This window comes from Pleurodeles waltl, chromosome 2_1, assembly GCF_031143425.1.
Source record: "Pleurodeles waltl isolate 20211129_DDA chromosome 2_1, aPleWal1.hap1.20221129, whole genome shotgun sequence".
Lineage (NCBI taxonomy): Eukaryota > Metazoa > Chordata > Amphibia > Caudata > Salamandridae > Pleurodeles > Pleurodeles waltl.
Window position 1 is genome coordinate 726,423,721 of NC_090438.1, and position 288,358 is coordinate 726,712,078.

At 43.9% G+C, this 288,358-nt stretch overlaps 1 protein-coding gene across 4 annotated transcripts; it reads right to left on the minus strand.

The window, feature by feature from the left end:
- Positions 1 to 34,017: 34,017 nt before the first annotated feature.
- On the minus strand, positions 34,018 to 232,675 carry DSP (desmoplakin). 4 transcript variants are annotated; one of them, XM_069217283.1, is made up of 24 exons: positions 231,998 to 232,675; positions 180,251 to 180,347; positions 175,382 to 175,530; positions 174,222 to 174,390; positions 158,049 to 158,177; positions 148,335 to 148,385; positions 147,180 to 147,341; positions 146,037 to 146,141; positions 145,045 to 145,140; positions 143,603 to 143,728; positions 127,919 to 128,071; positions 124,912 to 125,066; positions 122,921 to 123,047; positions 121,805 to 122,036; positions 119,370 to 119,602; positions 115,749 to 115,915; positions 101,418 to 101,556; positions 96,136 to 96,329; positions 90,605 to 90,767; positions 90,067 to 90,150; positions 88,846 to 88,953; positions 71,733 to 71,831; positions 55,115 to 55,453; positions 34,018 to 37,822 (listed from the first exon to the last, which is right to left on the minus strand). In XM_069217283.1, the coding sequence occupies exons 1-24, from the start codon at positions 232,240 to 232,242 to the stop codon at positions 34,625 to 34,627; spliced, it is 6,720 nt and encodes a 2,239-aa protein (XP_069073384.1). In that variant the 5' UTR covers positions 232,243 to 232,675; the 3' UTR covers positions 34,018 to 34,624. The 4 variants fall into 4 exon arrangements, with proteins under 4 accessions (XP_069073384.1, XP_069073376.1, XP_069073367.1 ...); XM_069217275.1 differs by having other exon boundaries at positions 54,956 to 55,453; XM_069217266.1 differs by having other exon boundaries at positions 54,488 to 55,453.
- Between the last annotated feature and the right edge of the window lie 55,683 nt (positions 232,676 to 288,358).

Below are 288,358 nucleotides of genomic sequence, written 5' to 3' on the forward strand. Positions count from 1 at the left end.
GCCTCAGGGATAAGGGCTCCATAGCGAGGCCAAAGAGCAGAGGGGACAGCGGACAGACTTGCCCCATTCCTCTGCTCACTCAGAAACAGGGGAAGATACACTGGCCAATATTCACCCGCACTGTGCGTTCAATGTATATGCGTAAAATTAACGCATCTAGTCATCCCTTGATGCCAAAAGTAGTCATGGTCAAAAACGGGCAATTTCAATCCACTATATCAAATGCTTCATGCAAGTCCAGCACCAAGCATGCAGCAAATGGCCACTGGACCAGAGGAAGCTTCATTACCCTGTGCAGAAGGTGTATATTTAAAGTGGTGGTGGACCTACCTGTGTGCACCAGACGTGGCATGTGTTCACACAGCCTGCCCGCTATAACCTTGTTCAGGATTTTATAATCAGACCTCAACATAGAATGCGGGTATTAAGAGGCAAGCTCCATGGGGTCTTTCACAGGCTTGGAAAAGGATACTAAGATTTGCGGAGGTTGGGCAGAAGTCAACCGTCCGTTTGGAACTCTTGTTAAGGTTTGAGGAGTTTCAGGGCTAAAAGGTGCTTGTAGGCTTTGTAGAATTAGATTTGGAATCCATACCCAGTGTTTTATGAGTTGCTGTGCCCCGCATGACACCGTCTCTTTCTCTCATGAAAGGGGTGCGTTAAGATCTTCCCTATCTAGTGGACAACGGACTACTAAGTTGACAGACGCAAGAAAGTGATATATTGCAACCTGACTGTCCATAATAGAGGGTCATATGCGGTCTGATAATGCATAGTAAATGCCTTGTGAATCTGACTGATTTGTGACAATTGCTGGTGAATCCCTGATTATCGTGATCTGTATGGGCAGGTTCATGCTGCACAGGAGCCAGGACAATAAACATCTGCATACTGCTTCGCTTGGTACGCACGGATGTCGAGGTGTTGTAGTTGCTCACTCATTTGAGCATGTCTATGCAGTGCCTTAATCATTGCACCCAGCATTGTACAGTCAGCTTGGGCCGTAGTTTGCAGTGCACCCAGGGATGTCTAAATGCAGGACATGTCACTGTGTGGGCCTGCCTTCACCCCTACAACCACATGGATGCAGTGACCTCTGAGGATAACTTTCATCGCTTCCCAGTCAATTACCTTGGACACAGATGTTCCCCAGTTGTCGAGTAGGCTATGGGAGAGTGTCTCTGCTGTTGTGTCACAGAATACCTGATCTCCAAGCATGGTGGGCTGTAAATGCCTAGTGCGAACCTGTGACTATGACACACCCCACTAAAACTGTACCTGGAGGGGATTAAGGTTGGAATAGGTCTTCCCCCAGATATTCTGCCTTTGATGCCAATAGCCTAGTAGCTGTGACACAGAGTATCCAATCGAATCGGATACGCAAAGCATTTGGGGGGGGGAGCGGGAGAATTATAGGAACATTCCCTAGAGTCTGAGTTCAGCAATCTCCATCAGTCCAACAAAGTCCAGTGTTGAAGCCTACACCGGGGAGTATGGGAGTTGTAGGTGGGATCAATCACGCTGCGGGTCAACTACACACCTAAAGTCAATGATACAGGGGATGTGGGCCCATTTAGTGAATATGGAGAACAGACGTGAGAAGTAGGCCTGCTATGTTGAATGGAGGGCCCTAAATGCTTCCTAACAAGACCATCCTCCCATCTAGTTGCCCCTCGACCAGCATGGGCCCGCCCTTCAGGTCAATTTTGATTATTGTGAGCCTGAAGAGAACACCTGGTCTAAGCAAGATTATGGCTCTGCAAGCAAAGCCAGACTATGTGGTACAAAACATTTCCTTCTACAGCATTTTTTTAAAACAGGAACCCTCCCTGACCATTATATGAGTCTCTTAGAGAAGTGCAATTTGAACACCCCATCACCTAAGATACTGCTGAACCGCATGTCTGTTACGTGTGGAGCCCATACCATGGACATTCTACCTGATTATGCTAAGTTTAGACATGTCAGTATCCTAAGTGGGGAGGGTGTGGGCTCTGTAGCGGATCATAAGCCACATCATCACAGTTATACAAAACTGTAAAAAAAAAATCCCTACCGTGGACAACCCTCAAACATTATGATCACCTAAACAGTAAAAAAAAAAAAAAAAGGCCCCTGGATGAAAAGGTCCTGCATGTTACCAGCATGCATCATGTTTGGCCGGGTGCTAGGCAAGGGGGGTAGCCAGGCTGTCTTCAGTTTCCACAGTGTGTAAGCAGTCTGCAGTTCTACTCTCTCTACGTCAGTTGGGATGACCTGTTACTACAATCTGATGAATACAGATTACTTCACCTGAGGTTCTTGTTGTGATATAAGCTCCTCTGCTGTTTCCCTTGTCAGCTCCTGCAGGGTTGCTGAGACCATGCTTTGACATCGGCTATGCCATCGTCTGAACAGTAAACAAGGGGTGAATGCAGTCTGCCCACAATTTAACCTCCAACCTCAAGTCTGGGCCTGTCCCTCCTTTGCCTGTTCTGGGGTAGATGCCCCTTTGAATCCAGCACCACCATGTTTGCGTGCCCAGTGCTTCTGGCGATGCGATGTTTGTGCCTCATGTTGTCGGCATGGCAGTGAAGGGAAAGCGGATGTCTCAACCCAGTCCCAGGCATCCATGGGCTTGGTAAAGCAGTAACTTTTAATTCAAACCATGGCCTTCAGTTTAACTTGAAAAAGGAGGGAATAGTGGAGGTCAGCCTGCCTCAATCTGCACGTCACCCCCAAAAAGGGAGCCCTGCGGCACTGCACTAATATAATCCGGGAAGAGGAATACTGGTATTTTCGTAACGGAATGGCTTTGCTGTTCTAGCTGAGAGCCTGTGCACACCACTTGACCAGCAGCAATGTCAGCCCCTGCTGCACTCTACACTCAGTAATATATGTTGTAAGACCCGAATTACCCCACGTAGCAGAGGGGGACAGGCAGTCCCAGTGCTGCACTGGCAAATACTCAAGTGTGGTCACTATAGGCCCAGGGGAAAAAATGGGTGGTAGCCCACACCCACTTTCAGTCTGCACTCCTTCGTGAAGCCCGCAGTGGGGTTGTTGGTCGAAGTTCAGGCCCACTGGGTCGCCCGGATTCTCAGTAACTGGTATCAACCAAAGTCTGTTCACTGATGTGTTGTGCAACCTCCTATGCTACGGCAGTTCTATGTAAGATGCTATCTAAGGTCGCCTATGCCCTGAACTCCCCCGTTATCAGGCCTTGCTGTGGCCAAGAGTTTTGTGGTGGCGGGTGGGTCGCAAAAGGGAAGCGGCCTGCTTGGTCAGTTAGCATGACACCAGCACACTCTGATCCCGAAACATTCCAATTCCTGCTTGGGGGTCAACAGCGGATTTGTCAATAATCCCCCACAACTAGTCTGCTTTACCAGCAGAAAAAAGATGTGGAGGGGTATATGGTGGAGAGGTAAGCCAGTGTATAATACCATTGAAAAATGATCATATAAGCTATTTTACAGTGGGATAAGCTTTCTTAAGTTTTAGGTATGTCTCACCAAAGGGGTTCCAATTGCTTAGACAAAATGCCATCTGCAGTGGTAGTCTGCCTGAAAGTTTGAAATGTGTGGGTTTGAAGAGGTTTAGAGTGTTGAATGGTCCGGTATGTATTGGAGATTAGTCTTTTAGACCCGTCATATGCACTCACTAATTTTTCAAGTCAGTATAGGATATGGTAGCCCCAGAATAATTGGAGGGATGCAATGCCCAATGATGCAGCTGGCAGTACTGAGGCCTTGTTTTTTCAGGGAGAGAGTAATAAGCCTTACACTGTTCAAATGACTTAATGGAGGCTCCCGCAAAGAGGTCTGTTAATTTCCTACACTCCTCTGCCTCCAAGCTAGTAAATAATGGAGGCAGTAGCACAAGAGTGAAATCCGGGTTGCGTGCAATTGGAGTGTTGGAGGAGGGGAAGGTAGTAAGCCCTCACCTGATTCCCAACCTGTCTCATATGTCAAGTACCGTCCTAATGGGGGGTAGATATGTAGGTGCTGAACAATGAAACGTGCTTGGGTAGCCAGGCTAGAACCCAGAGGGGCCAGCAGTGCACTGACAGATCCATGTGGAACCAGTGTTGCGGCCAACTGGCCTGCGTCCAAGGTGGCAGTGTGGGAGTTAGGTTAATACCCCAATATCTTATTGTGTTAAGAGCCCATTGGATCTACTAGGGCTTGCATATCAGGGAGGTCCTTCTTGGGTATAGTTAAATTGAGCAGTATTCCATGTAGGGGCGTGTGCATGGATCCAGCCACCCTCCATATACGCAAGACTCCATGTACTCATAATTTACTCAATGATGGGTTGGCCACTAATTAAACCGGGCCCTTAGTTGAGTGAAACAAGTCCAGTGCAGAGTTTCTTAGCAACATAAAAAACTCCAGTTGTCTGCACATAGGATTCATTCTGCAATCTCATTTTGCACTTATCAGATACCATCTGTGACAGATGATTAGCCCTATAATAAAAACACATTTTAGGAGACGCAGGCCTTCAGCCTCTGTGTGAGCCTACAGTTTAGTCCTCCGGGTCCTAGGTTTAGTCGACCCCCAGTACGAATTGTTTTATCATTCTTTCAACACTCGTCAATAAAGATTTAGCAATTGTAAGCCACAGCATACCATGGACATAACTAAACCTTGATGAAAAGGTAATTTTTATAATCCTTCCATGACTTATTCTTTCGGGGGGGAGGGGGGCGGTCTTGATTTCTCTTTGCCATGTTCTAGCAACATGGCATCAAAAACTCTGCCTAGACCTTTTCTGCCAGAGCATCCATGTAATGTTAGGTAATAGGACGTTTGAGTATTGCAGATTTAGAATTTCAGAGGGCTCACACAATAAGGCTCTGTAATGTACCCTGGCACCGAAGAACAAAATAGCCATCTGACATGACATCATCATGTCGGAAATATTTTACAGATTGCCCAAAAAAGTGAGGCCTATTAATATAGGATGGACATAATAAGTATATCTCCACAGACTTTCAAATTGGTTAGCTTCGACTGTAACCTGGCAATATCTGTACACCAATCAGGCGGTTGACCATAGACATGATATATTTCATCTATACTTTTATTAGTGTTATCTACATGTTGATGAACAAAAATCAGTTCTAATATGAAATATTTTACATTGGGTGCCATGTCTAGTAGAGTGGTGTTAAAGGTTGAGATCTTCATATATAATTAACTTCCTTAAGAATCGTGGCAAGTGTGTCTGTTTCTGCCCTTGAAAACAGCGGACCACCTTCAGCCATATTTCCAACACCTGTATTGACATATGAAGGTTTACGGTTAGCCTCTAATCTGACATGTATATTTTGATCCACAACAAGTTAAACTCTGATTTAACTTAAAAAGAGAACAAATAAAAACATTTAAAATGATATGACGCAAACACATGTTCACCAATAAATGAAAATTAACACACAGTCTCAGCATCAGTTGCTGCGAATACAGTTATCAATGATATTGGAGGATTACCCATAGTCCAACCGTCATGATCTCTGGAGGTGGGGGCGTGAGGGGTGGTTAAAAACCCATTGCACTCGAAGATGTATCTAAAAATATGAAAGGAAAATATGTTTGGAGACCGCCCGCCTCAGACCAGAATTCCAGCCCCTTGGACTCTAATGGTCCTTCTCACTCGCCGTATGAAAGACTGGAAGATCTGCCCTCATTATACCTCCAGGGAACACAAAGATTACGGGACGCCAAAGGTGTTGCAAAACAAGCATTGGCAAAATCAATAGATCTCACATATGCAGGGGTGGGTCCTCCGTTAGGTCGGAGTAGCATGGCCCCCGCCAGCAGCAGCAGCTGCCAAACCTCTACAATACAGCAATAATGAACTATGTTTATTATTGTTGTATTGCAGAAGGGGTGGGGCCACGGGCCCTGACGAGCACAGAGGGGGAATACTCAGTACTCCCCCTCAGTACGCATGTATGTTTAGCCGGCCGTCTCAGGTTGGCCAAACATACATGCGCACTAAGCTCTGTCCAATCCAGCAATGCAGTGCTGGGTTGGAGAGAACAGGCAGACTCTCGCAGTCTGCCTAGGAGCACCCTGGCTTGGCGCTCCCCCAAATCTGAACACTTGTGTCATGATGGTAACGTTTAGATTGTCCGCAGGGCAGGCTTGGGAGCCTGTGCCTGTTGCCAAGGAAAGAGGTGATGCTTGGTGGTGGTGATGGCGGCAGCGCATTCAGGTAAGTTTTTTTTCTTCAATTATTAATTTTTCTTCACCCCCGCACCAGCCGCCCCTGCCACGCACTGCTCCTGCACATATGTAAACTATATTGATTTAGAAGGAGTGGAGTGGCATTGTGTTGCATGGCACTGTGTGGAGTGGAGTGTAGAGGAGTGAAATTTTATTAAGTGGAGTTATGTTATGTTGCAAGAAGTAGAGTGCACTGACTGAAGTGGAGTGCCTTGGCTTGGGGGAAGTGTCATTTTGTGGCCAGAAGTGTAGTGTATTGTCATTTAGTGGACTGGCATGGTTTGAAGTAGCATTGTGCAACATGTAAAAGAGTAGCATTGTGTGGATTAGAGTAGTGTGGTACATTGTGGGATGGAGTGGCACTGTGTGGCTTGGAGTGTACTGGAGTGGCATTAAGTGGTGTGGAGTTGCACTTAGAGGAGTGGAGTACGGTGCCATTGTGTAGAACAGGGGGCCTTTAAACTGGGAGGTGAGTTCCCCTGGGGGGCCTCAAATGATCCCAGGGAGGTGAGGCACCCAGTGGCATGGAGTGTAGTCATATTATGTGGTGTGAGGTGTGAAGTGGTGAGGCACTGAGTATAGTGAAGTGGCACTGTGTGGCTGGCAGTTGCATTGAGTGGAGTGGAGCCATACTGGAACCCACAGATATACATGGACTTATGAGAAAAAGAGGAATAGCAATATTCCAGCCATAGACACAGAGGAGTACACCAAGTACAAAAGAGGACTACATGTTGGAATTTGAATAAGACACTATTAAGTCAATGCAGTAGCAGCAGGACAACAATAAAAGGGCAAAATAACATGCAAAGAGCGCAAAAGAAACACACAGACCCACCAGCCAAGACATAACCGACAACAAGCATCGAGTGACAGTGCCTAGGGGCCGAGCTGAGCAATGAAAAGGGCAACTGCAGACCAAAAACGGTGGTAGGAGATGGTGGGGCAGAGAAGGAGCCCTGCTAAACAACAAATAACAAGGCATCAACTGGACTAGCAAGAACAGCTAAGGTCACACAACCAAGGGCAAAAAGAGGCCTACCTCTCTATGTGAAGAAAGTTACATAAACACAAACCAGGCTTGGCTACCTTTGAGTCTCCAACAAGGTAAGTGCAAGAAATGGATCCCTGCAAGAGTGAGCTACACACTAATGAAATATACTATCATGAGGTGTGAATAAACTGTCATACAGCATGAGCATTGATACATTAAGACAACAGCTCAGCTATATAAGTAAAGATAGATGCAAATGAAGCACCTTGCAGCTGATGCACGTCTCAAAGGAGTAAGTCTGTGTTGATTGCGGTAGATAGGATTGAGGTATATCAGGGTAGACTGCAGTAGAGTGGCTGAGATACACTGGAATGGGGTAAATTGGGGAATAGTGGATTGGGGTATACTGGAGTAGATTGGAGTGGAGTAGTTTGAGTGGGTTAGATTATAGTGGAATAGTGTAGGTTGGAGTGGAGAAGAATGGGGTATAGTGGAGTAGATTGAGGTGAAGTAGATTGTAGTGGAGTATACTGCACTAGACTTATGCCGTAGATTGGGGTGGAGTGGGTTAGATTGCAGAGGTGTGTGGTAAATTTTTAGTGGGATTGATTGGAGTGAAGTGGGGTAGATTGGGGTTAAATACAGAGCGGTAAAGGGGATTAGAGTGGAGTGGGCTAAATTGTAGTGGAGTACAGTGGGGTGGATTGGACTGAAATAGAGTGGGGGTAGGTTAACGTGGAGTGTGATACACTGGAGCAGAGTAGACTGGGTAATTTAGAGTGTGGTAGACTGAAATGGAAGGTTTGAGTGGAGTGGCATAGATTGTAGTGCAGTGGAGTGGGGTAGATTGGGTTGTATTGAATTGGAGTGGAGTGGGGTAGAATGGACTGTAGCGGTGTGGAGTGGAGTGGCGAGCCGTGTCATAGAAAGTCTTACAGTGGAGTGTCTTGGAGTGGAGTAGCACGGTATGAAGTGAGGCTTGCATGGAGTAGAAGGGCATAGAGTGGAGCAGAGTGCTGCAGAGTGAAGTGATGTAGAGTGTTGTAGGGAGGAGTAGTGTAAAGTGGAGTGGTGTGGTGTTGCCCTACGTAGGAAGCTTATGCCCAGATGTTTATCCTGTGGTCACTGTGCCACTGAATTCAAGCTAGCCTGGCCCATAGGTGGTGATACCCTAAAAACGGTCCCAGAATGCTTGTTTATGGTCCAGGGAGGATCTGGCCTGGCATTTCAGGCTGGACTGTTCCTTGAGCAGTAGGGTAAAAACTGCTTTGCATATGGCAGGTTCCAAACTGGGGTGATATGGTGGCATGGTGGGCAAAAGAAATGTTGTAATGGGATGCTGCCCGAGCAATTTCCATGGGCCGGGATTAATTCAAGCATTCCATCCATCACCTTGTCGTTTTTGCGTCCGGTCCAACAGCAAGCAATGAATAGGCTACAAACCCCAAAAGGTAAGCTGTATATATTGCAGAGGCAGTAAATGCACTGTGGGCAGTGCAGAACTAAAAATGGAGAGGAGGTGACCCCTAAGACATCAGACGTACGTACACTTCTAAATCCCATACATTCTTTCAGGCACCTGTGTAATTCAGCTTCCCAGAGTCCCAATAAAAACATAAAAAGAAAATGTAACAGGATATGTGTAGTCTAACACACTAGCTTTGGTCCAGGGGTCCCCCTGGGACCCCACCAGGGCTTAAAGATATTTTGTTTTTAAATTTCTGCAAAATCTGCGGCTGGATCTGTAGATTTTGCAGAGGTTTAAAAAAATGGTCTCCCAAGCTTCACAGTTATTTTGCCCCAGGGTTGGCCAGGTCCTCAGGGCATTATGGCTTAAAAATAGGATGGGTGCACACATGATACCCCTTACTAGTTCTTTTAGAAGCCCCAGAGACCACCACCTCCCCAGGGCTAAGCTTAGTAACTATGCAAGGGCTGCGCCTAGCCCCACACCCTGGAGACCACCACTTCCCCAGGGTTACAAGTAAAATAATATGATAGAGGTTAAATATAACTTGTGCAATCGCCGTGCGCTGATAATTAACCCAGATATTACAGCACTCATTACATCTGTTATAACAAAATTGATGTGTGGCCATAACATTTGTAGGAAAATGTTCGATGACATAACTGCATGGCGGGGCGGAGGTTCTAGTTACTGTAGCACGGCTGGGTGCGTCGCGCTGACTGTGGACTGTACGGCTTAATGGGGGAACAAAACCTCGCTGCAGCAAGCTGTACAGTTAACTAGTGCGCCAATACCGCGCAGGCCGGGCACCTCTTTATTTTATAACCTCCGCCCCGGACAACGTATGGTGTCACGGAGCAGGCAACAATGTAGGGGAGAGCCCGGGTGATTGTCTACTTCCCCCCCATGTTTTAGTGAACTACTACAAAAACATTCACCCTCGAACAAGGCAAATGAATAACAATAACAACCAGGGATACAAAAGAAAAGAGAGAGAAAGGAAAAGAAGATAACAGCAGGAGTTATTGGCTGTACACGCACACCAGTCACTTTTCTTTTAAAAACATGAAGTCTCTTAAGACTTTGGCTGGGTTCAGGGTTGGGCAGCAGGTGGTACCTTTCACTTCTCCCGCTCTGCTTCAGCCCTCGTGCGGGTCCCCGATATGGGGAACAGGACCCTTCGAGATCTCTGCTGGGACCTCCGTCACTTCCTGGTCATCATTCATCTGGAGAACTTGGCTGTGAAACGTAGCCTCCTTCAAGCTCTTCGCCACTCTCCTCTAGCGGGTCAGCTCCTGAATCGCCATCCCGAGGCTCCACCCTCCAGAACCACGACACATTCCAGGTCACCTGACGCCCCACTTTTGTGGCAGCAGCGATGGTCCCAGCGATCTTCTCGACTATCTAGATGTCAGGTTCAAAAGGGGTACGGAACTTCCAACCTGGGTGGCGATCCTTCAGAATGACGGATTCCCCCACTTTTAGGTCAGAATGTTTGGCCCTTCTCCTCTTGCTGGCCTTGGTTTGTTTTCACTTCTCCTGCGTCTTGAGTATATCCAGTTCAGTAGGTTGCCACTGCTCATCAGCGTATCTGCAGTCCTGTGGTGGCGAACGAAACATCAACGCTGCCGGGGCACACCCCGTCGTGCTATGGGGTGTCTGCCGGTATGCCCTCAGGAACGCATGCAGGCATATCTTGGCGTTCTCTTGTTGACTTACTCCAATTCGTAAAGCGGGGTTCAAGGTCCACATGAAGTGCTCAACATCCCCGTTTGCCTAGGGATATTGAGGGGTAATTCACCAGTGTGATATGGCGAACGAAACCTGAAACTCCTGGCCGTGAAATGGAGGACCATTGTCCATTGTTATGTCCTCCAGCAGACCCAGGAGAGCGAAAACCTTCTCCAAGACAGGATGGACATGCTCAAATGCCGTGGACGTCACCAGTTCCACCATCGGGAACCGGGCGCACAAGTCAGCCATGACAGCCGTCAGCCAGCCATCAGGAAAACTACCAAAATCCAGGCTTACCCGGGGCCATGGTCGAGTGCTGGGCGGTTTGGTCATCACTGGAGCAAGGACGGTGTGGCAGGCGGTCTCACGAGCGTATCAAGCAGAGGCAAAAGACTGGGGTTCTTTATGTGTGATATTTTATTCTCTCTTTATTCACAGGTTATTCTCTTAATCATTGTTTGAAGGGGTTTGGGTAAGTCTTGGGGTTTCTGCTTTCCTCTCTTCCTTTCTTTTCTCTCCTGGGTTTCCTCGTTCCCTGGGCTCTTCCGGTCTGTGAGAGGATGTGGTCGTCTCCCTCGAATCCCGGCAGAAATGAAAATTAACAGAAAAGGAACAGGTAAGTATTTCGGAGGTACTGGGTGGGGTCTTGTGCTTGTGAGGGGAGAAGGCAGCAAGCGGGAAAGTTCGTGAGGGAATGATCAGTGGTGGGGTTTAGGGTTCCTGGGGTCCACAACGTGCCTGGTTCCCTTCGTGCCCCTTCCCTTGTCTCTTACTCACCCTCCCCGCCCTTCCTCCCACTTCCCTGGTGCCTTTCCCCGTGCCCGAGACTCCCCGTGACCCTTCCTGTCCCTAGGAGGGACCGTACCTTGTCAAGCCACGACCCTCCGGGGTCGTGGCGGTTTTCTCGTTTCTCCGACGTCGCTTGCTTCCCCGGTTCTCGCGTCTCAGCGCCTCTCCTGTGGACCTCCTCCTGGTTCCTCGCCGGGGCTGCCAAAGGTTCGGTCCTCTTCTCTCCTTCCTGGTTTCTCGTCGTGCTCCTCTCTTCTCTTCTCTGGTTGTCTCTTGCGGATCCGCCCCCTTCTTCAATCCCCTTGACCGGAAGTCGTCGATGCTGTAACGACGTGGCGTCTCCCCGTTGCCAGGGGAACGCCACTCCGTTTCTGTGGAGTCAGCCGAAAGATGGCGGATACGAGGTGAGTTAGACGCGGTCTCCGGGACCCGTCTACAATCCCCTACCCTTGATCGGGGCTGTTCCAGGTCCGAAGAAGGAGGAAACCGGGAGAGGTAGTCGGCAGGGCCTTGTAGGGAACCAGGGATATGGCGAACCTGGAACGTAAAGGGTTGCAGTTCTAGGAACCATCTCAAGATTCTGGAGTTGGAGTCTTTGTGAGAGGCAAGCCAGGTGAGAGGGGCATGGTCAGTGAACAGAACGAAGGACCTACCCAAAAGATAATACTGTAAGGATTCCACAGCCCACTTAATGGCGAGACATTATTTTTCGATCGTAGGGTAATGGGTCTCTCGTGGAAACAGTTTCCTACTTAGAAAAACTACCGGGTGGTCAAAACCCTCGTCGTCGGGCTGTGTGAGTACGGCTCCGAGACCTACGTCCGATGCATCAGTATACAAGTGAAAAGTGTTGAAGAAATCGGGGCACTTTAGAATTGGGTCTGAGATAAGGGACTGTTTCAATCGTTCAAAGCTACTCTGTTGGGAGTCGGTAAATGGAGCCAATTTTGTGGGGTTCCGTTTGGTCAGGAGGTCAGTCAGAGGGGCAGCAATGGTGGAATAATTGGGGATAAATCGGCGGTAGTATCCTACTAAGCCTAGGAACGACCGTAGGTCTTTCTTTGTTTTAGGTTTAGCTGTTTGTAATATGGCTTCAACTTTGTTTTGTTGTGGTTGTAGAGTGCCACTTCCTATGATATAACCCAGATAGGAGATTTCAGTGTTTCCTATTAAACACTTCTTAGGGTTGGCAGTTAAACCGGCTTCCGTTAAGGCGGAGAAGACCGTATCTAGATGTTTTAAGTGATCTTGCCAGGTTTCGCTAAAAATGACTATGTCATCTAGGTAGGCGGCTGTAAAAGCCTGGAAGGGTTTTAAGATTCGATCCATCAGACACTGGAAAGTCGCGGAAGCGCCGTGAAGACCAAAAGGTAAAACCGTAAATTGGTAAAGGCCGGAAGAGGTTGAAAAGGCTGTCTTTTCCTTGGCACCGGGGTGGAGGGGTATTTGCCAATATCCCTTGGTTAAGTCCAGGGTGGATAAATAACGAGCTGTTCCTAATTTCTCTAAGATGTCATCCACTCTGGGGATAGGGTATGTGTCAAAAAGGGAAACCTCATTAAGCTTGCGAAAATCAATGCAAAATCTTATTGATCCGTCTGGTTTAGGAACCAACACTACGGGGGAATTCCAGGGACTATTGGAGGGTTCAATAACCCCTAAGTCTAACATAGCCTCGACTTCGGCTTCAATGATAGGTCTTCGTGCCTCAGGGATGCGATAAGGACGAAGACGTACTACGTGTCCTATAGGAGTGTTAATGTGATGATAGGTTAATGAAGTTCTTCCTGGAGTTTTGGAGAAAAAATGGGGATGTTGCTCGATTAGGGTGTCTAATTGTTTTTTTTTTGTATCAGTCAGCTTTTGATTAATACTGGGTTTTTCTTCTGGATGTGTTATCCTTATAGGACATATTTCTAGTTCTCGTTCTTTGGTATAAGAGACCAAACATCCGATACCCGTCTGGTCTTTAGTTTCTTCTGCAGACTTCCATTGTTTTAACAAGTTTATGTGGTAAATTTGGGTTTTCCTTGGGTTGGTACTCATCTCTAATAGATAGGTAACAGGGGAGACTGATCTAATGATCCTATAGGGTCCCTGACATTTAGCAGTCAGCTTATGGTCAGATGTAGGTCGCATAATGAGGACCTGTTCATTAGGGAGAAAGGAACGTATTTTGCTTCCCTTGTCATAGTGTGATTTTTGTTGATTCTGAGCTGTGACTAAATGACTATGAACGTCTTCCCAGAGGGTTTGTAACTGACTTCTAAGTTGATGGATATAGTCCATCAGGGGTTTCCCTTCTTCCTGTTCTTCCTCCCATGTCTCGGCAGCCATATCCAGGAGACTGCGAGGCTGCCTCCCGAAAACCAATTCAAAGGGACTATGTCCCGTAGAGGACTGTTCGTGGGTTCTTATCGCATATAGGACCAAGGGAAGCTTCTGATCCCAGTTGCGACTGGATTCATCCACGGTTTTCCTTAACAGTGTCTTTATTGTACGGTTATATCGTTCCACCAGCCCATCTGTCTGTGGGTGATAGACCGGGGTGCGTAGCTGGGTGATCCCCAATAACTGACATACCTGTTTCATGAGTTTTGACATAAAGGGTGTACCTTGATCCGTCAAGATTTCCTGGGTAAAACCTATTCGGGAAAAGATTGTTATCATGGCTTGGGCTATTGTTTTAGTGGTCATGCTGGAGAGGGGTATGGCTTCTGGGTATCTAGTCGCATAGTCAACTATGACTAAGATGTAGGTGCGTCCTTTAGAAGAGGGAAGGAGGGGTCCTACCAGGTCCATGCCCACCCGTTTAAAAGGGATATCAATGATGGGTAAAGGGTATAATGGTGCTTTCCTGGGCATTCCTGGTTCAGTTAATTGGCATCTAGGGCATTGGGAACAGTACCTGCGTATCTGAGCATATACTCCTGGCCAGTAGAATTTTCGCATCAGATATTCTTCCGTTTTTTCCCGACCATAATGGCCTCCCCCGGGTTGATTATGGGCTAAAAACAGTACATGAGCTCGAAATGGTTCTGGAACTACTAATTGTTGCTTGGTTTCCCCGTTTACCGTTCTAGTTATTCGGTATAGGAGGTGTTTCTTGATAAGAAAATAAGGACCCACCTCATTAGTGATCTCTGTTTTTGCTGAGCTCCAGGCATGGGAAAGGGTGGGATCTTCTCTCTGGCTGTTTGGGAAGGAGATGGGCCTGCTACTAATCTCTGCTACTAGTTGAGGAATATCCTTTGTCTTTCGGGTTTCCTGATACTGTCTTTTCTCCTGTCTTTTCTCGTTTCGTGTAAGTTTCTTTCGGTGCGGTGCTATTTCTATGGGGACGTTGGAAAAAGGGGCTTCGGTCCACCACTCGGGAGTCTCAGCGGATCCACGGATTTGATCTAATAGGTCATAGAATCGGTTATAATCAGTCCCGATAATACAGTCCTTGATTAGTCGATCCATAACCCCTATCGAAACCATGACCTGAAAGGGACCCCATTCTATCTGAACCGTGGTGAGGGGATAAGTTCCTTTGTCTCCATGTATACAACATATGGATACCCAGCGATTAGTGACTGAGGTATCCCCAGAGATTAGATCCTTCCGGATTACAGATTGGCTGCATCCTGAATCAATTAGTGCCGAAATGACCCGTCCATTTATGGTGATCATCCCTTTTCCTGTACATAGAACTCTACGTCGTGTGACCCCAATTTCCATGGGTTCCGGTCCTTTGGATTTCCGGGGACATATTCTGGCAATATGTCCCCATTCTCCACAGTGGAAACATTGTAGGGACTGCATAGGGTGATGTTCTACGGGTTTAGGGAACCGCGTTTCTTCGGGGAAATACCTGGGAACTGGTTTTGGTGAAGGGACAGGTTTTTTTGGAAAGGTCTCGGGGCCACGGGTTTAAGTTCTGTGGAGCGATGGAAAGCACAAGCCAAATCAATAGCAATCTCAGTGTCCACCTTTGGATGTTGCGGATCCAATTCTTAGTACTCAGGGGCAGGGAATCCAAATACTGTTCTAAAGTAATTGTTTTGATGACATCCTCCCGGGTTGTTCCTATGGGTCCCAACCATTTTATAGCCAAGTCTTTCACCCTAAAGTAGAAGGAGCGAGGATCCTCATTCGTACTCCATTTTATTTTTCTAAATCGTAAACGATAATATTCCGTATCATGCCCGACTCGCCCCAGGATACTTTTTTTTATCTCTTTATAGGGGGTAGAACCATCAGGGTTTGCGGATTGGTAGGCAGCCTGCAGGAGTCCCGTAAGCAAGGGGGCCACATACTGACCCCAGCGTTCCTCTGGCCATTGAGCAGATGAGGCTACCCTCTCAAAATTCGTAAAAAATGAGTCTGGGTCCTCCCCTTCTTGGTACTTCTGGAGGACCGAACTGGGAACGTTTGGATGTACATTACTGGTCGCGATCGTATCGGTTAACTTTTGTAATGCAGTCTTGTGTACTAGTTGGTTATTGGCTAGGATTGTAGCCTGACTTTTTAAAGCTGATTGTAAGGCCTCCCGGTCTTCCTTGGCCTCTCTTTGGTGTGCTTCCCACACCAACTGTAAATGCCTCTGTCCTTCTGCGAGTTGTTTTATCATATCCTCAAGGGATGGAGCTTCACTCATGATTGAACGCTCGTAAGACCACCTAAGGACTAGATCCCACTTCTGACACCACTGTGGCAGGCGGTCTCACGAGCGTATCAAGCAGAGGCAAAAGACTGGGGTTCTTTATGTGTGATATTTTATTCTCTCTTTATTCACAGGTTATTCTCTTAATCATTGTTTGAAGGGGTTTGGGTAAGTCTTGGGGTTTCTGCTTTCCTCTCTTCCTTTCTTTTCTCTCCTGGGTTTCCTCGTTCCCTGGGCTCTTCCGGTCTGTGAGAGGATGTGGTCGTCTCCCTCGAATCCCGGCAGAAATGAAAATTAACAGAAAAGGAACAGGTAAGTATTTCGGAGGTACTGGGTGGGGTCTTGTGCTCGTGAGGGGAGAAGGCAGCAAGCGGGAAAGTTCGTGAGGGAATGATCAGTGGTGGGGTTTAGGGTTCCTGGGGTCCACAATGTGCCTGGTTCCCTTCGTGCCCCTTCCCTTGTCTCTTACTCACCCTCCCCGCCCTTCCTCCCACTTCCCTGGTGCCTTTCCCCGTGCCCGAGACTCCCCGTGACCCTTCCTGTCCCTAGGAGGGACCGTACCTTGTCAAGCCACGACCCTCCGGGGTCGTGGCGGCTTTCTCGTTTCTCCGACGTCGCTTGCTTCCCCGGTTCTCGCGTCTCAGCGCCTCTCCTGTGGACCTCCTCCTGGTTCCTCGCCGGGGCTGCCAAAGGTTCTGTCCTCTTCTCTCCTTCCTGGTTTCTCGTCGTGCTCCTCTCTTCTCTTCTCTGGTTGTCCGTCGCGCGCCTCTCTTGCGGATCCGCCCCCTTCTTCAATCCCCTTGACCGGAAGTCGTCGATGCTGTAACGACGTGGCGTCTCCCCGTTGCCAGGGGAACGCCGCGCCGTTTCCGTGGAGTCAGCCGAAAGATGGCGGATACCAGGTGAGTTAGACGCGGTCTCCGGGACCCGTCTACAGACAGTATCTCGAGCGGTGATCGCACAGGGATCACCTGTTGGTATCAGGTCATCTACCATGGCGTTCATCCTGGGGAACCACACCTTCTCACGCAAACAGGCCTTAGTCTTCGCTGTCCCCTGATGACCCTGGTAAGCTAATTCTACAACTCTAAGGTGTAGACTGCGGGGTATTACTAAGCGCTGGCCCTGGAGAGGAAGACCTTCTGGACTCACAGAGAGCTCCAGCCCTCACATTCCAAATCCACTGCATCGTCTTGTGCTCCTCAGAGTCAAAATCGTGCTTCTTGTCAAGGAAACATTTCCATGACCGATTGGCTCAGCCGATGACTGCATCTCGGATTGAGGCGTCAGTGATCTCAGTCACCATCAGTGCTGTGGGACATGCTAGGTTCACAATCATGTTTACAAAACTCTCTGTCCGTCCATCCTCCTCCTCTTCTTCTACCTGCGAGCGTGGCCGCAATGGATGGCGTGATAAGTAATCTGCAGGATTGTTGACTACAGGCCAGTAGACAATGTAAAACCGGTAGGGCTGGAGGAGCACCGCCCACCTTTCAATTCTTGGCGGGGCAATTCGGGCCGTGCCCGCAAAGAGGGATACCAGTGGTTTGTGGTTGGTAACCATCATAAATTTGTGCCCTCAAAAATACAAGTTGAAATGCTGACAGGCCCGTCGTATGGCCAGCGCTTCCAGCTCAATTTGTGCATACCGGGCATCCGTTGCCGAGAGGGCCATATTGGCATAGGCCACTGGCGTCCACTGCTGGTGGCTCTGTCCTGCAGCAATACGGCTCCAAGCCCAATGGGGCTGTAGTCCACCATGACTTCCGTTTTCTTGTGCAGGTGGAAGTATGCCATGACCACAGAGCCCAACAGTGAACTTTTGACTGCTTGGAACGCCTTGTCCACTTCTATGCCCGACTCCCACAGGGAGTTGGCCTTCGTGAGCTGTCGAAGAGGTTCGGCAAGTGTGGCCAGATTGGGGATGAACCTCCCATAGTACGTTGCCATACCGAGGAAGCTCCTGACTTCAGTGGCGTTGCGAGGTAAGGCTGCTCCTTGGATGGCATCTACTTTCTTGGGTCAACCTTCAGAACTTCCCTTGAAAAGATGTAGCCAAAAAAGTCAATGGAGTTGTGGTACAAGGCGCATTTTTTCCAGTGCAACGTTAGTCCTGCTTCTGCTAACCTCTGGAGAGTGGCTCTCAGCTGTTTTTGATGTTCCTCTAACGTGTTGGAGAAAATTAAGATGTTGATTAATGACGCCGGTCAAACCGGACAGTGTCTCCCGTATGGCATTGTGGAAGATCTGCACGGCCGAAGAGCCCCCAAAGCTAAGGCACTTGTAACGTCGCAGCACCACCTGGGTTGAGAATGTGGTGACGTTACGGCTTTCTGGGGTTAGCTCCCGCTGATGGTATCCCGAGTATAGGTCCAACTTAGAGAACCACTGGGCCCTGTTAAGATCCACAACAATATCGTCCATGGTGGGTGTGATGTGGCGTTCTCAATTTATGGCAATGTTGGGAAGGCGCATGTCCACACACAGGCGAATGGTGTCAGGCTGCTTAGGCTTTGGGGCGATGACGAGTGGCGACACCCAGGGCGTCGGGCCGGTCACCTTCTCTATGACCCCCACTCCTCAATTGTCTGTAGTTCACTCTCCACCTGGGGTCGTAAGTGGAAAGTCACCCGCCGGTGCCTTAGGGCAATGGGTCGTACTGCAGGATCAACATGTAACTGGAACTACTTTCCTTTCAGTTTTCCTAGCCCCTGAAACAACTCCGGGAAATGGGCCAGCACCACCTCAGCCAGGGAGTCGTGGACTTGCCGGGCGAAAAACACTAGCTCCAGGTCTTCCACTGTGTGGCATCGGAGAAGGGTTCCTTTCTTGCCTTCCAACACATGGCATTTGGCATGTGTCGAACGGCGCTCACTACCAACAGTAACCTCTATCGCCCCTTGCCGGGGTAACGGGTCCACACCCCTATAGGCATATATCTTGGTCCAGCATGGTGTGAGCTCTGGTGGGGGAGATATCTTGCTGTATTGTTCCACATCCATAATGTTTACCGACGCCCCAGTGTCTATGAGCACTGTCGTGCCATTTACCGTTATGGTACACATGGGTGGTGGCCTCCACCTCTGGTCCAACCTGTCAGCAAACGAAACAACAAATATCTCCTTATCTTCATCATCCTTGTAGGGTTTGTTGCCTGGGTATGCGTCCACCGCCACCATCCCAGTGACATCGTCTGGCGTAACTTGCTTTATTGCCGCCTTCCGGGCCAACGTGGTCACGGATCTGGGCCACCTCCCTCGGAAAACTTTGGCAAAATCGTTGGGCTTATCACATTTGGAGAAGTTCTTTCCCTTAGCAGGGCATATTCCTAGTATCCTGTGCTCTAGGCCACAGCTACCGTACCTCTTTTCCTCCAGTCTCAGTGGTCGAGCCACATGCGGCTGATTGTAGCATCCTTGGACGGCGTCAACCCGTTCTTCCTTTACTGGGCCCAATTTGGCCTGGCCTGTTTCCGGAGCAGATCGCGCTAGGGCAGCATCCATGTCCTCTGCGACTATTGGACAGATTGTGTGACCTTGCAAGGATAAGTATTTCATCCAGCGGTATGCCTGTATAACATCACGTTTGGGGAGGCACCGACAGACGTACAAGCTCAAACATACAGGCAGCAGCGGTATTCCTGAGCACCCTCTGACATCAGGGGGAGCGAAGACAGACGGGGATGCGCAGACAGACGGGGATGCGCAGACAGCTAGAACACCGGAAGAGAAATGCTTTTGCATTTCTCTTCCGACTGGGAGGTGGGGCGGGAGGGACAAGAAAGGAAAGGAAAGACCTTACCTTTCTTGTCTCTCACAGCATTTCTGCTGTTCGATCACAATGCAATTTGGCAGCCGAAATGACCACTAGACACCAGGGATTTTTTTTTTAGGTACTGTCAATAAGGGGAGCAGCCCCTTGGGCAAGGATCGCTCCCTAGGGGTCCATATTATTTTTAGGCCATATCTGCCGCCCCTGGTGGCAGATCGATCTAATATAATTAGGCTGATCTGCCCCCGGGGGGCAGAAAGCCCCTAGACACCAGGGATAAAAAAAAAAAAAAAAATTATGTGTGGGGAGCAACCCCTTAGGCAAGGGTCACTCCCCGGGGAGCCACATTTTTTTTTGCCAATTCTGCCCCACCTGGGGGCAGAAACCACTAGACACCAGGGAATTTTATTTTTTTATCATGCTGACACATAAGGGGAGTGGCCCCTTGGGCAAGGGTCGCTCCCTAGGGGCCCATAATATTTTTAGGCCATTTCTGCCCGGTCCCACCAACCCCATGGGGGCAGATCGGCCTAATATAAGCCCCTAGACACCAGGGATATATATATATTTTTATTTTTTATTTATTTTTTATATGTGGGGAGTGACTCCTTAGGCAAGGGTCACCCCCTGGGGGGCCAAATTATTTTTAGGCCATTACAGCCCACAGGGAGGCAGAAACCACTAGACACCAGGGAATTTTTATTGTTTTTATAGTTACTCAGAAGGGGAGTGGCCCCTTGGGCAAGAGCCGCTCCCAAGGAGGGGCAAAACATTGGTAGGCCATTTCTGCACCCACGGTGGCAGATCGGCCTAATATAATTAGGACGATCTGCCCCCAGGGTGGGCAGAAAACCCCTAGACACCAGGGATAACTTATTTTTTTGTTTATTTTTTATTTTTTATATGTGGGGAGCCACCCCTTAGGCAAGGGTCACTCCCGGTGGGGCCTAATTACTTTTAGGCCATTCCTGCCCCCCCCCCCCCAATTATTTTGGGTCTTGGTTTTACGTTTGGGCCATGAGAGCTTGGTAACTCTCAAAAGTGTGCCACTTGGAATGTTGAGGGCTGCGCTTTTTGGACTTTGGGACGCTGCCATTTAGAAACATCCACAACACCTAAACACATCTGAAAACTAAACATCTAGTTGATTCCAGGATAGTGTGCTTCACATACACCCCATACCATTTTCTTTCCCACAATGCCTTGCAAACCTCCAACTTTGCTGGGAATCACACATTTCTACCACATTTTTGTGATGGAACCTTCCGGAATCTGCAGGAATACACAAACCTCCTACCTTTCAACATTGTCTCATCTATACAGATAAAAATTATGCTGCATTTGTCAGACTATTTTTTTTTTATTTCAAACTGCCTTTTTTGGACCCGCTTTGGGTCCCCCTCGATTTCCACATGTTTTTGGCTCTTCCCTATCACAGGCACTTGGCCCACCTACACAAGTGAGGTATCATTTTTATAGAGACTGAGGGGAACATTGGGTGGTAGGAAACTTGTCCCGGTGGGGTGATCCCAAACAGAAATGGTGGAAAATATAGATTTTTTAGCTAAATGTGAGGTTTGCTGAGGATTCCGGATAAGAAAACAATGGAGGATCCACGCAAGTCAAACCTCCCTGCACTCCCTCTAGTGTCTATTTTTCAGAAATGTCTGGGTTTGGTAGGTTTTCCTAGATGGCTGCTGAATCCAGGAACAAAAACGCAGGTGCCCCCCTCCCCACCAAAACAGGTAGTTTTGCATTTGATAATTTTGATGTGTCCAGATAGTGTTTTGGGGCATTTTCTGTCGCGAGACCTAGGAGTACCCACACAAGTGAGGTACCATTTTTATTGGGAGACTTGGGGGAAATGCACAGGTTTGGTAGGTTTCCCTAGGTGCCGGCTGAGCTTGAAGCCAAAAACCACAGCTAGGCACTTTGCTAAAAACAGCTCTGTTTGCTTTAGGAAAATGGGAAGTGTCCAAGTTGTGTTTTGGGGCATTTCCTGTTGCGGGCGCTAGGCCTACCCCCACAAGTGAGGTACCATTTTTATCAGGACACTTGGGGGAACGCTGGGTGGAAGGAAATTTGTGTCTCCTCTCAGATTACAGAACTTTCTGTCACTGAAATGAGAGGAAAATGGTTTTTTTTGGACAAATTGTGAGGTTTGCAAAGGATTCTGGGTAAAGGAACTTGGTGAGTGCCCTACAAGCCAACCCATTCTGTAATCCCATAGGTGTCTAGTTTTCAGAAATGTCCTGGTTTGCTAGGTTTTCTTAGGTGCTGATTGAGCTAGGGGCCCAAATCCACAAGTAGGCCCTTTGCAAAAAACACGTCAAATTTCAATGTAAAAATGTGATGTGTCCATGTTACGTTTCCTGTCGCAGGCACTTGGCCTACCCACGCAAGTGAGGTACCATTTTTATCAAGAGACTTGTGGGAAAACAGAATAGAAGAACAAGTGTTATTGGCCTTTGTCTTATTCAACATTTTTTCTTTCCAAATGTAAGACAGTGTGTAAAAAAAGACATCTATTTGAGAAATGACCTGTAATTCACATGCTAGTATGGGCACCCAGGAATTCAGAGATGTGCAAATAACCACTGCTTCTCTGCACCTTGTCATGGCCCATTTTGGAAATACAAAGGTCTTCTTGAATCCTATCTTTCAATCTTTATATTTCAGCAAATGAATTGATGTACGCCCGGTATAGAATGAAAACCCATTGCAAGGTGCAGCTCATTTATTGGCTCTGGGTACCTAGGGTTCTTGGTGAACCTACAAGCCCTATATATCCCCGCAACCAGAAGAGTCCAGCTGACGTAACGGTATACTGCTTTCAAAAATCTAACTTTGCAGAAAAAAGTTACAGAGTAAAACGTGGAGAAAAAACTGTTGGTTTTTTTGGACGTCAATTTTATTATTTTTTATTTATGTTGTTATTTCTGTAGGAAAACACTGTAGGATCTACACAAATGACCCCTTGGTGAATTATAAATTTTGTCTACATTAAAATGGGGTATGTCCCAGTAAAATGCCAAAATTGGGTTGAAAAACTGCGTTTTTTTATTCAAGTCTGCCCGTTCCTGAAAGCTGGGAAGATGGTGATTTTAGCACCACAAAACCTTTGTTGATGCCATTTTCAAGGAAAAAACACGAGCCCTCTTCTTCATCCCTTTTTTCCCTTATTTGAAAAAACGAAATTTTTGCTGCATTTTTGCAATTTTCTTTGTCTCCTTCAGGGGAACCCACAAAGTCTAGTACCTGTAGAATCCCTGGGATGTGGGGAAAAAAGGACTCCAATTTGGCTTGCGTAGCTTATGTGGACAAAAAGTTATGAGGGCCTAAAAGCGAAGAGCCCCAAATAGACCAAAAAATCCCTGGCACCTGAGAAGGAAAAGTCCTGGCTGCGAAGGGGTTAAACACCTCGTTTGAATCTGTGTTGCTGTGAGCGCTCGCGCATGCGCAACATCGCGTTGGGGGAGCGGAGACGGACACACGAGCTGAAACATTCTGGAAGGAGCTGAATGAAAAAGCACCCTCTGACGTAGGGGGTGCAGATTCGGACGGGGGAGCGTCAAGAGGCAGTACACCGGGTTCTAATAATTCAAAAACAGGTCACCACAGTATGATTAACATGGAGGTCCAGAAACAGGTCTCTAGTCGGATGACTCCTAGATTTTGGCTGCGTTTGTTGGGGTGGGTACTGTCCCCAGGCCATCTGACCACAATTGTAATATGGAACCAGGCATGCCGGAACAACGCGTGCCTTAACAACGCGGTCGGAACCACAACAGCTTCATTTCCATGCATGCCTTTACCACGCATTTTGTGGTAAAAGCATGTCTAGTAAAGGCATGTGTTGAAACAGCATGCATGGTTCTGTCATTCAAACCCCCCACCTGCCCGGAGGCCCAAAACTACCTCCACCCCTAATACCTAACCCCCACCACCCACCCTGAGCTCTATAAAAAAAAAAACGACCCCAATCCCCCCACACCACCCCTAAAAAATAAAGTACCACCACCCACCTGCCCTGAATCCTAAAAACAAACTACCCCAACCCCCCAATCCTGCCCTGTAAAACTAAACTACCCTGGCACCCCACCTGCCCTGAGCCCTACAAGAAATCAAACCTATCCCGTTCCTCCACCCCCCTAAAAACTAACCTACCCCAATATCCTCTACCCGTCCTGAGCCCTAAAAGCTTTCCCCCATAAGTAAACTACCCTGATAAGCCCTAAAAACAAACTATCCCGACCCCCCTAACCCCCAAAGACTAAATTACCCTGAACCCCCCAACTGTCTGGAGCCTTAAAAAATAAAACTACCCTGACCCCCCACCCCTACCCCTAAAAACTAAAGTACCCCGACTCCCCCACCCACCCTAAGCCCTAAATCTACCCCCACCGCTAAAACTACCCAACTCTGTCCGAAACCCACTTGCCTCACTGCGTCCTCTACCGATCCTTCCTCCTCTTCTCTCCTCCCTCCCTTAAACCTTCCCCTCCCCTTTAAAAGTAAACTACCCCACCCCCACCATAAGCCATAAATTAAAAAAAAAAAAAAAAAACACTTCCACCCCTAAAAAAATAAAAATTGCCCAACCCCCCACCCTGAGCCCTAAAAATAATATCCAAACCTTCCACCTCTTAAAGAAAAAATAGCCCACCTGACCCCCCACCCACTCCATCGCTTAATCAACACTCCCAACCCCTAGCCCAGCCCCACTTACCTCACTGCGTCCTCTCCATCCTCTACCGAACAACGCATGGCTTTTTCTGTGCCTTAACCACGCATATGCATAGTTTAGCACATGCTTGGTTAAGGCACAGAAAAAGCCATGTGTTGTTCTGGCAAGCGTAGTTACATTTGCATGGAAAACGTCTGCATTGTTAAGGACATGTTGCTAAGGAGGTTTCCCTCTGGCCACCAGTTCCGCTGTCCATACAGATTATTTACTCCCAAACATCAACACCTCTGTCTTCTCCCCGTTAAACTTTAGGATATTTTTGCCCATCCACGTGGCAATCGCCTTCATGCAGTTGTTGAAGTTGGCCACTGTGGCATCCATGTCTTTTGAAATAGACATGATGAGCTATGTGTTGTTGCTATACGACACCTGTAGCCCAAAAAGGTGAATCAGTTTGGCCGGGGGGAGGGATATATACGTTAAAGAGTATAGGGCTTACAGGAGATTCCTGAGGAACCCCACATGACAAGGAGAAAGATTTGAATTCATTTCCGATCACCATCTGGGATCTGTCTGTAAGGAATGAAGTAAGTAGTTTCAGAGCCGTATCTCCTATCTTCTACACTCAAAGCCTGTAAGCTTTCATTGAGTAGGGTAGGGGAAATGGTGTCAAAGGCAATGGACAGATCCAAAAGGATCAGAGCCACGGTCTGCTCTGTGTCAACTAGACTCCTGACGCTGTCTGTTGTGGATACCAAGGCAGTTTCCGTTCCATGGTGGCATCTGAAACTGAACTGTAAGGTGTCTAACACTCCCTGTTGTTCCACATGTGCCATCAAATGGTGATTAAGATGTTTGTTCACAATGGAGGCAGGGAGATGGGGTGATAGTTCTTCAGGTCCTTAGGGTCAAGCTTGGGTTTTTTGAGAAGAGGCTTGATTTCTGCCTCTTTCCATAAACATGGATAACACCCAGAACTAATTGCTCTATTGCTAATGGCGGTTAGAGGTTGAACTATTGTGATGGCTGCCAATTGGCGGATCGTAGAGGGACAAGGTTCCAATGGTAATTTCCCAATTTTAAGTTCAGCAACTGTATCTCCATTTAATTGAGAGTCAGAGGCCTGAACCAAGAAAAAGCTGCTATGTGTGTCTCCTCCACCTCAGTGGTAGCTAAAAGGCTCTGCTGTGGTGAGGCAGTAATACAGGAGTCTGCATGCTAATCTTGATTGGAAGTTGCAAATCGTTATATATGTTAGAAACCTTGGGGCAGAAGAATTCTGCAAACTTTTTGCAGAAATCTATTGAGCCCTCAATTTCTAAGGGAACACAGGGAGGTGCGAGCTGATCACTAACTTAAAAAAGTTCTTTAGATGAGTTTGCAGACTCTATTTTATTAGTACAAAGGTGAGATTTTTATTCTCAAATGGTTCTTTTGTACTCTCCAATGGCATTCTAATATAAGATTTTCTCCTGCTCCTCATACTGTTTCCTCCAGCAGTGTTCCTGCTGTCGACAGGCCTTCCTCAGTAGTCTTAACCTTTCAGGAAACCATGGCGCTGTAGGCATCTTCCTGAGAGTTCTAATTCCCTTAATGGGTGCAACAAGGTCCGAACTCAACCAAGCTGCAAATTCAGCAGTTCCCATGTCTGCATCCTCATACTTGGTGCAATGACGCTTGCCTCTGAGGGCACTCGAGAAGGCTTCTGCTGATACTTTTTTAACTAAGTATAGTTCAATCAAATTTGCAAATTCAGTTGCGAACACAGTCCTGGGGCCCAAAGGTCTGTATAAAAAATGCCCGCAAATAAATAGTGGGTGAAAATTTTATGGAGAAGTGCAAAGCCTCACAGAGTCTAGTGCACTTGAACGGCTCTATGTGGCAGTGATATTTAAGTTTATATACAATGTCTAAACCACCTCAAGGTCTACCTACCCTATCCAGTCTAAGGATAATATATGCTGCGGGAATTACATCAACCAAGTTGGGACCCGACAACACATTTGCTCATGTAACAAAAAACACAGTCAGGGTCTTGTGTAAGCATTAGTTCTGCCAACTCAGTATTATACTTTCTGAAAGACCTGCCATTAATTAGGAAAACATTCAGGTTCCCTTTGCTTATAGTAGCTCCCTAATTAACCACCTTTCCTGTTAAGAAGTTGTCTGCACTGGTAGATGTCCCCTCCTAGGAAGGAGGATGAAGGACCCTGAAACCACAGGAAATGCAGGTGAAGTTTGTATTCTGATATGATCCAAGTCAAACGACTTACATGGATGTAACCTCCCCTATGGTAGAGGCTCCAGAGATGTTCTTTGGAGTAAATCAAGTGAGGAGACTTTTCTGATGTTAAAGAACCAGAGGTCCTGGTGCAGGGCAACATCCAGGCATTGATGAGCACAGACGGGCTCGCAGATACATGTCAACTACAAAAAGGTAGGAGCATTAACTTCTTATTAAAAATGGATATAGGAAAAGTTATTATAATGGTAACAACAGCCCATCTTAATGTTTTTCAGAGATCCATGCTAGATTTAACACAATTTTTCAGACCTCTGTGCAATTGACATAGCTCCTTACTCTGTGTACCTGGTGCACCTAACCCACTTCTAAGATGTTAATGACAGCCGGGAACTAGACTGAAAGCAAAGGGAATGGGAATGCATGCTGATATTGGAGAGCCAATGGACTAGGCGTAGGGAGTCACCAAAACACAGGTTTTTCTTACTCGTTTGCCTACAGCTCTCATATGCAGGGATCAATGTAGGACTTTACACTCGGTTTTAAGGATATGCCACCAAGCATCCATGGAACTATGCTAATAGTAAGAGTGTGTAGTAAGGGTTCCCAGAAAAGTGTAAGGCTTCAGAGGTCTGTAGATAAAATCTTCGCCATGATGACTCATACACACATGTATGTATGTGTTTTTTGTATTGTGTGAACCTAGCCAAAGGCAGCAGAGCGGTGTACAGGGTCAAAGGCAAGTATAGAGTCTACAATTAATAGAAGAGTTTGCTGTGAACAGAAGTGTATTGTTACTGTATATAGGTTCTGGGAACAGACATTTACTATTGCTGTATGCATTCTAGGTTAAGACAGTCTTGGATTTCTGAACATCAACAAATGTAAAACACTATACAGCTGATACTGCCCAGCTTGATATCGAATTGCAGCAGATGTACCTTGCTACAATAGGCCACGGTTACTTCATTAGACGAGAAAACCTAGTCATCCGGTGTGTTCTTTCAGGAACCAGGGAGGAACAGGTATTTTAAAACCGAAACCTGGAAGCATTTATCGTTCCTATTAACCGTGAATGAAATCACAGTCATTTCCAATAAGTGTTCTGATCTTGTTCCCTAGTATCCCACAGCAAAAGATCAACTACTTTTGCTTTCCTGGAAGTCTGGTAGAATTATTTCTTGTCACACACAACCTCATTTACTTGATTCTGAAAGATGCATGCAGGCGACAATTGGTTTCTGAAAACTAGAGCTTTTGCATGTGAAAGTTGTAGGCATTCATGTATTTGCTTTCTTTCCTGTGGCAAGAAATCCCAGCTTTGTAGGGCACTGTACATCCAAACCGGTGATATCCATGCCGGATTTTCAGGCTATCTACCTAAAAAATATTTATATACAATAAATCCAAGAGAAACTGATTACCATACCATGACTAATATGATAGCCTGAAAATCTGACACTGATCTGTTCCTCGTGGCCATATTCTGGTCACATCCACTGTAGATGATCCAGGATACTGTTCTTTGAAATTTTAAAGAAATTACAAGTTGTAAGGTTGGGATAATATAAGTCTCAGTAACTTCATCTAATATCTGGAAAACTTAATTTATCAATGGAAGATGGAGTGCAGAATAATTTCCCTGACCAACTGACCAAAAAACATTCTATAAGAATTTCAGACTCATTTGCATCCAAGGAAATTTACCATTGTGCTTGACAGAAACAAGCCTACAATGTTTAATATACATTTGGGCAAGGATGCTGGTCTCTCATTCAAGTTAGGAGAGCACAGTCTTCTTAATATGCCTCTCCCTTTGTTTCTTGCAGGTGGTTTTTGTTTAAAGAAAGATACTGTGGTCCAGGGTTTACAAAAAAAATCCATGGTGCAACAGAGGTACACACACTCACTCAAATGGGCAAGACATGATATTCGCCTGGTTACCAGACGCAGGATAGTGTGGCCATATTGTACAAGGGAATTACCCTTTTCTCTTAAAGTGACGGCAGGGTTGCTTTCAGTGTGCAGTACAAGAGACATAGGGGGTCATTACGACCCTGGCGGAACAAGTCCGCCAGGGCCGTGGGACGCGGTGGCACCGCCGACAGGCCGGCGGTGCCCCGCGGGGCATTCTGACCGCGGCGGCTCAGCCGCGGTCAGAGAAGGGAAACCGGCGGTCTCCCGCCGGTTTCCCGCTGCCCCAAAGGAATCCTCCAAGCCGGCGCAGCATGCTGCGCCGGCATGGGGATTCCGACTCCCCCTCCCGCCATCCAGTTCCTGGCGGTTCTCCCGCCGGGAACCGGATGGCGGGAGGGGGAGTCGCGGGGCCCCTGTGGGCCCCTGCCGTGCCCATGCCTATGGCATGGGCACGGCAGGGGCCCCCGTAAGAGGGCCCCTAAAAGTATTTCAGTGTCTGCAAAGCAGACACTGAAATACGCGACGGGTGCAACTGCACCCGTCGCACCTTCCCACTCCGCCGGCTCTATTACGAGCCGGCGTCATCGTGGGAAGGGAGTTTTCCCCTGGGCTGGCGGGCGGTCTTGTGAAGACCGCCCGCCAGCCCAGGGGAAAACTCGGAATACCCTCCGCGGTCTTACGACCGCGGAGCGGAATTTCGGAGGGGGGAAGCCTGGCGGGCGGCCTCCGCCGCCCGCCAGGATCGGAATGAGGGCCATATTGAGCAATTACTGTCCTTGTCCATCAAGAGCCCACATGGTATTGTGGGCCTCACGATTGAACTTCAGAGTTCATTGAAATCACAGTTTTAGGGTTGATGAAAGATTTGAAGTTTTTTCTAATGAAATACAAGTGCTCTGATTAATAGTGTGGAGGGTCCACTCTGGGTGTGTCAAACATTCCATGTTACACTTGTTGAATGAAACAACTGTTCTGAAGTCTTGTTCCATACTTGAAAACGGACTACTTTGTGTAATAGCTCAATTTACATATTTTACTTTTGAGTTTATAAAACTTCACAATTACATTAAAATGGCTTGGTGAGTAACAACTAGTATGTAATAATGAGAAGTATATATAAAAACATAGTTACGTTTATCAAATGTCCTTCTCAAACTCAGAAAACAAAATCTATGATTCAGTGTTTCAATGCAGAATATGTATTTCTAGCGTTACAACATAGTTTATTTCTGCACAAAGTAACTGTGGAAAAGAAAGAGTTCTTCAATACTCTCCAAGTGTGTGCAATAGGTCTAATGTTCATCCCTTTAAGGCATTTCTTTAAATAAAAGCACCATTTCAATAGCATTGCTTAACAAGAACTAGCGTGCCCACCGTCTGCTGAGGAAGGCAATCCTTTCTAAATGATTAACCAAGTCCTCAGTAGAGACAGAAGACCAAATTCACACATTATAAACCACTGTCTTGATGAGGATATATTCATCAAATAACCAGGCCTCAGAACCAGTCCTTCTCAATGGAACCCAATCATTTCATATCCCTGCTAACTGTTTTAAGAGGGGAACCACCTTCAGCTGTTTTAACTTCAGCTATCCTTATTAGGGAAGCTATTCATATGAGTTTTCGAGACAGAAATAACTTTTGTCTGCTTCTACTCGCATTGATTGGAAAGGTGAAGATCCTCTATATTTTATGTAGGAGAGTGAAAAAGAAATCACGATCAATATTATTGGAAAAGAGGCCTCTCAAGAATCCCACAAGCTACCCTACTCATTGCATTTGTCTCTATATATAATCTCAGGGTTAGCTTAGGCCTTGTAAAATACTTGAAAGGGTACTAAATATGCACTTCTTAGAAACAGTATTCTCAGCATTAGTAAGGAGAAAACATAAAGGTGATGGGAAAACATGAAAAATGCAGACTTGGTAAAGCAGTCTTGCATTTGGTATTGATGCATCTGCCAATGGAAAGATTCACCCACAAGGTATATGAACACTGGGTCAATGCTTCTCTGTGAAACCATAAGGGTGTCTGCAGTGCCCTTGGATAAGATGCACCTATTACATGAAGATCAGGATGCTGTACAGTATTTAATATCATTTATTTTAGACTCTGGAACCTTTAAGACTTTTAGGAGTTTTAACAAAGTACTTTTTCATTCAAAAATGGAGCCACAACTAAGAGTGCATGAAAGGGAGTCGCTACCTAGGAGACCCCTGAGAACCATCATGTTCTTTCTACATATAAATTTCCTTCATACCAGGCAGCTGATCCCCTTTCTCTCAATTTGCCCTGACTCTGTTTCTGATCTTCGTTGTCCTTCTTCCACCTGCATGTCTTACCCTCCCTTCCCTTGCCACACTTGTGTCAGATCCCTAATACCAACTATTCCCTCCATGTCAGATTTTTTTTCTTGTGGATTCAAACTATTTGGGTAGCTACTCCTGACGAATCCCCTATTTGTCTGATACTCATTGCCACTGCGCTCCATACCATTTGTGCCACTGCCACACCCCTATCATGAGATCCACGACTCTTCTGACTACTAATTCAGTATTTACTGCCAATCAATGTTTTTGATAATCAAAACCTCCACATACTCCTTGTAAATGCATATTTGTTCCCTTGGATCCTCACACTACGATTCTTCATCTGATTCAGTGAGGTAAAGAAAAGAAAGAAACCAGAAGACCTGAAAGAAAGCGGATGGATGCTGCGAGCATAGTCTGCCCCTCCATTGGTATCTCACCAAAAATACATATGGTGGATTCTCGCCATCATTTTCACATTCTCACTCAAATGGAATCCAAAGGTCTGAAGAACTAGCTTGTACAGTGGATTCAGTTCCTGAAAATCGGTCTGTGAAGAGTGAGTGAATGGGAGAAAAGTAAAGAGCACAGAATTTACACAGGGCAGGACACCATTTATTGTCTCATTTAGCGTCCACACTCATGAAAAACAAGTCTCAGAAATAAACTAGCACATATAACACAAACAAAAGTAGTAGTGCAGGCAAAACACCTCCACAGACCCTGAGGAAATAGCAGTCACTCTGCTAAGGAATCAAGAAATTAGGAGCATGATCGGACATTCTAGTTTTTTGAGACAGCACAAAAATAGAACTAGACATGAGTCATAAGGGGGGCAAATGAAGACAGAGGTGCTTATGTGCTGTTGCCCCTGCTACATACTATTTTCAAGAACACTGTCAGTGGTGCTGGTGACCTTTAAAAGTGGTGGGACATAATCTTTGGCTCAAATTCAAAAGACCTTTCACTTAAAGGGTTCTCTCACACTTGCATCCACCACGGTTACTGTCTCACTCTGACTCACTCAGTCTGACTAATTCATGCACTCACTCATTTTACTCTGTCCCACTCTGCCTCACTCAGTCCCACTCATTCTCCCTCATTTTGAATTAGTCTTACTGTGACTCAGTCTCACACACAGTAACACTTAGTTACACTCACTGTCAGTCTCCCTGTCTCACTCACATTTATTCTAACACATACTGGTCCCTACTGTCACTCATTCCTTCACTGACTTGCTCTCACTTTAACTCACAGTGCTGGGATTTTACAAGCTCTGAACAGTATCTCTGATGGCTGACGCAGGCACCTTCATGCACCTGTGTCAGCAATCAAACAATGTCACTAGCTGCCTCAGTTTGTTTCTGGACCCAAAGAGGGTCTGCATTTTATTTTGGACCACAAAACAAGGAGGGTGTGGTGTAGCTGTGGAGTCCATAAAGGAAAGAAGACACTGGTCTAGGGACACCTATCTATCAAACCAATCCATCCACTCAATCATCTATCCTTTCACTTATCCATCCCCCTGTCATCCACCCATTCAGTCATCCATACACCCTTTCTCTCCATTTATCTATCATTTCATTCCATCCATCATCCTCCCTTTGGCTCCTCCATCTATCCACCCTTTTACCCAGCCATCCATCCTTTGTCCCATCCATCCATCCATACCCTTCCACTCAGTCATCCATCCTTTCACTCACTCATCCATTTATTCATCCATCAATTCACCCTTTCACTTATTCTTTCATCCTTTCATCCAGACATCGATCTACCCAGACTTTCACTCATCCATCCACTGTTTTACTCATCCATCTTTACATACATCCATTTACTCACCCATCCTTTTGCTCATTCATCCATACTTTTACTCCATCCATCCATCTGCTCATCCATCTGTTTACCCTTCCACTCATTCTACCATTCATCCTTTCTCTCACCCATCAACCCATGCTTTCCATCTGTCCACCCTCCCTTTCACTCATACCCCCTCCCTGCCTTTCACTTTTCCATTCCAACGTCCTTCCTTTCACTCATTCATCCATGCATCTATTCATTTACCATTTTATGCATCCATCCATCCTTTCACTCACAACCTTCCAAGTTAATTATGAGCCTTTGTCTGCAGAGCTGCAGACAGAAGAGGCCCATCAAGAACCCCACCCCACTTTAGCTGCTAAACGACGATGACCCTGATGCAGGCAGATGCTTAACTGCACACTTACCTCTCAGTCCACTAGTGCAATTGTTGTCCGCAGATGGTTACATCCCTCTCTCTTGGGCCTCTACAGTCGAGACAGGGAGCACTCTGTCATGCTTAGCTCCATAATGTATTTTTTCAAAGTGAAAACAAATGCAGTGCAAAACATGTGTTACTGCAAGGAGAGCAGCACCTGCTTCTCTGTGTAATGAATAAATTGTTGCCACCACTCCCTCCTTGTCCTCATTGGCCTGCCCCACCGCCAGCCATTGAAGTGAATGGAGCTTTGCTAACTCCTCCAACGGCCACTGTTTTTGCGCCCAATAAGCAACCGGATCAATTGCATTGTAAATCAGCCCTCCCTCTACGATGATGTCACTGCTGTAGCTAGTGCCTGCAGGTCGAGGAAAACCTCACCCGGCTGGCACTTGCGCAGTAAGACATCTGCAGAGTTCACTAGAGCTCACCCAGGAGCTTCTGCACACTGGCTCCGAACAGTGATTTATTTTCAGCTGCTCTGTGTTTATTTCCCTGTTCTTGCCTCTCCACAACAGAGGGTGGCAGGGAAACCCCCCTTTTCACCCATGAACACCAGTCGCCCCTGCATGGTGGTCTAATAACACTAACCTACATTTTGCTAAGTGTTGAGCATAAAAACACCAATCATATGCAGTAAAGATTTGCTTAGGTAAAGCATCATCAATTGCTCAATTTCCCTGTTCTACACAAAGTTATATTGTTGTTTCTAAACCCCCAAACAGACTGCATATGTTATAGTGTAGCTATTGTGTCTGAATCACAAAGATACTGTTATGTTTGCTCATAGTTTGTTGTTGTCATGGGCTTAGAACCACTCTGTGTCATAGTCTATGGAACTTTGGTGTGATCTTAAGTGAGTGAGTTCTTAGGGTGGCAGTTGAGAGAAGAAGGGAGCTTGCTTGAGGTTGGTGGTTCTTGTACTTCTGGTCTCAATGGATAAATCTTTATTTGAGCCCATATCCAGTGTCTGTCTACTTTGTGAGGAGTACAACTTAACAGATACACGTTTCTACCAGTTTAAAGATTTATTGCTTATTTGCAGAAACCATTTAACATACAGTGCAAAAAATTGAAGAAGCAAAATTACATTGCGATAGATTGCCCCAGAAATGCTAATGTTAAAAACATTCTGACCTGCAGAGGTCTGTTTGTACATGAGACATGAGACAAGATTCTACAAGGTGTGGTAAAGTACATGGGATAAGATTATACTTGGAAACTAAAACTGCCCCGTGAAACCATGCTTAAGAAAGCAAGATAATAGATCTATTCCATGTTACACTATTACTGTTTTCAAGTTCAAATGTGTACTTTTAAGTAAAAGATACATACTTTACTAAAAGATGCTGTAAAAAACATTGTAAAGAACATTAAAAATGCACAAGTCAGGAAATTCTCATTTTTCAGTACCCTGATACATTTGCAATGCAGCCAGGCAAAAAGCATTTTCATGTTGTTCTTGATGGACAATAAAACAGACGATCTTAAAAGCCTTTTACATTGTACAGTTTATGGCTTATGTTTTTTAAAAATGTCTGTACAGTGAGAGTATACTGATTCACCCAGAATCTTTGTTATAAGAAACACCTGAATGATTTTGAATATCCCACTATCTAGAGCCCAACTGAACTGCTGTTGACACTTTGATAAGAATAACTGTAGGTATTGGATGTGGATGATGATGATGTTGCATCAAAACTACCTCTCCGTGATCCACTACGGGAGCCTGGACGGGAGCCTGACCGGGAGCCTGGAGCAGAAGACACATTGTATGGACTACTGATGCCTTTAGATGACATTGAGCATGCTTCAATCATTCGTAATCCAGTCTTATCTTCTACCATTGATCGGTCTATAGCTTCTTTGTAGGAGATCTTTAATTTGGTTTTCGGGCAAGTCAAGACTTTGGGATAGTTGTTGACATCTCGTAATTTCTGTGCAGCTCGCCCATCTATCATCCCTTTTCTAATAGCTTCCTCTGTAGTTATTCGCCCCTGCACTTCTGGATCGATCAGGCCTCCAGTGATGTATTGGAATTCTAGAAAGCGTTGGCCAGCTTCATATGGCAGCCAGTTGACCTTCATGGCTTCTGCTGCTGACAATTTATTCTTTCCTCTCACACCTTCAAACCCAACATAGGCTTTTTGAGCCTGTTTCAGCCTGGTTGCCATCTCTTGATCAATCATGCCCTGCAAAACAGCATCCTGAAGCGAAAGCTTCTGCCCAGTGGAAATATTTATTATACCTCCTGTGCAAGCTTGGGCTTCCAGTAAGCGTTGCGCTGTAATTGTGTCAACAATGCCACGCTGGATGCCTTCTGAAATAGAAATCTTTTCAACATTTTCAGTATCAAATAGGGCTGCAATTGGACTCAAATCATCTAGAAGATCTGAGAAAGAACCACTTTTGGTAATTGAGCTACTTCTAAATCCTGGTGAAGATGGCGTTTTACTCACTGAATCAAGCCTGGTGGCACTTAACACATCATCACAGCCATTCTTCTGGCAAATTAAATCTGCAAACTGAGTGAGACTCAAAGATCCAGAGCGATACTTGTCAAATTCTGTTTTATCAATCACACCTCTTTCTATTGATTCTTGGATGTCATACTGGTTGCCCGTTTTCCTGTCCACCAAAACGACTCGTGTGCTGCCATCGGATCCTGTTATAGTTATTTCTTCCCATTCACACTCCTGTTCTGAGAGCTCAACAAATGTTTCATAATCAATAAGACGTTTGTTATATGCTTCCTGCACAGTCATTTCCCTGTTTGTGTCTGGATCAACTATGACAACTCTCCGTTTTCTCAGTGTATTCTTTTGGGATGTTTGCACAGCTTTTTTTTTCTCTCTCAGGGGCAGCAGGCAGAGGTTAGTTTTGCTGTCCACGATGCACCGGTCTTTCAGTTGCAAATAAGTTAAATTTTCTTCTGTGTTAGGATCGAAGAATCCTTTGGTGTCATCATTTGGATCAGAAAGAATATCATTCATCTCTTTATTGAAATAGCCACGCTTGTACGCAGAATCTACTGGTAAACGATGGCTGGCTTTGGGATCAATTATTCCACCAGTTGCAATCTGAGCCTCTAATAAACGAATCCCGTGGCCTTTTTCAATGAGTTCTTTGTTCATTGCCTGGAACAAAGAGATGATATTTCCTGACCCTGGATCTTTGTACCCAGTAACCGCCCGCTCAGCAGAAAGAAGTTTCTCCTTAAACTCTATTCCAATTAATCCCCTTTTATATGCTTCTTCAACTGGCAATCTTAGATTATTGACTGGATCAACTATGAAACCAGTGGCTGCTTGGGCTTCAAGAAGTTCAAGAGTAGTACCTGGCCGTAGCAAGCCTTTCTTCATTGCTGCATAGATGGCAATTATTTCTTTTGTAGCCTCATTGTATACACCTGCAATACAGCTAGATCCCTGAAGATAATCTTTAATGCTTTCACTGACTTCTTCTAAAGTAATTTGACCTTGTTCAAGCTGGTCAACTATCGTTGACCGCAGAACACCGGATTCTACCAACTCATTTGCAGTAACTAGCTGCCTTATACCTTGAAAGGACATGCTTCTCTTTACAACTGGCAACAGGAGCAAGCCTGTGTGTGGTTCTATTCTGCATTTATTTCGTAGCTGTGCATAACTGACTTCTTTTTTTGTGAGCGGATCAATGTAGCCTTTTGAGTAATCACTAGGTTCACTCAAACTGTTATACAGGTCTCGATCAATCAGCCCTCTGGACAAGGCAACCTCTTTAGGTAAGTAAACACTATTTACTGGGTCTACAATGCCTCCACAGGCTAACTGAGCTTCAAGCAGGCGCATCCCTGCTTGTCTATCAATTAGGTTTTTCTTTATTGCTTCTCCAAGGGCTACAGTTTTCCCAGAGTATGGGTCCTTAAAACCAGTGACAGCCTTTTCTGCTGCATAAATGAACTCTCTGTCTGGAAAATCAACTAGGTCTCTGGCAATAGCATTGTCCACTGTCAACCTTTCATTTTTGACTGGATCAATAATGCCACCTGTGGCAGCTTGGGCTTCCAAAAGCTTAACAACTGCTTCAGGATTAATTAGCTTCTTCCGCTTAGCCTCTACAAATGCATATTTCTCCTTTGGTGTTGGAGATGCACCAGCTATTGCCCCAGCCCCTTTAAGAAATGGTTCAATGTCAACAGCAACTTCTGCTACAGACTTTTGCCCCTTAAGCAACTTGTCATATGTTGCTCTGTCTATGATCTGACATTCAAGAAGCTGCCGAGCTGTAACCTTTTTCCGCAAACCATCAAAAACAAATTTTGAAGGATCTACTGATAGTTCTTCTTCAGTTTGCGTGTGTATGCTGGAGCCAACAGATCGTTTCTTAAGATTTTCCAACTCCCTCTGCAGAGCCAAACGCTGGGCTTCAAGCTCAGACTGGCTAGCTCTGTTGGTCTCTTCTAGCTTGCGCCGGCATCTCTCCTCAATGGACCTAATCTCTGCCTGCAGTCTTTCAATTTCACTTTTCAGAGTCATTTTTTCCCTCTCTGCCTTTTCTTTTTCCGATTCAATTCTTCGAATATCCTCCTCTTTACGGCTGTACTGGCTCTTCCACTGGTTTAAGTCATTGCGGATTTGCTGTTTCTCATCTTCCAACCTTTGCTTAAGTCGACTCTCGGATTCTAGTGTTGCTTTAGCCCGGCTTAACTCCTCTTCTAATCTTTGAAGTCGTGCTTTATCTTGGTCCAAAAGTTTGATTTTCATCAACAGGCTCTCTCTTTCTTGTGTAATTTCTGTAATTTGGCTTTTGGACTCCTTAATCTTACTGGTTGCCTAGATGGGAAAACAATGAGAGAATATTATTTTGTCATTGCAATCTTTCTGATTATTTACATACTTTTAAAACTGTCATGCGTCCAATACATATACTTTGTTTTAGACCACTTTGCTGTAATGTAGGCATTTTGCTGATTTTCAGTTTACTGGCCTACTTGCTTTCCAAAAGTATTGACTTCTAGCTAAGTTTTGAAACAAATGAATACCAAGCAGAGGAAACATACCTGGGAAAGAAAGAAATGAATACATTTTTAGTTTGGAAGAAAGATTAGATTAGAAGTTACTTTGGTTAATAATGGGGTCTCAGACCTAGTAGAGTTTATAATAAGTGTCAGAATTTTAATTCAGTTAGCATATGTTACACATGATTCAAAGTACACATAGCAAATCAAGAACGAAACATACAGGAGGAAATTAAAAGAAACTCCTGATTAGGAGGAAGGAAGAAACAATTTAAAAGCACTGGATCACAAAAGAAGTATCCAAAAAGCTAAGAATTCATTAAATAGTGATTTTCAAAAGCAGCTTATGAGCAAAGTAGAAAAAAGACAATACTTGGTTTTGGAGTTACATAAATAGGTTTATAGGAAAATAGTAACATTGTGACTTGTCACATTTTGACACTATGTCTGAAATATAAATATATGCTCTAGTAGACACTGCAATATCATATTTATACATGCTTGTATGTTACATAGTGGTACCACCCAAGTTTTCTGGATGCAGTAGTTAAAAAACGTCAGACTACAGATTGCCAGTGTTGGTTTTTTTAAGGATAGAATTGAATATGAACCCCATTGATAAATGCCATGTAGAGCCCCTACCATCATGAATGGACTAGGTTATTTAAATTAAAATACAGTGGGTCCCTCAAAGGCATACTTTTGAAAAACTGCTTCTTCTTTTGTTTACAAAGCACCTGCGAGGTATTACTGTAAACTTGATGTGTTTTTTTTGTCAATCTTTGTAATGGAATTAGTTATTTCTATACTGATGAAGGAAATTACATTGAATTTAGATTTGCAAGACAGCAGACTGCTGGTGTTATTGTTGTGGTGCACCCATTATTACTTCAGCTCAGTAACTTCTACTTAGCATTACTTTAACCATTGCATCTGACTTTGAGGAAACTAAGTAGATAATTTAAAATAAAAAAAAACAAATTAAATAGATCAAGATTGATAATAAAATATGTATTAAAAAGAGTGTAACTATTTAAGTAGTTTGCAAGAGATCGTTTTAGAGTAAGTAAATGATTACCATAAAAATACCTTATTACATTACTCTAGTTCAGTGTTTCCCAAACTGTGTTTGGTGACCCACTGGTGGGTCAATTTTTGGTGGGTCCCAAAAGTTCAAGCAATAAATAAAGATGCTTTTGAATTCTGTACTTATCTTGTCACATTAGCTGTGATTCAAAAACAGGGGTCAAAAAGAAGACTGTGTTCTGACAAATTTCTGCTTTCTTTTTAAGATGGGGATGGGTGTTTACATAGTACTCTTACTTAGCAGTCAGAGAAAAAAGTAAAGTGTGTTATGTGACAATCTTGCTGGCGTACAGGTATTTGAAAGAAAAGCTGAAGGATGTCATATTTTATAATGCAACAAAATGTAAATAACTGCAGATGAACTGTACACATTTGGCAGTTAAGAAAGCAAAAATGAAGCCAATTTTTTATAATTCTGAACTGTGATGGAAACATATTTTAATGGGATTAAAGCAAATCAAGACACTTGGTAGTGCACAAGTGATAAATATTCACTGAAACACAATTAATTTCCACACGTTATCTTGTGTATGCTAAATAGTTTTATCAGAAATACTGTATGACTGTGCAGATGTAGTGCCAATTTCAATGGGAAGTGTCCTGTCTGTTGATGGTAGGGCGCAACAACACAATGCTTTTGTTACATTCAGAATTGAACATCTCATGTTCACACAAGCTGGGTGGTTTGCAAAAGTTTGTCATTCTTAAAAGTGGGTTGTGGTTCTAAAATTTTGAGAAGCACTGATCTAGTTAAACATTTTAACTTAAAATTAACATTAACTTAACATCATTGGATCCACATTTTGTATTTAATTTCATATAATGTAAATAACAGTAATAAATGTAAATACATAGTATTTAGTGGGATTACGATTGGGGCTAAGATTAGGTTCAGGGGTAAGTACACACTTAGGTTAAGTTTTTAGATTAGCATACAAGTCATGAAGTCAAGTATAGTGTATCTTGATGTATGAACTTATGGATAACACTCTGATATGAGAGTAGATCAAAATAATGGGCTTTTTAATGTTAGACATGGGGTTGATGTCATGGTGGGTAAAAGAGATGGCAAAGACATAATAGGCTAATGGTATAAGAAGTAATGGTAGTTGAAATAATGACACATATTTAAAAAAACATGTATTTCAAAGTCATACAGGGATAGCTTTACTGGGCCTCTTCAGGGATAATTTACTGCATTCTCTTTTTGTAGATCATGAAGTGTTCTCAGGCTTTGTCAAGGATCTTAAAGGAACCAGTTATTTTCCTAAGATAAGTAGATGGCATTGATTAAGGATTGTTCAGGAAATACAAGATTGAAAGCACTTGCAAATTTTGTGGAGTGGAAGGAGTATAGGGCCAGGTATACAAATGTCAGTGTTTGCGATTACTAAATAGCAAATTTATGCAATTCGCTATTTGGTAATTGCACACACTAAAGTAGGTTCAACACTTTTTCCAAATCCCAGGGGGTCTCAAATAGAAATACTTCTGAATATTAATGAGGTATGTCTCGGTTTGCAATCAATTGAGAATGGCAAAAATCACAGGGATGGTGGCCTGCTGGGGTCAGCAGCCCACCATGTCTGAGTGCTTTTCAAAAAAGCAATCTTTTTTTTTTTTTTTTTTTAAATGCAGCCCGTTTACCTTAAAGGAAAACAGAATGTGTTTCAAAAAGAAACATGCAAAGTTTTATTTTAATTTTTTAAGAGTAGGCATTGGACAGTGGGACCACTGCCTGCTCTTAAAAGGTAAATGTTACTTACCCAGTAAGCATCTGTTTGTGGCATGTAGTGCTGTAGCTTCACATGCTCTGCATACTTTTGCCATGTAGTGTTGGGTCCGGAAAGTTGCAAGTTGTTTTTCTTCGAAAAGTCTTTTGAGTCACAAGGTATAGAGACTCCTCCTCTTGTTGGTACATCACATGGGCATCAACTCCATTGTTAGATTGTTTTCCCGCAGGCAGTTGTAAATGGAGTGTAGTGTTAAGGTAATAGAAATGAAATGTCCATGCATGTGAATATCTGTCAAAGACAGTAAAGGCCAGAGGTGTCCAGGGAGGCGAGCGTGTGCATGTGAATCTACAGTACTACATGTCACAAACAGATGCTTACTAGGTAAGTAACATCTTCCATTTTATAACATGTTTGGCTGTAGATACACATGCTCTGCATAGACTGTAAAGCAGTGACTCTCCAAAGAGGTGGCTAACCTGTGGGCATTAGAGTGTTTTGGACAGGGGGCGCGCAGCAAGGCATAGCACGTCCCCCAGGACAGGTGTGGGCCGGATCGGACCAGTTCTGGGCGGTGGCCCAATGGTGGGTGCCGCGCAAATTTGAAAATCGTGCTCACCCCACGGGGTGAGCTGATTGGTTGAAGGGGGTGTGGTGGGGGATCCTGGGGCCAACGGCAGGGGCTGCCAGAACGGTTTAAAAGGGGACTCAAGTCCCTCGAGGGTCATGTTGTTTACTTGACTCCAGAGGACTGGAGGAATTCTTTTTGCCTCGCCTTCGCCCAGAGGATTGTTCCTGCGACGCCCTTGTGCTGCCTTGACCTCTGCTGCCCTCGGCCTTGTCTTTACCTCTCTCTGGCCTGGGGCAACGGCAGCTGGCTGGGAAATACCAGCTGGGTGATTTAAAGGTCTGCCTTGACTTTTGCGACCGGCCCTTGCTGCTTTGCCGTGGTAGCCCTGGGACCAGGAGAGGCATCACAGACAGGGTAAGGAGTGGTGGGGGTCGTGGTGGTATTCTGGGGTGGGCAGGGGTTTGTTCTCTGCTGGTGTTTTGTGTTGAGAGGTGGTGTTTTCCTGGGGGGCGGCAGGGGCAAGAAGCAATTGAAATAATTTTGTCGTACATGCAGTTTTTACATTGTGCAATTTTTCTTATTATACTTTTAGGCCAGTACATGGCAGTATTGGTAATTCCAGAACTTGTTATTGTATTTTTGGCGAACCCCCTTTTTGATATTGCCTGCCTGAAAGTATTTATAGTTGTAATATTAATTATTATATTATTGTTGTGTCTGTTTGTGAACCTTTTTTGGACTTTGCCTATTTGGAAGTATTTATAGCTATTACTCTCCTTTTACAGTATTATTGTTTTGATTGTGTGTTGTGTCAGCTGTGTCTGTTAGGGCAATTTATTAGTCATGCCACCAAAACAGGTAAAACATAAACTTGATGTGGAGGCTGTTATGGGGTGCCTAGGTGCTATGGACCAGGTGCTAGCTCTCATGTAACCAGCTCTAATGTCACTGGCACAAAAGGAGGCTGATGGCAATCAGCTGGGTGGTGAGACTCCAGTAGTAGAGGTGGACTCTGCAGCAGATCAGGGTGGGCGCCCAAGGCGGGCTGGGGTCCCTCCAAATTCAGCATTCCCCCGGTTCCTAAGAGGGCTAAGAAGATTGCACCCAAACTGGCGGTAGGTGGGAAAGTCAGCCCCAAAGAGGATACTTGGTGAGGGGGCACGGGACCCAAACAAGGGACAAGCAGACACACAACCAGAGGTTGCCATCATGGGAGCGGTATCAGGCACAACCTTGGAGGGAGTCAATTCTGTCAGCAAGCGGGAACCTGGAGGGGACCTGGTTAGCGGCTTAGCAAAAGTGCTGCCCTGGCTGGCGAAGTTAGGCAATGCCCCGCACATTGATTTGGCAAGTGAGGGATCAGCATTGGCCACGTTAAATGGTTTAGCAATGGGTATTAGTGCAAATCTGCAAAGGGCTACCTACCACAGGAACTCACGAGCCCCCTAGGGCCACAGCCACCACGAGCCCACCCCATCTACGATATCCTCCATCGCCCCGCCGGCGGTTGGGGGCACCACTGCAAGTACATCACCACCAGAGAAAAAAGGTGAGGGTGCTACCCAACCAGGTGGGACATATGATCAGGTGCTTTATCCTAGGGATCAGCTGGGACCTCACATATCTAGTGAGATAAGGGCAAAAATTCGAAAGGGTGCATTTATGAATATTTTAGAGCGAACAATAGTGAAGCCGGATGATGAGGAAAGTAAGGACATTAAAGACTGCTCCCACAAATGGAAGAAACCTAAGGTGGATGAGACCATTATAAATTGGATAAAAGGGTTTACCATTTATAAGTTCATTTTGCTAGAGAAATTCCCTGAACTAGGTCTTCAAACTGATTATTTGAATACAATAGTGGGCGCGCATGAGTTTGGAGGAACCAGTTGGGAGGATTATGACAAAGCGTTCAGGTTGAAAAACGCATCAATTCCTGCTATGTGCTGGGATCAGACTGATGTTAATGCATGGTTGCGCTGAATAATGCTGAAGAAACCGGAAGACAATGTCCAGTCTCTTTTTTGGGGGCCCACAGCCAGCAAGGATCGCAAAGGGGTGTGTTGGGCTTTCAACAAGAAAGCATGTTCGAGGCGCAGGGTTCCTGCAAATTCAAGCAAAATTGTTCCTTTTGCGGGACGGCAGGGCATCCTGAGTTTAAATGTTTCAAGAAGTCCAAAGAAAAGGGTGGGCAGAAATGAGGATAATGTTTTCTTGGTTCCAGGGGACCCTTCACCTGTCTCTCTCTTGGCCATGAACCCTTGGCTTAATTTGTATTCTCAGCACGACGTTTCAAAAATGTTGTATGAAGGTTTCCGCAATGGTTTTAGGATCCCAGCTGCAGGGGTGCAAGGCCCAACATTTTGTAAAAACCTGCAGTCTTTAGACATGGCACAAGAGGTAGCTGAACACAAGATATTGAAGGAATTGGGTTTGAATAGGATTGCTGGGCCATTTGACAGACCCCCACTTGATGATTTTGTTTGCTCCCCCCCTGGGGTTGGTTCCCAAAAAGGACCCCGTGAATTTTGGTTGATACACAATCTTTCAGCTCCACGCGGAGCCTCTGTGAATGACGCAATCAATCCAGTGCTCTGCTCAGTCAAGTATGCATCTCTTGATGGCACCCTGACTTTATTGAGGGAACTGGGTCAAGGGTCTCTCATGGCAAAAGCAGATATAGAATCAACCTTCAGACTTTTGCCTGTTCACCCTGATGATTATCATCTGTTGGGCTTCCAATTCAGAGGGAAGTTTTATTATGACAACTGCATGCCCATGGGTTGTTTAGTCTCCTGCGCATATTTTGAGCAATTTAGCACATTTTTGAAATGGGTCTTTCCACAAGTTTCAGGGTCACCTAATGTCATTCATTATCTAGATTACTTCTTGTTCCTAGGACCGAGTGGATCAGATAGGTGTGCTAAGTCTTTGACTGCATTCAAGTCCCTGATGGATGAATTTGGCATCCCTTTAGCTCAGGAAAATATGACAGGTCCAGCCACATCCTTGGTATTTCTGGGAATTGAAATCGAATTGGTGAAGGGGGAGTGCAGATTGCCCCAGGATAAAGTCATGGCTTTCCGAGCATCCTTAGAAGCCTACTTGGTGGTCAAAAAAGTCACCCTTCGTCAGTCACAGGTGTTAGTGGGTCAACTTAATTTTGCCCTGCAGATCATTCCAATGGGGCACCCTTTCTCACGCTCTATTGCTCAGTCTATGTCTGGCTTGAGGGAGAAGCATCATAGGACTCTGTTGTCTGCTGAAGTAAGACATGACTTAAGGATTTGGTTGGCTTTTATCCAGGATTTCAATGAGGCATTGGTGTGGCCGGCCCCTCAGCGGTCCAATCAGGAACTCGGTTTGTTTACTGACTCGGCGGGTAGTAGTAGTGGTTTCGGGGACATTTTGGGTACCAATTGGTGCTCACAGGCCTGGCCTTAGGCTTGGCAGACAACCAGGTTGGTTAAGAACATCACCTTCCTTTAGTTATTTCCTATAGTGGTGGCACCACACATATGGGTAGACCAACTTCGCAATCAATCGGTGTTTTTTTGGTTTGACAACATGGCGGTGGTCCAAAGTATACATTTTCAACATGCTAAGTGCAGAAGGGTGTTAAGACTGTTGAAAGAGCTGGTGTTGATCTATTTGAAGAATAACATTCTTTTTCAGGCGAAACATGTACCAGGTTTTTTAAATAATGCAGTTGATGCATTGTCTCGTTTCAAGTTACAGGATTTGCGGCAGTTCCACCCAGGGGCCGAGTTGGAGCCCACATATTTCCCGGGACAGCTGTGGAATCTTGGAACTCACCCTTGGTGGATCTAGTGGCAGCCAGCCTCGCACCAAAAACAAGAAGGGCATATGAGAATGCATTTCATAGTTACATAAATCACACACCTGGTAATTTCTATACCAAGGTCCAAGACAGACCAGTCTGGGGGGGGGCGAACAGTTGGTACTGGGGAGGGCTGGTGACTTCAGTGGTTGCCCAGTGCGTGCAGTTCAAAGGTACTTGCAGATTCGCCCCCAGGTTTCTTCTACCTCTTTATTGGTTCACGCATCTGGTGTCCCACTAACTAGGTATCAGTTTTCCCAAGTATTCCGAAAATTCTTACTGGCGATTGGCATGCATGGCAAATTTTGTTCCCATTCATTTAGGATAGGGGCCGCAACATCAGCAGTGGGGGCAGGGCTCAATACCAAGACGGTCAAAGGAATTGGGAGGTGGAAGTCTGATTGATATAGGCGCTTCGTACACCTCCATATGATCTAGGAACAATTTTTTGGCACACGCCAATGATCAGATGTGTAACGTTTTTTATTCCCGTTCTCAGGACCTCTCAATTTACCATTGGGCACATGGCTCCCGCCAGTGTTTGGATTATTGGACATTCCTTTGTGTGTCGGGCACAGCCGTTCTTCAACCTGTACCGCAGTCGGGTGCAGGACGCAGGTCTCCAGTTTCTTTGGATAGCAAGAGGGGGCCTGCACCTTGATGGTCTTCGCCAGGTCATTGAGGTGGTTCTGCAATGGCGGCTTCCGCCGCCGGCGCTCATCATCCTTCACATGGGAGGCAATGATCTGCCAACAATCAGGAGGAGAACGGTTTTTGAGGACTTGATGGTGGAGATCTCCTGGTTAGCAAAACGGTGTCCAAGGGCTATCATAGCGTGGTCCTACATCATTCCTAGGCGGATTTGGAGGTCAGGGCGCTCAACAAAGGCCCTTAATGAATCATCCAGGCGGCTGAAATGGCTTCTGAACACATCAATGCTAAGGACTGTTGCGCACGGGTGCCTTCGAGGAGAGGCAATGTTTCACGAAGATGGAATACACCTGTCGGATGGTGGACATATTGTGTTTGTTGAGAACCTGGTAGCATTTTCAATACAGTGTCTCTCTCAGAACTGTGCATTTTGTCTTTGGGGGGAGGCCTGGTTGGTCGGGAAACCAACCAGGCCTCTGGGAGAGAAGGAGTCATGTTTGGGCACAAAGCAGGTGGATAACCTTGACATCAAGAATACTAGTGCAGGCAAACTCAAGACGGTATCAGAAGCCTTTTGGCTCAAACCAGGGGGGCGGTGCTGTGGGTGCAGGAAAGGGGCTCGGGACGACCGCTACCGCAAATGTCCATAGTTCCCCCCACGGTACTCCATTACATGGCCCTGGAATTTTTTATTTGGGGAGATGCATACTGCGCCAGGGGACCAAGGTATGGCCCAGTTGCCCAGGACCATCCCCATCGGGTGCCAGGGGGGATTCCTTGTTTAGGGTTGGCTCTGGAATAGTTGGATTGGGGGAAAGTTTCCATGCTGGCCCGCGCCCCCTCTATCTTGAGTGGGCAGGTGAGTCTCGCCTTGTGAAGCTTAATTGGTTTGGGGGGAACACGGCCCCCAGTCTACAGTCGATGCCACAGGTGCCTGGTGGGTGGACAACAATGACTCCTTTTAAAGAACCTAAACTATGACTTGAGATGCATATTGTAAATAAATATTGAAAATTAAGGATGAAAGAAAATACAGTAAATGTGATGATGTTATTTATGTCGTGTTTAAGTGGTTGTGAATAAATAGGGCCTGAGAATTGTTATATTCTCTATCGCAGGAAGGTTTCAAGCTGCTTTGTTTACTATAAAAATTAAGTATGCTCCTCCAGGTGAGAGGATCATAGATGGGAACCAGTGTGAACTATTTGGCTATTTGGTTGGAGGTATCAATACGTTCCCCCACTTGTGGAAAGGGGTATATAGCACTACCAGACCTACCTTAGCTTGCTGGTGTGCTAAAACACCCACACAATAATGTTCAGTAAAAGTGTGTGGTGTAGCCCATGTAGCTGCCTTACATATGTCAGTTATGGGAATGTTACCTAAAAAGGCCATAGATGTACCTATTATTGTGAGTTGAATGAGCTCTAGGAGTAATAGGTAGCAGGCCTTTGGCTTCTGCATAATAAGTTTGGATACATTTGACAATCCATCTTGCTATACTGGTTTTACTAATGGGGTTGCCTTTATGTAGGGGAGAGAAGGCAACACAAAGTTGTTTTGTTTTTCTAAATGCTTTAGTTCTATCACTGTAGAACATAAGCGCTCTTTCCACATCTAATATGTGGAGGGCTCTTTCAGCAACAGAATCAGGTTGCCGCAAAGAGACTGGCAATTCAATAGTTTGATTGAGATGAAATTGTGATACCACTTTTGGTAAAAAACAATTGGATGGGTACGAAGAACTACTGTATCCGTATGTATTTGGAAAAAAGGTTCTTGCAAGGTTAATGCTTAGACCTCACCTACACCTCCAAGGGAAGTGATTGCAACTAAAAGAGCCACTTTCCAAGATAGAAATTGTAAAGGACATGAGTGTAGTGGTTCAAAAGGTGGACCCATGACCCTCGTGAGGACCACATTAAGGTTCCAAGAAGGTATTTGAGGTTATCTTGGCAGAATCACTTTTTTAAGCCCTTCCATAAGAGCTTTAATGACTGGGATTTTAAAAAGAGAAGAATGTTGTCTGTTTTGAAGATAAGCAGGTATGGCTGCCAAATGTAACTTTATGGAAGTGTATGCTATGTTTGCTTTTTGCAAATGAATAAGATATAAAATGATATTTTGTACTGACACTGTGAAGGGGTCCCAGTTTTTGGACATGCAGTAGTAGACAGAGCATTTTCACTTTGCTGCACAGGATGCTCTAGTAGTAGGTTTACATGCCTCCTTAAGAATATCCATACATTCTTGAGGTAGGTTTAGATGTCCAAACTCTAGGACTCCAGGAGCCAAGTTGCAAGATTAAACTCCTTGGTATTTGGGATCCTGATTTGACCATGGTTCTGAGTGAGAAGGTCCGGGTCAGGGGGAAGCTTTTCATGAGGAACCACTGATGGTTCCCACAGAGTGGTGAACCATGACTGCCTTCCCCATGTGGGAGCCACTAGTATGAACGTGAGAGATGTTTGCCCGAGTTTCTGAACCAGATACAGAAGGAGAGGGAGAGATGAAAAAGCATGGGCAAATATCTCTGACCAGTTCATCCATAGAGCATTGACCTTGGACTGAGGGTGTGGGAACCTAGAGGTGAAGTGTGGGCATTTTGCATTTTCTTTTGTTGCAAATAGATCTATGCTTGGAAACCCGCACCTTTGGAAGTAGGGAAGTAGGACTCGAGGGTGGAGTTGCCACTCGTGTACTTGTTGCTGCATCCTACTGAAGAGGTCAGCAAAATTGTTGTGTGTTCCTGGGAAGTGTTCTGGTAATAGGTACATTTTGTGGCGAATGGCCCTGTGCCAAATTGTCTGTCAGAGCGTAGAGCGTCCTCTCTCATTTTTGCACATAATACATAGTTGTCATGTTGTCTATTCGTATGAGTCCTAATTTGTTGATGAGAAGAATTACGAATGCTTTCAGTAGTAGTTGAACAGCTAGCAACTTTTGATAGTTGATGTGTAGAGATCGATGTGTGTGATCCCAAAGACACTGGGTTGTGAGATCCTAAAGGTGAGCACCACACCCTGTCTGAGAGGCATCCGTTGTCAGAATGATCTGTGGAACAGGGTCTAGGAAAGGCCACCCCTTTGGAAGATTGGCTTTGTTCCACCACTGCAGAGAGCGATAGGTGTGACTGTCTACCAACACTAAAGCCTCTAGACCCTGTGACTTAGACCATTGTCGTGAAAGACATTCCTGCAACAGATGCATGTGAAGACTGAAATGTGGCACAATGGCAATACAAGAGGCCATCATGATTAGAAGCCTAATTACACATTTACTGTGACTTCATTATTTTTCTTCATTTTTTCAAGTGCCTGATCAACCTGCGGGCTGAAAAGGTGCTCTTTGTCAAAGGGTACATTTAAAATTGTTTGCTGTACCTCCTGTTCAAACCCAGAAATGCCTAGCCACACATGCCAGCGTAAGAGGACACTAGGGTTTATGCCTCTTTCAGCTGTGTCCACAAAGTCCATGGCACAGCAAACAGAATTGTTAGAAATTAGCTATCCTTTACAAAATCTCTTGTGCTCTTTTTCTGTGTTTCTCTCTGAGGTATTGGAGAAACTCCTCCATTTTGTCCCAGTGGGCAGGATTGTATCTAGCAAGCAGCCAATTTGTATTGGTGATATGCCAATGGTTGGCTGCTTGAGCAGCAACAAGCCTTCTAGAGGCGTCAATGAGCTGGTGCTCCTTGTCAGGAGGCGGAGTATTATGACCTGCTTGAGAATTGTCTCTTTTTCTTCTGTTAGAGACCACCAGAGAATCTGCGGGTATCTAAGTTTTAATACAAACTGGATAAGAGGAGGAAGCCTTATACTTTTTTTTCCCCATACATGGAGTGATTATGGTGCCCTAACTGGATTACGAAAAATATCTTTTGCATATCTCATCATGTCTTTACGCATGTAAAAATATTGAGTGGCTCTGAAAGATGTTGTGAGGGTTTCAAAAAGAAAATCATTCTCAATTAGTACTATATGTAGGGGCACCTGATTGTACGTGGCTGCCCTCCCAGTAAGTTCCAGAAAGTAAGTAGTATTGTCTGGTGGGGATGGTCTAGCTCAGAGGTCTTCAAACTGGGGGGCGGGCCCCCCTAGGGGGGCCTTAAGTGATCCCAGGGGGGGCGCCAGACTCCAACTAAAAGAAGCATTACACAGATAACATTGTCTTTTTTTCAAGCAGAAATATGTTATTGCACTTTTAAAAAGGTGACAGTACTTAACTGCAATGTTTAAATATGTCTGGACATATTTAAACACTGCCATCTTTATAAAATAATTGTGAAAAATTCTGAGGTGGGGCCCAATGATTTTTATTTTTCAACTGGGGGGGCGCAGCATTAAAAAGTTTGGAGACCACTGGTCTAGCTGGACAGACATCAAGGTCAGTGTCTACATATGGATCAATTTGAGGCAAGGGTGTGTGTCTGCGGGAAAAGATGCATTAACATCCCTTGTATCTTGAGTGTCATGAAATGAGTGAAGTGAGCCCTGTGGTGTAATGTCAAGAGGGTCTCCTTGAGAGGGAGGAGGTGAAGGAGTGGTTGGTGGTGGAGATGAAGGCAAAGGTGGGTGACTATTATCAGAGTCTCTATCCACTCTCTTCTGCTTGGTAGGAGGACTTGGTGTATCAAGAGCCTCTTCAATAGTAAGCTGTTTAGAGGGTGTATGGTGACAACAGCTTTGACCAAGATTCTCTCCGTATGGGGCTAAATATGAATCTGATATTGTCTGGCATGGTGTGGTGCTTCATTTTGTGGAGGATAGGCTCTAGGGAAGTCGTCAGCACCAAGGTTGTAGTAATTTTTAGTCTTTTTGGTGCCGAGGCACCCTTGACTTTGGATGATGAAGCTGTCAATCTGTGGCAGGCAGTAATTTCTTCAGTGCTGAAGCAGCCGCTGCCGAGTAGGATGCAGAAGCTTTTGGTGCCAAGGCTGATTGTGTTCGGCTTGGCATTGAAGAAGGCTTAGTCTTAAATTTTGGAGCCGAGCTCGAAGCAGGGTGTCCAAATTCGTTTTTTGGTGCCTGCAATGGCCTGAAGGCAGTAGCAGGCCAGGACCCTTTACGTCTGTGGTGGAGGATTTTTTTAGTCTGAGCAGGGGGACTTTTACTCACAGTTGGTTGAGCCAGAGGAAGTTGTTGCATTTCAAAGACTGTGTCAACTTCAGAGTCTGAATCTTCAGGGGATGGGAGGAGAGGGCCTTTTCCTCAGCAGCTGAGGCCTCTTGAAACTCCTGCTCCTTTTCCGGTCCGGGCATGGTGTCTTGGAATCTGAAAATATCTGGAGTGTCATTGATTTCTGGCCCCTGCATTTCTCGACGAAGGGTTCTCTGATCTCACAGGGTCTTCTTTGATCAGAAAGACTGGCAGGCCTCGCAGTCCTCCTCTCTATGCTCCGGCGACAAGCAGAGGTTGCAGACCTGGTGCTGGTCGGTCCGCAGAAACTTTGCGTGGCACTTAAGACAGAAAGGGAAAGGAGTCTGTTCCTTCAGGATTTCATTCTTGTGAAGTTGGAATCGAGAAAATACAGACCGAAGGGTGCGGTTTAAAGGGCCTCTATTGAAGCATGTCAATCTAATGGATAGTTTCTTTGGTCCCGGAAGGCAGAAGATGGGAAATACACATTTGCAAGACAATACCAACGGTATAGGAGGTTTCCCGAATGGAAGAGGCCTTAAAGACTGTCTTGAACCAGAGCTCAGTGAAACACAGCCGGACCAGACGGTGAAAGAAAACAATCTAACAATGGAGTCGATTCCCATGTGCATTACCAGCAAGAGAAGAAGTCACTATACCTCGTGACTCAAAAGATGTTTTGAAGAAAAACAACTTGCAACTTTCCGAACCCAACACTAGATGGCAGAAGTATGCAAAGCATGTGTATCGACAGCCACACATGACATCTCAAAGGGAAACGGGTCCACATTCATACATACCATAGTGATTCGGTATTAGAAAGGCACTTGCTAAACACACCCCTTCCTGATACCGAATCACAATTCCTATTTGTGATTCGGTAATAGATTACCAGATAACAAATAGGGCTTTGGACAAACCAAAAAGCATTTGTCTGATTGCAAACAGCCCAATTCTGCAAAGCATCTGACCCATATTTGCTCTCAGTTGCATAACACATGTAGAAATTATATTTCTAAATGTATTAAATTAATGTTGATTGTCCTTTTTATCTGGGGTGTTTAACATAGGTAAAAGAGGTTCAGATACATGACTGATTTTCATGATATCGTAACTAAATTGGTCACAATGAATCTCAATTGAATTAATTGACAAAGTTAGGAGTTATGATATGGTCATACAGGAACTATGTTGGAATACCCCTGCTTGAGTTCATCCCACGAATCTTAACATTTAATGTTTTATATTTCTCCATGTTCATATGTTTTTAAAACAAAACAAATGAATATACTTCCCCATTCACAAAGCATGTGCTCCTGTCTCTGCCTTGTGAGAGGGAGCTATGGTGCACTATTAAAGCCTTTCTTCCCAACATAGGTAGTGGCAAAAATATCCTATTTGCACTGTCTTTTCAGCATATATTTTCATACCAAGTATATCGAAATAATTAAAATAAGGTTATGGTTAACTAAAACTATAATATTTCAAAATAAGATTCTGTTGGTTACATGTATAATTACTGATATGGCATAAGCATGCATATTAAAAATAAACATGTGCATATGTATATAAATATATAAAATATTGGTTGACCATATAGCTATGCATACACTGAAACCATTATTAGCAAGTATCCCTGCAGCTTTGTGACTTCAACATGTAGAAAAGCATTTATTGCAAAAAAAATAGTCTGTCGTATATTTAAGCAAGCCAGTACAGTTTATAATTAAAGTGCATGCTATCCCATTGGTGTACACGTTAGTAAACTTTCCTGACCACTGAACCCTCCTCCCTATATCAAACTTACTTCAACTCTTGATGGTAATCTATTATTTGGTATTTAAAACTGGATACCAGATAGATTTTCTGCGACCTAGTGTATACACAACCTATTGCGATTCTCAGGTTTTCAATATTTGTTTTGTTAAGAAAAACCCTAAAGATTTCACAATCAAAAACAGAATCACATATGCAGACATTTGTAAGAAGAAAATAGAACAAGCAACATAGTTGTGGCAGAATAAATACAATTCAGATACACTTAACTAAATCAGCGTGGAAAGCCAGTCATATGATTTACTCGGTCACTTGACAGACACAAAAGTCAGGAGGAAACATTTTTGAATACCTCTAGTGCCTGCTTTTGGAACTTTTCAATTTCCTGTCTCAAATTTCCCCTCTCTTTCTGTAACTCATTAATCAGCCCCTGTAGCTCTAGGCTTCGCGAGTTGCTTGTTTGCAGTTGATTTCTTAGCTCTGTAATGGTGGCATTTTTTTCACCATCAACTTCGTCTTTGCTCTTTCTTATGTCATCATTTTCCAGCTTCACATTTCGGAGCTCCTCCTCTAATCTCAAGTGTTCCTTCGTGAGGTTCTGTGTGAGAGACTGTAGCCTCTCTATTTCTATTTTACACTCATTCAGGCTCTTATTGCGCTCTTCAATAGCCTTTTGCAGATGCTCATTTCTAAGGTGGGCCTGCTTTAGGCTCTCCTGTTCCTGAAGCAGCTGACGTCGCAAGGCATCGACTTCTGCTTTGAGCCTATTCAATTCATCAATTACATGTTGTTTCTCTCTAAGTTGGCCATCTAAAGAATCTCTGTGCTGTCTAAGGTCATCTTCACTCCTTTTTTTTAAAATGGACATTTGCTCCATCTGCTGGGTGAGATGAGTGATATTATTCATTTGTTCTTTGTAGGATCTAGTCAGGCTTTGTATCTCTTCCTCCAGCATCCTCCGCTTTGCAGACTCCTCCAGCAGATTCTTTTTGTGCATGCCATTTTCCTCCTCCAACTTGTGCTTCTGGAGCTGCAGCTCTCTAAGGCTGCTCTGGAGCTTAGCAATATCTTGGTCTCTCCCATGTTTTTCCTGAGATGTCCTTTCATGCTCGTTTTGCAGTTGGAGGATCTGTTTCTCATGGTTAATTTTCAACGTGCTGATTGCCTCAAGAGTGCTAATATTTTCCTTCTGCAGATCAAAGTGGCTTCTCTGCAGTCGTGCATGCTCATCCTCCAGTAATTTCCTCTCCTTACTTTCAACTTCTACCAACTTTTTTAGTCGATCAATTTCCATATTCCTGTCCTGAATGGTCTTTGCAGCATCGTCAAGTGACTTCTTATACCTCAACTCTTCTTCTGAACGGAGTTGGTGAATCTGCTGTAGTTCAGTCTCTAGTTGTTGTTTTTTTTGGGAAATCTCAGAACCTGATGTTTTATGATGGCGAATATGTTCTTCACTTGTTCTCAGACGCTCTGTGGTCTCTGTCAGTGTGCTGTTAAGTCTGCTAATTTCCTCTTTCATTGCCTTCTTCTCTCTAATTAAATTGTCAATTTCTGCTCTGAAACTAGATGCATCATTCTGGTTTTGCCTAGAAACCTCTTGGATTGTTGTCTTTGTAACGCTGATTTCGGTCTCATACTTGTTCTTTAGGCTTATAATTTGCTCATCATAAGTTTTCCTTACCTTAGCCAGGTCATTTTCACATTGTCTGTAGCGTGTAGCCTCTTCCTGTAGCTGAATCTTTATTTTCTCAATTTCCTTGTTTCTATCTCGAATGGTCTTGGCAGCATCATCCAAAGATTGTTTGTAATTTGCAGTATCTTCTGAGCGAAGCTGGACAATCTTTTGGTACTCCAGCTCCAACTGCTGTTTTCTTTGACTGATATCTGTGCTGGAAGCCCTTTGTTGCAAGGCAGCTTCTTCTGCTCTTCGCTTCTGCTCATTTGTTTGAGCAATGGACTCATTCAACCTCTTTATTTCCTCAGTTAGGCTCCTATTTCGACTTGCAAGGTTATCAAGCTGTAACTTGAGTTCACTGCATTCATCATTCTTTTCTATGGATATCGTCTGAATTGTTGTTTTTGTGATATTGATTTCACTTTCATACTTGCTCTTCAGATTGATTAGTTGCTCCTCATATTCCCTTCTTACCTTAGCCAACTCATTTTCATAATCACGTTTACGTGCTCCTTCATCCTGTAGAAGAACCCTCAACTTCTCTATTTCATACTCCTTTTCTTTGACTGTCTTCTGAGACTCTATTTTTTGCCAGTTGATGCTTTCCAATTCATTTTGCCTTTTTTGCTGTACCTGCTCAAATTCATTCTTCTGCTGATCAATTCTGTCTTCTGCAGCCTTCCTTCGCCTCTTCTCCTCTTCAATTTCAAACGTCAGTCTTGCAATCTTTTCGCTGAACTCCTTTATTTGGCTGTAACATTTGTCCAGATTTGTCTTAGACATACTACCATCCATTTCGGCCTTTCTTTTCATTTCCTCTAGAAGAAGAAGTTTTGATTTGTACTCTGAGCATTCCTGCTGGACCTTCAGCAGATTTTGATCAAGGTATTTGTTCTTGGTGCTATTGTCAGAGTTTGCATCTCTGGCAAGTCTTAGTTCCTCTTCTAGCATTTCAATTCTTGTATTTTTCATCTGCAAAATAAGAAAAAAAGAAAAATCCTGATTAGCGGTTCAAAAATGTATCTTCAAAACAAACACAAACATATGAAGGTGAGACAACCTTGTTACAGTAACTGGAGGTCAAATTGAAAGCTATACCACTGTAACATAAACCTATAATATTTCAGCATCTAATTAAACTGTTTACTAATATTAATATGCCAGATTAGAGACTTTGCTTTAAAGATTGTGTTGAACTAATAGGTTACATAGGTCCATAGGTTTAACAACTGTAGAACATATCTGTAACCTGCAGGAGACAGCAATGAATTCTGACCTGGTGCCTGCCTTTTTATGTCCTTTAGAAGTTAATTAATTAAGGCCTGATGAATGTCAATAAAATAACTTATTATTTATGGGGCAGGCACTTAGGGTTTGTGGTGTGCACAATATGATATGGTCAAGAATATTACAGTAGTAATTTCTCATTTAATATTTTATATAGCAGCAACTAGCCTATTTGAGACATTGGTGCTATTTTTAGACCTCGTCAGAAAATTTGGATCAGCTGCATGGTATTTCTGCATTACAGTGTGTTCTATAAACATCTTAACAGAAGTAACAGGTCTGTTAGTGCTAGTAAAAAACATGATTGACAGTCTGCTAGACTACGTTCATCTAAAATATGTTTTACACACCACATTTAAACACATTGTGGAAAAAACCTGACTATTTGTGTCAACTACTAACTTGATAATGTTCTACATTATTTTTTTTAAATACATGGGTGCTACTAAAACATAGTTGTTGTAGGAAAATGCCTCTTTCTGACATGGTTAACCCCTACTTTTTGCCGGGTATCTGATGTGATTTTGAATGAAAGTGCACTGGGTTTCTACTAACCAGGTCCCCAGTGGCAGATCTCTTTCCCTAAACTGTACCATTGTTTCCCCAATTGTCAAATCCTTTAGCACCCTCTGTAAGTCCCTAGTAAATGGTACCCCTGGTACCTCGGGCCTGAGGTGCTAAAGAGGGTCCCTAAGGGCTGCAGCGCAAATTGTGTCACCCCAAGGGACTCCTCACCAAGCCCGTTAACAGGCCTACATTGCAGGCTGCATGTCTTGATGCAGACAAAAATGAAAACATGACATGTCACACATCCTCGTGTGCCATGTCCCCTAATAATAATGCAATACATGCAAGTCACACCTACACCAGGCCTAACAACCCTAAGACAGGGTGCATTATATTACGCATGAGGGCATATCTGTAAGGATAGATATGCCCCTGCTATGTCTTTGTCAATTCTTAGACATAGTAAGAGGCCAGGAAAGCTATTTTAAATGCATTTGCTGGACACTGGTCAGTACGAGTTCCCCAGCTACATGATGGCTTCACTGAAGATAGAAATATTTGTTATCAAACATCTCATATTGATAAGCCCACACTGGTTTCTGTGATGGTTTTATCAATACATTCATCCACAGCACACCTTAGAGATGCCCCCTGAAAACCTACCACATCCTGGTGTGATTGCTGACTGGTTTCCGCCAGCCTGCCATCCTACCACCCAAGACACAGTTCTGGCCCCCTAGGGTAAGCACCTTCTGCTCTCAGAAGCCCCACAACAAAAGCCAGACCAGGAAGAAGGTGTAACACCACCTTCCACAGGATGACCTGCTGATTAGCCTTCCTAAGGTGACAAGCCTCAAAAGTCTGCTGCCTTTGAAATTTGAATCTGGCTCCCTCACAAGAAAGGAAGCTGATCCCCTTGTCCAGAGCCTCATGGCCCCTGGACAGGTGGGAAAATTAGCTAGTCAGGTTGGCGTGCCCCCCTCAGGATAGTACCACCCCTAAAGAGGGCTAAATCAAGGTGAACACGATTTTTCAGGGGTAGCCATCTTTGAGATGGCATACCTAGGAATTATGGGCAGAGTTATGCCCACTTCCCTCAGAAAGTGGTCATATAGGCAGTGTAGTGACCCAAGGAGTAAGTAATCCATTAGCTATTATTATACTACACAACTCTAACGCCCCTAAATTCAGTATTTATGGAAGCCCCTGGCACCGGAGAAGCAGATCCTGATGACCTAAGAAGACCAAGGACCCTGAAGAGCCACGAAAGAAGACGAGGAGAAAAGAAGCAGCTGACCTGCTACCAACCCCGCCAACCTATCTGCATCCCTCGTCGAAAATCTGCACCAAAGTGGATTGGTCCTGCAGCTGTGTCTCTAGAAATCTGTGAGGACTGCCTGCCTCCAAAAAAGACTCTAGACCTTCCATGAACAGCAGAACTGTTCTCCAGCAAACTCCAAAGATGGGACTTTGAAGCCTCTGGACGCCTGAAGTCACCACTGCATCAGCTGTCTCTGACCCAACTTGAAGTGGACCACTGGTACCAACAAGGTTCCCCAGCCCTCCAGAGTTTGAGTCCATCAAGGTTTCACCCGTCCTGGACTCCTCTTCGACGCCTGCAGCCTCTGCATGCAGCTCCCCTCAATGGCGACTGCTCCGGTAAGGAAAACCCGACACCTAAAGAAACCTCAGCACCCGTCGCCCCTGAGTCGTGGAGAAGAGAACGAAAGGTGCCGACGTGTGCCTGAACGTCGTCAAGCCCGAGCCTAGCTGTTGGTTCAGCCCAACTGGCCTCTTGGCCTCTTTTTGCAGTAAATTAACCTCCATTAAAACGCATTGGGCACCTGACTCTGGTTTGCACCCTGCACCCGGCTGGTGTACTGCTGGTGCTGCCTTGGACCTTGCCCACTATTCCCCTTAACTCCTGGAGATTGGTCTTGTAAGATGTTGTACTTTACCTGTTTGCTGAACTTGTTTTTCCTCCCATAGGATAACATCGCAGGACTCAGAAATTGCACTGTGTCCACTTATTAGAATAAAAAGAATTCCTATTGAAAACATAATTCCCTGAATGATTTTGCTCGGATTCCTAAACATATATAAAGATACTTGCTATTTTTATAAATTGGCGTGGATCTCCTTTTTGAGTCGTGTGTGTCATTTATTGACTATTGTGAGTATTTGTCGGTCCTGCACTCCTCTGTGTTAAGCCTAAGGCTGCTCGATCCTACAACCTCGAAACAGAGCACTTTGGGATTGACATACCACATAAAGAGCCAGCTTCCTACAGTTGTGCAAACCCAACAGTTTGTAGATATTCACAAATACCTTTCCAACTTATTCTTACCCTTGAATGGTTCGAAACTCACTCCTGTCATGGAAAGGAGTAAGTTCCTTGAAATGGCCAATATGTTAAGGGAATGTCTTCAAAAAAGGTATTCCCAGTGAAGAAAATAAGACAAAAGGAAAGTGACTTGGCTAAAATGAGATGCCATTTTCACTATGCAGAATTGTTCATTATATACAAAATTGCACATGTACAAATGCCTTTCCATAATAACACATGAGAATTGATTACATGTTTTGAAAAGCAGCATGCAAACCTGTAACTGTTGTAGTTTTCTAGACATATTCTTGGAAACTGTGGAATTCCGAATATCATAAATCTATGTCAATGCAGGGGAGATCACCAGGTGTACATTTATTACAAATCAGCCTTCATCACAAATCGCAAAGTAACAATAATCCCTGACTTAGTTCAAAACACTCTACTTAATCCAACCTAGCAGCCTGGGTAAAGGGCTAACCCAGTTTACCATGCAGATACTACTGCTAATGGTATACACAAATGTTAAATCAAAATGTATAAATATCACTATTAAAGTATCTGAGAAGGTGCGTACTCTTTCCTAAAAACGTGAAATCAGGTGGCAATCTTAAATTGGGTGGGAGTGATATTTCATGAACGTTTCCAGAAAAGGAATGCTTTTTGAACCTTGCTATTTTTAGACCAAAGGAGCCTTATTTCAAAGAGACTAGGTATTATCTAGCATGCTTTTGTCCAGCTAATGTTACTTTTTGTGACGAATGGTTATAGTTCATACAAGATGTTCAAAAACATAGAAACCACAGGAAGAAGGCATACTTTGGTTTCAACCTTATCTATCTGAAATGAGACATGCTGCAACTTATGGCTGGTCGTTTCTGAACTGAAGAAGAGAAGTTGCCTTTAAATTCAATGCAAGAAATCGAACACTGAAGGAGTTTTATAACAATGTTTTTAGAAAGAACTATATAGCAAATGTATGCAGAGTAAGTTGAATTTTATTAGGATTTTACCATATTGGCTTAAATAAACTACTTTTTCGTTGTAATGATTTATTATCACAGCAACAATGAACTGAACTACAGATAAAGACCGTTGGAACCCTTCCATGAATTTCACCAAGGAATCAAAAAAAGAAAAAAAGCCAGCGCTGTCTCCTGCACTTACTTTTCATTTGCCCCCGGGTGAGCCAGGATGGTCCCAGGGGCATTTAAAAAACGTAGAAGGAGGGCGCAGGGGTCCCTTTCCAAGAGCTTGTCAAAACTCCTGGGGACCACCAACTCTACGGGGCTGCAGTAGTATGACAAGCGGGAGAGGGCTGTGCAGACCTCCCAGCGCCACGGGGCCCACCAACTTCCCAGGGCAATAAAAAATGAATGAGGGGGGCCCCCAGAACCCTTCCCAGTCACCAGGGACCGCCTCCTCCCAGGGGCTACAATGATTAAATGTGCTGGGGAGTCCGTACGGATCCCCCTGGGCCTACGGGACCACCACCTCCCTGGGGCAAAATTTACTGAATTAAATGGGGGAGGGGCACCTCCCAGAGTCTACACAATGTAATAAGGAGGGGGTCCATCACAGACTCTCAGCCCTGAGGACTACTACCTACCCGGGGCCAAATTGAAACAAAGGAGGGGGTCTGCACAGCCCCCCTTCCTGGAGCCATACATGACCCTGGGGACCGCCACCCCCTAGGGCCAGGTCCTGCTACCTCCTCAGGTGCCCACCCTGGGGAGGTAGCTGTCTGCTTTTACTTGGCAGGAGCTGACAGCTCCAGCCAAGCAAAAGCAAACACAACTCTGCTTTTAGCAAGCTGGAGCTGTCAAACAGTAGGGCAGACATTCTGCACAAAATGGTGGCCTCCTCATGGATAAATTTACTGGGCATGATTCAATATGGCATGATAGTCATTTGACAGAAATCAAACCTCAACGCGAAGCACTTACAGATATAAACAAAGCAGGTGCCCAGGTTCCAGGTCCACTTCTGTAAGGTAGTAATCATCCTAATTTCTTGCGCATATTCAAGGCAAAGCAAGTGTTTTTTCTCTGCATTTTCACCTTGAAAGGGTTTCTGTAATCCTTGATGAAGGTGTTTGAGCCTTGCTTTTTTCGAGCACAATATCTCATGAACGGACTGTGATGAGTTGGTACTTTCTTCTCAACTGTTGCTGAGATCCAATTCTCGCTGTGCACGACCTAACATGGGGTTGGGAGGTTAAAAGGGTGTGGCTGCAGAGTTTTGCCATAGGCCAGGCCCTGCAGCCAACCGCACACAGTCAAAGGTCGTTCGTGACACAGATTTGGGTGGGGTGGTTAACCCCACCCATTGGTGCGAATTGTTGGATTAACATATAGTAATTAAAATTACTTTACAATAAAAATCAAAGGTTACAGGGACGTTATAGTTAGACTCACATTTTAAAAATACAAAAAAACATAGAAATTCAGCTGTTTCTGTTATTTCAAGTAACTATAACTCGTGCCCTAAGGTAACTAGCTATAACTTGCGCCCTCGCCATGCACTGTCAATAACCTCAGATATTACAGCACTCATGACATCTTTTGGAACATCATTGATAATATCACTGTATCATTTGTTGTAAAATTATTCATTAAAAAACTGTGCATGGTGGGGGTGCAAGTTATAGTTACCTTAGAGCACAAGTTATAGTTACATGAAATGACTCTAACAGCTGAATTTCAATGGTTTTGTATGTTTAAAATGTGAGCATAACTACAACGTTCCTGTAACCTTTGTTTTCCTCTGTGAATGTATATGGGAAATGTTACTTACCCAGTAGACATCTGTTCATGGCATGTAATGCTGTAGATTCACATGCTTTGCATAAGTATGCCATCTAGTGTTGGACTCTGAGTGTTACAAGTTGTTTTTGTTTGAAGAAGGCTTTAAAGTCACAGGATCGAGTGACTCCTCTCGGTGATACTGCACATGGGCATCGAGTCCTTTGTTAGATTGTTTTCCAGCAGGAGGGTAAAGTAAAGAGTGTGTAAGTGTTTAGCAGATATATAGTAAAGAAAATGAGATGTTCATGCAATGTATATACATATTTACAATATATAGTACTACAATGGCCACAGGTTTCCAGGGAGGAGGAAGGGTGCATGTGAATCTACAGCACTACATGCCACGAAGAGATGTCTATTGGGTAGGTAACATTTTCCGTTCAATGGCATGTATAGCTGTAGATACACATGCTTTGCATAGATTGAAAAGCAGTCCCCACCCTAAAATAAGCAGTGGCTAGCCTCTAGGAGTTGGAACAGTTTGAAATAGTGTTCTAAGCACTGTCTGTCCAACATTTGCTTGTTGGTGAGATAATATCCACAAAGTAGTGTTTAGCGAATATGTATGGTGTAGACCATGTGGCAGCTTTACATATGTTTGCCATTGGTACATTTCCTAGGAATGCCATTGAAGCTCCCTTCTTTCTAGTGGAGTGTGCTTTTGGGGTTACTGGTAACTGTCTTTTAGCTTTAAGATAGCAAATTTGAATGCACTTTACTATCCATCTGGCTAATCCGTTTTTTGAAATAGGATTACCTTTGTGAGGATCTGAGAATGCCACAAAGAGTTGTTTGGAATTTCTGAAATGTTTTGTTCTATCTATATAGTACATGAGGGCTCTTTTAACATCAAGTGTGTGAAGAGATCTCTCAGCCACCGAATCTGGCTGTGGAACGAAGACTGGCAATTCCACTGACTGATTGATATGAAAAGGTAAAGCTACCTTTGGTAGGAATTTTAGACTTGTTCTAAGAACTAATTTGTCTTTATGGATTTGAAAGAAAGGTTCTTCTAAAGTGAACACTTGAATTTCGCCAACTCTTCTCAAAGAAGTAATCACTACTAAAAAAGTGACTTTCCATGACAGAAACTGTAGAGTACGGGAATGCATGGGTTCAAATGGTGGCCCATAAGTCTTGTGAGTACAATATTAAGATTCCATACAGGGGCTGGAGGAACCCTAGTGGAATAATCCTTTTAAGACCTTCCATAAAAGCTTTTATAACAGGAATCATGAACAGGGAAGTATGTTGTCTATTTTGAAGGTAAGCAGCTATAGCTGTTAAATGAATCCTTATAGAGGAATAGGCCAAATTAGATTTTTGTAAGTGTTACAAATAACAAACAATATCCTGTACTGAAGTTTTAAGTGGATCAATATTTTTGGGTTGACAATGGTAAATAAAACGCTTCCATTTGGCTGAATAACATTGTCTACTTGTGGGTTTGCGTGTTTCCTTTAGAATATCCATACATTCAGATGGAAGTTGTAAATAGCCAAACACTATGACTTCAGGAGCCAAATTACCAGGGTTGAGTATGCTGGGATTTGGATGTCTTATTTGGCCTCTTCTTTGAGTTAACAAATCTAGTCTGTTTGGTAGTTTTTGATGTGGTACCACAGACAGGTCCAATAGTGTTGTGTACCAATGCTGATGTGCCCATGTGGGAGCTATGAGAATTACGGTGAGTGAGGTTTGTTTCATCTTTTTTATCAGAAATGAAATTAGTGCAAGAGGTGGAAAAGCATAAGCAAATATCCCTGACCAGTAGATCTACTGAGCATTACCATTGGATTGAGGGTGTGGGTACCTGGATGCAAAGCTTTGGCCTTTTGCATTTTCTTTTGTGGCGAAAAGGTCTATGTCTGGGGTTTCCCAGATTTGGAAGTATTGTTGAATCACTTGTGGGTGAATTTCCAATTCATGAACTTGTTGCTGCGTCTTGCTTAAAAGGTCCACTAGTTGATTGTTTATCCCTGGAAGATACTCTGCCAGTAATTGAATCTGGTTAAGAATTGCTTATTTCCAAATTGTCTGTGCTAAGAGGGACAACTGAAATGAGTGTGTCCTCCCCCTGTTTTTGCAGAAAATACATTGTGGTCATATTGTCTGTCCTTATTAACACTATCTTGTGTGTGATTTGTGTCTGAAAAGCTTTGAGTTCTAGGAACACTGCTAATAATTCCAAGTAGTTTATATGATAAGTCTTTCAAATTGAGTCCCATTCCCCTTTTATAGTGAGGATGTTGAGATGGGCTCCCCAAACTATCATTGATGCATCTGTTGTAATTGTGGTCTGAGGCACAGGGTTCTGAAAGGGCCACCCCTTTGATAGGTTGGTGTAAATCCACCATTGCTGAGAGCGGTGAGTCTGGCAGTCCAACAACACTAGATCCTGAATTTGACCATGTGTCTGAGATCATTGTTGAGAAAGACACTGCCGTAGTGGTCGCATGTGTAATCTTGCATTGGGTACTTTTGCTATGCATGAAGCCATCATTCTTAATAGTTTCATCATCAACTTTACTGTACAAGTGTGGTTGTATTGTAGTTGAGATATAAGATTGTGAAATGCTTGAATCCTCACTGGGTTTGGGTATGCTAATCCTGATTGAGTGTTCAGAACTGCTCCCAGATACGGTTGTAACAGTGATGGCTGCAGATGAGATTTGTGGTAATTGATCGTGAATCCTAGATTGTGTAGGATGTTTATTATATATTGAGTATGTTGTTAACAAATTTGAATTGTACTGGCTTTTATAAGCTAGTCGTCCAGATATGAGAAGACATGTATGTGTTGTCTTCTGAGGAATGCTGCAACCACCACTAAGCATTTGGTGAATACTCTTAGTGCTGTTGTTACCCCGAATGGTAGCACCTTGTATTGGTAGTGATTTCCTGCTATAACACATCTTAGATACTTACGATGTGCTGGATGCATGAGAATTCGGAAATAGGCATCCTTGAGGTCAAATGCTGTCATGTAATCATGTTTTGGTAGCAGGTGAATGATGTCTTGTGGAGTGGCCATATGAAAGTGTTCTGAAAGGATGTATAGATTCAGGGATCCGAGATCAAAACTTGGTCCTAAGAGTACCATTTTTCTTTGATATAAGGAAGTATACTGAATATACTCCGGATCCTTGTTGGGATAGAGGCACTATCTCTATGGCTCCTTTGAGTAGTAATAATTGTATCTCCTGTTTTAATAAAGTGAGATGTTCCTGAGTAAGTCTGTGTGAACAAGGGGAAATGCTTTTTGGAATAGAGATGAGTTCTAGGCAATAGCCATGCTGGATAATTGATAGAACCCACTGATCTGTGGTGATGTTGTACCATTGTGGGTAGAAATCTGCCAGTCTTCCTCCCACAGGAGATGTATGCTCTGTGGGGATTTGTAAGAAGTCACTGTTTTGTTGAGGTAGAGGAACCTCTGGGAGAGGCTAATTTACCTCTTCCTCTATAACTAGATCCTTTATAAGAGCCTCTGAATTAACTTCTGTTATAGAAGTGGGGCCCTTGTTTTGTTGTGGGGTGGATGATTCTGTGGTTGAGGGTTTGAAACCACCCCTAAATTGTGGCCTAAGAAAAGTGCCTCTAGTGGGTGTGGTGTGTAATGCACCCATAGTTTTAGCTGTTTCGGAAGACCTTTTTAGGCTTATCTGTTGTGGTATCAACTTCTGCCCCAAATAAATGTTTAGCAAAGGTCATATTTAATACGGCTTGCGGTATATCTGGCTTAAATCCTGAAGCTCTTAACCATGCATGTCTCCTAATAATTATCCTGGTGTAGACTCCCCTTGCAGCTTTATCAGCTGCATCAGTAGCACATTTCATTGCATTATTAGAAATAGCCTGTCCTTCTGCTGCTATTTGTTGTCCCCCTTTTTGATGTTCCGGTGGAAGATATTGTAACAAGTCTTCCATCTGGCCCCAATGAGCCCTATCATACCTTGCTAGGAGTGCTTGTGAATTTGCAATCCTCAAGTAGTTGGCAGCTTGAGTAGCAACTCTTTTACCTACTGCATCAAATTTGTGACTTTCTTGTCTGAAGGAGGAACATCTCCTGCAGACTGGCTACTGGTTTCTTTCTTGCTGCACTTACCACTATAGAATCAGGTGGTAATCATGCCCTAATAAAAACTGGATTGTAGGGTACAGGTTTGTACTTTTTTGTTTAAATCAACCCTGGGTGTAATGATTCTTGCTTTTACAGGCTCTTTAAAAATGTTTTCAGCATGTCTAAGCATGCCTGGAAGCATAGGGAGACACTGGTACTCCTTGTGAGTAGATGTTTAAGTATTAAACAAAAATTAATCCTTAATAGGATCTGTATACAACTGTACGTTATGATACGCAGCTGCCCTGGCTATAACCTGATTATAAGCAGCGGTATCTCCAGTGGGAGATGGCCTTGCTGGGTATAAATCTGGGTCATTAGGGAGAATGGGATCTGTGTCATATATATCCCATGGGTCTACCTCTCCTTGTGGATCAGTTAAATCATCCCTATGTGGTGATGTAGATAAGGCCTGTGGAGAGAACTGTGTTGAATGTTTAGGTGAAGGTGGTGGTGGTGGGGTCGAAGGAAGGGAGGGAGAATGTTGTGTTGAAGGCTAAGGTTGTTGCGTCGTCTTTTGTTTCTCCTTCTTTTTAAGGACTTCGAAAGGTGGAGACCCAGTGTCTAAAGTCTCTTGAAAAGTCAGTTTTCTTTTAATTGTTGGAGGAGGAGAGGCTATGATCCTTCCTGTTTCTTTCTTTATAGGAATTTTGCACTGTTTAGCGCCCATAACTTCTAAAATAGGTTGTATCTCCGATGATTCCTTAGTAGCTGAAGAGTGTTTACTACTGACAGCTTTTGATTCCAAAGGCTTGTACATGGAATGCTTAGCTCAGACCGAAAATGTCGGCTCCGAAAGTGCTGTTAATTTGTTTTGCTTCGAGGTGGAAAAATCTGATTTTTGGCTCGGTACCGAAACAGATGTGGCAGGCTGTTTGGAATATGCCAAAGGCACTTTGGTCTTTTGTTTTGGTGCTGAACCCGAGGGTTGGTCATCCGAAGCTAGTTTTCAGGGCCAACCGTGGCCCGCAGGCAGTGACGGACCGAAGACCGATGCAGGAGTCTTTTTAATAGTGTTTGTTTGGTGTGACTGGGCTGGTGTACTCACGTACTGTGCCGGTGGGATGGATTGGCTGTTGACATTGGAATCTCGATCTGAATCCGAATCTGCAATGGAGACTGTTACAAGCTATCCTACTTCTTCTTGCGAGTGTTCATCTCAGAAGATGTCTTGCTGTGTGTTCTGATGACTTGGACGCCATCTCCATTCGACGCGCCCTCCGGTCTCGAAAAGTCTTTTTGGATTGAAACGTTGTACAAGCGTCGCAATTTTCTTCTTTGTGTTCCAGAGACAGGCATAGATTGCACACCAAGTGCTGATCGGTGTAGGGGAATGTGGCATGACATCAAGACAGAATCGAAACAGAGTCCGTTCCATCAGCCTAACATTGTTCGACTACAACATGTCAAAGTAGGCCCTGAGAGGGCACGGTTGCCTCTAAGGGCTTGTAATAGACCCTGATAACTGCCATCGGATCGACTATAAGAGTGGAAAACGAGATCTAAACTATACCGACGTTTATAGAATGTTAGAGGAAAGTTCAGAAGATACCGAACTGAGATGTACCGGAGCGAGCAGGAACACGTCCGAACCTGAGGCAGAAAGAAAACAATCTAGCAAAGGACTTTATGCCTATGCGCAGCATCACTGAGTGAAGGAGTCACTTGATCCAGAGACTCAGAAGCCGTCTTCAAAGAAAAACAACTTGTAACACTCCAAGCCCAACACTAGATGGCGGACTTATTCAAAGAATGTGTATCTACAGCTACACAAGCTATCGAACATATATATATATATATCACTTACTAATACATATTTAACATTATATATAGGTATATATATACATATAGAGAGAGTTAAAATGATACATTACTAAGTACTTAATTTATGTTGAAATTTATATAAAACAAATGTGCAATACATTTTATTTAAAAACTTAGGGCCTGATTACAACTTTGGAGGAAGGTGTTAATCCGTCCCAAATGTGACGGATATACCACCAGCCGTATTACGAGTCCATTATATCCTATGGAACTCGTAATACGGCTGGTGGTATATCCGTCACATTTGGGACGGATTAACACCTCCTCCAAAGTTGTAATCAGGCCCTTAAATTATAATTATTTAAAAAACAAATAAATTAATGTAACAACTTAAAATGGATTGCATATTAAAAATAAAATGGTTAGTGAGGGCGAAATTTGTTTAAATTGTTTAAAATGATTTTTAATTTAAAGTAATATATTGAAAGTACTTAATGCACATTAAATTTAATGTTTTCATGTCACTAAACATTTTATTGTATTAGTGGTAGTTAACTAATAAATATTCTGCACTAATTTATAGTTAACATTGAATTATGTTTTACATATTTTTAAAGAAAGATAAACTTTAATAATTTTCCCTGTACTTTCCCATAACAAGATCTCCACACGGTGGTTGAGCTCTCTACCTCTGTGTGCAAAATTGCTAGGATTAACTTGACATTTTGGAATCCGGCTGTAGGAGGCTTCAGCCCTTGCAGGTACAAATCTACACTTGAAAATGGAGAACAGCAAAAAAGTATAGTTACTCTTAGCTGTGGTAGTAAATAAATACAGAAAACATATACGTGTATTTACAGTTGTGAATAGCCCTGCTCAAGAAAGCAATTTGTAAGGGAAAATTCCAATCCTGATTCGTAGAATCAGGGTTGGTGAGTTTTACCTTCACAAAGTTCATTTGAGAATGCAAAAATTCTACTAGAGAGGTGAAATGTCTGAAATGGCATTGTTTGTGACTATATGTGGGTGAGTGCATCTGAAAAAGCTGAGAAACACAACCTCACAGATTTGTAGGTATTCATGTATCTCTGGCAAGTAAATTCCCATCCTGGAAATGTGCACAAAATTGTTTTTCCAGATTGGAATGGGGATGGTATGACACAATTTTGAATTGGGGTCTAGGAGACTGGAATTCTCTGGTGGGGAAATAATTTCCTTGCTAGTGAAAAAAGTACACAGATATTAGAATTTGCGACTTGTGGTAATTCCTAATGTATACATGTTACACACTGCTGTAAATCAAATAAATCTACAAATATCATAGATTTCCTTGAAAACTCTTCAAATCTTTTGCAAATAAAAAAAAAGTTCCAAAGTTGCCCCGAATGAATAAATTATGTTATCATACATGCCAACAGACCTGATTCAGGCAGGAGATTCCCAAAATGTTAAGCCATAAAGCTTTATTTTAACTGTCTCCAGCCTGAAATGTCCTCCGCTTCAATAGAAGTAAATGATGAAAATCCCTTCCCCGATTTTGTTTATCAAAATTTCAAAATCTCACGTTATCCTGTTCTACAATTTTGGCATGTGTGTGCTATGCAGGTAAATTTCCAACATTTGCACGGATCCGTTAATGACTTCAAGTTACTTCAACCAACCCATACTAACATTGCGCCCAATCACCTATATGGATTTTCCTGTTTCTATGGAGGTGAAGCTCCCCTCTTTTTAAATCACGACACGGGTGGCATATTTAAATACTTTTCATTTTAAGCATTATGTTTCAATTTTTTTTTATCTGCCCAGAACAAACACTGACACCCATCAAAGCTTGTGCATTTATTTTTCCAAAAGCTTACACTATACAAAGTAATCCCAAAACTAACGTATAAACCTGGGGTGTATAGGACACAAGATGGGCATCTAAAAAAAGAGCATATATATAGCCCTGTTTTCTACTATGTTCAACACTAGGAATAGCTTTTACATGAACCATTATTCAATGTCTGTTAAACTGTAAAAAAAAAAAGAAAAAAAAAAGATAATAATACTAAAGAATGTGCCACAATTTTTCTTTGCTTGCCACATAATTTAGTCAAACCTGTCGCATAATTTGTTCATCTACTGACACATAATCAAAGTGGAACATAGTTGGGGCCACTCATTCAAAAAGGAGCTGTTGTAGACAGAAAACGTAGCAGGCTAGATGATGATGGAAAGAATAGGTCTTTTGGTAACAAATGAATTTACTATTTTATTTAATTTATCATGGTTTTTAAAGATAGCAAAGAAATTTACTTATTTTTTAACAAAAGACACTGGGATTTAAGAACTGAGTTATTTGCATTAGGTTTAAATGGAAGGCCATCTCGCCTTTCATACTATTTCCCCATTTTTCTATCATATTCATGTTCCTTATCAGGAGATAAAAAAATCCTTTCTGAGAGATGCGTACATTATCACAAAGTAGGTTAGTAGTGATGGTGACGATTCTAAATCATCAAACTGCCAAAAAGAGTGCACCCATGCTTTTCCTGGTCCTTATGAATATGCTTGCAATGCCATCTAGGAGGGTAGCACAAAAAGGACAACTAATAACAGTTTACGTGGCAGTTACGTCCTAGCTCAAACACAAAAAACTTCTGTACCAAAGAGCCAAGGAGCTGCAGGATCTTACCATTAGCACAAACACACAACAAACATACATATAGTCTCAAAAAAGGAGTATTTCTATACAGAGTAACAGGTGTCCAGGCTGAGTAAAACTTCACATTAAAAAGAAAGTTGAAACATTATTTAGACTAGCCATTTGGAATAAGTTCCACTCTTTGGGTGGGAAAATATCCAAAGGTAAACTACTGAAATTATCCATGCGCTCTTAACACCCTGGTATGTTTGAAAATCGAATTTAATGCTGCAAGTACAGAAGGCACCGAATACCTGGAAGGGTTGGGTAACAAGGCACTGTTCCAAGATCTGGAGATGTGTTTAGCTTTGTCCTGGGTAGGCAGGGGAGTAGTTTGAAAATTAAATTATCCATCCATCCACCTTTCCTTTCACCCATCCAGCTTTTCACTCTTCTCAATCTATGCATTCTTCTGTCCTTCACTGCTCACTTCACTCTTCCATCCAACCTTCGGTCCTTTCATCTACCCATATTCTTCCCTCTTCATTTCCTACTTTTCTTTCACATTTCACTCCTTCCTTTCAACCTTGTTTCTGTTCTTATTTACTCGCTTTTCTCTCATCTGTTTCTTTTCTTAATTTTCACTGTCATGCTCTTCTTTTCAATGTGTGCCACTCTGTGTGTTTTCCCCTATGTTATTCTCTTTGTCTGACTTCTTCCCTGTGCATACCAGCCCAAGGCCCACAACTCTCTTTTATGGTATTCCCACACACTGTTATGACAGGAGACGTTAGAGGCCCACAAACACCTAATTAATACTTAAGCGGGCCCATTTACCACAACATCTGGCCCATTGGCAAGCACTCCCTTAATTGTCATCGCTGTGGATAGATCATGGGCGGAATATTTGTGCCAGCTGTTGAAATAAAGCTTTGGATAGCATTTTTTCCAGCAAAGAAATGGCATTTTGACCTAAGGCCAGAAGGAAAGAAGCAGAGATAAATATGTAAGTTGCATTTTCTGTTTTAAGAGCCAAAAATTACTCCTGGGTGTTTGTATGCCTTCCTGAAATGAGACACAGATTTCTTTGTAGTGTACTTTGCTTATTCAGAGAAGGATGGTTCTGGAGGATTATTGTTGTTTTTCATGGTGTATTAGCTGCTCTTCTAAACTGTGGAGCAGTCTTTTGGTTAATTGAAGGTCCGCACCCAAGTTTAACCAGCTTAAATACCATTTTCCTTTTTCAGTATAAAATTTTTAGAGGCCTTAGGTCACTGGAGGCTTGTAAGTGGTAACTAACTTATTTTTAGGGTAGACAGTATTTTGAAAATCTGCACATGGGAGAAATACAACTGAGAGGAGTTTAAAGTGTCAGTATGGTTAAGGCGCAATCCTTGAACGGTATCACATGTGGCCTTTATATTGAGTTTTGGGTCTGTATTATACAGATCAGGATGAGAAAATGGTTGATAGAATATTTTGATTGTAATAAAGAACTGGAACATTTTATAATCAAGAAGTCAAGGGTGTAATGGCCTTCTTTGCAAAGTGCAGACAGATGTCTGACACAGGAGTGTGGTGCACGTGGGGGTGGCTTGCCAAAATAGGTTAGAAACACTAGTGATATTATGCTGATGTGGGGAGAATGTGAAAAGGTTGAATATACCTACCAATATGAGAAACATAGATCATAATGAGAGGAGTGCTTAGAAGACAAAAAACAAAACAATACATTCTCCTTTGAAAGGGGAAGCAGAAGAAAAACAATAAGACTCCAAGTATCCAGGCTGATTTAAGGGGTACCTTACCTTTATGTCTTCCATGTTCTTTGACATTTCATTCAGGAATTTATAATAATCCCCACCTCTGGTGAGAAGTTCTATGTAACGACTCTGAATGTCTGCAGCCTGAAGGAAATAAAATGCAAAGGAGTCAAACTATCAGTCTTAAAAATATAAATGCAACATTCTTCAATGTGAAACAAGAGCATGTTTAAGCGAAGCGAGCTAGATAAATAAAAGGCAATATATCTATCAATAACAGATCATTTACTTGAGGAGCATGGATAATTTACCTATTTAGGCTTATTAAAGGACAGAGTTAGGCATGTAATGCATGCACAGAGCCAGTAACTGAGCAACACACTCAAAAAAGAAATCTGACACCAACTTATAAAAATAACGCATTTTATATGAATTTAGTCACCATGATCATCAAAATCAGGGAAGTAATTTTCGAGAATTGAATTTTTATACGTTTCAATGTTGACAGTGCAATTTCTGGAGTGGTAATGTTATCCTACGGGGAAAACATATGCTGCATTCAGGCACTTAACAATGACTTGCAGAGCTGTTCTTCTGGAGTTAAGTTAAGCATGTGGCAAGGTCCTAAGCTGTACCAACAGGTCACTGCGGGAGGCATTGAGGAGTGTGGGTGCAGAGGATATTTTCAGCGTTGGGTGCCCCTATGTTATCCTATGGGAAAGAAACAGACACTGCATACAAGTGCTGGACAATGACTTACAGGACTGTCCTTCTGGACTTGAGGTGAGTATGGGGCAAGGTCCAAGGCCACAGCAACAGGTCACCACAGGAGTTGTGGGTGCAGAGGTGTGTTACGGCGTTGGGTGTCCCATTCACTTCAATGGAGATCGGTCTGGTCAGAAAATGTCTGCAAGCTGGGACTAGGATGCCAGTCCAGGGGAACCCATTGGGAGGCTTGACGCTTGAGACCTTCAGGCATGTAGGGAGACCACTGGCCCTCTTCTCCTCAGGCCTGGGGCTTGGGTGCAGTGGTGTCTTTTGGTATCGGGTTCTGCTCGTGGTTGGAGGAGGCCTGCAGAAAGAGGATGCAGGCTGGGTCGGGAAGTCCACTGTGCGGGCTAAGACTCTAGAGGTTCTGGGGACCATACTGGCACTGTTGTCCCACTTCAACTCAGGCAAGGGGGCACAGGTGTAGTAGTGCAGTCTGGTGTCAGGTTTTGGCAGTCTGGAGTCCCTGTGAATCTTCGGTGCCGGCAGGGTGCACTAAGTGCTGACCAACCCCGCCAGGCCACCCCCGGTATTTGCGTTTGCTTATAAATTTTACTGGTTGATCCCTATGAGGCGTCGATACACAAATAGTATTGGGCTCATTAACTGTGTAATATTTTGCCGTCGGCTTACGGAGGAGGTTTGCAACCCTCTGGTTTTGTGAGTGCAACAAGTTTGTTTTAAAAAAGGTACGGCATACTAGCAGTCACGGGAGGTGTTGGGAGTTCAATCCTTTCTCTCTTTCTCACATTAAACACAGAACGAGGTCCCCCACCACACCCCAGTTACCTTTCTATGTAGGTTGTAATCCTTCCTGCATGAATACAGCGTGGACTGTGATACCGCCACACAATCACTTTGGTGCTCTTTCTCATGGACTTATACATATATATTAAGATGACATGTATGATACACATGCTTTTTTTGTCCTGCTCTAAATAGTATTCTTTACTTGAGATGGCTCTGGAACACCTCCCGCTTTTTGTCTTTTGTGCACAAGGTGGTGAAATGGGGGTCCGCATTAGGATAACATATATGCTTGACTGTAAGTATTTTTGTTTAATTGTTTTTAAAGGAATAAACATGCCTTATATTCTCCCGGAGGCCAGCAGCAACCATAGCTTAAATGCGTTGACATCATCTTTTGTATAAGGAGTCCGCAATGAAAAATAAAGAGTTCACAATAAGAGATAATTAAGACCATCATCCAGAATCCGCATTGGGTATGAGAGAATTTGGTTGTTTGGCAAAGTCTTTTCATATATGGACTACCTTATAGATGGACCAAATAGATGGAACTGGATATATTTGGACATCGCTCTTCTAGTAAGATGACTGTATTATAAGGATTTGCGTGGAAAAGGGTTAATTTTTAATGTCAACTGCACAAGGGAGTGGTAGTTTGTTGCTTAATATTGTAAGGCCATAATAAACGTTTTGTATTCGTTTTTTTCTCACAGTGCCTGTGTTTAACCTTGTGAATGTGAAAAACAGAAAGAGAGGTGAATAATAAGAATTGGTCCGATAATAATTAGGGTATTATTGTAGAGTAAATTATTTTGCATTTATCCCTCTGTAGTCAGTTTTTTGTTTTTCATGCAGGGTGCAGGGAAGCAGCTCCGCTACTCCACGAGAGATCCTGGTTACTTCTCAAAGTGCTGGCAGTCCTCCTAGTCCTCTGGAGGCAGAACAGCTGCAGGACAAGTTGTCAGTTGCTGTTCCTCAGTTCTTGGTTTTCATGGCTCTTCGGGTCCTTCTTCTTCTTTAGTCCAGTGAATCTGAAGTGCTGGTCTCAGTGGGTCCCCTAAATGAAAAATGTTACTTACCAAATAGGCATCTGTTTGCGGCATGTATGCTGTAGATTCATATACTCTGCATACTTCTGTTATACAGTGTTGGGGCCAGAAGGTTAAAATTAGTTTTTCTGGAAAAGTCCTTCGAGTCACAAGGTATAGTGAGTCCTTCTCTTGTTGATAATGCGCATGGGCATAGACTTCACAGTTAGATTGTTTTACCACAGGTGGGTGAGAATGGTGTGTAATATAAGTGAAAAGAAAGAGATAACCATTCAAATGAATGTATGAGTATTGTGAAAGAAAATTGCAATGCCCACAGGTGTCTGGGGAGGTGGTTTGGGCACATGTGAACCTACAGCACTACATGTCACAAACAGATGTTTACTGGGTATGTAACATTTTTCATTTGATGGCATTTGTGGCTGTAGATACATAGACTGTAAAGCAGTGCCTTCCGCAAGTGGTGACTAACCTGTGGGTGTTGCATTGGTCTAGAACAGTGCACATAGCACTGCCTACATTGGGTTGATGACGTTGTAAGGAAATGCCTCCTTGGCATGGTTACCCCCTGACTTTTTGCCTTTGCTGATGCTATGTTTTGATTTGAAAGTGTGCTGAGCCCTGCTAACCAGGCCCCAGCACCAGTGTTCTTTCCCTAACCTGTACTTTTGTTTTCACAATTGGCACACCCTGGCATCCAGGTAAGTCCCTTGTAACTGGTACCCCTGGTACCAAGGGCCCTGATGCCAGGGAAGGTCTCTAAGGGCTGCAGCATATATTATGCCACCCTGGGGACCCCTCACTCAGCACAGACACGCTGCTTGCCAGCTTGTGTGTGCTAGTGAGGACAAAACGAGTAAGTCGACATGGTACTCCCCTCAGGGTGCCATGCCAACCTCACACTGCCTATGCAGTATAGATAAGTCACCCCTCTAGCACGCCTTACAGTCCTAAGGCAGGGTGCACTATACCATAGGTGAGGGCACCAGTGCATGAGCACTGTGCCCCTACAGTGTCTAAGCAAAACCTTAGACATTGTAAGTGCAGGGTAGCCATAAGAGTATATGGTCTGGGAGTCTGTCAAACACGAGCTCCACAGCACCATAATGGCTACACTGAAAACTGGGAAGTTTGGTACACAAACTTCTCAGCACAATAAATGCACACTGATGCCAGTGTACATTTTATTGTGAAATATACTCCAGAGGGCACCTTAGAGGTGCCCCCTAAAACCTTAACCAACTACCCGTGAAGGCTGGCTGGTTTTAGCAGCCTGCCACACTCGAGACATGTTGCTGACCACATGGGGAGAGTGCCTTTGTCACTCTGTGGCCAGTAACAAAGCCTGCACTGGGTGGAGATGCTATCACCTCCCCCAGGCAGGAGCTGTAACACCTGGCGGTGAGCCTCAAAGGCTCACCCCCTTTGTTCCAGCACCACAGGGCACTCCAGCTAGTGGAGTTGCCCGCCCCCTCCGGCCACGGCCCCACTTTTGGCGGCAAGGCCAGAGGAATTAATGAGAAAAACAAGGAGGAGTCACTGGCCAGTCAGGACAGCCCCTAAGGTGTCCTGAGCTGAAGTGACTAACTTTTAGAAATCCTCCATCTTGCAGATGGAGGATTCCCCCAATAGGGATAGGAATGTGACCCCCTCCCCTTGGGAGGAGGCACAAAGAGGGTGTACCAACCCTCAGGGCTAGTAGCCACTGGCTACTAACCCCCCAGACCTAAACACGCCCTTAAATTTAGTATTTAAGGGCTTCCCTGAACCTAAGAATTTAGATTCCTGCAACTTACAGAAGAAGAGGACTGCTGAGCTGAAAAACCCTGCAGAGAAGAAGACACCAACTGCTTTGGCCCCAGCCCTACCGGCCTGTCTCCCTCCTTCAGAAGAAAACTGCTCCAGCGACGCTTTCCCCGGGACCAGCGACCTCTGAATCCTCAGAGGACTGCCCTGCTTCCAAAAGACCAAGAAACTCCCGAGAACAGCGGCCCTGTTCAACAAAGACTGCAACTTTGTATCCAGAGGAGCAGATTTAAAGACCCCTGCAATCCCCGCAAGAAGCATGAGACTTGCAACACTGCACCCGGCAACCCCGACTCGACTGGTGAAGAAACAACACCTCAGGGAGGACCCTCCGGTGACTCCGAGACTGTGAGTAACCAAAGTTGTCCCCCCTGATCCCCCACAGCGACGCCTGCAGAGGGAATCCCGGGGCTCCCCCTGACCGCGACTGCCTGACTCTGAAATCCCGACGCCTGGAAAAGACCCTGCACCCGCAGCCCCCAGGACCGGAAGGATCGGAACTCCAGTGCAGGAGTGACCCCCAGGAGGCCCTCTCCCTTGCCCAGGTGGTGGCTAACCCGAGGAGCCCCCCCCCCTTGCCTGCCTGCACCACTGAAGAGACCCCTTGGTCTCCCATTAAAATCTACTGGAAACCCGACGCTTGTTTGCACACTGCACCCGGCCGCCCCCGCGCTGCTGAGGGTGTACTTTTTGTGTGGACTTGTGTCCCCCCCGGTGCCCTACAAAACCCCCCTGGTCTGCCCTCCGAAGACGCGGGTACTTACCTGCTGGCAGACTGGAACCGGGGCACCCCTTCTCCATTGAAGCCTATGCGTTTTGGGCACCACTTTGAACTCTGCACCTGACCGGCCCTGAGCTGCTGGTGTGGTAACTTTGGGGTTGCTCTGAACCCCCAACGGTGGGCTACCTTGGACCCCAATTTGAACCCCGTAGGTGGTTTACTTACCTGCAAGAACTAACCTTACTTTACCTCCCCCAGGAACTGTGAAAATTGCAGTGTCCACTTTTAAAACAGCTAAATGTGTTTTATGTAAAAAGTATATATGCTATTGTGATTATTCAAAGTTCCTAGAGTACTTACCTGCAATACCTTTCAAATGAGATATTACATGTAGAATGTGAACCTATGGTTCTTAAAATAAACTAAGAAAATATATTTTTCTCTAACAAAACCTATTGGCCTGGAATTGTTTCTGAGTGTGTGTTCCTCATTTATTGCCTGTGTGTAAGTACAACAAATGCTTAACACTACTCCTTTGATAAGCCTACTGCTCGACCACACTACCACAAAATAGAGCATTAGTATTATCTCTTTTTGCCACTATCTTACCTCTAAGAGGAACCCTTGGACTCTGTGCATACTATTCCTTACTTTGAAATAGTGCATACAGAGCCAACTTCCTACAGACGTACTAACACATCCACACAGTAATGCTTAGTGAAGGTGTGTGGTGTAGACCATGTAGCTGCCTTACATATGTCAGCCATGGGAATGTTACCTAAAAAGGCCAGGTTGCTCCTTTTGTTTTCTCGTCTGGATACATTTAACGATCCACCTAGCTATACCAGCTTTTGTTATAGGATAGACTTTGTGTAGAGGTGAAAAGGCAACACAAACTGCTTGGTTTTTTAAAATGTTTTAGTTCTATCAATGTAGAACATAAGTGCTCTCTTTACATCTAATGTGCGGAGCTCTTTCAGCAACAGAGTCTGGTTGCGGAAAGAAGTCTGGCAATTTAATGGTTTGATTTGGTTGGAAATGCAATACCACTTTTGGTAAGAATTCTGAATTGCTATGAAGAACTACTTAATGCTTGTGTATTTGGAAAAAGGGGTCTTGCAGAGTTAAGGCCTGGTGCTCGCTAACACCCCTAAGTAAAGTGATAGCAACTAAGCATGCCACTTTCCATGACAGAAATTGAAAAGGACATGAATGTAGAGGTTCAAATGGTGGTCCCATGAGCCTAGTGAATACAATGTTAAGATTCCAAGAAAGCATTGGAGGTGCCCTTGCCGGAATTATTCTCTTAAGTCCTTCCATAAAAGCTTTAAGGAATGGAATCTTGAAAAGGCAAGAACGCTGTCCATATTGAAGGTAAGCAGCAATATCTGCAAGATGTAATCTTATGGAAGTGTACGCTAAGTTTGCTTTTTGCAACTGAAGAAGATACAAAAGGAAAACCTGCACTGATATTTTGAAAGGCTCAGACAAGGGACCTCATTACAACCTTGGAGGGCTGTAACCGCCGTGCCCATTCTGACATCCCCGCTGGGTCGGCGGACGGAAACAGAGTTTCCGCCCGCCGGCCCAGCGGGGATGTCGGCCGCAACATGGGAGCCGTTTCCCAATGGAGCCGGCAGTGTTGCGGCCGTGCGATGGGTGCAGCTGCACCCGTCGCGCTTTTCACTGTCTGCTGTGCAGACAGTGAAAAGCAGTGTGGGGCTGTGCCTGGGGGCCCCTGCACTGCCCATGCCAAGTGCATGGGCAGTGCAGGGGCCTCCAGGGGCTCTGCGACTCCCCTTCCTGCCTGCCTTTCCATGGCGGTTCACAGCATTGCCCTTGGACTGAGGGTGCTGGAACCTGGATTTTTTGTGTGGGTATTTTGTGTTTTCTTTTGTTGCGAATAGGTCCATGTCTGGGTATACCCACTTTTGAAAGTAGGGAAGCAGGACTTGTAGGTGGAGTTCCCACTTGTGGAATTGTTGCTGCATCCTGCTGAGGAGATTGACAAAGTTGTTGTGTGTCCCTGGGAGATTATCCACTAGCCCAATTTCAGATTGTTTGTGCTAGGCGACACAGCTGTAGAGTGTGTGCCCCCACCTGTCTCACGTTAGGACAACTTTGTTGATAGGGTGAGCTGTGAAATGCTACTTGAACAGCCACAAGCTTGAGATACTTGATGTGCACAGTGTGCTGTTTGGGATACCAGAGACCTTGGACTGTGAGATCCTGAAGGTGAGCACCCCACCCTGCTTGTCTGTGATGCATCTGTTGTTAGAATGCTTTGTGAAACAAGGTCTAGAAAGGCGGCATCTTTAACAATTTGGTTTTGCTCCATCACTGCAGAGAGCGTTGGGTGCGGCTGTTTACCAACACTATATCCTCCAGACGACTCTCTGACTGAGACCATTGATGTGCTAGGCATTCTTGCAAATGGCGCAGATGAAGAAGTGAATGAGGCATTATGGCAATGCAAGAAGCCATCACACCTACAAGCCTCATAACACATTTGGCTGTGACTTTGTGATTGGGTCGCAAAGACAAAAGTTGTGCTTGAAAGATTTGTATCCTTGCTTCGTTGAGATATGCTAATCACAGTTATGTGCTCAGAATGGCCTGCGATAGGGCTGGATCTGTAGAAGATCCAGGTGAGATATTTGGAAATTAATAGTGAAGCCTAGTTGATGAAGCAAGTCTATGGTGACTTGAGCGTGGTGTATACATAGATTGAGAGGGCTGGCTTTGATAAGTCAGTCATCCACATATAGGAAGACGTGAATATTTTACCAGCATAAGTGAGCCGCAACCAGTGCTAGATACTTTGTGAACAATCATGGGGCAGTTGTTACTCTGAAAGGGAGCAGTTTATACTGGTAGTGTTTGCCTGTTACAACATATCTGAGGTATCTGTGATGCGCTGGCGGGTATGGGGGTGTGAAATTAGGCATCATTTACATGTAGAGCTGAGAGGAAATCACCTTGTTGAAGAAGAGGGATCATGTCCTGAAGTCTGACCATGTGAAAATGCCCTGACAGGATGTAGTGATTTAAAGGCCTGAGATCTAGGATAGGCCTTTAACGGCCTGTCCTTTTTGGGGATTAGAAATTACAAGGAGTAAACCGCTGTTCCCTGATGTTGTAGAGGAACCGGTTCTGTAGCTCTTTTGCTTAGTAAATCCTGCACTTCCTGTTTGAGCAGAATATGCTCTGGTGAAAGTCTGTGAGTGGGAGGGGGTATATTTGGAGGTGTGGAAATGAGCTACAGACAGTAACTGTGCTGGATAACATCCATCACCCATTGATCTGTTGTTATACTTTGTCATGTCTGGAAAAATTGATGAAGATGTCCCACAATAGGTGTTAAGTAGTCAGGGGAAGGAGAAGAGAGTCACTTTTTGGAGGCAGTAGAGGTGCCTTTAGGGGAGGGTGTTTTGTCTTTGCCTCTGTTATTGTTTCCCTGGCAGGAGCCTTTGGAAAATCCATTATGGGATGATGAATGGGGCTGTCCCTTTTGTTAAGGGGACGAAGTGTCTGTGACTGTTGTTCTGGAGGCTGATTTATGTATAAGCCTACAAAAAGCACTTCAAAGCCCACTGGTCTGCAGAGCACTGTAGGACGCTGGCCTGGTGTGTGGTGGATAGTTATGTACTTACACCAGGTATCCCCTCTTAGTGAAGTGTAGGCAGTGACTAGAAGCCAGGCTCTAGAGGTAGCTGTGGATGAAGAGCCAAGGCTTATCTAGAAGACATGCAAAGCTCACGCAATTCCACTGTAGTCACACAGCACTTACACACATGAAAGAAAACACTCAGTTGTACAAAAATAAAGGTAATTTATTTTTGGAACAAATCACCACAAAACACTAAACAGATAACCCACCCTTGGGAGGCAAGTAATGCACTAAATATATTCACTAGTAATCAGAACCAGGCATAGAAAAGGTTAGAAAACTGTGCAAATAGCAATAACCAATAGTGACCATAGGGGGAGCACAAACCATAAACTAACCTAGGTAAGTAAGATATGTAGAGGAGAGCTGGGAGTACTAGAAAACCACAGCGGTAAGTAACACAGTACCCCCCAGGGACCAGGAATGCAGGAGTAAAACACTGGATTTTCTCCAAACCACCCAAAAGGAGGAAAAGAAGAAAAAGAAAACACCCAGAAAAGACTCAAGAAAACCCGCGGTGGATCCCTGAAGAAAGAAGACCTGGAGAGAGAGGGGACAAAGTCCAAGAGTCACAGTGGAGTCCAGAAGGATAGGAGCTACCACCGACCCAGCTGTGGATGAAGAACAGGTCAGCACTGCAGCCCTGGAGTCGGAGAAGAGTTCCTGATAGATGCAGATAAAGTCCCATGCTGGAAGGAAGATTGCAGATAGGTGTCGGTGTAGTAATTCCACCAACAAGCCTTGGCAAAGGCAAACTTGCGGTTAGTGGAAAAGAGGTGCTGCCACAGACCAGCAAGGCCCAGGAGGACTCAACCCAGGAGAAGGAGTCACAGGGGACCCTCAGCGTTGCAGAGTCCGAAGCAGTACCCACAGGAGTCCCACAGGACGGGGACACAGAAGTCACAGAAGAAGCCCACGCAGCACTACAAAAGAGGATCCCACGCTGCAAGAGAACCATGAAGGAGGCTGTGCTTCGCAGGAGTGCTGGGGGCTGGAGCTACACGTCGCCTGAAGATCCCTTGGAGGAGATGCAAACAATCCTTTGCAGCTACAAGGGACGTGGTGCACGGGGGTACTGTCCTGTGTGGGAAGGCAAGGGCTTACCGCCACCAAAGTTGGACAGCTGGCAGAAAGGACCGAGAGGACTACTCCAGACCACCACCAGTGATGCAGGATCCAGCAGTCCAAGGTGAGACAAGATCCATGCAGCCGGTTGTCGATTGTTGTAGGTGCCTGCAGTTGCAAGGAAGGGACTCCTTCACTCCAAGGGAGATTCCTTCTTCTTCTTTTGCAGGCTGAGGAGTTGCAGTCTTTTTGAGGATGCACAGCCAGGGAAATGTTGCAAAGCTGGTGGAAGATGTGAAAACAAAGTTGCAGAAGAGTCTTCTTCGTTGTGGCAGCGTTTGTCAGTTCCTGGAGGGTCCAGTTGCGGTTCCAGTGGCCAGAAGTCAAAGCAGAGGTTGAAGAGGAGTCCTGCTGAAATCTTGCAAGCCAAATCGGAGGACCCACCCATGAATGAGAGACCCTAAATAGCCCTGAAAGGGGGATTGGTCACCTAACCAGATAACCACCTATCAGGCCTGGCTACTCAGATGCTCCCAGAGTTCCCCGCCAACCTTGGAAGCAAGATGGCAGAACCAAGGGACCCTCCGGGAGGAGCTCTGGGCACCACCCCTGGGGTGTTGATGGACAGGAGAGTGGTCACTCCCCTTTCCATAGTCCAGTTTAGTGGCAGAGTAGGAACTGGGGGTCCCTGAACCAGTGTGGACTGGTCTATGCATAGAGGGCACCAAATGTGCCCTTCAAGCAAACCAATGGCTTGGGGTTGCTACCCCTCTCAAGCCAGTCACAACTATTTCCAAAGGGAGAGGGTGTTACCTCCCTCTCCCAAAGACAATCCTTTGTTCTGTCTGACTGGTCTTGATCAGATCAAGCAAAAGGAGGGCAGAAACCTGTCTGAGGGGTGGCAACCGCTAGGCTGCCCAGAAAACCCTATAAGACTGGTGGTAGCAATGCTGGGGGTCCTCGAAGGAGCCACCAGAGTGCATGGAATCATACTTCCAAAACAAAAGTATTGGGGTATGATTCCAAAATGTTTGATATCAAGCATGCCCAGGTTCGGAGTTACCATTATGTAGCTGGACATAGGTAGTGACATAAGTCCAGTACATGCATAAAATGGTGTCCCCTCACTCACAAAGTCCAGGAAAATGGATCTGGAGTTTGTGGGGGCACCTGTGCTAGTGCAGGGGTGCTCTCACACACAGGTACCTACAACCTGCCCTCTGGGCTGAGAGGTCCTAACATAGGGGTGACTTATAGTGACCTGGTGTAGTAACCTGTAGTGAAAACGGGTGCATGCACCCATTTCACGCAGGCTGCAATGGCATGCTTGCAGAACCCTTTGCACTGGTTCCCTATGGGTGGCAGAATAACTGCTGCAGCCCATAGGGATCACCTGGAACCCCAATGCCCTGGGTATCTAGGTACCATCTACTAGGGACTTACATGGGGGGACCAGTATGCCAAATGTGGGAAGAAAAAGGTACAATTTAGAGGAGAGAGTAAATCTACTGGGGTCCTGGTTAGCAGGAACCAAGTAGACTCAGTCAAACATACTGACAACAGGCAGAAAATGGGGGTAATCATGCCAAGAAAGAGGGTAGTTTCTTACAGGCACCATTGGACTTAGCCGCCTAATTGTCTTTCTTCATCTTTTTGAGTGCCTCATCGACCTGTAGGCCAAAGCTGTGCTCCTTGTCAAATGGTATAATGAGTACAAGATGCTGTACCTCAGGTTTAAAGCCAGACATGCGTAGTCATACAAGCCCATGCAACAGGGCGCTGATGTTGATGCCCCTTGAAGCTGTGTTGTTTTTGCCAGACGTGGATCCCGGTGCTTGCTATGCCACCAGATACAAGCTAGTCTGGGTGATGAAGGGTGATACCCTGAAAGTGGTCCCAGGATGCGTGTTTCTCGTTCAGGGAGGACCTGGCCTGGCACTTCGGGCTGGACTGTTCCCAAGGGGAACGGGGTCAAGACTGATTTTCATGTGGCTGGATCCAAACTGGAATGGCGTGGAAAACACGAAAACTGACGGATTAAACCCATATCTGTGACTGGGGGTGAATGTTTGATTTGCTCAGCATTCCGTCCATCATCTGTTGTTTTTGCACCTTGCGGCCGCATCAGCAGAGTCCTAGGCACAGCAAATAGAATTGTTAGAGAAAAGCTGGCCATCGGTGACAATTTCTTGGCCCCTCTTTCGCTGCTCTTCTGGGAGATATTGGAGGAATTCCTCCATTTCATCCAAGTGGGCACTGTCATAGCTAGCAAGCAAGCCCTGAGTGTTATCAATACACCAATGGTTGGCGGCTTGGGCAGAAACCCGTTTCCAGAAGCATCAATTAGTTTGCTCTCTTTATCAGGAGGCGGAGCATCACTAGCTGCTTACAAATTATTAACCCTTTTCCTTGCATTAGACACCACCAGGAAACCCCTGTTAATATGACCTCTAATAAAGATGGGTTCTGAGGGAGAGGCTTTGTATTTTTCACCACATGCGGTGTGATGATACGCACCATGGCAGAATCCTTAGAAATGTCTTCTGCATGTCTCATAATTCCCTTTAGCAATGGAAGGTATTTTGTGCCCCTATGGGGTGTAGTGATGGTTTCAAAGAGGAAATCATTCTCAATAGGCTCTTTGTCTAGGGGCACCCGATGATAAGTAGCCAACATCACAGTGAGCTTCTCAAAGAAGGTAGTGTCAGGGGCAAAGAAGGTCTAGATGGCAGATGTCTGTGTCAGTGTAAGGGTCCACATCATATTGTCATCAAGACTCTGTGCCTGATGGGAAAGTCAGAGTATCATCCCCTGCTCCCTGATCTCTGAGGTGTAATGTCAAGAGGGTCACCTTGAGAATGAGGGGGTGAAGGGGAGGGGGCAGAGGGGATGGGCAAGAAGAACGCAAAGGAGGGTGTATGGAACCAGAGCCTCTATCCATCCTGTTGTGTTTATCAGGGTGTGTAGGAATATTGATAACCTCTTCAAAGGTAAGCGTCTCTCGGAAATGTCAAAACAACAGTTTTAACCAGAACACATCCAGCCTGTGGTTGGAAATGAAGCTGTGTCTGCTTAAAAAAAAAACTTTAAACTTTAAAAAACCTAAACTTCGCACTTGTATAGTGCACTACTCACCCGTTAGGGTCTCAAGGTGCTGTACGCATACCGCTGTGGAACCCCTCCTGGCTTTTCCCTGTGAGGCGCCCACTCCTGGGCAACACCCAGGGTGAAGCCAGGCATCCAAGTGCTGTCAGGGCCATTGTGGAGATTAAGCAAGCTATTGCCCAGAGTTACAGAGTGGGACCCATTAATTAGATTAGGCACCGAGGCGAGAATTATCTGGTCCAAGGGAATTGAGCCCAAGACCTGCTGAGGCAGGAATTGAACCCTGGTCCCGGGCCAGATCTCTGCATCAGGGTCTGCTTAGTATCCAGTTGCTGCTTTATGTTGTGGAGGATAGGCTCTAGAAGAACTCAGCTCTGAAGGCAAGGCCACTTTCAGTTTGTTAATGCCGAAATGCTGCTTTTGTTTTGATCATGAGACTGTTGGTGCTGAGGCAGGTAGTGCTCTTTTTGGCACCGACCTGGGCGGTGCAGAGTGGGTGGTCAAAGCTGGAGGCACCAAAGCTAGAGGCGTAGGGCTCAGCACTGAGATGTTGTACTTTGGCTTACTTTTCGGAGCTGATCTCAGAGACAGAACTTCCAAATGAGTCTTTCAGTGCCGGCCATGGTCTGACAGCAGTGGCGGCCCAGTAGCCTTTGCTTCGGTGACTGTAGTTGTCGTCTTGGGCTGAACAGAGGAGGCAGTACTCATGGTTGGTTGGCATGGAGTAAGATCCTGCATTTCAAGAACTGTGACCATGGCCAAGGCCTCCTGCAGCTCCTGGCCTGGCTCCGACTCAAAATTCTGTCCAAAGATGTCTGGGGTCTGCTTGATGTCATCTCACAATTACAGGCCCTTCAATCCCTCAGGGTCTTTTTCAATCGAAAAGACTTACAAGCCTCACAGTCCTCCTCTCCAGGGTCTGGGGACAAACAGAGGTGGCAGACTTGATGCTGGTCGGTCTGCGGGAACTGTGCGTGACACTTAGGGCAGAAATGGGAAGCAACAGAAGGAATATGTTCCATTAGAAGTTCAATCTCTTTGAGGTGGATATGAGAAAATGGCATCTCAAAGGACCTCTTTCGGAACGCGTTGATCCGAAGGGTAGTTTCTTCTTGTCCCAGAACAAAGGATAGAATTTATGCATCCGAAAAGACAATACCAACAGTAAGGGACGTATCCCAAAGGATAGAGTCCGAAAAAGGGCCTTGAACCAGAGCTTGGTGAAAACACGACTGGACCCAAGGGCGGAATAAAATAATTTAATAATGGAGTCAATGCCCACGTGCATTACCAGCAAGAGGAGGAGTTAATATACCTCATTACTCGAAAGACATTTTGAAGAAAAACACATTGCAAACTGCTAGAACCAACATGAGATGGCAGAAGTATGCAGAACATGTGTATCTACAGCCACACAAGTCATCAAACACTCAATTTAGGGGTGCCAACCGGAGTGATGGGTAGCAGCCAATGGGCTACTTACCCCTTGGGTTGCTACACCCCCTACATGACCACTTTCTATGGGGAGTAGGCATCACCCTGTCCTGGAATTCCTAATTCCACCACACAGAAGATGGTGGAATTCCTAATTTCGTGTTCACTTCAGGCTGGTCACCCTAGAAGTGTGCCAGCTTTGCAGTGCTAAACTCCTCCTTCATAGCTAATTTTCCTGCCAGTCCTGGTGCCAGATGGGCCTCAGAGCAGGGGGTTGCCTCTCCAAGGTCTGGGGGAAGCTGGGGGTTGCATACCAAAGGCGGCAGGGACTTTGAAGTTCCTGGCATTGGTATGCAGGTTTACTAGCCATCCTGCTAGTGGAGGTGATAACCCCTCCTGCCAGAGCAAGCATTGTTTCTGACCTCAGAGGGCAAAGGCTCTCACCTCCAGGGGGTCAGAAACTCGTCTACGGTGGCAGGCTGGTTGAAACCAATTAGCTAGCATACCTAAGGACTAGTAGGTTTCAGGGGGCACCACTGAGGTGCCAATCTGGGTGCATGTCATAATAAATCCAATACTGGCATCTGTATGCATTTATGAAGACGAGGTGTTTGATACCAAACACCACTATTTTCCATGCAGCCATTATGTAGCTGGGCCACTTGTGCTGACCAGTGTCCAGCACATACTTTAAGATGGCTGCCCGGTCACTTGCAATGTCTAGTACTAGAACTAGACATCACAGGAGCATTTCTGTTCATGCAGATGCTCTCACATGTGTTATAGTGCACCCTGCCTTAGGGCTCTTAGGCCTGCTCTAGGGGTGACTCACATATAATGCATGCAGTGACTTTGGCATGGCACACAATGAGTGTGCAGTGTCATGTTTTCACTCAGGGTCTGCAACCTGACACTCAGTCTGCGATGGCAGGCTGTGTGCAATTTTGTGTGTGGGTCCCTTAGAGTGGCATAAGTTATGCTGCAGCCTTTAGGGACACTCTTTAGCACCCATGCCCTAAGGACTTACGGGGGTGCTAAAGTGCCGAGCCAATTGTGAAACAATCCGACATACTTTGTTTTAAGGAAAGAGCACTGGCACTGAGGCCTGATTAGCAGACCTCAGTGCACAGTCAGAGTCGAAAAGCGGCATCTAGAAGTTCTAAAAGGAGGCAAAAAGTGTGTGTGGGGGGGGGGAGGTCTGCAAACCCAACGTTCTTCACAAAGGAAATCAAAAGGGGACTAGAGTCATCACAACTGCTACCATTTCTTTCTCTGCCTGTGACCTCCCTTTAAAGGCTGTACACTGGTAGATCTGATGCCATGGGTTACTTGGTAGAAGGAGTCTGCCTTCTAATCCTGCTTGAATATTGTTGACCACTATGGTGAAAGAAGAGTCAATTGCACCCAGGCCTAGGGATATCATAGACCAGTTACTAACAAAAAATTTGGAGGCATGAATATTCCTAGAATGATGAAAAGAAGAATCTGATCATTCAAACCGTAGCAGACTTGACCAAGATGCTATCACTTCAATTAGTTGGCCTTTGCCAACTAATTGCAAGGGCTGCCAAAGAAACTAAACTCCTTCCATCAGTGCCTACAAAGCTGTACAGACTTTCCCATGAGAAAACACTGTTAATATTTAGTTATACTCAACCTACAACAATTCTCTTTTACTAAACAAAGCAGAATTATAGGTTGTGCCGTTCTGTCAGCTGAACAAGAAAGTCTTCATTTGTATGGTATATGATCACAAATGGCTGTTTAAACTGGACAATCACCAAACTAGATTTTTACTTACTATTGCACTTGAAAGTACTTTGGCCCTCATTCCGACCCGCACCGCCAACAGGCTGGCGGTGCTTCATTCGTCATTCCGACCGCAGCGGTACAGCCGCGGTCGCCCAGCCGGGTCCGGCGGTTTCCCGCCGGATTTCCCCCGGCTGGGAGAATCCTCCAGGGCAGCGCTGCAAGCAGCGCTGCCTTGGGGATTCTGACCCCCTTCCCGCCAGCCTGTTTCTGGCAGTTTTCACTGCCAGGAAGAGGCTGGCGGGAACGGGTGTCCTGGGGCCCCGGGGGGGGCCCTGCACTGCCCATGCCACTGGCATGGGCACTGCACGGGTCCCCTAACAGGGCCCCAGCCTGCTTTTCACTGTCTGCCTAGCAGACAGTGAAAAGCGCGACGGGTGCAACTGCACCCGTCGCACACCTGCAACACCGCTGGCTCCATTCGGAGCCGGCTTCAATGTTGCAGGCCCCCTTCCTGCTGGGCCAGCGGGCGCTAACATTGTTAGCGCCCGCTGGCCCAGCGGGAAGGTCGGAATGCCGCCAGCGGTCTTTTGACCGCAAAGCGGTCAAATGCCGGTTCCCGCCAGGCGGGTCGCGACCGCCGCCCGCCGGGGTCAGAATGACCCCCTTTATGTTTTGATTCCATTTGTGACATCAGTCACCAAGTATCTATTCAGGCTGATCCCACATACCACTTCTAGCTGCACTCAGTACACTGCATGATATTTTAGCTACAGAAGAGAACTGTCTTCATTCCCAATATAACTACAGTGGAAAAAGCCAGCCTCACAATCATAACTTAGTTGTTTTCCATGATTTTTGCAAAATCATCATGATTGCGATAAAGTCAGAATTGAGGACATTTCTCAGACTCCTTCCAACTGTATCGTCATTATGAAACAATAAGGTCACACCTGTTCCTCACATTATTGACACCACAAGCTAGGCTATCACAATAAAACTTCACAAATTGCATCAAGATCAACATACAGAGAACCATCGTACCTCTTGAAGTACAACTCCTGATGGCGAATTGACCATGGTCCTCTTTATTGGTATGTTTAGCAAAGTTTCAAGGCCCGAACTATAGGATGCTAGCTGGAGTTCATAATCCTGAAAATCAAAAAAACACAATGATTTGTTAATAAATATGCAGGTGAAATGAAAAGGAGGGCAAACAATGGTGATAAGTGTGTTGTTCAAGCAGGAAGTGCACATATTGATCTGGGTGAGTAATCATATTGTCACAGAAATATCAATATCCTCCTAGCAGCAATGCCTGGGGAAGAAGCTACATCACCCATCCATAAAGACAAAAATGTCAACTTCAGCGAGTATAAGGGTGCGGTACAAAGTGGTACAGGGGAGGCAAGCCAGGAGAGAGACACCTGGGTAGTCACATTTCTGTTTCTCTTTCCATTGCTACCCTTGGACACTGCATAAAGCTGGGATCAGCCAAATATTTGAAAACACTGCATTGAAAGTAGGGATCATAATAGAAAAACACAAAAGTATTACACAGAGGACTGCCTCTCTCAGACTGCACACCTATCAACAACCCTTTTTGAACCAATCTCATCTTGGGACTAAAAGTATAAAAATTACAGATATACAGAAAACCGCTACAAGTAAAATTATCAACACATGAAATCTAAATCCTCATGCCATTTACTAACTAGTTTTGAAGGGAAACATAAGTTCCACAGTGAATAGAGCACAATCACAAGTCATGATCTACACCCAAAAGTTAAACAACTTCTGGGTTATATCTTTATGTCAGCGTAACACACACTAGTGCATGAATGGGAATCATATACAGTGAGAACCACTCATACAAATCCTGTTAAGCGAATGTGTGTAACTCATACATTTCCTCAAAATACACCTTCTTTGGTTATGGCCCTTGTGAATGTATGTCAAAAACATGTTCAATATACTTTCACATGTTATAATTTTACAAAACCCCTGAAGATCACTAAAAACCTTGCATAATGGAAGGTTGAGCTGATATATATAGGAAAAGAGCTATTCTACATTAATTTAAAAACTGGTAGCATCCCGGAAAAAGCAATGACATTTTCCAGGTAAGCTACCAATTAAACTTTAACATTATTGCAATGTACTGTCCTTGCCATGCACATCATAAACTGCAGTCATTAATTACATCATTAAGACATTCCCAATGCATTTACTCACTGAAAACTTTAGAAAACAATCTCTATGTACCTTGATCGATGATGCACACTGCTCTGCAGTCCTCTGAACCTCTTCCACTTTGTCTCGTTTACCATTTATTTCTGCATTCAAGTTCTAGTCAGAAAAAGGAGATACTCATGATCATGTCTAGATTATGTGTAAATCATTTTACATTTTGCTTTTCAAATCAACAGATTTGTTTTTCTGTAATCAATGTATCAAAATCCGATCTATTAAAGGGCTAGGTGGGTGCTGAGGTACAGGTTGCACACAGATCTTAGCAGTATATTCTCAAATCTCTCCTCTATGCTCTCTTAGCATTAGTGACAAGGCAGGCCTCGCTTTGTCCTGTTGTTCTCTAGATTTTCTATACCAAATATTAAAAATGATCGACTACATTGCCCAGAGCTCTATGGCACTACTAGACATTCATTTTGGCTCAATCCCTGCACAAGAACTGAAGATCAATTTGTGACTCAAAGCCATTCAGAAAAATGCAAACAGAAATTCAGTATCATTAGAAGACTCGCCAACTACCCTTTCAAAGTTTTTGCGCCACAGTGCATACCTTCTGCTCATTTAAGTATCTGGAAACTGTATTAGAATCAATCAACTTTGTAGATTCTATGATATCTTGTCGATGCTTTGTGTCACTAATCCATTTACTGAGTCCTTGCCAGAGTTGTCTGTAATTTCTTAGCTGCTTGCCTTGCTTTTCCAACTCCCAAGATCTACAAAAAGAAATTGCCACATTATGTTAATATCCCTGCAAGGGTAACATAGAATGTACCAAAATACTGATGTGCTCCTGCTGATATAAATAAAAGAAAATTCAACTGGTGCAAACAATGAAGCAGTGCGGCAACGCATCATAATCCTTTGATGGGCAAGATATTGTGTCAACTCTTCTGGCACACGGCACTCATGCAGTGTATGCAAAGACAATCCAAAGAATTGTACAATCATTGGGCCACTTTTTCAAAACGTTTCACTAACTTTAAAACATGTTGCACATTACCTGTGACAGTGAAAAACGAAATAACATCATTTGGCCCATCACACGAAGTGATAACACTGAAATCAATGTTTTCAATTATTTGAGCTGAAATGCTCTCACAAAAGGGGCAGAGGACACTCACATATTTGGTGTATATATAAAGTAAATGTGCCAACTTCAGAATGGCAGGAAAAACTCAAATGTTAATTTGGGAGTCATCAGCTTTTGCCACAAAAGCACAGCCAAAGGCACAGCCAAAGGCACAGCCAAAGGCCAAACAGAGCCTGTAGCCATAAATTTAAAAAAACATGGTCCCGTAACTCATTAACCAGAGATACACAAAGGCAAACAGCTTCAAAAAGACATCCATTAACCACCGGAAAAGTAAACCAAGGTGAGGTTCAATCAATCAAGTATTTTTAGAGTGCACTACTCACCCATAGGGTCTGAAGGTGCTGAGGGGTAAGTCCTCAGGATTCAGTCGAAGAGCCAGGTCTTGAGGTCCTTTCCGAATTGAGGTAGCAATGGCAACTGTCTGAGGTGAAGAGGTAAGGTGTTCCAACCTTTTGCTGCCACGTAGATGAAAGATTTTCCTTGAGCCGAGGACGTCTTTATGCAAGGTACATTAGCGAGTGACTTCTGGGATGAGCGGAAAGGTCTGGAGGGGGAGTACAAGGTGATGCAGTGGTTGAGGTAGCTGGGTCTGATGTGGAGAGCTCTGTAGGCATGTATGAGGAGTTTGAAGTTGATCCTCTTCTCGATGGTGAGGCAGTGGAGGTCTTTCAGGTGTTCTGTGATGCGTTCTTGGCTGGGGATGCTCAGGATGAGTCTGAGGGCGGCATTCTGAATTTGTTGCAGCTCGTTCAGGTTCTTCTTGGAGGTTCTAGCATAGAGGGCGTTGCCATAGTCATCTACATGTGATTAGGGTGCCTGTCACTGTTTTGCGGCAGTCGGTTGGTATCCATCTGAAAATCTTCCGTAGGAGTCAGAGGGTGTAGAAGCAGGTGGATGCGATGGAGTTGACCTGTCTGGTCATGGTGAGTGCTGAGTCGAGGATTATGCCAAGGTTTTGTGTGTGGTCTGTGGGGGTAAGGGGCCTGCCAAGTGTTGAGGGCCACCAGGAGTCGTACCAGGCTGAGGAGGAAGGTCCCAGGATAGGATCTCGGTCTTGTCAGAGTTCAGCTTAAGGCAGCTCTTCTTCATCCAGGTGGTGACTGCTTCCATCCCATCTCTGAAATTCTTCTTGGCTGTTGAGGGGGTTTTTGATCAGAGAGATGATCAGCTGGGTGTCATCAGCTGAGGAGATGATGTTCATACCATAGTTCCTGGGAATAGGGGCGAGCGGGATCATATAGATTGAACAGTGTGGGGCCCAACAAGGATCCTTGGGGTACTCCACAGCTGAAATCTGTAGGTTCTGAAAGGCATGGCGGGAGCCTGACTTTCTGTGTTCTGGCTGTCAGGAAGGAGTGTATCCATCGAAGGGCCTTGCCACGTATGCCTGCTGTGTGGACTCTGGCACATAGGTTGAGGTGGGACACAGTATTGAAGGCGGCTGAAAGATCTACTAGGATGAGGGCTGCTGTTTGGCCATGGTAGAGTAGGAAGGGGACGTCATCTGTGGCAGAAAGCTGGATGGTTTTGTGCTATGGTTAGTTCTGAAACCTGATCAGGAGATGTCCAGGGTGTGTTTGTCCTCAATGTGTTGGCGGAGTAGAATGTTGATTGCTTTCTCAGTGACCTTCGCTGGGAAGGGCAGTAGCGAGATGGGGTAGTAGTTCTTGAGATCCATTTAGTTCGGCTGTGGGTTTCTTCAGAAGTGGGCTGATATCGGCATGCTTCCAGACCTTGGGGAAGGTTGCAGACTCTAGGGAGCAGTTGATGTTTTTGCAAAGTTTGGGTGCGATCGAGGCGCTGGCCTTGTTGAAGATGTAGTTGGGGCAGGGGTCGGTAGGGGCTCTGGAGTGGATGCTGCTCATGATGGAGTGAGTCTTGTCCGTTATGAGGGGGGTCCAGGCGTGCTGGAGTCATGGGGATTTGGTGGACCCTGGTAGGGGGTTGTTGGTGGGTTCAGAGAGTCTTGGGGTCCGAAGCTGTTGTAGATGTCTTTGATTTTCCAATAGAAGAAGATGTCTAGCCTGATTTGGAGGAATGTTAGGGGTCTCGGCTTGTAGTTTGGCAAATTATTTGATGACGCTGAAGAGTTCGTTAGTGTTGTGTGTGGTGGTCTTGATGCGGTCCGGCAGGGCAGTTTTCCTGGTGGATCTGATGAGGCCATGGTGGGATCTTGTGGCGGATTTGAAGGTTGCAAGGTCTTACAGGGATCTGCTGTTCCTCCACTTCTTCTACAGCCTCCTGCAGGTGTGCTTTGATCCCTGAAGTCTGAGGGTGAACTAGCCGTTTTTTTTAGAAGAGTGTTTCCTGTGGTCATTCGGAGAGGAGCTAGGGTTTTGGCGTAGTCGGTGATATATTTGTGGAGGTTGCGTGCTAAGGTGTTGGCATCTATTGTGTCAGGGCAGCAAGTTGCTGACGAGTTGCACCTCGGTGGTATAGTTCCATTTCCTGTGGGGAGGGAGGGCGTTGGATAAGTGTGTGCAGTAGGTGTGGATATGGAGAAGTGGCTGCAGTGCTGGTTGGTCCAGTGTAGTGGAGTTGAGTCATCGATGACGACGCTGCTGCTGGAAGAGAAAACGGGGTTGAGAGTTTGTCCGGCGTGGTGCTTTGGTGAGGTGACCAGTTGGAGCCTGATTGTGTCCAGGTTCTCGAGTAGCGATGAAGTGTTGTGATGGCTGAGATCATTGAAGTGGAAGTTGACGTCTCCAAGGAATATGTAGTTGCTGGAGGAGAGTGCATGGGGGGGTATCATGTTGATGATGGGGTTGCTGCACTCTGGGTGTGGTCCAAGTGTCTGTAGATGAGGGTGCCGTGGATGGTGGTCTTCGGGGAAGTGTTCACTTGGAAGTGGATGTGCTCCATGAGGGGGAGAATTCCTATGTGTTGATTGGTAGTCGGAGGATGGTCTTGTGGGCGATGTCTATGCCTCCTGGTCTGGAGGGGCATTCCTTGCAGAGCAGCTTGAAGTCACTAGGGATGGCGATGTACAGTCCGGATGTTGTGTTAGTCCAAGTCTTGTAAGGAAAGCAATGTCCAGGCGGGTGGCATCCTAAATCTCCACGGATGCTTGTGCAGGGAGCGGACATTGAGGAGGATGCACTTGAAGTTGTCCAGAGGCGGTTCCAGGGCTGGGAGGTCTGGCGTTTGTCTTGCAGAGAAGGTGAGGTGGCAGTGGCAGCAAGAGAAAGGTTTGTGGGTGTCCTTGGGGGAAGCATGATGGCAGGTGCTCCAATGTCCAGGGTTTAGTGCATGGAGGATCCCGGCAGTGTATCGGTGGATGGTGAGAGATCCAGCGTCTGTGGTGCTGGGCGCGGTCAGGCACAGACGGGCTAGCCATCAGTGTGGCGACCCTTAAGAAGGGGAAGCAAGGGGGAGGGATTAGTCAGCTGGGAGGGAGGGCTAGGCGGGTCGGCTGGGGCTATGGTGGCAGCAGTAGCTGGGAGCAGGGATGCACGGGAAAGCACACAGACAGCAAAAAGCAGAAAGGCAGAAAAAGAGTGAAAAGAGAGAAAAAGGCAAAAATACAGAAAAAGGATGAAAACAGAAAACGGCAGGCAGACCTGACAGACACAGATGCCCATTAGGCCACCTAGGATGAGGGGCAGGCAGGTGCCTGCGGGTGGAGGCGGGCCTAGAACACAGAGCCTGTAGGCTCTGTCAGGAGACAGCAGCAGCAGTAGTAGCCATGCAGGAGGGAGCGACGGACGCTGGTCAGACAAGGTCATTGAAGTCGCTCATCACTGCGTAGCGGCCACCCTTAAGAAAGGGAGGGAGGGATTGGTCAGCTAGGAGGCAGGAGGGCAGGAAGCTCTACGAGGGTGGGGGTGCAGGGCCAGGGCTGCGGGGACAGCAGCAGTAGGGAGCGAGGAAACACTGGAAAGCACGCAGACAGAAAAAAATGCAGAAATGCATAAATAGAGTGAAAAGAGGGAAAAAGGCAAAAATACAGAAAAGGATGAAGAGAGAAAATGGCAGACAGACTTGACACAGACGGCCACTAGGGATGAGGTGCAGGCAGGCCTCGAACAGATAGCTATTAGGTTGTATCAGGAGACAGTGGCAGCAGCAGCAGCAGTCCCCATGCAGGAGGGAGAGACGAACACTGGCCAGAAAAGTTCAATGAAGTTCGCAATCACTGCGCAGCAGCCACCCTTAAGAAGGGAGGGAGGGAGTGGTCAGCTGGGAGGCGGGAGGGTGGGAAGCGCTACAAGGGTGGGGCTGTGGGGGTAGAAGCAGCAGCAGGGAGCAAGGGCAGACAGCAAATAGCAGAAAGGCAGAAAAAGAGAGAAAAAGGCAAAAATACAGAAAAGAATGAAATTAGAAAATGGCATACAGATCAGACACAAATGGCCACCAGGAATGAGGAGCAGGAGGGTGGCTCAGGTGGAGGCGGGCCCTGAACACAGAGCAGGCAGACTCTATCAGGCCATTGTGTGGAATGACCAAGTAACAAAAATACCATGCTCAACAGAAGGCGAGTGATATGGTTTGTTTTTCATGCTTGAATCCTGTTACAATAAGACTGAAGGTCCAACAAGAATGAACTTTGTCAGAACAAAACTTTTAATTGGAAGTGTAATGAGCTATAATGTGAGATACGCAAAGTCATAAAGATTCAAAGATAAAGGATGGAAATAATCGAATTACAGAAGATAAACTAACAGTATGTTATCTATATGATTTTTTGCAATTCAAGAAGTATGTTTGTTTGGAAGACCGTGGTAAAGAACAAAGGCATACTTGAATCTACAGATCAGAAGTGCTTTAAGTAACATGGTGATGAAAATGCAAAGTGAACCTATCAAAATGGGAGCTCATTCATATGTACACTTTGATTGCCAAAACATTCTTAAGAAGTTAATTAAGATAAATAAAAACTACAGTTTAGTAAACGGTCTCGCCTAATAGCATATTTTCCCATCCACTCTACAGCCTGCTAGAATGAACATTTTTGCTAAAATTAATGTACCATTGTTTTTTCCACTTACCTGTCATCTATTTCTTTCTCTATCCTTTGCCAGCGATCATTTAGCTGGGTTACTTTGTCACTAAATTTGGAAATGTCCACATCGCAATTCGAAAACGACTGTGCAATCTTGTTGTTAATTTGCATTGTATTCTGAAGCTCAGATTCCATGTTTCTCAGCAATGCTTTCTTTTGTTCCAATTCAATTTTCATTTTCTTGCAAAGAAAAATAACAACTATAGTCATCCCCTATGAAGACAACTACTCTACATGGTATAGCAAATGCACAAAACATAATTTCTAGCATAAAACATGACACAATTTAGTGAGCAATGTACAATAGACCATTATTCAAGAGATACATATGAAAATGTGTGAGGAACCTTGTAATCTGAGTGGTAATGCTGCTTTTCCTCCGAAATCTATCACATTTTACGTTCAAAATGTAGTAAAACACACTTTAAAATATGCAGTTTAGTACACTAAAAGAGCTGGCTCGCATGCTGAGTGACTCATTGCTTGGACTGTAAGACAGTGCAACCTTTTTCGAATGAAGCTGTTGGAAATGCCCCTCTCTACAGAGTCACCCCCAAATCCTTTGTCTTCCTCCTCCTACGTTTGCTGGATTTTTAATCATACTCATCTTAGGACTCTGCACACTTTACCACTGCTAGCCATTGCCAAAGTGCTTGTGCTCCCTCCCTAAAACAAGGTTTAATTGGTTTATACCCAATTGGCATATTTAATTTACTTGTAAGTCCCTTGTAGAGTGGCGTGCCATCTACCCAGGGCCTGTAAATTAAATAGTACCAGTGGGCCTGCAGCACATATTGTGCCACCCACTTAAGTCGCACCTTAAAACATGCCCCAGGCCTGCCATTTCAGTCTGATTGCAGTGTCCCACTGTCATTACGACTTTGCATTTAAAATCCCTTGCCATGCCTTAAACTCCCCTTTTAGTACATATTTGTCATCCCAAAGATAGACCAGACCCTACGTAGATCATAGGGCAGAGTGCTGTGTAATTAAGAGGTAGGACATGTACTTTTAAGTTTTACATGCCCTATTAGTGAAATACTCCCAAATTAGTTTTTCACTACTGTGAGACCTACCCCTCTCGTAGGATAACATTGGGGATTCCTTATTATAATTAATAAGCTGTAATTCCTAAATGGGATAAGGTATATATATCATGTTTGGTACATATGGAATGGTAATGATAACCCCTATTTAACGGTAAAGTCAGATTTATCATTACCATTTTGAAAATGATACTTTTAGAAAGTTGGCATTTTCCTGCTCTTAGCCTTTAGTGCCTGCAGCCTGTCTTAGCTCACATGACTGGGTGTAACTGACAGGACTTTGTGAATTCAATCCAGACAGTCACACAATGGTTGGAGTGACTGAGCCTGAATGGCCCCTTAACTGGCTTGATGGGGCAGAGCTAAGCACAGCCCCACTTGCGCCTGAATAGGCTGTGTCCTGTTTCCTCACAACAGGCTTAACAACCCTGTATTGTCAGTGTAGCCAGCTTGGAGTCAGGACAGGGGAGGCAGGAAACTCCCAGAACCTCAAAGAACCTTTCCAGAAATCTCTCCCACCTTCTAGGAGAAGGGAACCAGGGGATAAAAGTAGGACTCCCAGACCGACTCTTCAGTTCACTATTGGACCTGTGGAAGGACTCTCAGAGAGCTGCATGCTGCTGTGCACTCTGCCAGAATGCTGCTGTACCAGCAAGGACTGCTTTGCTTCCTGGAGCCTACCTTGAACCCTCAGAGGCCAGCCCTGCATCTTCACCTGCAGCCAGGACTTCCAGAAGTGACTAAGGGTTAGTGTCTAATCTCCTGTTCAGAGCCACAGGGACATAACAGGGTCCCACCATCTTGAATCTGCAGCTGGACCCAGCCTGAGTAAGCCCTGAACCCCCAAGAGGTCCCCTTATACTCCTGGAACCTTGGTTGTGGTGCTAAAGGTGACCTGATGTCCGTGGTTAGCGCTTTCATCTTTTAGATGCTATTTTGAACCTTAAACTTTAAATATTTATAACTCCAGTTCTGCTGGCTAGATTTTAGTTGTATTGGTGTCAAATGATCCATTAAAATCTACGCTATTGTTATGAATTGGTTTGGGACTTCTCTGGTGTTATGTTTTCACTTTATTACTGTTTGTGTGCTGCATAATGCTTCACACATTTCCTCTAAGTTAAGCCTGGCTGCTTTTTGTGCTTAGCTACCCAGGATTCAGCACAGGTTAATTTAGTGACTTTTTGGGGTTTACCCTGCGAGGGATTGTGGCTGTTGCTTGAACAGGGCACACACCCAGTGAACCAACAACCCAATTTCTCACAGAAGCTTAAAGCACTGATGATGGACTTGCAATGTCTGCACCAGCACTTTATTTTATTTTTACAGTTTTTTGCCTTAACATCTAGCTGAATCTGGTATTTGAAATGGTAAACAAAGCAAAGTAACTATGGGCCAGATGTAGCAAAGCGGCAATTTGCGACTTGCAAATTGCGAGTCCCTGCGACTCGCAATTTGCAAGTCGCAAATTGCTATGCAGTACGGTGTCTCAGACACAGACTGCGACTCGCTATGGGGTCACAATGACCCACCTCATGAATATTCATGAGGTGGGTCGCAAATTGCGGCCCCATAGCGAGTATAGGCACTCGCTAACATGGAGGCCTGCTGACGTCAACAGACCTCCATGTTCGTGACCTGCTTTTAAATAAAGCAGTTTTTTTTTTTTTTTTAAGTGTAGCCCGTTTTCCTTACAGGAAAACGAGCTGCACTTAAAAAAAAAAACGAAACCTTTTGTTTCGGTATTTTTTCAGGGCAGGGAGTGGTCCCTTGGACCACTCCCTGCCCTGAAAAAATATTTTTGGGTCCAGTCACAAACTGGAAGGGGTCCCATGGGGACCCCTTCCAATTTGCGAGTGGGTTACCATCCACTTGAAGTGGATGGTAACTGCGATGCCATTTGCGACCGCGTAGGCGGTCGCAAATTGTATTGCATCCCACTGCGACTCGCAAATAGGAAGGGAACACCCCTTCCTATTTGCGAGTCGGAAATGCATATTGCGAGTCGGTACCGACTCGCAATATGCATTTCTGCATTGGCAAACGCGTTTAGCGAGTCGCAAACGGCAAATTTTGCCGTTTGCGACTCGCTAAACGTTTGCTACATCTGGCCCCATATCCCTTGTCTCAGAGAAAATCACGTTAACACAATTTTTGTCACTGTTAATGTTAATGTTTTCCCGCTTACTCCCTTGCTCCACACTTCCTATTTTTTCTCTGCAGTCCTTCATCCCACCTCCTTTGTTCTTTTCGCCATCACATCTGCTCTCCTTAACCCCAATCTCTTCGTTTTTTCTGCTTCCTCCTATTTTACTTAATGGGGAATAACATGAACATGTTTGTCCTTAGCACACCAAAAGCCATGTCACAGTAAATATCATACTCGTTTCCCCTTTTTAAATTCAAACAGGTTTGACCATCCGAAATCTAACAAAGAATAAGGACTCTATTGCAGTCAGTAATAACTGGGTGTGCTAAATTCCCTACAACTTGAAATTCCTACTGCTGCGCAGAGTAGTTTTGCAGAGGTTAAAAAAAAAAACACTATGTTATATTTAGAATTAGGGTCTTAGTCTTGGGGAAAGCGCCTTCCATTTAGAAAGAATAGATGAGGAAAGCTGGCACGTAAGGGAAAGGATATGTTGGAATTCACAAATGTTTTTCATACATTTTTTTACCGAGAAACATGTTGAAATGTATGTTTTCAGAGTTGGGTGTGTCATCGAAGACTACACTGAAAATTATTTTCCATTTGGGGGTGGAGTAGTTGTTAAAAAACAGAAAGCAGAAAGCAAAAGCTACCACAACTCAAACATTAAGCATAACCAACTGATGATCCACCTGCACAAAGACAGCCAGGCACACATTAAGGTTAGTCGGAACTCTCCGGAAAATTCAACTAAAGTCATAGATTTCCAGGATTGAGACTGGACCCAGTGAAGAATGGCAAGCGGTTGTATATTCCAACATGAACAAAACTGCTCTAGTTGTGATTTCTGATTGCTGAATCATCCCCAAAATGTAAATGGCATGAGTCCAACTATGGTGCTAAGTCAGTTTCACATACAAACTGGAGTTTGCATCTCAAATGTGATTCCAAGTTGGGTGGTATTTGCTACGGACATATCTGTAACTTTCCTGCATGCAAATTCCGTACATCACACTAGCTGTCCACAAGTTTCTGTGTGGGGGGGGGGGTTAAAATCTTGCAAGAGGCTTGGTACGACTAATAGCACCAAATTCCTACATGCAGAAACTGGAATATGTTCCAGAATGGGCAAATATAAAGGCTAGGGTGTCAAGAATAGGAGGTTAGAAACTAGCCCTTGGAGCCACTTCTGGAAGTCCTGGCTGCAGGTGAAGATGCAGGGCTGGCCTCTGAGGGGTTCAAGGTAGGCTCCTGGAAGCAAAGCAGTCCTTGCATAGCTCTTTGCTTTTATTCACAGTTAAGACTTTAGTCTTAGATACAGTTGAGCAGAGCCAACTGTAGACCATTCAACCCTGAACGTCTGCTAAATGAGGCAATGTATTTCCCTGATCCTCTGCAGCAGTTTTGTCATCATTTAATTAATTCTATGTATCAGCTGCTTAGATATTCAAGTTAGGGCCACGCGTTCTATCCATATGCCAGCTAGCAGCATTAGGTAAAAACTGAAATGAAGACTGTTACAGTCAACACCGCTGGCTAACCCTAAATACTTGTCTACCTCAAGGCCCTATCAGTAATCCGATCACTTGGGCTATTCTTGGTTCAACAATGTCATGAACCGTATTGCTGATTATCATCCACCCATTATTATAAGTTTGCTCCTGCAACCATTATGAATAGCAGATATTTCCAAAAATGTATTACAGTAGCTACTGTGTGCATTTTTGTGCATTTTAGAAATGTTCATTATTGGTGGTACTCTAACCGTGCTTCATCCTCTAGATGTTCATTCAGTTGTTTGACTATTGTTCTATGTCAACTGGATGCAAAACGGCACCTGGTCTATTTTTACTTGCTGACATTTCAGGTATAAACGCAGTGATTTATAATGCTGGATATTCATGTAGCTACTGTCAAGGCACAATTGTAATTGGCATGGGAGGAAAGGGACATGCTAGTCAGATCCAAGGTTATAATAACCTAAAAACGTGGATTTGTTGAATTACTTTTTAGCACCTTGCTTTTGTTACAATTTTCTAAAATTCATTGAGAAGTAGAAAACATTTCTCTCACCTTTAGAGTATGTCGGTAGGCCTCTACCTTGTCAGGGTCTAATGAAATGGTTTCCTCTTCAGTGAGTCTAGCTTCGTAGACTTTGATTAAGTCTTCTGCTTGGAGAATACTTTGGAGTAGGAGCCGGAGTGACTTCAGCCTAAAAGAAAATGAAGTGACAAAATGGGTCAAAAACCAAAAGGAAAAAACACACATTCTTAATTTCTTTTCAAACTTTTCAAGCTGAAAATACACACAACATACTAGCATTTGACAAATCTGTTTGTTAGACCATAAAAGATGCATAAGCTGACACTTTTAGGTATATAACTCATTGAATTTGTCCGTAAACTTTCTTCCCAAACATTAGACTAACATTAAAAGTTAGAATGGGAGTGGGGATGCGATGAGCCAGCCATGTAAGAAAGTAGCAGTTCTCTAGATTCTCTCCACCAGCAGCGGTGGTACTTGGGGCCTTTTCGCTGCAGAGAGGAACAACGAGCTGTTGACACTCAGCTGAGAGGGCAGACGTTCAGAGCAGATCACACCACCACCCTCCAGTATGTCAGTGGTATTGGTGCAGATGAACAACCAACAGATTCAGTTGAGTTCCTACTTCCCATGGTAGGCCAGATGGACCATATGCCGGCACTAGAGTCTGCACATTTACATGGATTGGTCAGTCTGTCCTAAGGTCAGGAGCTTCAGCTTAGACTGCGACCTAAGTCCCTTTTTCCTGGTTATTGGATTCCATATCAGGGCAGAGTCTCACAGTTAGGGAGCACCCATTGACGGTACATACAATGAAGAGCCTGAGGGGTAGATGACACTCAATAAGGGTTAAGAGCTACAGGACTGACAGTAAATCTGACTGGATGCTGAGAGAGCAAACAAAATGAACCTCGGACTGGAAGTAGGTGGATTCACTGTAATTTGTTTCACTGAAGACCTGTTGAGAACAATCAATGTCCACCTATGTGGTTGTTACCTACTATTTTCTCCTGCTTGGTCCTGGCATTTAAATTGTTACAAGGGTGCAAAAGAGCCTCATTATCCTGCATACAGTACGTGCTGCTTGTAGTCAAACAATATGGTCTGACCCTCCACGTAGCACAAACAAAATAGTGGAAGTAACCAATGAACATGTACAACATACTCAAAGTGCAGGCTGCTTCGTCCTCTTTGGCTTTCCAAGAACTGTTTCTAGGCCTTTACAGGCAGGCATCAACAGCATTAAGAACACTCACAATAGATTACTTTATCCATCGTCTGGTAGTATGACTACAGTTGCAGTTGCTTTAGCAGAACATATGGCAGTTGCATAGTGGCTCTCTGGGTAAGTATATGCAGAGCGCTTACATTTGTGATGCTCAAGGGTCCTTGGGAAGTTCACTGTACAATACTGCCTTGCTATCTCAACAACAACACTGTGGGAGTAATTGCTCTCCTCACAAACTGCATGGTGTGTTTGTATGCTTGGAGTTACCCCCTGCACCCAACTAAGACCAAGTAAGGGAAACCCCTGTTTATGACTTCTGCCTACTGAAAACTACTGAATCTAAGCCTTTTAGTCACAATTCGGTCTATGGATTGCAACTGGATGTACGGGGGAGGCAGGAACATTGTGAGTCACTCTCTGCACCATTATCATGATCTGACAATTGAAAGTTCATGATCGCACCCTTACATATGTCCTCTGAAAATACTCCTGGCTGCTGCCTGCTTCTGGCATACCCACATTCGGAAGGCTGAGTCGATTCTCACAAGTGTCTTGCTGAGGGCCATATATCTTCCTCGAGGTCACCACAGCAACTACTTTTCTCTGGGACTCTATTTGGTGAGAATCTCAATCCCATCCCACTATGGGGAACCAGGCTCTTTACTGATCCTGAAGATGCAGGGTGGATGTACTGATTTTTAATACCCTGCTTCACAAAATTCTTAAGACATGAACTAAATCCAGAAGGACGCTTGTTTTTGTAAAGCTGAGAACTGCTCCACAGAAACTGGCTTGGGGATTGTAATTGCCTCCAATACCAGTAGAGCCCAATTTGTCATAGGTGCAGGTTGCCCACAGAATGTGGTTAAACACACACCATTATGGTGGAGATTTTAATTAGGTTCTGTACCCAATCACTGGTACAACAGGTACATCAGGCAAATGTAATGCCTAAGATAAGGTAGTCTTGCGCAATGTCTTGGAGGATGACAACCTGGTTGATTTCTGGCACTGGTCAGTCCATTAGATAACGATTACACATTCCTTTTATAGGTTCATTGTACATCATCTAGTACAAATTTCCTATTACATAATATACTTCTTCACCAGCCACTGCTGCTACTAACTGGGACCAAACAGATTATACTCCAATTCAACTTGACATCCACATAGGTCACATTTTACCACCTACACAACACTGGAGGATACCAGCATTGACATGTAGACTATTGGATGAAAAATACCTCAACTCACATGTTCCTCCTCTACAGGGAGCCGATTGGTTACTTCAGTATAAACTATGGACAGCCACAAGAGTGACTTGGTGAGGTCTGATAATGAGCGACTCTTCCATAACCAAGAAAAGACACTTCATTGAAAGCTTTCGGTTTGAAAATACCATTGAAGCTATGGTAGCGGAACACAAACCTGATCAAAAAACCCTTTTTCTCCTGCCACCTAGAAGCTGAGAAATTTGTCTTTAAATATCACTATACTAGGGCTACAGAGAAGACCTTAGTGAACCTTATTTGGGGATGGGAAGAAATAGCAGGCAGGATGTTGACCTTTCATTTTAAACACATGGAATCCCAAGTGGCCATACCGGTGATCCAAGGTGAAACGGGAAATCTCCTTACATACCCTGAGTATATAGCAGAGACCTATGCTTTCTTCTATGAGGAGGTATATACATCTGTAAGGAAATGCCTCCTTGGCATGGTTACCCCCTGACTTTTTGCCTTTGCTGATGCTAAGTTTTGATTTGAATGTGTGCTGAGGCCTGCTAACCAGGCCCCAGCACCAGTGTTCTTTCCCTAACCTGTACTTTTGTTTCCACAATTGGCACGCCCTGGCATCCAGGTAAGTCCCTTGTAACTGGTACCCCTGGTACCAAGGGCCCTGATGCCAGGGAAGGTCTCTAAGGGCTGCAGCATGTCTTATGCCACCCTGGGGACCCCTCACTCAGCACAGACACACTGCTTGCCAGCTTGTGTGTGCTAGTGAGGACAAAACGAGTAAGTCGACATGTCACTCCCCTCAGGGTGCCATGCCAAGCTCACACCTCCTATGCAGTATAGATAAGTCACCCCTCTAGCAGGCCTTACAGCCCTAAGGCAAGGTGCACTATACCATAGGTGAGGGCACCAGTGCATGAGCACTGTGCCCCTACAGTGTCTAAGCAAAACCTTAGACATTGTAAGTGCAGGGTAGCCATAAGAGTATATGGTCTGGGAGTCTGTCATACACGAACTCCACAGCACCATAATGGCTACACTGAAAACTGGGAAGTTTGGTATCAAACTTCTCAGCACAATAAATGCACACTGATGCCAGTGTACATTTTATTGTAACATACACCCCAGAGGGCACCTTAGAGGTGCCCCCTGAAACCTTAACCGACTATCCATGTAGGCTGACTAGTTCTAGCAGCCTGCCACACACCAGACATGTTGCTGGCCACATGGGGAGCGTGTTTTTGTCACTCTGTGGCTAGTAACAAAGCCTGTACTGGGTGGAGGTGCTTCACACCTCCCCCTGCAGGAACTGTAACACCTGGCGGTGAGCCTCAAAGGCTCACCCCCTTTGTTACAGCACCACAGGGCACTCCAGCTAGTGGAGTTGCCCGCCCCCTCCGGCCACGGCCCCACTTTTGGCGGCAAGGCCAGAGGAGATAATGAGAAAAACAAGGAGGAGTCACTGGCCAGTCAGGACAGCCCCTAAGGTGTCCTGAGCTGAGGTGACTCTGACTTTTAGAAATCCTCCATCTTGCAGATGGAGGATTCCCCCAATAGGGATAGGAATGTGCCCCCCTCCCCTTGGGAGGAGGCACAAAGAGGGTGTACCCACCCTCAGGGCTAGTAGCCATTGGCTACTAACCCCCCAGACCTAAAGACGCCCTTAAATTTAGTATTTAAGGGCTCCCCAGAACCTAGGAACTCAGATTCCTGCAACCTAAGAAGAAGAGGACTGCTAAGCTGAAAAACCCTGCAGAGAAGACAGAGACACCAACTGCTTTGGCCCCAGCTCTACCGGCCTGTCTCCCCACTTCTAAAGACACTGCTCCAGCGACGCTTTCCCCAGGGACCAGCGACCTCTGAATCCTCAGAGGACTGCCCTGCTCTAGAAGGACCAAGAACTCCCGAGGACAGCGGCCCTGTTCACCAAAGACTGCAACTTTGAAACAAAGCAGCAACTTTGAAACAACTTGCGTTTCCCGCCGGAAGCGTGAGACTTGCTACTCTGCACCCGACGACCCCGGCTCGACTTGTGGAGAACAATCACTTCAGGGAGGACTCCCCGGCGACTGCAAGACCGTGAGTAGCCAGAGTTGCCCCCCCTGATCCCCACAGCGACACCTGCAGAGGGAATCCCGAGGCTCCCCCTGGCCGCGACTGCCTGTTCCCCAGATCCCGACGCCTGGTAAAGACTCTGCACCCGCAGCCCCCAGGACCTGAAGGATCCGAACTTCAGTGCAGGAGTGACCCCCAGGAGGCCCTCTCCCTTGCCCAGGTGGTGGCTACCCCGAGGAGCCCCCCCCCTTGCCTGCCTGCATCGCTGAAGAGACCCCTTGGTCTCCCATTGATTTCAATTACAAACCCGATGCCTGTTTGCACACTGCCCCAGGCCGCCCCCGTGCCGCTGAGGGTGTACTTTCTGTGTGGATTTGTGTCCCCCCAGGGCCCTACCAAACCCCCCTGGTCTGCCCTCCGAAGACGCGGGTACTTACCTGCTGGCAGACTGGAACCGGGGTACCCCCTTCACCATTGAAGCCTATGTGTTTTGGGCACCACTTTGACCTCTGCACCGGACCGGCCCTGAGCTGCTGGTGTGGTAACTTTGGGGTTGCTCTGAACCCCCAACAGTGGGCTACCTTGGACCCAAACTTGAACCCCGTAGGTGGTTTACTTACCTGCAAAAACTAACAAACTCTTACTCCCCCAGGAACTGTTTAAAATTGCACTGTCTAGTTTTAAAATAGCTATATGTGATTTATGTGAAAAGTGTATATGCTATTTTGCTAATTCAAAGTTCCTAAAGTACCTACCTGCAATAGGTAAATTTCATTTAAAGTATTACATGTAAATCTTGAACCTGTGGTTCTTAAAATAAACTAAGAAAATATATTTTTCTATACAAAAACCCACTGGCCTGGAATTGTCTTTGAGTGTGTGTTCCTCATTTATTGCTTGTGTATGTACAACAAATGCTTAACACTACTCCTTTGATAAGCCTACTGCTCGACCACACTACCACAAAATAGAGCATTAGAATTATCTCTTTTTGCCACTATCTTACCTCTAAGGGGAACCTTTGGACTCTGTGCATACTATTCCTTACTTTGAAATAGTGCATACAGAGCCAACTTCCAACAACATAATTCCATGTGATTGGTCCCTTGAAGAGTTCTTGAAGGCTATCCACTTTCCATCTCTCAATGAGGAGGACTGTGTCCTACACAAGTGTGAAATTACCACAGAGGAGATGGGTGACATCACTACAAGTCTGCTGAAGTGTAAATCTTAATTTAATTTTATACAACCTGCTACACCCAGGAATTCCAGATGCTATTCAAAGGGCCTGATTCACAAAGGTATCTTACACTTTTGAGCGTAGGTTTACTACATTTGGTATTCACAAACTGTGTGGGTACTGGTTTCAATAGTGGAACAATTTTGGCCAGGAATTCACCTCTAAGTTTAAGTAGTTGTATCAGACGCTAACATCACAAATGAACTATGAAGGCTTCTTCTCATGGACCATTCACATAAATTAAGGTACGAGGCAGGTGTGCCCATAGACACCCCTCCTTTTCCTCCTGGCCTTGGAGCCGTAGGCCATTGCTATCAAAGTCTTGCTGCAGATCTGACCTGTTCTCAAATAGGCCCTACTATAACTAATGTATATGCAGATGACATTCTTATGGCCTTTATGGAATCACGTACCTCCCTACCAGCGCTAATGTCCCTACAGAATTTCTTCCCCAGTTCTCCACATGTAAGATGAACTGAGTAAAATGCAAAATGATTCTTATGCTTCCCTTCACTATTGAGGTTAATTTAGTAGGCATAAATCTGAAGTAGGTGCCTAAGGGAACGTTTATCTTGAGGATCCTTCTCGATAGAGGACTAGCCCATGTGGTTGAAGATAATTTGAAAGCTTTGGGACAAATTTTAAATGGATTCTAGAAAGTGGTCCCAACTCCAGCTGTACTTGTAGGGTACAGTGAAGTTGGTAATGGCACAGTGTTACAATTATGTTCTTTGATGTTGCTGATACGGTTTCATAGATCACTCTGATGTATGGATTCTGATAGCAAGGTATTTATGGGGGGTAGTACAAGACAAAGGCTTAAGCCCAAGAAACGACGTGCACAGAATCCATTGACCTGTGTCTGAAACACATGGGTTTGTATTAACTTTCCTATCACTTATCCCAATTCACATACTAGTCACCAGCTATCCTTAATGCCCTGCCCAGGAGAAACATAAAGAAATCTACTATGTCCTGCGACCACACGATCAATGCTTTGTACAAATATAGGACTACATCACCAAAATCTGACAATCCAGTAATCAAGGTCATGCATGGAAAGCAGCACGTGGACTTCTAAATCTAAGTCTATGGCTCCATGCCTTTAAGCACAATGCAAGACTGACTGCAGGCAAATCTCCTTTACACTGCAATATATGGAAGATGACTGGACTTGAACAACTAGATTAATTGATAGCTACAGAGGCTCAGAAGCCTTTCTGTGATCTCTAATCTGAATTTGGGCTTGGACCTACCAAAAAAGGAAAATGTTACTTACCCAGTAGACATCTGTTCGTGGCATGTAGTGCTGTAGATTCACATGATTTGCATAAGTCGGCCATTTTTCTTCAGAGAAAAGATGAGTCACGAGATTAAGTGACTCCTCTCGGGGATACTGCACATGGGCATCGAGTCCTTTGTTAGATTGTTTTCCCGCAGGGTAGAGAGTAGTATAAAAAGAGATCTTTATGCAATGTACTTACATATATACAATATTTATATACCAATGCAACTACAATGGCCACAGGCGTCCAAGGAGGAGGGATAGTGCATGTGAATCTACAGCACTACATGCCACAAACAGATGTCTACTGGGTAAGTAACATTTTTAAGGTTTGTTTGAAAAACTACTCTGTCTTTGTGTAACTGAAAAAAATGGGTGTTCTACAGTTAGAGCCAGGAGTTCACTTACAGGTCTTAGGGAAGTAATAGCTACTAAAAAGGCTACCTACCACGAAAGAAACTGTAACTGGTATGCATGCATAGGTTCAAAAGGTGGATTCATGAGCCTAGTAAGTAAAACATTAAGGTTCCAGGATGGTGCTGGGGGAATACGGGGTGGAATGACTCTGTTGAGGCCTTCCATGAAGCTTTTAATAACCGAAATTTTAAATAATGAGACATGTTGTCTGTTTTGGTGGTAAGCATTCATAGCTGCTACATGAAGACGAATGGAAGTGTATGCTACGTTTAAGTCTTGCAAATGCAGTAAATAACAAACACTGTCTTGGACTGAAGCTTTGAGTGGGTCAATGTGTTTAGGTCGACAGTACCATACAAAACGTTTCTATTTTGCAGCATAACACTGTCTAGTTGTATGTTTGCGTGCCTCTTTAAGAATGTCCATGCATTCTGGTAGGAGACTTACGTAACCAAACTCTATGACTTCAGGAGCCATATTGCAAGGTTGTGCGTCTTTGGATCTGGATGTCTTATCTGACCTTGACTTTGAGTAAGAAAGTCCAGCCTGTTGGGGAGTTTCTCGTGAGGCACTATGCCCAGATCCAGAAGTGTTGTGAAACAAGGCTGACATGCCAATGTGGAAGCTACAAGGATCATTATGGGTCAAGTTTGTCTCAGTTTGTAATCTAGAAACAGAATGCGCGGGAGAGGTGGAAAGCAAATATTACTGACCGATTCATCGACAGAGCATTTGCCTTGGACTGAGGGTGTGGGTATCTGGATGCAAAGTTTTGGCATTTTGAATTTTCTGCCGTGGCGAAGAGATCTATTTATGGTGTTCCCCACCTTTGAAAGTACTGGTGAAGGACTTGTGGGCTTGTTGCTGCATCCTGCTGAGGTGGTCTGCAAACTGGTTTTCCATGCCTGCGAAGTGAATGTGATGGCCCATTTTCAGATTGTCTGAGCAAGAGGAGCAGTTGAGAAGAACGTGGCCCCCCGTTTCTGCAGGTAATACATGGTTGTCATGGACTAGAACCATTTTGTGGGAGAGTGGTGGTAGAAAGGCTTTGACCGTTAGGAAGACTGCCTGAAATTCAAGGTAGTTGATGTGAGAAGCTAGTTGAATGGGATTCCATAAAACCTGTATTGTGAGGTTGCTGAGGTGAGCTCTCCAGCCTGTCTGTGAAGAGTCTAGTGAGAGTAATTTGAGGCACAAGGTCCTGAAAGGGACACCTCTTGGAAAGGTTGGTGGGATTCCATCATTGCAGAGAGTGGTGAGTCTGACGGTCCAACAACACTAGATCTTGGAGATGACCTTGTGACTGAGACCACTGGCGAGACAGACACTGCTGTAAGGGGCGCATGTGTAGTTGTGCATGTGGAATGATGGCAATGCAGGATGTCATCATCCCTAGTAGCTGCATCACTAATCTCACTATGTAAGTTTGGTTTTCCTGTAGCTGGGAAAAGAAAGTTTGAAACGCTTGAATTCGAGCTTGGCTTGGATATGCCACCTCTGAGTGAGCACTGAGATTTCCCCCATATAGGGCTGTATCTTTAATGGTTGGAGATGAGATTTGAGAAAGTTGATCGTGAATCCCAGGGTGTGAAGGAGGTCTACTGTGATCTCAGTATGACACTGACATTGTTGGATGGTACCGGCTTTGATGAGCCAGTCATCAAAGAAGGGGAAAACATGGATGTGTTGTTGTCGGAGGTATGCTGCGACTACTGCTAGACATTTTGTGAAGACCCTGGGGGCGTTTATGACCCCAAATGGTAAGACTTTGAATTGATAATGGTTTCCCGCAATGACAAATCTGAGGTATTTGTGGTGTGCTCGATGAATGGGAATATGAAAGTATGCGTCCTTCAGATCTAAAGCTGTCATGAAGTCACCTTGTTGTAAGAGTGGAATGACATCTTGAAGAGTGAACGAGTGGAAATGCTCTGACAGAATGTATAGGTTGAGATGCCTGAGATCTAGAATAGGTCTTAGAGACGCATCTTTCTTTGGTGTGAGGAAGTATAGGGAGTATACTCCTAACCCTTGCTCTGAGAGGGGAATTGGCTCTATAGCCCCTTTGAGAAGAAGGGACTGTACCTCTTCTTTTAAAAGAGTAAGATGGTCCTGTGAGAGTTTGTGAGGGCAAGGGGGTATGTTTGATGGAGTGGAAGTGAGCTCCATACAGTAACCATGTTGGATAATTGAGAGAACCCACAGATCTGTGGTGATACTGGACCATTGTGGGTGGAAATGGACTAGTCTTAACCCTACTGGAAAAGTGTGAAATGGTGGAAGAAGTAACTGCCATTTGGTGGTGGTAGCTCCTCTAGAGGTGGATGCCTTTCCTCTACCTTTATTGTTTGCACCTCTGTAGGAACCTCTGAAGGAACATCTATTATAGAAACTGGTACTTTGTTTGCTTTGAGAGGTGGAATATTCAGTAGAGGATGGTTTGAAGCCTCCCTGTTTCTGGCATAGTTACCACCACTTATTGCCTGTTGTCAGTGTTTTTTTACTGTGTTCACTGGGATCCTGCTAACCAGGACCCCAGTGACTATGCTCTCTCCATTTAAACGTGGTTGCTTGGACCACACACACCCCACATTTGGGATACTGGTGCCCCCTTGTAAGTCCCTAGTATTTGGTACCCAGGGCACTGGGGTACCAGGGGTCCTCCATGGGCTGCAGTGTGTATTATGCCACCCATGGGGAGCCCATGCAAAGTGTATCTGCAGGCCTGCCACTGCATCATGTGTGAAACGGTCCATGCACCCTTTTCACTACAGGTCACTGCACCAGGTCACTGTAAGTCACCCCTATGGTAGGCCCACCTAGGCCAGAGGGTAGGGTGCACGTACCTGTGTGTGACGGCACCCCTGCATAAGCAGAGGTGCTCCCACAAACTCCAGCTCCCTTTTCATGGACTTCTTGAATGTGGGGATGCCATTTTACACGTGTACCGGACATAGGTAACTACCACAGAACCTAGGCTTGTTTGGTATCAAACATGTCAGAATCATACCCTAATGCCGTTGCCAGTATTGGAAGTATGATTCCATGCACTCTGGAGGCTCCTTAGAAGACCCCCAGCATTGCTCTCCTACCAGCCTTCTGGCGATTTCTGGGGAGTTCAAGAGCTGCCACCCCTCAGACAAGTTTCTGCCCTCTTGCTGCTTGATCAGCTCAAGCCCAGGAAGGCAGAACAAAGGATATCCTTTGGGCGGGAGGGTAACACCCTCTTCCTTTGGAAGTAGGTGTTGCATGGCTTGGAAGGGGTAGCCTCCCCAAGCCACTGGTATGCTTTGAAGGGAACATTTGGTGCCCTCCTTGCATAAACCAATCTGCACTGGTTCAGGGACCTCCAGTCCCTGCTCTGGCACGAAACAAGACAATGGAGTGACCACTCCCCTGTCCATCACCACCCCAGGGGTGGTGCCCAGAACTCCCCCAGAGGGTCCCTTGATTCTGCCATCTTGAATCAAAGGTGGGCAAAGGCCTCTGGGAGAATCTGAGTGGCCAGGTCACGCAGGTGACGTCAGAGCCCCCTCCTGATTGGTGGTCACCTGGTTAGGTGACCAATCCCCCTTTCAGGGCTATTTAGCGTCTCCCTCGTGGGTGGGTCCTCAAATTCGGCTGGCAAGATTCCAGCACTCCTCTGCAACCTCTACTTCGACTTCTAGCCACTGGAACTGCAACTGGACCCTCCAGGAACCGACAATCTGCATCCACGACAAAGACTCTGCTTACAACATTGTTTCCACAGCTCCTTCTAGCTTCTGCAACATATCGCAGGCTGTTCATCCTCTGAGGGGAATAAGAAGTCTTCAGTCTGCCCAAGTAGGAAGAAGGAATTACCCTTGGAGTGAAGGAGTCACTCCCCTGCATCCTGAAGCACCAACCACAACGACAATCGACTGTGTGGATATACTCTCATCCTGAGCTGCGTGGCTCCTGCATCATGGGTGATAGTCTGGAGTAGTACTCTTGGTCTTCCCTGCCAGCTGTCCAACTTCAGTGGAGGTAAGCCCTTGCCTTCCCACGCAGGACAGTACCCCGTGCACCACGTCTTTTGCAGCTACCAAGGCTTGTTGGCATCTCCTCCAAGGGATCTTCAGGCTCCGTGTAGCCCCAGCCCCAAGCACTCTTCACTGTGACGCACAGCCCTCTGCATGCTTCTTCGGCGGCGTGGGCCCCTTCTCCAGTTGTGCTGCATGGGCTCCCCTGCAACTCCTCGTTCCTCTTCCAGTGGGTCTCCTCTGGGGACTGCCTTTTCTTCTGTGGTCTCTTTGCTTGCTGAGGGTCCCCCCAGGACTCCCTCTCATGGGTTGAGTCCTCCTGGACCTTGCTGGTCCCCAGCAGCTCCACTTTTGCTTCGTTGCGACTTCTGCCTTTGCCAAGGCTTGTTGGTGGCTTTTCCATGCCATTGACCGACTGCAATCTTCCATCCGGTATGGGACATCGATGGATCTTACAGGAACTTTTTTCCAGCTCCAGGGCTGCATTTTTGACGGTCTTTGTCCTACCATCAAATAACTACTTCAACCACAGACGGGTGGGGTAGTGGCTCCTGCCACCACCGGACACTCCTGCGAACCAGGTATTAGTGCTGTGGGGTTATTGGAGGGGTCAGCGTCTCAAAACGTGCTGGGGAGATTGGGCTGGCCTCCTACAGCCTCAGTGACCTCTTCCTGGTACCTTGCTCCCTTGGTGGTCCCGACAGTCAGCAACATGGTGGACCGGACAGCTGCTTGCGGAGCCTGCAGATGCAGAGGACTAACTCCTCTAGCCCAAGGGAGATCTTTTTTTCCAGTTGTTGAGGCACTGGGCAGTCCTCCAGGGATTTTAGGGAGGTTATCCAGCTCCTGGTGTAGTTGGTCCAGCAATTGTCAAGGTTCAAACAGCCTGGTGGGGTTTTCTGCCAATATTTGGTGCAGGTCTTCACTTCTTCCTTCTCTTCGGTCCATCTCCTTTCTTTGTCAGTTCCCAGTAGTTAAAGTCTTGATTTGATCTGTTTTCCTGATGTCAGGGGGTCCCCTAAATACTCAATTTAGGGGCATTAAGGAGAGTGAAGAGTAGTAGCTAATGGTCTTCTTAGTCTTGGGGTCACTACACCTCCTAGATGACCACTTCCTGTGGGGAGCGTCACATCACCGTGTCCCAGAATTCCTAAATCCATCACACCCAAGATGGTGGAATTCTGCTTTTCGTGTTCACTTTAGGCTGCCCCCCTCTAGAGGTGTGTCCATCCTGCAAGTGCAATACGCCTCTTGACTATCTAATTTCCTGTCTGTCCTGATGCCAAATGGGCATGAGGGCAGAGTAGTGGTTCTTCTCTGTCTTGGGGAAGCTGGGAAACACATATCAAAGGTGGCAGGGGCTTTGAAATCCCTGGCCTTTGCATGCAGATTTACTAGCCATCCTGCTGGGGGAGGTGGTAACACCTCCAGCCTGAGCAGGCATTGTATCTGACCTCGGAGAGCAGAGGCTGTCACCTTCAGGAGGTCACAAACCTGTTTGTGGTGGCAGGCTGGTCGATACCAGTCAGCCAACACACTAGAAGACTAGTATGTTTCACTGAGCACCTCTAATGTGCCCTTTGGGGGCACGTCATATTAAATCCAATACTGGCATCAGTATGGATTTGTTAAGATGAGGTGTTTGATAGCAAATACTATTATTTTCCGTGCGGCCATCATATAGCTGGGTCACTCGTGATGACCAGTGCCCAGTACATATTTTAAGACGGCTTCCTGGATGACTTGTAATATCTAGCAATAGAACTAGGCATCACAGGGGCGTGCCCTCACATGTATTATAATGTACTCTGCCTTAGGGCTCTTAAGGCCTGCTGTAGGTGTGACTTGTGTATCATACATGCAGTGACTTTGGCATGGCATACAATGAGTGTGCCATGTCGTGTTTTCACTCAGGGCTTGCACCCTTACATGCAGTATGCAATGGCAGGCTGTGTGCAATTTGTGTGGGTGTCCCTTAGGGTGGCATAGGATATGCTGCAGCCCCAAGGGAGCCTCTTCTGTATCCATTCACTAGGTATTGGCGGTACCATTTAGTAGGGATGTCCTGTGCCAACTGTGCTATAATTAGACATCACTTGTTTTAAAGGAACGAGTACTGTCACTGAGGTCTGATTGGTAGGACTCAATGCATTCAGAGTCGAAAACCAGCATCTAGTAGTTATGAAGGAGGAAAAAGTGGGGGACATCTGCAAAGAAGTCCAGTTTCCTACAGGCCCAAAACTAGGCCTCTTATATACAGCACACGTCTTGCTTTGTTCTGCGTCATCTTCTCCCAATTTGCAGAACTGACTCATTCAAACCACTGGAAATTTCCCAAAAGATGGTCTTTCCTGCAAAAACTCAGAATTCATTTTAGACACTTTTCTTATCCTTAAACCTCACATCACCAAACTTCACTCTATAAACTGCACCTCCTACAGGCTTCAAAACCACTCTTCCCTGCTAGTGAAATAATAGCAGTGGTGAAATACGGTCCTAGCACACACTCCATGGGGATTCCCTGCTAGCCGGTCTCAGGAAATATCGCCTGGATTCCCTCAAATTCATTCACTATTACGTAGATAGGTAGGTTCTTGGGGGCAAAAAAGAGAATATACTTCAAATCTCAGCACACTGTTGCACGCTTAACAATGTTGTTAGCAGCAGACTAACTTAACAGGAGAAAAATATTTAAAAACGAGATATCTGCAGATTGATGACGTTTAGGGAGAATTCAGAGAGAGTGGGGTGGTATAGTTTATCCATAAACAGTCTGAGAATGAATGCATAACAAAATTTGTGAACTAAGCAATAATTGTATTATAAATTCTAATGTGACAAGATGCTGGAACATAATAATTAGCACAAGTATATTAGATGAGATTACTTTCAAATACCTCTCCAAGTAGATTGAAGAGAAATCATTGACATTATCCATTTTCTGAAACAGTAAACTCAGCTCGGACTGTATATAGGATGACTTGTCTGAGCCCTTAAGGGTGACCATCAGTTCTTTAATCTTGCTGAGTTCTGCATACAATGCCTGGGCCTCACTTCTCTTGCCCTGTAAACAGTACAGATCAAAAACGTCAGTGAACACAGCATTTGTTTGTCAGTGTATTATCAAAAGCAAAAAAATCATGTGGTGAAACCTTTAAAGCTCTCTAGATACAAATGTACCTTCAAACTGAAACATGTGAGTTACTTGTGGTAGATTGACTGGTTAATAGACTCACATCACATCCATGATACAGTGATTATGGTGCTACAATTACAATTAATGCTTCAATAATTAAAACTGACGGTGTCGACCACTAACATGTCTGTATTGAGACTCTCATCTGACATTGAAGGTCATCAGCAGTGTCCACACTTGGATGCTATCTTCATGCAGATGTACAGCAATATTTTACAATATCATATCTGTGCACTGCTGAGATATTACATTTAATAAACAGTATACTTATTTTGTATTGCTAATGTACCTAAAAGGCACAAATGTGCTTACATTTAACAATAAAAACGAGAGATACTGCAGGGCTTCTCAAAAAGAAAGGCTTATAATAACATTTTCAACTGCTGGTTGGAGGGGAAAAGGAGAAAAACAAAGGCATGGAATACAAGCAAGATATGTTCAGATGAATTTGGTATTTGAAATAGTTTTCTGAAGTCAAGAAGGTCTGGTGTCTGAAGTGGGCAGGTGAGAGTTTTGGAACTGGTTTCATCATTAATAAAAGACCACTTGCTATTTCCAGGCTAAGTGTATCTTCGCTATGAACACCCCATTTGTCCTCTGGCGACGGTGAGCAGAGATGCCAGGTGAGGAGTAATGCCAACATCTACAGCCTTATAAATTTGAAAGAAAAATTGAAATTTTATTCTGCCCGGCATTAGAAGCCAACATGGTATCTTCATCATGGTGTTGCTGACCTTTCTCTTCACAGATATTAGTTGAGCTATTGCATGAAAAAAAGTCCTGATTAATGAGAGGGATTGATGCCTGAGGGATCCCAGCTAAAATAGTTTTGCCGAAGTCCTGATGAAAAATGATCAGCGAATGAGCAGATGTTTCCAGCTGTGTGGGTGCCAACAGATGCCTAATTTTTTCAAACAGTATTCAAAGACGTTTCCACACTTGGCCATCTTGCTGATGCCACTGGCGAAGTGAGGGGTGGGTGGAAACCATCAAATCTGAGTTCATTCTGAAGAGTGCTGTCAAGTTTGCTTTTGGGTGATGAGTACAAATTATTTTTTTCTTATGATTTAACAAGAGGGGGTTATCGGACATTGGCTTCTCCATATTTAAGATAACCGCTACAGCATCATAGGGAGGGTGTAAGCTTCATATAGATCCATAACAATTATGAAGCTGAGTACCATTATGACAAATGATTAATTTGTGTAAATCTGCTATAAATTCAGAAGTTGTGTATTGACAACTAAGTAGTGTTTACGCCTTACAGTGGCGGAGTTAGGACTTGGAGCATTCCTAAATATTCATAGGTACTGACTGACCAGGTTTTGGTCTTGCCGATATAACGAATCAATGTGTCTACGTCTTCTTAAAGTGTGATTGTAACTCCAGGTTGTTGCAATATACATTTTTGTGTAGTGAATATCATCCGAGTAAAGCAGAGTAGCTGTCTTCCCTCCAGTGGACTTCTTGATCTCTCTGGTAACATCTTTACAGAGAGCTTATAATATTTCAATGCACTGTGCTTTTCATCTAGGAATCCCATCTTTGGTAACTGCAGTACCCCTATAGTCCCCCACAACTCAATATCTACTATGAGCCAATACTTTTCAAATGAATGTTTTTATTTACAATTAAGAAAACTAGGATAGTTAAAATAATGAGCAAAAACAATCAAACCAGAAAGGTCTCTGGATGGCTAGGATTAAGATACAGGGTAAAACATATTGATAGTGCTTTATGCAGTTGCTGGTCACTGTACTCAATTTAACACTGTGCATATGTATGACACTATCTTATTAGACAATGATCAGGAAGCTGTCGTCAGGAACAATTCTGTCTCAGATGTTGTAATATGGTTATCTTTGCTGTCACTGAGCGGTATAACAAAGAAGCCAGACTGCATGTTACAAATACATCAAATATATTCATCTCTGCCCTTTGTCACAGAGTCTAACAGCCCAAGGAACAAGAACGCCAATCTCAATGGATTCAACTCCAGATAGTAAAGCTCTGTCAAAATGTATTCAGGTGCAAATATTTTTAAGCACGTCAAATTCACCAACTAAAGGTGAACTGGAGCATCTTTCCAAAGCAGAATGATGGCTCAAAAATAATAACATGACCAGTGCAGGGTCAAAATGTCATTTTAACAGGGCCCCCTGGCTCCAAAGGTCAGTGACTGAGGGACACTAAACACTGTTCATATTGGAAACAGCTTCTGTTCCAACAGGTCTACACAGCCTCAAACAGAGGATTACTCATTATGTAAATTGGCTATGACCCACAGTAAGCCACAAAAAACAGATATCTTTCAAATACTTCAAAGTATTTGGGTGACACGGACGCCCAAGTGATCCAAAATACCCTTGTATGTGTCAAGAGTCCAGGAATGGTCTAAGGGGACAGAATTCTAGGGGTAGGATTATAATGTGTCTTCAAACACAATATCTCTGGAACAGCAATGGAGATTTTAATGGTTCCGTAATGAGGATAACTTGCATCAGTCAATGAGATGTTAGCGTAAGGTATAATGTGAAAGAAAAAAATCTTTGTATACCTCCGAGTGAAAATGTGTGATACAGGACCCAAAAATATCAATGAAATTTTGACGTGAATCAAATTGATCAGTCTCATCAAACGCACGGTTTTGAACGTCTTCTGTCTCCCACAAGCCCTGAATCCTATTTCAGGGCACATATCTCTACTTAAGGTCTGGCCAGGTGTGTGCAATGCACATTTATGTTTCTGCAAAGTCCACTCCTCCATGTCGTGGGTCAGCTTATCTCCAGAGAGCAGTACAGATTCATTTTTGGAGCAAGGCAAGTACCCAAGGCCAAAGAAGCTGGGGTGCCAAATTCAACAAGCCATACCTCTGCCGACAGAAGAGGGAAGAATCTTTTAAATATTTTTTGCCAGACTTTCAAAAGGGGGAAGAGCAGGAAGCAAATGATTGAAGGAACATTGATTCCCCTGGGAAAAGGGAAGTGGAGGGGGTACCTGAAAATACCAGGAACTCTTTGACACAGCACAATGGAGGGTCACCACAGCTGGCTCACAAAATGTTGACTTGGCCCCACTCAAGTCAGACAGCCTGAGTATTGTTTAGCGATTTCCATAAAGATCTAGCAGTGAATCTGCCGTGCCACTTATGCCAGTCTGGGTCATTTTTTTTTTTTTATAGTCCGTTTTAGATCCAATACTATGTCAGTTTTACCCCTTACAACTTTGTCCCCAATTTAAAACAAAATGCATATTACTGAACTGTTAAGCTATTCTAGAAATAAAGTTCAGACAATTTTGGAAATTGATCTATGGGTCATACCTCCAAGTCTGATATACGGATAGCAAAGTCTTTAAATGCTTCTTGATCCAGATTAAATGCATTCTTTTGAAACAAACTCATCTCATAGCTTCCCAACCGCTGACGAATCCTCTGGAGCTGAATCAACAGCTGTGTCTCCTGCTTCTCTCGCTCTCTATCAATCTGTTGACCTCTGTCAGTTTCCACATATCCATTTGATGACGAGCTAACCTTAGTGACCACGTCCTTAGTAACTACAATGCAAATCAAAATAAGAAGACATATTACCAAAGAAAGTGTCTGTGTGAGGAAACAAAACAACAGTAGCTGAACATCTAATGTTTGTGACTAGAAGTACAGGATATGCATGCTCAAGCTCCAAAGATATTGTCGGGAAGTAAGTGAAATCAGAATTGAATAAATAATACCATGGCTATGTTAAGAAAATCTTTCATAACTGGTTATCAAATGGAGGCACTTTAAAACCTAAAAGTCACATGAAAACCTAACTGAGGTATTCAACCTACTGTCTATGAAGAAACACTGGCAACAGTTATGCACAAATTACACATAGGAGGTACCATTTAGCTTCCGCTGGCAGATCTAAGACAAGAGGTTCCCCTCTTCCTTAAGCCAAAATATAACATCCATCCATCATATCATCTGCAGATGGAAGTAGCATACATTTTCTCAAGGTACATACTCAACATACGCTATTTTTTACCATAATTTGTAACTGAAATTCCTCTTCTCCCAGAATGATCACTTTTCAGTATTATCACCAGAAAAGCCACCTTTCCAATAGCAGTCAGTAATGAATTGATGATGGGAGACTATCCCTATGATTAGATTCTATTAAAGGTGTGTGTATATGTTTGCAGGAGTCAGGACTAGTAGCTACGACAGGCCGTACATTTGCCAGCAAGCTGGAGTTCCAGCACACTTTGGTACCTCTCTCATTCCCTGTCTGAAAACTCAAAGCCATGCTCACCCCCGCATTTGGCAAGTAGTACAAGCTAAAAGGTCTACCATAGAAATCCCATAATCTACTTTGGAAAATAACATTACTAGTTTACAGCAGATGCACATGTGCAGCTCCCCAGCAGCAGCTGTGAACATAGGACAAACAAAAGGAGTGCAAGGCACAATTCAGTCTTCTGGATTGAAAGGGGCGCTGCAATATTACCAGTGGATTTGGAAGACGTGGTAAGCTAGTGTGTTACAGGCGCACAATGGAACTGTCAACACAGTGGAAATTGAGGCTGAGCAGCACAGGGAGGGTGAAGCACCAGTTTTAACCTCCCCAGTCTCTTGCCAGGAACAGGGATGAGTGTTAAGGCCACTGACTCAAACTGCCATCTAAAAAGGCTCATGTTGTCACTTGCATCCCAGAGATGCTTTCCCAGCACTGACGTCAGAGGGAAGAAAATATGTCTACCTAATGTCTAGATCATGCTTCAAAACCCAAACAGTTTTTATTATGAGGTGTTCACAGGTAAAAACTGGAGGTCTGTTGTTGTGGATAGTTTTATGGCTGGATAAAGACCACTGGTAGGCGAAGACAGCAGAAAACTACAGCTGCTTAGTGATAACTTATACGTATTAACGAGGATAGACTGCTCCTTGAGGAGCTTTGTCCACATCTTAAAGACACAACATCAAAATACATTTAACACACTTCATAACTACATCAAAACCATTGCATTGTTTTATCATACATGTGGGGAATTAACTAAGAAAAATATGATTACAGTTTTGAGCCACATACATGCCTTTAAACCCAGGATTATTTATGTAATATTATTATTAAGTATGCTTACGCTTAAACCATTACAAGATGCCCATCATGTTGCGTATACATGTAGCATGTCGACCATTTTGAAAGTACATAAAATAAAATTCTAAGAAGGCTGCTGTTGGCTTTGCCATGGCAAGAGCAATTCTACATGTATTTGCATACCAAATAGTGCCCAACAATGGATGGCTTGATAAGGGAAGGAATAGAGAAGTATTAGAGCATGGGAATGAAAGAGACACCAAGCTCCAGCAGTGTATGGTGTTGAAGGAAGGAGGAAAGAGAAATATGGAGGAAGAATGGGGGGAAAAGGGTAGGAACAGAGGATGACTACGTAGGGAGGAGTGGGGGAGAGACGTGGGAAAGAAAGTAAAAGAGAGGGGAAAAGTGATGGGGAAGGAGCAGGAAGTGCATTCCCAGTGAGTGGCACATATAAAATATTCGTGGACACCGGTAGAAGAAGGATACACATTATATAGATCAAAAAGCAGGATGGTACACAAACAGGGAGAGAAATCATTAACTTGGGAGCAAGAAACCGAAATGTACAAGAATATTTCCAGTCTTGGGGGGGGGGGGGGGGGGGGGGGGGGGGGAGTCAGACCCAAAACCCATGCTAGGTGGACATGTTTCTGTGTACTGCCAGAAGGAAGAAACAAACCTTGTTGCGGCTGTGGTTGCTGAACCTGGATTACTTTACCACCTTGATAGTTTGGGAGCTGAATCACCAAGGTCTGATAATGCTTCTGAGCTTCTGAAAATTGAGACTGCATCTTTCGCTTGTCTTCATCACCAAACATCTCTGACCCTTGACTGTTTCGAAGGAATTCTTGGTAATGAATTTCCAGGTCTGTTACAACTTTTTGGTAATCTTCATAACGCATTGTTTTGAGCTAAAAACAAATTTAATAAGTATGTGAAACAACAGTATTTTTTAAAATGAATTTTTTTTTCACGGATTGATAAGTACATAAGATTCAAAAATTAGGTGCTTCATAAAAGAAATGCAACCGTGATCTGAACATTTGAAACTGAACTGCATGAGCATTTATCACAAGTTGTCAGCGACCATGATTAAATCGACCAAGGAGAACACAAACATAATTTTGCTTTCTATGTCTTAAAAAGTCTTTAGATGCTTTGGTACGCAGACCGGCATTGAGGTGAGAAAGGTCTACACACTCCCTCATTCATGCTTGTAGATACAACTTACCATTTAACTTATTTTACTACCCTGTGCTCAACACAAACTTTCTGATTTGGTCACATGAATGACTGAAAAAACAAGAACACCTGTTTGAAAAAAATATTTTAATGCTGAAGTAATTATTCTCTTTAAAGAGGAATAGGACACCTGGGTAGTAGTATATGCCACCTCAGAGAAAAAGACGCCACCACGTAAAACACTTTGAAACTGCTTACCCAGCTATGTCTTATAAAAAGTAGAACAAGGGACACTTCCAGAATATATGTAGCAACAATTTGCACTGCTTCTGAAGGGCTCGATATAGACATCCCACTAGTCTCAATGCTCAAAAACATATCAATACTTAAGTAGTGTGCTGAATAAAAATCCAGGTTATTCAGAGGTCATGAGTTAAGCTGTCCCGCAAACAAAAACACTTTCAGCTTAGTTCTCCTTAATTACAGCACTGAATAAAGGGATACAATCACATTTTAGCTTTACTTAGCATGGAGTAAAGTATTTGTATTTGCCTGAGCTAATTGAAGAAGACCTAAAAAAACATGCAAGGTTAATAACTACACAAATACACACCTTAGCGAGAGTCATTGCTCTAATTTTCTCAATGTCCATCATACAATATTTCCAAGACACTAAGCTCTTCATGTTGATGTACAACTGGTTCCAGAAGGACAAAAATAATTCATAATACTGCTCAATCCTGGATAGGAGATCAAAATACATTTCAAGATTACAACAGAAAAAATATGTTTTGTGGTACTGATAATTATTTCAGTTTCGAACAACATAACATCACCAATAACATTACTAATATGGCAAATGGTCAACATTCTTCAAATATGCTGGAGCATTAAAATCATATCCCTAAACTTTTCCAAAGTAAACTGTATCTTTCAAGGAGTAAAGAACATGGTGTGTTTGCATCAGGCAGCAATTATGTGGCTTATGACAGCACTTTCAGGAATGGGATGGCAGTTTCTGAGGAAATGATGGTACTTTAGTGGCATATAAAGACAATTATAGTAAAACATCAGCAATTATGGGCATATAATAGGAGTTCTTAAGCATATGTTAATGGTGTTTTGTAGATGTAATTCGGTAACTGCATCTGGTGAAATTACAGCCTTTCATCTTTCTCTGTCACATGTGATGCAACATGAGCAATATTATTAAATAAATCACTATCGATTGTAAGTGTAAAGTCATGATCAGTGGATTAGCAGGAATTGTAGCTGAATATTCTATATATAACTGCCACATTCCAGTGTATTTAGATTGTAACCGTAACATTCCTCCAACAAAGAATTTTTGTTGAGGAATTTCTTTGTTCTTTTGTAATCGTAGCTTGGATTTGTATGGTATCCTAGTAGAGGGCACGGACATACATTTTTGCAGCAAACAAATACCCCAACTCAATCTCTCTATCTCTATGTGGAAAGGCCGTGACACTCCACACAACTATTCTCAGCTAGTATTTTAAATACATATTGGAGAGTTAGCAATAGCAACTCTTCAGGCTATTTTTGGCAGCATACAACACTGGCCCTTTTTTGTAAAAAAAATAAAATAAAATAGGAAGAAGAAACACGTATCACATTTCTTTTAAAATAAGTTAGACCCAGTCTGATATTTTGTCCTAATTTAAGAAACAGCACTAAATTATTTGCACCAATTTGGGCACAAAATGAAAGTTTAATCTTCATTAGGTCTTTTGCCTGAACATGAATTAAACCCTTTTTCAGGAAGTAACTCAAAATTATTATTTTTTACTCCGTTCGCTCATTAATAGATATTTCAGCAGCTGCATTGGCAAACGTTTGTTAAATTTCAAATGACAAACTCTGAATTTACGTGGTTGAAGGTTGCTAGAAACTTTCAAAAATGGTAATTAGGTAGACCCATAAATATGAAAACAAACAATGCACTATGTCTGTAGAAAGTGATGTTCTGGATCTGTCACTGCTGTATGTGAGCTGGAAACTGGCATTGAGGTGGCTTTTGGCAATGAGGTTGCACAGAGCCAAAATGAGTTTGATGCTCCTTTCAAAAGACTGGAGGAGCTTATTAAGAGTTTTGCAAATGTCCTTTCCACACTACTGAGTGTATATACTTAAGGCATACACTTTAAATAAGCTTGACGGGAGATCCATCATTTTTTGGTGTAATTCCTGCATTCGGTAAACTCTTAATAATTCCCTCTTGTCTACAGAACCAAAATGGATTGACAGATCCAATCGAGATGTGGGTCCTATGGGTCAACACACAGAATCTGCTTCAAGTGACAAAGTGTACTCAGCTACCACGCAAGATGGCACAAATGTTAATGACGAGTACAAACACGGAACACAGATCACATAAGTGAATGGATGAGGTACAGGAACCAGAACTGTGTGGAGGACAATTATACCTGGGGGCCATTGGTAAATAAGTAAGCACCAGCAATATGAAGATTATACAATTGTCAGGAATGTGTGTTCACTCGCCATATTAGTGTGTCTGGAATGATACCTTGGCTATATTGTCATTAGAACATTAGAAAAGCTACTACTGACATTGAAACTTACTTCGAAGAAAGATCTACAGCAATTGGATTTGGTGGAGGTACAATGAGGCTAACAGAGGGAACCAGCATATCAAGTCCTCCTGGGCCAGCCACGTGCCATTTGCTCCGCTCCGAGTTGTTCTTTAAAATGCATTCATCTCCTTTACGTATAGTTTTCTACAAAAGAAAAAAACTGAGGTTTGTACAGTTGAAACAGACTTTTTTAAAATCTTAATGCACAGGTGTACATTGACATTGAGCGGCACCTACCCTGATGAAAGCTAATGATAATCACAAGCAAAATAAGGGAAACAATCTTATTATTTATTTTAGCTACCAGTATTTTTTATACTGCCTTTTGAAGATGAAAAACTAAATATCCTAGCAGAAGTATAATGTCAAAGTGGCTTTATGCAGATATCATTGATTCTAGTGGCAAACTAGGAGGTGAAGCTTACCCTGTCTCAGCATGCGCGATCTGCTTCCTTTCGGGATGAGAAACCACGCACATGGGTGTGATATTGCTCGTCTAGGTTCTAATAGCGCTCAATCTCAAAAGAAATAAAAATCCACCTAAATCTCAGGTTTTGTATACAGTGCCAAGCACAAGGTTTGGAAGGTCTCTATTAATGTCGGAAAGGGTGGGGTACCACAGTCTCACACAGTGGAATGGAACTATCAGCTAAGGAAGAGTATAGCTGTCTTGAACAGGGTACAACCAACTCTCTTTCTTCAGGTCTGTCTCACAGAGTGAGAGTGAGATAATGTCTCACAGTAGGATAGCATTCTTTTACAGACTAATTAACCTGCTGGTCATATGGTGGGCAACATCTCACGTGCTCTTTTGGGATAATTAGTATCTTCTGAAAGTTTTGGTTTTAGAAATTAAACAAATGTATATGACTGCAAAAGGATTATGATGGCTTTAAAAGGTAAGTAGCTCACACGTTTATAAAGGAGCACTAGCAAAACCAAGAGGGTGGGCTTTTTATTTGGGGAAGTGTTTGATGGAGGCTTTGTGTATGTTGCCTCCAGCTGTACGGGAAAGAAAATCCCATAATGAATCACCATCTTGGGATACAATACCATGGAAGCTGGGAGTAGGATCCTTTGCTCAATAGAACGTATTTGCAAAGGTAAGCTGCACAAGATTCTGAAGATCAAGTTTGCACTGTACATGGTTAACACTAAAGGCATACATAGTCAAATATTTAATAGTAATTAAATTTGACAAAGGACCAGTATTTTCATTGCATCTTTAAGAAAGTTGATATGCTAATTATAGCCGTTGATATGGCTCTCAATTCCAAGCTTCACATCTTCACAACTACAGCCTAAAAGGACTTCTTGGTGCCCTATCACAAAACCCCAGGGGAAACTTAAAAGAAAATGCAACCATCCACAAAAAGCAATGGTGCTGATTGACAGCTCATGAAAGCAATAGCACACACGAAAAACAGACAATAACTAACACAAGAGGACAGAAGGCCCAACCTTTTTCTCTTTGTTACTTCTTATAGTACTTTTTGAGGAACTGAGGACATGGGATATTCATGAGAGCTAAGGTACAACAATTAAGTGCTTGAGAAATACAGAAACACGTACTATTCCTGCCTTTAGCTTACTCTTTTATAAACCTAAAGCAACTACTAAAATCACATTTTCCGGCAGCATGAAATGTCTAAACAGAGAAATTGTATCAATTTCCCAAATGTATTAAAGTAGACATTGGAGAGCTGAATTATGATTTAATAAAACTGAAAACTGATAAATTACACAAACAAGATTATAAAATGTGTCCATACCTAAATTACCAAACAACTCACCACAAACTGCGGGTGTTTTTTGCTGGTCTACTAAATATTTCAAATGAGTACAAATAAAAGCAGCATTTTTTTTACGCACGGGTCTATAGCACAGGCTGTCTTAGCGACTTGGCAAAGCTCAAATAAGACAAACAATCCCTTCTCCATGAGCTCTTCAGGAATGAGCTAGCTGATGGAAGACGACTAAATTAAAGTGTGCTAAACAATCATCAGTTGCGCTTGGATTCTACTGCAAACACTTTTAGCAACAAAGAACTTCAGAACATAGATTTTTGAACAAAGGAGAGTCAGGATAAAGTTATTCTGCTTGATTCGAGACCAAATACCTTACCTCCACCCCCGTGACCTATATTTCTAGCATTTACTTACATCAGACAATTAATGCTGCTACTCAACTATCAAGTAAAGTTGGTCAATACGGAAGTCAAAATCCGGCCTCAAGCATCCGATTAGCTGCTAATTTGCTTCCCCGACTCCGAGTCTTAAAAACTACATTAATTACATTTTACAGCTGCCAACAATCTTTTCTCAGAGATGTGAATTCAATATTATGTTGTAAAGGGCAACATACACATCATAAATCTACCATTGTATTACCTAGATGAGTGAGAAACTATAATAGGAAAGAAGAAAAGCAAGGACTCTGACAAAAGAGAACCAAGCATCCAACTGAATAGGTTGGCTGGTCAATGCACCTGCTATATTAAACTAATTGGCTTCATATGCACACACTAGGAATCTCATAATCATCATTAAGTTATTTATATCTGACTGCCATACTGGGACAGAGAAACACTGACAAGAACACCATAACTAAAACACAAGAGCCACTAATCATCTGCATTTTGGTCAAAGTTATAAGATCCAGTCTCTGCTCAAAAGTTCAAACTCTATTTAGAAGCCCCAAAAAGGGGAGGAAGCATTCTGCACTTTATGACATCCTGCAGCAAGAGGCATAATAAATAGCAATGTTCTACAAAGTCTTATTGAGAACAACCCAAGAATTCCACGTAGCCAAGTATGGTCATCTACTGAAATCTTGGGAAAACATAATCTCATATTTAATTGTGTAAAGTGGGGAAATAGTTTTAAATAGTACTTTTGACAACAGCTGTATCTAAAATCTAACAGTACAAAAAAAACATTTTTGCTCAATCATCATACTTATCAAATGATTCTGTGTGGTGTAAGCTGGCCTTATACCTGTTCCTGCTTGTAATCACAGAGCGCCTTCAGAACAATGGGCTTGTTGCTTCTGTAATCCGGATTACGAGGCTTCAGCTGCACAATCTTCTTGGATTTATTCACCACATTTTGAACTTGCCTCTTGTATTCATTAATTTTCTCTCTTTCTTTCTGTAAAAAACATAAGATTAATTCTATTTATATTCTATTTATTTAGAAAAGATGTCTTTATGCCTCAAGCCTCCAACTCCCGGAATAACCTTCTGCAGTAATGTAGCAGTTTACAGCCATCATCATCCACAATGGAAGTTTATAATGTAAGGCTAGCCTGCCAACATTTTAAACTAATACTACTGAATATTAACCAATACTACTGAATATTAACTCAGTAAGTTCCAAGAGGTTCCGATGTACAGCTAAGCATTAGCCCCTCAAAACTATTCAGTGGAAGATATACAGAACAAGTGTGTGCTTGGAATAATGTAGTGCAGCTAATGGGGGCCAGGTTTTATGGTTTTCTTTCTTCTTGATCCAAAATAGGTCAAACATGTGGATATTATTAATACCCACTGTCAATGTGCATTTCTTTTTTCACCAAACCATCAAAGACATGTTGAAATCATACTAGAAACAAAGGTTTGACTAATACACTGGATCTGCTGAATTATGTGGATTCCAGGTATTTGACAATTTAAATAAGCCTGCACTTCAGTGGTAAAAAAAGTAAGATGAAAATATAAACTAGGCAATATTTTCAAGGCAGGATATGATGACTACTGAAAATGCATTTATCTATAACTGCCACAAAATAAATGATTGTGGTACAGGTTATCTGCCCACAAGCCTCTCTTAATCCTCAAAATCTTGAGACTTGTTCAATGACCATCTGGATATTACTGCATAGGGGAGATAACCACAATCTTGCTAAGTTAACCAGAAACATATATGAATGTATTCTCACTAAGGAATAGTTGGTATTTGTTTGTATTTGTACTGGTATTTGTTATTGCACAGATGTAAACATCAGCAATGATGGAATCAAGCAGCATAAAGACACTGCTGCTCTTCTGATAGATAGACCACATTTTTCACCAACAAAATGTCTGAGTGATGGTAAGGAGACAAGCTGGGTTAGTCTAATTGCAGATAACATCACTAAGATATTTTGTGGACAATCCTCCTTTTGACACTGAACCTAATATGGCACCTAGCGTTGGATGATTTGTGGACTTTTTCATTCTAACCACACTTCATAGCACGTGTGCAATTCATTCGATGCACCACAAAGCTTCAAGATCAATATCTGAAAATGCATCATTGACAAGCTAGCTATCCAAGTGAACAAATAACTTTCCTGCACAAATGAGCATTGACAATCACTGAAACCACATGGAGCCTATTTGTTGCCAAACTCCAGTATTTTTCAGTGGTAATGAATCCTTTCTGCCTCAAACCTGAACTAATTTACTAGAGAATGTGGTAGCAGGAGCCCTTGCAAGTTCATCATCATCATCATGAACTAGCCTGCCAGCAACGGTGCAATGATCTTCTGCAGTGTGAGCAAATCTAAGCAAAATTGTCAAGAGTCCAAGTTAAATAGAACCACAGCACCAAAACAGCATTCATCATGGGTACTGACGACATTCAACACATCCTGGACCAAGGAGAAACAGCGGCCTACATCCTGCTCGACTACTCCGCTGCCTTGAATACTGTCTTCCACCACACCCTCATGAGAAGAGCCCACGAGACTGGTATACAATGATCTGATCTCAAGTGGATCTGTTCCTTCCACCTGGGAAGAACTCAAAGGGTCGGGCTGCCACCCTTCACATCAGAGGCCAAGAACTTGATATTGTCCAACGGCGATTATCCCTCAGACCCACTCTTTTCAACATTTACATGACACTGCTCCCCAACATCATCCGATCACAAGACATCACCGTCACCTTTACGCCGATGACACCCAACTCATCCTCTCCATGACAAACACCAGCAGAACCAACTTCACCAACTGCATAACCATGGTAGTAGACTGCATGCGAACCAACTGCCTGAAGCTCAACTTCAACAAGATGGAACTGCTGGTCCTGGGCAACAAAGACCTTCCCCATGAAATTCCACCTGATTGCTGTCAGAGGTAGGACCAACACCCATACCAACAGACCACACAAGAAATCCAGGGATCATCCTAGATGACAAGCTCAACATGACGACTCAAGTCAATGCAATGTGCACCTCCTGCTTCCACATCCTACACATGATGGGAAAGATCTTCAAATGGTTGTCTTAGAACACCAGACAGACAGTTAAGCAACCACCAGAAGGCTGGACTACGGCAACACTCACTACGCTGGAATTGCCAAACAACTCCTACACAGACTTCAGACCATCCAGAACCCAGCCACGAAACTCATACTTGACCTCCCACACCACACCACACCTCAGGAAGCTTCAGCGGCTCCTCATTCACAAGCCCAGCCAATTCAAACTTCCCACACACACATACAAACATACACTCTCACCAACCCACTAGACACATACCCTCTGCCTCACTCCCGCACACTCTCCCTGCATCAGCAAAAGCAAAACTGGAGGTCACTCCTTCTCCTACACTGCACCCAAGACATGTTACGACCTCCCTCAACACATCAGAGCCTCTTCCTCACTTCTTGAGTTCTGCAAGAAACTAAAGACCTGGCTCTTCATATAAGGACCATGGGACCACACACCAACATACCTTTCCCAAGTGCTTGGATACCCACTAAGGTGATTAGTCCGCTATACAAATCAACATAACATCCTCTCTAACCATAAAGTAATGGCAATGCACACCTCACTATAAAGAATATTGAGGTAAAGGCCCACTTGTCCCTCCCTAACAGGATGGAATTGAAAGGCATCAAACCTGCTGTTGTTGCTAAAACGTAAACACATGCAGAATAATTTACGACAGTGATGTAGCAGATTGTGATGCACAATGTTTCTCTAGCCTTGAATATTTTCAGCTTTTTTGCTACTTGGAAAGAAAAATACCCATGCCAGGCCCAAGAACCATACTCAGGCAGTAGTTAGTGACCACAAGACAGCTCCTTTGAGATAATTTTATTATAACCATTGTCAAGACCTATAAAAAGTAACTAGTTGTCATCTGGACAAAAATACTCATCAATTCGCCAAAAAGCCTTGAAACCTTTCCACTAATTTCTATGCCCAATTCTTTCAACAGCCGCAAGGGATATCTCAAATACTTCTTTCTGCCTTATACTTCACAATAATAAGCTAGCCAAGATTCACCTTGAGTTTTGCTTACTTGTGATGGCCATGTCCAAAGACAAATAACCAGCTAGTTTCAAACCCTACCATTCAGGACTAGTTTATGTAAAATATGTCTGTACTTTTGCACTGACTGATTTAGAAGCTTACGGAAATGTTAAAGGTTACGAATACCAAAGCTTCAACGTTCGGAACATATGGCTTGAGGCTAACAGTGCCACGAAACAAATCTGGTGCATAATCTACGGTGAAAGCAGCAATAAGATAATTGGTGAAATGGCAATGTTTACTTTTCAGATCTACATGTCATGTTTCCGCAGGCATGGCACTGGTTGTTAAAAGACCCATTTTCGAGAGTTGTTGCTAATTACCAATTCCAAGTATAGGCTACTGCCCTCAGAACAGGTATATAAGTGAAAAGGGATTTGTTGGCTTGACCCTCCCTCCTCCCCTGAAGGTCGACAGTCCAGAAGTCCTCCTTGGTTTATCTTTGGAGCCAGCAATGCTGTTTCTTTGAATACATCCTTTTAATTTTACAGAGAAATAAGCCTTACTTTCTTTTAATTGTTTCAAATGCAAGCATTGCAGAAATTCATTGCATGCAGGGGAGTCCACGATGCTCCTTGGATAGATTAACAAAGAAAATTAAACAGCGAACGAGGCTTAGGCAGCACCAAAAATAATGAAAATGTCACTTACCCAGTGTACATCTGTTCGTGGCATCAGTCGCTGTAGATTCGCATGTTTTGCAATAGCTCGCCATCTGGTGTTGGGCCGGAGTGTTACAAGTTGTTTTTCTTCGAAGAAGTCTTTCGAGTCACGGGACCGAGTGACTCCTCCTTTTGTGTCCATTGCGCATGGGCGTCGACTCTATCCTCGATTGTTTTTCCCCGCAGAGGGTGAGGTAGGAGTTGTATTGTAGTAATAGTGCCCATGCAATGGAGTGACTAAGTATGTACCTATATAAGGTTGAAATGATATATATACAAATAGTTGAAGGTAACTTCCGAACTGCTACAGGCTCCCGGGGAGGCGGGTGGGCACATGCGAATCTACAGCGACTGATGCCACGAACAGATGTACACTGGTTAAGTGACATTTTCAGTTCGATGGCATCTGTCGCTGTAGATACGCATGTTTTGCATAGACTAGTAAGCAGTTATCTCCCCAAAAGCGGTGGCTCAGCCTGTAGGAGTGGAAGTAGTCTGAAACAATGTTCTTAATACGGCTTGCCCTACTGTGGCTTGTTGTGCGGATAACACGTCTACACAGTAGTGCTTGGTGAATGTGTGAGGCGTAGACCATGTGGCTGCCTTACATATTTCTTGCATTGGGATGTTTCCTAGAAAGGCCATGGTAGCACCTTTCTTTCTGGTTGAGTGTGCCCTTGGTGTAATGGGCAGCTGTCGTTTAGCTTTAAGGTAGCAGATTTGGATGCATTTAACTATCCATCTGGCTATACCTTGTTTTGATATTGGGTTTCCTGCATGAGGTTTTTGGAATGCAATAAATAGTTGTTTAGTCTTTCTGATGTTTTTAGTTCTGTCAATGTAATACATTAGTGCTCTTTTGACATCTAATGTATGTAGTGCCCTCTCAGCTACGGAATCTGGCTGTGGGAAGAACACTGGAAGTTCCACTGTTTGATTTAGATGGAACGGTGAAATAACCTTTGGTAAAAATTTAGGATTAGTCCTTAGGACGACCTTATTCTTGTGTAGTTGTATAAAAGGTTCTTGTATTGTAAACGCCTGAATCTCGGTTACTCTTCTTAGGGAAGTAATGGCGATGAGGAATGCAACCTTCCAGGTTAGGAACTGTATTTCGCAGGAGTGCATGGGTTCAAAAGGTGGACCCATAAGTCTAGTTAGGACAACATTTAGGTTCCATGAAGGAACAGGTGGTGTTCTTGGTGGAATAATTCTTTTAAGGCCCTCCATGAATGCTTTAATGACTAGTATCCTATAAAGGGAAGTTGAATAGGTAGTCTGCAGGTATGCAGATATTGCTGCAAGGTGTATTTTAATGGAAGAGAAAGCTAGGTTAGATTTTTGTAAGTGAAGCAAGTAAGCCACTATTTCTTTTGGAGTTGCGTGTAATGGTTGGATTTGATTAATATGGCAGTAGCAAACAAACCTCTTCCATTTACTTGCATAGCAGTGCCTGGTGGATGGCCTTCTGGCTTGCTTTATGACTTCCATACACTCTTGTGTAAGTTGTAAGTGTCCGAATTCTAGGATTTCAGGAGCCAGATTGCTAGATTCAGCGATGCTGGATCTGGGTGCCTGATCTGTTGGTTGTGTTGAGTTAACAGATCCGGTCTGTTGGGCAGTTTGATGTGTGGTACTACTGATAGGTCTAGCAGCGTTGTGTACCAGGGTTGCCTTGCCCAAGTTGGTGCTATTATTATGAGTTTGAGTTTGTTTTGACTGAGTTTGTTTACCAGATAAGGAAGGAGAGGGAGAGGAGGAAAAGCGTAGGCAAATATCCCTGACCAGTTCCTCCATAGGGCATTGCCCTGGGACTGCCTGTGTGGGTATCTGGATGCGAAGTTTTGGCATTTTGCGTTCTCTTTTGTCGCAAACAAGTCTATCTGAGGTGTTCCCCAGATCTTGAAGTAAGTGTTCAGAGTTTGGGGGTGAATTTCCCATTCGTGGACCTGTTGGTGATCTCGAGAGAGATTGTCTGCGAGTTGATTCTGAATCCCTGGGATAAACTGTGCTATTAGGCGAATTTGGTTGTGAATTGCCCAATGCCATATCTTTTGTGCCAACCGGCTCAACTGCGTTGAGTGTGTCCCCCCTTGCTTGTTTAGATAATACATTGTTGTCATGTTGACTGTTTTGACGAGAATGTATTTGTGAACTATTATTGGTTGGAAAGCCTTTAGTGCTTGAAAAACTGCTAGCAGTTCTAGGTGATTTATATGCAGTTTTGTTTGATGTACGTTCCATTGTCCTTGTATGCTGTGTTGATCGAGGTGTGCTCCCCACCCTGTCATGGAAGCATCTGTTGTTATTACGTATTGTGGCACTGGGTCTTGGAAAGGCCGCCCTTTGTTTAAATTTATATTGTCCCACCATAGAAGCGAGAGGTAAGTTTGGCGGTCTATTAACACCAGATCTAGAAGGTGACCCTGTGCTTGTGACCATTGTGATGCTAGGCACTGTTGTAAGGGCCTCATGTGCAGTCTTGCGTTCGGGACAATGGCTATGCATGAAGACATCATGCCTAGGAGTTGTAATATCATCTTTGCTTGTATCTTTTGTGTTGGATACATGCGTTGTATGATGTTGTTGAAGTTTTGAATTCTTTGTGGACTTGGAGTGGCTACTCCTTTTGTTGTGTTTATTATGGCTCCTAGGTACTGTTGTACTTTGCACGGCAGGATGTTTGATTTTGCGAAGTTGACGGTGAACCCCAGTTTGTAGAGGGTTTGTATGATTTGATTTGTGTGGTGTGAGCACTTTCATAACGAATGGGTCTTGATTAGCCAGTCGTCTAGATACGGGAATACATGTATTTGCTGCCTTCTGATGTGTGCAGCGACTACTGCTAGACATTTTGTAAAGACTCTTGGTGCTGTTGTTAAACCGAAAGGCAATACTTTGAATTGGTAATGTATTCCTTTGAATACAAACCTTAGGTATTTCCTGTGCGATGGATGTATTGGTATATGGAAATACGCGTCTTTGAGGTCTAAGGTTGTCATGTAGTCGTGTAGTTTGAGCAATGGTAGCACTTCTTGTAGTGTGACCATGTGAAAGTGGTCTGATTTGATGTATGTGTTTACTATCCTGAGGTCTAGGATTGGTCTTAGCGTCTTGTCCTTCTTTGGTATTAAGAAGTACAGTGAATAAACTCCTGTGTTTATTTGTGTGTTTGGTACTAATTCGATTGCATTCTTTTGCAATAGTGCTTGAACTTCTGTCTCCAGGAGCTCGGAATGATGTTGTGATAAATTTTGTGCTCTTGGTGGTATGTTTGGAGGGAATTGTAGAAATTCTATGCAATAACCATGTTGGATAATTGCTAGAACCCAAGTGTCTGTAGTGATTTCCTGCCATGCTTTGTAATAATGACCTATTCTTCCCCCCACTGGTGTTGTGTGGAGGGGATGAGTGACATGTGAGTCACTGCTTAGTTGCAGGGGTTTTGGGGCTTTGAAATTTTCCCCTATTCCTAGGGAATTGCCCTCCTCTGTATTGGCCCCGAAAGCCTCCCCTGTACTGTCCCTGGTAACTGGACGGTGTTGCCTGTGAGGTGCTGGCTTGTGTGGCCTGACCCCGAAACCCCCCTCTAAAGGGTGTCTTGCGGAAGGTGCCGTAGTTTCCTCTGCTCTGCGGGGAGTAGAGTGCGCCCATTGCTTTAGCAGTGTCCGTGTCCTTTTTAAGTTTTTCTATCGCTGTGTCCACTTCTGGACCGAACAGTTCTTTTTCATTGAAAGGCATATTGAGAACTGCCTGCTGTATCTCTGGTTTAAACCCAGACGTTCGTAGCCATGCATGCCTTCTGATGGTCACGGATGTATTAATTGTCCTTGCAGCTGTGTCTGCTGCGTCCATGGAGGAGCGTATCTGGTTGTTTGAAATGTTTTGACCTTCCTCAACCACTTGCTTTGCCCTTTTTTGTAGGTCTTTGGGTAGATGTTCAATGAGGTGTTGCATCTCATCCCAATGGGCTCTGTCATAGCGCGCAAGTAGTGCTTGAGAGTTGGCGATGCGCCACTGGTTTGCAGCCTGTGCTGCGACTCTCTTTCCAGCTGCATCGAACTTGCGGCTTTCCTTATCCGGGGGTGGTGCATCCCCAGATGTGTGGGAGTTGGCCCTTTTCCTAGCTGCTCCTACAACGACGGAATCTGGTGGCAGCTGTGCAGTGATGAAAACAGGGTCTGTAGGGGGCGCCTTATACTTTTTTTCCACTCTTGGTGTGATTGCCCTACTTTTGACCGGCTCCTTAAAAATTTATTTTGCGTGCCGGAGCATACCAGGGAGCATAGGCAGGCTTTGGTAGGAGCTGTGGGTGGAGGAGAGGGTGTTGAATAAAAAGTCATCCTCGACCTGTTCTGAGTGGAGGCTTACATTGTGAAATTGTGCTGCTCTAGCCACCACTTGAGAATACGCAGTGCTGTCTTCTGGTGGAGATGGCTTCGTAGGGTATGCCTCCGGGCTGTTATCTGACACTGGGGCGTCGTATAAGTCCCATGCGTCCTGATCCTGGTCACCCTGGCTCATGGTGGTGTGAGCTGGGGAATGTGATGGAGTTTGTGCTGGTGAGACGTGAATTACAGGTGGAGGAGAGGGTGGTGGAGTAACCTTTTTCACCACCTTTGTTTGTGGTGTTTGTTCAGTTTGGAACTCCAGTCTTTTCTTTCTTCTAATAGGGGGAAGGGTGCTTATTTTCCCTGTTCCCTCCTGTATGAAGATACGCTTTTGCGTATGGTCTACATCGGTAGATTGCAGCTCTTCCTCGAACCTATGCTTTCGCATTTGGGAGGTTAGTGAATGCTCCTCTGTATAAGAGCCTGAAACTGGGTCGGTTGCAGGTTGTTTTGGCACCGAAACCCTGTCTGCATCTTTTTTCGGCTCCGAGCTGACTTTTCTTTTTTTCGGGGCCGAAACCTCTCGGCGTCGATCTTCGTCGGTGCCGCTGTCTCGGCGTCGAGCCGTGTCTACACCGCTATCTCGGTGTCGATGCTTGTCTCCAGCACTTTCTCGGTCCCGAGAAGGCTGCGTACCGGTGTCTCGACCGGAGTCGGACTGTCTCGGCACTGTTTGGGCCTTTTTCGGTGCTGACGGTCGGTCACCGAATTTATGGGTCGAGCCATGGCCTGGTGGCAGTGGCGTCCCCTGGGCCTTGTCAATCTTCTTATGTGTTGTTTTCGACGTCTTACTCACGGTTTGTGGGTCATCGAATTCCTCGGAGTCCGATTCGTGGATCGAGAAGGTACCTTCCTCTTCTTGTTCCTCGAACTCTCGGTGGGCTGTCGGCGCGGACGCCATTTGAAGTCTTCTGGCTCGACGGTCTCTGAGTGTTTTTCGGGACCGGAACGCACGACAGGCCTCGCAGGTGTCTTCACTGTGCTCAGGTGACAGGCACAGGTTACAGACCAAGTGTTGGTCTGTATAGGGGTACTTGTTGTGGCATTTGGGACAGAAACGGAACGGGGTCCGTTCCATCGGTGTTCTTCAGCACGCGGTCGGGCCGACCAGGCCCCGACGGGGGATCGAAAAACTACCCCAAAGGGCACCGGAGCTCTTCGATCTTCGATGCGGTGTTGAATCTAACTACGCCGATCCCGAACGCAACAATACCGACGAAAATCTTCCGAATTTAGCTATCTTTCCGTTCCGAAACTCGGAGCGACAGGAACACGTCCGAACCCGATGGCGGAAAAAAAACAATTGAGGATAGAGTCGACGCCCATGCGCAATGGACACAAAAGGAGGAGTCACTCGGTCCCGTGACTCGAAAGACTTCTTCGAAGAAAAACAACTTGTAACACTCCGGCCCAACACCAGATGGCGAGCTATTGCAAAACATGCGTATCTACAGCGACAGATGCCATCGAACACAGTAATACAACAGCTGGTCCAAGGAGGGGTGTTGAAAACAGAGACCAAGTCACTGTAAAAGGTAAAAAAAAAAAATAAAAAAAAACTTTGAAAAAACACTGTTACTGTGATAAAACCTTTACTGACAACTGAAGGAAAAAGACTGTGGCAAAGAGCTTTTTGGAAACTGTTATATTCTTAGTGTGTGTTTTTATTTCATTAAATTTTCTGCTTGTTAACATTCCATTAGAATGAGAATGTGATGCTGCATTCATTCTTTCCGAGTCAGTTGGAGTGTGGCTAGCTTGGAGGAAGGATCACGTTTGTTCCCTTAAATAAACCTTATTATTTCTTACCAATATCCAATCTCTCGGTGTGTGGACTCATTATTTCATTTTGGCAACGAGGATGAGCCACACATTTTTGGCACTGAGAGTGGGACAACCTTGTTCCTGTCGGAGCTCTGTGCCTCGCTGGCTGCGGAGGAACAACTCATTTGGAAGCCGATTAAACGGAGGAACAGAAATCTACTCGGCGGAAGGCTGATTCAGCAAAGGGAGACGGAGGAACAGAAATCTGCTTGGAGGAAGATTGATTTTCCAGGGGCAGACTCAGTGCTACATTCAAGATGAGACGGTGAAGCGCGCAAGTCTTTTGAATGTGTGGTAAACCTTGTCCTTCACGTGCCTTCACGCGCTTACCATGATTACATATCGTGATTGATCCACATTCTGATTACAAGATTTTAATAGTGGAGGATCTGCGCTTGGAAGAGATCCTGAATGCAGTCCAAGATGTATTTGATGAAAAATTGGGGAAGTTTAAGACGTATGTCCATAAAATAATATTACACGAATGTGGTGTTGCAATGAAACACAAAGTGAGAAGGGTACCGGTGGTAGTGAGAGAAGAAGTAAAAAAAATTTAGATGGCATGATGGATCAAGGTATCATTGAACCAGTTGAAGTCTCACCGCAAGTTTCTCCAGTGGCTATAACAAAATAAGTGATGGAAAACTTTGCTTCTGTGTAGATTTACGCATTTTGAATTAGTTTGTGGTCACAGACTCATTCCCTCTTCCAAACATTAATGAATTCTTGTCTCTGCTTAAAGGTGGGAGGTATTTTTCTAAATTAGATCTGAAGAGTGCATATCATCAGATAAAGTTACATGGAGAGTCTCGTGCAATCACATCTTTCATAACAATGGAGGGCACGTTCCAGTTCACCAAAATGCCGTTTGGCTTGTCTTCAGCTGCAAGTGTGTTCCAAAGGGTCATGTCAAATTTATTTAAAGGGGTACAGAATGTGACTTACTTCCAAGAAGACATTTTGATTTTTGGCCAAACTATAAAAGAACATAATCTGGTCCTTAGGTCAGTTTTAAATAGACTTAAGAACGCTGGTTTGACCTTGAGGAGGGACAAGTGTAAATTGAAGGAAATTGATTATCTGGGTCATACTGTTATGTTTCAGGGGAAGGGTTCAGACCTAAGGAAGATTTGCTAAATGCTATCAGGTCTGCACCCATTCCAAATGAATTGCGCTCATCCATGGGCCTCATACAGTATTATAATAAGTTTGTTGAGAATTTTGCTCAAAAGACTGAAAATTTAAGAATGTTGCTGAGGAAGGGGTGCAACTTTAAATGGAAAATGGAACAACAAATTGTGTTTGATGCTGTGAGGGAAGACATTTGTGAATCTGGTATTTCGTCACCCTTCGATACACGTCTTAAAACTATTCTGACAGCTGAAGCCAGTGCTTGTGGTTTGGGAGCAGTACTATCACAAGTACGTAAAGGAAAAGAAGCAACTGTGGCTTTTGCTTTGCACTCACTCACTGCTTTTGAATGGAATTATTCTGTGATAGAGGGTGAAGCATTGGCTGCAGTGTGTTCTGTGGAATATTTTAGAAGCTTTCTTTGGGGCATAGATTTTACATTACATTCTGACCATAATCCGTTTCTCACGGTTTTGAGTCCTGGGGTAGCACGTAAAGGTTCTGCTAGGCTAGCGAGGTTAGCTGCTAGACTTCAAGAATATCCGTTTAGGATAAGACATATTCCTGGCTGGGAGAATGCACAAGCAGACTGTCTTTCTAGGCTACCTTTGGGCTGGGAGTGTGCAGACAAGATTAGTGATTTGCCCAAGGAACAAGAAGGGGCAGTAGCTTGGTAGAGCAACATTGAAGAAGGGGGTGTAGGTACTTTCTCTGCGAAAGAATGGAAGACTTCTATGGAGAATGACTCAGGTCTCAAGGGTGTGGTACTTATGATTGTGGAAGGGAAGAGGAGAGAGAGTACAGTTATTCCATCTCTGAGACAGTATTTAAAACTAGTGGATGATTTGTCTCTGGTGGATAAAAATTTGGTTATGAGAAATTATAAGTTTATTCCACCAGAGGATTTAAGGAAAATTATATTTATTTAGGTGCATGAGGGTCATCTGGGTCAAACCATGACCAAGAAAAGGGTCATGGAGAACTGTTGGGGGGCGGGAATGGATGATCTAAGTTCCAAATGGGTGATAGATTGCACAACTTGCAAAGAAAGTGAGAAAAGACTGAAGACTGGTGTGCAAGGTTTACAAGGCCATATTGAAGATCCAGGGCTACTGTGAGGTGCTGTGTGTGTGGATTTTATTGGTCCTATGCAAGGTCTAAGGAACATGTGGAGAAATGCTTTGGTCACAGTTGATGTTCACTCAAAATGGGTGGTTGTAATTTTTTACAAGAGATCAGCACTAGAAGTACCATTGAGATATTGAATGAAGTGTTTCAGGAGGAAGGTTTTCCTCAGGTGCTAGTAACTGATAATGGTACCCAGCTTACCTCTCATGAGATGAAGAAGTTTTTGGAGAAGTGTGGTATCATACATAGGCATAAAGCGTTATACAATCCACAAGCCAATGGAATGGTGGAAAGGATCAATTGATTAGTTAAAGGCATTGTTATGATGGCCATTTAAAGTGGGATGGATGTAAAGAAAATGGTGAACTAAATGGTGTGGGCTCATCGCACCACCACAGTGAAGAAAACCATAGGTACATCTTTTGAGAGTATGAGAGGTAGAAAACCGGGCTCTAAACTATTGACAGCATGGATGACGCATGGTAGTGGGGGAGTCTCTAGGTGTAAGGATAAGAAGGTGATGAAGAAGGATGTGATGGAAGGTGATTGGGTGAAGATCAGGCATGGTAGAGTTTCTGGGGGTCTTTCTAAATTTTGGGGCCTATTCAAAGTTAAGAAGGTGAGAGAGAATTATGTGGAGTTAGAGAATGGCAATACATGGAATAAAATGAAGGTAGCTGTATACCAAAGAGGGTGTGAAGGTGGTGTAGAGGTGAAATGCAACTCTCCTTTTCCCGGCTACAACAGTTTTATGTTAATGAGTGATGAGGATTTGGTTGGTGGGTCTGAAGGCAAGGTGTGTGAAGGTTTAGTGAAACAGGGGGTAAATTGGGTGTAAGAAGTGCGGATCATGTGCAAGAGGGTGCAGTGCATTTACCACAAGATGGCATGGCAAGTGGACGTCGCGGTCTTAGAGTTTGTAGACCACTATGTTATTTTCTAGATTACGTACAACATGTTTAAGTTTTATTTATTGGTTATTTTGTGTTTTTCTGCATTTTTACGTGTGTCTTTATGGGGTTTAAATGTGTTGCTTGTTAAACTGGAAGGGAGGGAGATGTGCTATATTCTTAGCGTGTGTTTTTATTTCATTTAATTGTCTACTTGTTAACATTCCATTAAAATGTGAATGTGGTGCTGCGTTCATTCTTTCCGAGTCAGTTGGAGTGTGGCTGGCATGGAGGAAGGATCGCATTTGTTGCCATAAATAAACCTTTTTATTTCTTGCCAATTTCCAATCTCTCGGTACTTCGGAAACCAAGATTGGTGACAGGCAAAGCAGCTGAACAATGGAACTCACACCACTGGTTTGCTTGTTTGTAGATGACATAATTAGCACGATATTTTGTGGACAGCCCTTTTTCATTCAAACCGATAGATTGCTAAGAGGATATTTGCAAAGAGTCTTGCAGCATTTTTCCACCAGATGGCAGAAGTGGTAAGCATGTGATTCTTTAATAACCACTCCCCCCCCCACACACACACACTACAGAACTGCTGTATGATTCTCAGTGATCTCTAAACTAGACCAATACCACAATGTTTCTAAAAACAAAACAAAAAAAAGTGTCTGCAATCAGAAGAATTTTGAAAACATGTTTTCCTGCAGTGCTTCATTCAGCAAGGAAATGAAACCGCAGCAGAAACTCTAACAAAGGTAATGTATTTCTGAAAAAACAAGTGAGTAAGATTGTGAGTTCACAGAGGGGAATACCCAGGATGCCGAATGTTTTAGGACTGTTCGGGAAATATATTTTGTCAACGTTTAGAAAAAGAAATGAAACTTCTGAACGCATAGGGGAATCAAGTACATAAAAGAAATGGCACGTCTTCGGCATCTACCAACTCCTAGTAAAACAGTGTACTCATGGGGGTATAGGTATCATTGTCTTTCATACAAATCTTTCATACGAATGTCATTAGTGGAATATCAGGCACTCCTCCCTTAAAGGACCAGTGAAGCATGGGAATACTAGCAAAGCCAAGCAGGAATGCATAGTAAACCCCTGACACATCCAAAGTGCACTCACTAGCAGTTCATTTGGCAAACGTTCCCTGCCGTTAGAGTTGTAAGAGCTGAAGCATCTTCCCCCTCAACTTCAATTTTTACTAATATTTACATTTAGAAACCTACTAAATGCACTTGAAATGGTATATGGATCGTTTATTCATTTGCATGTTACCAAGCACCTCCCAGTCAAAATAGGAAAGTTCATGTAATAATTTAACAGGTCACGTGACAGGGAAAGTCGGCTACACTACTGGGTCCACTGTATACTTTAGCACAATTCTTTCGGAAGGTCATCTCATTAATACGAGGATCTCTCACAAACTAAACTTTACCAGTTCTCACATGACTTTTCTTTTACTATACTGCGTTCTAATGACGACTCTTGTCGTTACACAGTGCGACCAGATAAACTGATGTGACCAAGAACAAATTGTTTTAATCTTGTGTTTCGATTTAACAAATGCATTCTGGTAGTTGTAGTCTTGATTACCTTCAACTAAACGATTTGGATTATTCTATGTGGTTACAGTAGCATAGTTCCTAAAAGGCAATCTCCAGACTGCAGCATTGCTTTCGTTGTGATATGGAGTTATCTGATAAACCAAGAGAGAGGTAGGTGCCTGTCTATTTAATGTTTTAGAGATCAAAAGTATATAGAAGGGTCACAGCACCCTTAGACTGCAGTCCGAGTGTCCAGGAAAACTTCCCTGTGAACAACTGGCAAATGCTTACCATTCATAGATAATTAACAGTTCGTTTGTTGTTTTCAAGTTGATACATTAACCAGTTTTTTTTCTAGTATGAGGTTATTTTTATTTCAATTCTTTCCATATTTACATTTTTTGAGCTTGCTTATATTCCTCTTGTTCCCATCAACTTTGTGGTATTTTGTCTTTATTTATTCAATAAACATTTCATATATTAATGCCCTTCGTAGTTGATAACACACCTATATTCTTAGACACATGCGTTCAAGTTCTCACCAAAAGAAGCCCCATCAAGGTGAAACTTGACAAAATCAGCATTTTGAATAGGAAACCCACTTGGGTGCTCAAGAGTTGACTTAAACGAGTCTCTTAAATTCTCCAAAGCTAAGGAGTCCCAGTACTGTGCGCTGTAGAATTTGCTTTTTAAATTTAGCAAAATGAGGCATGTATTTGAATGAATAAAAGTAAAATGACCATTTCCACTGCCAGAGAAGCTACATGAACTAAAGGTCAAATGGTAGTACCTCTAGATTTTTGATCAGTTCCAGTATATGCTGCAGATCCATATTCTTGTCACAGGTGTACTTTTTTCGGATGGAGTCGTGTAAAGTCTTCAAGTATGTGTCGGTGCTCTGTGCCTCTTCAAAAAACTACACAGAAAGACATAACGGAGTGAGATGCAACTTGCAGAAAGCACTGCTCAAACTTTCAAGAAAAGAGAAAAGAATACATGTTCCTAATCAATTTCCTTTAAAGGTAATATGCACATTAATGGAGGAACGACGTAGCATCTTCAATCAAAAATGCTGCAAAGTTGTGTAGGAACACTCTACAGAAAGCAAAGTCAATGCACAAACGTATTTTAAAAAGTAACCAATTTACTCCTCTAGGTTTCTCCCTATGTTTTGCGTACACTACGCAGTTTCGTAAAGTATAGATTTTCACCGGCACTCCTGCTGCCCTACACTTACACCGATGGGCTATCCACAGGTTACCCAATCCATAGGAGTAAATCGGACAGAAATTAATGTCAGCAAATTAGATTTTGTTCTGTTTTCTCCACCAGGAGAATATTCCTTGTTAGAGATATGCCATCATCTAAACCAACTGCACGTATGGAAGTGTTTCAGTGCTTTTCACATCCAATTTGCACATTTACTCCTGCTGTTTTTGGTGCCAACCTTAATATGTAGCAAATTGGGTGTGAGAAGAATTGGAAACGTTTATGACCCCAGTTTCACACTGGCCAGCACATATTTTATGTGTAAGAATTAACGCATTGGCATGCAAAAGCCACCATAATGGTGAATATTCCGCCATTTTTTGTCAGCTAGAACTACATACAGCATTAAGTGGTAATGAAAAAAACACCGCTTTTCTAGCAGAAATGGTAAATACAGACAAACCACTGGCTGAATTTCCACAATCATAGGGATAGCTGTCGCATTCACCTCTAAGGTTATTATTCTATTCCACAAATTGGAAGATTTTCCATTCCTACTCAGGGTCTAAAAAAAAGGCAAATCTTTAAATTCTCATGAGTGTGGATTTGAGGTTGGAAGCCTAAGTTTTATGGGCCTGAAAGTAAATCCTAAAACAGCAGCACAGATATATGCTACCAACGCTCAGTATGGATGAGGGTGCACACCAAGGAATTTTATATCTGGCTACCTCTGTTAGCGAGGTCACTAATCAGAGCTTAATGGTTAATGTTCTTTTGATGCTACCTCACTTTCTAGTGGACGATTCAGTGTCAAAGGTATCTTCTTAATGAGATGGGTTGTGAACAATGTCTAGTAAGTCATGTGTCAATCTCTTCCGCCATTGGGAACGAACAGTATTATTACAGTAAACACAGTTTTTCACATTTGTGTGATGTTTGCAACATAATTCTCGAATTTTTACAGTGCTCAAAAGTACCATGGCCAATGATAACTTCAATTTACACCACATTAATGGACTATACCTGAAAATATGCTGCGTTCTCCTTTAGATGAACATCAATGCATTTAGTTATCTGAAGAATCCAGCTCCACTGTGTCTGTAGAGTGTCCATGTATGCCTGAAAAAGACATGAAACACATGTAAGAATCAACATTCATCGTTGGAATCTCACGTCAGTGGCTTTTGATGGAGGATGACTAGTTGTTATGATGCTTCAGCAAGAATCATAACTAATACTGTGACTTACAAAACCTATTTTATCATCAAGTCTTTGAAAGCATAATTCTGATGTATCTTGACAACAGCATCCTTTTCAAGCACTTGTAAATTGATGTCTGGCAAGTGCCAGAGTTCTGTGTATTTGCCAGATTGCTCAAATTGTGTGTTTTGTGTTCTGGCATTCTGGATAATCTGGCCAATGCCTTTTGTACAATAAAGTAGTCATCCACAGGGGTACTGTGGTGACAGATGACACTGCCACTTACTTGTGTCAGGTTCGTGGTGCACAAGTTGAATCAACAGGGTTTGAACTTTTTCACTCAACGTCTTGTAGGAGGGGGCTTATTGCTAAACTTCATCAGAGCCACTGGGGCAAAAGGGGAGGTTTTTAAGATAAGACACAGTCAGATGTGCAGGAACTTGTGTTTTTCATGGGCTTTGGAGCGAACAGGGCCTCTGTTTTAGTGGTAAAGGAGCACGAAGAAGAAAGCTGTCTCTGAAAAATCAGGCGTGGAGCTACAGACAGCCACTCATTGCCAGCCGCCCAGGAGAAACATGTTTATTAACAGTTCTAATTAATGTATAGCCCATCTTCCATTGGCAGCAGTTGTACAGGGAGGTGCTAGCATTTGAAAACTGATTTTTAAATTTACAACGGGAGTACATGTACACAATTTAAAAAATCATCCTTTGCACGATTCTATTCCATTGCTTTCTCTTTTGTATTTACTCTTATAAATGCATAAATAACTGAGGGAAAGCACAGAGAGTTATGATCATAAAAGGAAATGCTACCTCAATCTTGTCCGCTGCCGGGTGCTGGTTGGCAATTAGTTGGTCACTTTCTTGCTTCAATTTGTTTAGATCTTTTTCTTTCACCTCCAGTTGACTCATAAGTTTCTAGTAATAAAACGTAAAGGTAAAAAAACAATAGATTATAAATTGCAGACACTTGTTAGCACCACTTAGCCAACACTGGACCACAGAAAGTGTGTTCTGTTAAATAGTGGTATCTGAAGAAGGCCAAGGCCATTGAAAGACAACAGTGGATTGAGATGGCTCATCTGCAGAGTAATGCTGTTCTAACAAGTGGGGACCCTCACCGAGAAGGAAAAGCTTCACAGATGACTAAATTGCCATTTTTCAGCATTAAGGTTCTTCTGAACAAATTCTGCATTATATGGGATATTATGAGCTTGGCAAATGTATTTGGTGTTACATCCAACTGGCTCTTTGGTCATCTTTTGTACAATATTAAGATATTTTGAACGCTGTGCATGCAGTCCTTTTGCTCATATTGTTATGAAGGCAAATGCACAATATGTACTTCCTCTGGGGGAACTTCAGTGACAAGAGAGCACCAAACAGGGCTATAATAACAGCCTCGTAATCATTTGAGTTGATATCCCATCTCAACGTGTACCAGATTACACGCATCCAAGTGTCACACTGTTGACGTATATAGCGTCCAATTTAAAGGCAAATGCTGGAAATGTGTTTCAAGAAGAGGTTATTCTGTATTTAAGGGTAAGTGGCAATGAATACAAGCAAAGAAACGTTAATAAAGTGTGCTTGTTTTTTCGCCTTCAGAAATTGATCATCTTAAACCATGTGATAAAAAGGTGACTTCCATTTGCACTTTTAGCTACAAAAAACTATTAGTCACTTATTTGTACTCTGCAACAATTATTACTACTCCTATAAATATAATAATATTTATTTGCACTCTAAACTGCAAGAATTCACCTATTTGTTTTAGTATATGTCCAACAGATATTGTACAGGGGTACTATGCAGAGAAATAGTGCGTAGATTAGAAGAGTTAGAAATATATTGGGTATCTGCAATGACACAGAATTAAAGAACACAAAATGTCAGGCTATATAATTTCCTAGATTTAAACAGTAATGCTAATGATGATGCTTTGCAATTACTTACCGAGAAGGACTCTTGCTTTCTAGTGATGTCCGTATTCTTGTCGCTCCAATCATACAGAAGTTCTTCTTCCTCACGGTCATTTATCCACATGATCTCCCTGGAAGTTGCCTGGATGATGCCCTGCAACTGCCGCAGTTGATCCATTTTTTCAAAGGATGATTTCTAGCAGGGGTAAATCAATCACACTATGTTAGTGACAGGACGTCTGCCATTCCTCATTGTATAACCTTGTAGTATTGTAAGATGTGCAGACACTGATCATTCACAAGCTGGAAAACAGCTCTAGTCTTTCAGAAAATTAGTATTGAGATGGACTTCTGAATTTGCCATCCTAGGAACAGCTATTGGAAACTCTCTGTATGGATCGCAGTTTGGTTTGGCCCATCGTGGATCGAAAGACACTACATGTTGGTTTACAGCCAGTGAAATGGCTTCCAATGTCACCTTTCGTGTGCACTGTTCTGGAAGCTATCTTTTAGAAGCAGAGGTTGGGGAGTAAGATGCAATAAATCAGAAAATGATTGCCTTCACAGAAAAATAGAAACAAGCCATTCATAACGGGATGTAAACACAACAATATGCTAAACCTTCACACAGAAAACCACCTATGAGAATGCATTTTATTGGATTATGTCTACAACTTTCACAAACTAAACCAACAGCAAAAACAGATTTCAAAAGTTCTATTTGGACCTTGGAAGCTCACTGCGCATGTCGGTGAACAATGACTAAGGGTGAGTGTATATTATGCAATACAGACTTACTCGTTCATAAACTAATTTGCCAAAACCTCACACTACAAAGCAAACAAGATTAAAAGGTGCCCGGAATAAAAGAGCTCTCAGCAGCCAAGATATCTTAAGTATCACTATATGTGCACAACCAACAGAAAGGATCTTGTACATTCAGAGACGGTGTATGTCTGGTTTTATGACAACAGTTTAGAAACACATGTTAAGTCCCACATCCACGGTTTCAAAACAGCTGTTGTCAATATTTTCTCATTAGTTCACAGCCTTTTTAGCTTATATTGTGTAATAGTAATTCACTGCTGCAGAGAATAACTCTAAAGAGGGCAGAGGTTGCCCAAGTAGCTGAAAAATTACAACCACATTTTTCAAAAAGGTTTATGCTGTGGGTAGCTCTTAAACTTACCAATAAGCTGTCATATTCTTCTTCCAGTTGGTAGATTGCTCCCTTTTCACGCTAGAAAGAGACACAATTAATTAGAATCAGGCAAACGAAGAAATTATTTTAACGTTTCATACACGACTGCTTACCTCACAACAAATAGCACATAAACACGGGATGTTACAGAGACTGTTGATGGCAAAGTGCGAATGGAGTCAGCTGGGGTTAGGACATACCTCCTCCATGCCCAGTGCATAGTCTGTGGAAACGTTTAACCCAAGGCATTTTTTTTCAATGCTAGAGGGTCAGTCTCACTTCACCAGGCTCATTTCACAATGTCTTTACGCATCTGAGCGATACACTGGTGCAAAACAAAAGTCAATTACGGATGTAAATTCTACCTAATTGACAAACTTGGACAGAATAAATCCCACATTCGTAAAGTACATTACATTTTACTGAAAATTGCATTACGCACACACAAAAAGTCATTTTTGGGTTATAGATAGCACATTTCTAAGCAGTTTCCTGCTCTGGAGCTGCACATACAGCCACTGTGAAAGAGAGAAGCCTGGGGATTCTATGTAAATAATAGCAAACATGCACCCAATCCAGGGTGTGAATTGTGTCTCCGTTGCACAACACGCTTACTCCTTTATGAGGAATTAAAGTGGCTGAGAAAAACGTCATATCCAATTAATAGCATAAATAACATTCACTCGGAGCTTAATTAGAGTCCAAGCAAATATTTATTAATGCTGTTCAATGTTAATCCTAACCAACTCAATTGACTCCAAACCCCAATCAATTTTGGGGTCACCTTTCTTTAGGGGACTAATTATGATAATTTCATCTTTGCAGAAGTTGAGCATGACTCCTAGAAAGGAGAAACCGGTCTCTTCGAGATCACAAGAAATAATTAATAAATGCACTTTTTGAGACCTCATGGCGCTAGGCAGTGGGTTTCGAAGTTAAATGGCAATGTGTTTGTTTATAACTTTTTCAGATGGTTTTCATTTCCACTGAGATGCAGTGCAGGGTGTGGCCACCCTCATACCAAGCAAATTGCATTTTTTAATGGCTTGGTAGTGGAGATATCAGGAGATTTGTGTCTGTTAATCACATCACAGTCAACAAGGGAATTGAACAAGGATATGTATCATGAGCTGGGAAGAACATTTAACCCTCTTTAGGAAGAAGAAAGCGCCTTCAGCAGGATCCTGGGAGACTTTACCCTAACATGGCTCACTGTATGAAAATTCCACCTGCCAGGATAAAGTGTGCATGAATTATCTTTTGGAGTATACCTACATGCATTTTGTTTAGGAATTGTTTAGGAACAATTGATCTTTATACAACTGGATCATAAGAAGTGTTCAAGTGATGCACAGACAGATCCACAGCCTTTTGATGTCTTTGATGTCAGTGATAGATGAGATAACATAACTGGCACATAAATCAATGGGTTCAGTATTTGTGTGCAGTTCTATATGGCTCAGCTGATGCCAAACGGTACTTGAGAAAGCCTAAGCTCTACTGTGGGACGTGGACACATTATGGGGGTCATTACGACGCCGCCCGCCAAAGTACCGCCGTCAGAATACCGCTGCGCGGTCAAAAGACCGCCGCGGTAATTCTGAGTTTCCCGCTGGGCTGGCGGGCGACCGCCAGAAGGCCGCCCGCCAGCCCAGCGGGAAACCCCCTTCCACGAGGATGCCGGCTCCGAATGGACCCGGCGGAGTGGAAAGGGTGCGACGGGTGCAGTTGCACCCGTCGCGATTTTCAGTGTCTGCCATGCAGACACTGAAAATCTTAGTGGGGCCCTGTTAGGGGGCCCCTGCAGTGCCCATGCCATTGGCATGGGCACTGCAGGGGCCCCCAGGGCCCCCACGACACACGTTACCGCCAACCAGGTTCCGGCAGTCAAAACCGCCAGAACCAGGCTGGCGGTAAGGGGGTCGGAATCCCCATGGCGGCGCTGCCTGCAGCGCCGCCATGAAGGATTCCTCAGGCCAGGGGAAAACCGGCGGGAAACCGCCGGTTTCCCTTTTCTGACCACAGCGTCAGAATAGGCCTGGATGCACCGCCAGCCTGTTGGAGGTGCATCCGCGGTCCCCGGCCCTGGCGGTCCATGACCGCCAGGGTCGTAATGGCCCCCTATGACTGGTTACAGAAAAACAACCTAATCCATTTGAAAGCCAATCTAAAACACCACAGGCAAACAGTGACTGTGCATGGGCACCATGTGTTGCATGATACCACAGGCCACTACTGGGGCAAGTAACAGTACATTAGTTTACCTTTTCCCAGGAGACGAAGTAGGTGAGCTGAGAGTTGGCTGTGGTTGTTTCTGTGTTGCAGGCCTACCTCTAACCAGATTGATACTCATGCAGCCAGCCATGTGTTAACAGATACTGGCAGAAGAGTTTGTGCTGGTTTTGTCTATGGATCTAACCCAGAAAAAAAATAGAATTTAGGTGAGGAATTGTTCGGGGCGGGTAGATTGTGGGATGGCTTTTTAGAAAGAGGTAACGCTTGAGGCACTTTGAAAAACTCTAAAAAGATGCCCTGAGTTAGTGTGAAGTTGAGAGTGGTGAGTAACTTTTAGACAGAACATTCCTTGAACTGGAGCACCAGAGACATAAGAACCTTTAGTTCAGAAGTAACATGACAGCTGGATGAAAGGAAGACAAAACTCTAAAAATAAAAGGAAAATAAATTTGTGATAATAGCAATAACTTGAGATATTATATGAGGCTTGCTAACTCAGTTTTTCCTCTTCTATGGTGCTGTAGGTGAATTGATTTAGTGTTACTAAACCCAGTGGGTGTCATTTTATTATATTTAGAAGGATGGAAGGCAGGACGTTATTGACAGGATTCTAACTTGCCATCTGCAAGTTCCACACGGATTTCAGAAGCAAGAGACTGTGGAATCTGACTGGCTAGGTTTGTGGTCTTCAAGAGATGGAGATGTGGAAAGAATGGTGTTTGCTGAGTCACGGGAGAATGGGTCCAATTTCCTTCTTGGAAATGGTCAACTCGAGTTTTGAGAGACACTCATTTAACCAATCGGATTATAGTTTTTATAGAGTTTCTCTTATTGTTTGAAATGTTTGTTATAGCTCTTTCTGAACATGCCAATTCCTTTTATAGTCTATGCAGAAGCACGAGGTGTGGAGTTCTGGGTGTATGTGTTTTCCTTCACTTTGCGTGTATCTGAATGCCAAGTTTCAGCGTGGTGATGGCTACTGGAGTGTTGAATGCCAACACTATGCCTGTTGTTCCTTAATCAAAAAGGGTAGAATGTAAAGTAGGCCAAGATGTGCCAGAGTAGGGATGCTGAAGACATGCCAAAACCGAACGTTTTGCACGTGTTTATGATAGAAGCTTGCTTGAGTACTGTCAGTTTGTTAACGAGAAAGGTGTCAAAAAGTGGTATGGCCAGTTGGCCCTTGTTTGGGTGTTACCAGAAAAGAGATAACTCTTTAGTGATCACCTGGTCTAGAGTATGGCCAACCCTCTTTGATTGAGTAGTAAAGGTTTGGTTGCTGACAATGAGATTGTACATAGGTGGATAATGGTGAAGAACTGGGCCTCAAGTGAAGTTCGTCTGATATTTTAGAAGAATGACAAATGAGGCCAGGAAGTCAACTATTCAATACATGTGCTCAGTGGACTTAATGGTGTTCAGGCTGTAAACTACAGCCAGTAGTTAGCTGATTGTTAACTGGCAAGGAGTAGATTAGGGTCTCTTAAGTGCAGAAAAGGTTTATGAGAGGGGTTGACAGGATACAGATGATCAGAAGGCTAAAGGAAAACCATCTCCCAATTTCACCTCCCTCATGAATTATGGACAACTGTGGATGGGTATGAGCAGCTAACCTAGCTTGGCAGATTTGCAACCTAGGAAAGAGACTGGTTTCTGTCATGTGGACAAAATTCGGGTGTGAACTTCTTTGGTACATTTAGTGGTTACGAGAGCAGTAACTCAAGAGGCAGGAGCACTTCCAAATCTATGTGTCTATTCAGCTAGTAGACTTCCTAAGTAGTCCACCATCATGGTAAGAATCATGCAGAACGTTCAATAATCTCAACAACATTAGTGACAAGTAAATATTGCATGTATTCATTTAAGTACTGAACAGATCCATCTCCTGACCTGAAATATAGCTCTGATTGTTTGCAATACTTAGAATTCAGATTTACATAGCTCAGTACAGTCAGAATCAGAAAATAAATCAATTAGAATACGGAACTCCAAATAAGACATCTGAGTTCTGAAGACTGAATTGGATGACAAACCAAATTTCAGAACAAGTTCATGTAAATCTGGAACTACAATTTGGTTATTCAAGATTTCCACTGAACATTCAGAATGCCGAATGACTAATGCAATTCTTATGCTGACATCTCAAAATATGTAGATTAACTACCAGGGCTACTTGTGAACACAGACCATCCCCATTAGCTTTATTAATGAATATAATAGGTAAAGCACATTTGCAAGGCAGAGGACCCGTACCCAGAGTGATGAGTAGACTATGCACTGATCTTATCGGCTTTCGAGTACAAGTGAAGCCTGCCATCCAACTCTTCCTGAGAGGTGAACGGTGGATAAGGAAATCATTACTGCCAAAAGCAAACCCTTAAATGTTCTGACATTTCATTGGGAAACAATGACAACTGCAGTTGGTGATATGTGGATGCTCACCGCTGGATTTTAATCTTGTAATCTGTACTTTAAAAACACCTGCCAGATACAGAAAGGCCGAATTTTTTATTACGTGATGACCAATTGGGGGCAACAGTCGCAATAGGTGAGGGTGTGCGGTCCAGAAACCGTACAAAGTGGGGCAGGTCACAAACTTCTGCTTTGAAGCCACCCTGGAAAAGCTGTGTGGCAAATCTCTGTCTCTCGGACACTCAACCCTAAAGAGAGACTATGTCTTTGTTCTGTCCCTCATCTGTGCCGAGGAAGTTGCTTGTTATTCCACTACTTCAATTAAAGGCCCAATGGCAACTCGTGCCCTTTTAAACACACCTCAGAAGAAAACTGGAAGAAAATCAGAAGTGCTACATGGTCAGCTAGAGGTGGTAGTCACTTCCTATACTGTGGATAAACATGCTATTATTGTGCCCACAAATCGAGAACTCAGTCATGCCATTGAGAAACTGACGTGTGTGTGTGTGTGTGTGTGTCTGCATGTCTCTGTGTGTGTTTCTCTTTATCGATCAAATGGCAGCCACGTTCACCGTGCTATATCCATCCTATATACGCCACTACTTTTCCAGCCAATAACCGCTGTGTCCTCATAGGTGGACAACGGAATGAGGGACACCTATGACAACCAATCTACATTGTCTCTGTGTGTAGCCTTCCCGCCTATTTTAATCAGGTGGTTGTCATGGGGTTAGGCAACGCACGCGCCCTAGTGTTTGTTTTCCTTAAAAAGGCGGGATTTAAGTATTTGGTTTAATTGTGAAAACGTGTAAAACAAAAGTTATCAGAAGCCTACGCGTGTGGAAAAGTGGGCCTCGAATTGTGCCTCCCTGACCATTATAACGCTATTCAAGAAGGAATATAGTCAAGTGCTGACGTGGTTGCGAACTCTTATTTTATGGTACTAGGTTTCAATGCTAGGGAAGGTGAAAAGTCTAATTACCCATTTAATTAAGAAAACAGAGAGGCGCAGAATCAACATGGTCAAGGCTTTTATACCCGGTGCTTCACCTCTCACAATCTCGAGAACACCCCCCATACTCAGCATCGACAAACTTCTGACACCGTAAACAACAGCGCACAGGTTTTGCCATCAAGCGGTAATACTAGGGAAGTAGAATAAAAATGTTTCGTTTCTAAAAACATCCAATGTGTGATAGAGGGTGCACTGGAGACAGGTTCCTTTAGACCGCTCCACTCCCTCCTCTATCGGATCCAGTGTAATGGCCTTCCCTCGAATCAAGGCAATAAAATCGGCTTTACAAGAAACGCATTCACTGTTGCAGAATGGGCGCGGCGAGGCTCTGAAAACAAGCGTTAACACGCCCACCTTTTCTCGCTAGAACTTGCAGATGGTTCCGGTGACGCAGGAGACGATGCGAAAGGGAAGCTGTTTATTGCAGAATTATTCCAAATTCATACTACCCTATCTCCTCACGCCGGGTACGCTTGTGGCACAGACCCAGTCCTAGAATGTAAAGCTGGTTCGGAGGCAGCCGATCCCATCCCAGTGGGTGTCTTTAACGTTCTCCGGCCTGTTGTTTGTCTCTGCCCTCAAACCCTGGGCCTGTGCCAAGTACAGCTTTGCCTGTGGTTTCCAGGGATACAACGACCTTCGTGGGCCTGTCTGCGCAAGGACTCCACCTCAAAGGTTCTGCCACTTCTCTTCAGCTATGTGGTATCAAATCCCGCCACTGCTTTGAAATGCTCCGCCAACATTAATCCCCCGCGCTGTTCTACTCCTGCTTCCGCCCCGAAGGGACAACTTTTGCATTAATTTCCAGCACCGGTGCGTATCGGGTGCCAGCCTGCCGTGCCAACCCACAGTGCGGTGCAGCCTCTGCTCACAAAGAACTTACTAATGCTTGCCCAGCTCTGCGGCCAGGGCTCCATTTCATGCCCATTATTAATAATCTCCAGCGAATAATGCACAAGTGAAGCAATATGTCTTCCTCTTGGCTCAGTTTGGTTTCAGTGGGATCCGATACCTTGGTTTGATCCCTTTCCAGAAAAACGTGTTTGCCACCGATGCACTGTTGATGCCAAGTGCACTGGTCTTCATCACGAACTGTTTGACTTACTCCATGACCTCCAGGATATTTCATTGGCTAACGAGAAATATCAATAACTATTTCGTTCACCTAATATCTCCCCGAAATGGATTCAGGGCAATAGTCGCATGAACCACACCAGGCGTCCCATTTCACAGGCTTTCGAGAACTAGCTTTGGAAAGTGTTGGATCTCACAATCTTCACTTGGCAGGAAAGAAGGGACAACACAGCTAAACTTCTGTCAACCCCCTAGTGCCAGGAGTACCTCCCAGTCACAAGAAAGCTCTATAAAAACTCTTAAGTAAATTCAACAGAAACAATCCTTGGAATGAATACAATTGTTCAAAGCTTCCTAAAATCCATACTGAGAATAGGCAGTGCATGTTACTTAGAAAGTTGGCGCTAACTTTCTTTGTCACCTTCTCCCTGTAGAACGTTTTCAAACTCTTGACTGTGCTTCCACTAGAAATGTCCCAGGAGTTCTGGTGGCTGCATTTACTCTTAAGGTGCCTTGGTCAGAAATCAGGTTTGTGCTATCACCTCCCACCCACACTCTCCCCCAACAACTTCGTCAATTCACTTTCCCTGCATTTGGCTAGAAGCCCTGCCACATCTTACTGACGTGAATGTGCAGCCCTACCCAAGCCCCATAACCTATTTCTTGTGTGTGCCATTCCAGTTCCTAAACGCACTCTAACTGCCTTGAATCCAGTCATTTTGTTCAGACCCCATTCCAGGCCCTAAAATTATACTCTCGTGCACATCCCCTAAAAAAAGCTGCACCCACTCAGCTCATCTTTAATTTCCAGCACACCGCACCAACTCTATGCCCTTACTCATACTTCTTTTAATCATGAAATCATTTATTTCTTCTTCTAAACACTACACACACTCTTTCTGAACATGCACCTTTACGGATTCCTTTCAGCTCCTTCAGCCTCTTAACCACCTTGGAGACCCTAAATCCTCTACTGCAACCTTCTAGAACTTGCAATATCTATGACAGCCTTCCAAATACTGCGCCCTCTATGGTGGCTCTCTGTACTCTGCACCCTCTACGGCTGCCTTCCAGACCCTTCACTCTTTATGGTGGCCTTGAACACCAAGTGCCCTCTACAACTACCTTCCAGACCTTGCACCTTCACACCTGCCACCCAGACCTTACTCTTTCTGTGAATTATGTGTGTATCATGTACCCTCAAAAACCGCCTTCCAATCTTTTAAACTTTCATGACCCCTTTTGATATCCGGTAACCCGTAGGAGTGCCTACTAGCACCAATCTCCTCCATGATCACTGCAAAACCCTCACATTGTCTCTTTTGACCTTACAGATAGTGCATACGCTTAATACTTAACAGACCCTGCACACTCCTTTAATGCATTCTACATCAGGCAACTTCTAAGACTAACTTACAGACCCTGCACCCTCTAGGACTGCCTGCTAGAACCTCCACTTTCTACGAAAGACTTTCAAACCACACACCCTCTACGTACATCTTCTCGCAGCTACACCTTCTAAAGCTGCCTTTCGTGGCCTACACTGTTTGAAAACCTTACAGATCCTACACCCTCTGTGAATGCATATCAAACCCTCCAATGTCTAAAAAAGCCTCTTGGGTGACACCCTCTCTACTAATATCTTCTAGGCCCTGCATCCTCTGTATGCCTTCCAGACCATGCACCATCTACGACTGTCGTTCACCCCCTTCACTTTCTGAAAACCTTCAGATCCTGTTCCTGTGCTAACACCTTCTGGACTCTCACCACCTCTATTTCCATCCTGTCTTCCATGCCCTCTGTCCAGCCATGCACCTTTGCATGCCCTACATTTACAGTTTCACCCTGCCAAATACTTTCCATGACCTTACCCAGATGCTGAAAACACCCTGCCTTATCTTAGCACCAACTACCCAACACCTATCCAATCATTCCAACGCTTTACCTGTTGCCTTCCTCCTGTTATTTTGTGCCATCTTTGCTGTTTCAGCTCCTATAAGCTCATTCCACACCGGTCTTGCACACGGGATAGAAACATGTTTCTCAGTGGATTTATGAAGTAAGACTGTAAGAATAAGACATTTCCCTCAATCGGTGCGCAGATGACTTTTCAAGGCTTTGTGGATAGTCGGGTCAACGGGTTAAGAAGCAGCACACCAAAATAAATTCAGATCCTCATCTTTTATTTTTCCAACGATGTCGATCTGGAACCTTTTTTTGCAGCAAAAGTTGATATTTGTCACAAAGAGCTTTCCGGGAACACTTAATTTTGTTATGCAGCCTTGGATTCTAAAAGCAATTTAACAATATTCGAAATGCATGACAAACACAGTCAGACTGCCAGTGCAACTTGCTTAAGATATAATTTAGGCGGTGATGTTTTAACAAGCCGTAGAACCTGCCAAAGGAGAGTTTAAATGAAGTCACAAACCAACGTTTATTTTGGCTACACTAATAAACTCCACAGGATGGACCTCTTTTGGATTTTGCTTTCGTGTCCTATCACTGTTACCTTTTGCCAAGTAAAGCACGGAGGAGCTTGCACACACTGTTGGAATGAGCATGGACGGAGAGTGTCTTATGTGTGAAGAGTAGAGTGTCACACATAAGGGTCAGAGATGTGCCCGTACGAGTCGCAGAAAATGCGATGACGTTGGTGGGTGTGCTGGCGTCACATAAAGGTGTATCAGATTTGTGATTTATGCATGATTGGTATTTGCAATGGAGGAAAAAGCTGAACATCTGAAGAGTAGAGTGTTACATGTGAGGCTCAGATATATGCTCCATTTATGTTACGGGGAATTTGACGCTGCACCCGAGCATGGTGAGGTTGCTAAACTGTGTACCAGGAATTACGCATCCTACATATCACTTTCACCACTTGAACTACGAATCAGAGCTCACAGGAGGCAAGTAAACATCTGCCGAATGCAATGGAATACCATCACATAAGCAGGCGATCTTACCAGGTCAACTTTGATTTTATCCAGCTCCCACCGATAATCTGCAATGGCATTGTGAAACTTCCTGTGGTTGCTGATCTGTTGTTCTACAGATGCAGCATCAAACCCCCAGTCCGTCAACTCCATCTGGCGCTGTAGTGAAAAAACAAAAGCAAGTTGAAAATGTTTTGCAATCACAATCAAACTATAAACAACAACAAAAAGTTTGCTGTGGAGTAGGTAGTGGCCCACCTCACAAATACTCATCAGTGCAGATTGAGACCGATTACAATTCAGAATTTTGGAAACCTACATATTAATAAAAATAGTTGTTGCACAATTGCAACCAATTTTTTCAAACAGACACTTTGTACATTAGGCCCAAAACGAGAGGCACGTAACAGGAAGAAACACACAAAGTAAGGAAACACTCTTGCAGATCAGGAATAATAGCCTTCGAATTTGAGGATCTGCACACTTTTAGGTCAAAGTATTTTTTATTGAAAAGCACGTAGAGAAAACGCTTTAATAAAGCACCCATTCTGCAAAAAGCTAAACTACCTGTTTGCTAACATTGCACATCTATCAGTGTGTGCGTTCTGCAGATACACAGAGCATACATTAGGAGACGTACTTCGCTTTCCATTTATTTGTACTTACAAATCACATTTTAACAGTAAAAACTCAGAAAAAGCATGGGATACAAAACACAAAAATATAAAGTGTCCAAGAAATAGCTAAAATGTCAAGTGTGAACTGTTCTAGCCAGGCTTCAGGGGCGTATTACTTTCTAAAGAAAGTCTACGAAAAACACGAACAAGATGTCTCTTGAAAAATAAAAATGACTCAAATGGGTGTGGTAAAACAAGTATGTGATTACAAAACATCGTTCACGCCTCCACACAAAACAAAAAAGGACGCCAGCCCCACCCTAAGCTACTGTGGAAATTATTTTGGTGAAAATACTGTATTGTAAAGCAACTTCAAGCTGCAGGTCGTTCTGTGCTCACAAATCCCAAAACTCTTTTAGGGGGAACTTGTATAAGTCTGGAATTTAGTTTATAAGGATTCAACACTTAGGCCCCTGTTTTAAGTGCTGTTGTAAGACCCAACCTGATGAATACCAATACTGCCAGGTGGGATAATAACCCATTCCACATTCAGCTACCATGGTAATATTGCATGTTCTCCCTAGTTCTAAGGTATGCAACACAGAATGTTGCAGGTTTTATCTGGTATTTTCTTTGCAGGGAAAAAAAAAATTGTTGAGTGCATTCATTTTTTACACATCTTGGAATCCTCATTCTGGCACTCTTTACTGTTTCTGGCCATATCAGAATTTTCACCGCCTTTAGAATCTGGCTAGTATCAGTTAGACATGCACTAAATAAAAATATGCAAGACTGAAAAAGGTCTTCCTTTTTAAGGCATCCTATTAAATTTCTGTGTGTGTCCAGTAACTAATTTAGCACAACATACTGAGGTATTGTATGCTGCAAGAAACTCAATGGTTCTTGTTTGGATTACCCATGGTCCCTTTTTTAAATCAGTTTTCAAGATAGGTCACTGGATAATGTAGGATAGTTGGAGCTAGGAATACTCTGTCATAGTTTTTTCTTTTGCTGTTCAATAATATTGAGTGATATATTGTGGATCCTAAAAAACTCAATCAAGAATTGGACTACAACCTCAATGGTACTGATTGGATCAACCTTAGAAACATGAACGCAGCAGATTGGCTAGGATGCACACCTGTAACTTCCAGCTGCACTCAAGTTTCTGCACCAGGCGCTCAACTCGCTAAACTATCAGACCAGCTTGATAATGACTTTGAACCAATGTTCTTTTGAAACTACTATTTGTTACCTAATCTGAAAATGAAAGATCATACAATTCAGTGATTAGGTTTCTACTTTCAACGACTTTTCGATGTAGGTGTCATATTAGCGTCCGGTTTGTGGGCACAATGAGTGCGAAAACCAAAAATCACTAACATCACATAATCGAGTTGCGCCCTTGAGGTCATGTCTTGCACATCATAAGGGCCTTGAATGTCTTGGGGAGAGACAAGTAGTCCGATTTGCAGGAATTTCACAGTATTTGACCCAATCCTGCATTATCACTTACTATGTTATGGTGTGCAACGAATTTGGCACACTGTGGTTACACACTGGTCAATGCTTTAAGGGCGATTTCTGGCATTCTGTGTTCCTGGCTCCCTCTCGCCCACCAAGTACAGACAGCCTCACACCGGGTGATTTTCGACTCGGTTCAGGAACTGGAATGTACACATGACAAGACCGCATGAAAGCAGCAGGAGATGGGTTTGCAAATTACTCTTAGAAAAGAGTTTTCCCAATTGGCAGAAAACAAGAGAGCCCATCAACCAACTGACAGCTAGAAATTCTAAACCTCGCTGTTAATGTTCTCTGAGAACTGCTGAGGTTTGATGGAAAGTGCGTCGGCCATGAGAGACAGCTGGCCAGTACCATAAACCACTGGAACTCTAAAGTGATCTGGTGATGGTCAAACTCCCATTTCGATGCAGTTACTTTTCACTTATCTCATTAAAACGCATTTTCGTGTTTCACGGTAAATTCGTGTTCTCACTTGTGCTCATGTGAGCCACAACACACAGCCTGGTTTCACCGAGCTACAGGGACAAACGAAACCGAGTAAGGAGGAGATACTAGTAATGTACAATTAGGCACAGGCTGTAAAGCAGTCACAAAACACGATCGACAGCGCCACACCTTTGCTCGGTGATGTCGGGGATGTCTCATCGAGTGAGCCCGAGTCTAATCATTACCTTGGACTTTAATCACTTAACAGGAAATAGGCCTCTCATTACAATGCCAAACAAAACCGCAGAAGCAAACATCTGCCAAGTCGAGTAGAAGGGTGCAGGCTCTGTCCGCTCAGCATGAATCACCATGGAGATGCGCCCAGGATCCCTCCCACCAGATTTCCCTATCAGCAGTGCACACGTGATCAAAGAGCCCTTGCAGAAAAGAAGAGCTGAGGATAGTTGCACAAGAGTCCTGATTCCCGGGAAGACAGTTCATTGCTATTGAATATCAGTGCATCTGATGTCTCCACAACTTAGGAACTCTGTTCTGAAGGAGCCAATAGGTCTCGCCTATTTAAGAGCTATTGGCTTTGCCAATTTGTTTTAGCCATGTTGTAAAACAGTATGGCTGATGTTCAGCATTGCTAAAAGTTAGTGGCATAGAGGAGAGTGGTGTGGAGTGTCGTACAGTACAAAAGTTAGGCGCGGAGTGGAGTAGAGTGTTGTAGAGTGGCGTGGCAGAGAATGTCATGTACTGGAGTGGTACAGTGTGGAGTCGCATAGAGTGGCATACCCAGCAGTGCCATAGGGGAGAGTGGACTGATATACAGTGCATTGGTGTAGAGTGTTGCAGAGTACAGTGGCACAGAATATAGTGGCACTGAGTGCAGTGGCATTGAATACAGTGGCGTACAATGCAGCGTCATAGAATGCAGTGACGCAGATTAGAGTAGTGCATAGTTGAGCGCAGTGGCACAGAGTGGAGTGCAGCGGTGTACAGTAGTGCAGAGAGGAGTGGCGTAGAGTGCAGTGGCATAGAGTGGTGCAGACAGGAGTGGCAAAGAGCTGAGTGATGCAGAGAGCAGTGGCACAGAGTAGATATGAGTGGCAGAGTAGAGTCGAGTGGCATACAGTGCAAAGTACAGTAGAATGGAAAAGAGAGCAGTGGCACAGAGTGATGCAGAGTACAGTATAGTGCCATAGAGTGCAGTTGCATAGAGTACAGTGGTGCAAGATGTAGTAGCTTAGAGTGGAGTAGTGCAGAGTAGAGTGATGTAGAGTTCAGAGGTGGAGAGTGCAGTGCTGCAGAGTAGAGTGTCAGAGTGCAGGGGTGTGGAGTGGAGTAGAGTGGTATAGAGAGTAGTGGTGTAGAGTACAGTGATGCAGAGTAGAGTGCAGTGACAGAGTGCAGCTGTGTAGAGCGCGCTGGCATAGAATTCAGTGGTTAAGAGTTGAGTGGTGTAGAATGGAGTGGCATGGAGTGGAGTAGAGTGGCATAGAGTGCAGTAAAGTAGAGTAGATAGTTTCTGAGTAGAGTGAAGTGGAATAGAGTAGAGTGGTGCAGGGCAGAGTGCAGCTGCGTGGAGTGGCATAGACTGTCACAGCATAGAGTAAAGTGGTGTACAGTGCTCTGGCATAAAATGCAGTGGCGCAGAGTAGATTACAGTGGTGTAATGTGGATTGGTGTAGAGTGCAGGAGCATAGAGTTGAGTGTTACAGAGTAGAGTGCATTGGCATAGAGTGTATTGGCATAGAGTGGAGTTGTGCAGAGCAGACTGGTGGTGTAGAGTGCAGTGGTGAGGAGTGCAATGAGGTAGAGTGGCGAAGAGTGCATTGGCATAGAGTAAAGTGGTATAGGATAGAGTAGAGAGGAGTAGTGTGCGGTGGTGTAGAGTGGAGAGTGCAGTGGTATGGAGTGATGCAGAGAAGAACGCATTCATGTGGAGTGGTGCAGAGCAGAGTGGAGTGGCATAGAGTAGATTATTCATGGTGTGACAGCACACTGCCATTACAGACAACACATTTTCAATTGAAATGGCCATTACTTAGCACAGACATAGTTTTACTAATAAAACTATATAGTGCACAGACGAAAATGTGTGGAAATTGCACCACCTAGTGTAATGATTTGTTTTTACCATATTAAAGTATTTGTTTAAAACACACTTCAGAAATAACAAAAAATGTGCTTCATTTCTGTTACTAATTCTAATAAATTCTGAAATACTTACACAGTTCATTTAATATCGTGCGCTAGAAAAAACTCTTCCCTATTCCCAAGATTCAGCAAGATTGTCATATAAATCCTCTCACTTTGAAGTCAGAGAAGGAAAAGTAAATAAACGCCCTCGGAAGACAGCACCTGACATTTGACGTTGGTCCTTGAATGCACAGCAAATGTGATGAGTTAAGAACAAAATTTACAAAAGCAGCACTCTGAAGGATACTGTAAATAAGGCATGGACAAGGGAAGGTACGAAACTAAGCTGGACAGTCTAGAATAAATAATGCCAGCAAGTGGAAAGCAAGAAAATATGAGTTACAAGCCACAAAGCCAATGGCATGCAACGGGCAGAACTCATTCCTAGGTCAGCTTTCTAAATTTCCCCAAGATGTCTTTAGCGAATCAGACAGCTGCACTACCTAGTAGGCTGTAACTTAAAAAGCAAGGTGAATTGCTGTAATTTCTGACTGTCTGCTAAATTCATTATGGAGTAATTCTGAACTGGTTAATACACACATTTATATTATTTAATCAATGTGTATGTTGAGTGATCGCATAAAAAATTGATGTCTGCAGTTATGCATTCATTTAGCATGTAGAAAGTGTTTGATAAAGCGGCATTTTAACTAAAAAGATGAAAACATGTAGCCAAGTTCGAAGGCTGTTTCTGCAACCGGGTCGGCACCTCCAGATTGTAAATACAGTTAGAAGCGCTGTAATGGCCACACCCACTCTCTCCAATTGTCTTAGGGTCATTGCTTAAACTAGCACACCGCTACTCTTTGCAGTGCACAGCCTGTAATAATCTACTGATGAAGCATGGAACCCAGTGGAACTGTAAAAGTGTATGTTTGGAGTGGGGTCTATTAAGCAAATATTTCATATAGTTTCCAAACACTTGTTTTGTAAATGGTTCAAGGGATTTCAGCCCCTGCTGTGGTATGCATTATTTGTACACTAGGAAGGCTGAAAATAGTATTCTCCACAAAAGGCATACAAATAGTGAAGTCAGGGTGCAACTCCAAACTATGTTGTTAAACAAGAAACTAATTTCAGACTGAAAAATACATTTGCAGACCAGAGGTCCAGTCAGTTTTGGAGCATCTCTAATAAGGCTCAACAGTCACATGGTTGAGTGGAATTGCCTTTAATGTGAATATGGGCAAAATACGTTTTGATTTTTTTTTTTATGAACCATAAGTGTTTGTCACAACACAGTTTAACCTAAAACATATTCAAGTAGGGATGTGGGAGGCTATTAATTTCAGAAAGGCTTTCCTCTATTTTAAAAAAAATTCTATTGTCCTCACCTCATCTTGGTTCTTCACAAATGTTCACTTCTCATGCGTGTACACCATTTCTAGAAGCAGGCGAAAGGCTCTGCACTTTTTTTGGCTCATATTGTCTTCTAGGATTTGTTGTGCTAGTCATTCCCACTCCTGATCATTTGAACCAATAGGTGACTTGCCACCTTTGCTCTAGAGCTGAGGACATCAGACCATACAGAATGACGTAAAAATTAGGTGGGACTGAGAAACATTCAGTGTTCAAGGTGCCACACAGTTTCAGTGACATAGGTGTCCGGTTAAGGTAAACTGAAGGATAAAGGAAAATACTAAATGGCAGGACCACACTACGCTGACAGTGTCCGAACTCGTTTCAGAGGGACATGGGTCATGCAGGGGTTACTGGGCTCAGCCGTGGGGGGTGAGGCAGTTTACATCTGATGTTCTGGGATCTAACCTACTATGGATTCTGAGCAACTGGGTCAAGTACCCCTTCTGCACTTGACTCTCCAAGCAGTCCAACACTCCCTTTAGGGGAAGGGTTGGAGATGTGGATACATATCAGTGAAAATGGGCTCAGAACTCAAAATGAGTGCAACAATAAATCACTGCCAGCGAAATACTCACTTTTATGAAAAAAGAGAAATATTTTATTTCTAGCACTAACCAAAAAAGGAAAAATACGACATTCACAGACAATTACACAGTCCCTCTGAGGTCTGGGATCTTGTGTTGTTTTGGCAGCTCCCTGTCCCATTTCCTTCTCGCCCCAGTGAAAGAGGTTATTCCTCATTCGCTATTGATATCATCCAAGGTATGCCCTACGAGTAGTCCAATTCTCAAGAGTCCACTTTGCCTCTAACTCAAAATCAATAGTGTTCCAGTGCTACCGGGCTAACTTAGCAACAAGTTCCCCCTGGGCTGACTGTCTCAAAGCCACTTGCGGTCGAGCTCCAAAGCGACCAGAGGCTCTCTGCAGCTCCTCCTACAGGGTTGTCCAGTTCATCTCCCAATGACACATTCTGGGCCCCTCGCCAGTGTGATGGTCCTCTGGTCCTCTCACAGCGTCTTCACTTTTCTGGCAGGAAGTGGCAAATCAGGTTGCAGTTCTTGATGCTTCCAGTGACCCCCTTCGGCATACATGGTTACCGTCTCTCACAGCCCGCCGCTCTTGCCCATTGGCATGCTGAAATCCTTCACAGAGGTCCCTCCTGGCATACAGCATTACTACGCATCGGCTCTGGCCTGATCGGCATAGCACGGCACACAGCTCAATTCACCGTGGCCCTCTCCTGGCATACAGTGGTTGCTGACTCTGTCCTGCACACAGGTAACAACCTGGTTGGTGTAGCAGCTATTTCCTCACATCTCACACATGGAGTCCACTCAATAGGGCTCCCCACTGGACCTTACTGCTTCCAACACTCTCTTCTTCCTCACAGGTTACACTGGTCTTAGCAAGCAGGCAGGCACTGGTGCTACAGGCTCTACGGCAGGTAGTCTTAGATTCATATGGTGATGTCCCCTCACCCAACAGAGAGACTAGCAGGCCTTGGCTTCCAGTCCTGGTCACCGACACTCTTTGAAGTGTACAAGGAAAGCCTGGCTCTCCCCTCTACAGTGTGTGTAACACCCAGCTTACAGGAATGCAGCAATACACAAATCTGTCTGGGGGAATTTCTCTACCTCCTCTCCATGTTTCACTATGCAGGCTTTGGTCTCTCAAAATTGGATCCAGGGCCCTCTCTTGTATTTTGCGATTCACAAGCACAATTATTCCCAGTGAATACATGCGGCATACCCACACTCCACAGTACTATATGCTCCATGCACTGTACCACTGTTGGGCACGCTCCTTCATTTAACAATCACACACTGCACAGCACTGAATCTTTCACGTACTGTACCACTGATAGGCACACATACATCCAGCACATGCACTCTTCATGTACTTCACCACTCACAAGTACACATACACCCAACACATGCATTTAACCTGCACATACTGCACAGCACGACATCCTTTATGTATTGTACCACTCTTAGGCACACAAACATCCAGTGAATATATTTAACATGTATGCAGTGCACAGTACTGTATATTCCCTGTATTATACACTTCCAAGGCACACATACACACTGCACAAATACACTACCCCTGTGATGCACAGCACTTTACACCAAAAAAATGTGGACCAAGGGTTAGGTAAGCACACAGCAGCGGAACTTTAAAAATGAGTGAATCAGTAGGTTCTCTCCAGTGACACAGGGTAACAAGCATTGGCAAAGCCAACAGGTTTCACCTTTGTTTTTTTCTTTTGCGTTCTATCTTACTAACTGGATTATTAATATTAGAAAAAGGTTACAATATTGTTTGTTTAAAATTTGATAAACCATTAATAGTTGTTTATGTTGTTATGTATGTTGAATTAATATCCCAGGGTTCCTTGACTCCAAACTTAATACATAAAAGAATACATTTTACTCGTGACATACGATCGGCAACGTCAGTGCAGTGCTACAACTGTCACATTCATCCATCTATTCACCTCTGATTTACATACAGAACAAGTCAACTGACCTCTCCGAGAACCATCCAATGCCCATACACATTGAACACGAGGCAAGGCCATGCCCACAGACCTATAAAGTGTGTAATTAATCAGTAAAGCTGTCCGGCCTCTGACACAAAGGTCGTATGCCCACAACTGTGTGATTAAGGCAGTATTCTAACCTAGAAACGGATCATAGCAATAAAGAGGTCAAGGCACGCTCTAGTCTTGATGAAAACCTCAGAACCACGTTGGCTGGTCAAGTGCTTAATGGTCAAACTGATGGCAAACATGAACGGTTCAAATGTAAGCAACATTACACAACATTCTAAGGTACTTTCACAAAACATTCGTCTCATATTCAGCTCACTGTCTTCCATGAAGAAGAGGCGGATTAAAGAAATATACATACATGTTATATGGGAATGCAACATTGCCCCATATTGGCATTCCATTGGCATTACACACACTTGGAAAGGGTCCTGGGGTCCGACTTTACACTAGACTGTATGGGGGCCTCGCTGGGTATCATGGATGGCTGGGAGGGAGGCTGTGGGCACGCTTAGTGTAAGACTAGGATACATAATTGCCAAACGAAACATAGCAAAGAATTGGCAGAATGCTTCCCCTCTGACCTTTGGCAATTGGAAGGCTGGCATTAGAGAAGGCAGCCTACAGGGCCTGAGGCTGACCAATTAAATGTCAGAGCACCTGATCTACATGGATAAAGCACGAAGAGGCCTGATGTTTCTGTACCAGAGATAAAGGGAATGGGCAAGGTGTTGGAGGATTGCCTTACCATTTGGGCTCTTCAATGGGGGAGGGATGGTTAGTGGCTTAGACTAAAATGAACACATATTTGCAAGTGTTGGCATGGAAGCGTACAGATACCATCTCGGTCATACAGTTTAGCAATGTACTGTCTAATAAGGTTTCAAATGCTAATTAAATGTTTATATTCAAAAAGAAAGATACATTTTCAATGATTGAATAACCTAATAAATAGCTGTGTCCAATCCAACGGGCTGTAAAACATGATATGTGATCGCCCTATTGGGTGAGTGTGAAACAAACTGATGTTTGTACCTGCACAAATCCAACTAAAAATGTTCAGACGCTTGAGTTTAGGCGACCTACTACAGTAGCATTGCACAAATAAGCAACTGCAGTAGTAGCTGCAAAAAGTCTGATTGAAACCAATGTTACAGGCCACCTCATGACTTGTACTAAACAAGCGGCACAATGGATCCAGCAGCGCCAAACAAATCTGATATGGGAGCCTCAAAATAAACAACCCCGCCCTGGAATGTGACGCTGGATTAAAGAACAGGGGCAGTGAAGGAGCGCGACGGGGGAAGCAGTGAGGTGTGAGCTGGGAAGAGGCTGAAAGACCACGGGGAGGAGACAGACGGGGTGCAGATGCACTGATATGAAGTGATCATTCATGACTTTAAAAAAAGCACCTGTGGAGTGGAAGGTGACTGTCCGGTACCCAATGACAGTGACTGGAAGGAGTACTTGGTCCAGAATCCAATGGACAGCATGGATGGCAGAGCAGCAGAGAGCAGGAAGTGAAGGCAAACACATGCTGGTCAATCAGAAGCATGTAAATGGGATCAACGCTGACTAAGCTGATGGTAGGTCCAGGTAAGTAAGGGCTGGTTCCAAGCCCCTTTTAAGCTGTCTTTCTATTCACAAAAGATTTTGCAAGCACAAGCGTGCGTGCAGACCAAACCTAAAAAGGACCTGTACACCCGTAATTATCACTACAGTGTAAGCTGCCATCACCACGGTTGTGCTACTGCCTTCCACCACTATGAGGTGAGCCTTCTGGTCCAACAAGGCCGCAATCCATGAGACAGGTCTATAACATAGTGCACATGCATGATTCGTGTTTGCCTATGACAATAACAAGCAGCATTAGGGATCCAGACATTAGTATAGCAATACAGTTGGGCACTCAGGGCAGGGATGCAGACCATTACCATGTAGAGGACTTTACCCTCCCAACAGGTAGTATCCTCAGAAATTTGGCCATAGTTTTGCAAAAGTATATGGCTACTGCAGGAGATTAAGAAGATATTTGTATATGTCACTGATTACTTTAACGCAAACGTGAAGACATTACTTGAACATTTTTAACCCTGGGGGGATAGAGACCATTTATAGTTAAAGTCAATTATGTTCAGTGCTACAAAATCACAATGCTTTTCATACAAATACCAAATTAAACACAAGCTTTGCCAATAAATTATTTGCATTATTTAATACTTAACAAAACACCAGACTCTGTCTCTAAGCAACACCTAGGGAGTTACTATTTTTTCATGTAAAGGGATACGAGTTTAGCAGAGAACTAGAAAACAAACATTCCCTCTCATAACTTTTTGATTTTCCCAGCGAGTTCCCGCACCAGGCATGAGTACATGCAGGCATGGGTTCTAAGCTCGATTGGATGATATTTATAATACTATGTATCAAACAAGGTAGTACGATTCGGAAAGTGGTTCAAAAGAAGGGGAATTTTATAGAAAGTGAAGAGGTATTACGAGAATTCTGCTTAAAGCCAATATTAGTTTACACAAGGAAGAAGAATTTAAGAACTATATTAATTCCTGCTGAAAGGCATTTAAAACAAATATTCGACTGTTGATAGCCGAAACAAAGAAGGGAGCATGCCGAATCGTAGTAATGTAATTATATTTCCGTTCTGAAGCCACCTAAACAGGAAGGACAGATTTCAGAAGCACTATAAAGCATGCAAGCAAACAATGTGATTTATATTGAAGTGCCCATGTGGAAAGGTTTATACTGGGCCAACACTTAGGCAAATTAGAACAATAATCAATGAACAAAAATACAGTATTTGCAATAGAGATTTAAGTTCTAATGTCGCAAAGCACTTCTTAAAAGTTGCACATATTTCACAACTGATTGTGAAAAAATAGCCATCAGTCCCAGGGGTGGGAACATGACTAAAGGAACTTCAGCAAGAATACTGGTGGATAGATTTTTCGCAAACTGTATTTCGGAGGGGTGTGAAGGGGACAGTATGTCTGCGGGGTAGACATTTTGCTCCTCAAACTGCTCTAACAGAGATGTTATAAATGTTGATTGGAATTTCAAGTAGGTTTGAATTGTGCATATTCGATGCTGCTGCAATATTCTGTTTCAGGTAAATGTATTTCATTGTGAACTGAGCTAACATTTTATGTGTTGTTTACAGAAACGATCTTCAGCTTCTTCAAACGAAGGGACAAATTTGAGTCCCCAAAACACATTGAGTTTTTGTAAATCATGAACGAACAAATAAAAAATGACTTTAAGGAATTATGTATGAGTTAACAATATTGGTTGGAAAATGTGGTTATGCATAAAATCTAAATGAACTAAAATCAAAAACGGATTTGATACCCTGAAAGCATGCATCGTCACTGTTTCAATTAAACTAAAAAAACAGAGGTCTCAAATTCGAGCTCACTGTGTGAAAGGAAACAAGCTACAACTCACTGAAGAGGATCACCAACACCGAAAAGATTGGGAAAGTGTGGGTTTGCTTAAGTCGCTTGAGTCCGTTAGTATGTACGGTCCCTAATAGGGCAAGGCCATCACTGATTTGCATATGGTTTGTCCCTTCCAGAAACTGCACAAACTAAAACAATAGAATTGGATGTGCCCAGAGTAATTTACCAGTGGTTTAAGCTGATTCAAGGATTTTCCACACATCCCTTCAATGCTGCTCGGATGAATTGAATAAGTCACCGGACACACGGGTTCAAGAGGGAGGGAATTTGACTACCTTATAAGCAAATATAGACGGATGAAATTAGGCATTAGCAGGGAACCTGTTCAATCCTGGAACATCTTTTTGAGAAGACTCAACTGATTAAATCTGAACGGAAGATGATTCACATGGACTAATGTCCTTTTACAGTGTGAGAAGCAAACAAATAAAATGCTCTCCATTCTGGTGTGATCTTTGCAGTCTCTGTCAATTACTTGTAAGCTGGCCTTCTCCCTAGTATGCACGTTTATTATATATCGTTCTGATCCCGATAAGTGAGAAGAGGACGTAAAGTTAAGAGCCCTCCTTCTTTGCAAGAAGGCAAAGGCGGCTACAAGGGCTTCGTCTATGCTAAACGTGCAGCTCTCCTAGCAGATGAGATGCCTGCTTGCATGAAATAGTCATCCTTGCCCTGCCATTCCTCATCCACGGATGGATGCAAAATGAGCAAGCAGCATGCTCAGCCTCTCTCAAGCTTCCCTTGTGTGTTAGCAAAGGCAGAATCCCTCAAGCGGGTATGTTCTTTATTACATGTTAGGCAGCATGGGACACACAAATCCGCATCCCTTGTACCAATGGGTTGAAGTGGTTATTAAATCAGTGGTAGCATTAAGGCTTGGTATGGCAACATGAATGGAGAAAGCTTTCCTGTAATTGAATTCGGAAACGTCAGGTCTGAATGAATGTCAATTCACCAAAATGCTAGGTGTAGCGGAAGTGACATCACACGCCCTTTGACCTTCAATTTCACACACACATGCATTCTTACACATGCACACATTTACACTTACACACATACTCGCTCTCTCACCTAAACACACACTCACCTGCAAGCACGCAGACAACTTACATTTTTTTTTTTTTTTTTTTTTTTAGCTCACCTCAGCTGCCAGGGAAGGCTATATTTTCAGCTAATTTTACTCCATTTTTTTATTACACTAACATGAATAATGAAACATTCTTCATGTTAAGTGTAATAAATACGTTGTGAGAAAAAAGAGTGGAGTCCCAACCTACATTCATAAGGACGAGCTGCGACTGTGTTCCTGGCACTGATTTTGCCACCTCTGAGGGCAGGAGTCACAAAGACAGTGCCAGGGGTCGCAATGGGCAAGCCAGGGGTCGCAGCTGAGACCTCTAAATGACGTCCACGCAGGTCTGTCCTTATGAAAGAGTACCAGGAAGTGTTGTTGTGGTGCGGTTGCGGCATCATGTTCCCCAGTGTCACAAAGGCGCCATACCTAGGACCAGTTGTCACCCTAGGCGTAACCTTAATGTCCTGGCTGAACTAGAGTGGGAATTAACAGAACATATTTTACTAACTATTCACGCTTCAAGGAGTGTGCCTCCTTTCAACTGCAGTGCATCCTAAATCACTGGGCCATTCATCCATGTCAAAGTTATCCTACTAATGAGGGCAACTTCTAAACAAAACATGCACCTGTTCTGCAGGGGCTGCATCTAAGCACAATCTAGCTGCTGAATCTTGAGGTCAAGTCAGGTACCCTACACCCCCTCAGGCCCCAGCAATCCTTATTGCATGTCAGTGTGCCACTATTGGACGGCAACTTAATCATTTGGCTACGACCCATAAACTTCTGAAAATGAATTGCACTATTTATTTTCAAAGCAAGCTAGTGTTATAGGTGATGTATAAACTCAAAATTCTGGGGAATGAGTTACGTAGTAAAAAAACAGGGGTTTCTGGAAGGGGAGAAAATGAGTCTCTAAGAATTGTTTCAGACCTGGAGACCCTATGCAATGATGATCTACCTGCTTGATGGTCACATGCTTATCTTTACGGCTGCTTCACTAGACCTTGTACATTGTTTAAGTTGCCGCTGAGATATGACGAGCCTCCTATATGTCCTATTCTCCTTTGGTTATATCTCTATTTTATTCTGAGATCACTCTGGACCTACTCTTTCCTCCCTTGTTTTTCACTTTTGTAATTTCATAAAATCCTAATATAATATAAAAATCCTTAAAATACAAAAATCCTTTAAAAAACATGTTTAAAAAAAAAAAAAATCGTAATTACCTTGAGAGGCGTATAAAAGGACTTTCAACAACAAACATCATCCTGACTCTCGCCGTGTCCTCACATATAGTTCGATGTAAATGCCTTTGCACAGCTTCACGCAACACAGTCTGTACCACTGCCCCTCTCTATAAATCTTAGTCCAACTTCCTCGAACCACCATTATTGCCATGTGCCCACACCTGATGTGCATAAATCCTGTCTCAGCAGGCATGGGGTAGTCTACAGAACGCTCAGGAAGCCGGGCAATGTGTTTGAAACCAAGCCACTGAAGGATTTTTCCTCAAATACAAATGGTAACCTGATTTAACAACATTGCCCAAAAAGTTTGGTCAGCATTAATTTTTAATGTGTCAGTATTATCATCTATCCAGTAAATCACATACCACAAAACAGTAATCTGCCAAAAGAAAACTTGCAGCTGTTGAGGCAGCCAAAACTTTCAAGTTGAGCAAACGATAATATGCCCAGTTAGATGGACTCCAGTGGTGCAACTCTGGGTAGGCTAAGGAATAACATGAATACCATGCAGTGCAGGGATATTCCCAGACGTGAGTCCCTTGCTCGCTGCGCCACTGGATTCAAGCTAACCTGGCTGATGAAGGGTGATACCCGAAACTGGTCCCAGGATGCTTGTTTCCTGTCCAGGGAGGACCTGGCCTAGCAGTTCGGGCTGGACTGTTCCCATGGGGAACAGAGTCCAGACTGATTTGCATATGACTGGGTCCAAACTGGGGTGACGTGGCGAGCAAAATAACGATGGATTAAACCCAGATCTGTGACTGGGGGTGAGTGTTTGAAAAGTTTCAACACTCCATCCATCATTTTAATTTGTTTTGTGATGTTACCATACAGCGCAACCTGTAGAGATAAGTACGGCAGTCTCAGGAGCTTAGAAACCCAAATCCTACTTGCTATGCCCCAACCATACGCCATTTCGATGTTTCTTCTTTTTGAACTTTTTTGAGGTTCACCTCAGACATATATCAGATCCCTTCAAGTTCAGAAGAGCTTAGAAGGCTCTCCTGGCACTGTTTGCACAGTACTCCATGACGCCTAGGTCATTCCCCCTAGATATATTTATCTGTAATGTTCTCCTTTGCTCCTCACTGCTACCATCACTTTGAAATGCCACCTCAGCGATGATGGTTCTCACAAATATACATAAATAAAATACATTGTTTTTTGTAGACCTGTTGATGGGAATAACATTCCAATTTGTCATGCCCTATTAACAAGGCTTCTAATGTACAGAACTCTCCGACGCTGGCACGATTATCAGTGAGTAAAATATAAAAATAAATTCAGGAGTAAAAAGAAAAAGAACTAAAAAGAAGGATATTCCAATGCATAAAAGATCTTCTCACTGGAAAGGGATGACATCCAACATTTTACTTCACCAGTACCAGTGCTTTAAATGGGCAGGTACTGTCTGGTACTGAGTACCCACACTTTTTTATTTTGAGAGGGAGAGTATCTGCACTTCTCAAGAAAAACATAATACTTTTAATTGGAGAGTACCGGCACTTCTCAGAAACAAGCAGGTACTCAGCTACAGAGTACCTGCACTTCTATTTTTCCATGCCAAGCACTGACCAGTACCTCATCCTACCTTGCACCCCCCTCACAAACGCAGTCTGTCAACCATGACCAACCATGACCAAAATGCAGAATGTAAGAAAAGTCACATAAGGAAAGGGTGTTTTACCCACACACCGAGTGCATCCAGGCATCATGTTACCTTTTGTTGTCGGATCTGACTTAAGGTGTCAGTAGTGATGCGCTTGGTGTATTCATCCCATCCGGAGCCGCTCTGGGAAGAGAATCCACCACCCTTTGAGCCTTTCCTTCCACGTGGTACCTGAATCGCTTTTTGAAGGGCACGCATCTGTTCCTGAAGTTGAAGAAACCTGTAGAAATAATACACATTGACCACAATGCTTTATTTGTCTATGGTCTGTAAGTACACAATTGAGAAACAGGCACAATTCATCCTTGAGTTTAGCCTGGTACCTATATATCTGTGACATCTACACGGGGTGGGGAGTAGGTAGATGTGATGCTCGGGGCTCATTCCGACATACTATATGGGGATGTCGGATATTTTATAATATTGGTGAAAGGTTCATGATGGAGGGGGTGCTAGATTGTGCTTTTTCCCGAGATCCCAAGGTTCCTCCACTTGGAATATTGGCGACATTGGAGATGTTGGACGGAGCACTCATATAATGGTGGGATTGGGCTATCTGAGACATGCAGAAGAGCTGCCCTTCCACTGCTTGAGGACTGGCGAGGGGTACGAGATGACTGTGCTCTAGCAGATGAAAGTGTGTGTACAGCCAGAGGTAGGCCTGCCAAGTACTTGAAAATCTGGTCGAGAACTACACAACAGGCAGGGGGTTCACTCACACTTACTGGGGGCTTCCTCTCGGATCTGTGTTGTAGGGGGATGAGTGTTGTTGGGAACCTTATGGTTCTGGACTTGGAGAACAGTTACTAGTTGTGATAAATGTGATTATGATGCCGTCATGTACTCGACTGATGCCGAAACTTTTTTGTTTGTTTAAAAATTCAAATAAAGCCTTTTGTCAAAATAAAAATAAGTGCATTATATAGCTAAGCTCGTTCACAGAAATCAAGGCTACTAGAGGAGCTCAGTACCTGGTCACTGGTGTGATGTGCATATTGATAAGATGGGGAACATCTTGAAATGCCGTCACAATTCACTCCAGTTCCTGATGAGCTGGGCAACATTGAGATCTACCACGCCCAGCTCCCACTCTCAACCCCCAATCTTGTTGCCCACACCCGATGGTGAAAAGGCATGCCAAGCACACTAAGCGTCAATGGTCTGGTAACAAGATAAAGATGACTTCCTCCCACTATTGGCACGTGAGTTACCTTTTGTGGTAGTTGTCACAAGGCTTTCCCATTTGCCTCATTTCTCCAATAAGGCCAGCAATGATGTCCATGTTTTCATTTGCCAGCCCCATAGTTTCATCCAACTCTCGGTTTCTCAGCAACTGAGATCCATCACCATAATTCAGTTCCTAAAAGATACATTTTCAAAAACAATAAATAACCGGAGCACAGACTGAGCATCATTTGCAGATAAAGCACCTGAAAAAGATAGAAAATCAGAAATAAGTAAAATATTCAAACCAACGTGACACAAATCCATTTTCAGATCCAATTCAACACCAGTAGCTTAAAATGGAAAGAAAATTGAAATAAATCCTTTATTTTTAAAAAGTACTGATTGAGCAAAGGAAATGTAGGATGCAGTGCCATGTGCTTGGGAAGGCTCAGCAGTGTACCAAGAAACACAGAAGAACATATAACTGGGAGAGTTAAAAGAAAAGAGAAGGTGGACCACTGATGACGTGGAAAAGAAGTGTGGATAATCTTTCAGGTGTTTCAGAGGAGCTGAGAAAGACACAAACACACATGGGGATCATTGGGGAGGAAGGGGCAGGATAAAAGAGTGGGCTAATTGGTGAGCCTTAATTAAAAATTAACAATGAAACAAGTAAAAGTGAAGAAAACAAAAAAGGCAAAGTAAAAACACAGGAAGTGGTATAATAGATGTGGGCTTCCCTTAATTAGAAATAATGAAAAATTCAAACATAAATCATTTGACAAAACAGTTTGAAAAACATTTTTCGAACACGTTGGTTTCAGCAAAACAGTTAACGTGATTTGAAAGTGAATAGATGCCGTGTAACAGTTAAATTGATTTGAAAGTGAATAGATTCCGTGTGCTCTCCATGCACTCATAGCTGCTTTGAGACAAAGAAAAGGAAGTGACCTAACAAAGTAGTCTGATCTAATAGGCAGAACCTCTCCTCTCAGGCTCCCTGCTTTGCCTCGCCTGCTGCCTTTTCCTCTCAGACCCTTCAACTGCACTACACACAACCACAGCTTCCTAGTACTCTGGGAAAGATCAGCCCACTCTCAATGTTACTACCACATTACTCTCCTTTATTCTTTCAATCTCACTTTTCAGCTCTTCGCTATCCTCAGCACTTTAGACCACCATAAAGTGCAACAGAAGCTAGCAACATAACGCCTGCTGGTCTCTGCGGTGAGTGGCTGCATCACAGAGGTCTGTGTGAATGGATGCCTGAGGATGGAGGTTTCTTGGTGTGTATACGTTTGTGCATGGATGTCGGCAAGTATGTTGTCCCATCTACAAGTGCTCAATGTCAAGTCAATGCATGCATGGGTGTCGTCTGCGTGATGCATAGACTACCAATTGGCTTTGTCAATTACCGATTTCATTAAAACCATTCTATCTGGGGTTTTCGCATCGGCTACTTGATAAACTATTTAATGGACAAGCTGCAGCTTTATTTTTGAATGCCTGCACTGCACAAAGCTTTGCATATAAACAGTAAGGATAAGAAGAAACAAGCTAATATCAGGTACCAGCGCTGGATCCTACTTTAGGGGGAGAAACGGGGGTCCCTTATAAGTATGGAGCAATCCAGCCACCATTTATCACCTGTAACTTTCCACTTGCTTGTGGCCCACTGATTTTAGGAGTTCACTTTTACACGTCAAGGTGGTTAGAACAAGCAGATATTTCAAAATCTCCGGCAGAACAAAACACTTTTTGGAGAGTCAACAGTAAATAAACACACAAAAACACAAATATTTACTGCACTAGCAATTGCCTTGTAAAAGCACACACTCAATGGAAGGCTAAGCATGTGTTGGCACTTTTGTTGTTTTAGTATTGTGGTTTTAGCAGAAGTAGACTGTCTCCAAACAGTAGTTATGGGGAATAGGTACTGTTTAATAGTAACCTTTATAATTCTTTATTGACAAGTGAACCTAATGTAAGCTGTTGAGCTGATAACCACAGTAAAAGGAGGAACTGGGATTGAGTGAGTCAGGTTAGGGAGGAAACATCAGTACAGAAGCCCAAAGGAGCAGGGGCATTGCTATCAATGGCGCAGCAGGTGCAGTGGCACCACGACCCAGGGGCCCCACTCCACCTAGATTATGGCTGTTTTTACTACATCGCTAGGGGGTTAGGGAAGCCCATATTCCACAACTGCATTAGGGCCCATAGCACCTTGCCTACGCCACTATTGCGTGAGGGTTTGTTCACTCTGTCATTCCTGCCTCCAGCAGTCTCGAGCTACTGTTCTAGTGCCAGGTAAATTGCAGGATAGCCTCAAGGAACTACCTATACAAGTGGGAAATCATAAAGCTTTCTTGGCAGAGCAAAGTCTTATTATTTAAGGATGGGTGACTTAAGTAAGGGGTTTTCAATAAACTGCACTCAACAAGGGTAAACTAGTACCTCGGAAATAAGCAGTCCCTTCTGAAGGTACATTTTACCTTTTCTCCTCTCTTACTGGCAGGTATTGAAATGAAATAATGCTAGTAAATGAACATACTGCTTTAATAATGTTTCTCTGCAAAAAGTTTCATTTCGATGCAGAATTGTCGACTAAGTAATTTGAAAAACCATCACTGCTGGTGGAATTGCAGTCTACAGGATAGCATGTCGAATCCAAGTTTACCAAAACATCCAAGGGCAAAAATCAGAAAAGCATGATGACTGGGTAAAGCCAATACGTATGTTAAGTAGTCAACAGTTATTAGCATCTACTAAATGTTGTCTGGTACTTGCACGACGATTGGAAAAATGCTCTAGTTCCCCATGAGGGAATGAGTTCCACCTGGGAAGGGATGCAACGAGAAGTAGGAGACAGCCAGCAGTGTTCCGGGCTTTCCCCTGGCAGTCACTTCTTCAGAAGTGAACTGGCTGTTCTGTGCTCTGGAATGTCCCAAGCTGTTTCATTTGCTCAAGTGTGGGCCTCGACCCAGCACACACAGGCCACGCTCAGCGTGGAACTCTTGAATCATATTAGCACCGACTGCTTGCGCTTGGACCGGGGGGTTTTACATAACAAAGTCAGTGTCAGAAAGTATAGGAACTGTTATGACAGAGATAACGTGGGAGCAAAAACAGCGGAGGGAAAACAAATTACAGGTAAATGAGAGGCAGGAAGATACAACTATTATAGGTACGGGAGTTAACTGGATGGAAGCATAAACACATCCTTTGAACGAGTGCTTAAATTGTTTTAAAAAAGGGCAAGTGTAGGTGCCCTAAGGTTTTCTAAGGCACTCACCACTGGCTCTGCAGATTGTTGGGGCTGCAGCCCAGCAGCCACCTCGTCTCCTCCTTCCACTGCCCTACAGGTCTTGTCTCTGTATCTCAGTCTTGTAGGTTCTTTTTCCGCCCTGCCTTCCCCTTTGTCACAGTTTTCTTAGCTTTCTGTGCGTCCTTCTTTCTCCCTTATCTGCCCCTTTCTCTCTGGGTCAAAGTCTGAAGTATGAGAAATAAGATTCGACTAAACACAAACTAAGCATTGTGTAGAGCTGGTTATGGCTGAAAGGGACAGAGTGAAAGTATGCAGAGCTTAGGATAACTGGTTTGGGATCAGGGGTTTCAGTATTTCTAAAGGGCTGGGGCACTTTCAGGTCTGGAGTTAGCCGTCTTCATTCATTGGTCTGTTATTGTGTTATTCATAGCATGCAGCCTGGGGCAATGAATCAAACCATTTCAGCCAATGGATAACTTCATGTGAGTGGCAGTATTTTGCCCTATTGTTCAAGGAGCACACCCACACATAAAATATTTTCCTTCGGTGACAGGGCCTACTATGTCAATGCGTGTTTTTTTAGACCCAAAAATATTTTTGCTTTTAGGCATACTTCCTTCTATTATGGCGATGGCCCAGGAGCCCCCACAACAATAAGGTTTTACAAAAAAGTGCTAAAAAAATGAGCACTGAAGAAATCAAAACGATGGCAGCCCATTGCCAATTGGCTTTCCAATGCTTATTGGTATTTGACTGCAGGGACGGTGCTGCTTTTATTTTATAGCCGTGTGAGTCTGAGTAAAACAGACTGTTCTTCTTCTTAGGTTCTAAGGGCCAGCAAGGTTTTTGAGTTTAATATTTAGGTGTGTTGAGTTTCAAGCCTTTGTAAGAGAGGAAAGCTGTTTTTAAAGAGCCGTGGGCCTCAGTGGTAACCCTTCTGAGGAATGTCAGAAGTCCGATTTTGTCGATTTACTGGGGAAATAAGTGGCAGTGCATTTCTGTAGTAGAGTAGATATATACATTTTCGTTAGGCAGTCAGTAATGCCCTGCTATATTCCAGAGTTTCAACACCAATCCAGTGGTCCCGTTAAGATGGGTGAACAATTAGTGTAAATGGAATCTGGCCTTTGCCTGGATGTGATCCTTGGGCTGGAGGGTTTCACCTGCGATGAATCCAGAGAACACAGCAAAGTTGGCACCTTTGAGGGGTCAGATCTGATTCTTCAATCAACTGAATTTGGTGCTGACCTGCATGATTTTTAGTGTTTCACCTATCTTTATTTCGGAACATGCCAAGTCCTTTCATCAGCCGTCCAGCACTGCGTTCACTTTGTACAAAGGACCGATATCCGCTGCAGGGCTTCAAGAGGGTCTACTCCAAAACAGTTAGTTTACTAGCATTTACTAGATGACCCAGTAGACTTGCTCTTCGCGTATACAGTGGCCCAGTTTAAAGTACCAAATAATTATGTTATGTACGTCATGGCATGTCTATAACAGATTCATTTCAACATGGATTTGGCATTTGAAGAACTTCTAAAACACTCGAGCATTGGACATAGATGAGCATCAACAAGACCAAGTATTTGTTAACAAAGGAAAGCAACAAGCAAGACCAAGTATTTGTTAGCAAATAAAGAGGACTTACGGGCTGCGCAATGAGCTCGGCATGCATCAGATGTTCTGCGCAAGTCGCCAGGAGGTCCTGGATAGTGTTTGTACGTCTGGTCATGGTTGCCGTTTGCCTAAAAGAAAAATACTTAGATTGAGTGGAGTTGAAACAAAAAAAGATATGAGAAATAGAATGATCTAGACAAACAAGTGCCAAGTCAATTTGGTCAGAAAAATGCATGGATCTGTCAGGAAATTGCTGAAATGTGTGCAGCTTGATAAGACCAAGTAGATCTTGGTGAACAGTGTCACTCAATACAGAATCAAAGGTGGTATGTGTGGCTGATGGGACATTCGGTGCTTTTGAATAAAAACCTGGGCGAAAACTACAATAAAAAGGTGACTTGAAAAAGTGCAGCATGAAATGGAATTCTGAAGCAGAATCATGGAAAATCTTTAATTGATTTGCACCTAAAAGACCAACTGAACTTCACACCACAGAAGTGCAATAATGTATTTGTGCATCGTGATTATACATTAATCCAAAATGATTTATTTGTCTGAATTTCAGCGGCCTTTCGAAAGAAATATTTTGCTGTTCGACTGTAACAGTGCATTTATTACAATTATTTGGCCTCTCGGCTACTGATGTTCTGTTTATGATACATCACTGTTAATACAGAATATTTATTTTCCCTACAGGAAAGAGGCTATATATATTTCTAAGAGCCTGAAGCGTTACTAGCATCCCTGGCCCACAAGTACACTCCTTGAAGGCTGTAAAATAAAATAGTGCCCGTTTAGAAATACTCTTGGGAAACGAGTCGGACCTTGATGCCACCCGGCTCTCTCCTCACTCTAATTTACTACTGCTTGAACGATTCATGGGACAAAGGAGTTGAAGCATAGCATTGGCCAACCAGACTTGAATTCTGGGATGCAGTCACTGACTTTTTTGCACTTGGCACACTTTTTTAACGCTGCTTATTGTTTTCAGGGGGGCAAGAAAGAAAACACAACTGCATATCTTCTAGCATTGTTTGCACCAAAAGCAAAGCATTAAATCAATGTATAGATATCTACGGTTATCCTTGAGCCTATATCTGAGTTGCTCATTCAGCCAACACACACTGGGGGGTACATGTGGAAACCTGGGATGGGGAAAAGTCTCATCTTCAATGAGTAGACTGACAAGTGTCCCTTGAGTGCCACAGGAGTTTAGTCACAGCCCCTGCACACAGCAGGAGATCGGCATAATGGATACAAACAGTATAGGTTCAGAGAAACTATGCCTTCACATTGGCAATCTTTGTTTATAGGGTGTGGTTTTGGGCAGAAAAATATGGCAATTTAATAACAATTACATAAAGATTACCAAGAAGCATTTGCACAGATCAAAGAATGCGTTTATAAAGCACCTGGCATGGGGCCCACTGCTCAACAGAAAGATATAAGCTTCTGTATGAAAGAAAAAACTTTGGCTTCCTGTCCTGTACTGATGATCAAATAACAAGCATTTCGCTCTCGTCACACTCCCAGCCTCCACTGCGGGCACAGTCCAGATATGACAAAACAGTTTATATCAGAACTCTGTTTTAGTAGCTGGCAGGAGGAATCCAGCGTCTGAATTCCTGGTAAAGCTCAATCTTGTGATTTCCCAATTAAATCCAAAAACGAGTAAAACACAGATTACTTAGTGCGGTAAATAACTCTTATTCAGAGCTTTAATTGGGAATAATATGTTGCATTAGCATCTACCATGCCGATTTCCGATTGTACTACATTTTTACAGCAGATTGTCCCTCAATAAATGTTGCCCAGTTTTTACTGGTGAAGTCTGCCAGGGTAAACTTACAACAGTGTGGTTATTGATGCCTAACTCGAAATACTAATTCCTGTGCAAACCATGCTTGTGCAAGGATTATAATTTACCCCATACTTACAATTAAAGATAAAGGGGGTTATTACAACTTTGGAGGAGGTGTTAATCCGTCCCTAAAGTGACGGATATACCACCATCCGTATTACGAGTTCCAAAGGATATAATGGACTCGTAATGCGGCTGGTGGTATATCCGTCACTTTACCGTCACTTTTGGGACGGATTAATGCCTCCTCCAAAGTTGTAATAACCCCCAAACTGTAGAGCGCTTGGTAAGTGTCATCCACCTAACATCACAACCCATAAGTACACAACATTAGCAATTTCCGATTCTGGGGTAGCTGCTTGCAGCCATAAATCGTTCATCCCATATGAAAGCTAGAACCAGAGAACAGACGAGGATGATGCAGCACCTGGACAGAAGGTTCTGTTATTGGTTTTCAAGGAATGAGAATGTCTTTTGAGTCTTAGTATGTCCCTGATCTTTCCTCTTCATTTTATTAGGATCCAACGTTTAATTTTCTGTCTTGTCTATTTGTTATCTTAAATGTAGGACAGGACTTTGGTTCAATATCTGGTGGGCTTGTCCAGACTTCTGCCCACCACACAATATGATCTAGTGGCTCTTTCTAGAAGCTTACCAGATTGACCTGTTGTCAAGGCCTTCTCACATAGTCCTACCTCTGTAAGCTAGACGTATAGTTGACACTTACCTTCTTATAAGAAGTCAAAGGTCTGATTTTTGTTATATCCAGTGAATAATATTCAAAGAGAGCTGCGTCTCCTAGCTTAAGGATTTATAAGGTGTTCATTGATTTGCTGTGGAGTTGATTATACATAGACTATTTTATCCCTTAAGTTCTATTTAGAGATGAGAGCCGTGAAAAATATCTCCCTATAAATTAAAGTCACTCCAGCACTGTTCAGACTTCATTGGGCCCTGCATCTTAAGACTCTTACTTGATTGACACAATGATGCAGCTTTTGGAAAATGGTCTATATCTGGATTCTATCTGGCATTCAGAGTCCTCTTCACGAGTTTCAGTGTTTTTTCTAGGCTGGGGCATCAGCGCCATGAAAGTATTCTAAAGATGCTTCTTTTGTACTTAGAACAGTTGCAGTGCTCAGTTTTTTAAATCTCTCCTTAAAGCTTCAAATATTCTATTATATCTCTTTGATTGTCTGTAGTCCATCCTTTTCTGCCTTCTCCAATAGGAACAGTCCAGCCCGAACTGCCAGGCCATGTTTCCACTCAACCCCAGACCAGTTTCAGCTTAGTTTGTCTCAAACTAGTCTCCTGCCCAACATATGAGACTATCTGTGAGTGTTTTCCTTCTTTGACCTATAAGGAACAAAACTTCAAAGCCACTTGAGCTCTCCAGATACAGCACTTTAAAACTCAGCAGTAGGTGATACAAATACCAAGCACACAAATTAACAAAAAAGAAGTCAAGGAACTTCATGGGTCTCTGATTAATAAACTGGTCACCACCTTTAATTTCAATAGGTGCACCAAATTAGGAAAATTATCAACTTTTATGATCCACTAAGCAAAATTTGAAAAACTAGTTTCTTACTGCTAAGCAGGTGACTTAGGACTCATCTTCACACTACAGAGCCCATGCAAACCTATAAAATGCATTGAATATTATTGCAGAGGGTCCATTATTATTAGAATGTTTATTGTACACCTCGAAAAACCACAGATTGTATGCCTTCTTCACCCAAGACGTCCTTCTGCCGTTGTGTAAGCTCAAAGTCACTGTATCCAATCCTGACAGCTTCTACTCTCCTTTAAGGGTGTAACCTGTTCAAAAGCAGTAAAGAACATGGGGTTTCCCTGCAAATGGGGGAATGCCATCTCCACTGACTTTCAAAGCTGAAGTTCACTGTGCTCACTCAAAGGAAAGTCTTGAATATTAGCCAACCCAGGATTGGGAAACAAGCCTTAAAGTGCTTGTGCGGCCTAAACAGGCCACACACACACCCTTGTCTTCATCTACCAAGTGCCATGGGCACAAAATACCAATTTGAAGTGAAATGGGATTGTTTTTCCATGATCACTTATTCCTGGATTCAGTTCCATTGCGTGTTAGCACTGGTTTGCAATAGGTGGAGTTAATTACTGTTGAAGCTACCTCGCCTTGTGAGAAAACTTTATAATGCATTTGGGAACCTTTTTTAGATTGCTCTGCCCTTCATTTAATTTAGTTTTACATTTGTACTGTAGCTTTTTATGCAGCACACGCTGGATTTTGAACGCATGTTGCAAATGGGTTGGTGTCCTGAGACATACAGCAGATAATCCCTCTGAATAAGATATCAATTTCAGTCAACAGATGCAGTGGACTTTGAAGCAGGCACAACCCCCACCTCGAATAAGGCAAGTAAATAATGATTTTTTTTTTTTTTTAAACTCATCATTCTGACTTTATGCAACACCAAGGGTGAAAGAACAGCAGCTCTTTGTGGGGCATTTTTCCTCACACTGAATGTTCTTTGAGGCTTTGTTTTTGGCTTTGCAGAATACTGGAAGACACAGTACTCAAACCAGGGACGATGACTGCATTGACACCAAGAAATAGTCACATAGAAGCGTCCATGTAGTTCAACCTGTTGGGCCTCAGCAGAGTATGAAGTCAGGTGTCTTTGGAGGGTGAGACCCAGCAAAATCAATGGTGATGATCAATTATGTGAGGGTCAGAAAGGCTTACATGAGGACAACCCCTGTGAAGTCTGTAGGGACCATCTGGAATATCTGGAGGGCGAAGAACAGTTCAGGGAGGTTGAAACCCTCTAATTAAGGGTATGTTAAGAGGTAGGCAACATGTGACAAAAAGTTCTGATTTTTTTCCCCAGTCAGCAGGCTCTAGACCACACAAAAGTCAGCGGCCACGCTTACCCTGAACTTCCTACCCTGCACTGAGCTCCAATGGCTCCTAATCCACAATCAAGTACTCTTCAAACCCCTCATACACACATACAAAGCTTTAAACAACATTGGCCCCATGTACCTCAACAATAGCATACATTTCCACACACCATTAAACACTTCTGCTTAGCCAGTCTCCGACTTTTACACACTCTCCCCATACACAGAACCACATATGGCTGTTGTACCGTCTACCTCGCTTCTTTAGCCTGGGAATGCCTGCCTCTGCACATCAGAGACACCTCCTCAGTTCTTCAATTCTACAAGAAACTCAAGACCCGGCTCTTCACCTAGCCCCATCCCTGAGTCGGACCATACAGCTTCCACTTTAGCACCAGGATGCCTTCCCGGGTGAGTTGTGAACTATAGAAATACACTTAACATTCTGCCTAGTCACCCTTAAGAACCAGAAAATCTTTTGGTTTCAGTTGGTACTTTGGTGCCTCATCTATATTAATAAATAAATCATTCAGAAAAACGTTTTCAGATACCAGATAAGACAATCGCTGACAGTCAAAAATTGACATATAAATCACACATACATAGACATATGCATACAACACAACACTCCTACAGATTTCCATGCACACAGCCCAACGCACCTACAGACACTGAAGAGGCATACAGATTAGCTGACATACGTGAACCCATGCACACAGACGTGCAGGTATTCATTTATATAAACAAATAGACATGCAGATAGCCTATTATGCACACAACTAATAGAAACACAGTTTCCAACAGACACAAACAGAGTGAGAACAAGCCAGACCATGAATGACATGTAAAAATGTTTATACAGTCCCACACACTATCTTAAAGCTCGACTTCACTTCCGCAGCCACATATAGAGGGACAAGTGAAAGATGAGCAAGCAGAGGGACAGACAGACTGAATGACAACTGGATATTTATCCTGGTTATTCCCTTTACAAATCATTCCCTTTAGAAATTGTTCACTCAATTGAAGCAAAGGACGGTTACAACTACTGGAATGCAATGATTTGTTAAGTAAAACGTCAAGACCAAAAACATGTTACATGGTGTACATGTACACATAGGATATGCTGCTTGCAGTGCCTCGTGCAGTTATTGAGTTCATCACGATTCATTTAATTTTCTAAATAAAATATACATTTGATAGTTATAATGTTAAAAATTACACTTATTTTCAATCAGATTCAAACATTTGAGAGGCAAAGAATCTACACCCATATATATCACAGAGAATCTCTTCATCAACCTGGATGAAGGACAAAGTGGCACCTTGATAACCCCAAACCCTCTGCATCATTTGACATATTAGACCTTATTATTCTTCTGAATGGGAACAAATAATGATTAGCGTTATCAGACCTCGACCTACAGTCCTTTCTAAGGACCTGCTTTAGAGTTTGGCGGATGGGGTTGGTCCATCAGAAATGTGAAAAATATCCCATCTGCCGTATTACGATTCCATTTTACTCTATGAAATACAGAGGACGAGATACTCGTCATGTTTGTGATGGAGTAAAACATCCGCGAAACTCTAGAGTAAGCACAATATTTCCAATTCAATTGCAGTTAGTAAATCCCATTTAGCTCAAGACATTGCCTATCAGTAGAGTCGCATGTTAGGTATTTCCACGGTCCTTCCACTCACCTTTGTTTTAAATATTTATATGTCCTCTAATGCAAAATTTAAGAAACAAGTACATACTTCAAAACGTATTCTGATGACACTCAGTTTTGCACCTGCTTGAAGAGAAATACTAAAATGCCAGAAAGTGTCTGCAAATGCCTGTGGAGAGTTAGATGACTGGTCCATGATCCAGCAACTATTAGTTGCACCGTTATAGCGACAGCTGCTCATTTTTTCGAAGTGTGCTGAAATGGTGATACCTGCCTTTAGTCTAGAAGGTTCAATTGATCTGTCTCTGTGCTTTTCTCTATTAAGATTTGTTGGTGTTGCAGGTGAGAAGAGGCTGATCACAAATTCCTCACCTGGAAATATTATGGTGCCTGATTTCTGAGGCACCCAAGTCCTTTGCCTTATAGTCCTGGAGCATTAAGTGCAGAATTTTAAATAAAATTATTGAAGTGAATCCACCGAGATCCAGAGGAGTTATTTAAGTGCTGGATTAATGTGATCCTATCTTTTCAACTTCAGTCACAATCTTGCCACGAGGTTATGGCCCTTGTGTAGTCTGTGTATGCAAACTTCACTGCAGTAATCCAGGCGGGCCATCATCACAGCCTGTGAAATCTCTATTCAATGTTTGGTTTGGAGGGGTGCAAGACTTTTTGCATTGTTTAGAACACGTACAAGTGAAAGTTAGTGCCCTTGACCAATGCACTGATTTAGGATCTTAGGGTGAGACCAGTGATGAATAAGCCTCTTAGACCCAATCTTCCAGGCCAGTCACATGCGTATTAAAAGTCGATTTTCCCTTAACTATTTATGAGGCATGTCAAAAAGAAACATACAAAAGTGCTGTGATCCATAGAAAATCTTTCTTTAGTAATGCTTACAACAAGAAGCCAGTGCCAATAGGAAACTCAAGATGGATTTCCAATTCCTCCAATAATGCTAATACGGATTTAGACAGCCAAATGTATGCAATGGGAGAAATTAAAGTAGAATAATACCTTCAGTAATGGAATTAAACCACCCCATGGTGGACAACATATTTAGAAGGTCAGGTATAAGTAAGCACCTTCTATGTAGTAGTAAGCGTAAGTAAACTTAAGAGAGCATTAAGTATGTCTGATTAATACCAAGTTAACCATAAATAAAATGCCGGACGTTATGTAACCACTTAGAAAGCGGGATTCATAGCTATCACTGAGACACAGTTCAACAACGCACAGCAGCTGGTCCTCCATTACTTTGCCCTACAAACCACAAGCCTTTTATTAATAGAAAAGGAAATGGAGGTGTCAGACTGGCTGTAATTGTTCTTTTAGACATGGTGCAAGGAGTACCAGATGTTTGAGTGATTAACACATTTTAAAACTTTTAATTTAATAGATCCTGATGTTCCATATTTTTCCCTTGTGGTAAGTGTGATGTACCATCACCTTGGTCATCAAGGGGATTCCTAGAGCCAATGAATGAATAGCAGTTATCATAGATGGATGTATCCAAACAAGTATTATTTATGTGATTTCAATATTGGGAGCAATATATAGTGAAATCCCTGGAAAGCATAGCCTTCAATTGTTAGACTCCTGGGAAAGTCATTCTTTTTCTGTATTTTGAAGTCCGATGCATGATGTCTGTTCCTTCTTTTACTGTGCTGCTGTCCGTTCCAAATTTACATCTGGATCATAACTAATAATGGTATACTTTTGCAAAGAGTTATAGATCTTCCATCCGTAAATCTTGTTCATGTGAAAAAAATGGAAGTTTGATCAGGCATAGTTCAAAGCAGGAGAAGATCTGGAAAATGGAAAATGTGAGTTTGCCAAAATCTTATTTGAAAGCGGAACTGAGTGATGAGACAATACGTTTTTAAATCAAAGGGGTCCGTCGCAGCTTTTTAGGAGTACAAATGCAGGCACTGAAAAGCTGTGACTATGAAGGTGTTCTGCTTATATTTAATTGAATTATTTATTTATTAATTCTATGAGCTCTCCTGTGGAAAAGAAGACATTACCTCTCATATAACAAAAATGTTCTCACTTTTTACCACTCACTTGTCCCCATCGGTAATGAATACAGTCCTTGGCTAAAATAATTGTATCCAGGACGCTGCAGGATTGCAGTCTTGACAATGCACTAAAACAACACAACGCACTAAAACAACACAAAGATTTACAATGTACCCTCTGGACAACTGAAACCGAAACCCAAAAGTTACCAAACATTGAGACCCTGCCTATTCTGGTGTTTGGCATAAGCACAGGCCAGGGTTCTCTGGGGATTGGACATGACATGCAAAGAGGTGGACGATAGATAGGTTACACTTCTAGGTTCTGCCACACCTTATTTATCTTTGAATATCTAAGTGCCATTTCCTTGAGAGGCGATTACCCCTTAAAAAGGAAGCGGAACAGAAGCGATATCTAGAATAGACAATAATCGTACCCGGCATTTTATTTTCCTTAAAGAGATTGCAGAAAATCGCCACATTACCAGTTTGTCATGGAAATCTAAAACGGATTTAAAGTTGGCAAACAACCTCTTTTCTAACCTTTAACCTTATAAAGAACAGACTTTGTAGAACTGCAAGAGCTCCAAAAAGCGGGACTAATTAATCACTGCCCAGGTGTGCTAAGATACAGTAGACCGAATAGATTGAGACAGAAAATACTGCCAAATCTCGGAAACCACTAATTATCAGTTGATGTACATATTTGTAAAAGTTACAACTATATGCAGCTTTCTTTTTGTAGTGTGGGATAATACACAGATGCATCTCGGGAAATCTCAGCCTGAGGTTTACCCTGATACTTTTACAATCACTGCATAGGATCTGGAGAAGCACCTCGACTTACTGACATAAAGGGAGACGAAAGAGCACACTTCCATGGGGCAAATAATTATCATATTTTTGTAAATGCAGGTTAAGTTTCACAAGGGAACCTCAATGTAAAGTGGCTGATGGGGCTTTGGATCCATCCTATCAAAGTTAAGACAAAGTCAATTTCTGTACTCCAGTCAGGAGAGATAACCCTATCGGAAAGCTGTTGCCAAAAGGATCAAGGAGCCAGAAGTTATCTATGAGCAAACTAATGGGAATATCCTACTATGTCCCATCAACACTGCAGTGAGCTTTGCTGTGATAATTGTGGAAACAGTGAAGTATGCATTCGAATTATCAAAAAAAACTTACCTCCTTTATGGCAAACAGGTTGTGTTTTCAATGACCGATGTGTGGCATAGTACATTGGTTTCATAATTGGCCTGGCAGTCTGGTAAAAACGTATAGTGCCCACTATTTCAGGCATCTGGTCTTGACCAGTTCCCGCTTTCCGGATAGGCCCCCTTGAGCTCAGCTGCCCATGAACCAAGCTTAACACACAGTGCCGACCACAGAAGCTTTGTAGTATTCAAGGCCACTACTCTGTGAGGATCACTCACCCTCTCGCTCTTCCCCATCCCCTCTTTCAATGACACTTCTTTGATTTCTCCATCCCTCCCTTACTCACGCCTCTTCCAGACACCAGCTCTCTCCAACCCTTCCTGTAGTTACCCGCTTCCTCTTTCACCCCTTCTTTTCTGTTGTAAACAATAATCCACCTCCACTCCCAGTTAGACCCAGGCATTTCACTCTTCCTTCCTCCATTTTTCTGTTCTACTCTCGAGCACCATAAGCTTCCTTGTTCTCTGTTTATTGCTTCCTGGCTTCCTATTTATTTTTTTGCACTGTCCCTAACCTTCGGTTTCTACCTTGTTTACGGTCTTCGGCTATTACTTATTCAGAATGCCGCAATGCAATTAGAACGAAGTTTGTCAAGCTAAATAATTTGTCCACCTCCCTTCCCCCAGAAAGTTGGTATCAGTTTGACTCATTTTTAGGGTTGAGCGCGCAAGTGCTCTGGCCTATTGTAATCTCTCTGTGGGCTTTCAACCAAGCCCACTACTGCTATTCATTCTTTGTTGTGCTTGTCTTCAGTGCTTCATTTGTTATTGGTGCATTTTGTGAAACATCCCTCCTTTGTCTGCTGAGTTCCCTCTCAGGTGATTTCACTGAGTGAACATTTTTGTTGGCCATCACACTACGTCACTATTCCTCCTGGGTGATGGCCCCTCCTCCGGTTTCGGTTTGCTTTTCATCCCAGCCCTGATCCTTTCTAGACATTCATGCAGGGAGCCAATAACTCTTGCGCTCCGGCAATGGTTTAACCTTTCATTTTCAATTTATGTGGCAAGAAAAGTCCAGTTAGGAATTTCCAACGCTAATAGCCCTAACTCGAGCAAACGCGAGGCCCATTGCACTGCAAAATCTTGTTTCGTTAGCTTTTACTGTGTTCCAAAACAAACAACTTATTTTGTCATGTTCTTGTAAGGACCCTGTAAGGTTTAAAGGTAGAGTCCATCTTCGGGTAATTGGCAGGCAGACATTCTGACATCAACAAAACAGAAAAAACACGAATAGCTAGTGAGGATGTGTGGCTGATCACAACAATGTGGATCTGTTTTATGGTCTGGTGGGCTGATGTTAATGAAAATATAACCTACAGCAATCTCAAAGCCTTGCAGCCTTCCATATCTTGCAAAACATTTATACATGGCTCCTATACAAACCCTAATTTGTGGACATGGGCCAATTTTTTTTGCTATCTAATTCACCATGGAGGCCACTTTTATGTTGGTGCCCGGATCTGTTTTCTGACCCCGTCCAAGCCTGCTGCTTCACCACCCAGTAATGTACAAACCGCCACTCTTCATGAATCACAATCCTACTCCCAAGTGTGAACTACCAAGCATCTTGCCAATGACAACATTTATGTAGTGCGCAGTATGCAAGAATACCTAAGGCCTGGAAATCCAGTTTTTCCACTCTCCTTCTAAGTCACTTTGGTGCACAAACACCTGTGTGACTTAGGGTGACAGCTGTGTACTATCTTTACACACACTCACATATAGTCAAGACCAATGGAATTATGTGCTCATGAGGCCATGCCGATTTTTGCATTACTATAGATTTGCCGTACTTGCCACATAATTCATCATCTGCAGCATAACCTGCAGATTTAACAACAAAAAATTGTTTCTAGCTCAAACGGTTCAAAAGTTAATAAAAATGCAGTGACAAGACATGCTGCGTAGTGGAAGTCTCTTTGCAAAGATGAACTGATTACCTTTCTGATGCTTAAAGTTGTATTTGGGTGTTTAACTGGTACTAACGAGGGGCAACCAATGCCAATACAGTGATACCAAGTTTAACAAGCATTTACAATGCAACGGGTCTCGTGTTTGCTCATGTTAGAGCTGATCGCGTTGTAAACTCTTAACCCGACTTTTCACCTATCGGGCAAAAGTGCATTTATGTACATGACTCGAAAAAGTGAAATCAAGTATGTAAAGCGCTCGACTTCTGACAAGCGAGATCGCGCTCGTAAATTATAGGAAAAAAAAAGTCCACGAGCCCATGGAAAACAGCGAGCCTTGCATGTTTTCTGTACTTGGTCGATGCGCTCGAGGAGGGCTAGCCACCGGAAAAGGCATGACATATGGGTGCCTTCGACTAATGAAAGCAAGCAGATTTTATTAGGGAAGCCCACGAACCAATAAAAAACACTGACGTGAAGCTGACAGGGCTCCGAGCCCTTTTCTAAATACAAAAGTGTCTCGCTGCGATACGCATGCACGAGCGCATGCAACGCAGGCTCGACCCTAAAAATGATGAAATAATAAAGCAATATTATTGCAAAACGTGCCACATTATGCCTCATAATTTGTCTTTTCTTGCTGCATAATTTACTCAAGCTTGCTGCATAATTTGGCCCTCTCCTGCTTCATAATTCCAGGGGCCCTGCATATAATCACAATTAAACTGTCACACCCGAACGTTGCTCTGTGCACTTTGTAGAGAGGCCAAATGATTGGATGAGCATGTATGTGAATCCTTTTATGCATAAAGGCCTGCCAACACACATACCGGCTGACCTCAGACCTGAATATGGCAATTTTAGGTAATTTTTTATTGCATCATACAAAATGGTCACACAGTAAAGACCAATAACGTGTTGTCTTGGAAACCATACTGGCCTGACAGCATTTTAAGGTGTGCTGCCTGCCAGAATAAGGCAGTAAGGTTCAGAAATCAAGGTTCAGAAATCGTGGAACCACTGGCGGGGACACACAACACGTGTTACATATCTCTGCCACAACCCTTAACTCCCGCCTCCACCCTCTCAATGTTTTAGCTTATGTGCAAGTATCAAAAATAATACAGCAACTCTCATTCCGTACAGTGACTGATGAGAACACATGGCTCTATACCCTGCAGATTCTAATTCAAGAAGTCTTTGGTATGAGCCGTCCAGACCAGCAAATTCAAATTCTACAATCCTTAAAACAATAATACATATCAGACCATGGAAGAAATCAATCATTACAAGGGGTCCCTTTAAACCTCCCCAATCCTGCCCCTAGAATTGTCAGTAAAACTGCTCCACCAATGGCTCACAGGACTATTTGACTTAGTGGTCCCTCCGAACCAGAGGCGTAGCTTGGTCAGAAAGATTGTGGGGGGCGGGGGGGTGATGAGCTTCAGATTTTTCAACAATCACGCTGGCATATAATGTTAAAATACATTATTGAACATTCAAGTCACATGAGAGGGGCCTGAGGAGCATTGGAAAGGGAGAGTAATGCGGATTGGTAAGGGTACTAAGTGATAGTAAACTATGTTTGCTAAAACAACTAACATTTTATAGACTTTCAAAACAGAGAGAGGGAGAGTGTGTCTGTGTGTATGTACAAATTCCTAGTGAAACCCGAAAGAGACCTCACCATACCAAACTGAAAGCACCTTGACCCAACTAAATACCTTGAGATATATTTAATAAGAGGTGTAACACCCGAAACACGCCACTGAAGCTATGACCCTGCTACAAACACTATACACTGGTGACATAACAGGAGTGCCAGATGGTTTAACTCCAAAGTAAAATGACAAAAACAGAAACAAGATTCCACAAAAGACTTTGGTGGAAAATATTCAACCTCAATGATAAAAGGCACCTCCGAAGGCAATGCAGACTCTACATTACTTCCATAAAAAGATGAGGTTCTGCTGCAAAGCACCTTGAATGCTACATGCTCAAACAGAGGTCTTCAGAATCATCAATGAATTCCAAAACTTTGTCAGCATGTCAATAGATTTAAAACTTATCTGTAACTATGTTATATCTTAGCAACCACTTTAGCAAGAAAGCCACTAAGCTCTATAGGTTTATTTTCTCATTGAAACAATCAATATCCCCTCAATACCGCTCCTACCAAAACTGGCTAATTTCTGTCTCCAAACCACACTGTGCTCATTCACCCTACTGACACAAAAAGAAGCAGCCGACCTAAGTTAAAACCACAAACATGGCTGGTTCACCGCAGATCCTTGCGCGCCAAACATCAAGTGAATACTACTAGAATATTCGTCTTCCACAGCAGTTACAGAGATTAGCAACTCCTCTCCACCAACCGGGAAATTCCCAGGTGGCCTGAAGACATCATATATGAAACCTATTCTAAAGAAATAAGAACTTGATCAGGATGACTAATCTAATTACAGAAAAATAGTGAAAGAACCCATCTTAGGTAAATTCATTGAATTGGCAGCCTTCACCTAGATATCGTCTTTCATGAAACAAAACATCCAATGTCAGACATAATGGATTCAGACCGGGAGAGGCACACAATTATCCATACTCTACACTTTGACAATCATAGGATGTCTGGTGACAACAATGGGGTTTCTGCTCTTTTACAATTGACCTGTTGTTAACGTTCGGCATGGTTGACCACCAGCTACTACCTCAAAAGTTATAGGACACTGAGACATAAGGCATAGTACTCAGCTAAAATCCATCCTTAAGACAGACACCACATTGTCTCTCTACCACCATTCAATGTTATACTATTCCAACTGTAGTAGGTGTCACCTAAACCACACCTATTGCACTTTTATTCTTCCACGTTTACCTAGCTGAAACTGGTAAAGTGTTTTAACCCTGCATGCAACTACATGGATGAGATTCTGATAACTAAAATTCCAATCCACCCTCAAAGGTCAAATCTTCAAGACAGAGAGAAGTCCTATTAGGTGGATCCTAGAGAATCATTTCAAGCTCAACTCTTCAAAAAAAAAGAAACACTTGCCTGCGGCTCATGGTAATCCTATTATACCATAACCCCTTCGCCCCCAAAAATGGGACAGACTTCTACCACTTAAACAAACCGAAAAGCCTTGGAATGATTATGGACTCCAACTTCTCTCTTCAATTCCAAGTCAACAATGGGGTGAGAGACTCAACCTACAATCATGAGAATCCTTTTGTAGCCATGAACCCTATTTTGGTCTCTCACATAGAATAGCGGCAACTTTAGCTCTAGTGATAACAAGGCTGGACTATGGAAACACATTTTATATCTGTCTGATATAAATTACAAAGAATAGAGGACACTAGTGCTAGGCTAATTCTCAACCTAAAAATATGGGACCACATCACTTTGCCCTCATAGCAGTACAGTATCTGCTTAATATCAGAAAGGAAACAAGTATCTGTAGATTCTGAGTCCTCTATAATTTCTCAAAGCCATCGTGTACCACTGTAGGGATCACTTTATTATTTCGATGGCATTTTAAACACTTTCAAAATCGATTTTCCTAATTTGAAATTGCAGCCTAAGGTTTCAATGCATAAATTAATATACAACATCATCATAGGTGACTTTTCTTTGGCTCATATGAGAACCTGACAGAAAGTTACTGTGCAATGAAGAATTAATAACCACAAAAATTGGAATGGATTTTTATATAGCATTATGTGCTACAGTTTTGGAGTCTTCAGGCACACTGAATAATTGGTCTTCTTACTCAGTTTACTAGTATGCAGTGTGTCTTGATGAACTGTTCCTGAAAATAGCAAAGCAGTTGTTAGAAATGGGGTCTCTGGTTGGCAGTGGGTTGGACCCTGTCTAAGCAGGGACCCTCACTCTAGTCAGGGTAAGGGAGTCACCCAGCTAAGATAACCCCTGCTCAGCACACCAGTTTAGAAAAATAGCTACTAGCTAAGACCAAAATGCCAAAAATCCAACATACAAGTAAAGATATGAATTTCCAAAGAATAAATATTAGTATTATGTATATTAGTATAGTGCTTAGAAAAACAGTCGCTCCAACTGGGGCTATCACGTCTTGACAGGGTCATTCCCAACAGTTCGACACCTCTCACGAGGGACTGCGGCCAGTCACAGAGTCACATGGGCCCTAGGTACAGTACCTTTAAAAACAGTGATGAAACAAATAGTTCCATGGAGTCGGTGAGGTGCCAATGGATCCAGTGCGCCGTGGGTTCCTTACTGCTACCAGGGAGGTCAGGCATGGGTTCCTTACCGCTAAGCAGGGGAAATGAGGTGTCGGTTGCTTACGGATGCAGGAGTGGTGATAATGCATTGGTTCCTTACGACAAGGCGGGGTCGATGAATCCAGCAGGTCAAGATGCGAGGCGTTGACTGTGCAGAGTCACCACGGTGCTGCAGCAGACTCAGGTGCCGTGGACATCGGTGACATGGCGCTCTGGACTTGCTCTGTGGCGGGACTTTGGAGGTGCTTAGGTGGCATTGGTCACAGCACTCAGCGGGGACCACTGCTCCTGTGCAAGCAGTGCCATGGAGTCAGACAGGGGTGCAAGTTCCAAAGTTGATCTGGACTCGATGTGCTTGTTTCTTCTTGGTTATACCAGAGTTTACATTTCCAAGGGTCTAGGAACTGGATTTGGCACCACTTGGCAAGTTAGGACTGTCAGCAAGAGAACCCAGGTGCTGGCAGATGAAGTTTTTGATGTCCCTGAGTCTTAACAGGAGACAAGCTCAGTCCAAGCCCTTGGAGAACCTTTGGAAGCAGGATGTAGAAAGCAAAGTCCAGTCCTTTTAATCCCAGGGCAGAAGCAGAAAGCAGCAGGCCAGCACAGCAAAGCAATAGGCGGAGTGGCAGCCCATCCTACAGCATCCAGCTCTTCTTCCTGACAGAATGCCCTACGTTCAGAAGGATTCTAACTTCTGGGGTCAGAATTTTACTACTTATACCTCTTTCTGCCTTTTAAGTATGCAACTGTCAAAGAAAAGTCTTTGTAGTGCACAAGGTCCTGCCTTTCCTGCCCTGGCCCCAGACACTCCAGGGGGTGGAAGAATGCATTGTGTAAGAACAGGCAGAGCCCTATTCAGGTGCAAGTGCCAGCTCCTCCAACCACTCTAGCCCAGGAAGATCCATCAGGATAAGCAGGGCACACCTCCGCTCCCTTTGTGTGACTGTCTAAAATGAATTCCCAACCGTCATCCTGACCCAGATGTGCATTCCACAGACAGGCCGAGGCAAAGAGTGGTTAAGCACGAACATTCTCACTTTCTAAAAGTGGCATTTTCAAACTTACATTTTAAAAATTAATTTCACCAAAAGATGTATCTTTAAATTGTGAGTTCAGAGACCCCAAACTCTAACTCTCTATCTGCTCTCAATGGGAGATTATACTTAAAAGATATTTCAAGGCAATCCCCATGTTACCAGATGGGAGAGATACGCCCTGCAATAGTGAAAACACATTTAGTAGTATTTCCCTGTCAGGACATGCAAAACATACCAGTACATTCCCTACCTTTTAAATACACTGCCCCCTGCCCATGTGGCTGCCTTAGGACCTTAGGGGTGATTTACGTGTAAAAAATAAAAAAGGGAAGCTTTGGGCCTGGCAAATGTGTTCACTTGCCAAGTCAAAATAGCAGTTTTAAACTTCACACCCAGACACTGCAATGGCAGGCCTGAGGCATGTTTGCAGGGCTACTCGTGTGGGTGACACAATCAGTGCTGCAGGCCCACTAGCAGCATTTGATTTACAGGCCCTGGGCACACCTGTACACTACACAAGGGACTTACTGGTAAATCAAATATGCCAATCATGGATAACCCAGTCACCAATACCATTCAGACAGAGAGCATCTGCACTTTAGTACTGGTCAGCAGTGGTAAAGTGCCCAGAATCCCAAAGGCATCAAAAACAACATTCAGCACAGGATCAAAAGCAGGATGTCAGAAGCCAAAAGACAGGGGAACCCACACCAAGGGCTGACAGGTCTAATACTAGTTACTTGGAGATGCTGATAACCTACTTATTTCAATTAGCTGGTAATATCACAAAGACAACTACACTCAGGATTTTTAATTGGCCCAGTACTGAAATGCAATATCAATCATTTATAACATCGATCACTATTAGGAACAAGCAGTGGCAAAGCCAACAGAGATGATGGTCACACTCAAGTGTTAAAAAAGCAATAGAAAAATCTTGTGGCAGTGCAAGACAATTAAAACATGCATTGCCAAAGCCAATAGGTCTAGCCTTGACAAGCTGGTATATTGGTCAATTTTATTAATGACCGTTATATACCTCTAAAATAGAAAGAAGAAACTGGAACATAATGTTTACGAATGAAATAGAACAGCACTGGTGCTTCCTAGCAGGCAGGTGTACTTAGAAGGGTTTGTTTTCACAAACATGTCATAAAATATGATTCTTATTAGTGTAAAGAAAGTGTACTATTGGCTTTAAAGTACTGTAACCCGAACTTAGATTTAAAAAATACATGGATAGCTAAAAAACAAATTAAAATGGTTAAGGAATGGAAACAAAGAAGCACTGGCAAAGTAAAGTATTTGCAAACCAGCAGTGGCACTGAGGAGTACTTCTTCTTAAGGGGATATTCACATGCCATTAGGCAAATTGCCATCACTAGTAGTGCAAGAGAGCAAATTGCTAAAGCGGGCTGACCCACTGCATCATGCGGTGTGCTGTGGGGAGCAGAAATAATATGACAGTGGCAGCTGAACAAACCAATATATGAAGAGGGCTGACCAAAAATTCCTCTATGTATGTACATTTGTATGTACGTACATAACTATGTACTTTTATTTATTACTTGTTTTTATTATGGGAGGATGTCGAGACAGCCAAAGTCATACATAGGCCAGACCTAAAAAGGGCTTTTGTGTACAACAAATGGACTTGATAAAGAATTAAACATGTGATGACAGAGGCTGCTCTTCAGATGTACAATAGCCCCTCCTGCAGTCCAAAGGAGGAAAAAGGATAAACCCAAACAGTCAACAGACAGAAGGTGAGACTAAATACTCCTGTGAGGTGAACTAAGATGCAATTGATAATTTCACAGATGGCTGAACAAGGTCAGTCCAAAAGAAGCCAATGGCTGATGGAGGCTGCACCAGTGCCTCTTAAGAGCATATGGAGAATGACGAGAAAACAATACGTTTGCTAAGAATGTCAAATTACATCTAGTCTAACGAAGAGTTGACTTCTATAAGTTACAAAGAACACTAACTACTACAACCACACATACACAGAACAGCAACCATGGACACATTGCTGATGCCATAAATCTGCAAAATCATACCACTTCAGTTGGTGACAGAACCTGCAAGCCGCGTTTGAAAGCATGCAACCTCCAAAAGCACAACAAGGCCATATCAAATGCAACAGGCATTTGAAAGGCAATGGGTCTCACATTTACTCGACTTAGTGCTATTAGCGTTGTAATGTCCTAACCAGACTTTTCTTGCCACATAAATTGAAAATGAAAAGTAAAACAGTTTCACATAAGCGAGACGATTTAAAGCACCCCGACATGAGAGTAAGGTGCGAAGGAGAGACAGGAAAGGAAACAGAAGTTAGCTCACAGTCAAACCTACCGGCAGCTATTCAATTATCCATGTAACAGGGTCGATGTCATGCAAAGCGCTCGACTACTGCCAAGCGAGATCGCGCTGCATAGGAAATAAAAAGATAAAGTAGCCCAGAAGGCATGCGGAAAACATGGAGCCTCGTATGTTTTCAGTAGTTGGTCGGTGCGCTCAAAGAGGGCTAAACACCCGAAAAGGCATGACGTATGTATGCCTTTCACTAATGAAAGCAAGTTAATTTTAAAAGGCAAGCCAACGAACCAACAAAACTGATGGGTGTGTGGTGGGCATGGTTAAAAGCCCACAGAGAGATTACAGCAGGCTAGAGCGCTTGTGTGCTCGACCCTAATAAAGCACGATACAAATCTCTGCAGTATAACATAACATAGTAATCATCTATGTCTGTTAATACTGAAAACATTGAATGTGCGTGCCAACAAACAATTATTTGTGAATAATGGTACGATGAGTGTTAAAAATGTTTATCTGCTGAGAAATTAACACATGGAACAGAAAGGCTAAAGTATTTCTGCTCAGTCCAGTAAAAGAAAGAGGGCAAACCAGTATCCCTTTAGGGAGGAGCAATTGCAATGCAATCACAAGGAGACTCTTGAGGGTACTTATTTTAAGTTTTTTAAACCAGATTTTTACTAGCTAATCGTACAACTAGAGTAACACTGTATCTACATCAACAGAGTTAAGTCATATGAATGGGTCACAGATAATCCAGGCTCAAGGAGGCATATTATCGAGTGGTTTCAGACAATAAGTAATTATACAAGAAAAAAACAAATATTTACAGAGCCAAAAACTCCTTGGTATTTCGTGGAAAGCAGACAGCTAGAGTTCTTCCCCCAAGGCCATTGAAAATCATTTCCTCAGCTGATACTTTAACAACGAGACTGCAATTTCACTTTCGGGCACAGGTTACCAGTGTTGTATCTCCTGTGTGATACTGATATCCCATTCCCAATATTAACACTAAACTATCCTTAAAATTCATCAAGTGGAATGATATTATGTACCCCTCTTTCTCCCTCTTATCGTCACTCTCTCTCGCTATCTCCCACATTTTTGCACACACCCCTTTCGTGCCTCCCAACTCCCATCCAACGCCTCTAACTTTACACCTTTTTCTTCTTTTCTTCCATCCTAAAATCTCTGACCATCTCCCTCTCTCATTATATCTTCCTTTTGTTATTTTCGTTCGACCTCAGTTAAACAGAAATAGATGAAAGAAGTCATTCCTAAGATTTACAATAAGTCAGTTAATTTTGTGCGTGACTTTAAAGCCAAATAACAAAATAAATCCTACTAAAAATACATAACCTTCCAGATCATCACCAGGCTCTCTCACCAGCAGTAGCAACGTTTTTATAACTGGTTCCATTAAAAGGACTACATACACCAACGCGTATTCTTTGAAGCACTTTGTACAGCAAGCAAAGTAATGAATGTCATTGGCGTGGTTTACCTCAAGCAGATTGTCAAGTACATTTTGTTACTAAGCAGCAGATAGTTAATATTTTCCAAACTCAACCATCTCAAGGTACCACATGCCAAGAAATCCATCTGCGCCCAGAACATAACCCAGAAAATTTCTCTATGGTGATTTTCTGGAGGGAACAAATAAAATAATATCCAAGCCACGGGAATTATGCGATTCTGCCAGTGCGGCTATTCTCGCATTATTATGAATTTACCACAAAATGCATCATCTACTGTATAATCTGCAGATTTTAACAAAAAAATATTTCGAGCACAAACAGATCAAAAGTTACTAAAGACGTGGCGATGGGTTGGCGCGTAGTGGAAAGCTCTTTTCAAAGGTTAATTGGTCATATTTCAGTTATTTATGTCTGTATTTGGTTGTTAAACTCGTACTAGTACGGTGGAATCTTTGCCCAGACTCTATTACCATGTGTAAAAATTACAAAATAATAAAGTAATACTATAAAAAAATCTGCTGCATTATGCTGCATAATTTAGATGTACTTGCTGCACAATTTAGTCAACTGCTGCATAATTCCAGAGGACCTGCCTATAATATTGGAAAGCACTAACCACCATGCTACACCGAAGTCTTCAAAACAAAGTAATCTACAACAATGTGATAGACTACCAGAATTTTCAGCTAGAATGACCATGAAAAGTAGCACAAGTGTAAATGGAAAAGCTCCTCATGCTTAGCTAACAAAATACCAGTTTTATTGTATTGTCCAATAAAACATTCACCCAGTCCAAAGTAGTATCTTCAAACTGAGCCAACGTTTCAATATCACATACCCTCTTTACAACAAAACATAACATTTAGTACTCCACAACTACAAAAGTCAGAGGAAATGGGGAGAATTCATTTTTGGGACAACAAAGAAGCAGAAACATAAATATGATTACATATTATCTGCTTCTGAAGACTCCCATAATGTTAAAGCAGTTTTCTGTGGAAATCCCATCTGGGGGGCTTCTCTGCTATGGTGGAGGAGTGTTGCCAATCCCTCTTCCTCCAGCCAGCAGCAGCAAAACCTTTACAGTAAAAACGTAATAAACTATGTTTTTTCCATTTTTACTGCAAAAGGGGTGGGGGGCACTGGCGTGACAGGGACGGACAGGGACTGCACAGCAGCACTCCCCCTCAGTGCGCATGTATGTTTGACTGGCCCTCTCAAGGTGGCCAAACATACATGCGCAGTAGGCTCTGTCCAACCCGGCACCGCAGTGCTAGATTGGAGAAAGCAGGCAGACACCCACTCTGCCTCAGAGCACCAAGTCAGGGTGCATCGTCCAATCCTACCGCTGCTTTCATGTTTCTGAAAGCATGAAAGCAGCAGTAGGATTGGAAGCAGGGCAGGCTGGGAGCCTGTCCCTGCAGATGAGGAGCAGGAAGTGGTTCGGAGGTGGCACCGCAAAACAGGTACTTTTTTTTCCTCTTTCATTTATTTTTTTTCGAGCTGGGACCATTTTCAAGCCTTCAGAGAAAATGGTGAAATTACAATTTTCTGGAGAAAACAGAAATGCCCCAAACAATGGTTTGCCGTCCCGCACCTTTTTTTTTTCTAGAAACAATTCCTGTATATGTTACTAACTCTTTGGAAAATCGTGAAGGTCCTGGGAAGGAAGTCTTCGGTGTTTTTTTTATTATGTAACATTTTGCTGCGCCTTGGCATTCCACAGCCACAAGGTTTTATTTTTTTTGTAAACGGGAACGTGTTTAGTCTTCCTCCGTGGAGACCTTGTGCTAGTTCCAGCTCTTTTCAATTTTAATCTGCTCTAAAATGAACAACAGGCTGCCTACGTGAAAGGTGTCTTTTTATGTGATCAGTGAAAAAAATTAAATAATGTCTGGCGTTGATTGGGCATGCCCCAATTCAAAAGAGCCACGCAGTTTCTGAAGCTCAAGGCTTATGAGAGTTATAGGTTACCAGACAAACAAAGGTTTCTTGGAATTAATAACTTTAAGTTCCGACACTCTTTTACACACTGTACACAAACCTCATTCCAGAGGCCGGGCATGCTGCTATTAATTAGATCTGGCATTATCCAAGACCTTTTCATTTTACTAAAATTATATCTATTTACTTAGTGATAGGGGCTTTCAGATAGGCCTCTTCATCCATACCTCTGATATTGTGTCCTTCACATGTTTCTTCTGCCCACAACAGCTTACAGCATGACGTAAAGGGCCAGCCCACTTCAGCAACAGGTTAATTTCAGTGTGAGAGGAGCATTTCTGTCCTTTCACGAGGAACCATCCACACACAAAGTAGTTCCTTTCAGTGTTAGGGACAACTATTGCAAAGTTCCAATACATGCTCCAACAACTCCAGTTTTTACATAACGTGTGTATGGAAGGGTGCTATGCATCTCAAAATATTTCTGTAACAAGAAAAATAAAATAAAAGATTTTCAACCCTTCACATGTATGATACGCATACTACCTAGATCCTGCATACATATGGTTAGGACAAATGTACTTTTTTTTTTTTTTTACCTATGCATTACTGTTATTATTTGTACTGAAATAAAAAAAAAGTGGCTCGACATCCGCCTCAAATCAGTAATATTACATCCACACCACAGACAAATCGAGGCATTGCACACTGTAGAACCTCTCCGTATTTACTTATCTCAGATTTAAACTCCACTCTTAAAATGTATTGATTAATGGTGAAAGTCAACAACTCTTGAGTAAATTCTTGAAACCCCCTGTGATGGTGCCCGTAGGCAATGTCCACTTAATGCAATAATTTGCTTCAAGCAACCTTCTCACACACCTTTCATTAGAACAATCGGCTTAAGAAAAGTACATCATGAAAATGTAAAAGGAATACCATTATCAATATTCTGCAATTGTCTGCAGCCTTTTCTACACCTGGTGCATAACACTTGGGCCTCATAATTCAACCATCTCGTGGGAAGTCCTGGGACGCCAAAAGAGGGCGGTACAAAGACTAGCGGGTCAGAGGTCAACCTGTGGGGGTGTTTGCAAAGAGAACTCAATATCTTAAGTTGTATCACCTACAAGAACCTTTTTTAATCAGCTCCCGCCTCTGCTACCCTCTGGCTTAGACTCCTTCTTGTAGGTAAGCAAAGTTTAACAGAATTTGCCAGTTAATAGACTGAGTGTGTGTGTTTGTTTATTCAACTATCCTTACTTCTACTTCAGCTGCCGGCTGTGTGGATATCAGCGCCCCCAGATAAGCTCTCATCACACCCTGTATTGTTCCCACAAGCTAACCGCAAATAGGAGTGGCTTCTGAGCAGGTTTGGATTTTATACTCCTCAGCCAGAGGTTTGCCTCACCGAAGAACATCTATCGTGCTCAACGGGGAGCATTTTCAGAGGCAGAATTCGGGATTCATACCCTTCCTACGGGGGAGGCATGGGCCCGAGACAGATTGTACTGTCTGCGTATGGAAACTGGCTGACTTAAGCACGTCTCATATGTTGAGGAAGGCAATTTTTAGCACTGGTTACTATGCTGGCTAGGCGAGAATAAACTGGACCTTAAAGGACATTTTAGGCAGAAACCTTATTTCACACTTTCTCCTCCAGTATTAGAGGTTCGTATGTGCTTTGAGCTCCAAAATTCCAGAAGCAACTCTGTAAAATGTGGATAGACTGTTTTATTAACCTGAAAACAATGTTTCTTTTTTTTTTTTTTAAATGCCTTTCTAATTGCTTCTCTGCGCTCTGTTGCTCATAGACCATATTTTTGTTTGTGGTACCCAAAATCCACTAAATTATTTTTACAGTTAAAAACAAAAAAACGTGCATGCAAAGGCTAATGAATAATGCATACTTGCAAATTAATTTTAAGACTGAACAAGGCAGCCAGTCAGAATCCTCAGAAAGCAGTCTCTAGCTATTGGTCACAACCTTTTTTTATCAGAGCAAAAGGATGGCATGACAGCACCCCAAAAGCCATCCCTATCTTTCCCAAAGCGTCCATGTTCACAGCTCAGGTCCATGCATCAGGTGGAGGCCAATAAGTTCCCCAACTCCAGCTAGTGTATAACTGTAGCACTAGGACCTGAAACATTGCTCTCTGAGCCCTTCTTTCACTAGCTTTGTAATGGAGAAAACGACTTCATTCAAAATGTGTAGAACTGGAACCATGATTGTGAATAAGAACTTCAATTGGCATTTTAGGAATAATTATGGCAACCAGTGTTTAGGGCTTGCTTGACAGCACAGCTACTTGCAAGACCTACTGCTGCTAAGTCATATTCCCACGCACCTCATGCTTTTGGTTGTTTGGTCCTACAGACTGCTTACATTGCAATGCATGAGGAACTGTTTGACATGTTGAAAGTCAACTGAATCATCACACATTCAATTAGTTATATTAAATATGCAGTATATATAAAGCTAACCTTTTATGTGCTTTTATTGCAGCTGGCTTCTTGTAATGTTTTAGTCCGCACTTGTGAGCGTTTTCTTGTCTTGCGTATGTTTCTTTCCTCTCTGTTTGTTCCTAGTCAACTTCTATTTTTGTTTATCTCATGTTGTTTTTCCATGTATGAATGTTGCTATTGTTTTCACTACCTGCCTCTCATCGTTGGTACTTCGTCATCTGTATTCACATAAACAAAAAGTTCTGAAGAAGTTAAAAAAGAGCCAGTTTTGATGAGCTCACACATACAAATACAGGCATGTGTGCAAATGTTTCTAAGGTTAAGCACATTGGATTTGCCACTACTTAACATGGTGCTCTACTCCACATTTCTTCGGTTCCTAGGAGTTGTAAATAACAGGTGGTACTATTACATAATTTGGCGTACTAAAGTTGGCAATCTCGGATGGGAAGGAGGCTGTGCTGGCCTTACCAGAATTCAAATTTGTGCCCTGCAGACCACATTGTGCATCACTAGGGAGTGTTTAACTCCCATTGGAGGCCGGTGACGTGCCCTGTAAATCTCTATCATCTAAACTCGTAACTATTGAGGTCTTAATTGTGTTGAACATTTACTCTACCCCATTCCTATAAGTGTCCCTTTCACCAGGTAATTTTTAAAACCTGTGTGAAACTGACGAAAATAAGTGGCTGGACTTTTGTATGACATTATCTGGGTCAAACATTTTAGTTTCATGAAGTGCAGTTGTCAACGACGGGCACATGGCGACCGAATCGCATCTTCATACATCCCAACAGGCCCAATTCAGGTGGGAGTGTCCCGATTTTTTTAGCATCCTCACACCTGAAATTGCCTCTGATTCAATAGAAGTCAGTGTGGGAAATACATTCTTTCGATTTCTTTTTCAAAATCTCCACTTTGGAGTTCTGAAATGTTGGTATGTATGCATCTTCCAGCACCACTTAGAGGAACTGGAAGAAACACAGTTGTACATAAACAGGTCTGCACCTGCAAAAGCACTTGGTGTCTGTTAACGAGTTTCAACACGTATATACTTCAGACTTCGAAAGAGTTTGCTTCCCATAGAAGGACAGAATAAGGTTAAAACTAAGGCTACAACTTGAGACAGTAGCCTAATGCAGAAGGAGAGGACCCCCCTTTAGAATGTAGTGAGAGACCCCCCCACAGATACACTCCCATATAACACATATTCCCAGGCCCTGGGGCGGAAGGGGGAACCCCGAAGAGCATCCCAGGGGCTGCAGAGGCTGGCTGCAGCAGTCCTCTAAGAAAACGGCTAATTATTTCACAAGAAAGGAATCTGCGTGTACTTCTTTGGTGATACAAACTTAATTAAACGCAACAGAAAAGCCTGTTGTTGACATGACAAAAGGGCCACGACTGGTTCAAGGGACTAAACATCTGTAAGGGTGTGTAGGGCAGCTTGTGAAGCAGAGAGGACGGGAAAGAACTGGGCGCTGTGTGTGCCCCACCCATGTCCAGAAATTCCACGAATCACATTTGAAAGTGAATATCGCTTAACGTTTCCAAATAAGTCTGAAGTTTCACAGATCTCACGGAGATTCTTAAACGGGGTAGTTTTTCACCATACGCAAATCCTGGGTACTGGGGGGCTTACTGTGAGGTTTGATTAAAACAAGAATTGGTGCAACAATCCAATTTCCAAAGAGCGCGTTCCCTGCCAGGTCTTTTAATAAACGGATGTTCCTTGTGCTACATGTTCATTGGCCAGGTGAAGCCAGACCTTCGGGATACGTAAGTGTCTGTGTTGTGGTAGGTACTGGCAGCAATCCCATGTCCTGCCCATGGCAAGTCGAACCAACGAAAACAAATTTCCAACGCTGCACATTTTGCCTACACCTTTCATGGGCGCCACCCACCATCACTCTCGGAACCTGCCAAACCCCCATCATCCCCCCACCCCGGTTTGTGTTTCACTGTTATATTCTAGGAAGTGAAAAAGCTACCTGGTCTCAACACTTTCCCTTTTAAGGCATAGCTTGGGATGTAACAGCCCCGTTTCCTGTTCGCGTCCAAAACGTGCACTTACTGTACAACCAGGCCAGCACCGTCCATCCTCGAGGCACAACAGCATCACTGAAGTATCTACGATAACCTCTGGTGGGCGTACCTTTGTTGTTCAGATTCCCACTAACACGTGTGCTCCCTGCTGTGCAGATATATGCCCATAAATGTGTCTCTGGATCATCTGATGTGCGCCTATCGAATAATGTTACAGCAAAGACAAGTCACACTTTCGCTTCTTTTGTACAGTTTTTAAGGTCTGGCTTGACAATGCAGATGTTGCCAGACAAGTTCGTAAGAATCACAGAGATGAGCGTTGGCTCCACCCACACGCTGGGACACAGGAGTACATATTTCGATTGGGCAGAAGTTGTGTGCTCCACCAAAAAAGTGCTTTGCCCTCCACATAGCTGTGGTCATTTTGTTTATTTATCCAGCTCCCTGGGGTTGAACTTTCCGGGACACACAACTGGCATTATAATGCTATTAAAGTGTCTTAGGTAACTAGATAGCATACGAGGATTTTTTGCTCTGCCTTGACAGGGCATTCACAAGCCAGATCTAGTGCCATTGCCAATGCTGGTTACAGTCTTGGCTTGACAGCGCAGCTGTCGCCAACAATTATGCGACAATCACCAGGCGAGGGACATTGGCTCTGCCCATATGTTGAGAGCCAGAAGTACATGTTTTAATTGGGCAGAAGTTGTGAGCTTCCACAAAAAAGTGCTTGTCCTCCATTGTGTTTGTTATCCAGCTGCTTTAGGTTAAACATTCAGGGACGCACACAGCATTGTAATGCTATTAAAGTGTTTTTTGATAACTGGGTTGTTTATAGTGTTTAAATGAAGTCATTAACATACCAGGATTTTTAGGTCTGGCTTGACAGTGCAACTGTCAATTAACCTTTAACCTACATCAATATTATTCTATAGTTATTTGCTTTCATCCAAATTCATACCCATTATCATGCTATCTAATTGCAATGCTCATATAACCACACAACAGTCTTTTAAAGCGGGCCCTAACAGCATTGTCAATGCTTGTCCCAGTTTTTAAATAAATAGTTAGCAGTGGTTTTAAAATTGGAAAGGGCTGTAAAATTTCAAGGGAGCTGTGTTGTTCTGTAATTCGACTGGCTCCTTGATTATGCTAACTGTTAAATTTGATAGTATGGTTTAAGTATTTATATAGTGTTTACTACCCCCTCACAAGAGCTTTGCAAACAGTTAGTACAATACGTACTTGCCTAAACAATAACATTAGGCTGCCATGGAGTAGCATGCTGTCCATTCGCAGAGCTTCCACACCTCGCCAGGGGTAGTGAGCGCTATATAATACATAAGGTTCCGCAATCCCTGCATAAAATAGTGCCTCTAATTACTTTATACTAGGCAACTTGTGACACACCCAGTAGCTGAATATAAAGAAATAAGTCTGAACTCAGATGTCACAATGTCTGCTGCTACAGCCAGAAGCCAGGGGAAAGCAGGTCACAGAGCATTATTAAAGCATCTGAGAACAAAAGTGAAATATTGCTTTTCTTTCAGCTCTGTTTGTTTCAGCTGTCAACTGATAAGAAGAAAGAATATATTTATGACACCATGCTTATTTTGTGCACTCCTTGGGTAAATACAGGAAAGTCAGAATCTTCCAGTATGTTTTACTGCAACCATTATCATTGTCAGAGGCTGGGCACGAAACGCTATGCACCTTAATGCTATACCTTATGTCAATCAACTGAAAGATAGGAATCTTCAACAAATTCGACTCAAAAGTGATCTAACTGGTGTACTCGAACACAAAATCTCAACCAATGAGGCACTATTTGGACGTGAGCCTGAAAAAGATGGTAAGGGGGAATCCCGATAGATACATTTTCTCCAATAAGCCTTAAGATATGACCCCTATAGATTTTAAAGAGCTTTCAAAACACTGCAGAATTAGTCACCATAGCAAATCCAAATACAGTGTTATCTGAGAATCTGACAAATGAGAGGTGTACTGAGAAGCAATGATTCAGTAAACCTCAGTAACGTTGCACAAGAATTAAAAGTTAGTCTACCTTGTACACAAAACATCACATTTGCTTTAAATATTGATTTCAGAGAGCTTCTTGAGTTTAGAAACCATATTTAGCCAACAAACTTCACATTTCTGCATCTCCAATTGAAAATCCAAAATCCCAGTGAACACTTCTAGGCAAGACTAACCAGATTTATCCTCCACTACCTGAAACACATTCAAACAAGCCTTTAGTCATCCCTCTTCATTAAATGGTCTGTTCAAGTATATTACACACTTTGGGCCTGATTCTAACTTTGGAGGACGGTGTTAAACCGTCCCAAAAGTGGCGGATATACCACCTACCGTATTACGAGTCCATTATATCCTATGGAACTCGTAATACGGTAGGTGGTATATCCACCACTTTTGGGACGGTTTAACACCGTCCTCCAAAGTTAGAATCAGGCCCTTTGTTTCCACCCTCCACAGCATGCAACATTGGGCAATGGGTGAGCCAACTTCTGCTACTGGCTCTCTTCTCTGTAAGTGGCATTTTTGTTTACTATTTGTTGTGAAAACTTATGTATGTTATTGTAGACATCACAATGCATACTTTCTGTTACTTTTACACTTCTGATGCACATTTCATATTTTTGCAAAAAAATAAAAAAATTGTAGGCTTGGCAAGGCCAGGCTTTTGGCTATGCTAATGGCTGTTATTAGTGGGGGGGGATCTCAAAAAGTGTGAATCTAGTCGCAAAGAGCAGCGAAGTGATGTACACAGCAACAGGCGATGTAGTTGAGAAAGAAGGCACGCACATACCTCACTCCAAGGTATACTCATAAGCGCACCTTCAATCTTGAATACTGTTGGTGTTGCGAACTCGGCTGGGCGTGCTCCAGTTAAAAATAGCGAAATACAACACATCAGTGAATGACATCAGGAGCACTAACATTCAGGGTGCTACGCTGTTTAATACCCTTAATCAGCAAACCAGCCGAAGTGATGTAAGGTCATGTATTTGATCGAACTGCCCTGAAGACACCTAGGTCCCATTACGCCACCCTTAGTCCATCACACTAGTCCAACGTAAAAAAAAAAAACGTATCTTTAGATAATTTTACTCATTCAAACTGCTGTTGTCCAACATGAAATACCCATAGCCGCATAATTTCGTTGATATGACGTCCACTGCCTAATGAAGGGGGAATATCACAAAACAAGAAAGCACAAGAGTCGAACAAGACTTGATCAATCTGATCAACCATCCGAGTTAAACTTCTAAAAGGCTGGTTTAAATTTACAGACTATGAACACAACATAGCTCAAGGGGCTACATCTTGTAACGCAAGTTGTGAGGCAATGAGAAGATTGATATCCGTGAGGAAGAGGTATGAACACGGATTCATTCACTGACAACAGGTAAATCGGATTAAAACTGCACCTAAACAAATGCAAATGAAAGTTGAAAATAACTTTTAAATTCATCGCCCTATTTTACAAAACTCAGCAGCTGAGAGCAAAACTTTATAAGTTAAGCCTTTTCAAGACAGAGATGATTCCCGAGGGACTGGGAATATAAACAGAAACAGTGTACCAAGGGTGCGCTACCGATATGCTCTTTCAAAAGTCTACAATGGGAAAATTGCTTTTGCAGTTGTTTTGCACAGCTAGAGATTTCCAGTTGGCTAAGCCTTTGCAAAGACAGTATGACGAACATGAAGCTCATTCCTTAAGGGTGGCATTCCAGAAAAAACATTCTGCTGTAACATCAATTCCTCTGAACCCTTTCATCTAAAGCCAGTTTCTTGTGCTTTGCAAGCCTCTCCTTCGTGCTGTTTTCACCGGCTCCTGTGGTGGGTTCATTAAACAGGGTCCTAGAGGACTAACAAAATGGCCGCAATGTTATCATGTTAGAAGGATGGAGACGTTGCAGCTACTCCAAACCAACCCCGGGGCTAAAGTTCGTGATAGCGCCCTTTTAAGGAGAGGCGCTGCTTCAGCTTTGTCATTGGTGAGATTTGTTTAAGTGACAAGTTATGGCATATTGGTGATGTCGTTGTATAGTTTGGTTCCAGTACAGAAAAAACATGTACTTTGGGAGTTCGCGTAAAATGGCGACATAATAAGGATTTTCATCCTGGTTGGTTGGTCATCTGGGTGTATATTCTTGCTCTGAACAAAGGTTTTGGATTAAAATAATGTTAGTGGGCCCAGTTCATTCTCAGTGATGTCAGATGTGTGATCTGAAGCTGCCTTGATTATTCAGAAACCTTTTCTCAACAGCCCTGTCGTCCTGGCAGTCAAAGGTAACTGTTGAGAGATTGATATATCCTTCTCTCTTCTCAGCACCGTGAGCTGAAAACAATGTTACAAAGCTTCGTTATAAAGCAACACACTGTCTCTCATACTGGAATAAAGGCCTTGATGGCTGCAGGGATATCACTGGGTGGAAGGTAGAGTATTTATTTACAGCAGGCCCGGCAATAACGCAAATACTACAATGCAGACACTGTGGACTGTCCCTTGTAGAAGCCAAATTGCGGCACTGAAGATAAAGATGTAACAGTGATGAATTCATGCTGTTCCAGTAAACAGAACGTTTCTACTCTGAACCTCATAAACCATGGTCACATCCACTAATCCAATTTTGAGGTTGGCCGTGCCACATTAGACTTTGGACAGAGATGTACATGGTTTACATCTAAAAAAAAAAATTAAATATTGAGATAAAGTGTGTGGGTACCAGTAGTACCAAGTGCAAGCATTAAAGGAGCCTCGATATTCTAAAACAAACATTGGCAAAGCCAATAGGCCTTTCATTGGCTGACAATTTTGGTTTTGCCAGTGATTGTTTTTGTCATAGTTAATATAAAAAGTTATTTTTGATGAGCTGTTGGGCCTTCCTCAAAATAAAAAAAATAACACTGGGTAAAAGTGAAAATATTTTCTTGTTACCTTCGCTAACAGGCCCTGCTAGTGAAGGGAACTACTTTATGTTGATGCACGCTTTGTGAGAGAGCAGAGTGCGCCACTGACGGGGAAATCAGCTAACGGCTGAAGTAGACTGATCCACTGCCACATGCAGTAGGCTGTACTGGGTAGAATTAAAACGTGAATGACTCACCAGCAGACCAACAGATAAAGAGGGCAGACTGAAAACCACTGTAAGTAAGGGTATTATATATACAATTTTAGGAAAATTAAAAGAGCTTGGCTAACAATAGACTTAAAAGATGTAGTCACTGTTCTGTGAGATTCAAGTATTGAAGTAACTAGCAAAAGTGTTCTTGCAGCTCATGACAACAACTGTCAATATATTTGGGGTACACTGAGCTTGGCATGGGTTAAATATACCAACTATTGTCGAACACATGAAGCTCTACCTAGAAATTAAAATATTTTGACAGTTGCCTGGTTAAAGGAAAACATACTTTTTGGTCACAACCAAAATAAATGTGGGCGTCCGGTGATTGCAATGTACGGGGCTGCCGGGCTTTCGTCGGTCTGGTTCATCCTTAGGGAGGTGTGAGAGCGGTGTCGTTCCAGCAACGTCAGCATTTTTTGTTAGGCTTTTGCTCCCATGAAGCATCCCTTTCATGTGATTCAGAGATGGGTGGTGTCTTAGGAATGCATGTTCTAATGGGTCTGTCAAAATAGATGAGCTTAGAGGAATGCTTATTCAAGGCACCCCGTAGAATGCTCCGGAACGCTCCCACTCCCAGAATATCATCTAAGAGTGCTACTTAACGTCCCAACCTTTGTGAAGGGTTTTCCACAATGCAGACACACATCACCAAGCTTTTAGTAACTTTTTATCAGCTTCAGGTAGAAACATTTTTTGGTAAAATCTGCAGATTACACAGCCGATGATGGATTATGCGGGAAATGTGGCAAATGGATAATTATGTGAAAATTGCCACGGAGGCAGTATAAAATGATTCCAGAGGCCCTGGCCATATGGCAAAAGCTTCTTAAAAAATGAAGGAGGACTAATGCTACTGTGCGGTATTTCATTTCTAGGTAAAATAAATACACATTCGTTACATCACCACTCTCACAATCCTCAGAAGAAATATCACATCGCTCTCCTGGGTCACTCCTTGATAAGGTCCTGTTAACATGACAATCCAGTAGACGCCGTTCCCATTTCTAATTTACAGACTCCCTTCCCTACCACTATCAACAGTTTCCCCTTGAAACACGTTCTAATCCACAAAACCCTAAACACACTACTGCCCCGCCCCCCTAAATTAACTTCACAGAGATGATTAGGGCCTCCTGATCCTAAAAAAACACACCACAAATCTATTCCTGCTTATCCTTGAACAAGTTCCCTATGACCTGCCTCCACTTTTGGATTCTGGCACGTACAACCCATTTGAAAATACTCTTCAAATTAAATTATTCTCTCAGCAGCACCTCCAAAGCTACTGCCCACCATGTTCAAAGTTCTGGGTGATGCCTACCACCCATTCACTCAGTACATAAGCATGTATCTGTGTCCACAAGTGGAGGATATCTTGGAAAACCTAGACTTTGGTAAACATGAGCAAATTCCCAATTACAGCTTTTAAAGTTACAAAATGACCTTGCCTTTAAGACCAGATTACCTCCATCTATCTCCACCCAAATGGCTGTCTAAAATCTTCCCCCTCCCTGATTAATTCTCCATACCACGACAATCAAATGTACCTTCTCATTACTGACTTTGCTTCTTATTTGTCCTACAAAATTACCCGTGTATGGAACAAATTCAGTGTACTCCCCACGGCCTCCACACTCGTACTACTCCTCAGCATTTTATACAACAAATGCTCTTTCATGTCACAGCACAACAGAACCCATATCCAGCTTAAGTTGGCAACACCCAAGCCCTTAAGCCATTAGTGAGCCATTTATTTATAAAATCACCAGGCTTCTATCCCTCTTGCTCTAGTTTCTTCTCCTGTATCACTACACTGTTAAATTACATTCACATCTCTGGCACCTAACCACAAGGATTTACATCTGCCTTAGCTCTTGTCGCAAAGCCAACAGCTGATCTCTACTTTCAGTCAAAGTACTAACACAGTCTCCAGAGACCCCTTCACTCCAAAGCCCTTTTAATGGCTGGTGTTGGAATGAATTACCACTACATCTCGGCTTACAGCCATCTCCACAATCTGAATTTCGTGCGCTCGTCTAAATGACAATTTCTCTTTCATGCAAATGGAACTTCTCCACCTCTGCACCTTACAATCATCTCTCTTACAATCTTACCCGTCCCTACAATTTCTGCGATGTTCAATAGTCGACCTCCCCGCCATGCCAACAACCCTCGCCTCCCCGGCATCACTGGCACAGCAGTGGACTGGTTCGCATCTTGACCTGGTCCATCTTGGTTTCTTCATGCATGTCACACTCCTACCAGTACGCGCACCCCAAGGCCCAGTCCTATGTCCCCCTCTCTTTTCTCTACACGTCATTTCTCTCAGTGGCAGCATCTTCTCTTTTAAAGTCTCCCATCAGCTACGAGTGAAGGACACAGAAATATTTTTTCCTGCCCATCTTTCTCCTCCAATATCCAAGTTTAAATATGATTGCATGAAAGCCATTGAAAAACCGAATGGCCCTCAACTCAGGTCATCTATTTCCCAGATTCTCAACCCCAGGCTACCCTGCCTTTGCTCGCCATGTTCCCCAGGATCTACCACCCTGTTTGTCCCTCTGCAAGGAATCTTGGCACACTACTAATTTACAGCCTAGGCCCGGAGTCTTTCAACTCCACCAAAGCTTGGCACTATCAGAAGTTTTGCCTTTCCCTTCAGATATTCAGGAAATGCATTAACAAACCCAATATGGAATAAGTGTGACATCTGTAGCAGCCTCTTAGTCAGCCTCCGATAGTACAAATGACACCTGGATAACATTATCAACTTTGCTACACAAACTGTCTTCAACATAGCTAGGCCACCATCTACTGCCCAATCCATCTACACCCAGCCTGCTGCCTTCCAGCCAAAAGTAGAGTCCTGTTCACATTCCCCATCTTTATACCACCCAGTCTCTTTCAAAACCTTGCACAGTACACACACCCTTAAGGCACCTATGCTCTGCCAGCCATCATCTGCAAGTGGTGCCCACATTCTTCAATCTGCCTCAGCCCCTGCACAGTCAACACCCTCTGTCATTGCGTCCAATTCTACCCACAAAGATCACCTGGTCTATTTCCAAGACAACAGGAGTGAAAACTGGATATGACCTGTGCCCCAACCCTAAAGCATCCATTCTCCTTTTGAAGTATACATGATATGCATTGTGTATCTTGTAGGTAACATTGATGTCAGATTCTCCATCCATCTAGACTCACCGACAAACATACATATATTCATCGAAACTGCTCCTGAACTTATGTGCTACATGCATTGCCCTATACAGCATTCTACTAAAACTGTGCATGTTCCTTATAAAAGCTAAAAAAGCACTGCCTTGTGCGTGCCGTTTGGTAGTGACTACGTGCTCATCTTTTCTGGAGGTACGATTTTGTAAGCGATACCAATGTCACGTTACATCAATACCCACTGGAGTATCTCTGCAGGTGATGGAAGTCAAACTATGAAATATACATTTTTGGACCACTATACCTCTTGACTTGAACGCACCATAAATCCTTGTCAAAGTGACTGAAAGCATAAAGAGGAGCTTGTACAACTGCAAAGGGCATCTACTGCATTATAAAGAGCAAAAAGCTGCTAAAACTTGCTGGTACGCTGCTTTGAAAAAAGTGAAGGAAACGGAGTCTAGTTGTACCTCCACGTTAAATGCACTTAAAAGAAAACAGATGCCATCTATTGTAATCATTTTTCACAGGTGGTAGCAAGAAACAATAAGGTATATGTTTTTTCCACCGGTGAAGGACAGACATCAGAAAATACTCCACGAAACCGACTGCCTTCCTGACAATGCTGCTGCAATTACTGCAGGAAATCAAATAGACAATAGCTTCATCCTACTTTTCGTTTCAATCAATAAAATGCAACGAAGACTGAAAATGGGATAAACACCTGCAACAAGGGGCTGCGTGGATGCACTGTTTTGGCTTTTGCTGGGCTAAGGGTGTTCTTGACTGGGCTCAGTTGCGTCAGTGACTGGATAATACTTTCTCCTAAGCCACTCGCTGGGATCGGCCAGGTCTTCCATGTGATGGCCAACGCTACCTTTCTGGCAGTTTGCTGGCCTATCAGTGTTCTTGACGATGCTCCATTGCACGTACACTGGTTGGCTCCTCCTCTTAAGGCACTGGCTGGCTTGGCGAATCTACGACTGACTGGGCTTAGTAGCGTCTTCCATTGGACCACTTGCACCACTCTTATGGCACTAACGTGGCTAGCAGTGTTCTTGAAAGGGCTCTATTGCAGCAATGACAGTCTGGCCAGTCCTTTAACCCATCGGTTAGGGTCTGGCTGGGTTCGATCACAGTCATCAGATTACCCACTTCACTGTTTTGCAGGCCAGCAGGGCAGACACGTATGTCAATACCAGACATCAGTGAACGGTGCGTAGTAAAATAAAGTGATATGGTGACAGCTCTGGGGATGTTTCAACAGCAGACATCATTGAATGATGCGGGTAAAATAAAGTGATATGGTGACAGCTCTGTGGATGTCTGAATGCCAGACACCAGCGAACGGTATTGAGTGCAAATGAGGTGATGTGGTGACAGCTCTGCGGATGTCTGAATGCCAGACACCAGCGAACGGTGTGGAGTACAAATAAGGTGATGTGGTTACAGCTCTGTGGATGTTTCAACAGCAGACATCATTGAACGATGCGGGTAAAATAAAGTGATGTGGTGACAGCTCTGTTACTGTCGTAATACCTGGATTTCAACGCATGGTGCAGGTCAGTATGCAGGTGCATTGTGTGAGCCCTCTGGGTGCCTCAATACTCCAGACAAAATAAGGGGCGTTGTCAGGCTCTTGAATGGATTGCAGTTGTAAAGTCACACTTGCTTCGCCTGTATACAGAAGCAATACATTGTGCAGCTAGCCGTGTGAATTAACAACCATGACACGCACTAGTCACTTGTAACTCAACAGGCCCCGACATGATATAAATCGAGCAACAATTTGAACAGTAAACGTAATATACATCAGTAAATGCGGCCTAAGACAGTGACACCGGACCTAAGAGTGTGCCTTGCAAGTGTTTTTGTTTCAACAACTTATACTGGGCTTCTCGAACAAGTAGCTCGTTAACTATTAGAAGTTCTCCAGTGTGCGACCACGCTTACTAAATTAAAAGCTTTTGCTGGGTTGAATTAATATATGTATAGATCAAAGTTCAGACTGTGTATTTTAGGCAATGTGCGTATTTTCAGAACACAAACCAATGTTCAAAAGCTGATATTTAAGTGAGACATCATGTGGCGTTTATTACTAATGATGTTACTGTGCTGTCAGGGGCATTGCAACTATGGCTGTTATGTACTACACATGCAGAGGCATTCCAAATTGTCAAAGCATTTTTGACATTACTCCTTGCAACTATGTCTGAAGCACTGAGGCGATCACAGCTAGTATATGGTGGCCACTACTGTAATCATGCCTGATGTGGTCACTGTTACATCACCAATAATAGTAGTAGCTCAGGGTGATTTTCATTGGACATAAGTGATTCTTACTACAGAAAAGGATGGAGAACCCCATCCTACATTATAAACTGATATGTCTTCAGACCAAATTTTCTCATTTTGTGCACGTCTTTCATATTTTCCAGTGCAGCCTCGGTTCTCACTGCAAGGATCTGAAATCAAAATCATACATTAAAGGAACACAATGACCTTTTGTAGTGTATACCAGAATGTTATGTGACAACACGCACTGCCAAAGAGAATAGGCTGGCCTTTTGACTGTTAATGTCAACCTATAAGCTTCCCAATGATTTTTAGCATCAGCAAAATGAGAAAACAAGCATTGGCAAAGCCAATATGTCTTGCCTAAACATGAGTTATATTGGCTTGGCAATGTTCTACACCAGTGTGGCTGCTGTTCAGCATGGCTAAATGTTAGTGGTGTTGAATGTCAGAATGGAGGAATAGTCTGACGCATGGCAGAACGTCCGTCACCAAAGAGAACCAACTGTACATACATCTATTGCCCACAAGAGGTATAGGACAACTAAAACTGTGGACAACGCTTGAAGAGGCCTCAGGGAAAGGGGTGGCAGAAACTTGGCATTCCGTGCTGTGTGCTCGCTGCTCTCTCTTCGCACATGGCCACTGCACAAAGGAAACCAACAAATCCCCCTGCACCAGACTATTGTGATGAGCCCAGTCAAGAAAATATGTCACAGCTGCATGTCAGGACTTCACTATTTGGTATCGTTGCTGTGCTAAGAAAATTCAGCAAAGGATTATTTTTTATTTTAATTCAGACAGGCTCATAAATCTCGTCTATAATAAGCTATTTGTGGGGTTTGTCATCAGCCATTGAGTGCGCTAGTACCTTAAACATGCTGCCATCTTCATAAAAGTCCAAAAAGTGAAAGAAAATATCCTGCATCCAATGCTAGGTACTGGCTCTGAACCAGGAGCCTCGGAGTGTGATCCCAGCATTCCAACTCAACCACATTTTGTGATCCTGGCCGAACAGCTATTCCCCTGCGCATGAGTTCCTTTACTAGCTAAAGTTAGGAACAAATCAGACACAAATGGTGTTTATGAAAAATGTTTACACAACTGGAGGATTACTTTTCATTTTTCACAGCTGCTTCTGAAACTCATGGTCGCCGCTGTACTTTAACTCAGATGAACCCAATAGGCCTGAATGATCAACCGTGTGCAGATTCGTACTATACTCGGACGGTGAAATCAGTTTTAATGAGCAATAAGTGTTTCACCATTTCACATTCATTTGCCTGTCACGGTCGATCTCCATTGTGCCCTCTTTGGCATCAAACCACATTCTACAATATTTTTTGCAATCCTACAAATTTTAATGCTGAAGTTCGAAACAAAGCCCTACAGTAAGACCTGTTATAATAAAGTTGTGCGTTAAGGACTGCAAAGTACCAAATGAAGCAAAAAAAAATTCTTCAATGGATTTGTCGGTGGTGGCTGCTCCCTGTGCCGAGACAAGAGGTTCACGCGAGTCAAAAGACTGAACACTACAGTAAGGTCAATAATTAATACAATGAAAAGAGTTACTGTAAATTAAAAATGGAAATGAAAGAACACAACCCCAGAACATTCTTCCCACCACATTGACTATCAATGTGGACGTTGACGCTCTGAGGAGTACAAAGCCAGCCTCGCTGATATCAAAGATGCTCCTATCTCCATTATCTCTGGCCACATTGCAGCCATAATCCGGCTTATGGTCAATCAATGCGGAAGCGTCTCCGACTAGAATCTGTAAATAAAGACAGGGAGGTTGCAAAAAATGCAATTTATGAAAACATCTCTCTGCATGAACAGATCTAATATAAAAGTCCAGGTGCCAGGTCATACATGAACTCTACACCTTTCAAGTGGCCAAAGTCCTAGAAAAGGCATAGGTATCCTTGCGGGAAAAGAAAGAGTCTAGGGATCGTGTTCAATTGAGAATTTTCTTTCTCCCGCAGACAAAGGACATCACCAACAGCCCAAAGAATCAACTTGTGATGCTCTTTAGGGACCGCCTGCTCCTCCAGCCAGACCAGCCACAGAGACCTCGCAAAAGCACTGTTACAGTTCTGTAGGGGTTACTGTACTATTGTTAACACTGGCACCCACAAAAAGAAATGACAAAAACTTCAAGGGACCCAGAACAGAGCAAGTTTACTATATACAGCTGAGGAAAAGTAACGAAGTCAACTCCACATAGCGGATGACTAGAATACACAGCATTTGCTCACAGAGGGTCAGCGAATCAAATGTAAAATTCAACACACAGTACAAAGGGTTAGAGAGCAAAGCCCCTGCTACCTGCAGAAACCGGCCCGCTGCATATCCTCTTGCAGTCTCAGAGCAGCTCCGATATGGGAAACAGACAGACGAAGCTTATAGGAAACACCACCAGCATGCAGGCCAACTTCCCTAGAAGCGTTTGGCCCACCACATATGAGCTTGCTAGGCTAACCACTCCCAGTAAGATGGAAACAGCACTATTCCTGAATGTCATCTTCCCACAACTAACCACACTGAGGCCATGAGAAATCATACCCATACGCTAAATCCCCGCCTACCACCATGAGGCCATAACACCAAGGCATGATGACTAAAGCACTCGGTTGATAATCAACAATTGTCCAACTCTACAGTCAGATCTCGAGTGTGCAACTCACACTGAGTAAACTCAAAAATGTGAAGTCGCTGAAATATGATCTGCGGTCCCAACAACACACAAATAATTATAACACTCACTTTCAGTAACTGAAGGTAAAAAAAATACATATTTTTGCAAATGTATTCCTCCTATCATGCCCTGATTCTAGGAAGAGGTTTTTACCCATCATCACATCTATTCCCCTAAAGTGGAAGTATTTTATAAGACAAACAGCTATCAATAAAGTGTTTTCCAGATCTTCCAATGCCCGCTTTTTTCAAGGTGGTTCTCTCGCTAGTTTCATACTCTGATTTTTTGCCATAGATTAAACTGCAATGACTGGCATAGAATGAAAAAAAACAGAATTGATTTTTCAATCTGTCTCCACTGAAAAATCATGTGACATTTATATAGTATGTTATCTGCATTTTGTTGAAGTTCACAGTGCCAGATTCGTTAAAGATTTTCTATCACTATTTTAGACTTACTCCTGGCACAGGTGTGAATTGTACCTGGATACGTGAGTCGGATTCACAAAGGGTTATCAGTGAGTAATTGAGTCTTCTTCCTGTCTCAGGTGTGGATTACTCCTGAATTTGTAAGCCCTGTTCACAAAACTGTTTCTGTGAGTAGTCGAGTCTTACTCCTGTATTTGGTGGGAATTGCACTTGGATATAAAGGGACGATTCAGAAACATGTAGTTTATCATTCTTTGTTTCTGCATTACAACTGGATATCATGCTATTATTCACAAGACATTTTCTGCGAGTAGACATGCTTATTCATAATCCTTAGCACAAACTTTAGTTTACCTTCAGCATATTTTACTCCTGGAAGTTCATGAGAACATCGACCTAAGTCTGAAGTAAGACACAAAAACTTGCAGTAAATGACTTATGAACAAGACCCACAATGTTTTAAGCGTGAAGGTCTGGTACAATTTCCAGGAAACATATTAGTACTCCCTCGACTAATCAAATTATGGGTTGGACATTTAGCACTAAAAAATGAGAATTTCTCCATCAGATAAAAGTAGTTGCGCAGTGGATGAACCGACGTTTAGAGATGCAATAAGTCTTCACTCAGTGCCAACTGAATAATAAGGATGGATCCTGCTGTCATGTGGTGCCCCTGAACCTGCAGTGGGGACCATCATCAGTAGGCAACTTAGTTTTCTGTGATCCCTAAGTGTAATATTTCAAGATATTAAGAACTGAACTGGGGTTTGTCCCTTTTAAGGACTCCTAAAGTACTCAAATGAGGGAAGGTAGCCAGATGGAGAGAAAATGACTTGCTCAGGATCAAACCTTTTGATCCTTAGAGCTGGCTTAGAGCTGTGCACTCATGGTTCCAGTCATCAATGCATATGCTAAGCAAAATGTGGGAGGGGTAATGACCCTGAGTGGTCTACTCGGAGTGCAGTTTTACAAAGGAAAAGATGTAAGCACAGAAAATATGGCATTTAAAGATGGAGACGGTATTTTGGCTTAACGGGGCCACGTTCTGAAGAAAAGCCTGAATCTGAAACTCACTTCTGCATAGGATCGGGCTGGCGGCTGGCCTACGTGGCCCTGAGGGGCAGGTCTGACAAGTCAGTGTGGGGGGGGGGCGTGTTTTGGTCGTCTGCGGGTCTGCTTTGTGGTCTGGTGAGCTTTTACAATTGATTTCCATGATACAAAAAAATACCATTGCCTGCAGCAAGCACAAATCCATGTCGTTTCCCATACCTTGCAAAACACTCATTGGGTGTGTCTTCGCAAGCTCCAAACCACCCCAGTGTGCAAACATGGGCATTCTTTCTAGATATCTGATTTAATAACGAAGAACACTATTATTTTGGTGCCGGGGCCTCTTTTCTGTCTCAGTCCGACCCTGCTGATCCATGTGATATTCAGTGCAGATTTTCATTTTTGGGACAGATGAGGCGCTATCAGAGTTTGGGCTCTGAAGGCCTGGACAGGTCAACTTTTGTAACTCCTGTCTGCTTACAAAACCCGTGGGTATATACTGAATCAAATGGCTGGTGTAAGATTAAGTTTACACAACACAGCACCCCTGTTTGAGGGGGCAGATGAAAGGCCCCCGGAGCTGTGTTGCAAAGAATGCCAAAAGAAACAAAACACAGATATGAGCTCACCAGGCAGTGTGGGGTGCGCCGTGACCTCTGCACCGTGAGTGCTGGCAGTTATCTCTTCTGGGTCAAAATTCCCACACGGTAAAACCCAATTTACAGTAAAAAGGAAGAAAAGACTCTTTGTAAGCTGGGAGGATCGGCTTTCTGACAAGTCTGTTTCAATTGAACCAAAGGTTAGGTAGAGGGCACAGATCTGCCAAGATGGGTTTTCTTTTAGGGAAAAAAAAATATTATAGTTTCTTCTTTTAAAAGAACTAAACTCTTCCAACTTTACTCTGCCAGCTTGTTTGTGTAGCGGTTCCTCTGATAGTCTGACGGCTTTCAGGCGCTGTAATTTAACGTGAGTTGGTATTACAATTTGACGTTTGAAGCATGAAAGCCTAAGTAAGTCCGAAAGAATTACAATCCGCAGGCTGCACAAATGTTTGCTGAGGGGCCTAGCTGTTCTTTAAAAGTTCATATACTATTTCACTTTATTCCCTAGTTATTTGTTTTTCAGATAGAAAAATAAAATGACATGACATATTATATCGTGACGTTATTCTAGTAGGTCGGCATACCATTCATTGCAACAGATGCGTTAATCCGCTGACCTTCCTTGTCAAACCTATTGAAAGGTGACTTTGTCATCTCACCAGGCTTGGAATTTTAAGGATCCATAAACGCTCTCCTGGATTGTCAAAAATGCTTCCTAGTGGCAAACTCCCCAAACATTGAAAAACAACGACAGTTTTTACTCTAGTTTCCAAACGGAGCGTTGTCAGGACCTGTGAGCGGAAGAGAGGGAGTCCTCGGGAGCCGCCCAGGTGATTGCATTGTTCAGGTGAGCAGGGCGGCTTGGGTTTCAGCATGAGTGTCTGTGGCTGTCCCCTCCCATGATTATCTCATACCGGAAGCAGTGCCGCGAGCCCACGGTATCAGAGCCCCTCTCGGCCAAGGGTGTGTGATGAAACCTGCATGGTGCCGCCATTACAAAGGCCGTAAACCGACAGAGAGGGCGCCATCTTTGCGCAGCCTTCGAGCATGCAACCATTATTATTAATATTTTTTACTATTAATATTATTCGTTTATTCGTATTATGATTGTTACATAATAGCACGTGTTTATATATTGCACACCACACCCTCAGTAGCACTTTATTTAATCATTGGTTTAAATAATGACTCGTGACAAAGGAAAGGCTGTGCTGGTTTTACACCAGAGACCTGCAGTGTGGGCCCAGGTCTCAGCAGCAGGCACTCAGCATTCCAGCAACCATGACAGTGAAGCAGAGACACAATTCATCTCAGTCCAGCTAGAAAGACAAAGCATTCACTTAATTGGAATATTAGGGATTTGGTGCTGTAACTCAAAGGTAACCTGCCCTCACTGGTGTCAAAGTCGTTCACTCCAAAAGCGTGGATGCCAGGAAGAAAATAATCATCCAAAAGCAAGGACTGGGTGGGCACACGTAAGATGAGTGGATTTCCTTGTTTTATCAAGTATGAAACAACAGAAGTAATTCTACCTCATGCCTATTTATTCTACCAACCGACATTTTCTGCCTCTTCATCTCACTCTCGCCGGTTATGCAAGCGAGAGATACATTTTAATTCATACTTTCTCCCTTTGTCGCTGTTTTTCCATCGTTCCCTTCCTTTCCCCCTTTTGTGTTTTTCTTTTGCTCTGAATGAAAGTCTGTTGAGAAAAAATAAGTTCTGTCCCCAAAAATAAGTGCCGATGGGCCCCACCTGCGACCACCGGCTCAAATTAAGCACAGGCAGAGCACCCAGCAAAAAGTGGCTGGGTTGTAAGGCATACCCAGGGCCACTAGAATTCTGCGATTCTGCCACCGCAGCATTTCCCACATAATTATGGTTTTGCCATATGTGCCCCATAATCCACATCTGCTGCCTAATTTGCATACCGTTACACCGGAATACTATCACTTTTTTAAACTAATCTTGGGGTGAGGTCAATTACTAAGGACACGATGACACAGATGGTTGTAAACGTTTATAGAGCACGTTGTTACCCAACAGATGATAGAGGGCCCTGGTGCTAACAAAGAACATATCAAGATAAACAGGTAAAGGGAAGTTGGATGGAGAAAATAGAAATGTCGTACATGCCTTCAAAAGAGCAGATGATCAGATTAAAGATTGAGGGAGAGCAAGAGACCATGTCAGGCCTTAGAATCAAGAAAAGGATGCATGCCTTAGAATCAAGGACTGAAAAGGATTTGCCACCTAATCGAGTTTTAGGAGTTTGTGATAACATCTAAAATGAGAAGTGGAGAGTTTGGGACCTCTGATAAAAACAACTAGCTTCAGGAAGATATGCTTAGTACCAAGACCATAGATGGCTGTGTGACAAAAGCAGAAATCCTCAAAGAAACGGTGCTTCTGAATGTGAAGACAAAAAAGTTGTGGAAGGCCCCAAGTGATATGGTAATGGTGGGGCAACTGCAATAGAAGCTGAGCAGCAACTTTTTGTGCCATCAGCAAGCGGGGCACAAGATGACACTGATGCTGCGCCTTCATTGCAACGCTTAGAGAACATGACATTAACTCAAAGAATCAACACTCATCCAGCCATTCAAGCACCGAACTGCATTAAAGCCCAAATCAAGCCAACAAGAGAACTTCTGGCACGTGCTTCACTAAACATAGTGGCTAACGAAGCATCAGTGCTTAAGCTTGCCCACTTTGCTTGCAACAAAATCTAATGAGGTTTTTTTTTTTTTTTTTTAATTGTCACAGCTCTTGGACTAAATAGCACTAGATTGCTTCACGAGAAACATGATGACAGATGTAGCATTAAGACGTAGATAGCAGTCCTGACACAAAGATGGACAAGTGGGAATGAGGGTGGCGAACAGAACTCCTCCAAGTGGGACTTCTCCATATGGGCTACAGGAGAGGTCTTCAAACTGTGGGGGGTGTACCTGACATGTCTCGGGGTGGGGAGCTCGACACTGATCAAGAGGAGCATCATGCTGCAAATGGGGCTGTGTTTTTAGTTAAAATAGAGAGTCATTCTGTAATGGGCCACCATTACCATCATTTGATTTTTTGTCGCTCATGTACTGGCTGTGAGTAGGTGCTTTTTACATTTTACAAGTTTACACTTTGTAGATATCAGGCTGCCCATAGCATGTCAGCACTCATGTATTGATTGTTTTTTTTAAAGGGATAATTGAACATAACTGCAATGTTTACATTTTTAAATATGCTTAGACCTGCCAAAGTTATAGTATAATTGTGAAAAGGGGGGGTAGGGGCGATGAAACTGTGTTTGCATGCTGGGGCAGCGGCAAAAGTTTTTAAGACCAATGGGTTGGAGTAAACAGATTGGAAAGTCAATGGTCCGTTTCAAACAGAGTACATTCCCAGATGTGGGCATTCATGGCCTTTAAATGAGAAGGGCACGCCTTTCCCTGCCAATGGATTCTGCCTTCAGCATTTTGTTGCTTAGTCGGTCTTCTCTTGCTCCCTCATCATGCGCTTAGTCATTCAGATACAAACCATACACAAGCCCAAGTTCTTGACCTACTGAAAGGCATCAAAATTGCCTAATAACTTGTCAACAGCTAACGTTGTTTTCCAATATTGTTCCCATGTTCCCACATTTCAATTAGTCTCACTTAAGTCCTTCCTCAGACTGAGGCCGTGATTTCGGTTTCCACAGCGTGCCCAGCCATCCCCAAAAAGTGGTATCTGGCACCAAGAAATAGGCTGAGGTGACCACATGAACCAGCACATTCAACAACTGAGACCTGGCCAACATTTCCGAGGTTGAAGTTCAATGCCTGGGAGTTCGAAGTCCTACCGGAAAGGATAAAAACTCACCTACTAGGAAAAAAATTAGCAGCGCAGGCCTTTGGGATGGGCAAGTTGGCCCATGCACCGTGCCCCGACATTCAGAGAAGCTGCCTGCCCTTCCCATCTTCCCATCACACTGTCAAGTGAAGATGAGAAGTGGGAGGGGCGCCAAATTGTGCTTCGCCCAGGGCGCTATTTAAAAAAAAACGGGCTGCTCTGGAAACTAGTGTGTCATCCTATTGCACTCGACAAACTCTCCGGTGAACGAAGCATGCATGGTAAGCGGACCTCTCTATTGCCCTAACTCACAAAACAGCGCTCCCAAATGAGGACTGTCACAAACAAAAACAAGTCTTGTGTCGACAATCCGGGCCATTGTGTTTCTGGGTTTGCTTTTTATGCAAAACAATAAAGCCACTCGTGGTACGGGGTGGTGGTGTTGTGGGCCCTAGGGCCACCTGACAGTTGGGGAATCCTTGCTGTCCGTTTGCAGTCCGGCGAGGGGGGGGCAACTGGCCCACGGGCCACCTACGAACCCTTGGAAAGTAGTCCAACAAGTCCTTCAGGAAAGTAAGCCTGGGGCGGGGCAGTTCTTTCAATGGGCAGGTGCTGGCATGCGCCAGTGCAGAGGTGAGCTCACAGGGGTGTGGTTTAAGGTGTTGGCCACAAATTAAAGCTGCAAGAAGCCATCGATGTATGTGCGTGGGACCCCTTTAGAACCAGGGTAACACAGACTGTTCAGGGTTAGGCAAACGGGATATGTCTGAAGGCACAGACACTTGGATAATTACAATAACTCATATTCGACCACAGGGAGAATTTGAGAATGACGTAATTGCTGTCTGAGGCAGAACCAAAATGGCCACAGTGCATACAAAGCACCGCTGCCGCTTCAATTCTGCAGCACCGTGTCCATTCTCCACAAACTGTAGTACAGTAATTTTGCAACAACATTTGCATACGTTTAAAGTTAAAAAACAACATTTTTCATCGGTCGCTCGAATGAAAATGGAGTTGGAAATATTCTCATGTGCCAATGCAATCTCAGTGATCCGAACATATAGGTGCAAATTTGCCAACTAAGCACTTCTTTTTGTATTTCAGGCCTTCGTAAGAAAAGGTGCACCATTTAGCACCTAACATTTACCTATCTCCAGGGTCACTGGAATTATGTGATTCTGGAGCTGTGCGGTTTTACTGCCAAGTTATGCGTTTGCCACACTTGCCAAATAAACCAACATCATCTGCATAAATTGCAAAATTCAACCAAAATTATTTTGTTTTAGCTCAAACAGATCAAGTCATTGAAACTGCAGCTACATGTGTTGCCACGCAGGGACAGGTCCGTTGCTGTGCAGTGGTAGGCCAGTTACCTTTCAGTTGCTAATTAACGTATTTAGGTGGCATTCTGATACTCATGACATTAAACTTTTGCCCAGAGTGTTAATTAACGTTGTAAAAATTACAAAATAGCGAACTAATACAGCCACAAAATATGCAGTATTATGCCGTATAATTTGCCTTTTCTTGCCATATAAGTTAGTCAGTTATGCAGCATAATTTGGTGTCTCCTTCCTGCATAATTCCAGTGGTCCTCTCTACATCCCACGCTCACTGCCCTGCCATAGCATTGCAACCTATGCAGCCTGGACCTGTGCTGAATGAACCATCTTGTTTATTTTTGAACAGTAATCCTTCTTGTGGCCTGGGCGGGGCTATGCGTTATCTGGGGCCTCCAACCCTACCAATCCTGTCTGCATGCAACTGGCTAGGGAGTGAAATGTGAAACCTGACCATCCACCTGGAGGACAATGGTATGAGAGTAAGATCATGGCTGCTCGGTTGCTGCAGGAGACTTGCTGTCTTGGGCCTTCAGAGAGCTGGACAATGCTTTGGTGCCATGATCCCGCCCGGGCAAATACTGATAGATACCTTATGGCAGTGGTTCTTAACCTGTGGTCCAAAGACCCATGGGGCTCCGCGATGCCCACACAGGGGATCTGCAACTGTTTTTTACAAGATTCAACAAAATTAAAATTAATAGATTAAAAATAATAAAAGATGTACCAATAAAAAAAAGCAAAATTGAGAATATGAAAACTTTTTCTATATTTGGTAGTGAATTAAATACATTCTTGAATTATTTGAACCTTTTTTGTGTATACTTGCTTTTGTATTTTTGGGTATTGCTTAGGCCGGCGATCCCTGTGTCCCAATAACGACTCAGTGGGGGTCCCCGAATTTCAATGATGATTAAGTGGGGTCCACAGAAGTGAAAGGTTTAAGCACCACTGCCTTATGGTGCAACTTTTTTTTTTTACTAGTTCTGCTTTGCTTCTCCATTACAAGTTCCCCAGTTTGAAATGGGGTATAACGCTGTAATACGGCATCCTTCCTCCTACTCCCCGCTCCAAGCCTTAAAACTCTGAATCTTTCGTTTTTCCCTCAATTCAATTTTGCCAAGTATTATCTGTCAAAAATGTTGAGGGTCAGAGATGTGGGATGCCAACATTTAAGAACCTTTACCCAGTGACACCAGAAACGGAATCCATGCATGTACAAGTAGAGGTGTGACTGGGACTAAACTAAAGCCACACCTAACAATCAACATGAGGGTGTAACCAGCCTTGGTATCACCTTCAACCACCACACATGATAAGGTGGCCTACAAGAACACCTTCCTAACTTAACCTCTCCAATAACTTGTTCCCTTCCAGTGAGATCCCCCTTGCACAGACACCTGACTTCATTGACCTTAAAGACTCACTAAGAGGAAAGGTAAGCCAGCAAATTAGAGTGTTGCTCACTTCCATAGATGAACTTAAACATTTAACCTTATGTCTTTATGACCCAATCATAGGTAGCGCCACAAGGAAGAGAAAAGGTACCAAAATGTCTCCTTTTCTCATGGGATGCAATTGATAAAATCCTTGTATATAAAAAAAGAACAAATACATGTTTAACATTTCCTAAACCTAGTGAGGAGCTAGAGAATTAAAGAAGTGTAAAATAATGAGGTAAAGGAGAAATTCCAGCCACTCAGCCAGCTGCATGAGTCATACAGTTATTAGGTCTGGGCGAAATTTTGCATAATTTCAGGAATTTCACATATGACGCGAGATTCGCAAAATTATGCCAGTACACCATGTTAATGCAGGAGCACAATAACAACGTAAGCAAACAGAATATAATTGACTGCTCTTCACTGCACCTGTGATTTCTTGCGCTACAATATAACTTTAGATGTAGGTTTTCAATTTTGCATAATTTTTGTGTTTAACATAATTACGCTAACGCACATTCTGCACACCCTTAACCCGTTTTCGTAGACTCCCAACTTAGAAATAAATAGTTATACAGTACACACATAAACGTGTAGGATATATAGGGTGTGAAATGGAGCACTCTCAAATCTCCATTTGAAATGCAAAAATCAAAAAAGAATTTGAGAACAAGAATGTGTCAATATCAGCTGACAGACATGATTTTTTCCCCAGAGTTGGCAGTTCCTTCAAGGTGTTCACAATCTTCCAGCCAATCAGATGACTTAAGTGGAATACCATGACCTACTTGCCATTTACCCAGTCAAGGACAAAACGCTTGGGTGGAGGGGACGCTCTGCATGCAAGAATCTTTCCTCTGGAATCTCCTTCCCCTGAATTTTTTGTCTAGAAGAGGACTTCCCATGATTCCAGGTGTGGTTGCACAGAGGTTGTAGCATATGTCCTCTTACAGAAAGCACAGCTGGACAGGTGGACCGGCACCCCCAAACTTGCCTCCCCAGCCTTCCTTGCGCTGCAGCGCTCAGAAATAGCATGAGTGCTATGCAACTATCCCAAATAAATTCAGGTGCACGGTGTCTCGCCTTGAGTAGTCCATCCACTACCCTAGTTTCCTTTGCACTCTGGAACATTTAGTTCTGATTTTACCATCATAAATGTACTGTCACAGTTTTCCAGTTCAGTTGATGGCCTCATGGACCGAAAATGTTCTACTATCTAATTAAAATGGTGGTTAGCACAAATTAAATGTGAATAACATATGAGAACAAGTGCTTTAATTTTACCATTACAAATGTACAACTGCCACTAAAGCTACAGTAAGTCATAATCAGGACTGGATAAGCTACTCACAATTGACATAAGATTACTTGATACCTCAGAGACGCAAAGTGTCATCATGAGGATTGTCATTTCCGTAATGGGCTAGCAGGAGATTTGAGGATTTGGTAATACAAACAGCTCAATTACCTCTGACATCAACTAATCTGTACTTGATAACAATCTGACTAATGTGGTTGCACCACAATAATCAAGCAAAATCAAAGAACTACATCAAATAACTCTCAACAAATGAAACAATAAAATGATCTAATTTGTTTATTTGGGCATCACAACTAAGTGAGTCACTTAAAGAGTGGGAGGCACTGGTTCTCCCCTTTGGCTTCTTAACCCCATGAAATATCAAGTCAGCTCTCAAATGACCCAGTTCCGTGATTGATCCAGCTTTTTTGCATTCTGCTATGCATGACTGTAATTGGATTATCTGAACTACAAATCCCATAATGCAAAGAAAAAAACGTACGAAAGTGATAAATGCAGCCCTGAGTGAATTTGGAACCTCGGGTCAGCAGGTAGGTAGTCTGTTGTGCCAACTTTCCGGCTAGACACAAATAATATAATAAAAAGCAAAGCTTCATGTACCAGATTTCAACAAACACATCGGTGTTTAATGTTACTGAGTAACTTGGTGTCAGCTAACGCCGTCTTCAGTTCACGTTAATTTTATTGATTTAGTTCAACTGATTCTGCTGAAGCGAAGACGCCGCCGCCAAGACTACAGTCCTTGAATCAATCTCCAAAGACTGAAAACTGTACCCTGTCGACCCGTAATCGTCTGGTAACTCCCTGGCAGTGTTTCAAGGACTGCTCAATACTGACAAATTACTCGCAACCTTAACCTCATTTTTAATAAGTAACGGCAGCATTTGGCTAGTGGAAAGTACTCTCGTAAAACAAGTCTCAGAGCGTGGATTCAGACAGATCTCTAGTTGGTGTGCATATTTCATCTAATTCACGTTCTTGTCTATGCCTTCTACCGACCATTATTGGTCTGATAGGGGAAATCGGTGCTTTAAATGGGAATACCGAAGCATAGGTACTCAATGTTTAAAGTTACCAGAATGCACCCGGGGAAAAAACATAAATCAGGATACGCTACTTAGAACTGCCGTCGGAGAACAGGACGCACACCCAGCGCCGCGGGAACCGCAAGAAGAAGAACAGCTACTTGTGGCAGTAACAAAGTTCATGTTCTACCACCGTTTGGCCCACCCAACCTCCAAACTATGGCTGAAGGTAGCAGGTGGGCCAAAGCACAGGATTACACAAGGCTGCGCAGGGTCACACGGTTCACACGGTTCACACTGCTCTTACCCGCCTCCGTAGCCGTCCCCGCTGGACTCGTAGCTGTGCTGCTGCTGCTGCATGTAGACGACCTTCTGCGGCCCCATGGAGCCGCTCATGGGGGGGCCCATCATGCGGCCCTGGCCGCCCGCCTCGTACCTGCTGCTCGTGTTCATCTCGTACCTGGGCCCTCCGTTCAGCTCGTGGCCCGCGTCGTCGCGGGTCAGGCGGCCCAGCGTGTTGAGCCTGGTGGTGGAGCCTCCGTTCAAGCTCATCGCCCCGGCTCGGAGTGGCACGCCACCAAGAAAAACAAACCGAGAGGGAGGGCAGGCCCGGCGCGGGAATGCAGCCGAAGAATGGGGGAGGGACAGTCCCCGAGCGCGGCTCTGTCCCACCTCCTGCAGGCCACAGGTGGGCAGGGGAGCCGCGGTGCGCGGCGAGGCTGCTGGGCCCGGGGAGGGAGCCGGGCTTCGGAGGGCGCAGAGCACGAACCCGCTGCCGCCTGGCGAGAGGTGCAGTCCGTGTGGCACAGGGCAGAGAGGTGGCAGGTGCTTGGCACTCGGAGACGAGGCGAAAGCCACACCTAAGTTCTTGTGTGTGTTTTTTTTTCCAAAGAGAAACTATTTAGAGCTGCTGAGGCAAGCAGATATTGGGGCTCCTCGCCCTGGGCTGGAGCTCTGTGCTGTCTTTCCAGTTCCTCCTTCTCCCGTCGGATTGTTGTTCCCTCCCTTGCTCCCCCTATCTCTTCCTGCTCACCTGCAGAGAGCCCGCGTCGGCCAAGCCCTGGGAATTGCTTTGTTTTGCAGAGTGTAAGCAGCAGCAAGAACTACACGGAACAAGTCTCAAAGTCTTTGTGTCTAGAAGTCCAAACTTTGTCATTTTATAAAGAAATAAAAAATGAGCGAGCTTTGAATATATCGTCGCAGACAATGTTTGGCACTTGATTTCAACTTCGTTTCTTTGTGTTTTTTGCTTGTATGTAATTGTTTTTAAAGCTCAAAACTCATTCCTATTTGCTTCAGAGAGCTGAAGAGCACCTAAAACAAATGCACATATGTAGGTAGCAACTGTGTACAAATAAAATGTAAGAGTGTGATACAAAAAACGTTGAGTTTTTGACTTCAGTACAGACATGGAAGTATAGATAGTGTGGAGGGGGGACCGTTTTTCTTTTAAATACCAAAAAATTCAAATAACATTTGCAACTCGTACAAGCAGAAAACTAGAATTCTGTGGCAATGGAGGACCAAATTATGTGGCAGGGCTGAATAAATTATGCAGCACGAAAGGCACATTATGTCATTTAGTTTCTGTAATACAATATTTGACTGAGCAGAAACGAGTCTACGTGTTAACGCTTAATGTAGTAACATGTACGTCTTTATATTCTCGGTATCGCTTTTATGTTGCAGAAATTGCCTTCATACTAAAGGCCAGAGAAGCGCCTCTTACCATGAATAAACGGCTGCGCGTTACAGAGTCTTACAGTGCATATGTAAACGAATGTCACTAGGAGGCAATCAAAAGTTGACAGACCTTAAAAATAGAAGTGAAGTGTTTGACATTTTCAGAACTCTTTCGTTGCCCTCTTGAAATTATCGCTGTTTTGAGAACAGTGTCTGTGGTGTGACATTAATTTGCCCAAAGAATGACTCAAAATATTTTCACGCGGAATACTGTGGATTATATCAAAACACTGTAATCTTAAACTCCTACCTATATCACTTTCATGCTGCGAAATGCACATATCAGTCCTAAAGATTTCATGTCCTCTGACGGGTAAGGATTTCCATCTAATCGCACCGCTAACGTCTTGCGAACAACAATTTACTGAAATATTAACACACTCATTCAAACAGACCCAGTTCTGCAATATAATAGTCAACGTTAGGGCTTGTAGATAACACAACTCGAAAGCGTTGAGTGGCTTTACTAATGTTAATATATCACTAGACAACATACCATATTGCAATATGACAAATAAAGGGTTATGATTTCTGTTTTATATGCATTACATTTAAATATGTGGGAACAGTTTTCATGCTACACACAAAAGCCATTCATTCCCTAGGTCATCAGCTGGGGGCATCAATACTGTCTTTAGCAAAAGTTTCACCATACTGGTATCAGTTTAATACCTGAGCACAGCTAACCACAACTGGACGCTGACCAGTTAGCTATTGCAAATTGGCCGTCACTGTGTTGCCCCACATGTGGCATTTTTTTTTTCCCCAGTCACTGTGTCTGTGAGAGCTCGACACATTTTTTGTTTTTATCCACCAGTTATGCAGCAGAGGTTGAAATGTCCAGAAAATGTGATGACTCCACAAGTACAGTGAAAATACAACTATGCAATCAAATTTTGCGCGTGGCTCTTATTATAAGCTAAGAACAAAGCTTAGAGAAGTAAGATAATAGCCTGCCAACCGGGGTAATTCGTCCTATTCACGAGTTCAGGTATTTCTCAGTGAGCATAGTAGTTAACATTTTATTTGGAAATGTGGAAAGATAGGATTGGGAGATAATTCCAGTTCCTTTGGTGCATTACGCTAGAAGGACGTGGAAAAGTATTATTTTTATCATCTATTAACAGAGAGGGATTGTATGTTTTTGGGGTTTGAATGTATGTATGTCTTTGCATGCTAAGCAATCTGTTTTGAGTAAGCATAAGGTGTTCCTAAATTATTTTCACAGGATTGTCAACATAAGTGTTTTGAAAACCGCCCAAGGCTAGGCAGACATTAGATGTGTATATTTAATAATTTGAAAACAAAAAAAAGAAAAATCATTTGCATTTTTCAAAAGCTAAGCAAGGCCCCGAAAGCTTTAATTCACAAGATTGACTGCCTCATCCCGAATTGATTCACCATTCAGGACCAGGGCCTCGTGAGAAATACTTTAGCATATGACGTCCGGTCAGGTTTTCTTCTGATTGTGTCACCCCACGAAGAGGACTAGCACGTGGGAAGTTCCTTTACAGCTAATATTTTCCCTAAAATACAGTCTGTCCCACCGTTCCCTCTAGGTATTACCCGGAAGAAATTGCATGTGCAAATATCAAGGGAGAGATCACAACATGTGCAAAATCCACGATTTAAAATATGATGCGAACACCACCGGCACCTGATTTAAAACTTAGGGTGGCACTCAGAATGAGATGTGTGCTACTCATGGACGTTCGGTAGATCTGCGTTACTCCTGGACATTCTGGAGTAAGTCACAGCTAAGTCCACAGTTAGTCACAGCTGCTTAAGGGGAAAAAAACGTTGTGAATGTCACAAAGTTCTTACCTTTTTATGTTGTATTATCAGCTTTTGCATGCGGCCCACTAACTTACAACTAACTTTGTATGAAAAGCCCTCTGATGAGAAATGCTGCTTCGTGTGAACTGTCCACTGAAATGTATCGGACATCCTGATACACAGAGAAAATCAATGGTAGTTACTAAGTCTTATTTTAAGAAAACAGAAAGCAGTCAATCTTCTTTTGATGCAACTCTAGCAGTGGATTTTGCAGCTGTCCTTCAGTCCTAAAACACATCGTGGCTGTATGTGATACTCTTCGCTTTAGAAGGTTTTCTGCTTTGTGATCTTGGATTACCTTTCTATGTGGAGAAGTGTGGATCAATGGTTAGAGCGGCAGACCCTGATGCAGAAATCTGGCCCGGGACCTGGGTTCAATTCCCGCCTCGCCCTCGGTGGGTCTTGAGCTCAATTTCCTGGGACCTGATAATTCTCGCATCGGTGCCTAATCTAATTCATGGGTCCCACTCTGTAACTCTGGGCAATAGCTTGCTTAATCTCCAGCCTAATCTAATTCATGGGTCCCACTCTGTAACTCTGGGCAATAGCTTGCTTAATCTCCACAATGGCCCCAACAGTGCTGGGATGCCTGGCTTCACCTTGGAGGTTGCCCAGGTGTGGGCACCTCACAGGGAAAAGCCAGGAGGGGTTCCACAGTGGTATGGGTACAGCGCCTTGAGACCCTAACGGGTGAGTAGTGCACTATACAAGTACGAAGTTTACAGTTTCTATGTGGGTGCTGTGGCTGGGAGTTAGTCTAATACTGCCATAACCTTCACCACAGCTGCTTTCCAGTGTCTTTCTTCTCAAGGTTTGGCTACTTGAACACTGATGGAGTGAGAGACAGATATGAACAGTATTACCTCTCCCCCCACCATGTCACGCATTGTCATATCATACTCCCTGTTCCAGCTCATTCACAATTGTAGCCACCAAGCTGCATGCTAGTACATCTTATCTGCAGCTAAACACCACTCCCAATTTTCTGTTCTGGGTAAAAACAGTCTTCATGCACCCTTTCTCCCACATTTTCCCACTTAATCCTATTGAGTTGCCTGGTGAGCGATGGGGTGGCGTATTGCATCTAAAACTTAGCCTTCCAGGTGCTTTGGATTGGTGCTGTTAGGGAGGGGATTATAGTTTGCCAGGAGTTTACTAGGTTCAGTTGCTGATTAAGGGGTTAAATTAACAAACCAACATTATTTAGTGTCTTGTTTATTTATTGTTTAATGACGAAGAGGATGGGACAAACCATAGTCTGAGAAGTGGTACTAGAAGCTGCCTAATGCTGTGCCTGCGGAACCTCACAGCCACCTGAGGATGTGCCTCTGGTACCTCCCATTGACAGTACAGTTATGAACAAGTCATCACTTTCTCTAACACCACCCCCTATAGCCAACCCCACACTGCACACAGCCTTTTACAGTGTGCAGGGAGAGGTTAGCCATAGGGCCTGGCCCTGGGAAACCGATTTCCAAGTGATTTTTTTAAATTTTACTTTATAAATGAAAAGGGATGGGGGGTGCTGCCCCTCTCCCCGAGCCGTTATTAGCTCCAGGGACCGTATCCCTTGGGGTTACTTGTTTAAATAAAGGGGAGGAGGGCTGTGTGGCCCCCTCCCCAAACCTTTTATTAGGCCCTGGGACCCCATCACCAAGGGACACTTTGTTATCCCCCTATCCCCAGGGACCTGGTGTTCTTGTTTTAGGGAGGAGAGCATGCAGTCCCCTACATTTTGACTGCAGGGACCCCATATCCTGGGGTCTGGTGGGCTTGTTTGGGGAGGTGGGGCACTCAGCCCACTTACCTGGACCAATTTCAGAACTGGGGACCCCAGTGTAGTTTTTATCCCGATGGGGAGCCACAGCCCCCTTCCAAGGCCGATTTCGTCCCCAGGGACCCTATCCTCTGGGGCCAGCTGCAATTTTCATGGGGAGGGAGGCACGTGGCTACCTTCCCTGGGCCAGGTTTGGCCCCAGGGACCCCATCCCCGTGGGCCCAGCGATATTTGGAAGGGGAGACACAGCCCCCCCTCTGAGCAGATTTGACCTCTGTGACCTCATCCCCAGGGCCTGGCACAGCTATGAAGGGGGAGGGGTGCATGTGCTCCCCCCCCCCCCGGGCCAATTTCAGCCCTGGGGACGCAACCTTCTCAGGGCCTGGAACAATTTTGAAGTGGGAGGGCAGCACTCAGCCACCCTCCCTAGGCCAGTTTCAGCCCTGAGAAATCCATCCTTTGAGTCCTGGACACATTTTAAAAATGGAGGGGGCACACTGCCCCCCTTCCGAACTGATTTTGGTCCTGGGACCCATTTCCTAGCTCCACAAAAGATGAGTGACCTGTTGCCCGCCCAGGGCACCCACCATATCCTTGTTGGGCGTTGCAGGGGATAACCCAAGGCCCCAGCTGGCTCCCTGGATCTAGCAGGAACTAGTCTTGCTCCCGCCCGCAGGGAGGAGCTAAGAATGCTGCTCCCAACCAGCAGGAGCAGTACTTCCATCTGTTTCCCTGCCTGCATTATTGCATTGGCAGCCAATCAGAATGCTCATGCTCACAGGAGTCAGACTGCCAAAGGAGTAAGATGGCGTAAGGGAAATAAAGTTCACTGGGCCCATTGGAATGCTTTGTTTTTTACATTGGTGCTGTTGCAAAAATCTCAGAGACTTTCGCAAGCCTAGCTGTCAAAATATACCTTTATTTTTTTTTACCCTTAATTTCTAAAAAATTACTGAACGGAATTACACCAAATCACAAAAAACACAATCTGCGGACCAAGGTCTAGCTTTCTGCCAAATTTGGTGTAATTCTGTTCAGCAGTTTTTGCTGTAGCTTGTCTTTTAAAGAATTCTATGAAAATGTTTATATATATATATATATATATATATATATATATATATATATATATATATAATAATGTGTGTGTGTGTGTTCCTTGTTTTATAAATCAGATCAGTCTATTATTAACAGTGTTGACATTTCGACCCACACCCTGATTGTAATGGGTCTCCTCAGGACAACAAATGCTATCTACCACAACACCTCCATGTCGTAGTATTTCAATACTGTGACGAGGTAGTCATTTAATCATGCCACATCAATAGCTCATTTGAGTATAGACAGATTCATGCAAAAACATTCCAAAACTTAATCTAGACCAAAACAACTGCCGAATCGCACTCCAGTGTGGTGCAAAGAATCCATCTGTCACGGTTTTCAATGGGCTTACCGTCAAAGTTGAGGAGGGTTGGGGAACGACCCCGGTTCCGGCAGGTTCTGCTCTGGCCGAGGTAGGGGCGACCCCTTCCGGTAGCCACGGTGCTGTTGACAATAGCAAGCCACTACAGTCCGTGCCCTCCAGAAGGAGTCCCAGAGGAAAAACCCCAATAGGGTAAAAAACCTCCAACAGGAACTCCCTGAAACAGAAGGAGGACTCCGAGGGTACAGGAAGACTGGAAACGAAGATAGGTCAGGAAATACTGGATTCATAGGAAGAAACCAGCCGGAGCGTGACTATCACCAAAGGAGTGTTGCAACGCAATGAGAAAGAGGTTAAAGTTCCCTTATATACCCATAGACAGGAAGTGAAAAAACAGGAAGTAGAAATACCACCATCTTGGATTGGGGAACAGGTCATGTTAAATGATAGGAAATATGTGCCTAGAAAAAGCAAAGCAATGCATGCAGGGAAGAGAGGATGTGAACAGCATGCTGGGAAAGGAGGAAACATGCATAAAAAGAAATCATGTGCATGCAATCGGCTTTTGCCCTTGTAACCGGTAAGTAGATGCCAAGAGGGTTTCTGCATGTAAAGGATTATGTAAATGCACCTTAATTATGTTCAGCGCACTAAATGCGCTGTACCCGGCAGGTTCGAGACCCGACTCCGAGTCTCTTCCCCTGCCGCGTCTGCCCTTGATGTGCGAGGCAAAAGAAGGGAGCGCGGCGAGTGCCGCGACCCCTGACCTGCGTCGCGGCTTCTCCCGCGATCCGCCTGCAAGCCGCGGCTTCCCCCGTGGCTTGCCTGAGGACCGCGGTATTCAGAGAGTGCCGCGCCGCGGCAGCCCGTGCTTGCGGCCGCAGCGTGACAGTAGGTCCCCTCACCGAGGCCCCAGGTTTGTGAGGGGAGAGTTGAAAAAAGCGACGGACCAAAAGAGGGGCATGAACTGAAGGGGCATCCTCCCAGGAACACTCACTCATAGGATAGCCCTTCCAATGAATAAGATATTGGAGGCGCCCATGGAAAAACCGAGAGTCACAGATTTCCTGGACCTCGTACTCGGGCACATTATCAACCAACAGAGGAGGGGGGCAGGAGAATTGCCTGTGAAAAGGATCAGGAAGGTAAGGTTTAAGTTGAGAGACATGGAACACAGGGTGAATTTTCCACGTCCAGGGCATGCGAAGATGCACAGACACAGGGTTAATCTTTTTGAGAATTAGGAAGGGACCATAAAAGTGGGGTTTGAATTTGTTCTGAGTGAGTCGGAGAGGTAGGAATCTAGAGGAGAGCCAGACTATCATGGACCTGATATTGAGGAGCCGCACAGCGTCTCCTATCTGCTATCCTTTTCATGCGGAACTTAGTGGCCACAAGGTTGGAATGGATAACACGTTGGACACCCCGTAGCTGTCGAACATAGGAGGAAATGGCAGGAAGATTGGAATTATCTCTCAGGGGAGTTGGAAAGGCCTTGGGATGGAAACCGTAGGAGCCATAGAAGGGAGAGACCTTCGAGGCGCTGTGTATGGAGTTGTTGTAGGAGAATTCTGCAAGCGGTAAATAGGTAGCCCAATTACTCTGTGTAGCATTGCAGAAGCTACGTAAATATTGTTCGAGACCTTGATTGAGTCGTTCCGTCTGTCCGTTGGTTTGAGGATGGAACCCAGATGATAAGGCCACTTTGATTCCCAATGTCTTACAGAATTGATTCCAGAATCGAGAGATATATTGAGGACCCCTATCCGATATAATGACCTGAGGTAATCCATGAAGTCGAAAGATTTCTTGTGTAAAGATTTGACCTAATTCTTTTGCCGTTGGTAACTTTCTTAAGGCCGTGAAGTGAGCCATCTTGGTGAAGGAGTCCACGGTTACCATTACTACGTGATATCCCATTGAAGAGGGTAATGAGCACATGAAATCTGTGGAGATAGTGTGCCATGGACCTGGGGGAACTGGTAGTGGGCGAAGTAATCCTACTGGTTTAGTACGGGGTGTCTTGGCTTGAGCACATATAGGACAAGATGATACATATTCCTCAGTATCTGTCTTGAGAGTTGGCCACCAAAAGGAGCGAAGCAGAAGTTCTTGGGTAGCTTTCATTCCTCGATGACCTGCGATGGGGGAATCATGGCACATACGTAAGGCTTCACTTTGTACTATTTTAGTGGGTAAGAACAGGGCCTTATCATGATAATAATAGCCTTGATCTACATGCAGTTGCGGACGCAACTTATTCAGCTCTGTCTCTTCTAGACGGGCATATTCGGACTTGACTTGGTCTAAAAAAGTCTGTTACTACCCCAATGATCTTGTTATTGTCAAATAGGTTCTGTACAGTAGAATTGCTGCACTCAAGGTAACGCCGGGACAAGGCATCCGCCAGGATGTTCTGAGAACCAGGGATGTAAGTGATATAGAAGTCATATTGGGTGAAAAAGAAAGCCCATCGAGCCTGCCGGCTATTCTGACACTGAAAGTTTCTTAAGCACTATAGATTTCTGTGGTCTGTCCGGGCTTCAAAAGGTTCTTTTGAGCCCATCAGAAAGTGTCTCCATTCTGTGCATGCGGTCTTTAAGGCGAGTAATTCACGTTCTAACACGGAATAGTTCTGCTCTGAATCGGATAAAATGTGTGACAGGTAGAATACTGGATGTTCTAAATCATCATCGTCTTGTTTTTGCAGTAAGGCAGCCCCAATGGCTCTTTCTGAGGCGTCTGCGACAACAATGAATTGTTTGCTGGTGTCTGGGTGTCGTAGAATAGGGGCTTGAATAAAGGCTTTCTTTAAATCCTGAAAGGCTAACTCTGCGTCTTGTGTCCAACAAAAGCCCTTCTTTAGATGATCTTTTTTAAGGGTTTGAGTAATGTAGCAGGTTCTCTGGGCAAAGTCTACTATGAATTGTCGATAGAAATTGGCTAATCCCAAAAAACACTGAGTCTCCTTGATGGAAGAAGGAGATGGCCAATTCAATATAGCTTGCACCTTGTCTGAATCCATGGCGACTCCAGTTTGGTTAATGCAATATCCCAAGTATTTTACTTCCGTCTGATCAAACTCGCACTTTTCAGGTTTGCAGAATAAATGGTGTTGTCGGAGTCTCTCTAAAACTTGGCGAACATGCTTAGAGTGTTCCTCTGGATGAACAGAAAAGATTAAAATGTCGTCGAGATACACCACCACTGTTTGTTGCAAAAGATCGGAAAAGATGGAATCCATGAACCTTTGAAAAATGGAAGGGGCATTGGTGAGTCCGAATGGCATTACTCGATATTCGTAGTGACCAAAGGGTGTTCTAAAAGCGGTCTTCCATTCATCACCCTTTTTAATTCTTAGAAGATGGTAGGCTCCTCTGAGATCCAGCTTGGTGAATTTCTTTGCCCCTCTGACTGCTTCTAGGATGTCCTTAATGAGGGGTGACGGGTACCGATTTTTAATAGTGATCTTGTTTAATCCTCTGAAATCAATACAGGGACGCAAATCTTTAGTCTTCTTCGGCACAAAGAAGAAAGGAGCCCCTTCAGGTGAAGAAGAGGGAGCAATCAACCCGCTCTGTAGGTTCTCCTCAAGGTATTCTTTAAGAATCTGCTTCTCAGGTTCTGTGAGAGAGTACATTCGCCCGAAAGGAACCACTGTATCTGGTTCTAAAGGAATGGCGCAATCGTATTCTCTATGGCGTGGCAGTTCAGGTTTTTCTGGCTTCTGGAATACATCGGCATATGCCTGATAATGCCTGGGAACTCCCTGTAGGACGTTAATAGAGCATCTCACCTTAGGGGGTGCTGCTAAGAGACCTTTTGGGGACCAATAATCCCCTGCGAGATAGCAGTGGTGTTGGCAAAAGTGCGAGGATAAAGAAATAGTTCTTGTTTCCCAGTTGATGTAAGGGTTGTGCCGTGTGACCATGGAATTCCCAGGATCATGACGTGGTGTGGTGATGAAATTAAATCAAACGAAAGATTTTCTTGGTTTTTCCCAAACTGTAGACAGAAGGTAGGGGTGGTATATTGTACGGGTCCTGAGGCCAAGAGTGATCCATCCACCGTGTGTACTTGTTCTGGTACTTCCTTAGGTATTTGTGCTATCTGTCGTTCTTTGGCCCATGCTTCATCTAAATAGATGCCACTGGCTCCGCAGTCCAATAAATCCAAAGTTCTTTCTTCCCGGCCATCAGTTAAATGAAGGATAACTGGTAAAAGAAAAAGAGCAGTTCCTTCCTCCCTGGAAGAACAAATGGAAGGTATTTCATGATATCCCGGCCTCACCCTTCTCACTGAGGACGGGAGTTGGCGTTTCCCACAGGCTTGGTTGGACGAATGGGGCAGGTGCGAATTAGGTGACCAGCTGCACCACAATATAGACAAAGCCCCTTCCTTCGTCTATGTTCTTTTTCACTTGCTGATAAAGGTCCTCGAGCCGCATCAATTTGCATTGGCTCTTCCTCGGTAGTCCCCTTAGGTTCAGGACGGACTTCCTCGGTACGATGAGAGAAGGTGCGAGACGTCACTGAGTGAGATGGCAAACAACTCTTCTTTTTCTCCATTCTTAGTTCGTTCAACCGATATTCTATCGTCAGAGTCTGATCCATCAATCCTTTAAGGTTCTCTATTCTAGCAGAGTGCACCAGTTCGTCCTTAATGTCCTCTCTGAGACCTCTGCGGAACAGTGTCACCAAGGTACGTTCCACCCAGGATGTTTCTGCTGCTAATTGTCTGAAACGGGTGATGTATTGTAATACATCTTGATTCCCTTGTTGGATTTCGCAAAGAGCTTCTTCTGCTGAAGCCTCGAGTCCAGGGCGCTCAAACATCTGTTTAAAAGTAGTGACAAAGGTGGAATAATTAGACAGGCAAGGATCATTTCTTGTCACTAAAGGTGTGGCCCAAGCCAATGCTGGCCCCGATAAGGCGCTAATCAAATACCCCACCTTGGTCTTGTACAAATTGCGAGGGGCGAAAGGCAAAATAAACCGTCAAGGCATCCAGGAATTCTCTTAATTTGTTAGGATCCCCGGAGAAACGAGGTGTAGTGGCAGCTACTGAGGGTACATCAGTGGTCCTGGATGCAACAGTTTGTAGATAGACGGTATTTTCAGTACGTAGCTGTTGGAGTTCTTGAGCCTGTTGTTGTATCGTCATGAGCAGGGTCTGACTCGTGGGTTCCGTATTTGCCACTGGATTATCCATGGTTCCGGACTGCAACTGGATTTTTGGGCGTTGCAATCTGTCACGGTTTTCAATGGGCTTACCGTCGAAGTTGAGGAGGGTTGGGGAACGACCCCGGTTCCGGCAGGTTCTGCTCTGGCTGAGGTAGGGGCGACCCCTTCCGGTAGCCACGGTGCTGTTGACAATAGCAAGCCACTACAGTCCGTGCCCTCCAGAAGGAGTCCCAGAGGAAAAACCCCAATAGGGTAAAAAACCTCCAACAGGAACTCCCTGAAACAGAAGGAGGACACCAAGGCGTTAGAGCTGAAGATCCGAGGGTACAGGAAGACTGGAAAAGAAGATAGGTCAGGAAATACTGGATTCATAGGAAGAAACCAGCCGGAGCGTGACTATCACCAAAGGAGTGTTGCAACGCAATGAGAAAGAGGTTAAAGTCCCCATATATACCCATAGACAGGAAGTGAAAAAACAGGAAGTAGAAATACCACCATCTTGGATTGGGGAACAGGTCATGTTAAATGATAGGAAATATGTGCCTAGAAAAAGGAAAGCAATGCATGCAGGGAAGAGAGGATGTGAACAGCATGCTGGGAAAGGAGGAAGCATGCATAAAAAGAAATCATGTGCATGCAATCGGCTTTTGCCCTTGTAACCGGTAAGTAGGTGCCAAGAGGGTTTCTGCATGTAAAGGATTATGTAAATGCACCTTAATTATGTTCAGCGCACTAAATGCGCTGTACGCGGCAGGTTCGAGACCCGACTCCGAGTCTCTTCCCCTGCCGCGTCTGCCCTTAATGTGCGAGGCAAAAGAAGGGAGCGCGGCGAGTGCCGCGACCCCTGACCTGCGTCGCGGCTTCTCCCGCGATCCGCCTGCAAGCCGCGGCTTCCCCCACGGCTTGCCTGAGGACTGCGGTATTCAGAGAGTGCCGCGCCGGCCTGTGCTTGCGGCCGCGGCGTGACACCATCAGTAAGTGAAACCTTTCAAACAATGGGTTTTATGTGTGGATGGATAGCTTGCATGACGCCAGAGCATGATCCAAGAATTTGTTGGGCTGGGACAACATTTTAGAGTGTTTTCACATATATTTGTTTATACTGCAATGAACTACTGAATTAGCATGATCACCTGACTACCTCTGCTCTGGATGGCACTTCTACAGCATGGAGGAATTGTGGTAGATGGCATTTGTTGTCCTGAGGATTCCCTCTGAAATCAGGGGGTTGGTCAAAACGCCAACACTCAACAAAATTGTCCACAACAGACTGATTTGTAACGCATATAACAAATGTTTGATTTGACTCTTCGCACTTCTCATGGTGCAAATTCAAGCACCATAAAGCCTTTCTCTTGATGCAACAGGAGTGGTGTTAATCTCCTGAGGATTTTAGTGCTCCACAACTGAGCCTGGTCAACAAAGCAATACATTCAATATTACGTGAAACACATTCGGCTCCTCAAACAAGACAGAGAATATTTTAGTGTCATGCCATGAAGGTTTATTACAGGTTAGTATTTACAGAAGGCAAAAAAGGTTAGAACCAAGTAATAATCAAAATGTGTATGCTTCAGTTAAAATGCTAATAAAATTAAATCAAAATCTTATAGTCCAAAGGGGGGGAAACCAACATGGGGTCGCCACAAATTGGAAGGACAAAGGAAAGTCTGTTCTCTCTCTCTCTCTCTCTCTCTCTCTGAGAGAGCAATCTAAGATCCCCTACACTTATCCGCCCTGCACTCTCTTCTGAACTAAAAACAGACACAATTCTTACATTTTACATGCTTATACACAGTTCACATAAGACTGTCCAATCAGATTGAAGTGAGATGATAACACTACATTTTCGTTGGATTCCCAATGTTTCTCACAAACCAAGCTTCTCACTTCTCTCTGCAGCTTTCAAACTTAAACTATCTATAACAAGATAAGATGCATGGATAAGTCTGCACCTTGCAGGTGTCTATTTGAATATGGTATTCAATAAAACATTCTACGATAATAAAGAAAACGTTTCTTCACACGGGAAAGAAGGAAAACAGGACATTGTGTTCAACAATTGGAACTCCAGCTCTCGTAGAAATAAACTGTTCATGTGTCACAAAGCAAAGATGGAAACCAATATTAGACATTTTGAAATTCAGGCCTATGTTACCTATAGTCAGTCTTAACATGACTAGCATAATTTCCCTCTACATATAGCAAACATTTGCTTGTTTAGCATATCTGTGTTTATGCATTAATAATGTGTTAATGCAAAACATTTAATACAAAAATAACGTTTTCACTCTCCATATTGGAAGACGAGACTTTACTTTTATTCAATAAATATGTGTATTACTTTAATTTTTCGCATGTTGCACCTCATCATCATCATAGCTTACTTTATTCGGTGCAAAAAGACCATAAAAGACATAAAATAAATAAATAACATACAGATTTCACAGTCATAAACATTTCTAAAAGCATTGTTAATACATTTTCCGAACACCAATAGCAGCATGCATAAAATTTAGCACAGCCTGGATTATGTCCATATTTCCCAAATCATGTAAGTGGGAGTAAGCAAGTTGGCTAGTTCTAATACTGTTAGACTGAAATAGCAGACGTAAAAATCTTTTTCTTGGAGCAGTATACAAAGTGCAAAAAAGCATAAAATGTAATGTACTTTGAGACGTCTTTCCATTACAGCAACAAGGAGGGAGGTTCTTAAACCAGGTTCCAGTAACTGGGAATGCTACCAGATAATGTAAAGTGTTTAAACGTAGTCTTGTGAGTAAAAACCTTTGTCGTTCATGATTAGTGATGGTCAGATACAGCTTTGGTTGAAGTTGTTGTGTCTCATAGCTTGTCCATAGTTTCATTGAACTAGAGCCTGGGTCCATGTCCTGATTTTTCTACCAGAATATGTCTTTAACCTTCTTAATGTCCTGTCTTGTTAAAGTATCTGGTTTAAGGAAAAAATCTCCTAGTCCTAATGATAGGAGAGAGAGATAAACATATCTAAGCCAGGGTATATCTAGAGATCATGACAGAAGGAGACAGTCCTGTATCACCTTTCTACATAGAAGCGCTTCAGGCTTAGTCCAGACTTTTACCCTCAATATAAGAGGTTGAAGTTTTATATAGCTAGATATGTATCTTAAACCTACTTCTTTATGACAGAATTTTACTGGTGTAGATTTGGGGACTGATAGTAGTCTTCTTAGAAATTTATTTTCTATAATCTGGAGCCCTGTACATTCTGTAAGCCCCCAGACCCCAGCTCCAAATGTCGCGACAGAGAGGCATTTAGAAGTGAAGACAGTCATCATTTCCTTAACAGGTTTATGCCGAAGACTTCTTGCAAACCTAAAAACAGCTTCAATGGTTTTTTGAAATTGTATTGAGCGTATATTAACTAAAAACTTCCAGTTAAAACCAGCATCAATAGGGACCCCCAGATACTTAAAATGTGGGACCTTAAGTATCTCATGCCCATTTAAAGTAAATTATTTCGTTTTTGCTAGTTTAGTACCGCACTTCATAACAAACGACTTAGTTCTGTTAATTTTAACACCAAGGTTCCTCATAAAGGTATTAAAAGCATTCAATAAAATCTGGAGGTCATTTGCTGTCCTTGAGATTAATACTGCATCATCTGCATATAAAAGTACAGGAATTGGAGAGTTATTAATAACTGCAGAGTCTTTCCCTAATTCGCAAAGGAATTTCTCCAGCCCATTTATATATAGGAGAAAGAGGAAAGGGGCAAGAACACATCCCTGCCTGACCCCTTTTTGTGAGGGGAATTTCTCTGTCAGGGCTCCCTCCCGGGAGTAACGGACCCGAGCCTCTGTGCAGGCATGAAGTTTACTAAGTAATATAACTATGTCTTTATCCACGCCCATACCCAGCATTACCTTCCACAATTTCTCCCTGCTGACTGTATTGAAAGCACAGGAGAGATCCATAAATGCTAAGTGTATACAGCCCCTTTTGGCTTTGGTATATTTCTGGACTATAAGTGTCAAATTAAGAGTTTGTTTGACTGTGCCCACCCCTGGGCGAAAGCCAAATTGTATTTCTGAGAGGGAGTGAGTATCAGTTGCCCATTCTTCTAGCTTATTTAAAATTACTCGGCCTAAAATTTGACTCAACTGTCCAGCAAAGAGATTGGGCGATAGCACAGGGGGTCTGCGCTATCTCCCTTCTTGAAAATCGGGACGATGATTGCTTCTTTCCAAGAGTCTACTAGAGGGCCCACCACGGCTGATCTCATGACATTGGTTAGCATTGGACCCCAGAAGTCTGGGAGTGCTTTATATAAGTCAGCAGGAATTCTGTCTGGACCCGGGGCTTTCTCAAAAGGACTATCTTGAATTGCTTGTTTAACGTCATCCACGCTTATGATATTATTAAAAGCCAGACTTAGCTGATCATTTCCTGCAGGTTTTAGGCAATTTAGCATTTCTGATTGGGTGTTTGTCTCTATGGCGAAAGTTTTTTTAAAATAGTCCACCCAGGTCTTGGCTGGGATGACAGTGTCCATGGGCGTCTCATATTTATCGCTCAATAGTGGAGAGTTAACCACATGCCAGAATGCAGTTGTATGGATGGATAGCTTGCATGACGCCAGAGCATGATCCAAGAATTTGTTGGGCTGGGACAACATTTTAGAGTGTTTTCACATATATTTGTTTATACTGCAATGAACTACTGAATTAGCATGATCACCTGACTACCTCTGCTCTGGATGGCACTTCTACAGCATGGAGGAATTGTGGCAGTTGTATCTTTGGTTTTGCTTGCAGCCATCAATTCCTCCCACGCAGATTCACTTAGTTCAACTTTCCTTTTGGCAAGAACTTCTTTATAGTTTTTCCTGGCAATCTTAATTGCTTGTAAATCTTTGGGGGATGCATTTACTGTTTTTTTTAGCTTGCTTAGGGATGTGGTACATGCGTGGTTAAACCATCTTGGGCCGTGGGCTTTATTAGCTCGTTGAGACTGTAGTTTCTCCGCCATATATTTTGTCAGAGAGGAGAATGCACGAATAATGTCCTGTGGGGGCTTATTTTCATCCAGGGATGTCATAACGTCTGGCCATTTATTCAAAAATAAGTCTCTAAAAAAATTATTACTGTTTATCTTCCCCCATTTGATTGTAAGCCCATTTTGGGATGCTTCATAGCAGGGTGTCGCTTCCCTCTTCTTGAATCATTTGTCAGGTCTAAATTAATCACAATGGACAAGGGATTGTGATCACTAAAACAGGTCGGGGTAACCCTGAGTTGTCCTGTAATAGGGGACAATTCTCTAGAGTAAATAATATAGTCAATAGTGGTGTGAGTGTCCCCTCTTACAAATGTTGGTATCCCTCTAGTAGCGGGTGTGGGAAAGGAAAGAGTTTACTGTTATCAAAGAATTAAGAGCGTTCCCGTACGGGGAATGTTTGAAGTGTTGAATAGGATTGTCATTCTCGTCCAGGAGAACACAGCAGTCAAGGAACTCTGGCTCGCAGAGGTGGGCATTAAAATCACCCACCCAGACTATTCTTATGTCCTTTTTACTGGATACTGTTACCTTATGTATTAAGGTCTCCAAACTACTGACCACGCTAATGTCCGAGTTATCAAAGGTGTTGTTATAGTAGTTGATCAGTAGTATATCGAATGGTTCTACTAGTTTCAGAGATAGGGCCAGAAAAAAAGGCGATATGCCTACAACACGTACTTCCATCCCTCCAGCCTCCACAGATAAGAAGATGGCCAGACCGCCCTTAGCTCTACCTGCAAGGGCCTTGGTTGCAGGAACATAGTATGTGGTATAGCCATTAATATGTGGTGATTCTGTGAGCCAGGTCTCCTGACAACAAATAATGAGGTTTCCCATCACTAAATCTATCCAATCAGGGTTTCCAATTTTTGATTTTAGACCTGCAACATTCCATGAAATAATCCCTAGGGGTGTCATACCCTGTATATCACGTATATCAGGGACTCCTTTAGATTCTAAGGGGGACTGTGGGGGAACGTTTGTCTCCAGAGGGCCTTGCATGGATGGCTCAGTTAGTGATAGTCAATCTAGCTGCTCTAGTGAGGTCAGGGTCTCATACCTATTAGATAATGTCAGAGCAGTGTCAGAGGGGTTAGAGAGACCAAGGTTGCTGGGATTCTGATTCCCAGAGTAGGTTGAATCAGAATAACATGGGTTTGGTAACGGAGGAATAAACTTAGTCAAACGTTGGACTCTTATAAGACCTACAGATGATCTCATAGTTGAGAGGTGGTGATACAATGCATTGACAGTCCAGGGGGTCCTAAAGTTTATTATAATACAGTCCCCAGGTGATGTTTTAGGAGATGGGCCAACCCAAGGTACCCTTCTTACAGTTAGAATGTCCCTGTGGAAATCAACCCGCCCTCCTGTGTGTTTTCCTATCCAGTGAGTCACCTTATTCAGCAGTGACATATGGGACTCGGGGAGGGTGCTTTCCAATATAGGGGCATTTTCCAAGATTAAAACATAGGGGGCACATGCCGGTGGTATCCTTGGACAGGCTACCTGGGTACTTATAGTCTTCTGGCCCAGCCAGCCTTCCCGTTTGTTTGTGCCCCACTGAGACTGTAGGTTTGTAGAATCCTGTAAAGCCTCTACGTTCAGGGGTTTTGGGGGTTGGGTTCTGGGCAGGAGATATTCTAGAATTCAGATGCTGCTAAGTAGGTGGAGCTGGCAAGCATTCAGGAATGGGATGAACGTTCTGAGATTCCGCCTTCGGTGCTTTAGGTTTTATGTTCGTTATAGATTCAACCTTCTGCTCGAGAATAGCCACTCTCTCCAGAACTGATGAGCATAACTTTTTAATGTCTCTGAGTTGTTCTTCAATTTGCAAAAAACAAGTTTTAATTGGATCTGATTTTTTACAGTCTTTTGGTTGTTTCCCTATAGGTCATTTTATTTTTTGGGTTTTAGAAGGACATTTGCTCTTGGTCTTCTTAGTTCCTGATAAGGACTCTCCAAAGCCTTCCCTATCTACAGGAGATCCCACTTGGTATATGGGGGTTACTGCCGTGGGGGGGGAATTATTGGCCTGCTTTTTTTTTTAGGGTGGACTCTCTGGGGTCGTAGGAGTAATTAAATCAATTAAGTCAATCTCTGATATTACACAAGGGTTTCTTTTCTTAGTCTTACTCGGCAGCGGTGGTGCCGGCGGATTCCGTCCCCCCCCCAGTCTTTCCTGCTTTCTCAAGAGACGACTCTAAAGTAGCTTCTACCCTCCCTATCTCTGTCTCAATGGCACCCATTACAGACGTTAGGTAACTTGTTATTAGCCTAGGTGGGGGGGGCCTCCTGAGTGGGTTCCCTTCCCCCGTTGTCTCCCTTACGTTTTCCCATTTTGACAGGCTAGTCCCTTTTATCCAAGATAGGGCACCGCAAATTTCTTTTAACTGATAAATCAGACTCAGATCCCCTGCCTGGGGGAAAGATAGAACCAAATTATACTCAGACCCTACTTGGTTCAAGTGTCCAGTCACAGCCTTTTACCACACCGAGTCCCCTGCAGTTATGGAGTGGTAGGCCTGACTTACGCCTTGCGCGTAATTCGCCTATGTCAGTCCTTACGTGAGGGGGGGGGGGTCCTTCAATTTAGAAGTCAGTACTCCTTAGCAACAGCACCATAAACGCGCTTCCTGGAGACCCTCTTTGTTTTAGAGAATAATCACCGGCGCAGTACCTTTAGGTAGCCATGTACATTTGGGCTGTCTGGTCCAGACGTCTTTGGATTGATGTCAGGGGGGTGGCCCTGCCCTGCCTCTTCCTGGCAAAGACGGGCCTGCCCTTGGCCCGGGCGCCGCCCCCGCGCCGCCCGTGTGCCGCCCGCGCGCGTCCCACGCAGCGGGAGCGCCAACAATGTTTAAAGGGCTCCTGCCCCTCCTCCTTTGCACACAGCGCTTCCCGCGACGGCAGGAGCGCGATCAAGAATTAAAGGGCTCCTGCCCCTCCTCCTCTGCACACAGCGCTTCCCGCGACGGCGGGAGCGCGATCAAGAATTAAAGGGCTCCTGCCCCTCCTCCTCTGCACACAGCGCATGTTGCACCTATTAACACAGAGTCATCTTCATCTCTGTATATTATGACACTAACCAAAGGGATGTAAATGAACGTAATTTCTGAGAAAGCCTTTGTGTTTTTGAAGATTTTATCTATCACAGATGCTCATTGATTTATCCATAACTGTACTGCCGTTGAAATAAGACCCACAGAACCATTGTTCTTGTTTCCTGTTGTACTCTGGCTCCAATTTTGAGCAGAAAGGATTTGTCCTATGTGTTTTCCTACACTGGTACCTCACAGCCACCTGGCATTGTGCCTCTGGTAACTCACAGCTGCCTGATGCTGTGTCTCTGGTATTCCAGCATATACTTACTTCAGTTGCTCAGCTATAGGAGCTTGAGAATGACCCACAATGATGTGAGAAATGAATGTTCTATTAAAAAGTAAGGCTCAACATAGTTTTAGTTCAGTTAGCATCATTAGGCAGTATCATCTTAGGGACTTTGGGGGTGTCTGGCACAATAACATTTGGCAGCCCCCTGAGCAGGATAACTTTGAATTTTATTAACATTTGCTGTTAATCTAATCCTGCATGATGTGAACAATAACAAATTATATGCTAACTTTTTAATAGGGTCACACAAAAACAGTTAAAATATATCTGACATGGGACTTAAAAAAACAAGTGAAATATCTCTTACCTGGGACGTCAAAATCCTTAAGATGACGCTCTTTAGAGAGTCAGTGATAGAGAGGGGGAGAGTTTTTAAACAGAAAAAATAAATAAACAGAGGCCAGATACTAAGATCACCGTCCCTGGGAGCCACTTGGAAAGTGGTGGCCGTGGGCAACTGCCCCCTTTCCCTGTGCCTTAAAACGTTACTGGCATTAGGCCACATTATAAAAAGTGCATGTTAAAATATTGTGCCCAATCATTGTTTTTTAATCAATCAATCAATCAATTTGTAAAGCGCGCTACATACCCATGAGGGTTTCAAGGCGCGGGGGGGGGGTGCTGCTGCTGCTCGAAGGTCCTGGGTATGTCGTAGATCCAGCGGGAGGGTGTTCCAGGTCTTGGCGGTGAGGTACGAGAATGATCTGCCGCTGGAAGATTTGCGTCGGATGCGGGGGATGGAGGCGAGGGCGAGGTTAGCGGAGCAGAGGTGCCGGGTGGGGGTGTAGAAGCTGAGTCTGTTGTTCAGGTATGATGGTCCGGTGTTGTGGAGTGCCTTGTGTGCATGAGTGAGGAGCTTGAAGGTGATCCTCTTGTTGACGGGGAGCCAGTGAAGGTCTCTTAGGTGGGGGGTGATGTGGCAGTGGCGAGGGATGTTGAGGATGAGTCGGGCGGAGGCGTTTTGGATGCATTGGAGGCGTTGGAGGAGTTTGGATGAGATACCGGTGTAGAGGGCGTTGCCGTAGTCGAGTCTGCTGCTGACGAGGGCCTGGGTTACTGTTTTTTTTCTTTCTGTTGGGATCCATTTGTAAACTCTGCGAAGCATGCGGAGGGTGTTGTAGCAGGAGGAGGAGATGGCGCTGACCTGTTTTGACATGGAGAGTGCGGAGTCGAGGGTGAAGCCGAGTTGTCCTAGGCGGAGGGGGAGCGCCCAAGGATGAGGACCTCTGTTTTGTCAGAGTTCAGTTTTAGCTGGCTGTCTTTCATTCAGTCGGCGATGGCTTTTAGTCCCTCGTGGAGGTTGGTTTTGGTGGTGTGCGGGTCCTTGGTGAGGGAGAGGATGAGTTGGGTGTTGTCGGCATAGGAGATGATGTTGAGGTTGTGCTGACGGGCCACTTGTGAGAGGGGGGCCATGTAGATGTTGAATAGCGTCGGGCTGAGCCCTGGGGTACGCCGCAGATGATGTTGAAGGCTTTGGATTGGTACGGGGGAGGCGGACTCTTTGGGTTCTGCCGGCGAGGAAGGATGTGGTCCATTCGAGGGCCTGGTCCTGGATTCCTGCTGCGTGGAGGCGGGATTTTAGGGTGTGGTGACAGATGGTGTCAAAGGCGGCTAATAGGTCTAGAAGGATGAGGGCAGATGTTTCTCCATTGTCGAGGTGGCTTCTGATGTCGTCTGTGGCGGAGAGGAGGGCGGTTTCGGTACTGTGGTTGCGTCTGAAGCCGGACTGGGAGGGGTCGAGGATGTTGTTGTCTTCGAGGTACCGAGTGAGCTGAGTGTTGACGATTTTCTCGATGACCTTCGCCGGGAAAGGGAGCAGAGAGATGGGCCGGACGTTTTTCAGGTCCTTGGGGTCCGCCTTTGGTTTCTTGAGAAGGGCGTTGATTTCGGCGTGTTTCCAGCTTTCCGGGAATCTTGCAGTTTCGAAGGAGATGTTGATGGCTTTGCGTAGGTGTGGTGCGATGGCTGTGTCTGCTTTGTTGAAGATGTGGTGTGGGCAGGGGTCTGATGATGTGCTGCGGTGGCTTCGAGCCTGCAGTGTCAGCCGTGGTCACTGCCCTCAGGGATTGGCGTGGAGTCCGATAACTGCACTGGTTCTGAAGTCGCTCTGGAGTCGATGTACTTGGTTTCTTCTTGGTTACACCAGAACTCGGGCCCAAGGCTCCAGGAACTGGATTTAGCACCACTTGGTGAGTCAGGACTCTCAGCAAGAGAGCCCAGGTGCTGGTAGATGAAGTCTTTGAAGTCCCTGAGACTTCTAACTAGGGGCAAGCTCATCCCAAGTCCTCGGAGAATCTTTGGAAGCAGGATGTAGAAAGCAAAGTCCAGTCCTTTCACTCTCAGGACAGATGCAGCAAGCCAGACCAGCAAAACAACAGCCAGAGTGGCAGTCCCTCCTACAGCATCTCTCTCTTCTTCCTGGCAGAATGTCCTCAGCCCAGAAGGATTCTAAGGCTGTAGTTTCCGAGGTCCAGTACTTGTACTAATTTCTGCCTTTGAAGTAGCCACATTTCAAAGGAAAGTCTTTGTAGTGCACAAGACCCTGCATTTCCTGCCCTGGCCCCAGACACCCTCCAGGGGTTTGGAGACTACTTTGTGAAGGACAAGCACAGCCCTATTCAGGTGCAAGTGTCCGCTCCTCCCACCATTCTAGCCCAGGAAGACCCATCAGACTATGCAGGGCACACCTCAGCTCCCTTTGTGTGACTGATTAGTGTGAACTGACAAACAGCCCAACTTTCATCCTGACGCACATGTATATTCTACAGCCAGGCAGAGGCACAGAATGGTCCTGCAAGATGGCCACCACTACACGAGGCTCTGCAGGGCAGGGGCATAAATCCTTCAATAATCCTGATGGATCGGACACCTGAGGAGCCTATGCACATTTGCCTGATATGCTGGGGCATCGTGGAGTCGCAGGCTGCAAGAATGGAGCTGGCCCGGCAGTAGCGGAGGAGCTGGGCCTGCTCGGGTCGCCGGTGGACGGGCCCCAGCAGAGGACGGGAGTCGTCGGCGGACGGAGTGCGAGGAGGTGGATGGCTCCCCCGGGGAAGGAGAGTTGGAGCTTCACAGAGGGAGCGCACTTGGACCGCGTCCGCGACTCCGGTGCTGTGTGCCTGCGGGGCTGCTTCGGCGGTGCAGATCGGGCCGCAAGCCCTGCGGGTAGGTGCGCCGGCGAGATGAGGCCCTCGTTTTTATTCCTGGTTACCTCCAACACCCGTTTGCCTTGACATACTAATAGATGAGTTTGTACGCTTTGGTTGGATCGCTGGGATCACAATAAATTGTTCGAAGTCTGTGGTTTTGCCTTTTTTGGCTACTACGATACAATACCGCTCAAGATACCCCCTGAGCTGGGCCGATTGACCAGTATGCTATTTGGGTAATGGGTATGCAGGAAGTTGGATGAATTATGGTTGGCCAATTATAGCAGGGCCATTGCGTGACTGGAAGATAGGGTGATGGCGTGGCGGTCTCTCCCGCTTTCGCTGACTGGCTGTATAGCGATTGCTAAGATGGTGGTCCTGCCCAAATTTCTCTATTTGTTTACCAACATTCCTCTCACGCTCACATCTAACTTCCTGGAAAAACTTAGGTTTTTACTCATATCTTTGGTATGGGCCGGTAAACAGCCCAGAGTCTCATGAGAGACGCTCACGCTGCAGTTTGAGCTGGGCGGCTTGGCTGCCCCAGATATGGAACTTTACTACAATTGTGACCGGGCACACTATGCGCATTTGTGGACGCACCCAATAAAATATTTACTGCATTTTGCTCTGGAACACAATTCTATTTAGCCCGACCGACTGTCTGGAGTGCTACATGAGTGGTCTGGCTCCAGGACGCGGGTTGTTGACACAGTGGCGTGCACGGCGCGGGCCTGGCGGTGCTTCTCCGGTGGGCCGGGACCAGGATGCCGTTTGCACCCTCAACACCGGTGCGAGACGTTGTGCACTCTAGTACAATGAGGGGTGTCCAGATGAATGAACATCTGTGAGAATTGTAGCTGACGACCCTGGGGTCTTGGTATCTTGAGAACTCATTTATCCTTCCAGAAGCGGTGCTCCAAACGCCGCACGATACTGCGCAGTATCGGCTCACTTACCAACAAATCAGAGAATTTCTGCGATCCAGACACCCCGAGTTCCTTGTGGCGCCCCTGACGAGTCGCGTCTTGGAGTTACTGTGCAGGTCCCATCGCCCCGCAGCCTTATCACAGGCCTATATGTGTGCATGCAGGCAAATACACCTGTGGTGTCACCTAGGGCAAGAGCACAATGGGAAATAGATATAGGGGAAGCCCTGGCGGATGATGTATGGGGCTATTGTTGTGCGCATATGTGCGAACTCTCCCCTTACTATAGATTACGATTATTATATTTTAAATTCCTGCACCGCTTGTATTACACGCTGCGACGTGTTAGAAGGATGGGCGTCCGGTCTAATGACAGGTGTGAAAGGTGCGCGGCACCGGAGGCTGATTTTATACACCTGGCATGGGGATGTGGGGCACTGCAGGGATTTTGGATGGATGTATTGCATGCGCTGGAGGAAATGGTTGGGCTTGAGTTGCCGAGGTCCCCTTAGTTTGCTCTTCTGGGATACATCAGGGACATACCCCCAAAAAATAGGAAGCCGGTGGGATTGCTCCTGGTGCTGGCAAAGCGCAGAGTGGCAATGTGTTGGGGTAGAAGGCAGACACCCCATTATCGGGATTTGGCTGCGAGATGCTGCGTATTGCCAGGAACAGCTGGTGGCCTATGGGGAATTAATGCCGCCTGGCTCTCGACTGCAGGATGTTAGGTCCCCCCCCGCGGGTCTACCTCAAATCTGGGCTGCTGAGAGGTAGAGCGGAAGACAGTGTCTAAAAGTTAACCATGGCTGTTGTGCCCCCCCCCTCCTTGTATGCCCCCCCATTGGCGGGTTGAGACAGTGCTTTGTTCTATTGGGCTGGCTGTCTATTACCAGCGAGGACTTCTTTTCTCTTCTCTTTATTCTTCTTCTCTTCGTCTATTTTTTCCTATTATTACTGTGGTTTGTGAAGTACCAAAATATGCATGTTATTCCTCAAAAACTCAGAACGGGTGTTATTTATCACACTCAATAAACAAAGGCCCATATTTATACTTTTTGACGCAAAACTGCGCCAACGCAGTTTTGCGTCAAAAAAATTAGCGCTGGCTAACGCCATTCTGAAGCGCCATGCGGGCGCCGTATTTATTGAATGACGTTAGCCGGCGTTAGCCGCCGGCGCCGTCTGGTGTGCGTTAAAAAAAATGACGTACACCAGGCAGCGCCGGCGTAGGGGGATATGGGGCTTGGGCGTCAAGAAATGGGGCAAGTCAGGTTGAGGCAATTTTTTCGCCTCAACCCGATTTGCGCCATTTTTTACGACTCCCAACCCCCATAGAAATGACTCCTGTCTTAGCAAAGACAGGAGTCATGCCCCCTTGCCCAATGGCCATGCCCAGGGGACTTCTGTCCCCTGGGCATGGTCATTGGGCATAGTGGCATGTAGGGGGGCACAAATCAGGCCCCCCTATGCCACAAAAAAATAAAAAATAAATACTTACCTGAACTTACCTTAATGTCCCTGGGATGGGTCCCTCCAGCCTTGGGTGTCCTCCTGGGGTGGGCAAGGGTGACAGGGGGCGTCCCTGGGGGCATGGGAGGGCACCTCTGGGCTCCTTCAGAGCCCACAGGTCCCTTAACGCCTGCCTTTTCCAGGCGCTAAAAAACGGCACAAAAGCGGCCGTACGTCATTTTTTTTGACCCGCCCACTCCCGGGCGTGATTTTTGCCCGGGAGTATAAATCCGACGCACATGCCTCGGAGTCGATTTTTTTAGACGGGACGCCTACCTTTCATATAATTAACGCAAAGTAGGTGTCCACGCTAAAAAATGACGCTAACTCCATGGACTTTGGCGCTAGACGCGTCTAACGCCAAAGTATAAATATGGAGTTAGTTTTGCGTCGAAATTGCGTAAAAAAAAAGACGCAATTCCGGCGCAAACGGAGTATAAATATGCCCCAAAGTACACTGAGGTTTCACTATTTATGAGGTGCACTAAATAACACCTTTATTTCAACAAACGTAGAATGGGGGCCTATGCATTTTATGAGGTGATTTGGGATTTTTGAAGTACTAGTGGGTTAGGTGTCCTTAGAAGGTTAAAGGAGTGGTGCCTCATTTTTGAATTCATGATTTCCTTAATAGTTTTGTTATGAGTGCACTAATTTGCTGGTAAATAACTGGAACTTTACCTCTTCCCTAGCTCTCGCTTATTAAAATGATAACACAGCTTTCTTCACTCTCATCTCGCTCACTATATAAAAGACATTATACCATTACAGTTGCAAATTAAGTTTATTCACGCAATCATTTCTCCAATACTGCATTTAGAATTGCAGAATGAAAATAAGTTGATGCACCACCTCCTAACTGCAATCTGTACTGCTTCGAAAATGTGTGGCGTGGATCATGTGGCTGCTTTAAATCTTCAGACATTAAAGCACATTTCATTGCAGCCTATAAAGCCGCCACTCCCCTTGTTGATCTTCATTGTTTGAACATGTGCATTTAGGGATTTCTGTTGCTTCTCATATATCACAAGGGCTTGCTTCAGCCACCTGCTCCATATATAGAGAGAGAGGGTTTCATACCTTTTCCTGAAGAACCTAAAGTGAAAAATATACAATCCAACTTTGCAAAAGGATTTGTTCTCTTTAGATAAATCATTATACCTCTACGCACATCAAGGGATGTAACCTGTTTTCCTTCAGGGACGTGACAGAAGGTACATAGAAAGACAACACCATTTAATTCGTACCGTATACTTTGGTATAAAGGTTAGAACTAGGTCTCCAGATTCCCTTATCTTGCAAAATTCTCAAGAATGGCTTGATTTTCACAGGGCACCTAGTTCTCCAGTTCTTCTACCTGAAATTACTGCCACCAGAAGCAAAAAGTTCAGCCATTAAATCAGTAGCTCAAAAAGAGCTTTTTGTGGTGCTTGAATCACTAATGGTCCACCCTATATGTGAATTGGCAGTGAAAAGCTGGCCTTTCTAGGAAAAAGCTCTTTAACAAATTGAAGCCGAAGGGCACTAAATCCTCCAGATGGGGGCTTCTAAAAGCTCTGGTAAAATCTGGAATAAATTTACAACATTGACAGACATCTAGACTGCTGAGTAAATTCAGCTACCTCTTGAGAATAACCCATAGATGTTAAACGTTCCCTCTCAAGTGCCACACCCCTTGCTATAACCATGCCATAGACACCTTTGAAAGGGTGGCCCTTTAAGCGGATGTGGAAAGGATGAAACCAACCAAGAGAACTGAAATGCCAAGTCAAGGAGCAGAGGAAAACATGGACGATGCTTCCAACTTGGAACCCTGAAGGAATCTCCACTCCTTCCTTGTGGCCTTTCTTTAGCGCCCTTCACACTAGAGGAAAGTGGGGAATGCATAAATTAGCACGTTCAGCCATAGAAAACACAAATCATTTTGTCAGTCTTCTGACATGAAGACCTCTTAGAGAATTGTGGAAGAAGCACATTTTCCCTGGTTGCAAACAGGTCCGCTTGCAGGGACCCAAACCTCCTGACTATCTGCTAAAAAGTGCTTTTAGACAAGGCTGGCTCCACTGAAGAAGGAGAAACCTTGCTCAAGTGATCCACAAACCCATTCTCCCTTCCTGGAACAAGGACTGCACAAAGAGACGGGAGATTTATTTCCACAAGGAACATATTTCCTGAGCTAGAGACAATAACAATCACGTTCTCAAGCCTCTTTGACTCTTCACATAGGCTATGACTAGCCTGTTCTATGTCTTGATCAGAACACTGTGTCCTTGCAGTACTGGGTAAAAACGTAGCAGTGCTAAGTGTACTGCCTTCAACTTTCTCCAAATTGAAGCAAACCCCTTCTGTACCACAGATAAACCTTCCTGTACTGGCAGTACAGAAGTACTCTCGAGCATAATTGACTTCATCCATAGTCCAGTCTTTGGAGGGGGAGACTACAGAGAGAATCATTTGGCTAAATTCTTCAGATTCAACACCTACTGCAATGCGTGCCCCACATATTCCACTGTGATCTTGGCCTTCTACTGCATCAATTTGGGCCCCCAGTGGTTCAAAAGATGGTTGACCAACAGATAAAGATGCAAACTGTCTGACGGTAGTAATATTGTTAACTCCATAAACCCCTGAACTATCGGCTAGTTTATCACTGTTGGGGGTTTCTTTTTTCGAAGGGCAGAAATGTGCAACACCTGTTTCTGCTTCCTGGATACTGGCAAGAACACCTTCCCCAAGTCCGCCCTGAAGTTGACTCCTATATACTGTAGATCCTTAGCTGGTGTCAAATGGGATTTCTTGTGGTTTAATTAAACCCCATGCTCTTCCAGTATCCCATAGATGTCTTTCACTTGTTGAACAGCCTTAAAAGAACAAGGAGAAAGGAGCCAGTCGTGTACGAATGAGAAGACCATAAAGCCCTTAGCCAGAATCAATCCCACCAAAGGCGTTAATACCTTGGTAAAAACCCTTGGTGGTTATGTTAATCCAAAGGGTTAGAACTCAAAATTGATAATACATGTATCTGACCACAAAACAGAGATACTTCTGAGAATTCTGGTGTATCGGGATGTATATGTAAGCATCTAACAGGACTAAAGATGCTAAGAAGTCTCCACTATTTATGTAAGTGAGAACATTTTTGCAAGGACTTCATCTTGAACCTGAGGTGTGTGACAAATTATTTTCAGATCTTTCAAATCCATTACTGGTCTGAATTCTCCCAGATGCCCTTTCTCCCGAAAAAGAATTGAGCAAAACTCGTCCTTTCTCTTGGGAAACAGGGACAGCATTATTTCAGTCTTTAGCAGTAAGTCGTGAACTCCCTCCGTCAAGGCTTTCCATTTCAGTGGATCCGTGGACAGTTTGGTAGAGTGAAAATAGTTGCTCGGTTTTTATTGCAACGATAGTGGACACCCTTGTTTTACAACCTCACCTACCCACTGGTCCGTAACTGAAATTTTTCATTATTATGCCTCCTAATGCAGCTGACCCAGATCCCCAGGACTGGGGGGATTTGCAGTGGTAGCTCCTGCAGCCTAGGACAGGGATTTTTTGCAGAAGCAGAGACTCACCGGCTGCATCCTATTCTACAAAAGGGCTGGCCCATGCTTTGCTGAAAGGCTTTCCCAAACAGTCTTTGACAAAAAGATTTTCCCCTTTGCTGTAGGTTTTACAAATATCATAAGCCTCATCTCCTTCACAGAGGGTGATACCTCTTTCAAAATTATCGTGACTGAGAGGATAACCCCGCTATGAGAGAATCTACTTTAAACTACTAAGGAAACTCCTGCAAAGCTTTGCAATGGATATCTTCTCACCAAATAGCGAGGAAAGGTATGCTTTTCCACCTCCCTCTACTCATTAGTTATCATCTTTCCTGTTGTCACATGTAGAGACACTTTTTCCGGCACTTTCCTTTGATATTGGCTGAAGAAATCATCCTCATCGGCCTCGCCAGGAGCCTTGAGAAATACCAAGTTCTCCCTTAAATGTTGCAGGACTTCTAGTAGCTCTGTTCCCTTCACGAAGCTGCTCTAGGTCTCCTCTTCCTGGTCCTATCTCACTCTAAAGATGCCATACGGGCATTTTTCGGGTATGACTGGCCCTCTCTTACCTTAAATGCAGCCAACACTGCTTGCTTTATCATACACAGGGGTGTAACAAAGGCCCCTACAGCCCCCCTGAGAGGGTGGACCCCGAGCTCCAGGGACCCCCCTCAGCACAGTATACTGTACACGGGCGGCAGGCCCTTGACTGGGTCCGGGGAAAGGGGGGCCCTCCCCCCTACAGGTACTTTGCAGGTGAGCCCCTTTAAGTTCCGTTACGCTACTGATGCTACGTTGTATGTCCTCCCCCGACCCCCAACAAGGTTGGTACTGGATTATCAGATTGCTCCTCTCGAGGTCTTCTAGCTCCAAATTGTGCTTTTGTTTTTTTCCCCCGGTCTTTTTCTCAGCTCCATTCCTTCAGTGCTGTGTCCGAGAATGATGCCACCGAATTCCAGAAAAAGTTGCAGCTTCCGTCCACAGCACAGATATACAATGTAGGCTCTCAAGACCTCTCTAGGATGGTTCTCTTGCTCTTCAGGTTCAATCTTGCAAGACCACCTCCTTTAAGGTCAGGAAGCAGCCTGTCACATTTACACTCATGTTCCTGGTCCTTCTTCCAGGTAAACTGGGTCAGAACACATTAACAAGCCCTGTGCCCTGCTTCACTCGTATCTTGTGCCTATGAGTCTACTCAGGCAGAATCTTACACATTTTACAAAGAACCTTTAATAATAAAGCAGCCCAACTTGAGCAGGACTAGCTTTTCCAACAACATAAAATATATTCATGACCTTGACTTGCGTTTTTTTTTCTCTCTCGGAGTAAAAAGCCCATAGGAAGTAGGGAGGGTTAGCTTCCTTTTTGTGAGGCATGATGAGAGGTGTGTCAGGAAGGAAGCCATATTGTGGGGGTTGGAATCTGGTGTCTTTAACTTCTGGAAACATCTGCGGGTTGAAACGGCCACTCCCTATGTAAGGACTGTGCAGAAGAAGACGGTCAAGGAGGTAATGTTGTGTCCCTGGGAAGTCATGGCAGATGCTACACATATGAAAAACAGCCAGTGAGGCGACATGATTTGTCTATGCACCCCATTTGGCAGGTATATCTGGGCAGATCATTTCCAAAGTCAAAATTGTTGACTTCTGTTGTGCTTCTAACTAAACATGTAAGATGTTATTTACAGTTACACGTCTCTGTCAATCAACTCTCAGCTGTCATGCCATTATGGGATCCTGCAGCACAGAGGTCACCCAGGGCCACAGCCAGAACGATGGGCACTACTTCCTGAGGTTTGGGGAGGAACAGAGTACTTCAGCACAAAGTAGAGCAGGCACATCATGGGTGTTAAGTAGCTGAAAAAGGGTTAGTCGTGACATGCACTCCTTTTTAACAAAATTGTGTCAAACGTTTTGAAGCTAATTTACTTCTTTTGGGTTTGCAGTTTGGGTGTGTGTTCTTTCCATAAACACACAAGATAAACTTGGAAGGATTGCTAGTAGCTGACTCGTTAGCCACACCCAAGGCCTACTACCGAAATGAGCCTAAAGGCTTTTACACATTGAAACAATAAACAAAGTTTCATGAAAACACAAGAGATGTATTGAAGTCCTTCAGTTTCACTTCTTTAAAGGCTGCTTGGATGAATACATCTTAAGTATGTATAACTGATATACTCTGTCAACAACGCCATTGAAAATGTAAATTGATAAACAGCAATAAGCATCTCACGCCACCTGAACTGAATGAGTTTTGGGTATAGAACCCTTCATCGGGCGCACCTGTAATCAACTATGCAAATGTGATGGCAAGAATGGTTTGTGGAAACCCTGTCTAATTGCACATGAAATGTGTGGTCACCTTGTGTTCCACCAAGTGCATGGCATGCATCTTGTTTATCCGACATATAGGCAAAAATCTAGGTGTCTGAAACAAAACGAACGAGTGCAAAATGTGCTGAAAAAACATGCCAACCAGATGCCTGAAAAGCAACTTTAAAAGTGAATGGTATAAAGCCCGAAATGATTGTGTCCTGTCGTGATGTTATGTATTATGATGTCAGTCCAGAATGTATATTTATTGAAGGGGTTAAAAAGAGTTAGAGGGAAGGCAGCACTGTGGCGTGAGTTGTCCGATGTACTCTCTCCTGTCAGGGTCACTACAATAAATGTTGTTTAAGATAATGTACGGTGTACAGCTCATCATTACAGATTTTGGCGACGAGCTCACCTCGACACCGAACCTACACGATCTCCAGACGACATTTAGGAGTTTGCCGACTGCTGACGACCACTGTGATTACCCTGCTGTATACTGCTGACTTCTGTGAGCTTTGCCTGAACTTTTGCTGAGCGGTATCAGGAGTACTTTTATTGCGTTGCGTGCCTTTGCGGCTCTCACTGTTCGACCGTTTGCTGTTTGCCTCCACTCCTCTCGTACTCCAGTCCTTTCCGCGTGCGCCTCCAGCTCACTTATTGCACGCTCCGCATCCCCAGCAACACATGCGCCTCTTCTCACGCTAACACGTTACCATCACTTCTTCAAGCCGGTAACCACGGCAACACACACGCCTCTTCATTTGCGTGTCGAATACCTTCATCATATTACCACGGCAGCACACACGCCCCTTAATAGTGTTAACGTGTCCCAATTTAGATAATGTACTCACTCTGGGACTCGTTTTAGGCCGATGAATCTTTTGACCCTGATTGAAGACACCTTAAGATGAGATAACTAATCAACATGTCAATCAATAAGTCAATAACGTCAACAATAGTCACCATAACAAATCAATTAGATTAATCAATAACATTAATATGACTCAGAAACCACCATGAACTTTCAGTCATGAATAACCACACCAGTTTCGTGCAATTTTATGATGTTTATTCCCTATTGATTACAATTCTACTAGTACGTTTTTTAGTCTCAAAACCATGAAACACATCTGCATTGTCATAATATGGCAACTCGAATAAGATTTAATCAAAGCAAAGATCACGAACATTAGAACATAACACAACGTCAACATAGGTTAACCTTAGCAGAGTATCATTAGCAAATTATTCAACAAAGCATTGATTCAGTCATTTGTCCATTTGTGTCAGTTTAGTGAACCCCTTAACTAACCTCGAATTAGCATTGGCATGTTTGGCTTCATGCAAAACAATTTAGCAACACAAATTTAGAAAACATCTATCTATGGCCTCTGTCAAAAGAAGCAGTTGGTACCTAGAAAGGAAAGGCAAACAGACAATTACAATTTCATCATCATATAGTCACCCTCCGTAATGGGTCAGCATACAGAGTCAGTCTTCGTCCTCCGGACATAAGTTGATTCGCCATCTGCCAGGCAGCACAGCAAAGTTCAGCAAGACTGGGTAAGTAGGGGCACTTCCCTCATAAGGAGTAGAAGTATAGAACGGGCAAGATAAGGGCGAGGATAGTTTGAAGAACCAAACAAAAAAGTCTCTAGGCAGAGTGACAAAGTGTCTGGGTCATAGCAAAAATTCGCAATAGCATCTCCTCATGGCTCCTCGTGTCAAAGGTTTTTATCCCTTTTCTGCTGTACAGTCCCCTAATTTCTAATAGGGTAGTGTTGGCACCCCACCATCTCCATCCAATGGGTTTCCAGTGGTACTATCAAAATTGTCACCTCATAACAGTTCTCACGTAGTTTATTGGTTCTGGTGATTGACGTCTTCAACGGGTAGAATGTCCGGTATGATTTCATCTTCTCATTGTCCTCTCGTATCCCCAGTCAGTAGGTCCATTGTCTATACTGGTTTAGGCGACCTTGTACCTGTAACGAGTCTACACTGTTGTTTTCAGCAAGAATGTTTCCTTGAGCAAGTCGAATTTCATGAGAACGGATCTACTACAGTTACACTCATCTTCTAGCTTCTGGGAAAATACGATTACATGTCCTTCAGCAAGTCAGCACACTTCACGTTAGAAAAACACATTTAATATGAAACCGGGCAGCTAGGCCCGACTCATGCTAACTAAGGCCTAATGAATTAATTTAGCAAAGTCTTAATATATAGCTCTTAATACTAATACAAAATCATACATTAATAACTCATTTTAGTCAATTTTGTTAGTCCCCGTATATATTGATGGCCACTCCCTGTGGGCACATTTCAGACTCACGTTTATTAAAACACATTAATATATTTTCTATGCGGCATTATTATGCATTAGTTCATAAACATTTCATGTTAATTTTGATTATAAGAGCTACGCTCCATCAATCCCTCCTCTGACGACACTTGTCATCACACAAGACCTTTCCCTTCACAACCTTTCCCTTTCTTAAATGACGCATTACGATTTCTTCTCCCCTCCTTAGTTTTTCATAAGTCTCTTTGAATATTTTCTCCCTTTTCTTTTCCTCTTTTCTTTTATTGCGTTTTGCCAATTTTTCTCCAATTCTTTTAGTAATTTAGCATGTTAACCATAGGCCGAATAAGCAAGCTAGAACAATCAATATACCCCCTATTATTTTTGTAAGGATCCCATTCCAAATACTACTAAACCAATTCCCTACTTTAGCAATCCCCTTTTCAACCTTTTCCCAAACTCCAGGTTCCTTCAGCTCCTTCAAATCTGTACTATCTCTTGTTAGGTTAGCAAGCATACTCCTAATCTTATTACTATTGTCAGGAATAAATGCACAACAGTGGCGCTCATTAAGCATCCTACAGACTCCGCCACTCTTCGCTAAAAGAATGTCTAAAGCAAGCCAGTTTTGAAGAGTCATAGCTCTTTCCGCAGCTAGTTCAGTATTCATCAGGAGTATAGCCCCTGTGAAGTTTGTCAGCATGTTATCCACAATAGTAGACAACTTTCGAATCTTTATGGAGTTTAAGATAACCCCCACTGAAGGAATTATGGCTCCAAATATATCACCTACGACAGCAGCCGCTGTCTCTCTCGTTTATCTAGTATGATGTAATTCAGACATTTTAGGAAGTTGGTTTAAGTCCTCAATTTGGTAGATCTTTGGGAAAACTATTCCCAAATAACATGTCCCATACCATCCCTTTGGAAGACGGTAATAAGCATTAAGTCCACATATATAATATATCCCAGGGATCTCTGGATCCTGTCCATTTAACATGAACGTCCACTTACTCTGAAACAAAAACACATGCCTGCACTCACTCGTCCCCACAAATAAAGTGTCATGCTCAGATTTTGGCCTATATATACAAAGCTTTCCTACGTGTAATGCATCTATAGCTAGCTTGCCTTGCGCCCTTATTGCACCATAAGCATAATCATTTGCAAACATTCGTTTTTCGAATCCATTTTCTAGCTTTCCCTTTAACGCTTTTCTTCTATCATCAGTGTGATCTAAGAAGCTCTTCTCTACAGGCGTTAGTAAGCAGGTTAGATTATTGCGGTGCGCATAAGCTGTCCCAAATGTCAGTGTTGGTTCAAAGAAACCCCTAACTATTTTTATGTAATGTTCCTTAGCTATTTTATTTAGAAACTCAATTATAGGGACAAAAGAAAACACTACATCTAAATTAGACTAGAAGTATTGAACATGTTCTTGATTATAGAATCTTGTTAATAGCAAACTACAGCTTATTCCATATGTAAGCGGCAAACCATGATAAGTAACCCCTTCTTGTACTGACGAAGGAACCTTTGTGCACACATAGCAATTCTTTGCAACCATTGTTTCAACATACTCATTCAGCAAGCAATAGAAGACATTAGTAGATAGTTCCTTTTTCGTATTAGTTCCCTAATGCAAATACTTTGTATCCTGCTCAAACCTCTCCCATGGTGTTAGTGTAGCAGTCTCAGGAGTTGGAGCATTGTTAGTCGCATTCTTATCCACCAATGGCATTCCCACAATCACACCTATAATTATTATTGCACACGCGACTCCCAAAGTGACACTCAACCATCCACAAATCCTACCTCTATTATTATTATTTCTAGTGTTACTCATGATCTGTAAAGAATCAGAGAGCAGAATAATATAAAGCAAACCATCAACTTGAGGAAGATTTAAAGCTCTTTTTTTTTTTTTTTTTCTTCGTGCAAAATCTCTCTCTCTCGGCAAGTATTTACAGCTTTTCACTCACTCCCAGGACCCTTTGTCAAATCAGGTTAGCAGCTTGTCATAATCGGTTTTCAGAGTCAATTCAGGTTAACAGTGTCACATCCGGTAATTTATCAATCTCTTTTCTCAGGTTTCTCTCTTTATTTAATTTCAGCTTTAACACAGTCTCTTCTATGGTTGAATTCGGGTACCGTAGTATTGACCTGGGATTTCTCGATCAAAACAGAAAGCCAAGAACTCTTGTTGCCACTCAGCTGTTGTCGCATAAGCCCATTCAGGACCTGCGTACCTCCTATTTGCAAATCTCTTCCTTTTCAGTTTGCGATCACCCTGCAACTCTCCCTCACTGAGATCTTATTTCCTGGTTGCGTCAATTTCTTCTTCTATAGTTTCATTAAAGACCACTTTCTCCTTTGCAGCTTGTGGTTCCGGCCAATTATCTCCTTTATGTGTTCTCCAATTATCTGCTTTATGTGTTCTCCTGTCGTTCGGCCTTTCAGGATGTTGAACAGTACCCTCCTCTTGCGCTATGGTGTTTTCTCTTGATGGACCTGCAAGCAGTTCAGGAGGAGTCAGAACACTTTGACCTCCTTCTGCCTCGCCTCCTTCGCCTTCAGGGTCTGTCAAGGGCTCAACTTCGAACCCGTATCCATCTGCTTCTAGGAGAACCTCTCTTTGGGTCTGTCCTCCGGGCGCTTCAGTTGAGATAGGCTCACCGTCACCCCTCTGGATTTCGTTTACTGTTTGAGTGACCAAGCTGTCCTCAACAGGCTCTCCTTCAGTCTCAGTTCCCCTTTGATTACTCTCCGGCCCTGAGACTTCCTTCTCTGCAGCTGTTATTTTTGACAATTCGAGTTCCTCATCAGTTGGACGCGTCACTTTCTTTGTGTGACTGGCATGGATCCAGTTTGGAAGTCCTGCACATTTCATAGCAGTAGTAGTTGTCAGTATTACTTGATACAGCCCCTTCCAACGTGGCTCCAAACACGACTTCCTCGTGTGTTTCTTGACAACCACCCAGTCACCGGCTTTCAGGGTGTGGCCTGGATCAGTTATCGGTGGCAATGTGGTAGCTTCCACCTGGTGAGAGAAAGAGCGGACCACGTCAGCCAGACCCTTGCAGTAGTCCAACACCATATCATCCGTGATATTCACAAGAGCATTTGCAGGCACTGCGGGCAATCTCATAGTTCGGCCCATAAGAATTTCATGAGGAGACAGTCCTGTTTTCTTGTCGGGTGTGTTTCTCATTGACATCAGCACTAAGGGCAATGCATCTGGCCATTTCAGATTTGTAGCTGCACACATTTTTGCCATTCTCGATATCAAGGTACCATTCATCTGCTCCACTAGTCCTGATGCTTCAGGGCGGTAGCTACAGTGTAACTTCTGTTCAATGTTCAGGACAGCCCACAAGAGCTTAATCACCTCATTGTTGAAGTGACTTCCCCCATCTGATTCTAAAGAGATCGGAAACCCAAACGTGGTATCAACTCCTTAAGCAGCAGCTTTGCTAATGTGAGACTGTCATTTCTACCTGTAGGGTAAGCTTCCATCCAGTGACTGAAAATGCACACAATCACCAACACGTACCTCAGACCTCCACATACAGGCATCTCAATAAAATCCATCTGCATTCTGCTAAATGGACCTCCTGCTCTCCCAATGTGGCTCAAATTCACCACGGTCCCTTTCCCTGCATTCATCTGCTGACAGATAATGCACCTGTGACAGATAATCTCTGCAGCTTGTCTGAATTTTGGATTGAACCAATCGACTTTGAACAACCTGATCATTGTGTCTCGCCCAACATGTGCGTGACCATGGTAAAACCTCGCAAACTGTGACGAAAGACTTTGCCAAACAATCATTTTCCCTTCCTCTGAAACCCATAGATCATCAGATCTCTGTACGCTTTGCATTTTGACGCAGGAACGTTTCTCCTCTTTGCTGGCACGTCCCTGCAACGATTTCAACTCATCCAGTGTGTCAACCCCCCTTAATGCGTACCCTGAGCATGTTTCATTTTCAGTTTCAGGTAACAATTCTCACTGGTCTTGGAATGATATACAGTTCAATGCACAAAACCTTGCGACTTGATCTGCATATCCATTTCCCATTGACACAAAGTCTTGTGATTTAACATGAGCACTGCATTTCACCACGGCAATTTCAAGAGGTAACTGAATCGCGTGCAACAATTCCTTAATTCTTTCACCTTTTTTCACTGGAGTACCAGAAGAGGTCAGGAAACCCCTCTGTGACCACAGCTGGCCAAAGTCATGGACAATTCCAAATCCGTATCTACTATAAGTATAAATAGTGACTTCCAGTTTCTCAGCAGCGTGGGATGCCCTAGTAAGAGCAATTAATTCAGCCACTTGAGCAGAATACACTCTCTCGAGCCAGGATGCTTCTAGAATACCAGATATTGTACATACAGCATATCCAGCTCTCAGTACTCATACTGATTCTCTCAGGCATGAACTATCAACAAAGATAATGTAATCATTTTGTTCCAATTGGGCATCTTTAATGTCGGGTCTCGGTTTGGTGCACAGATCTGTTACCTCAAGACAATCATGTTCCACCTCCTCAGCATCATCAATGTCTGCATTTTCAATAGGAAGCAAAGTTGCCGGGTTCAACACAGTACATCTTTTTAAGGATACATTAGGTGACCCCAGTATAATTGTTTCATACTTAGTGAGTCTCGCATTTGTCATATGTTGAGTCTTTGTTCGGGTCAACAGAATTTCAACTGAATGTGGGGCTATTACACCTTTATAGGATGTCCCATCACTATACCTTCACACTGAGTGAGGCTTTGACCAACTGCTGCAACTGCGCGCAAACAACCCGGTAAGGCTGCTGTGACTGGGTCCAAAGTAGCTGAAAAATATGCTACTGGGCGGTTTGCACCTCCATGGACCTGTGTCAGGACAGACAAAGAACAAGCATCACATTCATGACAAAACAATACAAAAGGCTTTGTGTAATCAGGCATACCTAAAGCTGGTGCCCTGCACATACTTTCCCTCAGTTCAATGAATGCCCTCATCTCTTTCACGGACATGGTTATGGCACCCGGGCCATCCTGAATTTCTTTGATCGTCAACCTCACCAAGGGTTTAGAGATAATCGCGAAGTTGGGAATCCACTGACGACAGTAACCCACCATTCCCCAAAACATCCTAACGTCCCTCTTGGTTGTCGGGGGATTCATCTGCAATATGGATGTCACCCTTTCTTTGGATATTTTCTTCGACCCTTTTTCAATCAGATGACCTAAGTACTTCACCTCTTTTTGACAGTATTGTAGCTTCTTTGGGGACGCTTTGGGCCGTATTTATACTCCGTTTGCGCCGAATTTGCGTCGTTTTTTTCGACGCAAATTCGACACTAAACTAACGCCAACTAACGCCATATTTATACTATGGCGTTAGAGGCGTCTAGCGCCAAAGTTCCCGGAATGTGCGTCATTTTTTAGCGTGAACCCCTTCCTTGCGTTAATGATATGCAAGGGAGGCGTTCCCGTCTTAAAAAATGACTCCCAGGCCTTTACGTGGTATTTATACTCCCGGGCAAAAGAGACGCCCGGGAGTGGGCGTGGCTAAAAACGGCGCATTTGCGCCGCTTTTTAACGCCTGGGTCAGGCATGGCGTTAAGGGACAAGTGGGCTCAAAATGAGCCCAGAGTGCCCTCCCCTGCCCCCAGGGACCCCCCCTTCCACCCTTGCCCACCCCAGGAGGACACCCAAGGACGGAGGGACCCATCCCATGGACATTAAGGTAAGTTCAGGTAAGTATTTTTTTTTTTATTTTTTGTGGCATAGGGGGGCCTGATTTGTGCCCCCCTACATGCCACTATGCCCAATGACCATGCCCAGGGGACAGAAGTCCCCTGGGCATGGCCATTGGGCAAGGGGGCATGACTCCTATCTTTACAATGATAGGAGTCATGTTGATGGGGGATGGGCGTCGAAAAAAAATGGCGCAAGTCGGGTTACGACGATTTTTTCGACGTAACCTGACTTGCCCCATTTTAAGACGCCCATACGCCATTTTCCCCCTACGCCGGCGCTGTCTGGTCTACGTGGTTTTTTCCCACGCAAACCAGGCAGCGCCGGTCTGATTGCGCCGTCTAACGCCATTCCATAAATACGGCGCCCGCATGGCGCTTCAGAATGGCGTTAGACGGCGCAAATTTTTTTGACGCTAAACTGCGTTAGCGCAGTTTAGCGTCAAAAAGTATAAATATGGGCCTTTATGTCCGTTCTTTCCCAAATTATTCAGTAGGGCAGTAGTATCGTACCTGCAGTCATCTCTCGTTTTGGACGCAATTAACAAATCATCAATGTACTGTACTAGAGTCAAACTAATAGGCAATTCTAATGATTCCAAGTCCTTCTTCAATATCTGATTGAAGATGGAAGGTGATTCAGAAAACCCTTGAGGAATTCGACACCAACTACAGTATAAACCTTGTCCAGGAATTTGAAACTGAAAAGAAATTGCCTGTCCTCATGAAGAGGCACCGAAAAGAATGTTTGAGACAGGTCCACGACTGTGAACCACTCTGCATCACACGGAACCTGAAACATAATCATGGCTGGATTTGGCACTATGGGGCAACATTTTACCACAATCTCATTAATTTTCCTCAGGTCTTGAACAATTCGAACTTTCCCACTAGGCTTTTTCAGACCCATTGTTGGTGAATTACACAGGCTGCTCATCACTTCTTTTGGAACCCCTTGCTTTACAAAGTCTGCAATTATCTGCGTCACCTGTATGAGAACATCTTTTGCCATGTGATACTGCGGTACCTGGGGAAACACGGCATTTGGTTTCACTTCTACCTTGACTGGCTCCACTCCTCTTATTAATCCCACTTCCTTTCCTGTCAAGTCTCACACTTTCTCTGTCACTGTTCCCTGTAATTTGGCTGGTAAATCAGTCACTGTGAACATCGGGAAGAAGGTTATCAAGGGGGCCTCTTCATTTGCAGTCTCCGTCTCAGTCTCGGAGATCTGACCATCGTCCCCTTCATCATCACTGTTTGTCTGCACCTCAATTCCCCCATTAGAACAGGTAATCGAACACCTCGTTTTACACAGTAAGTCTCTTCCCAGTAGAGATATGGGACTCGAGTCACAGACTACAAATCTATGTAATCCCTGGAAGGTACCAATCTCAACTTGGACCAGATCAGTAATCAGATTTGTCAGGAGCTGATTTGCTACTCCTACCACCCTTATGGTATGCCCCGAAAGTGGCAATTTCGGAACCTCTGCACTTCTGACTGTAGAGCGTGTAGCTCCTGTATCAACTAGGAACGAAACCTTATGACCCTTCACCTTTCCCTGAACATAGGGTCCCCTCTGATCTACTTCTAGGGATGCTGCAAGCCTGCACTCCTCACTATCTGAACAATCATCCGTCCATTCATTGTTTATTCCATCCTCACCACTCAATGGGAACTGTTGTACTGTATCATTTTGACTCCTTGTTTGACCTGTGACCTGTTGAGGAAGCATCACCTGTTGCTGTCCCATTGGCGCTAGTGGTAACTGCATTTGCTGTCTAGGTACCATGGGAATCTGCTGTTGTACCTGCTGCATCTGTGCTGGTTGAACACGTGGCATTTGCATTTGTTACATAGGCTGTAGACCCTGCATCTGCACCATGTTATTCTGGAAGTTTGGATTTTGACCCCTCATTCTTGGACCCCTCACATTTTGAAATGTACCGACATCATTGCTTTGTTGAACAACACCATCCTGCACCATCATTGGGCACTCCTGCTTCCAGTGTCCCACGCCCCCACACGCGTGACATGGTGACACCTTTTTCATCCCTTGCACATCATTTTGAACCACAACGGTATTCAAATCTGGACCACGGTTCACAAAACCTCCCCGACCTCTGCCTCTTTGTTGCGTCTGAAACATTCAGTTTCCTTGAGGCTGTTGTTGTACCACCTGCTGTACTCCATTTCCTTGTATCCCTGTCTGAGCTGCCTTAATTTGCATCACCATCACCTTTTCTTTCAGCTTTCTCTGCTTCAATTCAATCTCATCACTACAGTATTTTGCATACTGCAACACCTCATCAATCGGCTTCGCTTGCCAACAGATCAAATGATTCTTAATCATCTGGCTAATCTCTGGTCTCAACCCTTTAACAAACCTGAACACAGGGTGATTCATGTCTTTCGGCTCTATGACCTCAGTGCCACTGTAGTGTTTGAATGCCTTCAACAACCTCTCATAGTAAGCATGTATCGACTCTTTGCCTTCTTGTGACGTTCGATCAATTTTCTGCCAATCAGTCACCTTCGGCGACACTTTCTGCTTCAAAAACTCAATCACTTTGATACCGCATCACTTCAGAAGACGGTGCTCCAGTAACCTTGTCCCTTGCCGGCTCCTCTGTCAGCCAATCCACACCCCTCTTGCACTCAAGCCATAAGTCAGCTGGAACTGTGATCTCAAACAGGATATTCAAGTCTTCCCAAAGACATTTCGCAAGCTTCACAAACCTGTCTGTCTGCTGGTACCACTCTATTTTTCTCCCTTAACCTAGGATAGTCATTTGTAAATGACAGGATGTCACCCCTAGACCACGGTACATGGACTAGAACCCCTCCAGCTTTTTCTCTCATTGGTAACATTTTTATTGTTCCCGTGTCTGATGCAGCTTTTGCCTGCTTCGGTTCCAGGCAGTCACCTTTCTCTTTATCTCTCTTCTTTGCCCATCTGCCTTCCCACTTCTCTAATGCTCCCCAAATTTGAGCACTCCGCAATATCTCTTTGAGATGCGCCTTCATTCCGATGGACCTCATGTTATCAAAATCTTTAGGTTCGAAGTCTAACCTATAACTCCTCTTCAAATGCTTAGTATTGTCTAATTCTATGCTGTATTTGTCCGCTAGGTTTGCCAACCTCCGATGCACCCTGCTCACTTCTTTGGTTATTTTGGGGCACAGATACCTTAATTCTGCTTCTGTGTATGACTCTAATCTGTTCACCCCCATTGTCCCTTCTACTAATTCTGTGGCTTCCACACCCAGCCTCACAAAATTCAGGTATTCCTCTCTTTCTGACCTCTCTGCGGTCACTGTAGTAGTTTGCGGAGTGTTGAGCTTGTCTAACCATTCATTCAATTGTTGCGCTGTTAAGCCTTGCAACAAGACATTTCCAGACTGCATCATTGATGTCTGTGACGTATTTGCACTCATCACCTGTGGGGTCAGGGTACCCAACCCTGCTTGCCTCATTGTCTCGAAAGGAACCCCAATCGGACTGAAATCCAACAAGGATCTAGACCTTTTGGCTGTCTGTCCCCCCTGTGTCATTCCCTGCAAGTTTCCTGTAAACCCTCCTCTTATTGCTTCTTGGGTCATTATTTCCTGGACACATACGCTAGGCTTAGCTTGTGCATACAGCGGTACTGGTGGACCAACAGTAATTGGTAATGATATAGCAGCTGGTGACTGTCCGATTCCCTAACCCTGTGGAGCATTAACTCCCACAGCTTGATTCATCATGGGTGCTGTAGCTACTGACTGCGGTCCTGTGACAGAAGTGTAACTCAGAACCACCTGTGGCTGGGGCAGCAATTGTAGAGTTGGCTCAATTTGCACTAACTTTGCTCTCGTGTATACTGGATCAGGCGGCGCCATCAAACTTGTAGTAGTCTCTAATACTGGGACATCAGGATAGAGCCTCTGAATTTGTGGTGGCTGCAACTGTATCTACGTGTCTGGTGCAGTAGGTACACTGACACCATTCTGTATCGAAACTGTATCATTTGTCTGTACTATCCCTTATTTTGTGTAAGATCTTCAGGACCCGCAGTAGTACTCTGTCCATTATCATTTAGGGCATATGGTGGCGGGCGATCATGTAACAACTGATTAAGAAACTCCTCATCGTCTGAATCATCTGCATCTGCCCAAGACCTCTGAGTCTCCTTTGCTTACTAGAGCCCTTGTCTGTCTTACCAGTGGCCTTCTTTCGCTGTGTCTCGTCTTCTTGTGTTATTGCCGTAAACATCCTAACTCCGTCAACTATTCCTCTTCTCCACATCTTAGTGTCGTTATCCCATTTAGCGCGTGCTAGAGTCTTTTCTGCTCTTTTCATTCTCCTCACAAATTTCTGCTGCCTATGTTGGATGGCCATTAAATCCCAGGCCGATAATGCCTCATACTGAGCTGGTCTCGGGGGCGGTTTTTGCTCACTCCGCAAATTTTCCAAAATCCTTATATTTTAATGTTCCGTACTCCGGAAATGCTAAGCATCCCTCCTTCTCTGTCAGTTTGCACCACTGCTTTAACCAAAGGCATGGCGCGACTCCCTTCTCCTCCATTATGATATAAGCCGGAGTATCCTCTGCCGGTGTAGGCTCCCCCACACTCGCTGTAATGTATGTATCTCCCCTCAAAGCACTCTTTAGAGCCTTGAAAAACCTCATTTTTGTGTCTTTTATTTTGTTTAGAATCTAATCAGTTAGTGACTTTAATTCCCAGAACACTCTTCGCCTACCTTCTCAACCAATTGCCTCTCACGGACGGCTGCCAATCCGTGCGCGACCCCTCTCGGCAACTGACCTATCCCAGCGTGGCTCCAATGACATCACACACACACCCTCTGCGGCTGACAAAGTCTTGCGGCTTGTCTTCCTCACACAGAAACTAATGCAATATATTGCGAGCACCTCAACAATAAACTCAAATTTGCCAGTTTACTACAGGAAGGGAAACACAATCGATTTAGAACTTTACAGAGATTTCACTTGAAGCCTCTGCCGCTACTCTCTCTTTCTCAGCTCCTGCACTCGCAAGCAGAATTCGACCCGCAAATCCTACTCTCAACTTGTCAATGGTTCATTCTAGTGCACTTTAGAACTTGCCAAATCTCCATCGAAGGTTTCACTCGCACAATTTGACTCAAACCCGACTCATCAACCACGCCCGATTGACCTATTAAACCGCACAAATTACAATATAAACCAATTGTCTCATACCCTTATCAATATACTCCGGAGGCTTAGACCACGACGGGTCTGTACATCACCAACAACCACGTGGACGATTTTTGAGCACAAAGCGCCACAATCACATGAAGTTCGCCGACTTCCCTACTGTCATACTGCGGAGTACTCCCACTCCTACTAAAATATTACCTGGCCTAAATTCACTCAACTTTACAAATCACCTGCAATATGCATAAGCTGAGCAAGCGCAAATTCTACTTCACACATGCTAGAACGCCGAGAACATACCCAACTCACTTAGGCAAGCTCTGAGATTCCGAGAAAGTCATTTGGGACTTAGAGACACATCATGCATTATTCAATAAAGCATTGATTCACTCATTTGTCCATTTGCGTCAGTTTAGTGAACCCCTTAACTAACCTCGAATTAGCATTGGCATGTTGGGCTTCATGCAAAGCAATTTAGCAACACGAATTTAGAAAACATATATCTATGGCCTCTGTCAAAAGAAGCAGTTGGTACCTAGAAAGGAAAGGCAAACAGACAATTACAATTTCATCATCATATAGTTACCCTCAGTAATGGGTCAGCATACAGAGTCAGTCTTCGTCCTCAGGACATAAGTTGATTCGCCATCTGTCAGGCAGCACAGCAAAGTTCAGCAAGACAGAGTAAGTAGGGACATTTCCCTCATAAGGATTAGAAGTATAGAACGGGCAAGATAAGGGCGAGGATGGTTTGAAGAACCAAACAGCAAAGTCTCTAGGCAGAGTGACAAAGTGTCTGGGTCATAGCAAAAATTTGCAATAGCATCTCCTCATGGCTCCTCGTGTCAAAGGTTTTTATCCCTTTTCTGTTGTGCAGTCCCCTAATTTCTAATTGGGTAGTGTTGGCACCCCACTATCTCCATCCAATGGGTTTCCAGTGGTACTATCAAAATTGTCACCTCATAACAGTTCTCACGTAGTTTATTGGTTCTGGTGATTGACGTCTTCAACGGGTAGAATGTCCAGTATGATTTCATCTTCTCGTGGTCCTCTCATATCCCCAGTCAGTAGGTCCATTGTCTATACTGGTTTAGGCTACCTTGTACCTGTAACGAGTCTACACTGTTGCTTTAAGCAAGAATGTTTAATTGAGCAAGTCGAATTTCATGTGAACGGATCTACTACAGTTACACTCATCTTCTACCTTCTGGAAAAATACGATTACATGTCCTTCATCAAGTCAGCACACTGCACGTTAGAAAAACACATTTAATATGGAACCGGGCAGCTAGGCCGCGACTCATGCTAACTAAGGCCTAATGAATTAATTTAGCAAAGTCTTAACATATAGCTCTTAATACTAATACAAAATCATACATTAATGCATTAATAACTAATTTTAGTCAATTTTGTTAAACCCCGTATATATTGATGGCCATTCCTCGTGGGCACATTTCAGACTCACGTTTAGTAAAACACATTAATATATTTCCTATGCGGCATTATTATGCATTAGTTCATAAACATTTCATGTTAATTTTGATTATAAGAGCTACGCTCCATCAATAGTTAATTAATAACATTTCTAGTAGTTCGTTCTTCAACTTTTATTATTGTGTATTGTATATTATTGTTTTCTAGTACACTCCTTTACCATGGCATACAATAACCCCTTAAATTTAATGCCACCACAACCTTTTGTAGCAGCTACTGGTGATTGTTCATTCAAATAGCAAGAATGGCATAAATATTTTACAAACTACTTATCTACATTATATGACGAAGAAGAATTCACACCTGAAAAGAAGAAAAAAAAAATGTGTTACACTGTTTAGGTCCTGCCAGTTTAAAAATATACATTATCGTATTGAAAAAAGATCAACTCAAGGGAATGTTTATGTTAACGCTTTACAAGATTTAGAGCCAGATGTATGAAATTTGTTTGCACTCGCAAACTGTGCGAATCGCAAAATTCGGCCGTTTGCGAGTCCAAAAAAGTGGTCTGCGATGCATGAAAGGCATTCGCAGACCAAAAGTAAGAAATCGCAAAAATTGCGATTTATTTGCATTGCGACCTGTTTTTTTTGAGTCGCAATTTGCGATTCGCAAAATCCACATCGCAAGGAGATGCAGCAAAAAATCGCAAATTGCGATTCTTCCCAGAATGGCAATTTGCACATGCAAAATACCACAAAAAGAAACCAGGTGGTAACCTGGTGCAAAATTTAAAAATGCATTTAAAATGCCTTTTTAAATTGAACATGTAAAGCACACATGCCCTTTTGTCATGTGTGCACCTTACATGTCCACCAAAACATTTTTGGGGTGCAGCAGAGGGGGCCTTAGGCCCCCAGCACCCTGGGGTTTTGCATTTCCAAAATTACGATTTCTGGTTCAGAAATCGCAATTTTGGAAATGCAAAAAGTTTGCAGATATGGGCCAACAGGCCCATAGCTGCGAATGGGGCCGGTATCGCAATTTGCGATTCGGTAATAGCATTTGCGATTTTTAAGAAATCGCTATTACTGAATCGCAAATGTGTTACATGGCACTTTGCGAGTCGGAAATAGCGATTTCTTAAAAATTGCTATTTCCGACTCGCAAAGGGCCATGATGATACATCTGGCCTTTAGACAAGTATTTTGCTCCAACTGTGCGTGCAGGTGTAAACCAATAAAAAAAAAATTCACAGGAAAGAAAAGCAGTAAGAATCTATTGATGACTATATGGCAGTCTTATAGAATTTGGCACTAACATGCCGTTTTGGTCCCTTACATGGGACCAGATCGTTATGCAATCTATCAATTCAGCTGTTCAAGAAAATTTGTGGGCAAAGGGGGAATCCTCTCTACAAGAAATAATTGACATTGTTAAACGTGCAGAACTCACAGGAAGATACGCTCAGGTGGTACGTGCTGAAAGTAGCAAACACTACAATGCCAAACTGACTAACTCTAATGAGGTTCTCCAAGTTATGAAACTCTGGAGGTCATTACAACCGTGGCGGTCTCTGACCGCCAGTGCTGTTTTGACAGAAGCACTGGCAAAAGGCTGGCGGTGCTTTCTGGGGAATTACGACCGCGGTGCTTGGGTCGCACCGCCGGGGATCTGTGGTTTCCAGCCACTTTAGTCCCGGTGGTTTAAATCCCCAAGGGCAGCGCTGCCCAGGGGATTACGAGTCCCCCTCCCGCCAGCCTTTTCATGGCGGTTTGAACCACCATGAAAAGGCTGGCGGAAAGGAGAGTTGCGGGGCCCCTTGGGGCCCCTGCCACGGCCCCATGCAGCTTTTCACTGTCTGCATAGCAGACGCGCAGTGAAAAGCACGACGGGTACAACTGCACCCGTCGCACAGCCGCAACACCGCCAGTTCCATTTGGAGCCGGCTCCCGTGTTGTGGCCGAGATCCACGCTGGGCCGGCTGGCGGAAACCAGGTTTCCGCCCACTGGCCCAGCAGGGATCTCCAAATAGGCCCCGCTGGAGCGTGGCCGCATTGGCGGCTGCCCGGCGGTTTTAACTTGGCGGGCAGCGGTTGCCGCCCGCCAAGGTTGAAATGAGTGCCAGAGTAAGAAACAAAAAGACAAAAATTCGGTTCTTACAAAAACCTCACCCAATATTTCAAAACAAAAATCTTATACCAAGGGTAGTCTTAAAGATGTTAAATATTGCAGATGTGGGTTATTGGGACACTTCGCCAATGACATAAAATGCCCAGCTAGAAAGCAACGCTGTGCAGCTTGTGGCGTTATTGCCATTTTAGACAAGTGTGCAGGAAAGTCAAAAGAGGGACCATTAAGTTATTGGGCAATGATTCTAGTCAAAGTTCTCAAACCAGTGACAAAAATAACAGTCCCAATATGTGTGTTTTGAGTGTGGAAACCAATGGGGAGCATGATGTGTTACCAAAGGTAAAGAGAAGTAAACTCAAATGTGAGATATCTGGGTGGAGATAAAATAGTCCCACTTGTTGGCAGCAGTCATAGACTTACTGCTTTTATTACGCCGTTCGGATGTTTCCAGTTTGTCAGGGTTCTTTTTTCTATTAGCCTCTGCTACCGCTATGTTTTAACATCTAATGTATGTAATATTTAAGGATTTAAGAAATGTATTGTTCTTCTAAGATGACCTTCTGGTAATGGGAAGAGAGAAGAAAGACCATGATGCAAAATTGTTTGTGATGATGGACAAGTTAAAGGAAAATGGGTTGACTGTGGAATATAGCAAATGTTAGTTGGCAAGGACTGAAGTATCATATTTAGGGCATGGAATCAACAGTAATGGAATTGTGCCTAAAGCTTCCTTAGTTAGGGCAATACAAGATGCCCCTTCCACTGCTAGCAAAGAAGATGTCAGAGCTTTCCTTGGTCTAGCCGAGTTTTACTAAAAATGTGTCTGAAATATTTCAAGTAAGACCTTTCCCATCAGAAAACTACTCAAGAATAAATGTGAATTTGTGTGGTCGAATGAATGTAATGAAGCTTTTATATCTATGAAGAATGACATAGCATGTGCTTCTCCCTTACAAGGTTTTGACCCGAGCTTATGTAACATAGTCACCACGGACGCTAGTAACAAAGGTCTTGGGGTTGTACTCACTAAGATTGATGTACAAGGCAGAGAAATCATCATTGGTTTTGCCTCACCTTCATTATCTCCATCTGAACAGAAATACTCTGTGATAGAAGCGTTAGCTTGTGTGTGGGGTTTACAACATTTTAGATTCTTCGTCGGTGGGTCACCAGTGGAGGTATGCTGTGACCAAAGGCCACATACAAAGGTATTTAACTGCAAGGGTTTGTACAGTGCCTCTTCTCCTTTCGCACGTATGTCCATAAAGCTGCTAGATTACAACTATGTTGTCAAATATGTTCACGGTATTAAAAACAAAATGGCAGATTTCCTCAGTCGCATGCCTTTAACTTCTGGTAGGCTATGATCATTTTGCCAAATGGCCAGAGATTTAAATAGTTTGCAAGGATGATACAAACAATGTGAGTTTTGTAGAACGTATATTCCTAAGAGAAGGCATACCAAAATGTATTATCATTGATAATGGTCCACAATTTGTAAGTGGATTTTTAAAAAAAGTATTTGCATAGGAATGCCATTGTTCACAACAAACATCTGTTTATCATCCTGCTGGTAGTGGCACTGTGGAGCGTTTTAACAGTGTCTTAAAAAACAGTATCCAATGGCCAAATGTGCTGGGAAGTGTTGGGAGAAAGAACTATGGAAAACTGTCTGGGCATATAGATTTACCCCATGTTCGTCCACAGGTTTCAGTCGTTTTGAGCTCATGAAGGGGAGACTCCAATTGAGGAAGGACTGTGTAGGGTGGATGAGTAAGGCCAAGTTGAGTGTTTGAACGCCTGATACAGTAAAACATAATTTAGATAAAGCAAAAGAGAAGTATAAAAATATTATGATCAGAGATATAACTGTAAATTAACTCCCAGGAAGGTTAGAGACTTAGTAAAAATAAAAAAAACTGGCATTTATAAAAAAAGGGGAAGGCAGGTTTACTGATCCGGTAAGAGTTACAAATGTGTCTTGTAATTCAGTTTTGTTAGAAAATGGAAAGGTTAGGCATTTAAGCAGGGTATCTCTTTACAAAGATAAAGGTGCTCTAGTGGAACGGTCGACACATGAGGGCACTTTACATGGCAGTAACGATTGGTTGTACAAAGATAATGACAATAACCAACCACAGAACGATCAAAATGAATGCAATCCAGGGAGTTTTACCCAAGTCCTACTACTAATAAATCTGGTAGAGAAGTCCATTAAGTCCATATTGCTGGTGGTGTCAAAAGTGGAAGGTTTGGCAGAATAATTCACAAACCTTCTAAATTCAAGGCCCTTATATGCATGCAATGCACCATGTTTACCTCTTATCTGTATTCAGTTTTTGCACCTGTTTATACTAAGCTCTTCTATTGTAAATAGGACTACTTTTTTTTAGCTTATATTACATTACTGTGTCAATTCATTGAGGAGGAAGATGTGTCATGATTTTATGTATCATGATGTCACTCCAGAATGTATATTTGTTGAAGGGGTTGAGAACATTGTGAAGAGTTTGAGGAAAGGCAGCAATGCGTGAGTTGTCCGATGTACGCTCTCCTGTCAGGGTCAGATGCAACTACAATGAACGCTGTCTAAGATAATATATGGTGTACAGCTCACCATTACATGCCCCTTACGTCAAGATTAAAAAAAAAAAAAAAAAAGTGCATGTGTCGACATGCTGCACAAAAATATAACCTAAAAGTAAATTTAATCATGCCGTCTGCTCTTGACTTGCCACATGCTCAGATCATCTCATTTGTTGTGAAAAAACGATCAAGTGCAAAATAGTGGTGCGTAAATAGAATTAATATTAATATAGTGTCCACTTAGGGCTGTGCAGTACTAATAGGATGTGTCAGTCTTTTGTTGTGTGCGGAATGCATTGGGAAACCACAATAATATTAGAACGTGAGCAGCACGTCCACATGTTTAATTGAGAAAATCGAAATGGTTGTTGGGCCAAAGTGCTTATAAAACCAATTTGATAAGCAGCACGACCCACAAAGTGATTCAAAATAAAATAGAAAAATAATCATGCCAATGACTCTGCGTTACCTGGAATAGTGATGTCATGTGTAGGACTAAGGCCCTCATTCCGACCTTGGTTCCGCCAAGATCGGACCGCCGGGCGGCCACCAATGCAGCCACACCCCCGCTGCCGCCATTTGGAGATCCCCGCTGAGCCGGCGGGCGGAAACCTAGTTTCCGCCCGCCGGCCCAGCGGGGATCTCGGCCGCAACACAGGAGCCGGCTCCAAATGGAGCCGGTGGTGTTGCGGCCGTGCGACGGGTGCAATTGCACCCTTCGCGCTTTTCACTGTCACTGTCTGAGTCCCCACGACTCCCCGTACCGCCAGCCTTTTCCACGAAAAGGCTGGTGGTAGGGGGACTCGTAATCCCCTGGGCAGCGCTGCTAGCAGCGCTGCCCTGGTGGATTACTACCGCCGGGGCCATTGTGGCGGGAAACTGCCAGCCCCGGCGGTGCAACCGTGGCGCTTCCGCCGCAGTCGTAATGACCTGGGAAGCGGTGCCAGCCTGTTGGCGGTGCTTCTGTCATTACAGCCCTGGTGGTCTTGTACCGCCAGGGTTGTAATGACCCCCTAAGTGTCGGTATAAGCTTTCGAACGAGGGTGCACAGTTGAAAACTACACTGCATTTAAAGCACCCACATAGCAGAAATGTATAGCGTGTAACCCGGAAGAGTGAATGCCATAAAACCATAAAAAATATTATATACTCAGGATTAAGATATATTTTTAAGATGGTGTCGAGCTAAATGTAAACTACATATGAGCCCTGGTCCATGTTGAAACTGCCAAGTGCAAAGTGGCCCATTTGGGCTTATAAAAAATATAATTGCAAAAAGTAAAATCGATGTTTCTGGAGGTACATATTTATAAAACAATAATTCTTAATAATATGTTTAAAGTGTGTGAAGACATTGTAATAAGAAGATACAAAAGACACTGGGTGGAGAACTAAGAGAATGTGACATAGATAAACAACCTGCTAATAAGAATGTGACCCTTGCTTCTTCAGGAGACCCATCTGCTTGGTACTCGGTGCCCCATGCTGATGAGAGGGGGATACGACAGGGTCTATCATGCAGGTTTTTTCATGGGCTCGCGGGGAGGGGCGACCATCTTGCTGCACCGTTCTTTTCCAATTGTGGTTGCTACCTCCCACTCGGATCCGCAGGGCCGGCACATGGTGGTCGCCGGACTGCTAGGAGGGGGCTCCATCAATATTGTCATTGTTTATGCTCCTTCAGGGACGCTGCAGTGTTTTCTTGTGACCCTTAGGGATGTGGTGGCAGGGCTTCTCCTGAGGCTGACTATTTTGGGCGGTGACTTCAACTCCGTAATGAACTCAGAGTTTGATATTACTGGGCCTTTAACCTCGACTCGAGCCACCAGAGTGTCGGGGCTGCTTAAATGGGTGGAGGGCCTCCTTCTCTGTGATGCTTGGCGGATATGGCACCCGCTTGCGGCGGTACACCCACACATCGGCAGCACACCACATTCATGCCAGAATAGACCTTTTTCTCTTTTCCGGCCCTCTACGTACTTTGAGTCACTGGGGTGAAAATGCTCCCACATGGGGTCTCAGATTATGTGCCGCTCCTGCTCTGGTTGGATGATATCGATGCGGCTAGACACCTGATGTGATGGCTCAATGCCTGGTATTTTCAGGATAACGATTATGTCGAGGCTACAGGAGATCGACTGTCAGAATACTTTTCTTTTAACCTTGGCTCAGTGTCGTCCCCGGGTACGATTTGGGCTACCTGCAAGGCCACTCTTAAGGGGCATGCCAGACATCTCCTTTGCATGCGGGAACAAGCATGTAGCCAGAAGGTGTCGGTGCTGGAGGCCCAGGCGTTGCGTCTGGAGGGCCAACTTACTGAGGCCGAGAATGAAGCTGTCACGAGGCAGCTCACAGTGGTCCGACGTTACTCTTGAGACGGCGAAGCACATGTGGCGGGCTTCTGTGGCTCAGGTTTATGGATGGGGGGACAAAAATGCAAGCTCTTGCACTGGCTTGCAACCAGCCCGATGGCGGGGAGAGTCGTTCCGGAAATCGTTGACGAATCAAGAGTGGTTTCCCGATCGCCTTGAGAGATCACGCAGAGCTTTGCCACCTACTACGTGACACTATATGAGGAGCGCCCTAGACCCCAGGTGGAGAGGGATGCCCCTTTGTTAAAGGAGGTATCCTTTCTGAGGATCTCAGTGGCGGACAGACTGGACCTCGATGAGCCCATAGGCCTCGAGGAAATAGGAAACGCTATATCTGAGTTGGCCACGGGTAAGACCCCAGGCCCTGATGGGTTCCCAGCTGAGCTCTACAGCAGGTTTCGAGGTGCACTCACCCCCTCACTTGCTAGCCATGTTTGAGGAGGCAGAGAAGACCGGGGGGGTTCCCTCTGGGGCTCGACCAGGCCACTATTGTGGTAATTCCAAAGACGAATCCCCCAACGTGGAGTTGCTCGGAGTACCGCCCCATCTCGCTCTTCAATACAGAGATCAAGATGCTCTCCACAGTGCTGGCCGCTAGGCTGAGGAGAGTTTTTTGACCTCACTTGTACACCAGGATCAGTGTGGTTTTATGCCGACTAGGAGTACTAGGCATTGTATTAGGCGACTGCATGTGACTCTGGCTAACCGGGTCCTCTTGACCCCTCTGCTGGCGCTCCCTCTGGTGGATTTCGAGAAGGCGTTTGACACAGTGGATTGGTCCTGTCTCCAGGGGGTGCTGACGAGTGCAGGTGTTGGTCCACGGTTCTGAGAGCTGGTGGAGCTCCGCTACTCTAATCCTACAGACCGGGGCGGTATTGGATTCGTTTCCTATCCGTAGGGGAACACGTCAGGGCTGCCCCCTCTCCCTGCTTCTGTTCGCGCTGGCGATGGAGTTGTTGGCAAAGCTGATAAGGGAAGATCCCCTGATTGACGGGTGGGCTTGGCCCACTGGGAGGGAAGACCGCATTGCGTTATACGCAGACGATGTACTTGTGTTCTTAGTGAATCCGGCTAGCAGTGGGCCTCTGGTGCTGCAGCTCTAAGGACTGTTCGCCGAGGCGTCAGGTCTGGTAGTTAACCCCGGTAAGTCTCTCCTGGTTCCACTGAGCCCTGCCAAGGACTGCTATGATTGGCACCACGCTATTCCCATCAGACGCAATAGTTCCCGGAATCTCGGGGAGCATGTAGCGCTCTTACCCGAACTGGCTTGGTCTCTTAACGTGATGCCTTTAACTTGTAGAGTCAGGGAGGACCTCCAGCGTTGGCGGTCACTACCCCTTAACATCCTGGGCCGGATTGCGCTATATGAAATGATGATACTTCCCCGGTTCCTTTATATGCTTCAGAACTTTCCCTACCGTAGTCCCAAGCGGTGGTTCAAAGAGAAGGAGGCGGCTGCAAGGTGGTTCCTCTGGCATGCCTCACACCCCCGGCTGGCTCCCCCTACCTGTCAGGGTGATGTCTACGAAGGGCGGTTGGGGATGTCTAACCTCTATCTCTACTATCTAGCAATGCATCTATTGGTAATCCATGACTGGTTGTGAGGGGTTGGTCGGATCCTGCGTATCAGTTGGAACTCTTGATGATGGGCTTTCCTGGTCTTCTGGCAATGCTGTACGGTGACCCCCTGCCACGTAGCGGCAGGGTGGTGCTGACTGGGTGTGGGCCGGCAATGGGGTGGTGGCAGGGACTGTGGCTGGGGGAGGTCTCACCGCTCCATGGGTTCCATAAATGGGACCTTATAGGTATCTCCCAGCTGGGTGATGTCTGGGCTGGCTCCCGTATGCGGTCCTTCCAGGAGCTTCAGCAGCAGTTCAAGCTTAATCAGTCCCAGTTTCATAAGTATCTGCAACTCAGACACGCCTTGCAGGCGCACATTCAGGCAAGGATGGTTCTCGCTGAATTTAGCCCTGTAGAGGCCAAGATCATGATGGGCGCTCTGGGTAAAGGAGTGGTGTCACGTATCTACTGCTCATTGATCACTAACACTGCCCAAACGCTTGATAAGCTCCGAGAGCAATGGGACCAGTGGGTGGGTCCAATGGAAGATGGGGAATGGAGAGATGCGTTGATGGCCCTGCGGTCCCTGTCCATAACCTCCCGTCTCCGAGTGGTGGAGGCCTACTTTCTTCATATGGCATACCTTACTCCTGCCAGGTTGCATAGAGGGGGCCCCAGGCTGAGTGCCCTCGCTGTGCAAGCCCCAGTGCAGACTTTTTTCACATGGTGTTGACTTGTTCCCATATAACCACTTACTGGTGGGCAGTGGTAAAAGAGATTTTAGGAGTTATACAGGTGGAGACTTTAGTTGCTCCGCTACCGATTCTACTGGGTGTGCTTGAGGGGGTAGGTTCCAGCAGAGCGCACCGGGCATTCATGGGGGCGGCCTGCTTGGTGACCAAGAGAGACCGCGAACTGGAAGTCGGAGACTGCCCCTACGATCGCAAAGTGGCATCGAGGTGTGGACTGGTGCGCTTAACAAGAGAAATTGGTCTACGAAGCAAGGGGATGTCCAGCCAAGTATATACAAAAGTGTGGGGGAGATGGATGGGGAATGGGGTGGATGGGGCAAGGGGCATTGCTTTTATCATAGGGTGGATGTGTGCAGTTCGTGGACTATCGTGATGATTCCTGTATGTATACCAGTATGTTATGCTCTGGATCTGCGCAGTTCGTTCTCCTAATTGTACTAGTGACCTTTTGGGTTTTCATGCCGTTCTATATAAAACGAATAAAAATGGTTTATCAAAAAAGAATGTGACCCTTGATATGCAGTTGCTATTAAATGGTGGCAAAACAAGGTGCGTTGATATCTTCCTAACAAGGAAAAGAAACACAGTAGTCAAACAAAAGAAATATATTGTTACAGAAAGCCAAACATTTCCAATTTGTCATCTAACCTTTTGGGTTGTAAAGAGTCAAGTCTTTTTATCCAATACGTTTTTCTTTGAGCTAAAATGTTGTCGCTGTCCATTTCAGGAGTGGGTTG

Excerpts from the sequence above, each read along its gene's own strand:
- DSP (XM_069217258.1), bottom strand. The coding sequence starts at position 232,242 with ATGAGCTTGAACGGAGGCTCCACCACCAGGCTCAACACGCTGGGCCGC. Across the intron at positions 175,531-180,250 it reads CCGAGCTCATTGCGCAGCCC|GAACTGAATTATGGTGATGG; the intron begins GTAAGTCCTCTT and ends TGTATCTTTTAG. Across the intron at positions 119,603-121,804 it reads GCAACCACAGCCGCAACAAG|TTACTAAGGACGTGGTCACT; the intron begins GTTTGTTTCTTC and ends TTTGCATTGTAG.